Source organism: Telopea speciosissima, chromosome 11, assembly GCF_018873765.1.
Source record: "Telopea speciosissima isolate NSW1024214 ecotype Mountain lineage chromosome 11, Tspe_v1, whole genome shotgun sequence".
NCBI lineage: Eukaryota > Viridiplantae > Streptophyta > Magnoliopsida > Proteales > Proteaceae > Telopea > Telopea speciosissima.
In genome coordinates, this window is record NC_057926.1 from 7,132,678 (window position 1) to 7,388,707 (window position 256,030).

Below are 256,030 nucleotides of genomic sequence, written 5' to 3' on the forward strand. Positions count from 1 at the left end.
TACTTTTTGCTTAGCTTCATTATTTCATATGTAGTGTGTATTGGGAGCCATGAAGAGAGTGTGGAAGGAAATGGCCAACCACCTCCCAGGATTAACCAGCCCAATAACCCTCCAATCAGAGATAAATCCTATGTAACATTGGAAGACTAAAAGAAGCTCTAAACATTCTTGACCTAAAACCCATCTCACTAGACTTGTCACTGTACTCACCAATTTTGCAGCTCTGGATTGATTTTAAAGCTGAGGAAGAAGTTCGATTTGTCCCTGTTCATTTGTTGCGAAATGGCTCAATTCGGATTTGCATTCAATACCAAGTTGTTAATATTTTTACCTAAAAATTGGAGATATTAAATCTGCTTATATGATGTGTTTGATAAAATGGCTAGCTTTAGTGTTGTGTCTTGGACTGCCATGATTTCTGGGTTTGCTCAAATTGGGTATTCAAAGGAAGCTCTTAGGGTTTTTCAGGAAATGCATTTTCGGGGGTTAAGGCTAATCAGATTACTTATAGGAGTGTTTTGAAGGCATTATATAAGTATGTTGTGATTAGAAGTGGGGAAGCAGACACAAGGGTATATTGTAAAGACTAGATTTCTTGAGGATTTTGTGTGTCTAGAATGTACTCGTTTGTTTGCATTCAAAGTGTGGAAGGTTGGAGAATGCTTAGTGTGTGTTTGTGAGGATGTTTGAGAGGAGGACAGTTTCTTGGAATGCATTGTTTGATGGGTTCCAGGGGAACAGACGTGCTTCTATTAAAGTGCCTTCCAAACTCATTTCTGAACAAGAAACACTTCTTACGCCCTGTTACCAAACTTGTTCCTATGCCCTCAAAAATGCTCATTGAGAATAGGAAAAAGAAAGAACTTCCAGTTCAGAGAAACTCTCGTAGAACAAAAGTGTTACCAAACATAGCCTTAATGACTCACAGACAAAGAAAGAGCTCTTGTCGTCAAGTCACCTAAAGCGTTAAGAAAGAAACATATTTTTCCACAACTAAATTAAAATGATGTGAAGACAACTGCTTGCTTAGTTGGTTGGTGCCTTTCCAGTAGGGTGCAGGCTCCTGAAGGTCACAGGTTCGACTCTCCTGTTTTCACCTTGTGCCATAAGGCACCCCCTTTCTCCCCACCTCCCCCTCTCTAGTAGTTGTAGTTAAAGTCCCATTGGGCAGTTAGATAGGGTAGACAAAAGAAACAAAATAAAAATAAAAATAAAATGATGTTAAAGCTTTTAAAAGATTACATGTTTGAAGCGAATTCAACAAAAAAATCTTCGATGCACAAATAGGTTCATAAGGACTCCTATGGGTTTATTAAAAGGTCCCTCTTCCTCCCCCCCCGGGCGCCAAAATTAAAGGAAAAGATAATCTGCATAGTATTGCATGAAATTTATTTTTTCATATGATGACTTCGTGACATCCTAATGTTGTTGTCTTTTATTCTTTAGGTGATTTATAACGTTCCACTAACTGTAAATGATGTGAAACACACATAGGATACTTCAGAGAGCCAATTCTTGGCTGGTCCATTCCCCGATAGCTTTGGCAATTGAAGATTCTTCCCTTACTATTTTCAATTTAAGTGACCTTATACCAATCTCACTTTTTATTTTATACCATAATTTATTCTTTGATGGACCATGGAGAATGCCCAGTCAGTAGACTTTTTTAGATATGGATAAAGAAGTGGATTTGTTCAAATTTATGTATATATACTAGAATTATCTTATTGCAATTTAACTTTTTATGTGTTATTTTTATTTCTGTTGCAGCCTTCCGCAACAGAGTTTGGTCCTTACGATTATACTAGAAGTGGAAATCCTACCCGTGATGAATTGGAAATGTTAGTAGTTGAATCTCTTTTATATGTTTAGTCATTTTAGATAACCTATCGGTACTAAGAGATAGCTAGTTTGTTCTTGTTAGTCATGAGGTTATTCTTATTATCTTTCTTTTGTTTTTAAATGATTAGGTTATTAGCCAAGCTTGATAAGGCAGATCGTGCTTTTTGTTTTACTAGTGGAATGGCTGCTTTGTCTGCTGTCACCCATCTTGTTGGAACTGGTGCTTATCAACTTGTTTTAACTTCTTTCATTTGAATAGTGATGGCATCTTAATTTAATTGCTTTTGAAATGTTCTTATTAATTAATACAAAGTGTCAATTTTAGGTGAGGAAATTGTTGCCGGAGAAGACATATATGGTGGTTCTGATCGATTATTATCACGAGTAGTTCCGAAGAAAGGAGTTGTAGTGAAGTTAGTATTATTATTATTTTTTTCCCCTTTTCTTCTTATCATGGTTTTCCTTCATACTAAGAAAATATATGCTAATAATGTACAGGCGAGTGGATACAACTGATCTAAGTGCGGTTGAATCTGCAATTGGTCCATGGACAAAGCTTGTCTGGCTAGAGAGTCCAACAAACCCTCGCTTACAGATTTCTGATATTCGTGTAAGTATTCACATGTTTGATGATGATGTTATGATTTCCTCCATTTAGGGGTTGTTTGCCAATAAATGGAAAAAAACCTTAAATTTATGCTTGGTAACTTAATGTGGTTGCAAATAAATATTTTTTAGTTAAATATTGTTGAAATGGTTTCTACAGAATGTGGCTAATGTTTAATAATTTGTTCTCTTAGAAGAATAGGGTGTTATTAATACTTGAAAATCAGCATACTGTAATTCCCAGGTTGACACGGGGGGGGGGGGGGTGAATCAAGGCCTCAAAAATTTCTTCAAATTTTCTCCCAAAACATTTCCCTAAACACCCACTTGGTGTTCACTATTATGATGGCACTCCTCTGAGCACTAGTCTTCCAACCCTACTCTGTTGACCACCACACTGTTGGCACTAAAGTCCTGTCATTAAGACTGATTGGTTGGGGCAATCCCAATTTTACCAATCACACACAGTCATGTGCACACCCATCTCGCAACCACTATGTGGCTAGGTATACCAGGTAGTGCACTACCATCCTGCAAGGCACACAAAACATTGTTGTACGTGGTTCAGCAGTATGCCTACATCCACGGAGCAATGCACTTATTGAGCTTAACTTATACTCATACTTGCGAGCCTTGATCTCAGCCACCATATTTGAATTCGACAGATGTGGCACCTCAGTGGCCATCTGATCGGCCCTGACTTTATCAAACAAGACTAATGTGTATGCACGTGTACAGTAGCTTCATGCACCCGGCCTACTAGAAGCTCCAAAATGGAATCTTTGCAAAATATTTAAGCATCTAGTTTTTGTTAACACTGGATGTAAATGAAACTGGGGTACAAGCTCTACCCTATGGTTTTCTGATAAACTCCTTTAACTTAAAACAGTTTATTGTATCTATCCTTAAGAGGATAAGAAGTGGCAGATTTTCTTTCCAGGTAAGCTATCTTTACTCTTTTTCATAAATCAGGTCTAGGTTACTAGAAGACATTCTGTGCCTCAACCTTCTTGTTGCACCATAGTAGTGCTGTTATTATAAATCTTGCTGGTATCCAATTAAATAAAAGGGATGTAACTATCACTTTCTTTTTCAAATGTGGAGATGATTTTTGCCATCAATGTCCACTTTATCTGGAAACCCCCTTTTCATTTTTATAAATTGGTTCATATTGGTCAGTTTGTTTGCCAGACCTATTTTCATGAATCTTTCATGGATAAGAATAAGAAGTATAACAAGATCTTTAGGCTAAGGAAAGAATAATACTTTGGGCTTCAATCTGTAAAGTGTTCAATGACACATCACTTTCTCTTATTTGAATTGACTGGAGTTTTTTTGGGGATGAGGGGAGGCAGGATTTGGTAGGCCTCACCAGTGTAACAAGCTTGTGCCTTCCAGTTTGCTAGTATGCTTCATTTTCTTCTTCTTTTCCTCTCTCTTATGGGGGTGGGGGGACCATTTATTTTCCTGTCTTTTGTATACCCTTTTTTTTGGGCCTTGTATGGTATGGTAGGCCTTACATTAATAAAAGTCTTTGAATAAAAAGAAAGAGGTATTATCTTCTGAGCTAACATGGGGACTTTCTATTTTTCCTTTTCCATTTCCAGAAAATAGCAGAGATGGCTCATGGTCATGGTGCTCTCTTGATGATTGATAACAGTATTATGTCCCCTGTACTTTCACAGCCATTAGACCTTGGAGCAGGTGGCTGCATGTTAATCCTATGGATGTTACATTTACATATTTAACAACCTGTAACTCACCTACTTCATCATATGTACTTAATTCTGATTGTTCCTTCTCCTTTCTCAGATATTGTGATGCACTCAGCAACTAAATTCATATCTGGACACAGTGATGTCATGGCAGGTGTCCTTGCTATAAAAGGAGAAAGGTCTGTAAAATATTTACAGTTTTGATGACAAAATCTCTCTCTCTCTCTCGCACTCACACCACACACACACACACACATTATGGTCCTAGATACTTGAAGGAGTTCAGAATACTGGGTTTCAGTAAAATAAGGATCATATTGGAAAGAAATGATTCCCTTGATCTAATCACATACCATATTGTGCTTGCATGATCTAAATGGAATGGAATGGAAGCAGGCTTACATGGTTTGAGTTACATAAGGAGCCTATTGGAAGGAAATGGCCTCCTTGATAATAAAGGATAACATATCGTACTTGCATGATCTAAATGGAATTAAAATTTTTTTCCTGGTAGATATGTGTATAAGATAACCCTCTTGTTAGATAGTTATTCGCTACTCAATGGAAAATTTGTCAAAAAGGACTGTTTATTTCCATGTTATGGTGTGGACAAGGGAAATTTTATTGTAAAATTGGATTTTTCTACTGTTTGTTTTGATATAAAAAGGAAATAATGGTATTGAAAAATAGGAAAATTTCTGCAATGTCAAATATCATTTGCAGGGCAATTTTACAAAACAAACAGGGCTGAATGAATGTTTCTCTTGAGTCCAAAAACATTAGATGTACCCACTGTGGTTGGTGATGCATTTTTACCTTGTGCTTCTGTGAGTTGGGGGGGGGGGGGGTCCATAATGGCTTTTGGTTTCTTATGAACACCTTGTGATCATCTTTGAAATAGAAAGATTTGATTATACCCCTATATTTAACCATAATAAACTTTTGCAGACAATCTTAATCCTATGGAGTTTAAATCATTACAAATTAACTAAGCCTTATCCCACCTAATTGTTGTCATTATGAAATCCTGCTTAACCATTCCACTTAAGAGTCATAGGAGCTGTTGTCTTATAATCTCTTATGGCCATTCTCAGCACTAAACCCAGATCATTTCTTCCCTTCTTATCCTTTTACCACCTTCAATTTGCACTATATCCTAATGATGCTTTTCTTAGTCTTTGTTGCACTATATCACATTTCATAGTCTTTGTTGTACTTGCACATTTCTAAACCCCATAAAATAGGGGGAATAAAAATAGAGACATATGATTGGACTTTACCTCTTAGAATCTGTGAGGTTACCATTTTTTTTTCTCATTAAAACATAGGTACCTATCCAGATTATGCTATGAACTCCTCAATGTTGATGCCCTACCCCGTCCAAAAAAAAAAACCAATTGCCCATTATTCTGAGTTTTCTCTTGGTTTGGATTTAATACTAATATTATTGTTGTTTGGCTTTGTGCTTTGTCTATCATTTAATAATTCATTTTTTATTGTTTTTAATTATGGCTATTTTTTGCTTGCACCAGCCTGGCGAAAGAGATAGCTTTCCTACAAAATGCTGAAGGAACTGGTTTAGCTCCTTTTGACTGTTGGATATGCTTACGTGGTATTAAGACTATGGCTTTGCGTATTGAGAAGCAACAGGTGGGTAATGGTGGAATATTTCACTAGTAGATTTTGTTCATGCATTAAATGAACTAAAGGGGATTGGTATGTCTGTTGATCCACTTCAGTAAACAGATATGGATAATTAACTTCAATGAAATCATTGCATGTGTGGGTTCCTTGCTTGCTAGAATCCTTGGTCACTCCATTTGACCCTTGTGGTATGCACATATAATGTGATTAGTGACATACAGGCAAAAGTTTCCAATCATTGAAGTTCAGGAGAGGAGGGGGGGGGGGGGGGGGGGCGTCTTTTATTAGGAAATGATATAAAAAAAGGTAAGAGGTTCAAGTTGTGTGAAGTGAATAAACCAATACTAAGTACTGCACTCAGTCTGGATTCGGATTAACCCACTCTGTATAGTTTACATCATAATGATTGAGAGATTTTCTATCTATTTTTTTTTCTTCCTTACAAGTTTCGTGTATTTTCTTGTTCTCTCCTATTGTGTCATCGTCGTCGTCTTTTTTCCTTTTGTCTTTGGATGTAATGATCAGTTCTCTTCTAGTGGTAAAGAGGGATTTCTGAATCTTCTTCTTACATCGTGTTGTTCCTATTCCATTTTTTGGCAGGAGAATGCACAAAAGATTGCTGAATTCCTCTCTTCTCATCCGTGTGTGAAGAAAGTTAATTATGCTGGTCTTCCTGGTCATCCTGGGCGATCTTTACACTATTCTCAAGTACTTAAAACTCTCTGTCAAGATTAATAATGCATGATGCCTCGGTTGATATTTATACAACATATATGGTAAGTTGGTTGTTTTCCTTAACACGCTGCTCTCCACCAGGCAAAGGGTGCAGGTTCTGTGCTTAGCTTTCTTACGGGGTCAGTGGCACTCTCAAAGCACATTGTAGAAAATACCAAGTACTTCAGCATAACTGTTAGCTTCGGTAATCATTCTTCCTAACCATTTAGTACTGTGAGTATTTACTGGTTTGTGAATGTTCTATGTTCAATTCTTACTTTTTTGCACTTTTACTTCTATTGCTAGGGAGTGTGAAGTCACTCATAAGCATGCCTTGCTTTATGTCCCATGCGGCCATACCTGCTGATGTTCGTGAGTCCAGGGGTTTAACTGAAGATCTTATTCGTATCTCTGTGGGCATTGAGGACGTTGATGATCTGATTGCTGATTTGGACAATGCAATTAGAACAGGACCCTTGTGAGGGGTTTCATTGTCATTTGATGTCTCATTGTCCTGTTCAAATTAGGTGACGATGAATTGTTGGTGGACATGAAACAATTCATGTGTCTTGATTTTATGAACCAAAAAGAGGAAGGGAAATAATAGCTTATTGTTCTTTCAACTCTTTTCTGTTGCGGCCATACGTGCTGTTTCTGAGTCAACAATTTTTGTTGTCATTGTGGGAAAATCCTTCTGCTGTTTGTAGAAAGAAACCAAAATAGAAAAAATATTTAAGACTCAATTTTGGTTCTCTCCTAAATATACAAAGTGGGGAAGATAAGTAGGGGTGTAAATGAATAGCTGAAATTTGTTTCCGTATCTGTTTAGTATTATCCCAATTTATCCCAATCTGTCCGAAAGCTAAACCGATGTGGATATTGATAGGCTTTAGCTATTCGAAAAGTTATATTTACATGTAAACGGATAAAATATCTTATCCGTATCTAATTATAACTATTTGAATCCGTCTGAAAGTTAATCGGATGCGGATATGGATATATCACTATCCGAGCTAAATTTGATCCGTTTACATCCCTAAAGATAAGAAAAGTGAACCCTCACACCCTTCAAAATGAATCAAAAAAATAAAATATAAAGAATTGACATTGGTCTAAAATTCGAAGGATGATTAGATGGATAACCTGGCCAGTAAAATTTCCATCATAAATTACACTTGGGTGAACCTTAACGCTTGATTTATTATTATTATTATTATTAGGGTAAATTTCACAGACACTCCCTGTAAGTATTCAATATATCACAGACATCCCAAACTTTGAAAAAATATCAGAATGTCCTTATTTTATGATTATATTTCAATTTAGTCCACTCCGTTAGGGTTTTGCAATTAAATTGCTGTTAGTTTTTTATAATGGTCAAATTACCCTTAAAAAAAGTTAAACTTACCATAGTACCCTTAAGGGTGAAAACCCCCAATTTACCAAAAAACAAACAGCGCATTCATCGTTTTGTCCTTTAATATTTCATTGGGCTGACAGAAGAAGACGCAAGAACATCGTTTTGTCCTTTAATATTTCATTGGGCTGACAGAAGAAGACGCAAGAACAGTGAACATGGACAAGAAAACTCATTAATAGAGGAATTGTTCGATTTCTCCTTGGTTGTGTTGAAACATTCAGTCGAGAGATTTCCTGGGGGTTCTTCACTTTTCTATAAATCAATTCTTTGCAGGTAAACTTCCCAGACTGATAAAATTTCTAATAAAAGGAAATTTGACCAATTTTAAGTCTCTTTGATTCTCTTCTTTTCCCTTGGAATCTCACCTGGACGAACTTTTGGATCGACTCGTAAAGAAACGAAATCGCCTACTCCATCGACGGTGCAACCAAGGAAGTTGAAGCCCGGGCCGAGGTTAGCGATCGTTGCAGGTGCGAAGGTTTTGACGGCTGTCAGGACTGGTTCTGGTTCGGCCTCTAGGGTTTTAGAGAGAAGAGCATTGTTGCATCTGAAGCTGTGGAAGCAAAACGATAAGCATGAGGAGGTGGCTTTTGGAGAGAAGAGTGCTGTTGCATCTCATTTGGGTTCAAGGTTTGCAGGAGGAACAAGAAGAAAGAAAGGGAAAGGGTGCATTGATGTTGTCCACTAAAACTCTCTCTCTCTCTCCTGAGGATGTACTTGGATCAATCTTCTTTGAACCTGCCCTCTGATTTTGTTCTTCCCCTGTATTTTCTGCTTCCACTCCTTATTTCCCTTATTGCTATTCTTGTTCCTTATTTTCCCTGCTACTTACAGTTTTCTTGGACTGAACAGAAACTGTTAGAAGTCACTTGAGACTTGCAGTTTTAACTGAAACTTTGGGGGCTAGTTTACCCTCTTAGAGTGATCCAAACCCGGGTACTCGGAGAAGAAATCGCCGCACTTGATTACGACGGAGTTGGAGCTGGCGCAGGTGATGGTCACCCACGGTGGTTGAGTTCTCCGACCGTAAGAACACGTCTCATCTAACGGTAAGAATAGGACAGATGATGGAATCTTAGTAATTTTTATTCAAATTATTAAGAGGGTTAAATGAATATTTTAACTTTGGATGGTAACCCTGCTTAATATCAGAGGGAAGGTTGATATTTTGACCAAGTATGGGATGTCCGTGACATATTAAATATTTATAGGGGGGTGTTTATGAAATTTACCCTTATTATTATTGATATTTAAACCTCAAGGAGAATTGAATTCATGACCTCTTAAATGAAGTGTTGGTCCTTGTTTGATTTATTATGTTTTAGGCACCTCTTATTTTATAAATATTAGGTTTGAGGTAAATAATATTTCATAAATGTTATATGGAGAAGGATCATCAATACATGAGCATTGTGTATTAAAATCTTATATGCTAACATTTTACTATCATTTTATTGATCGTCGAATCCCTTCTATTCATCTCGAGCCATTCAACCTATACATTGTTGCAATCCATTCTCTCCATTGCCGCCACACCCTCTCTTTCCCCCACTCCGCTGCAACCCACCTCTCCCCTACTTTTTTTTATACGATCACCACCTCCACAATAAAGCACTGCCGAATATCTGAACCCCCACCCCACCATCCCTCCTCCCTCAACGTCCATCTTTTGGTTTTTTTTAATAGGTAATCACTTTATTGAAAAAAAGAGGAAAAAAGAAAAAGATAGAATGTACAACCACAACCACCTGGCTATCACACTACCTCCCAACTAGGCATCCACAAGGGGAGCAGAAACAAAAAATTACAATCAGCCCAATACCCCAAACCAGCCTCACCCGATACAAGACACCAGGGACAATAACTCAATTCCCTTAATCCAATTCACTTGGATTTCCCAATTTCTAACGAGGAATAAGTTCCTAGCAGATTTTTTCCCTACTAGGAGGGGAGCCTTGTATTTGTCACGAACATCCATCTTTATGTCTCTTACAATTAGGGGTCTAGGTCTTATTCTATTTTGAAAAATCCTATGATTTCTCTCCATCCAGAGATGAGAAATAGTAGAACAAAAAGCTAATTTTCCAATCGATCCGATGGAGTCACTTGAGAATTCCTTTGCCACCCACATAGCTTCAGACTCAACTTGCGAACCCATACTCCTTGAAGGAGAGCAAATACTATGAATTTCCTTCCAAATGTGATTGGTAAAGCTGCATTCAAAAAATAAATGATTACGGGATTCCAACCCCGTCCAGCAAAAGCAACAGAAAGGAGACACTTGGATTGTTCTTTTTAAAAGCTGATCCGCCGTTGGAAGGGCCTCCATCAGACATCTCCAAGATATGAATGATTGTCTAGGAATGCAAGCGCGATACCAAACAGCCTTATAGCAATCGACCTTGGGAGACACCTGTCACACCAGACCCCAAGTCGACTTAAGAGGAGAAAACCCCTGATTGGGAAGCCTTCCAAATCACTTTGTCAGGTTCCCTTATGCGCATGCACCTACTGGAAGGTAGGGAGCTCCACAAATTGACCAGATCCTCAGAAACTGTAGGAATAGGAGACCACTCACCATTTCGAACAATAGAATTCACCTTGGCCATTCTATCTAGCCCAATCCCATAGCGGATACTCTCATAGTATCGTTTGAGGATGATACCAAAATGGTGCCAAGGATCCAACCATAGAGAAGTGTTAAGACCTGTGCCTACGAGGAATTGAATAAATAATTCAACTTTGTCCCCATACTTTATAACTTTTCGCCAAATCCAAGAGCAATTCTTCAAAATTCGGACAGTCTACAAGGAGTCATTCTTCAAGTATCTGTGATAAACCCAATGGACCCAGAGGTTCTCCTTCTTAGACCCAATCCACCAAATATGCTTAAGAATCCCTGCCAAGTTCAAATCAGAAATACGTTTTATACCTAACCCCCACTCCTTGGGTTTACAAATTGCATCCTAGGAGATGAAGTGAATCTTCTTGGTCAAGTTTGGGCCAGCCCAAAGAAAATTAGTAAACATGGACTCCAATTTCTTCTTGACTTTCCCAGGAAGAAAAAGATGCCAGTCCAGTTATATGAAGAAAAAGATGCCAGTCCAGTAAATATAACTTCCTTAAAGAACCGAATTGATGAGTTGTAATCTCCCAGCAAAGGATAAAAAGTGGGTCTTCCACCCTTTTAACTTCTTCTAAACCACTTCAAATAGAGGGGAACAATCCTCCACTCTCAATTTTTCTGAAACCAAGGGAACACCCAAATATCTGATAGGAAGCGGGGGTTCCTAAATACCAGTCAACCCCAGATGCTCCTGCCTGGTTGCTTGGGGAATTCCCCCCATAATGATAGAAGATTTAGAGTTATTTAATCTTAGCCCCGATGACCGAGAAAATGAATCCAAGGCCTCAAGACACACAGTAATAGAAGATCTCTCCGCCTTAACAAAAAACATGAGATCATCAGCAAACATAAGGTGGGATAGTTGAAGAGACTTGCACCGGGGGAGGAGCTTAATCTTTTTATTAAGCACCAAACTCCTTACAATCACAGACAAGGGCTCCATGGCAATAGTAAACAAATACAGAGACATCGGGTCCCCCCTGCTTGATCTCTCTACCACCTTCAAAGTAACCAGCCGGACTTCCATTGACAAGAATCGAGAACATGGCCGATTTAGCACACTCTTTCACCCAATAAATAAATCTCGCAGGGAAACCCATACAAGACATAATATCATATAGGAAGTCCATATTCAAAGAATCATAGGCTTTATGAAGATCAACCTTTAGCACAGCCGAGGGGAAAGAATGCTTCCGATTAATCCCCCGGACCAATATCATGACATACTAACACATTATCAACAATCGACCTCCCTTTGATGAAAGCCGATTGACATAATGAGACAATATTTCCCACCACCGTTTGGAGACGGTTTGCAATGATCTTGGAAATGAAAGTTACACAAAGCAATGGGACAAAAGCCACCAAATTCCAACAAGTCAGATGCTTTAGGAATTAAACAGATAAAAGTAGAGTTCATTGACCGGGGCATATGAGAGTTGGTGAAGAACCATTTGATTGCCGTAGTCGTCTCCTCACTAATACTATCCCCAACAGACTTGAAGAAATGAATACTAAACCCGTCAGGACCAGGAGCTTGTCGTTTCCTCTTTCAGCCTCTGTATAATGTATGTACCTTCTGCTCTCACAGATTAGGAGCCTGTCGTTTCCTCTTTCACCCTCTTCATTAACAAATAGCCCAGAGCCATAGAATTGGTCTATGTATGATCTCAGCTTGCACTTCAGATTTGTTAGCCCCTGCTTTTGGCTTTAGATTAACCCTATTTCTGAGACTTAGTTCATAAGCAATAGTATTGGATCCGAACCTATAATCAGTAGAAGCCATGAATGATATTTATAGGATGTTGGGTGATTTTATAGTGTACATCACGACAAAGAAGCCGCACTTGCTGGTTTCTCACGGAAGTTAAAGGTAAAGATCGAAGAATTCCCTTGATTTGTCAAAGAAATTCATGGAATCTAACTGGTGATTGTTGAATTCCAGTACTCTTTAAGTATCTAAATCTGGCTCAAAATGGTGAATTCTTGCGTTCTGGTGCTTGAATTGGGATTTAGCAAAGCTCAGTTGGTCGTCACATTGTAGGTGGATGGTACTTGAAATTTTTTTTTGTGTGTCATGACATTGTGAGTCGATTGAAGAACTTAAGTTTTGTATTCAAAGTGGCAAGATCTCTATTGTTTGTATGTAATCTCACATTTTTGGATTTAATTCTGTGACGCTTGAAGAATCATGTGGAAGTTTTGATCTTTCAACTAGAGTGAAGTTTGTTCAGTGTTGTTGATAGGATCTGTTTGAATTTCCTACGATATTAAAGTAGAGGAAATTTTGTGTCGCATTGCTTATGCTTGGTCCGAATTTGGTAATCTTGGCAGTCGTTGTGGGGAGGAGGTGAAGGTTGGAGTGGAGGGAAGGGGAGCAGGGGAATGGGAGGAGGGGGCTACACGATAGAGCAATGGGAGAGGTGGTTGTGGGAGGGGGTGGGGAGAGGATGGGGAGCAGTGTTCTTAGGTGTTACATTTGTACTCGAACCCTAACTCGAACTCCGAATGTAGGTCCGGAGCCCGAAGGATCCAAGGTCTTACCCATTAGCAACATGTGGTGCACCGAACAGGTGATCATTCTAAAAGAGGGAACTCTGGTGATGTCTTACTTACCAATCCGGAGGCAAACACCAAACCCATGTAGTTGCTCTGTGCATCAATTGATGTACAACCTAAGGTAAACCTCTTACTTATTTGAATTAGGATTCTAATTGTTTCTAATTGTTTTAACACTGTTGGTAAACCAAAAATCATGCATGGCTAGTTCCCAAACCATGGCATAAGCCTTTGTGGTGCCCAAATGCAAAAACAATAGGGTTTCACCTACTGGTCGATTGGATTGACCAGTGCTGCTGTCACATGTAATTTTCACTTCTGGTGTGTGGGGCCTAGTGTCTCGCATCCCAAATCACCTCCCTGTACTTCAACCAACCCGTGGGAATATTATCCCGACAATGTGACCATGTGGGGTCCACCTATTAGCCTAAGTACACTAGAATGGACCTTAGAATGTGTTTTTAGCTTAAGTGGTCCCCAGCCAAACAGACCCTATGGCAGCCTCTATATAAACCAGCTTAAGATCAGAAACACACCCCTATTTACCTCTGTTCTTAGCCACTCCTAGACTCTAAGGCTACATTTGGTAAATGTTTGAACAAAGAACGCCCGTTCTTGACTAGAAACGTTCTTTGACGTTCTTTGTTTAGAACAGCGTTCGAGACCAAAAATGACTGTTTGTAACGGTCTTATGAACGCCGTTTAGAACGAAAATGGTGTTTGGTAAAACCTGTTCTTCCCTATTTGATGTTAATTACAATAATGCCATTTCCTTCTAAATTACACCAAAAATACTTGTAAAACTCTTTTTTCTCTTACCATCCGTAGCATAAAATTAAAATATCTCATTAACATAACCAAAGTAATTATAAAAATATGCCAAATTTAGAAAATGTCATTAAAATTGGGTTCTTGTGTGGATTAGTGTCATAACTAACATTGCTATGAATAGTTGAATAAAAATTGGGCCTTGGTGGATTCGAACCACCATCCCCTTGGAACATGCTCATGTTCCAAGTGCTCTACCAATTTGAGCTAAAGATCCATCAAGTTTAGATGAGAGACACATGCTATGCACAAGGCTCTAGTGATCCATTACCAACATCAAGGCTGACTAACAAATACTTACATACAAGAAGTCAAAGCCAAAGCCATCAGTAAAATCCAAGAGGAAACAAAACAATAAATAGGAGAACATTCTTTAAAGTTCAAAACTTGAAAAGATTCAGTAATTTTAGTACTACAGAATAGCCAAAATATCAGGTACAAACAGTACAGAAACTTTAAATTACGTTTTCCTATTAGTACCATATTTCCTTTTTCAGTTATGGTCTATTTCAGATCTGAATTATAAAATTACTTTTAATCTAGACTCTAGATCTGACCTGCATAGGGTCTGGTTTGAGTTTCAATATGAACATATGACTTCAATCATTATTCTGGTCATGTGTTTAAATTTAAAATTTACCCTGCTGGTTTGTTAGTCCATAATAATGGCTGGACTTGTGCTATTTTAGTTTCCAGTCCAATATATATATATATATATATATTTTTAAGTTACAATAACTAGGATTCCTCCAAAGCTTTCCAACAACAGCTGGGTAGGTTACTCTTTCCTTTTAATCTTTGTTTCCATCTTCAGTATAGGATTTGGTTGAGGTCAGTCAAAATATATCCATATCTATTCAGTCCAGTTATATATAAATAGGTGCACAGGACTTAAGCGTCCCCATGATTTTATGAATACAGTGATTTCAAATTTCTTCATGCAACTATGGATTTTGGTTCTTTTCCAAGTCCATTTCTCAGGTTGAATTTATTCAAAATTGAGAAACAGAGCTTCAAGGATGGAATTCGAACTTTCCAGCAATACAAAGAACAAAGTCACTCAAAAGTTTTAATTTTCAAACCTTCCTTGCTATAATCCTTTTCTTTCTTCTTATCTTATTCCTCACCTAATCCATTACCATTTATACCAAAATTTAGAAGAAACCATTAAACCTTATTTTATTCCTCACCTAATCCACTCAAAGGGGTCCATTGATATCTCAACAAACAGGGATAGAATAAACTCTTAGAAGGTTAATAAAGAAGTAGTTATTCAGCAAAACCCCTGAAACTCCATGAATTCCACTGAACAACAGAGACCCACAATCTCAACTTACAACATAATCAAGAGATCATAGCTCAAAAATATTTAAATGTTCTTTTTTTTTTTTTGAAGAAATAAAAAAGCAAACAGAGAACACTGACTCTGCATTACCATAGAAGGATAAAATCATAAGGAAGAAAATCAGATACAAAATTTATTCAAAATCAAGATACAGCCCTAATCCCCTCAAGGCCCTTTCTCTCCACCAAAAACTTTTTTCTCCAAGTTCTTGGTTTGTTCCCTCTCTCTCAGACACACACACACACACAAACACATACAGAGCAATTTCTATTCAGGTAAATAGAGAAAACAAAAGGGAAAAAAAAAACCGAACTAAATCGAGTAAAAGAAGTCCAGAACAAATCGAGTTTCAGAAATTCACTTGCAAACAGCCATTACAAGAACGCCAGGGAGAGTGAAAGGTAGAGAGAGCAGAGAGCTACAGAACAAGACCTTACAGAGAGGGGAGAGAGAGAGAGAGTCACCTTCACACTTCAGTTGCAGAGGGTCGTGCTAGAGAGGATCCTTGTAGCAGAATCCTTCAAGTTGTTGCTCCAAATCCTGAGACAAAGGAGAAAAATGCAAAGTTAGATCTCCATCCCAACAAACGACCGAGAGAGTTCATCCAAAAAAAAAAAAACAACCGACAGAGAAAGAGAGAACGAGATAGGGAGAGTGAAAGGTAGAGAGAGCAGAGAGCTACAGAACAAGACCTTACAGAGAGAGGGAGAGAGAGAGAGAGAGTCACCTTCACATCAGTTGCAGAGGGTCATGCTAGAGAGGATCCTTGTAGCAGAATCCTTCAAGTTGTTGCTCCAAATCCTGAGACAAAGGAGAAAAATGCAAAGTCAGATCTCCATCCCAACAAACGACCGAGAGAGAGAGAACGAGACAGGGAGAGTGAAAGGTAGAGAGAGCAGAGAGAGGAAGCGAGAGAGAGAGAGAGAGAGAGGAGATTAACCGTTTTGCTGGTTCGCCTCCTCCTCCTCTTCCTTTCCCCCCAGATCTGCATTTTTGGGTTTTCTGCATTTTTGGGTTTTTGGTTGCCTTCGAGGGTTGCTCACGATTTTGATCGTCAATTGTGATGCTTTTCGTTCTTTGTTCTTTGCAGACCGTCTCCAAGACGGTCTGTAAAGAACGTTCTTTTGGCAAAAAATCCACCGGTTCATTCTACAAAGAACAATAAAATGACCCGGCAAGCCAAACATAATTTGACCTTTTTTGTTCTTAAAGAACGAAAAAATAGTCCAGAATTGTGTTCAGACATTTACCAAACGTAACCTAAACCTGATCATCTTTCATTTCCTATGGTATACCATGATCTACCATGCTAGTTTGATGTTATGCTTTGAGTTTTTGATATAAAAGACTAGGATCCTTACATGCATGGTGAGTGTCATCATTCTTAACCCTTCACCTACCTTCTCTCATGATCTATATTCTGTATTTTCTAATTCCAGCCTTGGATGGTCAATCTTCATGTCCATGGTGAGATTTGAATGAATCTCTTAGTGTAGGATATGCTTTCCCCTTGATGTACATGTCAACCCCATGACCTTGTGCTCATAACAATACTGTTTTGGAGTTAATCAAACTCCTCTGTAATTGATTTATGTTAGATTCAGGAGTATAAACACATACACCTTGACCATGTGAGCCATGTATCCCAAAATCATCATGCATGTTCAATATTTCCTTTTAGGTATGTTAGTTATCATAGATGTAACCTACTTGTACTTCCTGATCATCCTTGATAGCCATAGATCAGTAGAACCAAGCCTTTCTAGTGATATCTTTTAAATTTCACGGGCTGTACAGGTACTGGTCGATTGCCACAGGTTGATTGGATCGACCACTACAAGAACCCTAAATCTGTGTTGCCTCGGACCTACCCCAAGGTCTAGAATATCTTGTGTGAAGCCATTTATGTGAACCATGTAGTCAACCAAGCCATTCCAGCCCTGTTGTTACATTTGAGCAATGGGTTGATTCACTAGTCCATTGGATAGACCAGTACCAATTGACCACTACCAAGAAACTTGAACCAGATATGAGCCTGATTAGTCCCATGGCCTGAAACATCATATGGAGGGCCTTTCATGTAAACCAAGTAGAGAACCATGTCCTATTACTGTTTTTGGGAATGATTTGACTCCCGAGAAGTGTTTCGGACAACCAATTAATGTTGGGGATGAAACCTTGACCAAAACCCTATGGGAACCATTGACCTATCACCCTGGGACCCTTTGGTGAGAAACCAGGTCTTGACCCATGAATTCCTTTCAATTTTTTGCTGTTGCAGCACTACTGGTCAATTGGATCGACCACTGTTGCTGTCCTCTCCAGAATTGAGTCTGGCCTTGGTTTGAAACCTAAACCAAGGGTATCCCTAGACTCCATGACCCTTTAATCAACCATAAATGATTTTTTATTTATTTAATTAACCTTAGGCTATAACAACTTATCTGACGATGCGTGTTGGAGTACTTTTGAGAACTGGCAATCCTTCGAGCCCCCTGGCCAATGTGAGTGGATATGAATCATTTTGTGGATGTGATGCTATTGAACACTTTGAAGATAAATGAATACAATTATTTATTTATTTGCTTATGAAAATATGGAATTAATGATATGAATGTGAAATTAGTTATGAATTATTATGATGAAATGTTGCATTGTGATTAAATGCATGATATTGAGCTGCTAGACTAGATGCCATAGTTGGCTTGAAAATGAATGGTATGGTGAGCCGTAGTATGGGCTACGAGAGCACTATATACTTCATAATTGAAAATGGGATGTATGGTAGCCCATAGAATGGGATACGGTTGAAACCACTCAACTCATACTTTGACATATAGATCATATGGTTAGGTTGAACATACCCTTATGCTACAGCCCTTACCAACATGGGTGCATGTGTTGGGTGATCATGGTTTCCTGAAAGCTGAGGGTAGAATCCGAGATAGGTTGTCATGTTTATCTTGGAGTCTGCCAAGGGAGGGAGCCGGTGCTCCAGACCAGCTTGGGTTCCATCCGCAATGATTGAGGCTACAACCAAAGTGATGATCGGAAGAAGCGGAGGTTGTTGCCCGAGTTATTGCAAGTAGCATATACCTAGTGATTTAGTTGTGTTGCTAGGAGGACTAGAGTAATAAAACTGAATCCAAGCATATTCATAATGATGTGTTGCATCTGCATGCATGATTTATTATTCATTTGCTAGGCTCGGTGGAGCTCATCCCTCGGAAAATAATTTCTTTTAGATGATTTTGCAGGTGGATGTCTCCCTGAATGGGAGGATCATTTCGGACAGGATGGTGATGGTTATCATGACCTTTTTGTTATGGACCCCGACGGAGGTGATCCCTCTGATGCGGGTGCATAGAGTTAGCTTGGAGGAGATGATCTGATGGAGGGTTGTCCTTTTGATGTTCATAGAGCATTTTTTTTGTGGATAGCCTGATGGCATTTCTTTTGTAAAGCTTATAGATGCATCTTTTGTTTATCTTGTGTCTTTGATGTAAAGCTTAGCAAATGTCATGTATCTAAAACCTGTAACTTTGGGCCTGTGAGCTACTTTTGAACAATGTACTTTGGTAGCTCTTTATTGTATAAATCTTTAGCTTTTCGTTGCACTCTGTTTTTACAATGGTTTATTATGAATGCTTGTGTGTGTTTGTGAGTGGTGTTTGCTTCTAGATCCTTGAGATTTAGCGGATGTGGTTGAACATCCGGGTCACCCACTCAATCCTCCTAAGGGGTGGTTTGGCGTGTGACAGAGCTTGGTATCAGAGAGAGAAACTCTCTAAACTCACAAACAGCGAAAATAGATTAACAAGCAAACTAGACACAAGAAAACAAGAACATTAAGATAGACATACAACAAGAAAGTAGATTGAAATAATAGGAAACTGATTAGATTTATGAGTTTGAACTACAAAACATTAGAAAGAGCTTGGAGCCATTACAACCCAACAAAATTGGAAGTACTACTTCCCAAAATACACCATAAGAAAGTTTAGAAAAAGTACAACTAACAAGCTTGAAAAGCAGAAAAAAATAAAAAGTAAAGTTTTAGATTCCTAGTAAGATCACAATAAACTACTCTTGAGCTGGATCATGAGGCAGCTATGGTGGATGCGAGTTAACCTGAAAGAAAGCATCCCAGAAGTCTAATCTCTGCTCCATGGTGCCCATCCTACCATCCAGAGATGAGAAACCTTGTTGCACTATAGTAGAAAGCCCTGTAAGCTGGCCACTCATGGCTCGAAGCTGCATCATCGTATCTCTTATACTGTAGGTCTCAGCAGAGGGAGGTGCTGCTTGAGAAGTCAAAGCAGTGAATTGTCCCGCACTAGGAAGGTCTCCTGACTGTAGATCAGCCTCTACTAGATCACCTTCTTGACCCACATTCTCAACCTCCTCATCACTACCTAGGGTACGCAACAACCTCATCTTCTTAATAGTATTCTTACCAATAGGAGCCTTGCCTTCACCTCCTTCAACCTCACCAGTAAAATCAACCCCATAGTGTTTAAACACTTGAAAAAGAAGCCTACCATATGGCAAGTTGCCATCCGATGGATGCTTGGCGTGATACGACATCACCTCCATGATCAGATAGGGCAAGCAAATTTCTAAACCTCTTGTGCCTGTCCTATACAAACAATAGGTGATAAAGGTCCGTAGCATAGAAATGCCATGCCTGTTTCCACTTTTTGGGCAGATGTTCTGTACACACCTGCTCAACAATCGGGCTGATGGTTTAAACTCAACCTCTGATTTGGGAAGCCCATCCCTACCAGTGAGTGCCCGAAACATCTGCTTACGGCATTCCATAGAAAAGTCCTCTGTGGTATCGGCCCTCGGCCTACAATAAAACCTATTACCCCTATTGGCTATCCACAACAGGACAGCCAACTCCGCACAGTTAAACACTATCTTGACCCCTTCACCCAACTCAAAAGGCCATAGCCTTGGCATTCATCACCGATTGCAGACCTAAGGTTACAATAGAAATACCTAACCAGGTTTGGATAACATGGAAGTTCTTGGTTTAGCATTGGTGCCCAACCCATTGCATTGAACCTCTCATACACTTTGAACCTTGGAAAATCCTCTACCTCTACTACCTTTCCATTCTCGATTTTCTTGTTTTGGAAGCCTCTCAATCTCGGGAATGTTGTTAGCTGGAAAACCAAAAATCATCATACTCACCCTCTTCCGATGATGAGTTGTGCTCAGAAGAGTTATCCTCGGGCTCTGGAGATGGTGGTTTTGATGAGGAAGACTCGGTCTCAACTCGTGTGTGCTTGCTGGCCGTCGAGTCCATAACCTTACTGCGAGTTTGACGTATAGACATCTATGCAAGAGAGGAATACAAGTTAAAATAGAGCAACAACCAATAGGTTTTAAATAAGTAAGCATTTGAAATGAAGAAAACAAGATAGGAGATGCATAACCTAAGTTTATTTGGAAGAAATAAAGAGAAAAAAACTATAAAAAAATTTTGGGAAAAATTTGGGTTTTCATGTAAACTCACCTTGATTCTTGGGGATTGAATGCAATAATCCTTGGAAAACACCTTGGGATGATAGGGGAAGATGATTTCAAGTCCCTCTGGTTGTTCTGGGTGTGCTCCTCGAGCCAAAACAAAAAATAGAAATGAAGGAAAATGAATTGCGGGTTTGGTTATAACCTGTCCCCACGCACGGTCGATTGCCACCGATCAATTGGATCGACCAATACCAATCGACTAGTAGCAGTCTGTTGGTAGATTTTTATTGAAAATCTTATTTTTATAATACTTTAAGGTATAAAGTATGGTGTAGCCCCTTTATAAAAAAATATATATAAAATAATAATAATGCATGCTTAGTACCCTCCCCATGAGATAAAGATGATGTATATAATAAATACATATATTCATGCTAATATAAATATATGGGTATGTGGTGTGTATGCATATATATGTAGTTAATCAAGCCTAGATTTATTGATAAAAAAAAATGGACTGATAAGAACACAAAAAAATAAAATAAATAAATAAAGCCTCATGCTAATTTTGGGTGTTTCCCATTATATAAGATGGACTACGTTCTAAGGCCCATTGAAGAGTATCGATATGATGACAACGACATCAATGACCTGAACATGAAGCTCGGAATGATGATTGATGACCGTAAGTATTTACAATCTTAGCTGTACCACAATCGGAATTTGGCCACCGGTGACACAAACGTCATTAATAGGATGGTTGAATATCTTCGACATCATACCGCCCGCATTGAAAGTATACTAAACCATTGGGCAGACATAGTTCAGTGCCTAATGTAAGTCACCCAGGTGATTGATAATTTAAGATTTTATTTTGTGAACTCATTGACCATGTGATAGGTTGGAAAGAAAACTATGAAAACTTGAAATGCAATCTTACATATGTAAGCTGTTTATATTATCATGGACTGTGCTTTTGTGTTGTGTTGTTGATGTGAACATGCGACAGTCAAACCTAACATAGATTGGATCATCCCTACTAGACTAACGGCTAACTTTCCTGTGTCAGGGAAGGGTCGTGTTGGTTGGACTTAGCGGAATACCGACGACATGCGTTACTTTAGCAAATTAAGGAAAAGGCTAGCCCGAGTCCGTGCAATCAAAACCGAAACAAAGAGAGTACTAAAAGAACATTTAGATTGGGCTGAAGTCTGTAGGATTAAGGAACGAGCGTTTTTCCTTGAACTAGTGGAATAGGTTAAGGCTGACATCTTTTACCTAGACTTGGACTCGTATATGACCGGACAGAAACTTGAGAACCTAGTTTGCTGAGTCAAGTATAGAACTACATTTATACATAAGTGCATAAAAAGGTAGAAACACAAAATTTTTTTTGCCTACTTGTGCTTATGATATTATTTTAGTGTTTACTCTCAAATGTGTATGATTTGTTCCATAAGATACATAAGAATAATTAGACATACCCAAGATCACGAGAATAATAAACGCATTACTCTCAAACCTCCTTTCAGATAGTAAACATGGTTAGGACAAGATCAAACAAGAGAGCTCGCTATGACATGCAATCTTGTTTTGTTCGAGGAGCGGGACCATCCAATGTTCCGGCCCTAGCCCTTGAAACATCTGCTTCTTCGAAAAGTGTGCCTGTGGTTCCTCCTAGACAAACACACGAGGTTTCCCCTACACCTGAAGTTCCTCCGACACATGTACCTGCCCCTCCACCAATTATGGCTGTCGAAGAGGTGACTGCAATTTTGGCTAATATGATGCAATCTATGCAACAATAGCAACAAGTTCAGTTGCAGATTCAACAACAACAATAAGAGTTGCTGACCAACATGAACATGCAATTCGTGGCTGCCACGCAACAGAGAGCTGTGCCACCACCTAACCGTCCCCCAAACTTTCCTCCTCTTGTACCTCATGTTACATTAGAAAATTCCACCGCTAGAGTGATGGAGAAATTCAAGAAACTCCACCCTCTTGAATTCTCTAAGATTGACTCCGACTCGTTACAACCTGAGAGATGGATCAGTGCCCTGGAGAAGGCCTTTGAAGTATTGGAATGTACCAATGCTCAGAAATTGATATGCGCTGGGTACCAGTTGCAGAATGAAGGCGAAGCCCGATGGAAGTTAACCCGACCAACTCTTGAAGCAACTCATCCCGATCCAACTTGGGAACAGTTCAAGGAGGTTTTCTTCAAGAATTACTTTCCAGAGAGCCTTCGTGATAGAAAGGAAGCAGAATTCTCTACCCTCACACAAGGGTCAAAGATAGTTCTGGATTACCAACAACAGTTCGAGGATCTGCTCCATTTTGTGCCAGATCATCTGAAGAATGAAGCAAGCAAGACTAAGAAATTTGAGAAAGGACTCAAACCCGAAATTGGTGCTTTGTTGTCAATCATGGAGATTGAGACCTATGCTCGAATGGTTGAAAAGGCTAAGACAGTAGAAGATAGACTGAGAGAAAAATTGACTGCACTACAAGGGACAACCAAGAGGCCCAGCAGTTACCAGAACTACAATTGGCCAACAAGACTTTCAAAAGTCCTAGCAACCCGAGTCCATTGCAGTATTGATGGCCAGAAATGGGTCAAACCTCACAACCTTCCCATCTGGCCTATAATCAGTCAAATCAATAAGCTCGTCAGACCACTAGTCAGGCTACCACTTCTGTCTAGACTCCGCGGCTGGCGACAAGCAAAGCTTCTTCTTAGTCTACCCGTTCTGTGCCCCCTTTCTAATCTATTGATTCCATCCGATGTTTCGGATGTGGTCAATCTAGCCATTGGGCAAAGGACTGTACGCGTCGAAGAAATAGCATACCCTCGAGATTTCAATCAACTGGCCGACCTTTCCAACCCCAAGACGGCAGAAAACACCCTCCAAAAATGCCGTTGAACACGCTGCCAGTGCGAAAACCTATAACATCAACATTCTTAATGTACCTAGCCTTTACCCAAGGCTATTTAAGGCTTCCAAACACTTTATAATATGCTGCCACATAAACTCGGATGCTCCAGCATCACTGCCAACATGTCACATCATTGTCAAATGACCATAATGCCCCTATAAGTTGTGTTAACACTCCATAAGACCTCTGTGACTGACAAAATCACCAACATACTACTGGATGCTCACTGTCACTTGTCTAGGCCATCTGTACTCTTTAAAATTACATAAATGCTCTTGAATGCTGTCCATGCCTAAAAATGATAGAAATGCCCCTGGATGACCCCTAAACACTATGGGACCTTTGCATACACTACCAAACCCTTGTAATGATGTCACTGCCACTGTGAACACTGTAAGAAGTCTTGGGGATGTTGGGACACTATCCAATCACTACTTGCAACGCCCGAGCTCGTAACTACCTTGGAGTGCCTTGTACATCGCCTCTATCATGTAATGCACCAAGATACATTGTGTTGACCACAACACACATACACTATGTTGACAACATGACAACCAACACACAGACATTGCCATCTGTACTGTGTGTTCAACAATATGTATATCTCTTTAATGATTTATAATACGGATAGTGTTTCGTCCGAAATCAACATATAATCCAATATCTCCTATCCTTAAATAGGTTTGTCAAATGACAAAACATAATTGCAAGTAATCAAGCAAATCTACAGTCTTAAGATTGTAGGAAATATATCATCCAAATCATACATGAAAATACATGTAATAAGGGGTTTAGATTACTTATCTGTTTTGTAGACAAACTGTAAGTACCGTGGTCCTCGGGACGAGGGTTCCTCAGCCTCTTGGCGACAAGGATTGGCTTCAATGAATAACGGTGTATCGTTCCGATATATCATCATGGGGATTGGGATCATGCTTTATAAAGAAATGGAGTCGCCACCTAGGGTTAGGGCCTAGGACCCAATGGGTGTAGCCCCATCCGGGGTTAGCGGAAAGGGCTACGTGATTCCATATGGCTTGGTCAGAGATTCAGGGTAAGTAGTCAGGTTACGAGGGTGGGAAGGTGTTAGGCACCCTCCTCACCCGGATAAATCGGTCTTTCTACTAGATGCTGATTTTCAAATATTCTCCCTTAATAATATATTCTATACTAACATGTAAGGCTAAGTTATAATACACTAATCATGACAAAGAAAGAAAAATCATTTACTATGTACACTAAAACGAGTTACTTTAATTGTCTACATTATGCCAAAAATAATGAGAGGGAAAGAGACAGATACTGTCTAGAAATACAAGAAATAAATGAAAGCGCACCGAGAGCGAAATATGTGATGTCCCACGGCTCGGGTGGAGACGGACGATCGACTTATCTCTCTCTTATCGAGCGAGTAAGGACTATATAAGATGGGTTTCGCTACTCAAACTTCGGGCAAAGTAACGACTATATAAGGGATTCTTGTTATCTATATACGACGGAATAACAAGCGTGAAGGGGGTTTTTCGTTATCCATACACTGACGGGATAACAATACCCAAGAGCATAATCGCTCTATGCTTAGATGGGTAATCGAAGGATCTACCCACGTCGAAGAACTTCACTCACTCACATACTCATGAGGGAAAGATGGGGAAAAGAGGGTGAAAAGGGGGCAAAACAAGCCCTGGAAGGTCTCCCTACCAGAGAAAAGCTTGAGAAATGAGGGAGGGGACCCTCCTATTTATAGGAGGGGTCCCCTCTCTCTCTTGGCCCGATAAGTCCTCCACGGCGCGTGGAGATGTCCATGGCTCCATGGAAATTGGTACACATCCCACGGTCTCAGTGGGAAGGGCCCACGGCCCGTGGGAAGGAGTCCACTACGCCGTGGGGCGCAGTGTCATTTTCCTTATTTTTTGGGTTTTTGGCTCCTTTCGACTCTTCAAAAATTTTTTTGTTGGGCTGCCTGCCCCCTGGACATGCCCACGGCCGCTAACGGCTAGGGGTGCCCCCCAGACAGTACCTCCTTCCACATTTGGTAAAAGGTCGATAAGTCATTTTAGAGATGTTAGGGTGATTTGATTTAGATGTAGGGACAAGAGTCCTTCTTAAGAGAGATACCGATGTCCGCGTGTCCTGTTGTCATCATTGCGGGGTGACAAAATCTAGTGTCTACACAAACCAAGGTTGATGTCAGCAATTCAAGCACCAAATATAACGTCACAAACCTGAAAATATGTTGAGATACTTAATGGGTTTAGTCGTATCAATAGACACTATCCTTAAGATTGTAGATGCCCCTTATGGTGCAAGTCGAGTTCTTGCGAATCAGCCTCCAAGATAAAACAACCCTCGGCCCCTTTAGTAGTCGTTGCACTCACACACTGGCCGGGCCATGTTGAGTCACGTTCGGATTGTGCTCAGTCAATAACAGGGCCTCTCAATTAATAAAAACTAGAAAAAAAAAAACTTGAGAGAAATTAAATACAAGAGAGAGTATGTAACAACAATTGCATTTCTCATACAAAGTGTCCAAAAGTATCCTTTATATATAAAGGTGAAGGACCCCTTAGAGACACTTCCAAGGGATGTGTCCCTTCAAGAGACAACAAAAAAGTCGACACCATACCCCTTGGAGACACCCTTCCCAAGGAATATGTTCCTTCAAAAGACACAATTGACTTTGATCAAAACTGACTAGTGTCGAAAAAAACCGGAACACATAGAGGTATTATGAAACTTCATTTTTATAAAAATACAAGAAGAGAATTCTTGGACCGGTCTAATATCAGGAAAGACCCCAGAGAGAGAGAGAGATGGTCATGCGATGACCAACGTACAACTAATGAAAATCTCATTGGTCGGTTAATGAAAATAAACAATTAAAATAAAAGATAGATCAAGGACTACAAATTGTTGGTCAACGTACTGTGTTCGGGTTTGATATAATGGTAAAAAGAATTACCATCACTGAAGCATAGAGAAAATGAATATTCAAGGATAGAAGATTGAACACTTCCCCCTTCAAAGATCTAGTCATCTTACTTCAAGATACAACCAGCCTCTTCTATTTTGAAGGAAATTTCCAACCAATTATCCTTGAAGATACTCTTCACCAAGACCGATGTTCAGTCATGGTGACGTATGAACTAGCCTTTGACTATTTATGCCCCATATTCACTCTTAAGAACAAAGATGTGTCTACAGATTATCACATATCTTCATACATTCTACAGTCTTATATTATATTCAAAAACCTTAAGATTGTTAGAAATAACAATGCAGACAATAAGCATAAGACTGTCAGAAATAAGTGATAAACTAATTATAAAATAAAACAGAATTTATAGTGCCTATTCTGTGTGAAGTATATAAAACCGTTCTCTTGTATTATAGCACAGCAAAGAAAAGTTGGAGTTAAGTCGTATAAAATACTCACTTTAAGGTTTCTGAACGCCCCAAAATTGTGCAGATCGGGTTGACCTTGCGTTCACACCTCCAAGATAAAACAACTCCCAATCACATATGGTGCACTCTGAATTGATATGACGCAGGGATATCCGAAGGTAATACTCACTAACCCACAAACACTGACACTAACGGTGGTGGCGAAAACAGTATCCAAAAATGTTTTCAAAATAATGTTGGAGTAATAGGCAAGACCTCCTCTCTGTATATAGGAGAGGAAGAGACACCACTAAGGGATGTCTCCAAAAGATATGCCCCAAAACATGTTTTTTCCCACAGGGCTTGTTTGTTAGCCATTCAAATAAGTCTTACAATGCACACCCATTGGCTATTTAGGTGTCTATTAGGAAAGAACTCAATCCTCTAACACACATTTTGGAAAATAAAATAATATTTTGAATCTTAATATCTTAAAATCATTTAAAATTCCAACACAATTTGGGCACAATTATTTGGTACAAAGAATCTAGCAAATGTGTTACGTACTTGACCGATACGCCAAAAGCTCCAGAGCTGATGAAACGTATTAAATCAAGCCCTTTAACCTATCCCATACTAGGCTGGCCCAATCTAGTACCCATACACTAGAATGGGTCCCATTAGGCACATAACAGACCACCATGCTTCCGCAGCTGTTGTCCTTGGCGGCTCTCACTTTAGGTAGCTTTCACTCTGGTGGCAGTTAGCCCTTTCCAAGCGGCTTCACTTTGCTCCAGGGTTTTTTGCCTGGAGGTAGGTAACCCTTTCTTGAGGGCTTTCACTCTACTCCAGGTAGCCCTTTCCGTGACTCAAACCTGTGATGTGGTGAGTGGCTCTGATATGAAATGTTAGGTACTTGACCGATACGCTAAAAACTCTAGAGCTGATGGAACATGTTAAATCAAGCCCTTTAACCTATCCCATACTAGGCTAACCCAATCTAGCGCCCATACACTAGAGTGGGTCCCATTAGACACATAACAAAGCGTGTACAATCGGTGACTTAGATGCTAGGTAAGTCCTCAAATCATTTTGACTGGAGAAAGCTCTTTGCATAAAAACATTAACATGGAGGCAAAAAATCGTCTCTTGAATGCTGGACTTCCAAGATTTTCCTCACTATGAACAACGGAATTTGATTCTTGAGCATCGTTATATCTCTAAGGACTGCATAATGAGCCAATTTCCTTCCTACAAACCCACCATATACGACCTCATAGACATAATTGCTGTTTGGACTTTGCCTTCTTTAATGGCTTAAATTTGGAGGAATTCAAGCAAGAAGCATGCATCGATTGCCACCATCTATGCTAGGGTTTCACCATTGAAATCAAGGTACTTGTGGAAGCAAGAATGGATCCTCAACTCATGCTTCATAAATTGATCGGCAAGGTTCTCAAATTTCAAGCTTTGTAGTTGATTTGGAGTCCTCTTGGCAGCAGAATCCTTGTATCTTTCCATCTCATAGAGCTCCAACCATCAGAACAAGCCCCATAATGACCATAAATCGCATTTCAGATGCATCCTTGGATCCGAGAATGGGAATGTAAAACAACCAGCGTTTTTTATATTTCAGCATGTATTCAAGAATGCATACCAAACATAGCCTTAATATCTGAGTCCATTTTTATGTAATAATAGAAAGTTGGGATGGGCACTAGGGTATGTTTAACCGCATGTGCAGTCTAGAATTTTTGGACCCTAAGTTGGACTCGAGTGATGCCCTGGGTGACCTGAAACCCACCCAAGACAGAGCCCACATATAGTGAAGAAAATTGAAAGCCAAGCATTCATATTTAGATGATGCAGCCGTGTTTGTAGCATCGGGCAGTTATGAAACATCATATAAATAAACTCAATGTAACGGAGACGAGGATGTTGAGATGGATGAATGACAAAACTAAGAAAGATAAAGTAATGAATGATCATATTAGAGCCGATGGATGAGTGACAAAACTAGGAAGGATAACGTAATGAATGATCATATTACAACTGATTTGGAAGTAACTCTGATACATGATACACTACGAGAAATTCACTTCAGGTGGGTGGCATGACCATGTTCAATGAAGGCATTTGGATGCTTCAGTATGGATGAGTGATTTGATTCAGATTGAAGGAATAAAAAAAAGACATTGGTAGATCTAAAATGACTTTAGGAGAAGTAGCGAGGAAAGAAATGCATAGCTTAGGCCTTGTATCAAGTCGGACCTCGAATAAAACTGATTAGAGGGTAAAGATCCATGTATCCAACCCCATTTAGTTGGTTCAAGGCAGAGCTGTTGTTGTTGTAATTGGGCCTTGTCAACTCTTATCCAATTCCAATCTAAATGTGTTTTATAAGAATACGTATTGTATCTCATTAAAAAGAAAAAGTCTGAAGTTAAGATCTCATTGTAGTATAAAATTTGGCAATTTGTGAAATCTCAGAATTTCATGTAGTAATCAGCTATCTGAGATATTAGTACAGGTTTCTAGTCAAGAAGGATAAAATCATGGTACTAGAACAGAGTTGATTAGTTTTCAAGCCTGTCTTCCTAATACTTGACCTACACTCACTAATTAGGATGGTCAATGCAGTAACTGGGTACCCATCGAACCTCTAGCTGAACCTAGTTATTTTGTTATCTCCTGTTATATTACATCAATGAATAGCGCCCATTATACAGTTAGTTATTTCCTTGTTCTGACTTTTGTAAGTTCATCCAGCTATGGAATCATTAAATTGAGAAGACACAACAATGGAATTTTCATGCCAAATGCTAAATGCTTCAATTGAGTCTGCTACCCTAATTAGCCCTACAGCTTCAGTGGTTTTGATATGCCACCTATATCAGCCTAGAGTGGATGGAGTAAAGGGCACCATCCATATCTTCCTATAGGTCATTGCATCCATTCACTCACAACCATGTGTCATCAGCCTTTGAATGGATGTCATTGCTCCATTTGCTGGATTATAACATCCCCTGAAATGCTCTTTCAAGAACTCAAGGTGGATGGTCATCAAGCTGCATGATCTAACATTACTTCCACCACCTATATAAAATCCTATTAGGCATTGCTGAAATTTATATTTCTCACTCTGTATACCCTCTACCACCTTCAAGAAAACTTCCTTCCAAAATAGCATACCTCTTTGACTGAAATAGAAAGGTGTCATACTCTGAAAGTCCACAATGCCTAAAGAGAGAAAATTAATTAAGTGAAATGATTTAGAAAGGAACTGCAAAATTTGCTAGCAAACATACAAGAAGTAGAGAGAGATGAATGTTGTCATTGCCAAATCATTAGTATCCCACAAAACAATGAAAACCAAGCCTTACTCACTAGTTTCAATTGGTAATATGAACACTCTTTCATATATAAATTTGACCATAGGCACATCTAATACAACTTGGGTCACTTCAATCCAAGTGCACAATTTTCGCTCGTTGTGAAGTTCTTTTGAATTGAAGCAACTCTTTCAACAATGTTAATTTTTTAACGCCATTAGTCGTAGTACTGATACTCATTGTCTCAAGCACGGGTGAATTGGCAAGGATAGATTTAATAAGTACCAATTCAATTTCTGTGCCAAAAAGTTTGGACATATTTACAACCCGGAGTTTGTTGAATGTACACTCCAACTGATCCTTTGCTTCTTGGAGATCCATGACAGGAACAATCGCATATTCCCTATTACGATGGAGCTGGAGGATTGAACAAGTTAATGAGAGCAAAGAACCATAGGAAGGCAAAAACAAAAAGGATGGTGCTATAAGTAAGTTACCAAGATTTCAAGCTCTTGCAAATTAGGGGAGCTATTCAACAAACATATAGCAACTAAAATCACTTTCATATCCTCCACGTTTAATGGGAAGGAGATGCTCTTCAAATGATCAAAAGTAAAAGGAAGCCTCCTCGGCACATCACCAACGGCTAAGGACTGTAATAGGACGCAAGCAGAGGAAAACATAAATGATTGTTTGACAATTGCTGAATAAATATGAAAAATCATAAGGTTCTATTACCTCTAGAAACCAGCCTTTCATGACAAGCTTTTGAATATTGAGCAGAGAGCCAAGATTGTTGATAAAATTGCAAGTTCCTTGTTGGTCAGAATGAGCCACATTTATTGCACAAAGGTTTGCATAAACTAAAAGTCTCAAATCTTTGAGGGATATACCAATGGATTTATCATCGAACAACAAATACTTGAGATTTGGATTACGAATTTCAACATGAGTCGGACCATCAATATCAATCAATGACAACATTTCAAGCCAAGGGCAGGTAGAAAGCAAACATTCCAATGATGCATTAGAGAGTGTAACCTTTTTAAAAAACAGACTTTTGAGATAACTAAAGCCTTTGAATGTCACAGGAGGTATGATTTTGCAGCCAATAAGTTTTAACTGAATCAGATGTCCAAAGGAGAATAAACATGGAGGAACAACATGACACACCGATTTTGAAATCTGAAGTTCAAATTCTTCGACAGAATTTAATAACGTGAGGTGAAGAATCCAGCTGTCTATATCTGAACAGGATTTTAACTGCGAATTAGAGATATGGAATTTCAGAACTGGGCCTCTATGAAGTAGGAGAATATGATTGACAATTTTCACAAGTTTATCATGACCAAGTGAACCAACAGAAACTGGTATACATTCATCATTGAATATGAGATGTGGAACTGAAATCCATTTGTGTCTCCACTTAGTTGAAAGGACGCTGGTCCTCACCACATCTCTTGTTGACAAATGCAAAAAGATTTTTTCTACTAAATTTTCTGGCAGATTACTCAAAATGTCTAAAGTTGAACACGAAGCCATTTCCATCCTGCAATGGTTAATAGTTTGATAAATACTTTGTAATTGAAACCAGATTTCTAATATTAAAAAAGACTATAGAAAATCAATGAAAGCTTCTACTACTACCAACAAAACAACTATTACAATATGATGGAAATGCATATTATTAACAGAGGATCAATAGATCCATAAGATACACTGAAATGTCTAAAATTAATTCAGTTCCCTAAAGCAGAAGACTTAAAATCTCTCTTTTGTTTACAGGACCCTAACAGTGATATTGAAATCTAAAATCTGAATTTGGAGTACATCCCAAATAGTCACATTGACACTGTGGCTTCGTCAACCCTGTTTGTTGGACCAATTTCCACTTCATTGATTCAGAATAGATTTTAAAAATACCCACAAATCGTACTTTAACAAGTTCAAAAATCCCACAACCTTAAACAACTTGGGACCTCTAACAAAGAGGAAAAAAGGAGAATCAACTGAAAACGAGAAGAAGAGAAACGGAAAAAACCCTAAAAGTGCCGGAGAAAGAAAGAATTGAACCTGGATGGAATGGCTGCACTTTCCCTGCAAAATACCCCAGAAGAAAGATTGTTTTAGTTGATTTAGTAGATCTAAGAAAAGAAAGACCGATAGTTAAAGTGATCGAACCCGTTATCGATGATCGTTTACACCGGAGGCTTCCTCTTTCTCCACATAACACAACCAATTTCACTGAGAAACCAAAATCTGATAAAAGCTTTCCTTTCGAAAAAGTATTTTATTTTTAATTCTTCGAAAATGTACTTGTACGGTTTTTTTTTAAAGAAAAAATGTCGTTTACGTGTTCACTAGGAAAAGAACAAAGGTTTCCCACATGATCAGTTTATCTTTGGACTGGCGATGCTCTCTGCACCACAACACACGGATGCGCCCACCTCTACTGTGCAGCTGCCCAAGGGGCCTGAGCGGTGCAGACATAGGGCCGCGTGCACCTGGGGGAGGGGTAAGGTAGTTATTGCACGTGGCCCTTTGTTTGTGCCGCTCGGACAGCTGCGTAAAAGATCTGGATCCAATGTGTTTGGGCTCATCATGCCCCAAGTGTACAAAGAACATTTTCTACTAGTAACTAAAACAATATGCGAGGGTGTAGTGCTTGCTGAGAGAACCATCTTTCTTATATTATATAGGGTGTGGTGTAAGAGGATTATTATCCTCTCCAATTCCTAAAGTGTGGCAGTGCGGTAGTGCGGTAGTGCGATAGTGGAGATGTCGACACAAGACAGTTGCCATATCTAATGGTTTGATCTGATTGATATGGACCGTTAGGTGTTGACATCTCCACCTAGTACTGTCGCACTACCACACTTTAAGGAATTAGAGAGGATAATTTTCGATGCAAGAGAGTTGAACTCGCGACCAATCTTTAGATTTATGTTAGGTCTCTCTGCAAGGGATAAAAATCCTCTCCAATTCTTTAATCTGGCAGTACCTGCCAGTACTTGGGTTTATGCCCGAAGACTGTGTTTTGCATCATTTCATGAAACACTACCCGTTTTGGCAGCCGGATACTCTCAACACGAGTAGATGGTAAACCCAAAAACGCAGAAAATAGAAAAAAATAAATAAATAAATAAAAGGAAAAACTTGGTCAAGAAATTGGCCTCCTCCATTGCGGAATCGCCTCCTTCGATCACAGCCAACGGCTTGTCCCTGAAAATGGGGGCTGTACCATCGCAAACCGCACAAGCAGAGCCCTCGATTCCAGAACCCACCCTCTTTCATCTATAATTGGGTCTATCTTCTTCCTTTCTTCCCACCATTGGAGAGGGCAGAGCTCTAAATGTCCTGGACAAGTTCCAAATGCTTTATCTGGGATCCAAAGCCATGAAAATAATCTCAAAAATCCATTTAGAAAAAAAGGGAACATAACGTTATGAGAAAGGGAGAGAGGGGAGGAAACTGGTAGTTGATAAATTACAACTTTATCATCAAGAAAATATGAAAAGGAAAGGGAAAGCGGAGAGGTTGAAATAAACCCAAACCAAAATTGAAATCAAATGGGAACAAAATTGGAAACCAAAAGAAGGTCTAAAATCTAAATGGGCGAATGGGAGATTAATGTCCGGTTGAGCATTCACTGAATCCAAACTTCAATAAGGTAAAAAGAGAAGTAGATGAACTAGAGAGAGAGAGAGAGGATGAAAAGGGTTACAGACTAGAGCATCTCTGAAATGTTCGAGACTGAAGTAAATCTCGGCAAGGGACCAACAGGTAGGAACGAGCTTTTCTCGGGGAGATACTTGACAGAGACATTGTAATCGATTAGCAGCCATTTGAGAGCTTCATCGTCTTCTTCTCTGTCCAAAAAGATGTTTCCAATAACGTTTGCCCATCTAGCCTCCGCCTGACGATTTCCCTCCGCGGAAGCATGTTCATAGCCTCTCTTCGCTTGATTCAGTTTAACATCATCTTCTGGGATAAATATCCTCTCTAATTCTTTAATCTGAAAATTTCCGGCAATATCACCTTCCTTATGCGACACGTGGCATAAAAAAAATCCTGTGATGGAGATTAGTTTGCACCATTTCATGATCCACAACCCGATTTGAGATATGGATTATCTTAACCCAAGTGCATTGTATAAGAAGGAAAAAAAAGAAAGCTAGAAACACAAAGGAAGAACTGAATCAGTAATGAGAGTCCTGATCTCTTCGGATAGTAATTGAGAAAAACAAAAACAAAAATAGAGAATATTAGCCAACTAAAACCATAGAAATAACCAAAGAACAAAGAAATAGAATGCTTCGAAAACTACAATTTCAGAAAATTCACCACCAAAATTGTTTGTAGAATAAAAGAGATGACAGAAAAAAAAGAAAGTTTGAGAATTATCAGGAGAGAGAAGAGTAGAGAAAAGAGGGAGTTTGGGATGGGGAGGGAGAAAGGGTAATCGAAAAAATCAGAGGGAGGGGTTTCATGATGGAAAAAGTGAAAGAATTGGTCCTCTTCATGGATCTCAGTGAGAAGAAATGTGGAGCAAATAGAAAAAGATTGAAACCACTTATTCTGCCATATCAGGGAATGGGTATAGAAGGTTTTGCTTGGTTCTTCAGATACAGACAATGGTGAGGAGGTTTTAAAAACTACAAATACTAAGAGAGACAAGCTTCACCAACAAGAGATGTGAGCAGCAGTACGGATGAGTTCTAGGGAAAGATGTGAGCGGAGACTCCGTCAATTGCAACGGCCAGCAAGAGAAAGGTAATAGATAGAATACGATTTGTTTGAGACTTGTAAGAGACAAGCCTCAACAACAAGAGATATGAGCAACCGCTTGTTGAAGAGAGCAAGACGGGGTTGGTGATCTGCAGAGATGTTCACAGATGCATTCGACCGCTAGAGATGGTTCTAGTCGGAGTTGCAGAGATGGTAGAGAGAGAGAGAGAGAGACGTGACTGTTTGAAGGACGAAAGGAGAAATCATGATCCTATATCCCTAAAAGGAGCGTGTTGTCACGGCCCGCCCAACAAAGGCCCACGGGCCTAATCCTTGCAAGCCCATGGACTTAGACATTCGGCCAAGACTAGTCCATGGCCTAACTCTACACTGTAAGAGAATCAGATATGCTCTAACCTCAGAAACAAAGATGGTCAAGGAAGTTTCTGAGAAGTTTCTGTAAAAGCTTTGTAAATATCTAAGGAAGAAGGACAATTCTAGTAGTTCTCCAAAGAGCTGAATCCTCCACAAAGGAGTGGGAAAATTCTAGTTCCTTAGGCTAGAAAGTTCTCCACCATTGGATGGAGAACACTTGTACAAATCCTAACCATACATTGTAAGTTGAGGTGCCTATAAATAGAATGGCCTCATTTGGCTAAGCACAACCAATCAACCAACCAACCACCCAATCAGCAAGCAAGCTATCAAGTCTTGTACTAAAAGCTTTCAAGTAATTCAAGTGCATTCTTTCAAAGTCTCTCTAGTGTTCTCTAAGTTCTCTTCCCAAGTCCCTTGCTAGAGTTGGTGAAAGGTCGACTTAGTGCTAGAGTGAGTGCTAAGGCTTGCGCTGTTGCTTAGTAAGGTCTAAGGCCGTGACAAGTGTGGTATCAAAGCTTCGGTTGCGAGGGAAGATATTTGTAGATTCGACATCATGGCTAACGAATCGGAAGTGCTAGACATGATGGTGAGTGAGCAAGCCCGTGGGAGGAGGCCATTCCCACCAAGGAGAGGCGAAGAGGCAAGGACAAGTCTCGTGGACGTTAGTGGAGCTATGGAGCCACGCCTAGCTCCGGTGGAGCTAGCAACGGCCGAGGTGAAGGAGCGCCTCGATGTTGTGGAGCAAAGTGGGGAGGAGCTCGAAGGCCACATGATGGAGCTCAAGGAGGAGCTAGTGGGCCAAATGGGGAGCTCAAGGAGTCCTTACAAACCACTCTCAACACCATAATGCACGCCCAACAGGAAGAGTTTGCCGCCTTCAAGGCTCAAGTATGGGAAGCATTGGCCAAGATGGACGCTCGCATCGATGAGGTACAAGCGGATTGGGCAATGTGTAGGAGGCAGCTGGTGGGGAGCCACTACCTCGCGTGAGGTACCTAGGGTGGAGGTACCAAAGCCCAAGCCATTCGATGGGAAGAGAGATGCGCGGGAAGTCGACAACTTTGTGTGGCACATGGAGAGGTACTTCGAGGCGATGGCACTCGAGGACAAGCCGACTAAGGTGCGGACCGCAACACTTTACCTCACCGACACGCAACTCTATGGTGGCGAAGGGACATGCCGACATAGAAAGAGGTACGTGCACAATAGACTCCTGGGATGAGTTCAAGAAGGAATTAAAGAAGCAATTCTATCCCAACAATGCTACCTTCTTGGCAAGAAGGAACATCAAAAGGCTCAAGCATCTGGGTCTATTCGGGACTATGTCAAAGAGTTCACCACTCTTGCGCTCGATGTCCCGAGTATGACCGACGAGGAGTTATTGTTCAACTTCATGGATGGTCTCCAAACTGGGCTGCACAAGAGCCGCAACGCCGTGGTGTGTAAGACCTTGCTTGACCATAGCGGGAGAATCATTGATGGAGTTCCAAAGAGAAGACAGGCCAAGAAAGAGCAATGGGGAGAATGGTGGGGAGACCAAGGTTCGATGCTCATCACCCCAAGGAAGGTAGTAGCAAACCCTCTTTAGGCAAGGAGGGTAAGCCTCGTCTTGACAAGAAGGATAAGTTTAAGCCCAAGGACAAGTGCTTCTTGTGTGATGGGCCACATTGGGCTAGGGACTGCCCAAAGAGGAAGGCCTTAAGTGCTCTACTCGAGGAGAAGAGTCAAGAAGAAGAGCCGATTCGTATGGGTTCCCTAATGCAGCTTGGTGCTATCAAGGCCAAGACGGAGGTCAAGGTCACTACTCCACGAAGGGGTTGATGTACGTGGAGGCGCAGATGAAGCGGAAGCCTACACGTGTCATGGTCGACACGGTGCTACCCACAACTTTGTCTCAACGGAGGAGGCAAAGAGGCTTGGACTAAAGGTCTCCAAGGAGGGAGGATGGCTTAAGGCGGTTAACTCCCAAGCTCGTCCCATACAAGGCATAGCTCGAGGGGTCGAGATGCGGATGGGGACGTGGAGCGGCACCTTGGATCTGTCGGTGGTGCCCATGGACGACTATCTAGTGGTGCTTGGCATGGATTTTCTTAGAAGGGTTAAGGCTATACCCATGCCATTCATCAACACGGTGTGCATCATGGAGGAAGGTGCTCCATACATGGTCCCCACGTGTCGGGGACTAAGGAGGGTGCCAAGCTCTTGACCGCGATTCGACTCGAGAAAGAGGGAAAGAAGCTCCAAGACTCAACTCTCGACGTATCGGTTGCAGCTAAGGAAGGCGGCCTTGTAAATGCAACAAGGCCTACTAAGAAGACTCTTGATGGATGTAAGGACATCAGGCCATCGGGGATCCACAAACAATCACCACCTAAGGGGAAGGTGGACATGGCCCGGTCTTGCAAAGATAAGACCAAGAAGAAGAGAAAGAGGAGGGCTAGCAAAAGAAGGCGACCGACAAGCTTCAAAGATGGGGAGTTAGTGCTCGACAAGTCCCTAAAGGAGGTGTCTAAGGAGAAGGCTCGCCAACACACTGGCCCATACGAGGAGAGACATGGAAGACTCAAGTTGTGGCACAATGGACGTTGTTACTTCACACGGGAGGAGGCTATACAGCGTTCATGCGGGCCATATACGAAGTTCTCCAAGAAGGTTGCGATGAGGGCGTCGCCAACTTGGGCGGGGAGAGTGTCACGGCCCGCCCAACAAAGGCCCACGGGCCTAACTTGCAAGCCCATGGACTTAGACATTGGGCTAAGACCTAGTCCATGGCCTAGAACTCTCTACACTAGAAGAGAATCTAGATATGTTCTAGAACCTCTAGAAACAAAGATGGTCAAGGAAGTTTCTAGAGAAGCTTCTAGAAAAGCTTTGTAAATATCTAAGGAAGGAGGACAATTCTAGAGTTCTCCAAAGAGCTAGAATCCTCCACAAAGGAGGTGGAAAATTCTAGTTCCTTAGGCTAGAAAGTTCTCCACCATTAGATGGAGAACACTTGTACAAATCCTAACCATACATTGTAAGTTGAGGTGCCTATAAATAGAGGTGGCCTCATTTGGCTAAGGCAAGCCAATCAACCAACCAACCACCCAATCAGCAAGCAAGCTATCAAGTCTTGTACTAAAAGCTTTCAAGTAATTCAAGTGCATTCTTTCAAAGTCTCTCTAGTGTTCTCTAAGTTCTCTTCCCAAGTCCCTTGCTAGAGTTGGTGAAAGGCGACTTAGTGCTAGAGTGAGTGCTAATGCGCGCGGTTGCTTAGTAAGGTCTAAGGCCGTGTGTGCATAGAAATACGAATTTTGAGTGTGATGGTGAAACTTGAGAGATGTATTAGCGCTGCTTCCCGAGAGAGCGAAGAAGAGGTTGGTGGTGGTTGGGAGTTGGAGGGGTGAGGGGTAATTTAGTCCACCCAAAAGTTAGGGCATTTTTGTCAACTTAAAAATTGGACAAAAAAATATGAAATACGTATTTTTATAGGATACATAGATATATGTATACATGTGTGGCATTTCATCGAATTATTTGCACATTCTTATATATAAATCAGCTTCGGCTGCAATGGGGGCATGCATGAGTATGATAAGTCGATGACTATTTAGCATATGCTTTGCATTTTTCTTTTTCTTTTTCATCGCAATTCTGATATGTTCAAGTATACTAAGACGACATACATTGCAATATCGACATATCTAGTATAATGTGTGTTATGTTCTTTAATTTCATTTTATCGTGTATTCTGGTGTTTACCAGAGTTGTTGGTCGATGATTACTTTCCATCATATATATTTTCCTTTTTCTTTCTGTTCACCACTGCACTTATTCTGGCATTCGCCATAATTGTAGGTCGATGACTGTTTCCTATACAGTGTTGGTTATACGTGTTGTGTTACATTTACCCTTGTATCTTTTTTTTTTCTCTACAACTCTTTCATATTCCAATTAATATTAGTAGTTTTATTCAACTAGAAAAAGTTTGTTGTCTTAACAACAGTTGCAAGGCAAGGATCTCTGCCCCTTGCCAGCTGGCTTGCCCCTATATCTGGGTTCAGTTAAAGTGAAATGCCTAACTAGGCACCACATCATACATCCATTGGTCTCCGGCCCTCAGATGCCAGAATGCATCCCAAGTTGCTCAATCTCCAATTTTGCATCCCCTACATGTCTTCTAATGGTTCATCTAGTCTGTGCGTTGGTATCCAAGGTCAAGGAAATTATTTTATCATGTTTGACTTTGTTTCTTCAAATTAAATCCAAGTTCCATAAAAAAAAATTATTCTTTTTTTTGTTTTATTAATTCTTTTTTATGAATTTAAAAAAATTTTGGAAAAAATAATGCTAATCATTCTCGTAGTTCCTATGCTCAGGCTGAGGACCGTGCACAATTACTGCTCAACCCCAATGAACTAAAAACACCCGGATATCAAGAGAAGTATTGTTTATTAGAGATAGAGAGAGAGAAAAAAACTAAGAATATTACACATTATCCAAAGAGACTTGGGATTCTACAAATAACTAAATATTACATTAATGTATGTCGTTTCCCTGTTCAAGATTTTGCAAGTTCGTTCAGCTATAGATTCATTAGAATTTTATTTTTGTGTGTGTAAACAAAACTACACCATTAAGGTGTTACCCGATATGGTGATGAATGCAGCAGAAGAGGATAACAAGCAGGTAACGTTACGAGCCACACGAACCACGTCGATCTTCTTCAATCAATGGGTACCCGTTAAGTTTCTCTACAAGAGACTCCACACCACAATCCCAAGGGAGATGATGGATTTCCTCATAGAACACTATTGTTCGATGGCTATCACTGAGGGGGGCTGAATTAGTGACCCAAAATTTTCAATTTCTTCCCCACTGGCACTGGTAACTACTGGGCGTATCTGAAAACAAACCACAAGGTCGTGTACACACTCCAACCAGACTCAAAGGCTCTACCAAATGTGCACACCCATTCTGCAGCCCACACACTCCAAATGCAACAATAAAGACATAATGCAAAAATCCACACGCACAACACAAGGTATACGTGGTTCGGCAAGTTGCCTACATCCAAGGAGCAATGCCACTAAAGGCTTCGTATTTGTCCAATACTCAACTTTTGTTGCACCTACAGCTGGGAGCACCCACACCCAAATTTTCTTAGCATAGAACTGAGAGGGAAATTAATGCCAGTACATAAAGTACCCACTGCCTGAGAGCACCCACTCTCAGTATTTAACACCCATTAAATACAAAGCAAAAATAATAGGGTTTTGGGCTTAAAACAATGCCCCACAAATAACCACAAACTAGAATAGGTCTTTCAACAATATTCACCTATTTATAGCATACATCATTAACTGGGATGAAGTATAAATAAATTAGGAGAGTTAAGAATGCTTATAACCCTCACACAAGAGGTTTGAACTTTACAGAGATCAACTGGAGCCCACTGGAACTATCAACTCTGTCATTTGTGGAGAGATTTGAGCTTTTAAGTGAGCACTGCCATAAGGGGACCACAATAGCTCCTTTCTTCTTGTCTTCTTTTCTTCTCTTCTTTTTTTTTTTCAAAACCACAATCAACACCCCACTTTTTCCATAAATAGATCTTAAAAAATCATAGCTTTAGAGAGAGAGATCAGATTTCATCTTCACCCTTTTGGTTGCTCTATTTCATCAAGCAAAAACCCATCTTTCTTCTCTTCTTTTTCTGCCTTTTTTTTCTTTTCTTTTCATCTCTTCTCTTAAGCTCTCTACAGTTCTGTGTTTCACTCTTGGAGAAGAAGACAACTTCTCTTTTTACCAAAAAATGACTTTTTGAAAAAGTACCAAAAAGACCCTTAGAGATGAACTAATAAGATCTTCACAAAAGGAATCTTCAAAGTGGGTATTGCTAAAGAAAACTTTTTGGAAAATTCAATGCACGTCTTTTGAGAGCACTTTGGAGAAGTAATTTCAAAATAGAATATTTTAATCTATTTTGCTCTCAAAAGCAACGTTACATCACCAACTTCTTGAAAATTTCAAAAGAGCCCCTTATTCCATCTATTTGTGTTACTGAAGACAAAACTTATATTTATTTACAAACAAACCCCTGAGACACAAATATGAAACTGTAATGCTGGCCGAGAGCATGAGATGAAATCCAACTTTCTAGATTTGCTTCAAATCTGCGCACCCAAACGGAAAAAATCATAACTCCCTCGTTTGACGTCGGATGGACGAATCGTTTGAACCGATGGAAAGAGGACTCGACGAACTAGCTTTTTTTAGTTCAAAGCTCTTCCAAAATCTGATGCAGGACCCACTGAAAAAATCACTGAAAGTAGCACAGCCGCGATGACTTATGAAATAGGATACAAGAGTGAATCCAAAGACCGCCAAACACTTCCAAACACATTGAATCACTACCAAACAAAGTTTCTTGAGCCACTGGACACTGCCATAGCCTCAAGACTACCCACCTGATCACTGCACTGCACTTGGTTGCCAACAATGACAACCTATATGCAACAATCTCCCCCTTTGGAGTTGTTGGCAACCTTCTCATCATCTGTGTGCCTGCAACAACCATACACAACATACTCAAACTCCCCCTGCTTGCAAAACCTACAATTTCTCCCCCTACGAAGGGCAGGAATTCTCCCCATACAGTGATGAGGAACTCTCTCTCCCCCTTTGACAACAAGTACAGAGGGATGTACAAGAACTCCCCCTAAGCCCATAATGGGAGCAAATCATCTACAATAAGCATGCTCCCCCTACCCCTCTACACCTTAATGCCTAGAAATAAGAACCACTCCCAACTTCTGTCTGAGGAACTCAAACTGCTCCTTGGGTAATGGTTTTGTGAAAATATCTGCTGACTGTTCTGCTGTGGGGATAAACTCCAATCTCACTACTCCTTCTATGACCTTCTCTCTCAAGAAGTGATATCTGATTGCAATGTGCTTTGTCCTGGAGTGCATGACTAGATTCTTTGAGATGTTGATAGCACTTGTATTATCATAATAAATCACCACAGGCCTATCAACCTCAATACACAAATCCTTCATCATCTGTTTCATCCACAACACCTGTGTACAACATGATGTGGCTGCTTATACTCAGCCTCTGCAGTAGAAAGGGAAACCGAATCTTGCTTCTTGCTATGCCAAGCCACTAAACTGCTACCCAAATAAAATGCACCACCACTAGTGCTTTTCCTGTCATCCACATCACCTGCCCAGTTTGCATCTGAATAAGCTGATAATGTGAAGTCCTTGGTCCTGGGGTACCACAAACCATAGTCAATGGTACCTTTCAGGTACCTAAAAATTCTTTTCACAGCTGCTACATGAGTTTCTTTGGGCCCAGCCTGAAATCTTGCAACCATACACATAGCCTGCAAGATATCAGGTCTACTAGTTATCAAGTACAAGAGACTTCCAATCATTGACCTATAAGTGATGTGATCAACTGATGGGGATGCATCATCTTTAGTCAACTTGCATCTAGTCATCATGGGTGTACTAACAGATTTGCAGTCTTCCCTGGTGAACCTTTTCAACATTTCTCTCATATACTTGGATTCACAGATAAAAATTCCTTCTTTTAGCTGACCGATTTGCAACCCCAAAAAGAATGAGAGTTCACCTAACATAGATATTTCAAATTCAGCCTGCATCTTCTCTGCAAAATCTCTACACATCTCATCCTTGTGGCCACAAAAAATGATGTCATCTACATACACAACTACCACAAGCTGACTATCTACAGTTGATTTCACATACAAATTACTGTCCACCATGCCCTTTTTGAAACCCAAATGACATAAATAGGTGTCCAATCTAGCATACCAAGCTCTAGGAGCTTGTTTCAACCCATATAAAGCCTTCCTCAACCTGCAGACAAGTGTAGAATCTTCACTGAGTTGGAATCCATCCAGTTGCTCTGTGTAAACTTCTTCATCCAATGTGCCATTCAAGAAAGCAGACTTAACATCCATATGATAAACGTTGAAACCTTTGTGAACAGCTAGTGCTAGGAATAATCTAATTGCCTCAAGTCTTGCCACTGGAGCAAAAGTCTCCTCAAAATCAATACCTTCTACTTGAGCATATCCCTTGCATACAAGTCTAGTCTTGTTTCTTACAACTTGACCATCTTCATTGAGTTTGTTTCTGAAGACCCATTTTGTGCCAATTACATTTTTGTCAACTGGCCTAGGAACCAAATACCATGTGTGATTTCTTTCAATCTGGTCAAGCTCTTCATTCATGGCTTTCATTCAACTCTCATCTCTACTTGCCTCCTCAACAGTTTTTGGCTCAACTTGTGAGAGAAGAGAGTAGGTGTTGGAGTACACTCTTCTAGTTTGCTTACCTGTACTCCTAGTTCTCATCCCTGCACTAGGATCACCTATAATTTGATTGTTTGGATGATTCTTAATAGTCCTGCTTTGCCTTTCCTGCTCATCTGCCTCAGTGTCAGGCTTGTCATATTCATGCCCATGTTCATCTCTTCCTTCTTGCCTATCCTCACCTACTTCACTCACCTCAATGAGGTCTTCAACTTCAATAGGATCAACTCCTGAGCTAGTAGAGAAATTTATTTTCTCATCAACCTAGACATCTGCACTTTCCACAATTTTGCCAAGTCTTTTGTTGTAGTATCTATAGGCTTTACTTGTGGTGGAGTAGCCTAAAAAGATGCCCTTATCAGCTCTATCATCAAACTTCCCCAAATCTTGATTTGTATTTTTGATGTAGCACTTACTATCAAAGACTTTGAAATATCTTGCTGTAGCTTTCGTGCCAAACCAAATCTCATAGGGAGTTTTATTCTCATAAGCTCTCAACATACATCTGTTGTGAATATATACTGCAGTGTGTACTACTTCTCTCCAAAATTTGTTACCCATGTCATTTTCAATCAACATGGTCCTGGCCATCTCTTAAATAGTCATGTTCTTCCTTTCTGCAACACCATTTTGTTGAGATGTTCTTGTAGCTGAAGTCTGTCTTCTGATGCCATTTTCATAACAATATTCTTTGAAGTTTTTCCAGGTGTACTCACCTCCTCTATCAAATCTCAGACATTTAATCACTTTTTCTGTCTGTTTCTCAACTTGCTTTCTGAAGACTTTGAATACTTCTAGTGCTTCTGATTTGTGCTTCAAGAAATATGCCCATGTCATCCTGGAGTGGTCATCAATGAATAAGATAAAATATCTCTCTCTTGTGATGCTCTGTGTCCTCATAGGACCACATATATCAGTGTGCACCAATTCCAATGGTTGACTAGTATGATATTCTTTTGACTTGAAAGATACTCTAGTCTGTTTTCCTTTCTGACAAGAACCATAAATATGGTTTGATGGCTTTTTCAAAATAGGTATATCTCTAACAACCTTCTTTGAAGAAATTTTTCCAAGACTGTTAAACCCAATATGTCCAAGCCTCCTGTGCCATAACCATGTCTCTTCCTCCATGCTTAGCATACAAGTGTCTTTAACTGTCTCTGTCAAGGTGTAGAGATTTCCAGAAGTTCTCTTTCCAGTAGCCATCAACTTTCCTGTGCTTGTTCTTCTAATTTCACAACCTTGGCTATTAAACACCACTTCATGTCCCCTATCACAGATTTGACTGATATTGAGTAAGTTGTGTTTAAGCCCTTCAACATACAACACATCTTGGGATTGCACCTTCCCATTGTTGAGGCTAATGGTACCCTTTCCAACTATTTTCGCACCATCATTGTTCCCAAACTTCACTGACCCACCTGTATAGGTCTCTAACTTTTCAAACCTCTTCTTGTCTCCTGTCATGTGACTTGAGTAGCCACTATCAAGAATCCATGGTGTTGAGTCTCCTTGAGCTCTGAAAGCTGTTTGTACAACCATAGAACTGTTGCCCTTTTTTGCACTGCTCTTCTGAACCCAAACTCTGTTTCTTGATTGAGGTTTCTATAGTTACTTCTCTCTAGGAATCTGTTTCTTAGGCTTGGTTGCTTTAACACTTCTGACATTGCCCTGTCTCTCACTGTTATATGATCTCTATGGAGAAAATACAGTTTTGCAGTCCCTGACAATATGTCCATAATTGCTACATCTGTAGCACTCAACCAGCACATCCATCAAGGGTGCAACAGGATTCCTGTCAACAAAGTTTGGTAGACCAATATTGAATTTACAATCTGAAATTTTATGTCCAAAAGTATTACACTTGAAACAATGACCTTGAAAGAACTATCTTTGTCTCATTGGCTCTCTTTGCCATTTGTACTGAGCCCTGTGATCAACAACATTTCTAGCTTTCTGTTGAGAAGGATAGCAATAACCAAAGTTCTCTGCTCTCCTGCCTGGCCATGCCATTTGTTGTTGTTTAGCATGGTTAGTCTTATGGGGTGGAGTTCGGTTTTTCTCAACTCTCTTATCCTTCACAGTAATGGGATTTTGTGCCGTGCCTTTTCCTTTTTCCGTGGCACTCTTTGATGATTCTCCTACAAATCCAAGAGCAAATTTGTTGTGAGTTGATCTTTGAGAATTGAGGATCTCATCAAGCTTCTTGCTACTAGGATGCCCCTGTGAAGATGTTTCTATGTCATGTATACTTGAGTCATTCTCGAACTCAGCTACCTTTGCCTTGAGAGCATCAATCTCCTTCTGACAATCAGAATATTCAGCTAGGATATTGGACTCCTCTTCCAATTTAGTCTTTAGAGATAGATTTTCTGATTCAAGCTTTGTGCATTCTGTAATTTTCTGTGATAAATCCTCTTCAAGATCTTCTAAAATCTTTCTTGATTCATCTACTTGCTTTTTCAACTGAAGAACTAATTGCTCTTATTCTTTAAGATTTTGTGAAACTTGTTTAACCTTCTTTCTTTCTTTCTTGAGCTCTTTGAGAGTAAATCTCAACTCAGCTTCAAAATCCACCTCTCCTTCTTCTTCATCTTCTGAGGTTGTGCTTGTTCTAAGTGAATCATTCCCTTTTTCTTCAAACACCATGAAAATGGCATGATCATCTATATCAAAGTGTGGTGCCTTTCCTGAAGACCCTTCTCCTGAAACCATACTGATCCTGAATCACTCAGCTGCCTCTGAAGGGGTCACTGAGTCCCAAGCTCTGATATCAATTGTTGTTCGATGGCTATCACTAAGAGGGGGTGAATCAGTGATCCAAAATTTTCAATTTCTTCCCCATTGGCACAGGTAATTACTGGGCGTATTTGAAAATAATCCACAAGGTCGTGTACACACTCCAGCCAGACTCAAAGGCTCTACCAAGTGTGTACACCCATCCTGTAGCCCACACTCTCCAAATGCAGCAATAAAGATATATTACAAAAATCCACACATACAACACAAGGTATACGTGGTTCGGCAAGTTGCCTACATCCAAGGAGCAATGCCACTAAAGGCTTCGTATTTGCCCAATACTCAACTTTTGCTGCACCTACAGTTGGGAGCACCCACACCCAAATTTTCTCAACATAGAACCGAGAGGGCAATTAATGCTAGTACATAAAGTACCCACTGCCTGAGAGCACCCACTCCCAGTATTTAGCACCCACTAAATACAAAGCAAAAATAATAGGGTTTTGGGCTTATAACAATACCCTACAAATAACCACAAACTAGAATAGGTCTTTCAACAATATTCTCCTATTTTTAGCATACATCACTAACTGGGATGAAGCATAAATAAATTAGGAGAATTAAGAATGCTTACAACCCTCACACAAGAGGTTTGAGCTTTACAGAGATCAACTAGAGCCCACTGGAACTATCAACTCTTTCCTTTGTGGAGAGATTTGAGCTTTCAAGTGAGCACTGCCATAAGGGGACCACAATAGCTCATTTCTTCTTGTCTTCTTTTCTTCTCTTCCTTTTTTTTTCAAAACCACAATCAACACCCCACTTTCTCCATAAATAGATCTTAAAAAATCATAGCTTTAGAGAGAGAGATCAGATTTCATCTTCACCCTTTTGGTTGCTCTATTTCATCAAGCAAAAACCCCTCTTTCTTCTCTTCTTTTTCTGCATTTTTTTTTTTTCTTTTCATCTCTTCTCTTAAGCTCTCTACAGTTCTGTGTTTTACTCTTGGAGAAGAAGACAACTTCTCTTTTTACCAAAAAATGACTTTTTGAAAAAGTACCAAAAAGACCCTTAGAGATGAACTAATAAGATCTTCACAAAAGGAATCTTCAAAGTGGGTATTGCTAAATAAAACTTTTTGAAAAATTCAATGCACGTCTTTTGAGAGCATTTTGGAGAAGTAATTTCAAAATAGAATATTTTAATCTATTTTGCTCTCAAAAGCAACATTACATCACCAACTTCTTGAAAATTTCAAAAGAGCCCCTTATTCCATCTATTTGTGTTACTGAAGACAAAACTTATATTTATTTATAAACAAACCCCTGAGACACAAATATGAAACTGTAATGCTGGCCGAGAGCATGAGATGAAATCCAACTTTCCAGATTTGCTTCAAATCTGCGCACCCAAACGGAAAAAATTATAACTCCCTCGTTTGACGTCGGATGGACGAACCGTTTGAACCGATGTAAAGAGGATTCGACGAACTAGCTTTTTTTAGTTCAAAGCTCTTCCAAAATCTAATGCAGGACTCACTGAAAAAATCACTAAAACTAGCACAGCCGCGGTGACTTATGAAATAGGATACAAGAGTGAATCCAAAGACCGCCAAACACTTCCAAACACATTGAATCACTACTAAACAAAGTTTCTTGAGCCACTGGACACTGCCATAGCCTCAAGACTACCCACCTGATCACTGCACTGCGTTTGGTTGCCAACAATGACAACCTATATGCAACAAACACAACACTAGTAGAGAGATGGAGTGAGGACCAAGATTGAGAGTGAGAATATCATATTTCAACTTAGGGTTTAGGGATGTTGAGGTACTTATATATATAGCCCCTTTTTCCATTCACACAAGGAATAGAATTACGGGGCCACACTAAGTGGCCACCCCTTACTCAAACCCTAGCGGGTTCTAGGCCGGCAGCCAAACCCTCTGTGGACATCCAGATCGGGTCATGCCCAGTCCGGTTACATTAGGTATACGGATTCATTAGATCAACACACACACACACACACACACAATGCAATTTTCATGCCAAATACTAATGTTCAAGCATGCACACCCGATTAGGGCACCATCCATATTTTCATATAGGGTGTTGCATCCATTCACTCACAACCATGTGTATCATTAGAGCCTTGAATGGATGTCAGTACTCCACATTTGTTGATTATAACATCTCCTAAAATTCCCTTTAAGTGTTCAAGGTGAATGGTCACCACGCCTCATAATCTAGCATTGCTTCCACCACCTATATAAAATCCTTTTAGTCATTATTGAAATCTCTCTCTCTCTCTCTCTCTCTCTCTCTCTCTCTCTCGCTGAGTAAAATGGGAGGTTGTCATACTCTGAAAGTCCACAAATCCTAAAGCAAGAAAATTAATTATGTGAAATGATTTAGAAAGCAACTGCAATTTTTAAAGCAAACATATAATGAGTAGAAAAGATGAGAGAGAGAGAGAGAGAGAGAGAGATGAATGTTGCCATTGTCAAATCATTAGGATCCCACATAACAATGAAAATCAAGCCTTTGTCATTAGTTTCAATTGGCAACATGAATGGTCTTCAACATACACATTTGATCACAGGCACCTAATGCTAAGACATACTTTTAAAAAAAAATAAAAAAAACAGGGGGAGGGGGGAGGGGGCTTGAACAAAGGTAAGTGTTCATCATCACTTCTATCAAGTTTCAAAGTAAGTAAATTTCAGCTTGTGGTGAAGCTCTTTTGAATTGAAGCAACTCTCTCAACAATGGTACTACTTCAATTCCCTTTTTTGCAGTACTGATAAACATTTTCTCAAGCACTGGAGAATTTGCAAGGATAAATTTAGTGAGCACCAATTCAATTTCCATGCCAAAGAGTTTAGACATATTTACAACCCGGAGTTTGTTAAATGTACAGTCCAACTGATCTTTTGCTTCTTGCAGATTCATGACAGGAACAATCGCAGATTCCCTATTACGCCAGAACTGAAGGATTGAAAAAGTTAATGAGAGCAAAGAACCATAGGAAGGCGGTGAAAAGAAAAAGGATGGTGCTATAAGCTAGAAAGTTACCAAGATTTCAAGCTCTTGTAAATTAGGGGAACTATTAAGTAAACATATAACAATTAAAATCTCTTTCATATCCTCTGTGTTTAATGGTAAGTAGATGCTCTTCAAATGATTATAAGTAGAAGGAAGCTTCCTCGCCACATCACCAACAGCTATGGACTGCAATAGAATGCAAGTAGTAATAAAAATTAAAGATTGTGTGCCAATTGCTGAGTAAATATGAAAACCACAAGGTTCTATTACCTGTAGAAACCAGCCTTCAATGACAAGATTTTGAATACTGAGTAGAGATCCAAGAATGTTGGTAAAATTGCAGGTTCTCCGTTGATCAGGATGAGACGCAGTCGTTAAATCAATGTTTGCGTAAACTAAAAGTCTCAAATCTTTGAAGGATATACCAATGAATTTTCCAGAGATCCACAAATACTTGAGTTTTGGATTGCTAATTTCAATATGAGTAGGACCATCCATATCAATCAAGGTCAAGCTTTCTAGTTGAGGGCAAGCAGAAACCAAACATTTCAATGTTGCATTAGAAAGTGTAACTTTTTGAAAAATCAGATTTTTGAGACACTCAAAGCCTTTGAACTTCACAGGAGGTACAATTATACAACCAACTAGTGTTAGATGAATCAGTTTTCTAAAAGTGAATAAACATGGAAGAACATTATGACGCCGGGATTTAGAAATCTGAAGTTTAAATTCTGTTAAAGAATTTAATGAGAGGTGAAGAATCCAACTGTCTATCTCTGAACAAGTTTGCAAATGCGAACTAGAGATCTTGAATGTCAGAATTGGGCCTTTATGAAGTAGAAGAACATGATTGACAATTTTCAAAAGTTTATCATGACCAAATGAACTATCAGAATCTGGTATACATTTATCATTGAATATGAGATGTGGAATTGAAACCCATTTGTATCTCCAGTTAGTTGATAGGATACTCGTCCTCACCACATCTCTTATTGACAAATGTGAAAAGATGATTTCTAGTATATTTTCTGGAAGGTTACTCAACATGTCTAGAGTTGAAGATGAAGCCATTTCCATCCTGCATGATCAATAGATTGATAAATACTTTGTAAAATATTACAGCAAACCAAGGAAAGCTCTGTTTCAAAGCAACAAAACAGTTATTAGAATCTAAAAATTAATTCAGTTTTTCTAATGCATGAGACTTAAAAGATTTCTCTTTGTTGACAAGGAACCCAACAGTCATTATTAAAATCTAAAAATGTAAATGTGAGAATTTAGAGATCGATCACCTTAGCTCTTGGGCTTCTTTGAACATGTGTCAACGCTCAACCCTGTCTTTTAGACAAATTGCAACTGCTTCCTTTAACAAGTACATAATCCCACACCCTTAAACAACCTGGGGCCTTTAACGAAGAGGGAAAAAGGTGAATCAACGGAAAACGAGAAGAAGAAGAAGAAGAGTAAGAGGAATGAAAGATTCCTAAAAAGTAGCTGAGACGGGAAGAAAAGAATTGAAGCTGGACGTAATGGCTGAAGTTACCCTGCAACATACACTACAAGAAAGATTGTTTGAGTTGATTCAGTAGATCTAAGAAAAGAAGACCTATAGTTGAAGTGATCCTACAAGTTACCGGACGATTGTCTACACTGTAAGCTTCGATCCTCTTTGTCCACTTAACCGAACCAATTTGACATTAATAAACCAAAATCTTGTAAAACGATTAAGACTTTACAGCCCCTCTCTCACCCTATCGAATTTGGCTCTCCTCCAGCCCAGCCAAAAACGGGGGTGTTTGAGTCATTTCACAGGCGAACCCCCCCTTTCCAGTTTGGCTCTCCTCCAGCCAGGAACTGGAGGATCCAGCCCAGCCAACCACCTATGAAATGACCCAAACACCCCTGTTTTGGCTGGAGGAAAGCCAGGTCCAACCCTATCGGCTTATCCTTTCAAATATTCGAAAAAGGTTTTTTTTGTGTGTGGATCCAGCTCTTGCCATGGCTAGAGGGAAGCCAAACCCCGCTTATCGGCTTCCCCTTTTGATTATTCGAAAAAGTATTTTTTTTTGTGGGCGCGCGCACGCATGTGTGAAACTATTCTAAAATGTCCTTCATATGATGCCCAAGGAAAGAACAATTTTTTTTTGTTTTTTTGTGTAAAAGTATTCCAAAATGTCCTTTACATGTTGACTAAGGAAAGAACAAAGCCTTTGACTTGATCAGTTTATGTTTGGACCTAATACATGGATTGATTCTAAATCCCAATACAGATTATGTAGTATCAGGTAAGCCTTGTCAGGATTGTTTAACAAAAAAGTTGGGAAAGCACTTGGGCACGTCCGGTATATTGCCCTTGCACCCAGACAAAAGGGTGGATGAAATGACCGTCGCATCTACAGAAAATTCCTCCTTTCCATGGGAGTGCAATGGCCATTTCTCATGGTCTTGTATTTGGATATAGGGACAATGCACTGCACGCACCCAACTAGAGTTCTTTCTCCCCACAAAAGTTATCTGTGGTCGAGAATATGAATCATCTCTCTTCATTAGAGATGTATTTTGAATCGTTATAAGCATAATAGAAAGCAGGAATGGGCACTAGGGTAGGTTTACGGGCATCTAAATTTGGACCCTTAGTTGGGTTTTAGTAAAGCTGTCGGTAACTTGAAATCCAACCAAGCCCAAGACCCAACAGGTTTTCTAAAGAAAAATTGAAAACCAAGTATTCATATTTATATGATGCAATCGTTGTAGTGGAATCAGGTTAAGGTTTTAAAACCCAGAATCAGGTTCTGTCAATTCTAAGCCGATTCCAATTTGAATCATATAAAATCACCGATTAGGCTTGACACATGTTTTTTGGGTAAATCAGTCTAACATATATTTTAATAGGGGTGTAAGTTTGGCCTTGTCGGTCCAAGCCCTCCCAGAGCCCGAACAAGACTTGGGCTGGATTTTTCAACCCTGAGGGCGAGTTAGAGTTGAAATTTTAAGATACTGGGTCAGGGTTGGGCTGGGCTAGGGTTGAGGCCTCGGGTGAAACCTAGCCCAACTTGGTCCTGTGTTAGGTTATGCTTTACAATTTATTGTTTACATTTTGTAATTTTTTAGTATCTAATTATCTATTGATTTATCAAAAACGACTAATTATCTATTGAATGAAAATATTTATAATTTTAAAATTAGGCTAAGTTTTTTAACCCAAAAAAAGTCTGATAGTCAAATGAGTATGAAATAAATCAATATCAATCACATGTGTCTCATTTTTTTAATGCATAAGGTGATGTAAATGACAAATAAACAGGGCAAGTCAGGGCCAACCAGGCCCTAACAAAAATCAGTGTCGGGTTGGACTTGGGTTGAGTTAAGAGGACTCAGGGGTTGGGCGAGTTGATCCAGTAACCTCCTGTATTAAGGGCATTCACTCTACTGACAAGTCACCGACCAACTAAGCAAGCATTTGTTCATTTATTATCAATCTGTTATCTTGTTATTTTAACTTGTCACCGATGATTTGTTACAACAACTTGCAGCCTGGAAGAAACCAGGTCAAGACAAAGATCGGATGCCCATTTGGACAGATTTCGGTTTTAACCATAATTGGATCAGGCTTGGGAGTTTCGAAAGACAACTCAATTCCTGTGAATCCATATAAAATACTTAGAGATAGCAAAATTCTCGAAAACCCAATTGCCATGAACCTTATCAAATAAAATACATTCAACCAAAGAAATCAATAACTCTAACATTGAAGAGGTAGTAAGATACTCAATTCTCAACTCAAAGGGTCAGCTACCCATATCGGCTTGGAGAAAAGCACATGTAGTATCAACATTTTTTCTACCAAAAAAAATGTATCAACATTTGGTGTCTATGAAATTTTTTTTTGGGGTGAATTGCAAATTTTCAAAAAAAAAATAAAATTCCACCATTTAATATATCTCCTACTATATAACCGTACAGGAGTGGCCAAAACTGCAATTCGAGCAAAATTTGCTGCAATCTTATTCGTCAAGATATCATTCTTAGCAACAGAACAGAAACAATTTTGAATCTATAAACAAAGGTCAAGGGGCAATTCAGATCCTCTATGGTGCGCTGCTCGTAGCGGCCATAGTGGCCCAAACACATCGTCGCGTGCAATGTCCACCTTACCTCTACTCGAGCGCCTTGCCCAAGCAAGGGTAAGGCGGACATTGTGCAAGACAATGTGTCTGGGCTGCTATGACCGCTATGGGCAGCACGCCATAGACAATCATTATCCATCAAGGGGCTAATTATTCACCGTGGAAGGCCTGTATAATCCCCTCCATGTACCCTCATAAGGCATAGAGAACAGGATTCCAAATAAAAGGCAACATATAACCAGCCCATTTACTTCCTAGCTCTCGTAAATCACCAAACAAAAAGGCAAATTCATACATCAATTGATCCATATTCAAATAGCTATAATGAATTTACCCTCGTACCAAAAAATAAAAAAATGCATTTACCCAAATACCATTTTTTTTTTCTTTTTTTGTATGCATTAACAGTTTTTTTCATTTATGTTGGGAGGAAACCACAAGTTGTCCCATATTCCACTAAATAATAGAAGTTTTCTTTAAACTAGCTATGGTTTGTTGTTTTAACGACAATTGTAAGGCAAGGATCTTCGCACCTCGCCCCTACATCTAGGTTAAGCTAGAGTGCAATGCCTAATCAGGCAATCATGTTATGCATCCATTTGATACTGGCCCTCAACTGCCCTAATGCATCCCAAGTTTCTCAAATCGCCAATTTTGCAATCCCTACATGTCTTGATGGTTCATCTAGTCTGTGCATTGGTACCCAAGAAGGAATATGATGTATCATGTTTGGCTTGGTTCTTCAAATTAGATCCAAGTTCCTAAAACAATCTCTCTTTTGTTTTGTTTTGTTTTATTAGTTCTTCTATGATCAAATAAAAGCTTTGTTAGAGAGAGAGAGAGAGAGAGAGAGAGAGAGAGAGAGAGAGAGAGAGAGAGAGAGAGAGAGAGAGAGAGCCAAATAGTACACTTGTAAAGTGTAAACAGCTATAACACTCAAACAACTAAGAATACTTCACTTTTTTCAAAGATTATTGGGATTCTACAAATAACTATTGGGGAGAACGATAAGCAAATCGCCTGTGTGCGGTAAGCTAGTAGGTGATACCAATGGGGCATGGGCCAGACGATCATACAAGAGGGTTAGAGGTCATTTCAGAGGAGAAAGAAAAAGATTTTACCTAACTATACATTGAGAAAGCATTTTTTTCTTTTTTGTGGGGGGAATATGGCTCCTGCACAAGCACAGGAGCCAATAGGATACTGCACTATAGCATCAACAGGGGTGCAATTTTTATATTTCATGGAGGGCTCCCACAAGAAACTTTTCTCCCTATATATTACATCAATGAATAGCTCAATTCCTTGTTCTGGCTTTTGCAAGTTCATTACTTCATCCAGCTACAGATTCATTAGATGAGACACAACAATACAATTTTCATGCCATATGCTAATGTTCAAACGAGTACATCCATTTAAATTAAGCAAATGCCAAGAAAATCTTGCTTCCTTATCATCCACTTTGCCACCATCTGAGAATCACAGTCCCATTATCCTTGCTCTAAGTTATATGCTTCAATTGAGTCTACCTCAATTAGCCCTACATTGCATAACATTACTGGGCTTCAATGGTTCTGATATTCCTTATATTCCAGCCTCACCTGGATTAAGGATAGGGCACCGTCCACATCTTCATATACGATGTTGCATCCATTCATTTCACAACCATGTGCATCACCAGCCTTTAATGGATGTCAATACTCCACTTGCTGATTATAACATCCTCTGAAATGTACTTGTAATGTTCAATGTGAATGGTTACCAAGGTGCATAATCTAACATTGCTATGAAATTTCTGTAGTTTTTATTTTTTTTCTCTCTACTCCCTCCACCAAGTTCACAATGCCTACAGGGAAAATTTGATTAGGCGAACTAATTTAGAAAGCAACTGCAAAATTTTTAGCACACATATAATGAGTAGAGAAGATGAGAGAGAGAGATGAAAGCTGCCATTGTCAAATCATTAGAATCCAACATAGCAATGAAAATCAAGCCTGTCACTAGTTTGAATCGTCTTCAACACTCGCATTTGACCACAAACATACCTAATGCTAAGACAAACATACTTAAAAAAAAAATAAAAAGCCGGGGGGGGGGGGGGGGGTGCTTGAACAGAGCTCAAGTGTTCATCAACTTGGATCACTTTTATCAATTTTCAGATTCCAAGTACACAATTTCCGCTTGTGGTGAAGCTCTTTTGAATTGAAGCAACTCTTTCAACAATGGTACTACTTCATTGCCCTTCTTTGCAAGACTGATAGTCATTGTCTCAAGCACAGGTGAATTGGCAAGGATAAATTTAATGAGTCCCAAATCAATTTCCATGCCAAAGAGTTCAGACATAGTTACAACCCGGAGTTTGTTGAAAGTAGACTCCAACTGATCATTTACTTCTTGCAGATCCACGACATGAACATTCGCAGGGAACTCTGTTTCCCTATTATGTTGGATCTGGAGGAATGAACAAGTTAATGAGAGCAAAGAACCATAGGAAGTAAAAATAAAAAATAAAAAATAAAAAGAATGGTATGGTGCTACAAGTAAGTTACCAAGATTTCAAGCTCTTGCAAATTAGGGGTGCTATTAAGTAAACAAATAGCAACTAAAATCTCTTTCATATCCTCCGCATTTAATGAAAGGGAGATGCTCTTCAAATTGACATAAGTTAAAGGAAGCCTCTTCGGTACATTACCAATGGCAAAGGACTGTAATAAGATACAATCAGAACTAAACATAAAAGATTGCATGCCACTTGCTGAGAAAAATATGAAAATCACAAGGTTTAATTACCTGTAGAAAGCAGCCTTTCAAGATAAGCTTTTGAATATTGATTAGAGAGCCGAGAATGTTTGTAAATGGGTCAGTAATAGGTTCAGACAGATTTGTGGTCAAGAAGCTTGCAAAAACTAAAAGTCTCAAATCTTTGAGACAAAAATCAATGGATTTTCCACTGAACCACAAATACTTGAGATTTGGATTGCATAGTTTAATACGAGTAGGACCATTAATATCAAGCAATGTCAACTTTTCAAGCTGAGTGCAAGTAGAAACCAAACATTCCAATGATGCATCTGAGAGTGTAATATTTCTTAAAAACAGATTTTTCAGACAACTGAAGCCTCTGAAAGTCACAGGAGGCTCGATTATGCAGCCAAACAGTATTAGCTTAGTCAATTGTCCAGAGGAGAATAAAGATGGAGGAATAATATATGGAGGAAGAATATATCTCCCGCGATCAGAAATCTGAAATCTAAATTCTTTGACAGAATTTAGTGAGAGGTAGAGAATCCAACTGTTTATCTCTGAACAGGGTTGCAATGGCAAATTATAGATCTTGAATGTCAGAACTGGGCCTGTATGAAGTAGGAGAACATGATTGACAATTTTCACAAGTTTATCATGACGAAGTGAACCACCAACAGAAACTGGTTTACATTCTTCATTGAATATGAGATGAGGAAATGAAATCCATTTGTATCTCCAGTAGGTTGATAGGACACTGGTTCTCACTACATCCTTCATTGACAAACGTGAAAAGATGTTTTCTAGTATACTTTCTGGCAGATTTCTCAACATGTCTAGAGATGAACTAGAAGCCATTTCCGTCCTGCAATTATCAAAAGATTGATAAAAACTTTGTAACTGAAACTAGATTTCTCATCCTAAAGCCTTAAACTTAAAAGTTTTCTCTTTGTTTCCAGGACCACAACAGTAATTTGAATCTAAAATCAGAATTTGGAGCCCATCTCTCACATAACCCAAATAGTCATATTGAGACTCCAAAATCTGAATTTAGAGACCATCTCTCTCTCTCTCTCTCTCACCACATGGAAGCTCTAACCAAGAGGGAAAAAAAAGGAGAATCAACTGAAAACTAGAAGATGAGGAATGAAAAGGACCAAAAAAAATGCAGGAGACAGAAAAAAGAGAACCTTAAAAGGAATCGCTGCTCTTTCCCTGCAATATTCACCCAGAAGAAAGATTGGTTTAATTTATTTAGTAGATCAAACAAACTATAGTAGAAGTGATCTTACTAGTTATCGATGATCGTCTACACCGTTAGCTTCCTCTTTGTTCACATTACCCAACCAGTCACAGTGAGAAACTACAACCTGATGAAAAATTTATGCTTTACAAGCCTTCTCTCAGCCTTTCGACTTTCCCTTTCAACTATTCGGAAAAGTCCTTTACGTGTTGACCAAGGAAACTCCAAAGTCTTTCACCGTATCATTTTATCTTTGGACTCATTGTAAACCCCATTTGATTCGCCCATTGGTCACTCACTGATCAATAAGATTCTCCCGCTCCCCCAGTAAGAAATCCTCACCAAGTCACCAGTCGCTACGGCACCCACCACACCCATGGTTTTAGTGCACGGTATTGGAATGGTTATCGGCAATATGGAAAATCGATACGACACTAATACAGTATCGGCTTAGATCGGCTGTATTGAACAAAATTACCTTCTGATTTCTTTAAAAAATGTGTTTTCAGACCATTCTACCCCTTATCCGTACTATGCTATCGATACGGTATCGATATCGACGACTAGCAAACCGGTACGTATCGTCCAATACGGGTGATACAATCTTGATAATTAGAACCATGACCACACCAGCCCCTTCAGCGCCCATTATTCGGGATGCGTACCCGGGTGTTCCTAGCTATCTCATGTGTCATAGATGATCCAAGTTCTATCATCAAACCCACCTATATTCATTTTTTTTTTTGTACAATATAAGAACAATCATGGTTCTAAGTATCAGTATCCTATCAGGCGATATGTATCGATTTTACTAGTTACTGATAGTGATACCATGTCGATATCGTATCGGTAGCAGGGTACAGACAGAGGGTAAAATGGTCAAAAAAACTCATTTTTAAGGAGATTTAGGGATAATTTTGTTCGATACAGCCGATCCAGGCCGATACTGCATTGATATCATGTCAGTTTTGCAAGTTACCGATACCCGTTCCGATACCATGCACTAAAATCATGAGAACAATAGACCTGTTTCTTCAATGCTTTTAGAAAGAAAGGTTTGGGTTGGAACTTAGAACACATGGGATTCAAATTTTTAGCTAAGATTGAGAAGTGTTGTAGGAGTATTTCTCTTATTTAAGGATGTAAATTTATCAAGACATCTAGTTTCATCAAAATGACAACTTGGAAGAGGTTGAAATTTTGGGTTATCTTGATTTCAAGGTATTTCCCCTACATTGTTTTGTTTGGATCTATACAGTCGACCCCAATAAGTTGGGATAAGACCGAGTTTATTGTAGTCGATGATTCCAGGGTTTTCTATTCGTATGTTAAATTTTAGCCTAATTTGAACTTAACCAATGTAAAATAAATCAGTTAAAGATCTAAGGGCTATCCTTTTGGGATTGGTGTGTGGTTTGTGTGATTACACTTTCATCAAAAAAACAAAAAATAAAAAAAGATCTAAGGGCTATGGAGTGGTAGCATGCCAATGTATGGAAATAAGGCTTGTGCTGAATATAAAAATTTACGTAGAAAAATTGATTTTAAGTCATATGATAAAATCTTTTCTTTAAAATATTATTTGCCAATAGGTACTATTCTAACTTCTCTCTTTTTTTAATGAATATTTTATATTTAAATAACTATAGTAGGTTCGAATAAGGAACACCATCTATTTAATTTTCTTGTATATTTTAAGCCATCAAATAGATTGCATGAGATTATGTACATAAATCACCACCCGTTAGGGTGGTACCTGAACGAAAATGAGAACGCAGCGGAATAGGATCTTGTACAGGTCTAGTTAAAAGCTTCACGAATTCGAACAATCTTCGAATATCTTAAAAGGCTATTCTCCAAGGAGAACTCCACACCATAGATCCTTGAGAAGAGATGGAAAGCACAAGACATAAGTGATGGACTTCAAAAATTCTAAATGCAATAGGAACTTTAGAATGCATAAGATATGAACAATTAATAGTACCAATGTACCATCTCACATTAAGCTTGAATATCCATTTTATTAGCTCTGGATTAGAGCCAGAGATGAGGTATAGTGATTCATTAAGTAATAAAATTTGCATCAACTTAAAGACCAACAAGTTCAATTCTGGTTCATGAGTTGAGTTTGACCTCCTCTGATGCATTAGTTGAGCTGAATCAACTGAACTAAATTACTACTTCATTAATCAGCCAAATCAAAAGTTTTAATGTTGTTATTTATTCAATTTTGTTACACTGCAAGATATGGGGGAGCTAGAAAAAGAAATAACACAATTAAGAATAAAATAACTTAACTCGTAGAAAAACATCTTTAACAAGATAACACAACAAACTATCAAAATATTAAAAAATATAAAATCACACTCAATGGAAACAAAAACCATAAATGAAGCAGGTGAAGGAAAGAGAAAATGAAACAAATAAGAGTGATGTTATTCTAGGCATATACTGTAAGACAAAGTAGATATACAGAAATAGAGAAATACCTATTATCGCACACCAGTTGCAGAGTGAAACGAACCAGAAAGGAAGAAGCACGGACAACCGAGTTGAGTCGTATCTGAAAGATACTTTCCTTAAGGATTTAGATGCCCCCTCTTCTGCAACGGGGTTGACCTTGCACCTTACCCTCCAAGATAAATACAACTCCTAAACGTATAGGTTGTAGAACCTAATACGAGTACCAAGGATACCAAACGGCTATACCACCCTCTTATTACTTAAACGAAAATACAGTAAGTATCTGTCTCTGGAACGGACTGTTGCAGGGACAATACGTTTCTGTTGTCTATCTAAAATGCAGGCATGACATGGTGTATATATAATGCTGGAGTACCCTTTCATGAAGGGATACATCCTTATGAATACAGGTGATATACGTACAGGGGTGTAACCCTTACATGGGAGGTGTGACCGTATGTATACCTCCACGTACAGGGAGGGGTAAAACATTAAAACTCCTATAAGGTTTCACCCACACCCACACCCACACCCACACCCCGACCCCGACCCCGACCTCGGCCACAGCCCGGCCCGGTCAGGCTCGGCTCGGCTCAGCGCGTGCGCGATTCAAAAGCACCCCAAGGACCCCCCACACACTAGAGAGTAGGGTGTCTTCCTCTCCAAAAGGCTCACACCTTAAGGAAACAATCCTATATATATACCCCTCAAGTAACTCTCCCACAATCAATGTGGGACTATTCTTGAGCTCAATTCTAGCCTCTTGCACACAAGAGAGTACAACCAATTTCAAACAAAATAGAGGAGGGAAACAAAAGAGGAGGGAATGAAACAAAACACAATTTTGAAACTTTGACACACACTTGAAAAAGTGCTTTCTGAAACAAGTGCTTTGACCCAAAAGTGCTTCTATAAAATAATAATACAACAATTCCCCCACAAGTTTCAAAATAGTGATACATATCGAGTGATAAGTATATTAGACATAGTAGGACACATCGTTGCAGGTGTCTTCAGGACTTGAACCTACACTAGGTCTGATGAACTACGCCACAGAGTATAAGTGAAGTCAGACTTCTTGAACCTTTTCTCATCGGTGTAGCCGACTAGTTCACCAGCCACATCCTACTAGTCGACCGTTTGTGATATCCCTTTTATAAAGATGGACATTTTTTAACTGGCCTTGTCCCCTATCCTGGTCTCATAGATGTTTAGAGAATTCGCCTCCAAAATTCTCATCGGTAGGCGGCCTCACCTCCTACATCTATTTAGGTCAGTCCATAGTGTGCACCACAGTTAACACACCCCCACTTTACATGAGATCCGACTAGATTAAGAGTCTATAAGACTCATCCTCCTTCCTTTGTGGTGGTACTACTTTTCCTATCTACCTAGAATGAGCAAAAAATGTAGTAGTACTAGACAGATCATCTAGTGACTTCGTTTGTACCCTTTGAACCTAATTCAAGAATTTACCTCTTCACATAGGTTGGGTGTCCATCACATGACCTATATCACAGGCCTTAAGCTCATTCCCTTAGATGAATAATGAATTATTTTTGTAGACAACGGTTTTGTGAAAACATCAGCTAAGTTGCTTTCAGATTTCACAAAATCAATAGCTATTGTTCCTTCATTAATATACTGCCGTACAAAATTATGTCTTAGGCGGATGTGGCGCTTCTTTCCATTGTACATTTTATTCTTAGCTTTAGCTATTGCCGCTTGATTATCACAATGAAGTGATATCTTTTGGCCACAATGGAATATCTGTCATCAAAGTTCTGAGCCACTCTGCTTCAGTTCCCGTCTTTTCCAAAGCTATAAACTCAGTTTCCATGGTGGATCCTGTACCACAGGATTGCTTTACCGATTTCCACGAAATCGCTCCACCTCCTAGTGTGAAAACATATCCACTAGTTGCTAATGTTTCCTTGGTATCTGAAATCCAGTTAGCATCACAATAGCCCTCTAACACGGCTGGTTTTTCACTGTAGTGAAGGCCATAGGCTATCGTTCCCTTCAAATATCGCAATAATCTTGTCATGGCATGCCAATGCTCTATACTTGGATTATGAGTGTATTGACTCAATTTTCCAACTGCTAAAGCGATATCTAGTCTGGTGCAGTTCATTAGATATGTAACTGAACCAATGATTTGTGAGTATTTCTTTTGGGAGACAGGTTCCCCCAAATTCTTTTGTAAAAAACAATTAATGTCCAAAGGTGTTTTAACCGATGATAAATCATTATAACCATACTTCTTTAGTATGGTTTCAACATAATGGGATTGGGATAATATAATCTCTTTTTCTTTTCTGATGATCTTAATTCCAAGAATTACATCAGCCTCCCCCATGTCCTTTGTATCAAACTTAGACATTAAGAAACCTTTCGTTTGCTTTACAATGTCTAAACTTGTTCCCATTATCAACATGTCATCTACATAAAGTATGATGAACACACCTTTGCCTTTATTGAACTTATTATACAAGCACCTATCAGCATCATTTATGAGAAAACCATTCGATACAAGTACCGAATCAAGTTTTTCATGCCACTGTTTTGGAGCTTGTTTGAGTCCATAAAGTGATCTAACCAACTTACACACCTTGTGTTCTTGTCCAGGCACAACATAACCTTCAGGTTGCTTAATGTATATTTCTTCTACCAAGTCGCCATTTAGAAACGCTGTTTTCACGTCCATTTGGTGTATAACCAAATTATACATAGACGCAACAGCCATCATTACTCGTATAGTAGTTATTCTTACTACTGGAGCAAATGTGTCAAAGTAATCTATATTCTTCTTTTGTCTAAAGCCTTTTACTACTAACCGGGCTTTAAACTTATCTAGTGATCCATCTAGTTTCAATTTCTTTCGAAATATCCACTTAGTGTCCAACACTTTGGAACCTTTAGGTAAGTCAACTAATATTCATGTGTGATTGGCTAAAATGGAATCTAGTTCACTTTTGATGGCCTCTTTTCAAAACACGGCATCTAAAGATGTCACCGCTTCTTTATACGATAAAGGATCATTGTCTAAAAGATAGACAACCCAATCATCATCTGAAAAAGTAGCTTTCTTTTGCCTTTTACTTTTCCGTAATTGACTTGAATCACTTTTATAGGTTCAATATTCTTTGACACTTCTTGTCCAAAAGATGATACACTACTATCAACCTTCCTTTCTAATAGGTTAGACTTAAGAGGAAATACATTCTCAAAGAATTCTGCATCCCTTGACTCAATGATGTCATTTTTGTCAAACACATCATCTATGGTTTTAATAACCATAAATCGATATGCAGTACTGTGAGCTGCATATCCAACAAAAACACAATCACATGTCTTTGGTCCTAGTTTCCTTTTCTTTGGTTCTGGTATAGCCACTTTGGCTAGACAACCCCATACCCTTAAATGCTTTATGGTAGGTTTTCTTCCATACCATAATTCAAAGGGTAACAATCCGGTTTTCTTGTGCGAAACTCTATTTAAAATATAACATGCCAATAACATGGCATCCCCCCACATGTCTAGGGGTAACCCTGAGCTTATGAGCATTGAATTCATCATTTCCTTCAATGTTCGATTCTTCCTTTCTGCCACCCCATTAGACTCAGGTTGATAAGGGGCGGTGGTCTCATGAATAATACCATGGTCCTCACAAAACTGAGAAAGATTAGAGTTTTCAGTACCTCTATCAGTTCTAAGCCTTTTCACTTTTCTCCCTAATTGATTTTCCACCTCTGCCTTATAGGATATAAAAGCATTACTTGCTTCATCCTTGGACTTAAGAAGGTAAACCATGGTAAATCTAGAGTGGTCATCTATGAATGTAACAACATATTTTTTACCTCCTCTAGATTCAAGTGACTTATAGTCACAAAGATCACTATGCACCAAATCAAGAAGGCCACTTTGTCGTTCCATTGACCTATGTGGTCTTTTAGTGAATTTTGCCTCCACACATGTGGGGCACTTTGTCAATGGCTGCTTAATATGATTGTCTATTAAGCCTTTCTTATGCATATAAGAAATATAAGATGCATTGCAGTGACCTAATCTACCATGCCATAAATCATAATAATCAATAAAGTAAGCAGAAGAAGCGCTAGGCTTTTCTTTTATTATCTCAGAAACACTTAGTACAAATAAACCATCGCTAAGATATCCCTTTCCCACAAATACATCATTTTTCAGAATTACAAGCTTGTCAGACTCAAAAAGTAACTTCATTCCTGCCTTGTTGAGAAGCGGCCCTGAAATAAGATTACGTCTTATTTCTGGCACATGCAGCACATTGTCCAAAACAAGTATCTTTCCTGAAGAGAGCTTCAAGGTAATTTTCCCTTTGCCGATAACCTTGGTTGACTGAGAGTTGCCTATATAGACCTTATCATCTAAAATAGAATAACTCAAAAAAGAGTTTCGGTCCCCACAGATGTGCCTCGTAGCACCTGTGTCTATTATCCAGTCATTTGGTTTTTCCACCAAAAATACTTCGGTTATCATCGCTGCAAAGACTTCCTCTTCAGCAAGATTGACTTTTGCCTTATCTGGCAAAACCTTCTTCTTGTTCCTGCAGTCTTTCTTGAAGTGACCCGGCTTGCCGCACATGAAGCAATTTCCTTTCTTCCTCTTTGAGTTTGAACTTTTCTGAACAGGATTGCCTTTCCTCTTAAGATTTGGTTTCTTCTCTGTTTCCACCAGATGGGCATTGGATCGAATGTATCCAATGGGCTTTTCACCTTTGTCTTTAATGCGGTTCCGTTCCTCTATTTTGATGCGAACTACCACCTGATCAAAAGACCAGTCCTTCCTCTTGTGTTTCATAGTAGTTTTAAAATCCTTCCAAGAGTCAGGTAGTTTATCAATTAAGGAACTTGTGACAAACAGATCTGGTAAAATCATGTTCTCTTTTGCCAAATTCCCAACCATAACCTGGAATCTGTCTACTTGAGAAGAGATGGTTTCACCTTCAGTCATCTGGAAGTTCAGAAAATTTGATACCACATACTTCTTTAAGCCAGCATCTTCCAGAGTGTATTTGTTGACCAAAGCATTCCAAATCATGTAGGCATGATCAAAGGAATTGTAAACATTATACAATTCATTCGATAGAGCATTCAGAATCCTGTTCTTGCATTGAAAGTCTGCTTCAATCCAAGCAACCCTCTTCATATCGAGATCAATATCCTCACTGTCCGGAGGCTTGGGATTAGTCAATGCAAATGCCACCCCTATTTGCGTTAATGCAAATAGCATCATCTGCTTCCACCATTTAAAATTCTGCCCGGTGAACTGTGCTATCTTATCAAACTCTGAGACTATTCTCAGTTTCTCCATACTCGATTGTATGGTAGCAGTAGTATTTTGGGCAGCGGCAGCAGTAGGTGGAAGGTCCACAGTAGCAGTAGTATCCACAGTATTATTCCCAGCCATAGTCTTACACAGAAAATAAGCCAAATAAGATCTAAATCCTTAAGATTGTTATTCTAGGCATATACTGTAAGACAAAGCAGATATACAGAAATAGAGAAATACCTGTTATCGCACACCAGTTGCAGAGTGAAACGAACAGAAAAGAAGAAGCACGGACAACCGAGTTGAGTCGTATCTGAAAGATACTTTCCTTAAGGATTTAGATGCCCCCTCTTCTACAACGAGGTTGACCTTGCACCTTACCCTCCAAGATAAATACAACTCCTAAACATATAGGTTGCAGAACCTAATACGAGTACCAAGGATACCAAACGGCTATACCACCCTCTTATTACTTAAACGAAAATACAGTAAGTATCTGTCTCTGGAACGGACTGTTGCAGGGACAATACGTTTCTATTGTCTATCTAAAATGCAGGCATGACATGGTGTATATATAATGCTGGAGTACCCTTTCATGAAGGGATACATCCTTATGAATACAGGTGATATACATACAGGGGTGTAACCCTTACATGGGAGGTGTGACCGTATGTATACCTCCACGTACAGGGAGGGGGTGTAACTATTCATATATATGTACGAATAGACAAGTGTGGTTCAACCGTATAGATGAACCACGGGTGAACCAAATCGAGTTTTAAATAAAACATTAAAACTCCTATAAGGTTTCACCCACACCCACACCCACACCCCGACCCCGACCTCGACCTTGGCCACGGCCACGACCCGGCCCGGCCCGTCTCGATTCGACGCGCGCGCGATTCAAAAGCACCCCAAGGACCCCCCACACACTAGAGAGTAGGGTGTCTTCCTCTCCAAAAGGCTCACACCTTAAGGAAACAATCCTATATATATACCCCTCAAGTAACTCTCCCACAATCAATGTGGGACTATTCTTGAGCTCAATTCTAGCCTCTTGCACACAAGAGAGTACAACCAATTTCAAACAAAATAGAGGAGGGAAACAAAAGAGGAGGGAATGAAACAAAACACAATTTTGAAACTTTGACACACACTTGAAAAAGTGCTTTTTGAAACAAGTGCTTTGACCCAAAAGTGCTTCTATAAAATAATAATACAACAAGTGATGAATGTAGAGAAGACATTGGATGTCCATAGCCAAGGAGTTCATCCATAAGAATCAGCTAATCCACCTTCTAATTTGTAGAGAAGACATTCATTACAGATGATATAAACTCATAATCAAATTGATCATAAAAGTAAGAATTACATCAAAGAACCTCGCAACAACAATTGTAGAATTGAATAGTACCAAAGTGAGCCATTTATTATTTCTTACTTTTTCTACTAGGAAACAATTGTATTTTTTTTTATTCAAAATAGTGTAACTTTAAACACTTGTAGGCACTGGAATAATCCCTGAAAAAACAAAAGCATTGAAAGGTGTCTTATTATCAAAAGTTTAACACAATCAGTACTAATTTTAATAAGGTCTGCTATTTGATTTTACAGTTTTATTGTCACCATTTCTCATATCTCTACTCTGTTATATTTGTAAATGAATAGAATTAGAAGTATAGTATTTCTTGTTGATGTTAATGAGTTGTGTTCTTAACTATTTGTTAGAAAATATTTTAGTATCTCTTTACCATGTTTGTCCTGAAACCGTGGACACAATGTGTGTGTGTATGTGGAATGCTGATTTTTATGGAAGTTGTAAATATAAAATCTAAATAGGGGTTTTCACATAATCCCTAATGGTGTCCCATACAAGAACTAGCATACGAATCAAACAAGTAACACGGTGAATAGAAGCGTACCTTGCACCGTGGTATATTGGAGACGATTCGATGCAGTTTCCAATGAATTTTTGCTCCCTGGTCCTAGATCTTCCACAACACTTCAACCTCCTTGTTTACTCTCTAACTTTAGTGGTAAAGTCGAGAAGAACGAATGAATGCTGTGGGAACCCAGAATAGAATATATATAATAATATTGTCCTGACCTTAAACCCTAAACCATCATGGGTTGGGCCAGCATATCCCTAAATATGAGAGTGAACCGAACCGGTCTGTGTAACTTAATTCCCACTAACTAATCAACCCAAATAATTAATTTAGCCCAAAATCTTAAGGCTTGAATATCCCTTTCTTGGTAAACTTCTTGTCCCTCCTAATTGGTCCACCTCTAAATCCCCTATGAAAAGTTGCATTTACACTCTCAATAGTCCAAGACATCTCAGAATGCTCAGGGTTCCACAGATAAGGACACAAGCAATATAGAGTGCTTTTTGTACCACAAGAAAGGACACTACAAGAAGGACTATTTCATTTACAAGAGATGGTTACAGAAGAAGAAGAATTCTGATATTGATCTGTCACTTGTTTGTTTTGAATCTTTTGCTATTGATGCTGTTATGAATTTTTGGTGGATTGATTCTGCATCCTCAATACATGTCACTCATTCCTTACAGGGGCTAATAAGCAAGAGGGTACCAAGCAAGGATGAGGTGTATGTGTTTGTTGGCAATGGAGAGCGAGTAGAAGTTGAAGCCATTAAAGCAGTTAGGATTTATTTGAGTTCAGACTTTTTTATTGATTTGAACAATATAGTTTATGTTCCCTCCATGAGGAGAAATTTGATTTCTGTTTCTACTCTTACTAGAGATGGTTATTCATTTAATTTCAATAAAGATGGTTTTTCCTTATCTCATGGCTCTAGTATTATTGGTAGTGGATGCTTAGTTGATGGGCTTTATAAATTGAATCATGAGTCTTCATGGGTGATGAATGTTGGCACTAAACGCCCTATTATTAATGAAAAATCTTACACCTTGTGGCACAAACGGTTAGAACATATCTCCAAGGAAAGGATAGATAGACTTGTGAAGGACGGCATCTTGATTGAACTTGATTCACATGACATGCGTGTGTGTGTGGATTGTATAAAGGGGAAAATGATAAAATCTAGAAAAAAGAAGGCAGTCCGAAGCAAGGAATTGTTGGAGCTCATTCACACAGACATTTGTGGGTCTTTCCCTACACCTTCCCTTGGAGGTCATTGATACTTTATTACCTTTATTGATGACTTTTCTCGTTATGGGTATGTGTATATTATTTCTGAAAAATCTAATCCCCTAGATGTTTTTATAATCTTTAAAGTTGAAGTGGAGAATTTTCTTTCTAAGAAAATCAATGTTGTTAGGTCTGACAGAAGTGGTGAGTACTATGGGAAGCATGGTGATACAGATCAATACCTAGGACAATTTGCCAAATATCTACAAGAACATAGAATATCTCGTCAATATTCTATGCCTAGGACACCACAATAAAATGGTGTTGCAGAAAGAAAAAATCATACCTTAAAAGACATGGTACGGAATATGATCAGTAATAGTGGTCTACCAGAATCATTATGGGGTGAGGCACTTAAGACTGCCACTTAAATTCTTATTCGGGTACCAAGAAAATCGGTTTCCAAAACCCCATATGAGCTTTGGACTGGTAGGAAGCCCAGCCTTAGACACTTGCATGTTTAGGGTTGTAGGGCAGAAGTAAAATTGTACAACCCAAACGAAAAGGTGTTTGATCTCAAAACTATCAGTTGTTATTTTGTGAGATACCCTGAGAAGTCAAAAGGCTTCAGATTTTATTGCCCTCACACAGACACCAGACTAGTTGAGACTAATATTGCTAAATTCATTGAAGATGATGTTGAAACTTCTGAGGCATGCAATCTTGTGTTTGAGGAAGAGAGGGTTGAGATTCTAGTTGAGACAGTTTGTTCTACTGAACTACCCTTGATGACTGGAGATAATTAACCAGACTTGTTGTTGAGCCTAATGGTGATGATGTGATTGTTGACACAATTTTTCCAGATGTACCTGCGGTTAAGGTGGTGGCAGCATTACCACCAGAAAGACCAATAAGTCCGATTAGGGCTCGAAGGTCAGCCATTCCTTCAGACTATATTGTCTATCTAAATGAATGTGATTTTGACATAGGAGAAGAAGAAGATCTAGTTAGTTTCGAGCAAGCAATTAGTAGCAAGAATTCTTCTAAGTGGATAGAAGCTATGGATGATGAGTTGTTATCCATGAGTAACAATGGTGTCTGGGAGTTGGTTGAAATACCAAAAGCCATGGGCTGCAAATGAGTTTATAAAACCAAAAAAGATTCTAAAGGCAATGTTGATCGCTACAAGGCAAGACTGGTAGCAAAAGGGCTTACGCAGAAGGAAGGAATTGACTTCAAGAAAACCTTCTCTCAGGTGTCATCAAAAGATTCCTTTAGGATCATCATGGCACTTGTGGCATATTATAACTTGGAGCTACATTAGATGGATGTTAAAATAACTTTCCTAAATGGAAATTTGGATGAGGATGTCTATATGCTTCAACCAGGGGGTTTTGAATCTAAGGCGAAAGAGAGCATGGTCTGCAAGCTCAAGAAGTTGATATATGATTGAAGCAAGCTTCAAGGCAGTGGTACTTAAAGTTTGATGATGTTGTTACATCTTTGGGCTTTACTAAAAATGCCATAGATCACTGTATTTATCAGAAGGTCAGTGGGAGTAGATTCATATTTGTGGTGCTCTATGTTGATGATATTCTCCTAGCTAGCAGTAACATTGCTCTGCTTCTCAAAACAAAGTGTTTTCTGTCTAAAAATTTTGAGATGAAGGACATGGGTGAAAGTAAATTTGTCCTTGGCATTGATATTGTTTATGACAGAAAGCGAGGACTTCTGGGATTATCTCAGAAAGCATACATTCATCGAGTTCTCAACAGGTTTAATATGTCCAAGTGTTCAGTTGGAGATGTGCCTATCAGCAAAGGTGACAAGTTGAACAAGGAGCAATGTCCCAAAAATGAAGTTGAGAAAGGTTCTATGACAAACATACCCTATGCTTCAGCAGTAGGGAGTTTGATGTATGCACAAGTTTGAACTCGTCCCGACATAGCATTTACAGTAAGTGTGTTGGGTAGATTCCAATCCAATGCCAGCTTGGCTCATTGGACAACTGCCAAGAAGGTCATGCGGTATTTACAAAGGACTAAAGGCTCTATGCTTGTATACCACAGGTGTGATCAGCTTGAGGTAATGGGATATTCAGATTCAGACTATGGTAGGTGTACTGATGATCTAAAGTCTACTTCAGGTTACATTTTTTTGTTAGCAGGGGGTGCTATTTCTTGGAGGAGCGCAAAACAAACTATTTTGGCTTCATTCCCAATGCAAGCGGAATTTGTAGTGCTTTATGAGGCTACTAAATAAGCGGTGTGGTTGAAGAGTTTCATCTTTGAGTTGAAGATCATGGATTTCATATCAAGACCTTTGATGATATATTGTGATAGCTCTACTATTTTCTACTCAAAGAACAACAAGAAGTCCAGCAGTTCCAAGCATATTGAGATCAAGTATCTTCTGGTGAAGGAGAAAATTAGTGAAAAATAAATTTCAGTTGAGCACTTGAAGACTGACAGCATGTTGGCAGATCCTCTTACTAAGGCTTTGCTAGTGGGAGTGTTCAAAGGCCATGTCTCGAACATGGGTATTACTGAGTCATTCAATATGCTTGGTTAGTGGGAGTTTTGCTTCTTGATGGCTATTCTTTTATGTTTGATATTTTAGCTCGTTTTGTTTAACCACAGTTTGATGGATGTTGGTTGTATTCCTTATTTGACATCTGCATTTATATTTTATGCAAAGTAATTCCATCATACATTTGTTTGTTGGTACTTATGATTTTATTTGTCACAGTTGATAGACAGTATTTACTACAGTTCATAGGTAGTATTTATCACAGTTTATAAGCGATTTTGTCACAGTTAGATATTAACCCCAGATTATAGGCGATTTGCCAAAGTATAGGTTAATATCAAAGTTAAGGACCTGCATGAAATGACATTTGTCAAGATACAGTGCATATCACTATTTCCATGTTAATATCTCACAGGGTTCACGTTGATAAAATTCATTTATGTTTGTAATGACAGAAAGTTGTATGTCGTATGTTGAGGTGTATTTTCTACTGTTGTTCGACATGAGTGGATTTTTCAACTGGATCAAAGTAAGAATGGCTATAGTAATGAGATTCCATGGTCACACCAATTGAAAGACATCCTCATAATTAATGTAGCCCAAGTGGGAGATTGTAAGATTTTGGGCTACATTAATTATTTGGGTTGATTAGTTGGTGGGAATTAAGTTATACAGACCGGTTTGGTTCACTCTCAACTTTGTTCTATTTTATCTTTCTCTCCTCCTAGGTGCAAATGGAGATAAGCTCATCCAAGCTCCACTTGTCCCTCAGTTCAGTATAGGTAGATTGGAGAACCTTGTATGGACCAGGAAGGGTATGCAGTGCAATATGCACAATAAGATCATCACTTATTTTGATGTCAAGATCTCCCAGCTTGACAGCAATAGTAGGTAAGCCCAAGATGTATTCCCCAACACTGCCTCCATCATAATGAGGATTCATCAGTTTACTCATTAAGTCACTTGATTCAACCTTTGTGTTAAGTTCAAACCTAGTCTTTATAGCATTCAGGAACTCTATGGCAGTGTCTCTGACTTCTACATTCCCATGTATGGTCTTAGGAACTGCCTTTTTCATAACTAATATGCACTTTCTGTTTGCATTATCCCATTTCTCAAACTTGATCTTTTCCTCAATGGTGCTACTATCAGTGAGAGGACTAGGTTTAAGCTCCCTGAGTGCCAAGTCTAGGTCTAGGAAACCCAAATGCAGTTCCAAATCTTCCACCCATTTCTGATAGTTATCCCTAGTAAGAATTGTGATAGAGGACAAATAACTGGAAGGAATATCCATCCTACAAGGACAATAATCAACACAATACATGCTAGTTTAAAACATGAACCATAAAATCAAAGCAAGCAACAACAGCAATGTGTTTTAAATAAGAGTTATAATTTCTATTGTATTCGTATCCTTTGGGATAAGAATTTACTAGTCCTCTTATTTCTTTCTATTGACTGTGAAGATAACACAAACTTTTGAAAATTCAATGACCTTTGGGCAAAAGAACCCCTAAGTCAATATCGCTTCTTTTACATGTGCAAACACCACAAACTTGATGACATCACATTTGGAAAAATGCCATCTTTACTGTGAAAATAACACCAACTTTTAAAAATTAAATCACTTTCGAACAAAAGAACCCCTAAGTCAGTGTCCCTTCTTATATATATGTGCATATGCCTTTACTTGATGACATTACCTTTGGAAAAATACCATCTTTACTGTTAGGGAAAAACATAATCGAACTGAATGTGCCACTTTGGTAGATTCTATTCAATCCTATCTTGTTTTTTCCTATTGGAGATTTGTATGTATATATGTATATGCATAGGAACATGCATGTCAATGTGTTTCTCAGATATTAGAAACCAAATACGGCATAATATTACACATTTACAAGATTAGAACATTTAAAATTTTTCAGAACAGGTCAAAGTAAAAACAGAAACAAAAACCATGCTAGAATAGTCTCAAAATAGTTCTGGAACATATCTTCTGTTCTGGAACAGAAATCTGTCTCCAAACAAAAAACAGAAACAGAAACAGTAATATGTTTCGAAACAGAAACAGAAGTTTGTTTTGAAACAGAAACAGAAATAGCAGAATCTAAAATAAATAAATAAATCAAACTAAACTCATTCTTTTATTATTTTTTTTCTTTCTCATTCAACATCGATCAACCACCGGAATATCTGCTGCTGGTAGCTAGATTTCGACGGATCTTCGACGACCCGATGGGTCGAACTATCTGAGTTATGGATCGGGTTCGGGTCAACCCGATAACCCAGACCGATCTCTGTCCGAGCCGCTTTGGGTTGGCCGGTTTGTATTCTTTGGGTTTGGTTTGACCCAGTTTAAGCTAACCTCTTATAACCGTTTGAATTTATTTTTTTTTTATAAAAAAAACTAATGCATTGGGAATATGAGGGGAATATTCCCTCATTAAATAACTTAACCGTTTTCCTTTAACTTTTTACTTTTGCTTTTTTGCTTTTTTTTTTTCCTTTTTTTGTTAGTGGATTAGGGAATATGAGGAGAATATTCCCTCATCTTCCCCAATTCACGCAAAATACAACAACAGAAGCGGAAAACTCAAATTGAAACTAATCTTTTAGGATTAGTCGCAAGGAAGAAGCCACGAACTGCGGCTACAACAACGTGAGTGTTGGGTTTTGGGCTTCATTAATGTATTTTATCTTTATTAGGCCCATAAGGTAAATATTGATAATTCACTCTAGTTTTAAGTCAGGGGTATATCTGACCTTACACATTGTGGGAGTGTGGTTAGGGTCAGGGATAATATTATACATTCAACCCTAAGGTCCCCACAGCCGTCACTTGTTATTTTTTGTATTCTTACTCATGGGAGAAAGAGTGAAAAGGCTGTGGAAGGCTAAAGGGAAGGAAAAGCTTGGGGATCGACTACAGCCGCCATTAAACAAGGTATGTTATTTATGATTCTCAGTTTATGGTGTTCTAAGTCTATATGGGCATGTGTATGATCGATTGGGATTCGTAAATCCCTACAAGTGGTATCAGAGCCAACCCATATGGATCTGGAATCCATGTTTGTGAATGAAAAGGTTTTTTGAAAAATTTTGGGTTTTGGAAAGACCTTGTATGGTCGTTGCTGGTGGTGTACAACCATCAAAATTTGAAAATTTTTATATGGAATGAAAGAGGAGGTCAAGGCGGTCATGGCCATGTAAGCTGTTTCATCAAAAATGTCTCCATGTGTCGGCACGCACCTTCAAAAAAAGCGCGTGGATCTCACGTGCCTAATTTTTGTTAAAAAAAAAAAGGTTTGGTGAGATGGCGGCGGACGATTCATCGTCGGGTCGACTCGGTAGGGTTTCTGAGTCAACCCGGTGAGCTGGCGGGTCATGACTTAGTTAGACCCGGTCTGACCCAGGTGGGCCAGACCAGGCCCGACCCAAGTGGGTCAGACCAGGTCGACCCAGATGGGTTAGCCCAGATCCGATCCAAGGACCGATCTGGATCCTATCCACGTGGCAACCCGACTCGAGAAATACGGGTTGACCAGGATCCAAAACCCGAACCCGGTTGGGGCGGGTCACCCTACCAGGATTGTGGGCCTGAAAACCGATCCAATTGGTCAGGCCGGTCTGGTTCGAACCGGGTTAGACAGGTCTGGCCCAACCTGGTTCAGACCGGTTAGGTTGACTGGTTTGACCGACAGCGTGTGATATCACGCGTCGGATTCAAACCGCGCGTGAGAGGGAGTTTGAGGTCCCCATTTTTTCCACTGTGCTTGTTTTTTTTAGGGCTATGCAATGGTATGCCTCACTTGTTTCAAATGTGACTTCTGAGACCCACAGTGAGCATTTTCTGTGTTTTTACAACTCTTGAAAGGTGGTTTTTATTTATATCATTTATGCAGCATACATTTGCAATAGTGTGACCTGATACAATGCAGAACAATAGTTTTTCTTTAAGGAATTGTTAAGTGTGATAAAATTCATGTATTGAATTGTTTGAATTTACAAACATCCCATGGCTGCATCATGAGTAATTGGGTACTCTAATAAGGTCAGATGGAATCCACTAAAGTGGTAAAATCTGATTTTATTAGAATGCCCAATAACTTAAGGTTTATTCTAAGAGCAGCAAAGATGGTGATGCTCACCCAAAGGTAGCATCATCCAAGACCAAAATAATAGACACACACACATAGGGAGAGACTAGCCTAGGAATAACTGTTTACCCAAAGGTGACAGTTCTTTTATAGGTTGGTGCTATCTCGCGGTAATTGCAAAGTATTAAGTGGACCAGTACATTTCAAAACCCAAAGGTTAGGGATGTAGATTCGGTTGACACTCTTGGCTATATGATGGTACATTGTATTGTATAACCAGCAAAGTGTGAAGAGGACCAGTGCATTTCAAAAACCCAAAGGTTAGAAATGTAGTTCCGGTTGATACTCTTCTGGTCTTATAAACTAGTTCAGTAGAAACTAGCATGGACCATAGGTTATAGGTATTAACAATACTCAGTACTTAAATTAGCGAAAGGTCTTGATTGTGCATGGAAAACCTTACACATAAGAATTAGTTAAGATGATAGAAAATATACTATACTGCACGTGCTTATAAGAAAGTACATTACTATAGGTGATTTGCTGTGGTTTTTCATTTATGGGAACTATAGGGGAATGAGATGATGACCACCACAGTGGCACATCAATTTCCTCTGTAGTTCGGCCATGGCAGCAAAGTTGGTAGTACATGCTTAGGAGGGTTGCTGCCCAAGTTAGAGAGGTTAGGCATGCACATGCAAGTATAGGAAGGATTGGCACCCTGGGGCCCTTTATGCCCAAAAGTGATAGGACTACTGTAGTCACTTTTGGTTTCATGACAAGTACGGCTTAATGAAAGCTTCTACACATCTTATGCCTAGAGAGGGGAATATATGTTGGGATTATGTTGCTCGTAAATTGTGTGGCTTTCTGCATCAGCTTGACTTTTATGGCGTGTTTATAACACACCCTAGTTATGTTCTCATGGACAATAGTGCGCGTTTATTTTTTAGTAGTGACTAGAACTGGTGTATGCTACCCTGACTAAGAAAGGTATAGGCAATGACTATGGACCCATGCATCTCAGGATGTATAGGTTAGGAACGTACACTAGACTAAAACTTATTGGCTATTACGCTAATTCATTTTATTATAACCGACACAATCTTGACACTGGATAATTATTGAAGTTATGGGTGTGGCAAATGCTAGTTATTGATTTGATATTCTGTTTGACAGGATGCCACCCACCAAAGAAAAGTCGGTTGTAGGCGATAATTTCAAGATGCAAAACTGTAATACATGTGCCTTAGATTCTTCCCAGCACACTGGAAACCGCACTCGAGTAGGAAGTAAGAAGACGCGCTTGAATGCACGAGCATATAGGATTATCATGAGGGCACGTGCAGCGGTTTTCAAAGGATCCAAGATGCCGAGACCATTGATAATAAGGGATTGGCCACCTGGGTGCGGTCTAATTGAGAAAATCCTCTCTGGTGTAGTGGATAAGTCGGACTCACCTTACTACACTCCGAGGTCCCCACCAAGAGATGAGGCCAATTCTGAGGAAGTGGACAGACCAGAATCACCATTCTACACTCCCAGGTCTCGTGACCATTCACCATAGCCCTCAGAAGATGAGTTTTTGTTTCATGATTAAGGGGTGAATGGGAAGTGAAGGTCTTAGTGAGAGATGAGGATATGAAAATATAGAAGCCATATAGGAGCCATTGAGAACTTTTAGACCATTCTGCTCATGTTTCTTTTATTGTTTTGTTTTAACTAAAACATGTAGTTTTGTTCAAATTCAGGAGAATTTTATTTTACTTGGATAAGGATTTATACATTTTTAATAAAGTTGGCTATCCTCATCAGTTGGTTCTTTTAGTTGTTTTGATCATATAATTGATGATTGCATGAATTGTTATTCTCTCCCATAGTTTAATCAGTCGTAGAATATACTAGGACTTGCGCAACTACATAACCTATCCAGACAGAGGTTAGGACAGGCCTATAGAGGAAGGCATTGTTGATACTTAGCCCTTGAAATATTAGGGAAGTGTGTTGACTGCATCCAGAGGAAGATGGTAACTTTCGAAAGAAAATTAGTCCCACAGTGCTTGGAAGTGTCACGAAAGTAGTAGCGATGTCAGTCAACACTTGAGAATGAAGTAAACTGGAAAAATCTTGAGTTTAGGTTGAGATTTTGGGGTATGATATTTTTAAATAATAGCAGGATATTTCGTAAGACCGTAGGGTCATAGTTTTGACACTCAGGCTTAGAGAGTAGAATTAATAAGATCACTTGTACAAAGTCTCTTAAGGATGAGGGTAAAGTGTCTGCGTATGTGAGATGGTTGGAATGGTTTTTAGGATGAAATGGTGTTTAAAATTAATTGAGTTTCCTCAAGGGTGCAAGGTTGTTGCATTAAAGCTATTTGTTTTAAAACCAATATTGGCAGAACAGGGGAATGCAGAACACCACAATATAAGACAGTACCGAAGTTTTCCACTGAGAAGGAGAGGGTTTGATTACTAGGAAGCCTTTCTATCTTTAGACTCATTATTGTAGCACCCAAACTGTGGAGTCACAGATGTAGGAAAACTGGTAAACCACTACCAACCTAGTACGTTGAACTACAATGATCAGGTAGAGCGAGTTCACATGCATCAGCATAAGTGTTTTGAGGAGGAAAAAGAAGGGCTATCGAATTCATAAGTTGTCGGAATCACTGTAAGGACTAAAACAGGCTGCAGGACAGTGGTTTTGAGGTTTGAGAAGATTATGACTTCGTATGGTTCTGTTAAGTGTGAGCAATAGGCAATTGCATCCACCAGAAAACTACTAGGGGTAGGTTCATCTTCTGTGTGCCCTATGTAGATGATATACTGCTAGCCGGCGGTGATCTTGACATATTTTGGGAGACCAAACAGTTTCTTTCCTGCGATCCTGAGTTGAAAGACAGAAAAGTACACCTATGTACTTGGTTCCGTGGTAAGTCATGGTGGAAAGGAAGACTATCTTGGGTTGCCACAAAGAGCTTATATTAACAGGATCTTGTTGAGGTTTGACTTATCCAACGATGTGGGAGGATGCACTTATCCACAAAGGGGACAACTTGAACGAGGAATGGTGTTCAAAGGAGATTCTTGAGAGTGATTCCATGAAGGATGAGCCTCATAGTTCAGTTGTGGTCAGGTTGATGTATGCATAGATGTGCACTCATCCTGATATTGCATTTGTAGTTAGCATTCTAGGGAGTTTTTCAGTCTGATGTAGGACTGGGTCTTTGAACCGCAGCTGAGAAGGTGGTGCGGTACTTACTGAGTGCCAGAGATTTTGGGCTAGTCCACGAGAGAGATGACTGACTTGGAGTAGCCGGGTAATCAGACTCAGACTCCAGTGGTTGAATTGATGACATGGAATTGATCTCTGGCGGTGTCAACTTGGTGGTTGGAGGAGTTTTATAGGGAAATGGAAAGGTGTCAATTAAACGGTTATTAGACTATTGTCGCTCTATCCACCATGTAAGAAGCGTGATGGCAATTTTAAGGCGATCGAGCGGGCTGTTTGGTTAGGCTTTTCACTGCAGAACTAAACGTTGCTGACTCTGTCCCTAAACCCTTGTGGATGTGGTAAGACAAGAGTTCTGCAGTTATCTACCCAAAGGAAAATCGAAAGGTAAACAGCTCAAGGCGTGTAGGGACAAAGTATTTTTTCTGTCAGAGGAGAGATGACTGAATCTTTTTCTATGGTTTCGTTCAGCGGGGTTTTCCTCTGAGGTCATGTTTTCAGGAGACCAACTAGTATAGTACGAGCAAAAGTCCCTAGATTCATGGAGGTATAGAACAGCATAGTACTTGTCATGTTTGTTTGGGTGATGGCAGTGTGATTCCTGTGGTTTAGTGGGAGTCTGTGTTGTTTTGACAATTATGACTATTATGATCATAATATGTCAGTTTAGTGGGAGTTTGTTGCTCCCCTTTTGACTGTTATTTGAGCTCTTTATTTGACCAGTGGTTTCAGTGTTTCCTGCCATCTTGATGCATTTACTGGTTGTGGTTTCTTTGTACATTATTGTATGACATGTCTTATATGTACACAACAGCGATGTTTAGCCAAGGTTTTTTACGATGGCGGTATTTAGCCAAAGATAACAAAATGGCATTTAGCCATAGGCAGTATTTAGCCAAGGATAATGAAGTGGCGATTAGCCATAGGCAGTATTTAGCCAAGGATAATGAAGTGGCGATTAGCCATAGGCAATTTAAGCCAAAGTTCTTTGAAGTTGGCGGATAAGCCATGGGCGGTAAGCCAAAGTATGGTGTTAACTCCAGTTCGTGGCGGTTTAGCCCAAGTATGAGTTAATGTCAAAGTGTACTACCTGTGAGGATTTTCAAGGTAGAGGACCTACGAGGAAATGAGCATTTACTTGCTGATCACTTGTTATGCTCGTGTTTCCTTGTTAATATATATACCCAAAGCGGTTCGAATTAATAGATCGTTTGTGGCTGTAATAACAGAAAGTTGTATGCCGTATATTGAGGCATATCTTCTGCTGTCATTTGACACAAGTGGGTATTAATAAGAATCAAAGTAGTTTTGAGTGAAAATGGAGTTCTGGCCAATTCCAATAAAGATATGTGTATTAATTTTGCCCAAGTGGGAGATTGTTGGGTTTTGGGCTTCATTAATGTATTTTATCTTTATTGGGCCCATAAGGTAAATATTGATAATTCACTCTAGTTTTAAGTCAGGGGTATATCTAACCTTACACATTGTGGGAGTGTGGTTAGAGTCAGGGAGAATATTATATATTCAATCCTAAGGTCCCCACAGCTATCACTTGTTATTATTTGTATTCCTACTCACGGGAGAAAGAGTGAAAAGGCTGTGGAAGGCTAAAGGGAAGGAAAAGCTTGGGGATCGACTACAGCCGCCATTAAACAAGGTATGTTATTTATGATTCTCAGTTTATGGTGTTCCAAGTCTATATGAGCATGTGTTTGATCGATTGGGATTCGCAAATCCCTACAGTGACGACGGCCCAAAATCCTGATGAAGAGTGGTGATACATTGGCGACCATCCAGAAGTGTCAAGCACGGATAAAATCCGACAAAATCCCTAGCAAAAAATCACCTCTGATTTTGTTTTTTTATTTTTTTAAATAAAAAAATATGCAGCAGCAGCAAGAGTACCTAGACAGCAAGCACTAACACAACGGAAAGCTTCACCGTGGGCATGCATTTGCACCCAATCGCCCAAAATTTTTTAATAATAAAACTCAAATCAATTTAACAAACATACTTTAATCGATTCTAGCCCTGTATGGGTTGCTTTGATACCAAATGTAAAATCTAAATAGAGGTTTTCACATAATCCCTAATGGTGTCCCATACAAGAACTAGAATACGAATCAAACAATTAACGGTGAATGGAAGCGTACCTTGCACCGTGGTATATTGGAGACGATTCGATGTAGTTCCCAATGAATTTTTGCTCCCTGGTCCTGGATCTTCCACAACAGCAAAGTCAGAAGGACATGAAAGAGAGAGAGAGATGGAGATGGGAGGGCCTAATAGAAACAAGTTAGAAGAAACGTAGACCTCTCTAAAGAAAATTTGTGTTTAGTTGTCGTATAGAGCTTGGCTATGGCTTACCTTTAAGAGAAGAAAACCCCAAATTGAGATAAAGAAGAGCAGCTCACAATTGTTAGAGAGCTTGGCTAGGGCTTTGAAACCATAAGCAGAAAAAAATATTTCAGATGATGATTCAGAAGATAACCAAACAAAAACCATGATGGAGAAATCAGAGAAAAGGTTTTCAACCACATACCGATGGAGAGAATCGGAACTCGAATGGAAACCTCGTGGCTTTGCTCTCAGATGATCAAAGGAAGGAAAAGTTGCAAGAACGATCGGGAAGAAGATGAAGAACTCGAATGGTAACCTCACTGCTATTATCTCAGATGACCAGAGGAAGGAAGAGTTGGGAGACCGACATCAACGAGGAAGAAGATGGAGAGTTGGGACATCACGAAACTCTCCTAATTTTCGAATAGGCAAGCCCGGATCTTTTGCGGTGAAAATTTTACCAACAAATTTTAGGGTAAAATTTTCCATCCCATTTTTCGGTAAATAGTAGGCTTTTGTAAAATTTTACGCCAATGAACATTTTCCAACTTACGAAACAAACAACAGAAAATGTGATTTTACCATAAAATTTGTTTTATTGAGTATTTTACGTCGAAGCAAACAGAGTCTATAGCACAAAAACCGAGCATCTATGGAATTGATGACATGGGAGAGTCGGGGAATCAACTGATCAATGGGCGAAACAAATAAGCTTAGAATCAATCAATGCTTAGTATGACTTTAGGTATCAATATCAGCTGATTTGTATTGATATCAAATCGGTCGATACAGATGAATAATATAGGTGTCAACTTTTACCCAAAAAAAAAATAAATTTGTGACTAATACCTGACCAATATCGTACGGGTGGTATCGGAATGGAGAGTAAAATGGACAAAAATTCTAGTTATCAATCTTTTCTAGGGATAAAACAGTTGGATATGATCAATTCGTCAATATTGTGGTGATGACAAATATTGGCACAACACTGTGAACTAAGGCCTGATTTTTATTTTTATTTTTGGTAGGAATTTAGGCTTGATATGGTATTATTTCTATTTCAATTTCATGGTGTGATTTCTATTTTGGAAATTGTTTGGTTTGATTTTTGCTCCTTATTTCAGTGAAATAGAAATCAAATGGAGTAGAAATTTTGAAATAACTGAGGTGCTACTTCAATTCTGAAATTTAAGTTCTTCTTGTAAAAATTCTGAAATTGAAGTTGATTTCACTCTTACTCTTTAATGAGCACTAGGGCTGCAACAGGGTCGGGTTGGGCCGGGCTTTATAAAACCCTAGCCCAACCTTGAGTCCCCTTAGTTGGGCCCAGGCCTGACCCAACCTTGACTCAGGGCCTGAAAAATTCAACCCTGACAAGCCCTTAGGGTTGGGACGGGCTGACCTTGATTGGCCCTGATCATGGGGAGGGATAAGGGAGATGCATGGGTTAGACTGGGACGGGGAGAAAATTATCAATTTTAGGTAAAATAACACTGTAATAAAATGTTTATAGTACTTATTATCTTCATATATAATATATTATGGGAGAATGTTCTTTGTGCCGCAGGGCAGGCTACGCCCAGGCAAATGGGTAGCCTATGCAGGGGGGCAGGGTGGTTATTGCACCCACCCCCATGTGCCTAGGCGCAACCTGCACTACAACACAGAGAATATTGCCCCATATATTATATAACAAAATGTGGGTGGCATTTAAAGTTTATAATATATATATATATATATATATATATATATATATTATATCAATATATATTTTATAGTATAACTTAAAACAGGGTCAGGCGGGGTCTCATCACCACCGTAACCCCACCACCAGGACACCAACACCACCACCAACCCGTCGTCGCCACCACTGTCACCACCCCCTTCCCGGCCCCACCCTGCAATCACCATCCTCTCCCAAAGAAATATAGATAAATATATTCTTAGAAATCAAATTATCAAATGGATTTCTTATTCTTTAAAAAAATTTTAGATTGATGCAAAAACAATTTTATTAATAAAAAATCTATATATTGAATACTTCATGAAGCGCAGGCTACACCCAAACACATGGATCAGGATTGTCTACGACCTACTGCCCATAGCAGCCATAGCAGTGCACTAATGAGGCACGGCACAATGATCGCCTTACCCCTACTCGGACAAGGCGCTCGGGCAGGGGTAAGGCGGTCATTGCACCGTGCCTCATTAGGGTGCTGCTATGGCTGCTATGGGCAGGCAGGCTGTAGACGATCTGGATTCCAAACACAAACACATGGGGCAGGATGGGATGGTCATTTGGTCATTCAGGGGGTAGGGTGGTCATTTTGCCCACCCCATGTGTTTTTGCTGTGGTTTTGCTGGGCTGGACACTTCGGCTCCCGCCACTGCAGGACAGGAGCCTTTTCGATATAAAATGGCGAAAAGGCTTCTGTCCTGCAGTGGCTGGAGCTAGAGCGTCCAACTCAACAAAACCACAGCAAAAACAAGGGTAGGGTGGTCATTTCACAGGTGGGTCCCACTTGGGCCCCACATGTGAAATGACTACCCCACCCCTTATTTTTGGGGGGTTTTGTTGGGCTAGAAGCTCCAGCTCTCGCCACTGCAGGACAGGAGCCAAATCCAAAGCGAGAAAGGTGAGGGAAACAGGAAGCTAAATCGTTTTACTCGGTTTTTTGTTTCTCAGTGTCAATTTGGGTTATGTGCACAAAGAGGAAGCTAACAGTGTTGAAGATCATCAGTAATCGGTAGGATCACTTCTACTGTAGGTCTTGATCTTTTTCTTAGATCTACTACTAAATAAACTAAAACAATCTTTCTTCTGGTGTATGTTGCAGGGAAAGTGCAACGATTGCGTCCAGGGTTCAAATACTTTCTGTCTTTGGCACTTTTTAGGGTTCTTTACGTTCTTCTTCGTTTTCTTCTCTTTAATCAGTTAATTCTCCTTTTTTTCCCCCTCTTTTTAGGGTTCTTTCCGTTCTTCAAGAGAGAGATGGGGTCCAAAAATGAGATTTTTAGATTCCAATAAGATTGTTTGTGTTCCTACAAACAAAGAGAAAGATTTTAAGTCACATTGTTCCTCTTTGCTAATAATATGCATTTCTATCACAACTTGCAATTGCTAGGAGCAGATGTTTTCCTTGTTTTGATGTAGTCTTCTATGATATCAGAAATTTGGTGTCAATTGCAAAGTATTTATCAAATTATTAACCATTGCAGGACAGAAATGACTTCGTATTCAACTCGAGACATGTTGAGTACTCTGCCAGAAAGTATACTAGAAATATGTTAGAATTTTAATTCTATTAGGATTAATATTCTAATATTATATGGATTAATATTAAATATCTTAAACCAGGCTAATTAGAGTTTTGGTCTAATTAGGGAGGTCATTAAGTGGTATTAGAAGTCTAATGTGGACTGGCTTAGTGTGGGCCAGATAGATTCCTACTGGGGCTATGATGAGAGAGACCATTTAGGAATTAGTATATAAAGAGAGCTAGGTCCCCCCTCTACCCATCACAGTTATTAGTTCTCAATTGTTCTTGAGGAGTGTATTCAGAAAGGGAGATATTCAGTGTTCATCGTCCTTGCGCATTCGGCATTCTCATCAGGCCAGTTACTTTGGGAATAGAGGGGAAGCACCTAGATCTTGTTCTTTATTTTCCGCTGCGATCATCATCACTATGGATGCAAAACAAGGTTAGTGGTTCTATCCCTGTTTCTATTATTTATTTGGTTGTGTTCTTGAACGTCTTATGGAGATCCTGGCTTTTGGGATTTTATCCCTATTCGGATCGATTTATTCTAACATGTGGTATCAGAACCTCCATAGATCCGTTCTTGAACCTATATGGATTCAAAATAATAGAACATGCTAAGGGAATCAAAATTTTTTCGATTCGAATCAAGGTTTTTAGGGTTTTTTCAATTTTTTTGAAAAATCCGTACGACCATGGCACACTATCGGTTTTTTTTAGTCGGCAAAAGTGAAATCTGACCATACAGCATGGAAGAGCATGGAATTTCAGGAATTTCGGTGGGTGGATCACTGCCGACGGCCGTCGGACACGCTCTCACGCACCGGCTGCAGCTGCGGGTGATCTCACTCGCCGGCAGAAGCTTCAAACAAAAAAAAAAAAAAAAAGAGAGAGCATTCCGGGGTTTGCTAACTTGCGCCCCTGACTGCATTAAAGTCCTGCTAACGTGCGTCGGCGGGTCGGGTCAACCCATTTTCTGACCCGATGACCCTACCTGAGAACCCGAATTTTGACCCCTCTAGGTTTGACCCCGAACCAAGTCGGACCAGTATTGGACCGGGTTTAATTCGAAATCGGTTTGGTTTCACTGAACCGGTTTGACCATCCGGACCGGTCAAACCAATACAGTCAACAGCTTTTGGCCTAAAAATTTGACCGGGCTTTCTGGGGGCTATGAGACTCCGTTTGGGGTCCTATTTTTTGCGTTGGCTCTGTTTTTCTGTGCTCTACACAATGGGGCCCTCTGTTTTGATCAGATATGCATATTTTAAATATTTTTGGTATTCTTTTGATGCATGTCTTTTTATGTAATTTATCGATTCGTTCTATTGGGAACCGAACCAATTTCTGACTTACTGGAATACCTACCTTGATGAATAGAAGTTTTTTTTTTGTGTTAATTTTAAGACATTTAAAGCCCCTTGTCAGAAATTATAAAATAACACATTGTTTAAGGATGTAAGTAATTTTGGAAAATCCCGAAAGAGGGTTTCATGGGTTCGACAGGATGCAGCCGCCAAAGCAACCTTCCTTGTTGGATTTGTGAAACACCAGTCTTATACAGTTGTGGGATCTCCTTCAACTCTGATGTGTAGTCATACACCCAAAGGTGGTGATCATGTATTGGTACTTGAAGGGGTATATATACAGTATGCATGTGAATAGGCTGACCCTAGAATTCTGCACACCCAAAGGTGGTGGATTTTGAAAGTTGAGTTGTATTCCCATGGCCACTGATATATAGGGATTTTTACAATTGCATGTTGAGAATTTAGCCCAAAGGTGTTTTCACAATGATGTGTGTAAATTTCTCATTAGCTTATAAAGTTTTCAAGCTGTACTTGCATCATTTTAATTATTGTACTGTTCATTGTTTAAATTTTCAGTCACCTTCTCTGTCAACAATAACAGGGTAACTATTGAGCTTCTCACTGGGTCAAACTTTAAGAAGTGGAAATAGGACATTATGTTTGCTATGAAAATGGTAGATGTGCACACGTCCCTTGTTTTGGATAAACCAATGGATCTAACTACTGATAGTACTGAGGATGAAAAGTCTGTGCATATTGCATGGCAAAAGAGTAATCGACTCAGTATACTATCCATAAAGAGGTCGATACCGGAACACCTAAAAAGTGGTCTGCCTGAGAAATGTACTGCCAGGGAATTGCTAGATGCAATTTCCAAGAGATACAAAGTTTCATCGAATGCTGAGATTGGGACACTTCTGCAAGGGTTATTTAATATGGAATATGATGGTTCTGGGGGTGTTAGGGATTACATTATTAGGATGGTTGATTACCAAACTAAACTTAAGGCCTTAGACATTCCTCTTCCAGATGCCCTAATTGTCCATCAAGCTTTAAATACCCTACCTTCTGAATTTGGCATCATAAAAATCAACTACATTTCCCAAGATGGAGTCTGGAGCATTAATGACCTAATTTCTAGGGTTGTGTTTGAGGAAGAGAAACTGAAGAAAGACAAAAAGCCTACTGCCCTGTTTACTTCCAAGCCCATAAGAGTAAAAAGTTTAAAAATCATACTCATAAGTCTGCCAATAAACAGTCCGATCAGACTAACAATTTGGAACCCAAGAAAGACTCTTTGAAGAAAGAGGGTGATCGCTGCTTCTTTTGCAAGAAGAAGGGTCAGATGAAGAAGGACTGCGACAAATACAAGGCTTGGTTACTCAAGCCCAAGCAGCCATCAGGTAATGATTCTTTGGATTTTGTTTGTGAATCCAATCTATCAGAAGCACCATCCAGTTCTTGGTGGCTAGATAGCGGTGCAACTAACCATGTTCCTTTTACCATACAAGGGTTCATAAATCGGAGGAGGCCAAACAAGGATGAATCAAGGTTGGTCATAGGAAATGATGGACATTCTGACGTAGAGTTCGTGGGAGATGCCATTTTATTATTAGATTCTGGTTTTAAATTGACTTTAAAGAACACCTTTTATGTACCGTCCTTCAGGAGGAATTTAATTTCGATTTCAGTTTTGGACATTAGTGGTTTCTATTTTGAAATAAAGAATACTATGGTTAATTTTGTTTTTTAATTCAACTAAAGTTGGTTCCTGCTTTATGTCCAATGGATTGTACAGATTGTGTTTGTCTCCCACTGATATCTACGTCTCCTGTAATGTTGAAAGCGTTGTTTCTAAAAGACCCTACCTAAAGAACGGTCTTTCACATTATGGCATAAGAGGCTAGGTCATATTTCTGAGGCAAGAGTGGAAAGGCTGATAAAGTCTGACATCCTACCTACTCTCGAAAGTGATCTAGAAACTTATGTAGACTGTTGTAAGTGAAAGATGACCAAAATAAAGAAGAAAACTGCAGTCCGTAGTTCTAACCTGTTAGAGGTTATTCACACTGACATCAGTGGTCCCTATTCAGCCACATTGTGTAAAAATTTTTATTTCATCACTTTTACAGATGACTATTCCCGATATGGATACCTATACTTAATTAAAGAAAAGTCTAAATCTCTTGACAAGTTTAAGATTTTTAGGACTGAAGTTGAGAAACAGTTAGGGAAAGTTATTAAAATTGTTAGGTCTGATCGTGGGGGTGAGTATTATGGTAGACATGGCGATGCTGGATAGCTTAAGGGCTCTTTTGCCAAATACCTTGAGGACTCTGGAATAGTTAGTTAGTTTATTATGCCCGGAAGTCCTGAACAAAATGGGGTCGCCGAAAGGCGTAACCGTACCCTTATGGACATGGTGAGGAGTATGGTTAGTAGGACAAATTTACCTAAGTTCTTATGGGGTGAAGCCTTGAAAACTTCTCTTTATATCCTTAACTATGTACCTACTAAAGCCGCTCCTCTTATACCTTTTGAGTTGTGGACCTGTCGTAAACCCAGTTTAAACCATCTTAGAGTTTGGGGGTGCCCTACAGAAGTGAAGTTGTATAATCCGACTTTAAACAAGTTGGATCCCAAGACTACTCGTTGCTACTTTGTCAGCTACTCAGATCATTCGAAGGGATATAAATTTTATAATCCCTACGGAGGTACTAGGATTGTGGAGTCACAGACAGCGAAGTTTCTGGAATTTGATGTGGCCGAAAAGAATGACTGTTCTCAGACTGTTCGAGATAGTCATATGGTTGGTACATCAGTACCTATTCTTCTACCTATTCAGATGGATGTGGGGCATACTGTGCCATTGGTTACACCTGCTGGAGTTCAGGAGCCTGATATTGATACCATCCCCGACATTCATGTAGCACCTGATGAGATTTCTCTTATTCAGGATGCTGTTGAGGATCCTATCATTGATGCAATTCCAACTGAGATTCCTCAGATTCAGGTTGAGGCAGTAGTGGCACCATTACGGAGATCCACCAGGGAGAGAAAGTCAGCTATATCATCTATCTATGAGGTCTATTTAGGAGAACATGACTATGACATTGGTTGTGTGGTTGATCCGGTTACTTATTCAGACGCTGTTTTTAGTTCTCAGTCAGATTTATGGTTAGATGCAATAAGAGATGAAATACAATCGATGAAACATAATGATGTTTGGGAGCTTGTTGATTTACCTAAAGGTTGTAAGCCCATTGGTTGCAAATGGGTGTATAAAACTAAAAGGGATTCCAAGGGAAAAGTTGAAAGGTTTAAAGCCAGACTGGTAGCTAAGGGATTCACTCAGAGAGAGGGAGTACACTATAATGGGACTTTTTTTCCAGTCTCTTCAAAGGATTCTTTCAGGGTGATTATGGCATTGGTAGCTCATTTTGATATGGTGCTGCATCAGATGGATGTTAAAACCGTTTTTCTCAATGGCAATCTTGATGAGAAAGTCTATATGGTTCAGCCTAAAGGTTTTGCAGTGGATGGTTCAGATCATCTTGTGTGTAGACTCAAGAAGTCTATCTACGGTCTCAAACAAGCTTCTAGGCAGTGGTATCTGAAGTTCGACAGTGTTGTGACTTCATTTGGTTTTGTGAAAAACAAAGTGGATCAGTGTATATATTATACGGTCAGTGGGAACAAATTCTATTTTCTCATTCTGTATGTGGATGACATCCTGTTTGCAAGTAGTGACCTAGGGATGTTGCATAATACAAAGTAACTTTTATCTAGGGAATTTGACATGAAGGACCTTGGTGAGACCTCTTTTGTTCTTGGGATTGAGATCCATAGGGATCGTTCTCGCCGTTTATTAAGTCTTTCTCAGAGGGCTTATATTGATCGTGTTCTGGAGAGGTTCAGTATGTTGGATTGTAAACTTGGGAATGTTCCTATTCTCAAGGGTGACAAACTGAGTTCGACACAATGCCCAAAAAATGAAGCTGAGAGGGATGAAATGAAGAAGGTGCCTTATGCTAGCGTACTTGGTAGTATCATATATGCTCAGGTCTCTATCAGATCGGATATTGCTTTTATGACGGGACTTCTTGGCAGGTATCAGTCAGATCCTGGTCTTAGCCACTAGGTTGCTGCCAAGAAAGTATTGAGCTACTTGAAGGGGACAAGAGATTATATGCTGACTTACAAACACGTTCCTGAACTCAAGCTAGTGGGGTATACAGACTCTGACTTTGCTGGCTGTGAGGATGACAGGAAATTCACATCAGGTTATGTTTTCTTGATGGCAGGAGGGGCAGTATCATGGAAGAGTAAAAAATAGACATTGGTGACCACTTCGACTATGCAGGCAGAGTTTGTAGCATGCTATGGGGCTGCTACTCAGGCTATTTGGCTCAGAAATCTCATAAAGGAGTTGACTATTGTAGATTTTGTGGATAGACCCATCCAGATATACTGTGATAACAGCTCTGCTGTGTTGGTTATAAATAACAATAAAGGACTTAGAGGGTCTAAACACATGGACGTCAAGTATTTGACCATAAAGGAGAGCGTAAAGGAAGGTGACATTACAGTGGGGCATATTGGTACAGATGATATGGTTGCAGATCCCCTAACCAAAGGTCTTTGCCCTTGTGTTTTTGAGAGATATGTCATAAGCATGGGCTTAGTTGCATCATGGGATGTGGTTAGTTAGTGGGAGTTTATTTTATTTTGCTTCATTATAATTTAAAGTTTCTTTTCATCTGTATTTTTACCTTATGGTAAACTTTGATTTATATATATATCAGGTGTCATTGCATGCAGTTTCTTTTAAACACATGAGTGTTTTATTTATTGACATGATGAATATATTTTTTATTTTAAAGTTTTAAGGAATATGTTAACCTTAAGCAAGGCTGGGGCATTAAGTTGTTAGCCTAAAGGTATGTCTTGTAACACATAAAGTATAACTCGAGTTATTTCTGATGAGACATACAGATTCGTTAGAATCACAAAGTTTATTTCTCTAGTGAGCCTGTACCACTTAAAGAAGAGAAATTTTGGACTAATAAATGGATAATACATAAGGAATCACTACGTGAGTATTATCTCGTTACCACACTACCACATTGCATCCATGTTAGTTGAGTTGAGGGCTCTCGTGACTATGGAAGGCTCTGTGTCGCTTGATCATAGATGCAGTTACCGCCATGATTCGGTGTCTAAAACTTTATGGGATAGGATTGATTTTCTAATACGAGCACTAGACCAATTTGTTTTTAAACAGTGCACATAAAGTTTTCCTAAAAGGTTGTTAGCCTGTGATTTGTTTTGGTCAAAACTGTTTTTAAATCTCTTTAAAAAATAAGGAATTTAATATAAGTTCAAGTGGGAGAATGTTAGAATTTTAATTCCATTAGGATTAATATTCTAATATTATATGGATTAATATTAAATATCTTAAACTAGGCTAATTAGAGTTTTGGTCTAATTAGGGAGGTCATTAAGTGGTATTAGAAGTCTAATGTGGACTGGCTTAGTGTGGGCCAGATAGATTCCTACTGGACTATGATGAGAGAGACCCTTTAAGAATTACTATATAAAGAGAGCTAGGTCCCCCCTCTACCCATCACAATTATTAGTTCTCAATTGTTCTTGAGGAGTGCATTCAGAAAGGGAGATATTCAGTGTTCATCGTCCTTGCGCATTCAACATTCTCATCAGGCCAGTTACTTTGGGAATAGAGGGGAAGCACCTAGATCTTGTTCTTTATTTTCCGCTGTGATCATCATCACTATGGATGCGAAACAAGGTTAGTGGTTCTATCCCTGTTTCTATTATTTATTTGGTTGTGTTCTTGAACGCCCTATAGAGACCTGGCTTTGGGATTTTGTCCCTCTTTGGATCGATTTATTCTAACAAGATATAGTGAGGACCAGCGTACTATCAACTAAGTGGAGATACAAATGGGTTTCAGTTCCACATCTCATATTCAATGATAAATGTATACCAGTTTCTGATGGTTCACTTGGTCATGATAAACTTGTGAAGATTATCAATCATGTTCTCCTACTTCATAGAGGCCCAATTCTGACATTCAAGATCTCTAGTTCGCAGTTGCAAACCTGTTCAGAGATTGACTGCTGGATTCTTTACCTATTATTAAGTTCTTTAACAGAATTTAAACTTCAGATTTCTAGATCTGAGCGTTATAATGTTCTTCCATGTTTATTCTCCTTTAGACAACTGATTCGTCTAACACTGGTTGGCTGCAGAATCGTATCCCCTGAGACGTTCAGAGGCTTTAGTTGTCTCACAAGTCTGGTTTTTGAAAAAGTTACACTCTCTAATGCAACATTGAATTGTTTGGTTTCTACTTGCCCTCAACTAGAAGAGTTGACAGTGATTGATATTGATGGTCCTATTCAAATTGAACTTAGCAATCCAAAACTGAAGTTCTTGCAAATCCATGGAAAATTCATTGGTATATGCCTCAAAGATTTGAGACTTTTAGTTTCTGCAAGCTTTATTGCCTTAACTGCAGCTCACCCTGACCAATGGAGAACTTGCAACATTAGCAACATTCTTGGCTCTCTACTCGGTATTCAAAAGCTTGGCATGGGAGGCTGGTTTCTACAGGTAATAGAACTTTGTGATTTTTCATATTTATTCAGAAATTGTCAAACAATCTTTTATGTTTTCCTCTGCTTGCGTCCTATTACAGTCCTTAGCAGTAGGTGATGTTCCGAGGAGGCTTCCTTTTACTTATGATCATTTGAAGAGTTTCACCTTCTTATTAAACGTGGAGGATATGAAAGAGATTTTAGTTTCTATATGTTTATTGAATAGCTCTCCTAATTTGCAAGAGCTTAAAATTGTGGTAACTTTCTTGTAGCACCATCCTTTTTCTTTTTGTCTTCGCATGGTTCTTTGCTCTCGGTAACTTTTACAATCCTCCAGCTCTGGCGTAAGAGGGAATCTGCTGCGATTGTTCCTGTCATGGATCTGCAAAAAGCAAAGGATCAGTTGGAGTGTACATTCAACAAACTCCGGGTTGTGAAAATTTCTAATCTCTTTGGCAAGGAAATTGAATTGGTACTCGTTAAATTTATCCTAGCCAATTCAGCAGTGCTTGTGACGATGTATATCAGTCCTTCAATTGGCATTGAAGCGTTAACATTATCAAAACAGTTGCTTCAATTCGAAAGAGCTTCACCACAAGCAAAAATTGTGTACTTGGACCCTAAAACTTGAAGTGATCCAACTCCAAGGGTATGGATCAAAGGCCTTGGGAGGTTTTTACATTTTTGTTGGATATGAAAACTCTTTTTAGTTCTTATGTATCTGTGGATATTGTGAAGAAAACTAGATGTGTTTTTTTGTTTCTGTTGAAATACGAATGTTGATCATTCATGTTGCCAATTGAAACTACTGACCAAGGCTTGATTTTCATTGTTTTGTGGGATCCTAATAATTTGTCAATGACACTATTTATCTCTCTCTCTCTCTCTTCTTTTCTAATCATGTGTTTGCTTGAAGATTTGCAGTTGCTTTCTAAATCATTTCACATAATTAATTTCTTCCTTCAGGCATTGTGGACTTTCAGAGTATGACACCCTCTCATTTCAATCAAAGAGTTGTCCAATTATGAAAGAAAGCTTTCTTGAGGAGAAAGAGAACAAAAATTTAGTAATGCCTAATAGGATTTTATATAGGTTGTGGAAGCAATGTTAGAGTATGAAACTTGGTGACCATTCCACCTTGATCGGTTCAAGGACATTTCAGGGGATGTTATAAACAGAAAATGGGGCAATGAGATCCATTCAAGGCTGACTGATGATACACATGGTGGCCTTTCCTCAATCCAGGTGAGGCTGGAGTATGAGGTATATCAGAACCATTGAAGCCAAGTAATGTTTTGTTATGTAGGGCCAATTAGGGTAGCAGCAGATTCAATTGAAACATATTACTTTAGAACAAGGATAACTGGACCAGAACTTGCAAAAAAACAGAATGCAGCACCCCATTTATTGTGGAATATGATTGTGGGATGGTAGCAAAGTGGATGAATAAGGAAGCTAAGAGTTTCTTGGCTATTCATTTATATAATATGTAGTTGATTATATGTGTAGTCCCAAGTCTCTTTGGAAAATGTTATTGCTGTTTACATTTGTACTCCTGGTCTTCTCTGTTTCTAATAAATCTTTTGTTTATTCATAAAAAAAATATAATTAATAAAACAAAATTAAAAGGGATATTTAAAAATTTTTGATCTATTTTGAAGACACCAAGTCAAGCATGATACAACAAATTTTTTTTTTTTGGGTAACGTGGAACCCCCTAACCTGTCCAGTTTTATAGTTCAGGTCAGGGGTAAACCCTGGTTACACGAACCCACCCACCCACCCCTAAACTCGAGTAACAGGAGATCGCAGAGGCTCGATCTGGGGGTCTTATGACATTGCACTGTGTCCTTTACCAGCGTAACCCCGGGGGGGGGGGTTGATACAACAAATTCCTTCACCTTAACTAGGGAGTAAATGGGTACTCTGTTACTGCATTGAACAATTCCACTATCACGATTGGTTGGATTTCAAATTACCCACGGCATCACTCAAGCCCAACTCTAGTGCCCATCCCTACTTTCTATCATGTTTAGAACAATAAGAATGTCCTCAGATGTTAGAATTGTGAAACTATTATATCTGATTCAAATTACATCTCTAATTTCTACCAAAAAAAAAAAAAAAAAAACAAATTACATCTCTAATGAAGAGAGATGATTCACATTCTCGACCACAAATAAAGTTTTTATTTTTTATTTTATTTTTTATAATAAGTCAAGGTTTACCCGACGGCTACTTAATTTTTATATCTACTTCCCAAATGTAAACTTCTTTGAGGCAAGACTTGGGGACAAGCCATATCCTCGTTCCTAGTCAGTTACTGAATTAACCATTTCTTTTATGGATAATTTTTTAATTCATATTAAGGCGGATTTCTAAATTGATTCAATTTATGGAATCGGTCGATTTTATCTGATTCAATCTGGAATCAAATTAGAATTGATAAGACCTGATTCCGGGTTTTAAACCTTAACCTGATTCCACTCCCATGATTTAGAATTGCTAAACCTTATCTTTAGTGATTTTTCTTGCCTTCCACAGGTATGTAAAAAAGCATTACAGAGAGGCATAAGCAGAATGTGTCCTCTTTCCAATGATTTCATTGTCTAATTTGTTTAGTAGTTTAGTTTACAAATCTTGAATACATCATAGTCACTGGATATAGACAGCCTTGGGTTTAAATGTACCCAAGAAACTCAAACCACTTTCATAATACAAGCTGCTGGCTAGATGCATGAAAAAGGCCTATTCTGAATGTAGAGGTTAAACTTATGAAGTTTAAATAACCAGCATGGAGGATTACTCAAAATTTTGTGCTGCAATTGAAGCTATACCTCTCTTGTTAATGAGTTAAATAGAACCATTTGCAGAACAAATAGAAAGTATCTTAGATGGTACAGTCCTATAGATTTACATACATTTCTTCATTCCCTGATTGAAAGGGAAACTTGGACTTTATTTTAATTCCATAATCGATGCTATACATTGTTTTTTTTGTTTGTGGTATTTAAGAAACCTCTTTTTCACCCAATCTTCAACATGGGTTAGAGTTAAATATCATGTGATATTTTGACACCAGTTGTACCTAAATGTTATAGAATACTGACCCTGAATTCAGGTAAGGGGTTGAAATATTTCGCCCTAAATTTAAATAATTATGGTAAATATGAACCATACTTCTTATTGAGGACATTTTTCTCTTGAATGTATTATATTTTTCTTCTAAAAGTAGCAACCTATTTAAATAGTAATAACAAAAAATTTTGTAGTTTTTTTTGGAAACAGAAGAAAAAAAATGAAGCTGACCTATTTTAAAAAACTGTTGAATTTTGAGTGAAATAAATGTCACTCAAATCCATTGGATTTTGAGCATCGGATTTGAGTGAGATAGAGCCAATTTGGCATCAATTGAAAAAATATAAGGATAAAACCCCTTCAATCAATCTAAGGCAGTTCAAATATGTTCTGGCAAGGTTTCCTTGCTCAAAACCAAGTGTTGAGGTCTCTAGTAACGGATCTTTATCACCTCCAATTTACTTGAATGTACGCTGCTTTTTTAACACTTTGAAGGCTTTTATTTATCTATTTAAAAAGATAAATAGGAATGCAAATAGGTAAAAGGGAAAATTTCATAGACACCCCCTAAAAGTATCTAAAATCTTAGAAACTTACCATACTTGGTCAAAATGTCATAAACACCCCCTATTTTTATGAATTTGTATCAATTTAATCCACTCCGTTAGCCTCTGCAATTAAATGTCTGTTAACTCTTTTTAAATGATAAAATTACCCTTACCACAGTGAAATCCCTATAATACCCTGTTTTATTCTTTTTTTCTCCCCTTCTTCTTCTCCTTCTTCACCACCACCACCTCCAGCCCTCCTTCTCTTGCTCCCCTGTCGCTGTTTCTTCCGCCGCCGCCGCCACCACCACCACCACCACCTCCACCTCTATCCCTCCTTCTCTTGCTCCCCTGCAACCCCGCCACCCTCTCCAGCCCTCCTTCTCCTTCTTCTCCTTCTGCTGTTCAAGCTTTGTTCTCCACTTCACACCGTCGACCTTCTCACCCCCTCTGTCTTCCTTGGTCTTTCGATCACGTTCTCTCCATCGACCAATGCCCCAAATCTGGACTCCTCCTCTTCTCCCAAACCAAGCTAGAACCCTAAATCCCTTTCGTAAATGTTTGTAACCGAAATTTCTCTTCAAAACACAAACCTGCAAGGGCTGAAATCTGTGAGAATTCAATTGCAAAACTTCAGGAGGATTCTGAGCACTCATTTTGATGATCGATTAAGTATTGCAAAAGCAGAATACAACACTCGCTTGCGCCTTGCAGTTGCAGCAGGTATCACACACAGTACTCGATTGGAAGAAATAGAGAAAATCAGCAAGAAGGATAGGTTACCTCTCTCAGGTTAAGGGTATCTTACCCACACTGCTTCTCACAGATTTCAAACCATAGGCAAATCACTCTCATTCAATTAATCAAATCGTGTCTCTGGCCAATGGCCCTTACAATGCTTTTACAAAAAAACTGAATTAAAGTCCTAATCTGAAATAAGAAAATTAAAACATAGACCAATGCCCCAAATATCGATTCCTCCTCTTCTCCCAAACCAAGCTCAAACCCTAAATCCCTTTCGTAAATGTTTGTAACCGAAGAAACCTATGGATTTTATCCCTTCCGGCAACGGTTGCAGGCTTGCAGCGACGAGTCTCCACTCTCCATCTAAGGGTATTGGATTGCAGCGTGTCTTCTCCCTTCTCAGTTGATTGCAACGAAATATCTTTCCAACTCTCCAGTGGATTGCAGCGGCCTCTCCTCTTTGTACCAGGAAAAATGTTCGTCCCTCCTTCTCTTGCTCCCCTGCAACCCCGCCACACCCTCCAGCCCTCCTTCTCCTTCTTCTCCTTCTACTAGCTCAGGGAAATCCATCCCTGTTTCAGACTTTTTTCTCCTTGCCTTGCCACTGGTAATAGTCGCCGGAGCAGGTGGTGGTCGCCGGAGCCGGAGCCATAGAGGGAAGAAGATTAAATGATAGTTTTGTCCTTTTATTTAAATAACTAAGGGGTAAAATGGATATTTCACCTTTGGATACTAACTGTGGTTTAGGTGTCTGTGACATTATGATCAAGTATGGTAAGTTTTTGAGATATTGAATACTTTTAAAGGGTGTCTGTAAAATTTTCCCAAATTTAATTTTTCGATGAAAGTATTAAAAATTTTACTAGATGTAGAGAACCAATGTGAATAAAAATTTAAAAAACTAAATTTGCCAAATATTGCTATGCTCAGATATGCATGAACCTCTCTCTCTCTCTCTGTATCACACACACACACGAACAAGTGGCTATTGAAATTTTCACACTAGAACAAGTGGCTATTGAAATTTTCAAGAAATTATTTGATCATGCCTTAGCAAGCTAGTCACCAATAATGCATCTAAGTAGCCAACCACATCTAACTATCCAAGTTCCATCATAAGACACTGATGCTCTAAGAAAAACCCTGAATTTTTCATATTTTTTTGGGAAAATTTCACAGACACCTCCTATAAGTATAGCGTATATCATGGACACCCCAAAAATTATCAAAATATCAACTTTTCTCTTGACGTTAAGCACAGTTAGCACCCAAAGTTGAAATGTCTATTTTAACCCTCTTAGTTTTTTTAAGAAAAAACTCTCATTTCATCTTCTTCCCTATTCTTACCATTGGAGTGATGGCTAACCATGAGACCATGATCCTTGAGAGCGATGGGATTAGAGATCCCATCATTTCATCACTCATAAATTCTCTTACTGTTCTTTCGTTACAAATTGTGTTCTTCGTTATTGCATGGGTGTTTCTACCTTTCTTTTCATGATTTCATCATCATCTGCTTTACTGTTGTTCCTCTGCAACCCCTCAGAGGTGAGCCTTGTCTGAGCTTTATCAATGGAGGCATCGAGAAGGCTGGTGCTATTCGATTGCCCTCCTTTTCCCTTGTGAAAACATGCTTTGCAAACTCCGATCGGTGGCGAGTCTAATAGTAAATTGGTGCGATGAAGAGAGATTAGTTTTTATTTGGGATTTTACCCTTGAAGGTATAATGGGAAGTTCACCCTGCGGCAAGGGTAATTTCACCATTATAAAAGAATTAAAAACAACTTAACTGCACAGACCTAACGGAGTGGACTACGTTGAAATAAAGTTATAAAATAAGGGGTGTCTGTGATATATGATATACTTATAAGGGGTGTTTTTTAAATTTTCCCTATTTTTTTTTTAAAAGAGTTAGCAATATCAACTAAAAGAACCATTACACCTTTGTTTTCTGTAAGGGTAATGATGATGACATCCTCACAACCAAATCCATCCTAGATTTGTTCTCTGACATTTCAGGTCAGGAAATTTTTTTTTCTAAAAGTGAATTTTTTTTAGTAAGAATGTTGATATCCCACAAAGAAGGAGGATTTGTTCACTCCTTGGAATCCCAGAAATGTCAACAACCTCAACCTATCTTGGAACTAAACTTTGTGATTCCCGCTCCAAGATAAAGGACATGGAGTATATTGTGAAGAGGGTAAGTTCAAAACTCTCCATCTGGAAATCATGTTTTTCATCCTTTGTTGGTAGGAAAATTTTGATTCAATCTGTCTTGGTTTCTATCCCATCTTATCTGATGTCATGTTTTTTATTCCCAAAACAATATGTAATTCTCTTGATTCTATTTGCCTTCGATTTTGGAATGGCGATTTTGGGACTAATAAGAAATTCCATCTTATTAGTTGGGACAAAATTTTTTTTTTTATCCCGAATATTATCTTCGACCCAGACTGGCCCCTGGCGATTTATCAAAAGATAAATGATCAAGAATTACAAGGGGGGAGGGACATAACCCACCTTACCCCAACCCGAGAATACAAAAGAATTTCATTCTCTCATAAAAAAAGAATCTGCACACTAAATACCCTGTAACCACAAAAGAATTCTATGTACGAATTATAGGCAAACCCGTGGCTTCCTCCCAAGTAATTTTCCTTAGCTCTGGCGGAATGTCAGCCCAAGAATTAAAAGTAGTGTTTGACGTCGAATCACAAGCATAATTGGCTAACCAATCAGCTGCTCTGTTTCCTTCTCTAAAAGTGAATGTAACCATCGGCCGAAGGGTTTAAACCAAAGTCAGGATCTCGTGGAACCAGTAGCACCCCTTCCAAATGTTGCACCTCTTTGTAGAGACGCAACGCACAACTAAAGTTGAATCAGAATTTACATGAAAGTCCGCAAAGCTCATCTCTGCACAAAGCTTTAGACCATCCCTTAAGGCCTTGAATTCTACAATGGAGTTGGTGGACACCCCATAATAGTTAGCGAAGGCAGCCAGGACTTTTCCTTCTCCATCTCTAATAATTCCTCCTCCTCCACCCACTCTGGGGTTCCCCCTGCAAGCTCCATCCATATTAAGCTTTACTGCAGAGAAGGGGGGGCACCAATAAATAGCAAGAGGCGGCTTTAACTGAGGGTGGGTTGGTGCAATATTAAAAATCTGAAGGACAAGGTTATCTTGAAAAGAAGGAGATCTTTTAGAGAAACCAACAAAGGGAGCTTCTTTCACCCAACTTTTCACCACCTCTACAATGACACTAACAGGTCTTGGTCTCCCACCTTGCCTTCTGTTGTTCCTTTCTTTCCACAACTCCCAAAAGAAGAGTGAAGGAATCAAACCCATAATTTTTACACTAAAACCTTTCCCCCTGGGCTCATGCCAAAATAAGATACGACCCCTAACATCCTGTGACGTGTGATTTCCTACATCAAAGACTAAGGCGAAGTGTTTCCAAACCTTGGACGCTGTCATGCCCTCCACCAAGCAATGGGTGGTCGACTCACAAGTTGACGAAGCACAACAAAGGCATTTGGAAACCAAAGGAATGCCCAAACCTTTCAACGATTCATCGGTTGGAATGTCCCCACACATGAGTTGCCAGGAAAAGAAACTGATCTTAGGGGGAAGAGATCGGTTCCAGAACCATTTTGCAAATGGTTTATGAGAATAAGAGACTTTGATTTGATTCCAAGCAGATCTTGTCAAAAAGATACCATCACTAGCGAAAGACTAGATTAACTTATCTTCCTTGTTTGAGAGTGAATAGTTGCCACCCAAAATACTGTCTCTGACTTCCTAGGAATGAATTTGCATGAGGATGTTGTCATCCCAACTACCATCAGCTTGTATCACTCTCTAAGTTGAGTCTCTAAATCAAGTTTGATCGCTCCGTCAACATGGTCCATAAGAGGACCCCATCCTGACCAATTATCAATCCAGAAGTTAATGTCACCCGAGCCAATGAGCCATCTGGAATTAGCAATTAACAGTTCCTTGAGTTTTAGAGCATTCCTCCAAGAAACCGTTCCTATATTCCTTAGGCCAGCCAAAGCAATATGTTGGTTCTGAAGAAATTTCGCTTTAAAGAAAAAGCACCAAAGGGAATTTTTTGACATAATTCGCCATAAACCCTTTCACCTCAAAGCTAAGCTGATGTTGTTCAACTTGCGTATGCCAAGGCCCCCTTCGTCCAAAGGTTGGGTGATCTTGTGCCACCCCACCCAGTGATGACGCCTACCCCACTCTGAGTGACCCCATAAAAAATCGACACAGATACTATTAAACTTCCTCATAACTGCCTTTGGAGGATTCAGAGTAGAGACAATGTGGATTGGCATGGAGTTCAAAACATGCTTCAAAAGGATAAGTCTCCCCCCCGAGGATAACAATTTTCTTTCCATCCTGCCACTCTCATGCGCATCTTTGCCAAAAAGTCATCGAAAAAAGAAATTTGAAGATGCCTTGAGTATAGAGGAGCCCCAAGGTAGGTTATAGGAAGCCTTTTTTTGCCAAACCCTGTGATCCTCTTGTGAGGCGATATCTACCATCCTCTATTCTTTTCCCAACAATGATTGGAATTTTACATTACTCAACAATGTCTTTCCTTTTGTGTTTATTGATGAGATTTTAAAGATCAACATTACAGATATTGATGATCTATAGAGTTGCTTCCTATCTAGTAATGAGATATTTTCCACTCAGCATGATGCAAAGTTCATTTCTACAACTACTCAATCTAGCCCCATTCTCTCAAAAATAGTGGTGATTTTTCTAGAAAATTAATATTCATCCAAAATTTAAAATATTCTTTTGGCGTGTCTTAAATGTAGGATTTCCTGTCAAAGCGTCTCTCTTGAAATGGATGCCGATCGAGCTTACATGTATTTTAAGTGGTTCTTGTGATGAATCTATTTGGCATCTTTTTCTATCATGTGATTGGACTAAGCGTATCTAGGCAACAAGTCTTCTCGAATTGAGAACAGAGCTTCTCTCTAGCCCTTCAATGGCACTACTATGTGTCTCTCTATTTCATTCCAAAGTCTTGGATAAACAATCTTCTTATTGGTTTTGTTTTTTGTTTTTATTGGGGAAAATTACATGATTAGCTACTTTTGGGTTTTCATTTACAAAATTGTCCACCCTATGTTTTTGAGTTAACAAAAATAGACAAAAACAAGTTTAGTTTTACAAAACTAGACAAAACAGTGACTCCTTCCTTCCTCGGCAGTTCCCCTCTGAAAAAAATCTCTTTTTTTTCTCCTCTGTTACTTAGGGTAGTAGAGAATGGCGGTGGCTAGGATAAGGGTAGGGTTGGAGGGAACGGAGGATGCCTGGGCGAGAAGGCAATGATAGGGGTAAAAATGTCTAAAAAAGTAAGTGTGGGAGGGAGAGACGCTATTTTATCCAGTTTTGTAAACCTTAACTTGTTTTTGTCTATTTTTGTTCACTCAAACATAGGGAGGACAGTTTTGTAAATGAAAACCCAAAAGTAGCTAATCATGTAATTTTCCCTTTTTATTGTTACTTGTTATTAGATATGGTACGTAAAGAACAAGGTGGTACAAGGATTAGCGCCAACTGATCCTCATTTGAAAATGCGGTCTGTAAATAAGCTGTTATCAGATTTGAATATTCATCCCCCAGCCCTAGTACCCAATACAATTGTATCCACCTTAATTACTTCCCAACCCACTTTGATTCCATATGTCTCTAACCATGAATTCCACTGCCCTGTTTTAATCTACAGAGGCAAATTTGATCTGCAACTAAGATTAACTGGTTAGGATTTTTGCATTTGATAGCTGGATAGGGTGTTCCAACATATGCAAGTTACCTTACAACAATAGACAAGATGGAAGCAAAACTAATCGGTATCTTGTAGGGATGGAAACAAGCTGGAAAAGCAAAGATCAAACTCAAAGAAATGTGGAGTAGTTGTAGATTTTTTAGCAACCTTCTACACCCTTTTGACAATGTGAAAATACCATGGAATTTAGTTAATCCTTTTCTTGAGTTAGCGGACTTAACAAATAACTTTACTATGGTTAGTTTTAAGTGGAGTAGTAATGATAACTTTTTTAATGAGTTAAGATCTATAACTTATAAGATGTAATGTTTCCAATGGATCATATTGCAAACAACCGCTAGCTCTGTTGGTTGGAGGCATTGCAAGTTGAGTGCATGCCCCCAGGAGGTCAAGAGATCGACTCTCTTGGATTGTGATAGGATGCCGGCAGCGAGAATACCCTTTCGAGGGGGTTACCTCCTAGAAGAAGAAGAGAAGAGAGAATTTGAGCAGAATTCTTGTTATTCTTTCATTATCTTCGGTCTATCTTTGTACAAGCAAGTCACACAGACTAGATGACATTTGTTAGGAGAATCAGATCTCCATCCTAACTAACTATGTGATCACGTAGAAGAACTGATTGACATCGTGGGCACATGCTTTGTCAAGGTGATTGGATAGTCACCGTGGAACCCTCTACTAGTGGGTCCTCCTCTACTGCCACCTGTTCAATAGGAGTATTTTCATCATAAGACATGTGCTCTGCTATAGGCGTATCATTACCGACCCCTTCAAGGACAACCTTGTCCTCAAGGTTGAGAGAAGGAAATTCCTGCCTGAGAATAGCAGCGTCGACCCAAGAGGCTTCTTCTAGGGGTAGACTGGCCCACTGGACCAAAGCTTGGGTGATCCACTAGCCGTGATGGCGAACACGGTGAGAACGAAGAACCACAAGGGGAATGGGATGTGGCATCTCCGGAGGGTCTACAGGGACTGTGGGTGGTGGTTGCAAAGGGTCACCCACAAACTTCTTGAGGAGGGAAATATGGAAGACGGAATGCAGCTTAGAGGAAGCAGCTAAAGCCAGCTTATAAGCAACAGGGCCGAAGCGTTCTATGACCTGGAAAAGGCCAAAGTAACGGCGTCCCAGCTTCTGATTAAGGCGTTGTGCAACGGAGGATTGACGGTAAGGTTGCAGCTTGACCAATACCCAATCCCCAACTTCAAACTAGACATCGTGACACCCTTTGTCAACCTGGGACTTCATCCGTGCCTGAGCACGTACTAAGTTAAGCTTCAATGTGCGGAGGAGAGCATCTCGTGACACCAGCTGGTGATCAACTACTTCATTAGGAGAGGAATCAGGTATATAGCTCACAAGGGTAGGAGGAGGGCAACCATAGAGTGACTCAAATGGGGGACATGTCGGCAGCACTGTGATAGGCGGTGTTGTACCAATATTCTGCCCAAGGTAGAAACTGCACCCACCGACGAGGTTCATCCATAACATAATTGCAGAGGTACATTACAAGACAACAGTTCAAAACTTCCATTTGTCCGTCGCTCTGTGGGTGGTATACGCTGCCCATACGTAAGGTGGTGCCCTGTAAGAGAAATAGTTCACGCCAAAATGAGCTGATAAAGATCAGGTCACGGTCACTAACAATAGACCGTGGAATCCCATGGAGTTTAACCACCTTGGCTGCAAAAACAGAGGCCACCTTGTGGCTGTTGAAGTTACTAGCCAAGGGAAGGAAATGTGTGTATTTGGTTAGGCGATCCACCACCACGAGAACCACAGTCTTGCCAGCCGAGGGCGGCAGTCCAATTACGAAGTCCATCGATATATCTTCCCACACACGATCTAGAATGGGAAGAGGCTACAACAGTCCGGCAGGGGAGGTGGTGAGATACTTTGTTTGCTGACAGACGATGCATTGGGCCACAAAAGCCTTGGTAGCTTCGTGCATGCCCTTCCAAAAAAAATTGGAGGCAAGCCGATGATAAGTACGCAGGAATCCGGCATGGCCACCTATGGGGGAAGTATGGAACTCCTGTAGCAGGGTGCTGCACAGGGGGGAAGAAGACGACAATACCAATCTGGTTTTAAAATAGAGCAGGCCGTCCGTGAATCGATATTCTGTAGACATGGAGGAGCCACTAATGAGATGCGCAATAAGAGCCTGTAAGTCATTGGAATCCTACACTTCCTATCGGAGCTGGTCAAGAAACTCCAGCCAAATGGTGGAAATTGTCAATAATGACGGTGATTCAGGTGGGGGACATAACAAGGTGTCTGCGGCATTGTTATCACGTCCGGGGCGGTAGGAAATTTCAAAAATATAGCCAAGCAACTTGGAAAGCCATTGACGCTGTTCTGGTGTCTGGATTGTTTGATCCATCAGGGACTTAAGGCTCTTCTGATCTGTGAGAATAATGAACTTCCTGCCTAATAGATATTGGCACCAACGTGCCACTGATTCAGTGATAGCGTACATCTCGCGAGCATATGTAGAGGCGGCTTGCATGCGAGGCGAAAGCTTCCTGCTGAAATACGCTATAGGATGGTGATGTTGAGAAAGCACAGCACCGATGCCCACACCGGAGGCATTAGCCTCAACCACAAAAGGCTCAGTAAAATCAGGTAGAGCCAAAACCGGGGCAGTTTTCATAATGTGTTGGAGCTTCTCAAAGGCTGCTTGGGCTGTGGCCGTCCAGGTAAAACTGCTCTTCTTAAGGAGATCTGTCAAGGGTGCTGTAATATGAGCATAATGACGTATGAAACGTCGATAATACCCCGTTAAGCCTAAGAAGCCACGCAGGTCCTTAATTTCCATTGGAGCATAGCATTAAGCTTCTCGGGTTCATGGAAACTCCCTCTGCAGATATAATATGACCCAAGTAGCTCACGGAGGACTGGCCAAACATGCATTTAGATCTTTTGGCATAAGGGGAATGAGTGTGCAGGACCTGCAGGACTGTGCGCAAGTGATTGAGATGGGCACTCCATGAACCACTATAAATAAGCACATCATCAAAAAATATCAGTACAAAACGTCGCAAGTAGGGACGAAAAATGCATTCATCGTGGCCTGGAAAGTGGACGGGGCATTCGTTAAGCCAAAGGGCATAACGAGAAATTCATAATGGCCCTTGTGAGTCTAGAATGCAGTCTGATGGGTGTGCTCGGCGTGGACTCGTATCTGGTGGTAACCCGACCGTAAATCAAGTTTGGAGAAGAACTTGGAGCCATATAACTCATCCAAGAGCTCATCAACAATGGGAATTGGAAAACGATCGCGCAAAGTGACGGCATTGAGAGCCCTGTAATCCACATAAAAATGCCAGGTGCCATCCTTTTTCTTCACTCGTAACACAGGGGAAGAAAATGGACTAATACTTGGGTGAATCACCACTGTTTGTAACATCTCCGTGACCATACGCTCAATATCCGTCTTCTGGAAATGGGGATATCGATATGGTTTGACATTCACCGGCTGAGTCCCGGGGAGGAGGTTGATAGCGTGGTCCTGAGGCCTGGAAGGGGGAAGGCCTTGGGGAACCTGAAAAATGTCTGCGAACTCAGATAATATGGTGTTGATGTCACAGTGGCAAGGACTGTCGTGTTCAGCATCCAATTCCTGCAATTTTAAATGGAAGAATGCTGCACAAGCATTGGTGTCCAGCAGTCTACGCATATGATTACATTGCAAGGGCACCGGGGCCAGGGAAGGAGTGCCACGCAACAAGACACGATTACCATCAACCGAAAATTCCGATGTCAAATTTTGATAATCAAACATAATGGGACCCAGCTGGGCCAGCCATTGGACCCCAAGAATCAAATTGGCGCCAAACAATGGTAAAACGAAGGCATCATTGCAAATAGTGTGGGAAGCTAATTGAATAGAGAGGTTATGGACAATACCCTCACTGCAGAGACGATCACCATTGCCGACCATAACGGTGAGATTCTGGGTAGGCTCGATGATGAGGCCTAAGTGCTTGGCCACGCGACTTTGAAGAAAATTATGCATGCTGTCGCCATCGACCAAGATCTGAACGGAGGCACCGGTAATGGTACCTGGAAGGCGTAGCGTGGTGAGCGAGAGATGACCGGCCAAGGCATGATAAGAGATCTCGGTGATGGAAACCGGTTCAATAGTCGCAAGAGTTGGCTCCTCTGGAGGGGTAATGTCATCGGCCTGAGATTTGTCTGGCGGATCATCAACATATTCGAGCAAGAATAGTTGCCGGGATTTACAACGGTGACCCGAAGAGAATCGATCATCACAATTATAGCAGAGGCCTTATTCTCGCCGCGCTTGCACCTCCGCTGGACTCAAACGCTTGATGGGGATTCGATTAGAGGAGTTGGATGGGGGAGGAGCTGGAAGGAGGGGAACAGGGGAAGGGATAGGGGACGGGGTGGAGGACAGAGGTGAAGCACGGGAGGGGTAGGTGGAACTAGAAATAGAGGATTGAAATGGGCGACGGACGGAGAGAAACTTGGCCTCCTGGAGGCGCACCAAACCCACCACCTCAGACATGGTAGAGGGTCGGAATGCCATGACCTCATTACGAATATCGTGGCGGAGCCCTCAAACGAAGCAACTGACAAGAAAGGAATGGGACAGATTCGTCATGCGATTTGCCAAGGCTTCAAAGCGAGATTGATACTCGGTGACGGTGGAGGTTTGAGTCAATTTCGACAGGGTGGCCTGAGGGTCATCGAAGTCGGAGGGGCCAAATCGGATCTCGAGAGAGTGGGTGAAATCAGGCCACAAGGGGAAAGGAGAGGAACGGTTCATCCACTGGAACCACTGGAGGGCAGAGCCATCCATATGGAAGGAAGAAATCAATAAACGCTGCTCCTCCACCGTGCCGTGATATTCAAAGAACCGCTCCACTTTGAAAATCCAGCCGACGAGATCGGCGCCATCGAAGCATGGAAAGTTCAAACGGACAGTGCGGGTTTGGATCGGTGCTGGGCTAGAAGAGGAGGGAAGGGAGATGACCGGAGGGTTGGATGGACTGGGGAATAGTTCAGGGATCGGGGACTAAGCGAGGCGAAGAACCTGCTCAAGATGACCATCGAGGGCAGTGAAGCGGAGGGTCAGATCTGAAACAGAGGCCTGGAGAGTGTCAAGACGATCACTCTGAGTCGTAGATGATTAGGTGAGAGCTTTAATGGCTTCATCGATCAAGCGCAAGCGAGTTCCTTCAGCCATCGGAGCAGGAGAAGGCAATGAAAGCACCAATGATAGGATGCCGGCGGCGAGAATACCCTTTCGAGGGGGTTACCTCCTAGAAGAAGAAGAGAAGAGAGAATTTGAGTAGAATTCTTGTTATTCTTTCATTATCTTCGGTCTATCTTTATACAAGCAAGTCACACAGACTAAATGACATTTGTTAGGAGAATCAGATCTCCATCCTAACTAACTATGTGATCACGCAGAAGAACTGATTGATGTCGTGGGCGCATGCTTCGTCGAGGTGATTGGATAGTCACCGTGGAACCCTCTGCTAGTGGGTCCTCCTCTACTGCCACCTGTTCAATAGGAGTATTTTCATCAGAAGACATGTGCTCTGCTGTAGGCGTATCAGATTGCATATTGTGCCAAAAAGGCACCCCTCTCTCCCCTCCTCCTCCCCCTTAGTTGTAGATTGTGGGCTTATCTTAGCCTTCCCCCCTTAGCTTGTAGTTGGCATGTGTCCTTTTATTTAGTAGATTACTTTTATTTCATAAAAATAAAAAATAAAAAAAACAGAACGAGTAGCTCACATAACCCAAACTACTCAAATCATCTTAAATCCCAATTACTACACCAGATTCACAATGTCACACTACATGTATGCTTTATGATGCCCATGAAGTCCTCCCTTCTTTTCTCGAATTATTTTGTTTGGTATTTTTAAATTTCTATCTAATTTTTTACCTCCAATGCACCGTTCCAACATAAACCTATGCCTTGTTTCTATATATTTGCATGTAACATCTCTATAGTCCTAGGTCTGAATTGATTTCTTTTACCATTAGTCCGAGTCCATTTAGGCTAAAACTTAACATACGAGTAGAAGGAAGGAGGAAACAATACGGAATCAAAACTTTTCCGATTCAATACAAAGAATCTATCTCCACGCAATATAGGATATTCGAAACAAACATCTCAATACAAGTTTAAAGTTACCTCTTTAGTGCCGCAAGCGAAGTACCTCCAACAATTGACAACACTTGAACACCAAACCCGTAAAGGTAGGAATCAATCTCCATTCAATGCTTTGTTGGAGAAGGACACAACGGAATCCTTCCTTTAACAATGACAATCACCAACTTTTGAGAAAATAGAGACGATGAGAGAGAGAGAGAGAGAGAGAGAGAGTTTGGAGTTTTAGGAGAAACATTTTTTCTAAAAAATTTATGAGCAATGTAATTGTGTTCTCTTTGCTACCCTTAAGACTATTATATAGCCAAATCTTGATTCTTTTTTTTTTTTTAGGATTACTGGTGTCAAGTGGTGCGATCCTATTGGGTCATACGACAAGGTAGCATACACTGAGTCCTACTCAATCACCCAATTAAGTTAATTGCACACAAGTGCACCTTAGTTTTGATAATAATCACAAAAGTTGTAATTGAAAGAAAACATTACATGTAGGTCTCTCCATTTTATAACATCTCACAATGGACTTGGGGGTATGGAATTAAATTATTGCACTACCCTTTCCCATTGAACAACTAGTATAAAACATCATAATCACTGATTGACAACAAAATAACATGATTAAAATTTTATAAAATATATTTATTAAGGGAGAAAGAAATCTACTTGGTCTTGTAGGGGGCGCATTTTCCCCACAGGCATCCTTCTAACCATTGGATTAGGACTACTCATTTAAGACCCTTGATTTAATTAAGGGAATAAAAAAAACCAATTCCATAAAAAGATTAATCAATTTGTATATGAAAATTACTTGTACAGGTAACCGGTTGTCATGGAATTAAGGTTTACCATAAAAACTGATTTAATTATGGGAAGAAGGGAGAGAGAGAGAGAGAGAGAGAGAGAGAGAGAGATGATTCATTTAGAAACCGGAGAAGAGAGAGAGAAAGATAGTAGATAATTATTCCACGACTCTCGCTTTTTTTCAAAGTCTTTCAAATAACTTCCACGATCCTTACTGTTTAAATAAGATAGATAATATCTCTCTCTTTTGCTTAATCCATGTTTCTATGTAGTCTGGTTTACTCACTTTCAAATCTCCATTATTTTGTAGATTCAGCAAGAGAGAGAGAGAGAGAGAGTGCGCGTGCGTGCATGCGTGTGTGCGTGCTGTGTTTGTGTATGTGAAAGGAATTTTTGAGGGAAAAAAAAAAAAACAGCAATTAACTCCAAGTGGATTAAGCAAGCAAGAGTGAGTAAAGATAAGGAATTTTTTAAGAAAAAAAAAAATAAAAAAACAGCAATTAACTCCACGTGGATTAAGCAAGCAATAGAGAGAGAGAGAGAGAGAGAGAGAGAGAGAGAGGGGGGTGGAGATCTCGTTGAGAGGAAAGAAGGATTTTTTTTTGACAAGAAACGTGGAGAAGTTTAGGAGGTAGTTTGAGAATAAAAATAAGTTTTGGAGAGAGATAATTATCTACCCATTTAAACAACAAGGATAGTGGAAGGATTTTGAAGAAGATGCTTTCCATTGTATTGACCCATGCTAGTACCTTATCTACTACTTTTTTCTCTCTCTCTCTCTCTCTCTCTCTCCCTCTCTCTCCTTCAGTTTCTAAATGAGACAAACGTGGAGAAGAGAGAGAGGTTTTTTTATTGCCTTGTATCTAGCTACTTTATTTAATTGAATTGATTTTTTTTTATTTTCCTTAATTTTATGAGAGAATCTTGACATAATTAATCAATTTTTATGGTAAACCTTAATTTCATGACAATCGGTTACCTGTACAAGTAATTTTTATATACAAATTGATTAATATTTTTATAGAATAGGTCTTTTTTTTTTTTTTTATTCCCTTAATTAAATCAAGGGTCTTAAATGAGTAATCCTAATCCAACGGTTAGAAGGATGCCTGCGTGGAAAATGCACCCCTTACAAGACCAAGTAGATTTCTTTCTCCCATTTATCAAATAATAATAATTTTATAAATTCTTTTGTTAACACTTTACAAAACATTGAGCTCGGAATTTCTATCCAATCAAGTCCAAGATTCTTTCTCGAGATATTCTCCCTAGCATTGTGATGTATAACTATATGTAGATATCAACCTTATGTACACTAAAGTACACCATGTCGGTTTGTAAAGATAAAGTTCTCTCAGGTTTGGGGACCACATAATTATCACGAGAACTCATTTGCACTATACATCTGACACAGTAGACCATGTCGGGTTTTCAAATGATCGAGTCTGAAACATAACTAAAGTGTACCCGCATTTATGTCTAGAATCTCCATTCTTAAAACCACACAATGCAACAATCATCTAAACAAAGTCTAATTCCGTGCCTAGTTGCGAACACTTTGAGATCATAACTCTGGACACACAATTGCCGAAATAAAAGTAAATTTCAATTTATTAAAACAATTCAAACCATTCATTTGGATTTGATGGACACTATTTCCAACATAGATGACCTTAAAATCTACGTAATCACAAAATTTAAGCCTCATCTAACCTATCATATGACGAAACTAAATAACTTGGGTATCGATATCAAATACCCCGATATGGTTGATTCGTATTGATATCAGCTGTGATCGTATCGATACCATTACCTGATCAAATACAGTATGAGCGGTATTGGATCAGAGGAGGGTAAAACCATAAAAGTGTTTGATCCAACTCAATACAATACAATACATATGGCCATCGATATCAGGATTAGGACCATCTCCAAGGAGCAAGGAATGCTCAGGGCACTGCCAACCATTGAGCTGTGCCGCACACTCCTAAACATACGCTGAGATATGTACCACACAGCTCAACCGCTAGATGGCCCTGAGAGCACCCTGGGCTCATGCTTCCTTGGAGACGAACTAAATTCTCGATATCATGGTGGACCTAAATCCTTTAGTATTACTTTATTGTCCTTATATTATAATGTCCAAAGATTTTTAACCCCAAAACAAATCTAGTAGACTTCCTCTTTTCTTGGTCAACACGTAAAAGGAATTTTTTTGGTTCTTTTAATTGAAAGGGAAAGCCAAAAGAATGAGAGAGAGGTGCTATAAAGTCTAAAAAGTTAATCAGATTTTGTTGTTCTGTGTCATTTGTTGGATAGTATGGAGAAAGACGAAGCTTCTTACCAAAAGAAAGACAAGCTTTCAGTGTAGAAGATCATCGGTAACTGGTAGGATCACTTCAACTATGGGTTTCTTTTTGCTTAGATCTACTTTATAAACTAAAACAATCTTTCTTCTGGAGTGTATATTGCAGGGAAAGTGCAGCCATTCCGTCCAGGTTCAAATCTTTGTCTCTCACACTTTTTAGGGTTCTTTCCGTTCCTCCTTTTGTTATTCTTCTTTTTCTCATTTTCAGTTGATTCTTATTTTTTTTTTTGCTTTCCTCTTTGTTGGAGGTCCGAGTTTGTTTAAGGGTGTGGGATAATGTACTTGTTCAAGTAAGAGTTATGTTTGGTAAAGTCTAATAAGTGTTGGGGTCCTGTAAAGAAACTGAATTAATTTTAGCCATTTCAGTGTAGCTTATGATTCTATTGTTTCTCTTTGCTAATAATATACATTTCTATCATAACTTGCAATAGCTGTTTTGTTGCTAGGATCAGAAGTGTTTCTGGTTTCAATAATAAAGTATTCATCATCAAACCATTAATTAACATTTGCAGGATGGAAATGGCTCTGTGTTCAACTCGAGACATGTTGAGTATCTGCCAGGAAGTATACTGGAAAACATCTTTTTTCGTTTATCAGTGAGAGACTTGGTGAGAACCAGTGTCCTATCAACCAAGTGGAGATACAAATATGTTTCAGTTCCACATCTCATATTCAATGATGAATGTATACCAATTTCTGCTGGTTCCCTTGGTCATGATAAACTTGTGAAAATTGTCAATCATGTTCTCCTACTTCATAGAGGCCCAGTTCTAACATTCCATATATTTAGTTCCAAGTTAAAAACCTGTTCAGAAATAGACAGTTGGATTCTTTACCTCTCATTATATTCTGTCAAATCGTTTAGACTTCAGATTTCTAAATCTCGTCGTCATAATGTTCATCCATGTTTATTCTCCTTTAAACAACTGATTCATCTAACATTGTCTGGCTGCATAATCATACCCCATGTGACATTCCAAGGCTTTAGCTGTCTCACAACTCTGTTTTTGGAAAAAGTTACACTCTCTAATGCAACATTGAAATGTTTGGTTTTTGCTTGCACTCAACTAGAAAGGTTAACATTGATTGATATCGATGGTCCAATTCATATTGAAATTAGCAATCCAAAACTCAAGTACTTGTGGATCTCTGGAAAGTTCATTGGTATATGCCTCAAAGATTTGAGAGTTTTAGTTTATGCACACTTTCAAGCAACAACTGTGGCTCATCCTGACCAACGTAGAACCTGTAATTTTAACAACACTCTTGGCAATCTACTCGCTATTCAAAAGCTTCACATGAGTGGCTGGTTTCTACAGGTAATAGAACCTTGTGCTTTTAATATTTACTCAGAAATTGGCACACATTCTTTTATGTTTACTTCTGCTTGCATTCTATTACAGTCCTTAGCCGTTGGTGATGTGGCGAGGAGGCTTCCTTCAACAACTTATAATCATTTGAAGAGAATTTCCTTCGCATTAAATCCAAAAGATATGAAAGTGGTTTTAGTTGCTATATGTTTATTGAATAGCTCCCCTAATTTGCAAGAGCTTAAAATCTTGGTAACTTTCTTGTAGCACCATCCTTTTTCTTATTTCCTTCCTATGTTTTTTTGTACTCATTAGCTTTTTGAATCCTCCAGTTTTGGCATAATATGGAAGATGCGATTTTTCCTGTCGTGGATCTGCAAGAAGCAAAGGATCGGTTGGAGTGTACATTCAACAAACTCCGGGTTGTAAAAATTTCGAAACTCTTTGGTGAGGAAATTGAATTGGTACTCATTAAATTTATCCTTGACAATGCACCAGTGCTTGAGACGATGAATATCACTGCTTCAAAATATTGCTTTGATGCGTTCTCATTATCAAAACAATTGCTTCAATTCACAAGAGCTTCACCACAAGCAAAAATTGTGTACTTGGACCTTGAAACTTGAAGTGATCCAAGGATATGAATCAGTGGCCTTGGGAATTTTGTACTTTTTTGTTGGATCTCAATAGTCTTTTTAGTTCTTATGAATCTGTGGATATTGTGAAGCAAACTAGATGTTTTGTCTCGGTTGCACATCAGTTGATCTTCATGTAAATAATGATGTAATTTCTGCGCTTGTTAGTGTTGGTTTTCTTCTTTCTTTTGTCAAAAAGATTGTGCTCCGTTCAAAGTCCCCTGATTTTTTGTTAAAGTGTGTCTTCGCATTAGGTGTGTCTATGGTCAAATACGAATGCTGAAGATCATTCATGTTGCCAATTGAAACTACTGCCAAGACTTGATTTTCATTGTTCTCTGGTATCCAAGAGAGAAAATCATATTCAAGAGGAAATAACCAAAACCTTGGTCTACATTGAGCACCCTAAAAAATGTATATTCATAAATAACTGAAACCTCGGCCTTCTCTGTTTCTAATGAACCTTTTGTATATTCATAAAAAAAGTATGGGAAAAAGAAGGCTGCTTGGTTGTACTCCATATGCCCAGACACAGAAGTTGTGAAATGATCACCCTACCCCGCCATATTGGATGCTTGGGCATGCACTCCCATTGGTCTCACATTGGTGTGGACCACATGATCAAACAATGTCTCTCTCCCTACAATGGAAAAAGTAATAATGAAAAAATTAAACTGAAAGATTGACTGGCCCCTTGACTTGTATTCATAAATCTAAAATAAGTAGAGGGTCTTACAGGAAATGTAACGCATCATCAGTGATCAGTTAGAACAGTTAACAAAGTGATAATAAGCAATAGGAAGAAGGTTGGGTATGCTGCCAGCTTTCGTTAAGTCAGTGGCATACACCAATCATAGAGTTGTACAGATAAGGTTAAGGGGGTCTTTTCCATTAGGGGAGGAGAAAGGATGTTAAACATTTTCTAACATTATGTAACAACAAAGAACCAAATAACATGGCTTAGCTAGCTAGTATCCAGTGCAGAAGGCTCCCGCCACTGTGGGTTTTGGGGAGGGTCATAATATATGCAGCCTTACCCATATTTTCACAGAGAGGCAATTTCGGACTCGAACCCATGACCACTTGGTCACAATGGAGCAGCCTTTACCGTTGCACCATGGCCTGCTTTTACGTACTCTATTTTATCTTATTTAATAATTATTTATTTATTGGAAAGTGAATTAGGGAGTTATTGTACGTGGGAGATTTAGGAGAAGTTTTAGGAGTTGGGTAAAGGGAGTTGGATGTGGGAACTATTCTTTAGGAGTTAGTTATTGGATATGGGTAGGTTTCTATAAATTAGAAGGATAATGTAACGAACTTTTATGAATGAAATATTTGCGTAAAGTATTGGAGGTCATTCCCTCGAAAGAACATTTGGAGGTCTTCCCCCCTCGAAGTGGGTTTCTTCCCTATTTTCTTTCTATCTTTATCTATTGTTTCTCCCTTTTATTTATTTTATTTTTAGAATTATCTTGCACGTAACAAATGGTATCAGAGACGGTTGATCCTACGGCTATGGGTACGAAGATTGAGATCATTGAGGTCATGCGTTCATCCATTCGGGACATGATGACAATCTTGGATCTCAACCCACAAAACCGGTTCAGTAGGTGAGGGTGCCCAAGATTATATTAGTCCACACCAGAGTTCATTACTCTGGGATATGTTGGCTAAACAACGGTCCAGGGATCAAACCATGGTTCCCTAGGGAGACCAAGATATTTATCTTTAGGGTTTTGCACGCCCTGGGTTAGCCCATGGTGTCCCATGGGTGCCCCATTTTAATTTTAGGGTTTCCCATGGTCGCCCATGGGAACCCTGGTGCATCCCTATTGGGGTTTCTCCTTCCCTATTGCATTCCATAAAATTAATTATCACAATAGGGACGGAGAAACTCGTCTCTAGTCCATCACATGGCAAGAGGGATCCATCCCATACTCGAATGCGCGCTGAAAATAATCGATTCGAGTTTCTTTCGCATCTCATAAATATTAATAATCAATGAACGAATGAATTAATAAAGAAGCTAACCTGGTGAGCCTCAAGTGTTGCTCCTCCACTAGACAATGGTTCTTCCTCCAATGAGCGCTCCAGCAAACAGATTCCGAACCTCCAATGGTGCTACCAAGGTTCTACACGCCAATCCCGGATGCCCTCAAACTCCTCAAGACATGGATCTAGGGTTTCACAAACCCTAACTCTCAAACACAGTGAGAGAAGCAAGAAAAAGAAGAGAGATCACAAGAGGGAGAGAGAGAGAAACCAAAAACACAGAGAGAGAGTGTCTGCTCCAAAACGTGGAGAGCTTCCCTTCCGTATTTTTGGTCCCCTATTTATAATAATAGGTTTAATTAAATCCTAGATAGATTTAATAGAGCCCTAGTGAGAGTCGACTCTCTCTCTCTCAATCTGCGATTCTGTTTAAACTCAAAGTGCTACAGTGAAGAAGCGAGAATCTAATAGGGAAAGTATTAATTAGATTCTTTATTTAATTATTAATGGATAATTACAATTAGCACCAAATCCATTAATTAAATAAAGAGCCAATTAAATTAGCAAATTCCAAATAACTCCCTATATGATAACAATTTATCATATACAACCCCCATACTAATCAACACCATCATTATGGAATCTAGGGCATGTACACATGTACCTGCCAAACCCCAATCCATAGTACATATCCATATAAGAGCGTCTCGTGCATCCGATCGGGTCCCGTAAAACTCGATAAAACACTTTATTTGAAATAACTATTAATAATGTATCATTTTATGTAAAATAAATTTTGCAAAACCATTTCCAAAATGGTATCGGATCCGCATTCGATCCGACCATGCACTGAGCAGTCTCTATCTTGGTGTTCCCCAATCGGGCAGTGGTGACCGTGTTGGATAACTCCTTCACTCACAAAGTGTTCACGCATTCCCTGAACACCGGCTTTGACTCGCTTGAGTCTCGCCATTGATGAACCAAAGAATGCGATCATACTTTGCGTGACATGGGTTCCCTCAGTGTGGTGTCGGTGACACATGTCTATCCCTTCCTACATCCGGCAGAATACATGAGGGAATCAACAAAGTAGATTCTTCGCCAATGCACACATCAAACATGTGAGCACTCGCATTCTGCACTCGACATCCCATGTCTAGGCATACCCAATGCGACGACCATATGATAAGGGTGCCCAGCCCAAACCCTAGTCGTGACTACCATTTTAAGTATAACTTACGGACACATAATGCTCAAAAAAGTTTATATCGCATGTGACAATATTAAACTAAAATGTATAAATGTTCAATACAAAGGTGAACCGGGTTGAACCGGACCGAACCGGGTTTGATGGACACACACTTGTCCAACAATCTTCCACTTGTACATCAAAGCCAATTCCCCATACATTTTAAACCCATGCCCTCCATGTGTTTCTCAAACACTCCTGGTGACAAACCCTTTGTCATGGCATCGGACACATTTTCGATTGTGTCCACTTTGGAGATACTCACGTCACTCTGTGGATAATCTCTCCGATGAGGTGATACTTTCGCCGCACGTGCTTGTTCCTCCGATGAGCCCTAGGCTCCTTAGCTTGTGCAATGGCCCCTCTGTTGTCACATAACAGGGGAATAGGGCCCTTGACAAGATCGGGAATACTCGAGAAATGTTAGGAACTTCCTAACCCAAACACCTTATTAGCCGCATCACATGATGCAAGGTGTTCATAAAAATAGGGATCAACTGTAGATTTCTATTTTGTACTCCTCTATACAATGGCACCTCCACTCATTAAACTCGTAATGACTCACAATACCTCTTGCATAGCGGACGTCCGGCCTCGTGCGCAATATAGCATACATTAGACTTCCTCTTTGAGGCATAGGGAATCCTCTTCATCTCTTCAATGTCCGTCGAGACCGAGGACATCGAGATCCGGAAAGACCGACTCCATGTCCGAAGGGAACACTTCCCCTCTTGGAGTTCTCCATACTAAATCGGCCAGGACTTTGTCTATATAGGTAGCTGTGACAAGCCTAGCATCCTTTTCGCGATCTCTTACGAGTTTGATCCCAAGGATATAGCTAGCTTCACCAAGGTCTTTCATCGAAAGCGTTGTGGATAACCACTGCATTTCTTGATGAAAGGAATCCTACATCGTTACCAATCAGCAATATGTCATCTACGTATAAAACAAGAAAACATCGCCCTCCCATTGATCTTCTTGTAAACGCATGGTTCATCCATGTTTTGATCAAAACCAAATGATTTGATTGATTGATCAAACCCGATGTTCCAGCTCCTAGAAGCTCTGCTTCAGCCCATAAATGGACCTCTCGTAATTTGCACACCTTTCTTTCTTCCTCAAGGAGGAGAACCCCCTGGCTGTTCCATGTAGATTTCCTCTTGAAGGAACCCATTTAGAAATGCGTCTACACATCCATCTCGCGATCTCATAATCAAAGTGTTCTGCGATAGCCAATAAAATCTTGATGGATTTCATCATCGCTCTTGGTGAAAAGGTTTCCTCATAGTCTATACCCTCTTTCGGGTATAACCCTTTGCCACCAGTCTCGCTTTGAATCTCTCGACCTTTTCATCTCGCGCCCTTCTTCCTCTTGAAGATCCATTTACATCCAATCGGCTTGACGCCAAGTGGTGGATCGACTAGAGTCAGACCTTGTTGGAATGCATCGAATCGATTTCGAGCGCATTACTTCCAGCCACCTAGTGGCATCAACATCCTTTAGAGCCTCAGTATGTCATCGGATCATCATCCGATTCAACCGATACCATGTGGAACTCTTCCTTGTTTCCTCTTCGGTTAGAAGAGTTAGCCTGGTGGGTGGTCTAACAGTCCTCCCATTGCGTCGAGGTTCCTCGGTGTTGGTATTTCAGCGGTATGTCGGTTGGTCTCACTGGAAGTGACGTTTCGAGCCATCCGATAGCTCTTTTATGACTACTTGGTTCGGACCCGGGTCATCATTTCTTCCTCCAAAAATGTGACATGTTTACTTACAATGACCTTTTGGTCAACTAGGTCATAGAAATAATAGCCTATCGTGCCTTTGGGGTAGCCTAAGAAATAGCATCTCGAAGTCCTGGATTCTAACTTGTCTGCTCTGTTGCTTTCGCACATGTGCTATGCAACCCCATACCCTAAGGTGTTGAATACGGGCTTTCGCCCTTTCCACAACTCAAAGGGTGTCTTGGCTACGAGACTTAGATGGAACCCTATTCAAGATATATATCGCCGTCTCTAAAGCGTACCCAAAGAAAGAGGTAGCTCATTATAAGTGAGCATCGTCCCGACCATATCCAATAGGGTCCGATTGCGTCATTCGGATACACCATTTTGTTGTGGTGTACCTGGATTAGTTAGTTGACTAACTATCCCTTGGGATATGAGATGTTCTTTAAACTCATCCGATAGATACTCCCCTCCATGATCCGATCGTAAGGACTTGATGCGTTTATCGAGTGTCTTTCGACCTCGGCTTGGAATTCTTTGAATTTATCAAAGGCTTCCGATTTCCTATGCATCTAGTATATGTAACCATATCTAGAGTAATCATCGGTGAATGTGATAAAGTACTCATACCCATATCTTGCTTGTATGTTTATGGGTCCACACACGTCGTGTGTATCAACTCCAACAGATCCGTGGCTCTAGCACCTTTATTGCTAAAGGATTTCTTGGTCATTTTGCCCTGAAGGCATGACTCACAGGTGGGGAATGGTTCCACCTCGGACTCTCTAAGGACCCATCCCTCACCAATCACTGATTCGGTCCACATTAATGTGACCCAATCTTAGATGCCACAGATATGTTGAGTTCATCGAGCTGCTTTCCATTTCAAATCAACATTTGAAACAACATTCGTTCTAATAGGGCAATCTAGAAAATACAAACCACTTTGCATATATCCGGATGCCACAAAGGAATTATTAAAACGAATAATCAATTTAGAATTAAAGGAAAAACTATATCCGTCCAAAACAAGTTTTGAAACCGAAATTATCTTCCTCTTGAAAGAGGGTACATAATAGCAATCCTTTAAAACTAAACTAGCAGAACTAAAATTTAAAATAAAAGTTCCCAGCCCAACGCCATGGTCTCGCTCCAGTGCCCATCCAAAGACGCACTTCATTTCTTTTCGGGTTCCTTGTCTCCTTGAACCCCTACAAATCATTGCAAATGTGAACAGTGGATCCACTATCCACCAACCAAGAATTGGTCGGTTCAAAAGACAAATTAGACTCATAAAGAACGTGAACATCACATGTACCTTCTTTAGCACCTCTGTTTCATCCGGCTTCTTGTCATTCAAAGTTGCCAGGTAAGCACGAAGTTTCTTTTCCAGTGACCCTCCTTCTTGTAATAGAAGCACTTGCCTTTGCCTTTATTGCCGGACTTCCCACCCTTGGCTTTCGGGTCTTGCCCTTACTTCCCTTTTTCTTCTTCTTCCCATTTGAAGAAGGCTTTACCTCGTTGCATTGACCTCAGCCTTGTCCTTTTTCAAGGACGCTCACCTTCTACCAGTGCATTAGCAAGCTCGGTGAGCTCCATCTCCTTCTCGGACATCTTGTAGGACATCCTAAAAGGTGCGTAGGCGAAGTTAGTGACGCTAAGATCACATCGTCTTGTATCGCAGGCTGGAATCGGTCCCCATGGATTCCAGTTTTCAAACAGATTGATCATTTTCATTACATGATCCATCACCGGAGTCCCCGAGACATCTTGGAGTTATGGATTTGACTCACCGCATCGGAATGTGCGTATGTCAACCTGTTGAACAATTCAGCAAGCTTATCCATTTTACCCCCGCAGTGTGTATATCCTTGATCGAGTCTACAACTGATTTTCCAACGATCCTAGGATATAGAGTGATGCCTTGGAATCCCTCATGAGGAACCCTTGCATCTCTTCATTTGCCTCAAAATCGTTCGGGTCGGGTTGAGGGGGAACTTGTTCATCTAGAGCGTGTACGATCCTTTTGATCAGAGCAACTTAATGCTCTGGTACCAATCGACATAGTTTGTACCATTAAGTTTGTATTCGCTAATGAGTGTTAACGAGTTGAAATTAACGGCAGCCATCGTATATTAATCTACACATGCACAAGTAAATAACCACATGCTAATTAATGACCATTGAAAATAATAAATTGAGCACACACACATCAATGGTCTTTCATGATTTGGGTTTCCCTCATAACCCAAAAATGAATTGGATACCTACAACCCTTGCATGCATAACTTACCTGTCGGAGTCATTATACACACCATGGTAGTGTGGACTAAGCTGTCCGCCTCATGGGCTTCCAATATTTTCGGCCACCTGGGTGTCATGTCCAGATCCGTCGGTGACATACACCCAAGTCATGTACTTACCTATCGCATTAGTTAGAATCATGGAATCATGAAAGATGGCCCACCGTCGCAGTGCCCTCTCACTATCCATACCCTAACGTATCTAGATGAAAGTAAATATAGATAAATGCGTGATGAGGTCCTGGCAATGTCCTGTCGGCTTATGTGGGGTCATGTCACACATTTTCTACATTTATCTTTAATAGGAGGCCATGGACATATCTACCGATTAAGACTAGTCCATATCATACATGTATTGTGAATAAAGAGGGATTAATTAACTCTCACATACATGGATAGATTTATACAACATAATTAATCAACATTAATTAAAAGTGATTATGGGATGGCGGCATTTTTATCAGAAGCAATTAAAGAACCCTCCCAATAAAAATAAAACTAATAACTTTGGGTGCATTTATCATGCCATGGATGCCACGCCTCGATCATCTCCTCCGCCCGATCATGTCTTCAAAGTAGGTGACTTGCATCTCCATAAGCTTTGAGCACCACATGTGGATCACCATCTACATGCCCTGGGAGTCCTAACTCCTCTAAAATTACAATGAAAACCTAGAAAAATTCTATACACTTTCCTTTCCATAATAATAAAGAAACCCCGCATGGAGAAACCAACCCACCATTTGGGTTGCCCATGGGGTAGAGTACATTTGTTTATAAAAAAGAAAGGGGGAGAGAGAGAAAGAGAGAGAAGCATCACATCCACCCATAACCCCATGTATCACATACATAAACAATCCATCCATTTATTAGAATGCCATTCCCATAATCACATCATAATATAATTTCATGCATGGGCATTAAAGCAAGTGAACCAAAAATTAAAATATAGATTCCTTCAATTATTGAACCACCACATCGCATGTGATATCATGTATCCAAGCCCATAAAATTAAAATCGCATTTTAATTGCAAGTGGGTAAAGAGGGAATCTCTTCACCCATCATCATCCTCCAAAAACAAAACAAAATAATAAAATTCTGTTTTGAAAAATCTTTTTTTTTTTTGTTAATCGAGGGAAAACAAGGGGGTGCATGCAGCCCACTTGCGCAGCTGCGGCACTCCTGCGCAGCCCATAGGCACATGGCCCACGGCTAGCAGCCTATAGGCCCGCAGCCCGCAAGCTTGCTGCCGCAGGCGCAGCCCACAAGAGGATGCGCACAAGGGTAGGTTCATGGGGAAGAGGCGTGCACGAGAGACTTGGCAGCGTGCCCTCCCCACATATAGAACATGATTAAAAATTTTAAAATAAAAATTAGTAATCACAACCTAATTGGATACATGCTTCAATAATTGGAATAAACAAAACAAACCAAATCCATAATCACCTGGGTAGGTTGTTACACTAACAACCTTGTAACTACCCATGTGCACATGGGAAGGTTGTTACAACAACCATATCCTAACCACCCATGTTCCAACTTGCATCCCACTTATGATAATCATATTAATCATTAATTATCTAATATTCATGGGTGGGAAAGGTGGCTCTGATACCACACTGTTGGCTAAACAACGGTCCAGAGATCAAACCATGGTTCCCTAGGGAGACCAAGATATTTATCTTTAGGGTTTTGCACGCCCTGGATTAGCCCATGGTGTTCCATGGGTGCCCCATTTTAATTTTAGGGTTTTCCATGGTCGTCCATGGGAACCCTGGTGCATCCCTATTAGGGTTTCTCCTTCCCTATTGCATTCCATAAAATTAATTATCACAATAGGGACGGAGAAACTCATCTCTAGTCCATCACATGGCAAGAGGGATCCATCCCATACTCGAATGCGCAGGAAAATAATCGATTCGAGTTTCTTTCGCATCCCATAAATATTAATAATCAATGAACGAAGGAATTAATAAAGAAGCGCTAACCTGGTGAGCCTCAAGTGTTGCTCCTCCAATAGACAGTGGTTCTTCCTCCAATGAGCGCTCCAAGCAAGCAGTCTGAACCTCCAATGGTGCTACCAAGGTTCTACACGCCAATCCCGGATGCCCTCAAACTCCTCGGCCACAGATCTAGGGTTTCACAAACCCTAACTCTCAAACACAGTGAGAGAAGCAAGAAGAAGAAGAGAGATCACAAGAGGGAGAGAGAGAGAAACCAAAAACGTAGGAGAGAGAGTGTCTGCTCCAAAAACGTGGAGAGCTTCCCTTCTGCGTATTTTTGGTCCCCTATTTATAATAATAGGGTTTAATTAAATCCTAGATAGGTTTAATAGAGCCCTAGTGAGAGTCGACTCTCTCTCTCTCAGCAGGATTCGTTTAAACTCAAAGTGCTACACAGGTGAAGAAGCGAGAATCTAATAGGGAAAGTATTAATTAGATTCTTTATTTAATTATTAATGGATAATTACAATTAGCACCAAATCCATTAATTAAATAAAGAGCCAATTAAATTAGCAAATTCCAAATAACTCCCTATATGATAACAATTTATCATATACAACCCCCACTAATCAACACCATCATTATGGAATCTAGGGCATGTACATTCGCCAAACCCCAATCCATAGTACATGTCCATATAAGAGCATCGTGCATCCGATCGGGTCCCGTAAAACTCGATAAAACACTTTATTTGAAATAACTATTAATAATGTATCATTTTATGTAAAATAAATTTTGCAAAACCATTTCCAAAACGGATCTGGATCGATTCGATCCGACCATGCAATGCAGTCTCTATCTTGGTGTTCCCCAATCGAGCGTGGTGACCGTGTTGGATAACTCCTTCACTCACAAAGTGTTCACGCATTCCCGAACACCGGCTTTGACTCGCTTGAGTCTCGGTCATTGATGAACCAAAGAATATGATCATACTTTGCGTGACGGGGTTCCCTCAGTGCAGTGTCGGTGACACATGTCTATCCCTTCCTACATCCGCGCATTAATACATGAGGGAATCGACAAAGTAGATTCTTCGCCAATGCACACATCAAACATGTGAGCACTCGCATTCGTACTCTCGACATCACATGTCTAGGCATACCCAATGCGACGACCATATGATAAGGGTGCCCCCCAAACCCTAGTCGTGACTACCATTTTAAGTATAACTTACGGACACATAATGCTCAAAATGTTTATATCGCATGTGACAATATTAAACTAAAATGTATAAATGTTCAATACAAAGGTGAACCGGGTTGAACCGGACCGAACCGGGTTTGATGGACACACACTTGTCCAACAGGATACCCACCAGAGTTCATTATTCTCGAGTGGGACAGCAGGATCGTAACATTCCACCACGCTTTCAGACCGATGTCCCCGGTGGCCTACTCCATGGCGGCTTTCACTCCAGATCCCTTGAGCACCAGGTAGCCCTTTCCATAGGTCGCCCCTGCCGGTGCCCTGACCCGTAGACATGGCAGCCTGCTTTGATACCACTGATACGATCCTGGATCTCAACCCACAAAACCGGTTCAGTAGGTGAGGGTGCCCAGGATTATATTAGTCCACACCAGAGTTCATTACTCTCCGATGTGGGATACCCACCAGAGTTCATTACTCTCGAGTGGGATTGCTGGATCGTAACACCTACCCTCGTTCCGAGTCAGCTATTGAATTAACCATATCTTTTATGGATAATTTTTAAATACATATTAGGCGGATTTTTAACTGTTTCAATTTTATGGAATTGGAAGATTTTATCTGATTCAAACTAGAGTCAAATTAGAATTGATAGGACCTGATTCTGGGTTTTAAAACCTTAATGTAATTCTGCTTCCATGGTTTAGAATTGCCAAACCTTATCTTATAGTGCTTTCTCTTGCGTTGCAGAGGTATGTGAAAAAGCATTACAGAGAGGCATAAGCAGAATGTGTCCTCTTTCCAATGATTTCATTGTCTATTTGGTTTAGCAGTTTAGTTTACAGAACTTGAATACATCATAGTCAGTACATATAGACAGCCTTGGGTTTAAAAGTACCCAAGAAATTGAACCACTTTGATAATACAAGCAGCTGGCTGGATGCATGAAAAAGGCCTATTATAAATGTAAAGGTTAAATTTATGAAGTTGAAATAACCAGTATGGAGGATTACTCAAAATTCTGTGCTGCAATTGAAGCTATACTTTTCTTGTTAATGAGTTTATTAGAACCATTGTAGAACAAATAGAAAGTATCTTAGATGGTACAGTCCTAGATGTACAAACATTTTTTCATTCCCTGATTAAAAGGGGCACTTGGACTTTATTTTGATTCCATAATCGATGTTATACATAATTTTTTTGGTATTTGAGGAACCTTTTTTTACCCATTCTGTCTTGCATTGTCAAGCATATTGATGGCTGGGAATTAAGCATGGTGCAAAAGCCCCCATAAAAAAACTGACTACAATTGTCAAAACTAATCAATCTTCAACATGGGTTATTGTTGGTAGTCATGGGATCATCTCTTGATTCATCCCATTCCGAGTGGATGGGGAAATTGATCAAAATTGGATTTATGGTATAGCAAAAAATTTTACACCAATCTCTTCTTCTATCCCATATGAATTAGGGAAAAAAAAAGAATAAGAAGAGAATGGAACATCTGTTTCTATTACATGAAAAAAAGGAAATCATCCCATACCCGAATGTGTAGCAAAAAGAAATCGATTTGGGTTTTCTTTTGCATCCCATGAATAACAAATAATAAAAGTATTACCACAAAAAGAGTTAGTCAAATTTTTGCTAACCTGAAGAGCCTCAACCGTTGCTCCTCCTCCAAATAGTGGTTCTTCCTCCAATGATCACACTAGGTTAAACAATTTTGAACCTTCTTTGGTGCAGCCAAGGTTTTCCAAGTCAATTCAAAGTCTTCTCAAAGTTTCAAACAAACTAGGGTTTCCAAAACCCACACTCTCAAATGTTGGGTATATTCTATTTTTTTTTTTGGGAAAATTACTTGGACACCCCCTTGTACTTTGGCCATTTTGCTTACGATTATCAACGTTTGAAAAAATTACTTGACACCCCTAGAAACCTGACGGTGTTAGTCTGCTGTTAGAGCTTGAATGGAAATGTCTTTTTTACCCTTATATTGAAACTTGTAAAGTGTCAATTACAGACTAACCCTTTACATGTTTTTACCCTAAAAAACTAGGAAACTATAAATTACACACTTACCCTTCACATGTTTTAACCCTAAAATACACTAAGAAATTGAAATCATAATCTTGAAACCGTTGGAGAAGAAGCTTGGCATCGCCGGCGACAGGATAGAGTGAAAAAGCCCCAAATTTCCAACAACAATTGACAGCTGCAACTCTCAGAGAGGTATTTCTCTTCCTTTCCTCTCTTTGTATATGCTCTACCCTCTCTTCTACAGACGATTTGAAATTAGGGCAAATCCGCAAGGTTTTGTTCGTTTTGTAAAAGGGAATTAGTGCTCCCATTGTGTTTTGATTCAATGTTTGAAGCCGTGGTAGCCTTGAGAGAAACCCTTGCTGCCAACATTATGTTTTGAACTTGAAACTCACGGCAGGCCCTGAGAGACTCCCCTTCAATCCCCTTCTCTGCTCTGCTGTTTCCGATTCCCCTCTCATCCCTTTTCTGCTCTGCTCTTTAAAATGGAAAGAAAGAAACTTCATGGCCCTGCAATCCCCTCTCATCCCCTCACGAAATAGGATTTTTTTCTTTCTTTTCTTTTGTTAAAATTTTAGCTTGATGAGTTTTACACATCGAATGGCCATGCAATCCCCTCCTCTGCAATATTCTTTTCACGAACTAGGAATTTGCTTCAATACTGTGTAAAACTCATCAGTACTCACCCCAATGTTCATGAGTTTCCAATGTGGGGCCATTCGATGTGTAAAACTCAGGTAGGACAATCAGATCATTAAAAAGGAAATTTCTGATCACAGTGGTGGTGCCTTCACCCTTGATTGTTGTCTAGCTCATTTCTCTCTCGAGTATCTGATCCAGTTCTGCTACCACATGGTTCATGGTAGTCCTCCTCTCACTAGAGAATTCCATACAGTGGACAGTCAGCTGTATGAACTCTTTCATGCCTTCAGTTGTGAAACTGCTGCCCATTTTGCGATCTATAATTGAGGATATGTTGCTTGAGTCCTGATAATTTTGTGCCTTCAAGAAGCCATAAAAAAATCATTTTACTAACAGAGAACCTACAACTGAGATGATACCTTGAAATGTAATTCAATTTCCTATGTATGTAACTAAGTTGAAACCTCAAAGCATTAATTCAGTTCTTTAAGATGCCAGGAGATGCTGCCATTGTAAATTTTTCACTAAATGTAGTGGCAAACTAGAAGCAATGTGGTACAAACCCCTGCATGTCTTCTTTAGTTTTACTCTTTTTCTCTATCAATCAGATTTCTTCTCTTCAATTGTGCTTTAGTTGTAATTGTTACTCATTTTTTGCAGATATAATGTCTTCTTCAAGTGTGTGTGACAGGAAGTATGAAGGTCCAAAATATGTTAATATGGTTTGCAGATGTGGAGTAAGCTGTTGTGAGGATATCGGAGTCTGTGGATAATAAACACAAGCTTTATTATGCATGTGGAGGTCCTAATAACAAATGTGGGTTTATCTCTTGGTGTGATCCCATTAACCCATACCCTACTGATTCTCTGGTCATAGAAGCACCAATGAACAATCCCAATCCTCCTGAAAGGCAAGAATCGAATGAGGAGATGCAAAATGTGAAGCTGAGATTGCTGATGTTGGAGAAGTTCAATGAATCACTTAAGTGCTTTGGTCAATTTGTGTTTGTTTTCTTTCTTGTAGTCGTTGTAGCTGTTATTGGGAAATTAATATGAATGTACAAGTATGATGAAGAACAACATTTGTGGGCATTGGTACTTATGTTTTTGAGACTGTTAAAATGGGATTGAAATGGTTGGAGAAGTAATGGAATGTTTCCTTGGTTCACAACTTTGTTTCTGATTCTCTATGGTGTTTGTGTAATCCCATCAAAGCATTTATATCCAAGAAATAGACATTATGTTATAATGCTCATATAAGAGATATTTCATTATCTAGTTGCAAAACAAAGTAAATGGATTGGGAAATGGATGCACTCCATATTCATCATCCATTTCCCAATCCAATAACAAGACATCCTGCTGACTCCAATTAACCAAAAAAGGGAACTGAACATCATGTTAAATCGAAATAAGAAGAAGAACAAACCATCTCCTTCCCAATCTATATCACAATCCATAGGTCATAGCTGCCATATTGAATACATGAACAAAACAACCTATTGAATCCATGAACTAAACATCCATATCACAATCCATAGGTCATCTTACATTAATGTCAACTTCCAAAATAAACTTCCATTACCTAAAGAGAATTAAGCACACATTCCATAAAACAAACCCAAATTTTTGTCTTGTTTCTCAAATACAATACATTCATTCCCAATGTTTGAAATAAACAACTACTCTTCATTTTTTTCTATTTTCTAATTTTTTTGCTTTCCTCCTTGCAATCTTGGCAGCCATTCTGTCCCTTATCTTGTCTTCTGGACACTCAACTGTGGTCACATTAGATGCCTGTGATCTAGTAACTCTCTGAGAGCTGCATGCCTCCTCTTGGGTCTGGGTCTCACTTCTTGTTTTTCTCTACATGAAAATGAATTTCATCAGTCAAAACCTTGAGTAATGAAAGATGCTCAAATACAATTGTTGAATCAAAATTATACCTTCAAACCAATTGTTCTAGTACTATATCCTCTCTTTTCCTTCATTGATTCCATTTGGACTTTGTCTTATATTAGCATGAAATTAAACCTCATCAATACTTCATGGCTCAGATAAGTATGCATTATAGGATAAACAAATACAATAAATATACCTGCACAACTGCCTTAGCCCTACTACTAGATCCTCTCTTTTCCTTAACTGATTCCCTCTAGACTTTGTCCTATATTAGCATAAAATTAAACCTCATCAATACTTCATGACCCAGATAAGTATGCATTATAGGATAAAAAAGCACAATAAATATATCTGCACAACTGCCTTAGTCCTACTACTAGATGCTCTAGTGTCCTTAATTGGTGCTCCTTGGCCTTTTTCCTATAATAGAATGCAATTAAACCTCATTAGTACTTCATGGCTCAGAATAGCATGCTCAAACATAAATATAGGATAAAACATTAAGAAATTATACCTGCACAACAGCCTGTGTCCTACTAGATGCTCTCTCACATCTCCTCTTATTGTGGCCCAACTGCTTGCAGTTGTCACATCTGACAGTTCGACTCATCTTTCTGAATTCAGCAGCAGGAGCCTCATCTTGTTCCCTTCTTCTATTGACATGGGGTCTACCAGGCATCCTTTTCAAATGAGGAGGTTGCACTACATAGTTCATAACATATTCTCTCAACCCATCCAGAGTAGGAATTGGGGCAATGAACCGAGAGTATGATGCCATATATTTTTGCATATTGTAATATGCATCACAATATGTCTCAAGCAACTCCCTTTTATGTAAGATAGCTGCTACTGCATGTTTGCATGGCATACCAGTGGACTCCCATACTTTGCAACAACATGTACGATCTTTCAAATTGACCACACACCTACTTGCAAAGTTGTCTGTCACCTCACACTGAAAGTCATCTGCTAGTAAGACCCAAAAGCTCCTAGACTCTTGTTGGACCTTGTTTAACTTGCGTCTAGCTTTTGGTGTTACTGTATCATCATAGGTGCACCCCTTTGCATACATTTTGTAAAATCTGTCCATCAATTTGCTCCTTAATTCATCAACCAGTATGAGAATTGGTTTGTTCCTCAGATCTGTAATCCAGTTGTTGAAGGACTCACTCATATTATTTGTAATATGATCACTTCTTGCTATATTGTCAAAAGTATGTCTAGCCCACATGTCTGGCTTATTTCTCATCAATCACAGGTAGGCATCATTATCAATCTCCTTCACTGCATTCATTTTCCTTTCAAACACAGTTTGAGTGTAGGATCTTGTAGCTGCCCAAAAATGATTCTTCAATAACAATCCAAGAAATTTTGACTTGAAATTTTGGTATAAATGCCTACTGCAACACCTTTGATGTACATGTGGAAATATTGCAGTAATGGCATCTAACAGTCCCTACAACATATAAAAACAGAGAGTCAAAGTCAATCATTTATGGGTAATCATTGACCAAAAAATTGAATAAATCTATAACTATGAACTTAGATTTTTCACCTGCTATCTATCTGACATAAAGATCAAATCATTTGTACCATTGTAGAGAGCCTCTGCTAACATCTATAGGAAAAACAACCAGCTATTTTTGCATTCAACCTCTACTATTCCATATGCAACAGGATACAATGAGTTGTTCCCATCAACAGAAATAGCTGATAATAAAATCCCTCCATATTTTCCCTTCAGATGGCAGCCATCAAGTCCTATAAAGGGTCTACATCCCCTCAAGAACCCTTCACTGCATGCTTTGAAGCAAACAAAAAGCCTCTTGAATCTTGGATTTTCAGACATGTCTTGCCTATCATCATATCTGAGAATGAACATGCTCCCGAGATTCTTTTCTAACACCAAATTAGCATAATGAGGTAACATTGCATAAGAATGAGCATGGTTACCTTCATTGATTTCTTCAGCAATTTTTTTTGCCCTCCACAACTTCATGTAAGTAGTCAGACCATATTCCCTAATCAAAAAATTCATTAAAGGTTTCACTTTCATATCTGGGTCATTCTTGAGTAGAGGAGCAATGGTCTCACCTATCCATCTACAAGTGGCATCCTTGTTTGTACTCAACTTTGCACATATATGTAAACCATTATATGACTTCACCATAAATGTTTTACTATCTTCAGCAAGGGAGGCATATATTCTCCAAGGACACCGAGAACCTTTACACAATGCAAACACTTTGTGTTTCTCATTCTTCCTTCTCAAAACCTCAATACCCTCTTGTATTGCATCCTTTTTGAGGGCTTTCCTAAATGCATATACATCAGTAGACACATGATCAACATCAAAATTGATCTTACCTTCAACACCAATACCTTGTGCAGGCCCCAAAAACTCTTCAGAGTCATAGTCAGGTAACTCACATGGAGGAACAACCTCTGTGCTAGAATCAGCCATCAAACCATCATTCTCAGTTGGAACATCATTACCATCCTTACCCTCCTTACCCTCATCACTCCCATCATCATTTCCCTCATCACTCACCTCATTACTGAGTTGTGTCCAATCTAAGTCATCACTTAAAGAGTTAGCAGATTGCAAAGAATCACTCCTAGTAGCACTCTTGGTAGCACTCCTGGTAGCACTCCTGATTAGAGTCCTAGTAGCACTCTTTGTAGGAGTCTTACTAGCACTCCTGGTCACCCTCCTGGTAGGAGTCTCACCAACATCTGTGGTTTTTTTCAATCCACTACTAGTTGCAAAGCTTATACTAGTAGCTTTTCCACTTGGTTCAGTAATACTCTTGGTCTTTGCAATTGATTTTCCATGATCAGGATAATTGGCATCGGCAGTACCTCTGGCAATAATATTACCATTACCATCACCACTACCACTATTGCTGGAATTTGAAACAGCCTTGCATACACCACCACCCCTTCTGACATTATGCTTTGCCCAATTACACCAAACACTATCTCGTAGAAAACGAGTCTAACCATAATCATCAACTAAGGAATCAAATTCCATTCCCATATCTCTTTGCCTTTCCTTTGATCTTTCAGTTTCTCTGTACACTATACTGTTGGGAAACCCATTTACTGTATAAGTATCACTGTCAGAAGGACTTGCTTCAACATCATAAACATAGAAATTTATGTCATCCAAACCATGAGAAGTAAAATACTGATATAGAGTGTTATCATTTGTCACTTCCACTTCACTCTGTCTCGAGTGTGTACTTCTGACCTTGAATTTCACATTATGTCCTACAGGGACATGGTCAATGACTGAATTATAGATGTCAAAGACCATGTCCACATACCCATATCTATCTGGGTCAAACCATTTTCTTCTCACTATACCATTCCAGTGGAAATAAATTGGATACTCCATACTCAGTGCTGGACTGGACAATTGAGGAAAACAAACATAATACATTAGAGGGACACCCATCAAGAACATCATATTCAATAGAGAATACAGTTCAAATTTAGAATAAAAAGCAATCATCACAATTATATATACATGACAAAGAGAATTTAACCACAAATGGCCAATAAACAAAAGAAATCATAAGACGAGAATAAATTTAACCACAAATGGCCAACAAACTGCAAACAAAATAAAAGAAATCATTAATTGGACAAAATAGAGTTGAATAAGAGTGACTCAAAAAACAAATGGCAAAAACAAAGAAATCATTAATTGAGAGTTGAATAACCATCCTATACTCATTACTAGTAACTTAAAGGTCCCAGAGTTGAATAACCAAGACCCAAGGAAGATAGCACTAAAAACAAACGAAAGCAGATTGCAAACAAAATAATTCATCATGAACATCCTTCTTAGTCCCAAGTATTGCCTGTGTACTATGAGGACTAGAAGTGACTATGTTTTATCTACTGGTTGTTAGGAAAATGGTCCTACACTCTACTTCCTCCAAGTCATCCCTATGATGATGTTTTGATGATAACAAATAAGACTTGGACTAATGCTTATGTTCTAAGTGTTTTAAAGTCAAAACATTGCATCAAGTAAGGGGGAGCATATACAAGTGTTCAAAGACCACTTTCAAAGAAGATTGAAGCTTGGAAGTCAAAGACATATATTTAGAAGCTTAAAGCATTGAAGAATTGAAGACTTTTGATTGAAGACTTTGTCTATTTACAAATATGTAATTTCTATTGTTTCATGAGTCACATTCGATGTAATGCACACACACACGCATGCATCCATCTAGAATGACCTTAGGAGGTTATTTGAACTCTTGATCATGTGACCAATTGGGTTTGAAATACCCAAAACAACCCTTAAGGAAATTAGACTAAAATTACACTATGCCCAATCCGGCATACCGGATCCCAATCCGACAAATCGGATTAATGGGTGTCTCAGAGAAACACCTCCAGTAACCCCTTTACCCATGCTGGATAAGGATCCAGCATACCGGATCCTCTCTTGGGTGTATTTGGCCCTGATCCGGCATACCGGATCCCAATCCAGCATACCGGATGAGTGCTTGACTAATTAATTATGACCGTTATTATCTTATCTCTTAAGGAAAGTAGGTAATCCGGCATATCGGATTCCCATCCAGTATACCAGATCACTTATAGAATGTGGGATTCTCTTCTTAATTGGATTCCTAATTGATTCTAAGCCTCTAGCCTATAAATACCCTCTTGATTAGTGTTCTAAACACTACAACAATCATCAATCAAGAGCTCTAAGCAATCAAGCACTCCCTTGTGAGATTATTCTTTCAAGATCAAAGAAGATCAAAGAAAATTCTATCTCATTCTTACTCCCTCATTGCATACTTGCATCCAAGCTACATTGACTAAGAGGTAGCACTCATTCTACTAAGTTTTAAGGTAATCCTTAACTACTTAGTATTTTACTTAAAATTGTTGTTGAGTCCTCTTGCTCCAAATCAAGAGGAGCCCTCTTGCTCATTTCTCAAGAGTAGTCATTTGAGTTCTCTTGCTCATATTTTTAAGAGTAGTTGTACGAGTTCTCTTGCTCACTCAAGATACGTTATAGTGAATTCTCTCTAAGGTGAGAGGAGTGGACGTAGGCACATTTTGGCCGAACCACTATAAATTGTTTGTCTTTTTACATTGCTTGTCTTTACTCTTCTCTATCTTTATTGTTTGATTTTATTTTCGCATAGTTATTTTAATTTTTGAACCTACACCTATTCACCCCCCCTCTAGGTGAATTCACATTTGGTATCAAAGCGGGAGCTCAAGACCGTGATTATCTTTAATTCAACTAAGAGTTAAAGATTATGAGAACTTCTGCTAACCATAAGTTTGAAGGTTATAACATTCCCTGACCTCCCTTCTTTGAAGGTGAAGGATTCTCCTATTAGAAGAATCGCTTCAAGAACTTCGTATGCGTCAATAACATTGATGCATGAGAAGTTATAGAGAACGGACCCAATACTATAGACAAGCCCAAAGAAGAATGGACTCTAGTTGAGAAAGCTAAGACGCAACTCAACTATGTTGCTATAAGTTATCTTCAATGTGCATTAGGAGAAAAAGAATATAATAGGACATGCATGTGTGACTCCGCTAAGGAGATGTTTGATAAGCTTATAGTGACCTATGAAGATACTTCTGAAGTTAAGCAATCTAAGATTGATATGTTAGTGAATGAATATGAATTGTTTAAAATAAAAAATGATGAAGATATATATGCTATGTTTACTCGATTTACTAACATCGTGAACAAGTTGAAAGGATTAGGTAAGGTTTACTCCAATGGTGAGAACGTTCGAAAGATTCTGAGACCCCTCTCAAAGGAATGGAGACCCAAGACTACATCCATAAGAGAATCAAAAGACATTGATAAGCTAAGTCTAGATGAGCTATTGGGATCACTTCAAACACATGAGATGGAGCTAAAGCAAGACATCAAGGAGGACGAGCCTAAGAAACCTAAGAAGAAAGTTGTCGCATTCAAAACCTATGATATCAGCGACGATGATGAAGAACTTTCAGATGATGAAATTGCCTATTTGCCAAAGAAATTTTCAAAGTTTTTGAAGAACAAAGAAAAACCTTCATTCAATAGAAGAAATTCTCAAAAGATCAAAAAGGTAAAAATATCTCTAAGGATAATTTTGACTCTTCTTCAAAGGAAATCTTGTGTTATGAGTGTAAAAAATCTGGACATTTTAGAGGAGATTGCCCTAAAATGAAGAAGTATAAAAAGGCCTACAAAGCCGAACACACCTTCGACTCAAGTGATGAAGACGAAGATAATGAAGAATCACAAGAAGAAGAGAAACAATCCAACCTCGCATTAATGGCTACTGAAGAAGAAGAAGAAACTCAAAATGAGGTAACTCCTATTTCTCCTTCTAAAGATAAAGATTATTTAGAATTGGAAGAAGCTTTTGAAGATTTATATCAAAGTAGCATAGAATTGGCTACAACTAAGAAAGATCTCTTAAAGGAGATAAACACCCTCAAAGACCAAAACACATCTCCAACTTCTCAAGTAGAGACTTTGGAAGAAGAAAAAGAAAAACTGTGTAAAGTATTAGAGTCATTTACAAATGGCAAAAAGACTCTTGATATTTTACTCGAAAATACCTCCAAAGCACCCTTCAACAAGGAAGGAGTAGGTTATGATGTGAACAAAAGTTCAAATCATACCAATGAGGCAAGTTCAAGTAAAATAACAGGTAAGAAAGTGAAGAAGAAGTTTTGCAATTATTGTAAAAAGAAAGGACATTTGATTGAGGAATGTTATGTTAGAAAGAAAACTCCTCAGTTAAACAAATCAAATCCCAAAGGGAAGGCCCTAAGCCCAAATATTCCTCAAACTGTTGTATGCAACAATTGCAACAAAAAGGGACACTATTTGGGAATGTTATTATATGAAGCAACCTTTTTGACCTCCTAGAAGACCCTTTAATGGTCAAAAGAGACCCTTTAATAGTCAACATAAGAAAAATCTACCAAAGGTGCAAAGACCACCCAACAACCAAGGGTCATATAGAATGTCTAAAAACCAAAGACCTTGGAACTCTCATCCATATACAAACTGGTATTGGAATCAAAAGGCAAGTGATCACCAGATGGTGTGGAGACCAAGAGGAATGTATAATACTAATAATAATGGACCCAATACCCAATGGGGACCAAAGTTTTATTAAGCATTCTTGTTTTGTAGGTACGTCTAAGCAAAGATGAATGGTATATTGATAGCGGTTGCTCAAAGCATATGACATCCAACCCAAAGCTTTTTTCAGAACTCAAAAAGTAAAAAGGGGGATGGGTATCTTTTGGAGACAATAGCAAAGGAAGAATCATTGGTAACGGTTCAATAAAGTTTAGAGATACGATAATCTCTAATGTTAGCCTAGTTAAAAATTTAAAGTACAACTTGCTTAGTGTAAGTCAACTTTGTAACAATGGCTATTTTGTTAATTTTAATGCCTCCAAGTGTGAGATTAAAGATTCTCATAATAACCTAATACTTGAAGGATCAAGAAAGAATAATGTTTATATTTGTACATTCAACATGAACTCTCATGATGCTTGTCTCTTATCTAAGTTTGATGATGCAACCTTGTGGCATAGAAAGTTGGGACATATAAATCCTAAGATTATAAAATCCCTTTATTCTAAGAATCTAGTGAGAAATCTACCTAAGCTGAATTTTGATAAGCAACACACATGTGGAGCCTGTCAAGGAAGTAAGCTTACTAAAGCTTCTCATAAGGCTATTAATTTTGTTGCCACTTCTAGACCTTTACAATTACTTCATTTAGATTTATTTGGGCCTATACAAACCACTAGCTTGGGAGAAAAGAAATACACTTTCGTTATTATAGATGACTACTTTCGGTTCACTTGGACCCTCTTTCTCAAGCATAAGAATGATGCATTTGAGGAATTTGTATCTCTTTGCAAAAGAATATAAAATCAAAAGGATTATATGATCACTTCCATAAAGAGTGGCCATGGTGGTGAATTTGACAATATAGACGAATTTGGTGAGTTTTGTCGAAAGCAAGGTATAACACATAACTTCTCAACCCCTAGAACACCACAATCAAATGATGTGATTGAAAGAAAGAATAGAACAATCCAAGAAACGGCTAGGACAATGCTCAATGAGTATTCATTACCTAAATATTTTTGGGCTGAAGCTGTACACATGGCTTGCTATGTGTTAAACCGAGTTTTGGTAAAACCCATCTTGTTAAAAACTCCCTATGAATTGTTTCATAATAAATTGCCTAAAGTAGACTATTTTAAAGTTTTTGGATGTGCTTGTTTCATTCTTAATACTAAAGATAATATAGGCAAACTTGAAGAAAAGGCTGATGATGGTATATTCCTAGGCTACTCCATAAGCAGTAGAGCATATAGAGTGTTTAATAAGAGAACACTAGTTGTGGAAGAGTCTATGAATGTTAGATTTGATGAATCTATGGCAAAAGAAAAGTATAAAGACCTAGAAGATGATGATGAAGATGAAGTACTTGAAATTAGGAAGAGAGTTGAAAAAGTCACTTTAGATGAGCCTGATGTTCAAGTACATCAACTTCTTAAAGAAGTTATAACTGTTAAAGATCATCCCCTTGACCTTGTCATTGGAGACCTAAATAAAAGAATACAAACTAGGAGTAAAATCCAAAATATTTGTTCTAATGTAGCCTTTATATCTACCATCGAACCCAAGAACATTAAAGAAGCTATTTTAGATAGTGATCGGATAGTCGTTATGCAAGAAGAACTTAATCAATTTGAAAGGAATCAAGTTTGGGACTTAGTGCCAAAACCCTCTAACACCAAGATTATTGGGACTAGATGGGTATTTAGGAATAAACTTGATGAAGATGGTTATATTACTAGAAACAAAGCTAGACTAGTTGCTCAAGGATATAACCAACAAGAAGGAATTGATTTCGATGAATCATATGTACCTGTAGCTAGACTTGAGTCAATTAGAATGCTGCTTGCTTTTGCATGTCATAAGAATTTCAGGTTATACCAAATGAACGTCAAAAGCGCTTTCTTGAATGGTTACATAAATGAAGAAGTCTACGTATCTCAACCGCCTGGCTTTGAAGACTCAAAATTTTTAGACCGTATTACAAATTGAAGAAGGCCCTGTATGGTTTAAAACAGACCCCAAGAGCATGGTACGACAGATTGAGTAAGTTTTTAGTCAATTTTGGTTTTTCAATGGGTAAAATAGATACCACTTTATTTGTCAAGGACGATATAAATGATGTGATAATAGTCCAGATTTATGTAGATGACATAATCTTTGGATCTACAAATGAATCTTTTTGTTCTGACTTTGGCAAATGCATGAGTAATGAATTTGAGATGAGTCTCATGGGTGAACTAAATTTCTTTTTAGGACTGCAAATTAAACAAACTCCTAATGGGATATTCATCAGTCAAACAAAGTATCTTAAAGAATTATTAAAGAAGTTTGACATCAATGGACAAAAGTCATCCAGTACTCCAATGAGTACATCTGTAACTCTGTCCAAAGATGAAGATGGTATCCCTTTTGATCCAACTAAGTATAGAAGCATGATAGGTAGCTTACTCTACCTAATGGCTAGTAGACCTGACATTATATTTAGTGTCTGTGCTTGTGCTAGGTTCCAAGCCAAACCTATGCAATCTCATTTGAGTACTGTAAAGAGAATCTTTAAGTACTTGAAGGGAACTCCAAGCATTAAACTATGGTACCCTATGAACAATGACTTTGACCTTGTTAGGTTCTCCGACGCAAATTTTGCCGAATGTCATGTTAATCTTAAGAGTACAAGTGGAACTTGTCACTTCTTGGGATCGTGTTTAGTGTCGTGGTTTAGTAAGAAGCAAAATTCAGTTGCTCTTTCTACCACTAAGGCTGAATACATTGCAGCCAGACGGTGTTATGCACAAGTGCTTTGGATGAGGCAAACTCTCCAAGACTATGGAGTGAAGTTTGACACCTCCTCAATCCAATGTGATAACACTAGTGCAATTAATCTTAGCAAGAATCCTATTTTACACTCTTGAGCTAAGCATATTGATATTCGTCATCACTTTCTTCGTGATACAACTCAAAGAGGTGAAATCCGTCTTGACTATATTGAAATCAAGAAGCAACTTGCGGACATCTTCACAAAACCTTTGAGTGAAGAACGTTTCTTCTGTCTTAGAAGAGATCTTGGATTGTGTGACCCTTTTATCTAAGCTAAAAATGTTTTCTCAAAGTTATTTCTTTCAAAATTGCTGTTTTTCCTACTGTTCCTGCTTGAAACGGTATACCGGTTTGCCAAATGGTATACCAGATCAGCTTCTCTGGCAGTTTTTTAGCCGTTATTGTTTGAAATGGTATACCGGATGTCCGAATTTCTACCCATTTTATAACTATTGGACCTCTTTTCAAGCCTATTTAAACCCCATTTCTTTGTCCTTTTCTGATTCACTGTTTATCATATCATCTTCCCTCTATCTAAATTCTTTCTATTACTTTAAAGGTCTTTTTCTCTTCTCAAAACCTCTCTCCACCATGAGTAGAAAAGGGAAGGACCCTATGCCGGAGAGACAACAACCCTCTAAAAGAGGAAGAGGAAGTGGATCAAGACAACCATATACTAAAGGAGAAGATCATTTGTTTCGGTCTAGGGAATGCCGAGCAAATTGGCATCTCTACCTTGCAAGAAAGATTGAAGAAGAACGTGAAGTGGATGTGTTTTCTTTTAATAGCATTCATCTCGAAGACCGCTTTAAGGACATCGGTTGGGAACCCATTCTCAACATGGATGACCCTTGCTATCCAAACCTTGTCAAGTATTTCTACACCAACCTCTACTTCAGCGGAGCGGAACAAGACTTGAAACTTCTTTCTTATGTGAAGGGAACTCACATAGACCTTTCTCTTGATGATCTTGCTCACATCCTTCACATTCCAAATGATGGCCCCTGCATCTTTTGGACTCCAAAGAATACCAATTTCAGTGATTTGATCAACCATGAAGAGATATACTCCTCCATTCTAAAATAGTTTGATCCAAATGCCGGAACTGTTGTTGTTGGTCGCCTTCGTCTTATACCTCATGTCATCTCTTACATAGTCCAACACAACATTATTCCTAGGGGTGGTGATAGAAACAAGTTTCTTACGCCACAAGCTTATATCACTTATTGCATCTACACCAATAAACCTACCAATCTTCCTTACTTCATCATGCGATACATGGAATCTTGTACTCATCCTTATAGGAGCACTAACCTTCCCTATGGTAGGCTCCTCACTCTTGTTTTTCGGGAGTACAACTTAGATCTTGATCGTGAGGAAGTGGCCCCTGTTTCCTCCCAATACATCACTCGGAATAGTTTTCATACAATAGCTATTCCTCCTCCTTCCAATGTGTTTGTCGAAGAAGAATTGGGAGACCAAGTGCCTCCTCCTCCTATTGCTCAAGAAGGGATACCGGCATCTCTATACGATTGGGTGTCAAGCATTGATGAATACATGGATGAAGCCAACACTCGTATCATGAAACTTGAACTTGGACAACAACGGATTCAAGATGATGTCGCATCTCTCCGTGATGATGTGAAGACCGGCTTTAACAACATGTATCTGCGCCAAGACAAGATTCTTAACTCTATTCAAACTCTTGCTCTCAATCTTGGACATCTTTCTCTTGATAGACCAAGAGCCACTCCACACGGAGTTCCATTGCCGTTCGCTAGTGCATCCAGTTCTATTTCACCTCTTCCATCCTTTGATCCTCCTGTTTGATATGTTTTGACTTTCTTTTTCATAATGCCAAAGGGGGAGAAGTATATTATATTGTGTTTGAAAGCTGTAATGGATAATGATTATGGCCTTATAAATAAATTTGCTTGGTTTAAAGAATTATTATTATTCTTGTCTCTTATTCCTTGCATACATTATTGCTCTCCATTATTTATATCTTTTGTGGATTATTTGTCATCATCAAAAAGGGGGAGATTGTTAGAAAAATGGTCCTACACTCTACTTCCTCCAAGTCATCCCTATGATGATGTTTTGATGATAATAAATAAGACTTGGACTAATACTTATGTTCTAAGTGTTTTAGAGTCAAAGCATAGCATCAAGTGAGGGGGAGCATATACAAGTTTTCAAAGACCACTTTCAAAGAAGATTGAAGCTTGGAAGTCAAAGACATATGTTTAGAAGCTTAAAGCATTGAAGAATTGAAGACTTTTGATTGAAGACTTTGTCTATTTACAAATATGTAATTTCTATTGTTTCTTGAGTCACATTCGATGTAATGCACACACACACGCATGGATCCATCTAGAATGACCTTAGGAGGTTATTCGAACTCTTGATCATATGACCAATTGGGTTTAAAATACCCAAAATAACCCCTGAGGAAATTAGACTAAAATTACACTGTGCCCAATCCGGCATACTGGATCCCAATCCGGCATACTGGATCCCAATCCGGCATACCGGATTAATGGGTGTCTCAGAGAAACACCTCCAGTAACCCCTTTACCCATGCTGGATAAGGATCCAGCATATCGGATCCTCTCTTGGGTGTATTTTGCCCTGATCCGGCATACCGGATCCCAATCCAGCATACCGGATGAGTGCTTGACTAATTAATTATGACCGTTATTCTCCTATCTCTTAAGGAAAGTAGGTAACCCGGCATACTGGATTCCCATCCAGCATACCGGATCACTTATAGAATGTGGGATTCTCTTCTTAATTGTATTCCTAATTGATTCTAAGCCTCTAGCCTATAAATACCCTCTTGATTAGTGTTCTAAACACTACAACAATCATCAATCAAGAGCTTTAAGCAATCAAGCACTCCCTTGTGAGATTATTCTTTCAAAATCAAAGAAAATCGAAGAAAATTCAATCTCATTCTTGCTCCCTCATTGCATACTTGCATCCAAGATACATTGACTAAGAGGTAGCACTAATTCTACTAAGTTTTAAGGTAATCCTAAACTACTTAGTACTTTACTTAAAATTGTTGTTGAGTCCTCTTGCTCCAAATCAAGAGAAGGAGTCCTCTTGCTCATTTCTCAAGAGTAGTCATTTGAGTCCTCTTGCTCATATTTTCAAGAGTAGTTGTACGAGTTCTCTTGCTCACTCAAGATTCGTTATAGTGAATTCTCTCTAAGGTGAGAGGAGTGGACGTAGGCACATTTTGGCCGAACCACTATAAATTATTTGTGTCTTTTTACATTGCTTGTCTTTACTCTTCTCTATCTTTATTGTTTGATTTTATTTTCGTATATTTATTTTAATTTTTGAACCTACACCTATTCACCCCCCCTCTAGGTGAATTCACAGTCTCCACACCATTTGGTGACCACTTGCCTTTTGATTCCCATACCCATTTGTGTATGGTTGAGGGTTCCAAGGTCTTTGGTTTTGAGACATTCTATATGACCCTTGGTTATTGGGTGGTCTTTGCACCTTGGATGGATTTTTCCTATATTGACCATTGAAGGGTCTCTTTTGACCGTTGAAGGGTCTTCTAGGAGGTCGAAAAGGTTGCTTCATATAATAGCATTCCCAAATAGTGTGTCCCTTTTTGTTGTAATTGTTACATACAATAATTTGAGGAATATTTGGGCTTAGGGTCTTCCTTTTGGGATTTGATTTGTTTAACTGAGGAGTTTTTTTTTCTAACATAACATTCCTCAATCAAATGTTCTTTCTTTTTACAATAATTGCAGAACTTCTTCTTCACTTTCTTACTTGTTATTTTACTTGAACTTGCCTCATTGGTATGATTTGAACTCTTGTTCACATCATAACCTACTCCTTCCTTGTTGAAGGGTGCTTTGGATGTATTTTTGAATAAAATATCAAGAGTCTTTTTGCCATTTGTGAAGGACTCTAATGCTTTACACAGTTTCTCTTTTTTTTTCTTCCAAAGTCTCTACTTGAGAAGTTAGAGATGTGTTTTGGTCTTTGAGGGTGTTTATCTCCTTTAGGAGATCTTTCTTAGTAGTAGTCAATTCTATGCTACTTTGATATAAATCTTCAAAAGCTTCTTCCAATTCTAAATAATCTTTATCTTTAGAAGGAGAAATTGGAGTTACCTCATTTTGAGTTTCTTCTTCTTCTTCAGTAGCCATTAAAGCGAGGTTGGATTATTTCTCTTCTTCTTGTGATTCTTCATTATCTTCGTCTTCATCACTTGAGTCGAAGGTGTGTTCAGCTTTGTAGGCCTTCTTATGCTTCTTCATTTTAGGGCAATCTTCTCTAAAATGTCCAGATTTTTTATACTCATAACACAAGATTTCCTTTGAAGAAGAGTTAGAATTATCCTTAGAGATATTTTTATCTTTTTGGTCTTTTGAGAATTTTCTTTTGTTGAATGAAGGTTTTCCTTTGTTCTTCAAAAATCTTGAAAATTTCTTTGATAAATAGGCAATTTCATCATCTGAAAGTTCTTCATCATCGTCGCTGATATTATAGGTTTTGAATGCGACAACCTTCTTCTTAGGTTCCTTAGGCTCGTCCTCCTTAGTGTCTTACTTTAGCTCCATCTCATGTGTTTGAAGTGATCCCAACAGCTCATCTAGACTTAGCTTATCAATGTCTTTTGATTCTCTTGTGGTTGTAGTCTTGGGTCTCTATTCCTTTGAGAGTGATCTTAGAATCTTTCAAACGTTCTCGCCATTGGAGTAGACCTTACCTAATCCTTTCAACTTGTTTACAATGTTAGTAAATCAAGTAAACATGGCATATATATTTTCATCATTTTATATTTTAAATAGTTCATATTCATTTACTAACATGTCAATCTTAGATTGTTTAACTTCAGAAGTACCTTCATAGGTCACCATAAGCTTATTAAACATCTCCTTAGCGGAGTCACACATGCATGTCCTATTATACTCTTTTTCTCCTAATGCACATTGAAGATAATTTATAGCAACATAGTTGAGTTGCATCTTAGCTTTCTCAACTGCAGTCCATTCTTCTTTGGGCTTGTCTATAGTATTGGGTCCGTTCTCTATAACTTCCCATGCATCAATGTTATTGGCGCATACGAAGTTCTTGAAGCGATTCTTCCAATAGGAGAATCCTTCACCTTCAAAGAAGGGAGGTCGGATAATGTTATAACCTTTGAACTTACGGTTAGCAGAAGTTCCCATAGTCTTTAATTCTTAGTTGGATTAAAGATAATCACGATCTTGAGCTCCCGCTCTGATACCAAATGTGAATTCACCTAGAGGGGGGATGAATAGGTGTAGGTTTAAAAATTAAAATAACTATGTGAAAATAAAATCAAACAACAAAGATAGAGAAGAGTAAAGACAAGCAATGTAAAAAGACACAAACAATTTATAGTGGTTCGGCCAATATATGCCTACGTCCACCCCTCTCACCTTAGAGAGAATTCACTATAACGAATCTTGAGTGAGCAAGAGAACTCGTACAACTACTCTTGAAATTATGAGCAAGAGGACTCAAATGATAACTCTTGAGAAATGATCAAGAGGACTCCTTCTCTTGATTTAGAGCAAGAGGACTCAACAACAATTTTAAGTAAAGTACAAAGTAGTTTAGGATTACCTTAAAACTTAGTAGAATGAGTGCTACCTCTTAGTCAATGTAGCTTGGATGCAAGTATGCAATGAGGGAGCAAGAATGAGATTGAATTTTCTTCGATCTTCTTGATCTTGAAAGAATAATGTCATAAGGGAGTGCTTGATTGCTTAGAGCTCTTGATTGATGATTGTTGTAGTGTTTAGAACACTAATCAAGAGGGTATTTATATGTTAGAGGCTTAGAACCAATTAGGAATCCAATTAAGAAAAGAATCCCACATTCTATAAGTAATCTGGTATGCTGGATGGGAATGCGGTATGCCGGATTACCTACTTTCCTTAAGAAATAGGAGAATAACGGTCATATTTAATTAGTCAGGCACTAATCCGGTATGCTGGATTGGGATCCGGTATGCCGGATCAGGGTAAAATACAGCAACTATATGATCCGGTATGTTGGATCCTTATCCAGCATGGGTAAAGGGGTTACTGGAGGTGTTTCTCTGAGACACCCATTAATCCAGTATGCCGGATTAGGAACCGGTATGTCGGATTGGGCAAATTCAGTGAATTTTAGTCTAATTTCCTCAGGGGTTGTTTTGGGTATTTCAAACCCAATTGGTCACGTGATCAGGAGTTCAAATAACCTCCTAAGGTCATTCTAGATGGATGCATGCGTGTGTGTGTGCATTACATCGAATGTGACTCAAGAAACAATAGAAATTACATATTTGTAAATAGACAAAGTCTTCAATCAAAAGTCTTCAATTCTTCAATGCTTTAAGCTTCTAAACATATGTCTTTAACTTCCAAGCTTCAATCTTCTTTGAAAGTGGTCTTTGAACACTTGTATATGCTCCCCCTCACTTGGTGCTATGCTTTAACTCTTAAACATTTAGAACATAAGCATTAGTCCAAGTCTTATTTGTTATCATCAAAACATCATCATAGGAATGATTTGGAGGAAGTAGAGTGTAGGACCATTTTCCTAATATAAATATTGTGCCATGCGTTGCTCTTTGGCTTCAGATTCTCCCTTTACCTGATTGAGCACCAACTGTGAATCACTGTGCATAGTGATATTTCTCACCATCAGAGTCTTTGCAGGCCCAGACCAGCTATCAATGCCTCATATTCAGCTCCGTTATTTATAGTTTGGAATTTGAATTTCAGTGCGTAGTGCACCACAAATCCCCCTGGGCTAGTCAAAATCAGTCTAGCTCCGAATCAAGTGCTACTGGAGGATCCGTCCACATACAACATCCAGGACTTTGGTTGTTCTCCATGATCGGAATCTGCTGCTATCTCGTCATCCGAAAAGGTGCATTCGACGAAAAAATCTGCTAATGCTTACGCTTTTATAGCTGTGCACGGTTTGTACTGCACATAAAATTCTCTAAGCTCGACCGTCCTCGCTACCAGATGCCCTGAGTGATCGAGTTTTGATAAAATCTTCTTCAACAGTTGATTCTTCACTACCACTATCGAGTAAGCTTGAAAGTAAGGCCTTAACTTCCGTGCAACCATTATTAACTCATAATCGTGCTTTTCTATGTGGCTATATCTTGTTTTTGCGTCAGGAGCACCTTGCTGACATAATATATTGGTTTTTGTACTCGTACATTACCTTTTACCAATACTACACTTACAACTACTGTGGTAACTGCTAGGTAGAGCTGGAGCACATCCCCAGGGTCGGGCTTTGTCAACAACGGTGGGTTGGCCAAGTATTTCTTCAGATCCGTGAATGCCTTTTGACATTCCTCCATCCATTCAAACTTCAGCTTTACCCCTTTGGTCTACCTTTCAGCTGCTCAGTTTTTCAGTGCTTTGAAGAATGGAAGAAACCAATCACCAGAAGCAGAAATGAATCTTCCTAGGGCAGCTACTCTTCGTGTTAGCTCTTGCACTTCCTTAATTCGTTCAGGTGGCACCATATCTAAGATGGCTTTGATCTTGGCCGGATTTGCTTTTATTCCTCTTCACGACACCATGAAGCCAAGGAATTTACCAGAAGTTACCCTGAACACACATTTGGCAGGATTGAGCTTCATTTTGCTTTTGTTCAAAACTTGGAATGTTTCTTCGAGGTCGGTTATGTGGTCGGATGCCTTTAGACTTTTCACAAGCATGTTGTCCACATAGACTTCTACATTGCGCCCTATCTGCTTTTGAAAAATCTTGTTCACCAATCATTGATAGGTGGTGCTTGCGTTCTTTAGCCCAAAAGGCATTACTTTGTAACAGAATGTGTCTCTGCCCTCTATGAAGGAGGTTTTTAGTATGTCTGATTCATACATTTTGATTTGATGATACCCGGAATAGGCATCCATGAAACTTAGCAATTCATGGCCTGCCGTGGCTTCTATCAATAAATCAATACGAGGCAAAGGGTAGTAGTCTTTAGGGCATAGTTTATTCAGATCAGTAAAATCAATACACATACACCACTTGCCATTAGGTTTGGTTACCATAACTACATTAGAGAGCCACTTAGGATAAATGGCCTCCTCAATGAATCCTGCCTTCATAAGCTTGACAACATCCTCTAACACTTTTACCTAGCGCTCAGGTGCAAGGGTCCTCTTCTTCTGGAAGACTGGCTGTGATGCTGGGTAGACGTTCAGCCTATGCTTGGCCAATTCTTGATCAATTTTGGGCATATCAGTAGCTGACCATGCAAAGATATCTGCATTGGCCCTTAAGAACTCCACCATGCGCTTCTTTCGCTCTCCCGTTAGGCCTGCGCCTACTTGGACAATGAGACGATCATCCCCTTCAACAATCTCTATCGAAACTAGGTCCTTGGTTGGCTCTGATCTTTCATGCTCAGTATCATCATGAGCATCTTTGAGTGGAACTTGGAGCATCTATGGCTCCTTCCCTTTTCCTCTCAGATAACCCTCATAGCATTTTCTTGAGGTTATCTCGGCTTCCACGACACTCTCCTACACCTTCCTCCAAGGGGAATTTTATTACAAGGTGGGGAGTGGAGACTATGGCATGCAGCGCATTGAGGCCTAGTTGTGGTTGAGTATTACATTGAAGGTGGAATTAACCTTCACCACCAAAAAGTTCATCATCATAGTTGTGGACAAAGGCTCGATCCCCACGATCACCAATAGCTCAATAGAGCCTTTTACATGCACAAGGGGCTCCATTAAATCCATAGAGTGGGAATCCACCCTTTTATATATCGGGCTTTTAGTTGCATTTCGAAATCTCTATGTAAATAATCTTTCTTCTTCTTTTTTTTTCTTTTTCTTAGGATTCATTGTAATAAAGGGAATATTTCTCCTACTTCCTCTCTCTCTTCTCTCTTCTCCTCTCTTCCCCTATAAATACCTCCCTCGGGTTGTAGAGTTAGTTTTTAGTTCAGTTTTAGTTAGTTTCTAGTTCAATTTTAATTCAGTTTTAGTGTAATTTTTAGTTCATTCACTTAGTAAAATTTAGTTGTGATTTTGGCTTTTCTAAGTTCTAGTTTGCTTTTGATTTTCATATAATGGTTGTAATAGGTTTAGTTTATGCTTTAATTTCAATTTAAGTCTTCAATTGAGTTGTAATTTCTTAATTCTAGTTTAGGTTTAAGCCTTCTCTAAGTTCTTAAGTTGATGACAAGACTTGAAGATTTAGAAGAGGAGGCCATGGTAAGTTTATGCAAATATTCAAGCTTTTCAATTACATTCATGCAAGCACATCCAGGTTTTACTATCTAAACTCTCAATCTCATACTCCCTCTCCTCGATCTCTCTCTATCTTCTTCTTTTTCTCCCTTTATTTCTTTTTTTTTTTTATATGATTGTGGTATGTGGATGCACTTTTATTCCCTTATTTCTTTTTATGTGATTATGAAGTGTGGCTGCGTTTTGTTATTCCTTCCAATTTACGATAGTTTGATAGGTTAGATGCTCATGTGTTAGGACGCCAACTTAATCCCTTAATTTTGTTAGATGCTTATGAGTTAGGATGCATTAATTTTCATTAGTTTCATTAGTTTAATTTAACACTTTAATTTGGTTCACTTTGCATTACTTTTAAGTTAGTTAAATAGAGTGGCGGTATATCTCCTCGTGTTCGACACTGTAGCTACGATTGATCCGTGCGCTTGCGGTATAATTTTTAAACTCAAACACTGTCTTCATTGTCGCCCAACCGAGCAGGGGATTTTGCTTTCTCCTCAGGTTCTCAGGTTCGGTTCTCCTATCTTCTGTCGTCGCCTTCCTTTTTCACAAATCTGCTTAGGCGACTCCTCTGGATGAGGGCTTCTATTTCATCCTTCAGTTGTCTACAATCCTCCGTGTCATGGCCATGATCTTGGTAGAATCTATTGTATTTATTCTTATTGCGCTCATGTGCAGGCTTTATCATCTTTCCTGGCCAGCACAGGGTTACCTGGTCCTTAATCTCATTAAGGATGTATGCCCAGTTGTGTGTGAGAGTAGAGTATGTGGGCTCCGACTTCGGATCGCTTCTAGGAACTCACGCCTGATCATCTCTTTTCCTCTTCCCGCCTTTTTGGGTCTTTGCTATCTTTCTGGGCATTTACCCCAGATTGGGAATCTTTCTTCTCTAGACTTTTCTTCTCGAGCTTTATCTCTTTCTCTTGCCCAACTACAAGAACTTCTGCAAGATTGATATATTTTTCGTAACACGAGAAGAGTTCATACATATCAACTGGCTCGTCCATGGTCAGGGACTTCTTTAATTCAACATCCCTGATGCCACTGTGCAGGGCTTGGAACTTCACAATCGGGTCCAAATTTCGTACCTCCAACGCGTCATTGTTGAACCTTGTAAGAAAGTCTCTGATCGTTTCATTAGAGTGTTGCTTAATGGCCAAAAGATTGGCCGTTGTATTCTTGTGGGCTCTACTACTCATAAAGTTGGCAAGAAAGGCCCGTTTGATCCCCACGAAGCTAGAGAGTGATCGTGGCTTCAGGCGCGTGAACCACTGCCTTGCTGAACCCTTCAAAGTAGAGGGGAATGCCCGACACATAATAGCATCTGAAGCCCCTTGAAAGAACATCAAAGATTCTAAACTTTCAAGATGGTCCTCTGGATCCATCGTGCCTCCATACTACTCAATAATTGGCATCTTGAAACCCTTAGGTAGGCGCTCCGCTCTGATCTCGTCTGTGAAGGCAAGATCGGTGGTGAACTAGAGGTCGTGGCTCAGAGCATGATTCTTTCCCTTCAAAACTTCTTAGATCTACTTCTGCAACTCCATCACCTTGTCATTCAAGTTCCACCTAGGTCATCTGAGATTCTTCTCTCCTATTATCTCCTAGGGCTTCTTTACCCTTTCTCCGAACATTGCTCGCATTGCTATGATTTTCACTATGTTTTGGGGAATGAATTCTCTCCTTCGCCTGCGACGGGTGCGGAGGCTATGGTGAAATTCCTTGTAGGATATTACACTGCATTTTCATCATCTGGTTCATCTGGTCATGCCACCGAGTTTGCATTACTTCAAACACATACCATGGCGGATCTCCAGGGAGTCTTGGTTAAGAATCTTCCTTCTGGGAATTGTCCTCTTCTATGAATACATCGTCCCGTCCGGCGTGAGGGCCAGAGGGTCCCTTTAGTGCCCCTTTTTGAGCAACGACACAAGCAGCGACCGTGGCCGCGGCGGTAGTGGTAATGGCCTTCGAGATCTTGGACTGGTTGCGAGTGTTGGTCATCATGGGATCTTTGCAAGTTTCTCAATCTTCATTCCCATAGACGGTGCCAAAATTGTTGCACAAAGAAAGATACTTACTTAGCTATGAGGTTTCCCTCTCTGCAACACATAAATTAGAAATGAAAACAAAGAACTTTTGAAACTGTCTTGATCTCTCAATTGATTAATCCCCTAATCTGGGGCTCAATGGCCTCTATTTATACTAGTTTCATCCCAATCTCCTTTACAAAGATCTTCCCGATAGGTTTCCTTTCTCGTCAAGAGATTGAGGTGTTCTCGGTTAAGGATACTCCATGGAGGAGTGATCTTCTCCTACATTCCAACAATTAGGAATCTTTCCTTACGTGGATTATGGTTACCATTCATAACACCTTCAGGATTCTCTTTAACCTTCTCTGTTGATGTGGCTATACCAGTTTAACCGCCCTGCACGTGATACGCGAATCTTGGGTGGAACGGGTTTCTTGGGCTTCAACCTTCTAGGTGTCACCCCAGGACTAAGTGGATAAAATATGGTGTATCAATATATAATCCTTAAACAACTTGGGACCTCTAACAAAGAGTGGAAAAAAAAGGAGAATTAACTAATAAGGAGAAGAAAATGAAGAGGAATACGAAGAACCCTAAAAAGTGCAGGAGACAGAAAGTATTTGAACCCTACAACATACACCAGAAGAAAGATTGTTTTAGTTTATTTAGTAGATCTAAGAAAGAGATCAAAACCTACATCAAAAGTGATCCTACCGATTACTGATGATCGTCAACACTGTAAGCTTCCTCTTTGTGCACATAACCCAAATTGACACAGAAACAAAAATCCAAGTAAAATGATTTAACTTCCTGTCTCTCTCACATTTTCCGCTTTCCCTTTCAACTCTTCCAAAAAATCCTCTACTTTTTGAACAAGAGAAGACCAAGATCACTTGATCTTTTGTGTTGACACCCCAGAGTCAACCAAAAAACAAAAAAAAAAACTGACACCCCAAAAGGGTAGAGGCGTCATCTCACCATGCCCTGTGAGAGGGTGTAAGAAACACCACCAAGTAGAGATCTTTTCTCTAGGAATGGGCAAGAGATCTTTACTTGGTCGCATGGTCTCAACACAAGTGTATAATTTCTATTTCAACTTTCAGATTAATTTAGGAAAAATGTTCTCCTCTGCACGGGGGCCTAAGATGCGCCTAAACACATGGTGTGGATGAAATGACCGCCTCACCCCCTAAATGACTGAAATGACTACTGCATCCTACCCCATGTGTTTGGGAGTAGCCTGCGCTCCCAGCAGGGAACATCACCCCTTTCATGAAATATTCAATAAATAGAGTTTTTTATTAAGAAATTAAAATTGTTTTTGCATCAATCTAAAATATTTCTCAAGAATAAGAAATCCATTTGATAGTTTAATTTCTGAGAATATATTTCTCTATATTTCTTTGGGAGAGGGTGATGATTGCGGAGTAGGGCCGGGAAACAGGTGGTGACTGTGGTGGCGGCGGTGGGTTGGTGGTGGTGTTGGTGTCAGGGTGGTGGGATTACGGTGGTGATGAGACCATAAGGAGAAGAAGGGTGGTGTTTTATTTTTAAAATGAAATTATTGTTTTGTCCATCAAATTAACTATGTGCTCATTAAAGAGTAAGGGCTAATTAAAGGTGTCAATTGGGACGGTTCTTGGTATTTGGGACGGGTCAGTACTGGTACCTGTACCAAAGGTGTCAATCCCAGTACTGTCCCATTTAGTAAATGGGACCAAACCTAGGTCCCGGTCCTGATTATTAATGGGACGTGATGGTACCGGTTCCTAAACGGTTATCTAGGCCCAGTAAAAAAGGGAGAACTTTAATGGTTCTGAGATGGTTCAATTACTAGAAAACAACTTAGAATACAAAACCAAGATGAATTTCATGGTTTTACTTCTTCATATTACCTAAAGATCACATGTAAGCTTATCAAAACATCGTCTAAGAATTACTGATGACGAAATAAATAAGCCCATTATATGGTTTTTTACCCCAAGATGGTTTATGCTAGGCTTACGCCCTTTCCACAATTCAAATGGTGTCTTAGCTATAGACTTTGTTGGAATCCTATTCAAGATATAGATAGTTATTTTTAAGTCGAACCCTCAGAAAGAAAGAGGCATTTTACTATATGTGAGCATCGTATGGACCATATCCAATAAAGTTTGATTGCATCGTTTGGATACACCATTTTGTTAAGGTGTGCCTAGATTATTTAATTGATTAACTATCTCTTGTGAAGTGAGGTATGCCCTAAATTCATCCGATAGATACTCCCCTCCATGATCCGATCGTAAGGACTTGATATGCTTATCGAGCTATCTTTCGACCTCGACTTGGAATTTTTTGAATTTATCAAAGGTTTCTGATTTTCTATGCATCAAGTAGATATAATCATATCTAGAGTAATCATCGGTGAATGTTATGAAATACTCAAATCCATACCTTGCTTGTATATTTATGGGTCCACACACATCAGTATGTATTAACTCTAACAGATCTGTGGCTCTAGCACCTTTATTGCTAAAGGGTTTCTTGGTCATCTTGCCCTGAAGGCATGACTCGTAGGTAGAAAATGGTTCGACCCTTAGACTCTTTAAAGGTCCATCCATTACCAATCTACTGATACGGTCCAAATTAGTGTGACCCAATCTTAGATGCCACAGATATGTTGAGTTCACTAGAGCTACTTTATGTTTCAAATCAACATTCGAAACAACATTCGTTTAAATAGGAAAATCTAGGAAAAATAATCCATTTTGCAAATATCTAGATGCCACAAAGAAATTATTAAAACAAATAACTAATTTAGAATTAAAGGAAAAACTATACCCATCCATCACTAGTTTAGAAACAGAGAGTATCTTCCTCTTAAAAGAGGGAACATAATATCAATCCTTTAAAATTAAATTAACGGAATCAAAATATAAATAAAATGTTCCAATAGTCAATTCCATGGCTTTAGCTCCAGTGCCCACCCGAAGACGCACCTTATTTCTTTTTAGTTTCCTTGTCTCCTTGAACCCCTGCAATACATTGCAAATGTGACAAGTGGAACCACTATCCACCAACAAATAATTGGTCGATTCAAATGACATATTAGACTCATAAAGAATGTTTACATCACATGTATCTTCTTTAGTAGCCTCTTAACATCCAGCTTCTAGTCTTTCACAGTAGCCATGAATGCACGATAATTTCTTTTCTAGTGACCATCCTTCTTGCAATAGAAGCACTTGCCTTTAGCTTTCTTATTGCCAGACTTCCCACCCTTGGTTTTCAGGGCTTTACCTTTATTTCCCTTTTTCTTTTTCTTCCCATTTAAAGAAGGCTTCACATCAGTTGCATTGACCTCAGCCTTATATTTTTTATGGTAATTTCTGACTCTACCAGTGCATTACCAAGCTCGGTGAGCTCCAGCTCCTTATCTAACATCCTATAAGACATCTTAAATATTGCATAGGCAGAATTGAGTGATGACAAGATCACATTAGTCTTGTACCGCATATCCAGCTTGGTCCTCATGGATTCCAATTTTTCAAATAGATTAATCATTTTCATGACATGGTCCATCACTGGAGTCCCTTGGGCCATTTTGCAATTATGGGTTTGACTCACTACGTCGTAATGCGCATGTTAGCTGCCTGTTGAACAATTCAGCAAGCTTATCCATTTTGCCTCCTGAAGTACATATATCCTTGACTGAATCCAATATTGACTTTTTCAATGATCCTAAGATGTAGAGTGATACTTTGGAATCCCTCATAAGGAAATCCTACATTATCTCTTGTCCTTCAAAATCATCATGGTGTGGTTTAGGGGGAATTTGTTCATCAAGAACCATGAAAAGACCTTCTGTAGTCAGGAGCAATTTAATGCTCTAGTACCAATCAACATAATTCGTTCTATTTAATTTATAATCGTTAATGAGTGTTAACAGGTTGGCGTTAACAGTAGCCATTGAATAAGAATCTACACATGTACAAGTAAACCACACACATATTAATAACCATCGATAAAAGTTCAAGCACACATATCAATGGTCTCTCATAATTTAGGTCTCCCTCATGACCCAAAAAATGAATTTGATACCTACAACCCTTGCATGCATAACTTACCCTATCGGGAATCATTATACACAATATGGCAGTATGGAATAATCTGTCCACCTCATGGGCTTCCAATATTTTTGGCTACCAGGGTGTCATGTCCAGATCCTGTCGGTTGACATATTCCCAAGTCATGTATATACTTATTGCATTAGTTGGAAACATTGAATCATGAAAGATGGTCCATTGTTGCAGTGCCCTCTCACTATCCATACCCTAACGTATCTAGATAAAGATAAATATAGATGATCATGTGATAATCAACCTGACAATGTCCTGTCGGCATATGCGGGGTCATATCACACAATCTCTACACTTTCCTTCAATAGGAGGCCATGGATATGTCTACTAACCTAGACTAATCCATATCATACATGTATTGTCATCAAAGAGGGATAATGATAAACTCTCACATAATATCATGGATGACAACATATATAACAATTAATCAACATTAATTAAAGTCATTATGGGATGACAGCATTTTAATAGAAGTGATAAATTAATTCTCTCCCATTAAAAAATTTAAATCTAATAATATTCATGGACGCATCATGATGCCCTGGATGTCACATTCTTCAACTCGATCATCTCCTCCATCCGATCTTCCTTCAAAGTTGTCGATCATCATCTCCATGAACTTTAAACACATGCGGATCATCATCAACATGCACTTGAACATCTCATCTCCTCTAAAATTACAATGGAAACCTAGTAAAAATTCTATACACTTTCCTTTCCATAATAAAGAAACTCTGCATGGAGAAATCAACCCACCATTTGGACTACCCATGAAGTGGAGTACATTTGTTTATAAAAAAGATAGGGGGAGAGAGAGAGAGAGAGAGAGAGAGAGAGAGAGAGAGAGAGAGAGAGAGAGAGAGTGAGGGGCATCACATCCATCCATTAATCCCATGAAATTAATTCATACAAAAAATAACCATCCACATTATTAGATAGCCAATCCCATACCCATAATCACATAGCCAATACAAATCATTTATGGGCATAACCATGCGAGTAAAGAAACACATGGATTTCATCAAATATTGAAACACCACATCACATGTGATAACATGGGCCCAAACCCATAAAAATCAGAATCCAATTTTAATTCCAAGTGGATGGAGAGAAGTATCTCTTCACCCATCTTCCTCCAACCACAAAACTAATGTTTAAAAACAAAATTCTATTTTGTAATTTTTTTTTTTAATACTAGAGGTAAAAAAATTGCAGGGAAAAAAATTCTGCCGACCACACCCTGGCATAGGCCGCTGTAATGGGTTATGAGCAAGATCCAGGGGAGGAGCGTGTAGGGGTGCTTGGCAATGTACGCTCCACCCCCACATCCAAGAATTAATAAAAATCTCCTTCCCTAATTAGGTACCATTTTTTAATAATTAGATATAAACATCAAGATAATAACCAACTCACATACCATGGGCAAGTTGCTAAATTTAACAACCTTATAACTACCAAGTTGGGATAAGGTTATGGTTGTTGTTGTGCACATGGGAAGGTCGTTACAATAACCAAATAACCAGCACCCATGTGTATCCTTAACAAATCGAATAAAAATTTAACAACTTGCATCCCATACAAAATAAATGCATCTAAATTTAATTATGTGATATCCATGGGTGAGAAATGTGGCTCTGATAACACATTATTAGTCAAATAGCAGTCCATGGGATCATCTCCATGGTTCCCTTGGGAAACCAATAAGAAGTATCATTTTGGGTCACAAAAAAGGGAAAGTCTGGATTGCCTTAGGGCACCTTATTTAAATTTTAGGGTGTAGACACTGATTTTTGTCACTCCCTGATTGGCAATGATGACAACCGAACATGGACGAAGAGCGATGCTCCTCACTGGAACCTTGAAACCTAAGAACCCATCAGAGCCCATTTCAGGCCCAAAAACAAAGGGAAAAAGGTACTATGCTCCCACGGCGCCATGGGGTTCCTTCCCATGGCACCGTGGAGACGTGTACCTGATTTCCATTACGCCATGAGGGGGTGTGACATCAGCTTGCTGATGTCACCCATGACGCCGTGGAAAAGTTCCCCACGACGTAGTGGACACCTCCACGGCGCCGTGGAGGATTTATCTGGCCAGGAGAGAGAAAGGGCCCCTCCCTATAAATAGGAGGGTCCCCCTCCTTCATTTTCCAAGGATTTTTGGGTAGAGAGACCCTCCCCAAGAGATTTCGACCCCTCTTTTCTCCATTTTCACCCTCCTTTCTCCCCTTTCTCTTATGAGAGTGTGAGTGAGTGAAGCCCTCTTTAGTGCGGATAGATCCTTTGATTATCCCTCCAAGCATAGAGCATTTCCGCTCCTAGGCTTTGTTATCCTGTCAGTGTACGGCTAAGAGCCAAAACCCCTTTATTATAGATGTTATTCTGTCTGTTTGCTCCCCACCAAATCACTTGAACTAGTCGTTGCTCTGTCCAGAAGGAATCGACGTCAGCCCATTCATCCATCTCCCCTGAGCCAAGGGAATATAATCGTACAGGTATAATTACTGCATTCTCATCATTTCAATATAGTCCCTTCGTATTTCATCATTTTAGTATATATTTTTCATATATGTAATATAGTTTATTATGTTCTAATTTTATTTACAATGTCTGAATGTAGTTCATAATATCCCCCATCCCCGTAATAAAAGAGAGAGAACTTTCGTCCTTATGTAGCATCTAATACAAAGAGACCGACTTCGACCGGGCGAGGTGGGTGCCTAACACCTTCCCACACTTGTAACCTGATCCCTTACCCAAACCTCTGGTCAGCCCATATGGAGTCACGTAGCCCAATTCCATTCACAACGGATAGGGCTACACTTAATGGGTCCTAGGCCCTAACCCTAGGTGGCAACTTCACATTATGTTAGCATATTTTAATGCATGATCCCAATCCCCATTTATCAATATTATATATTGACAATATTATCTATATCAATCTAAACGGTTGCCAAAAGGCTGAGGAACCCTCGTCCCGAGGACCATGGTACTTACAGTAGCGACTTCATTGGGGACGCATAGTGGACAAACGTCCACTCGAGGTCAAACTTTCTAAATAGATGCTACCAATAAATGATAGAATGTTCTCTCCAAACTCTTGTGTAAAAAAAAAAAAAAAAAGAATAGTAAATACCATAATATGTTTGTCTGGCTAACCCCTGTGTGTACTAACTGCATCATGCATAATGCTCGAAGTGAAATCAAACGACGAGGGTACTCTCTGTTGTGCCTTTACCCCCGAGGAGGTGAGACACGTCATACTAAGTACTCTGAGATCGGATGATAGCCGCTTCCTGTACCACTTGCACACACACACACTGCATGGGAACCCCTCTTACCCCCATAGTTAGTCGTTGGACCCCATGAGTAGTCATGGATAATTTGCGGTGAAGCTACAACCCTTGATATTTATCGTATGAGTTTAGAATCACCAGCGAGGGTATTCACTAGTGTGCTGTGGAGTGCTTTCGCCACTCAAAAAAGGCACTAGCTCGATTACTCTGAGTTTGTATGACCTATTCTCTAGGTATATCAAAAGAACCACATGCCTACAATTCATGACCATGAGCGATAGGTATATTGGTTCTGTCAAGGGTGACCTTGTGCTGTCCTTTGGAAGCCTACCATTTACATGCATCATGTAGGAAAATAGACCATATATGATTAGGGTACGACACAAACTAACCTTTATTAGCTGTGAGAAAGACCAAGTTTAGGGTCACTTGACGATTAACCTGGATTCGATACGAGATGCCACCAAAGGGAAGGAATTCCATAGTCCCGTAATGGTCCCTCGAAGAAAAATGGAAGTTCACTTTCATATGATGGAACCTCACATGTCCTCGAAATAAGGGCATTTCATGTTGACCCCAGACACAATAACGGTAACCCAATAACTAGGATCTTTCTTTTGTTTGTATTTTTTTATGTTGTATCCAAAAATGCTTGGGCAATGACGGCATTGGAAGCCGCGTTCAGAGAGGCCTAATTGGAACTCGATGACGGCCTCGATTACTTGAGCCAAACAAAATAAAAAAAAAAGAGAAAAAAGAGAGATATGATGAAATACAAATAATAATAATAATATAAAAAAAAGATTGTTGAATAAAATTTATTCCTTCTTAGGACCTGAACTAGATCTTCTTCTCTTTTTCGTAGAAGCACAATTCCATCCTTGCCTATCTGGATCCGACGCGGTGGAAGGCCGACTCGAGCATCCATCATTCTCCCGAGCTCTCTGTTCTCTTCTCATTCCTCTAGTTCATCAGCTGAGATATCACTTGTAAGCAACATGGATCCTACGGAGGACCACTTGTCTGAAAGTCACATCGAACATCGAGTAGATAGGTTGCAGGCAGACATGGCCAAAATGCGGCAGCTCATGGAACAACTAGTGCAGTCAGTCTATGAACTCTCTAAGGGGGGATCCGTATCCGGACCAATGGAGCAAGAGGTCCAAAAAACTAACTCTACAACCTCCAAGACTCCAATCAACATACTGGTAGAAGAAGGGGATGATAGTCGTCCTACGGACCCTCCCAAAATAGAAAGAGAGAAGAAGATGAGAGAAAAGGTAGCCGAATTGGTAGTGGTTGTCAATGGCAAAGTCAAAGAAAAAGATGAAGAAGACCTAGTGTTCTTTCCCAAAGGAAAAATCCCTGAAGATTTCAAGTGGAAATTGGACAAGTTCGATGGGTCGGGAGATCCTAGAGCTCATCTCAAGATTTTTGCCACCATTGTCAGATCATGGGGACTTTCTGAAAACCAAATGGGACAGGCGTTCTTGTATTCTTTGACCGGGTCTGCTTTGAGGTGGTTAACACAACTCGATCACACCCAAACCAAGTCATGGGCCTCCGTGGTTAAAGCATTCACGAAGCAGTATTCGTACAATACCGAGATGGATATTACTCGAAGAGAGTTGGAGACCTTGAGGCAAGAACCAAGTGAAGAATTTTCAAACTACATCATGAGGTTCAGAGAGAAGGCTGCGAAGATGTGGAACCACCCCACTGAGGAGGAGCAGGTCGAGATACTGTTAGAAAACCTGTACGGGGAGTATCGTGAGAAGATATATTACCAGCATATCAAGACATTTGATGCTCTTATGACGATTGGGAAGAAGATTGAAGACAAGATCTTCAAAGAAAGGCAGAATCAGAGTATGACCCGTGAGGCCTCAGGAAGCTATTCGGCAAGAAAAAGTCCAAGAGCCGAAGGAGGAAATGCGGTAGGGACGAGCAACCAAGCGGTAGAAGTCCAAGTGGTAACCGCAGGATCCACCCCTCTTGTGATCCAAGCTGAACCTGAAGCACCTAGGAGGACTTTTAACTTCAAAGGAATGACACCCTCGTTGTTATTCACCAAGCTCAAGAAGCAGGGAATGATCAATTTAGTTCCCCCTAGGCCTGTGGATTTGAGCAACCCCCCTGCATGGTATAAGCCCAATCAGTACTGCCATTATCACGACCAACAAGGTCATCACACTGATAGATGCATATTCCTTAAGCATTCAACCCAGGATTTGATTGACGAAGGCAAAGTTAAACTTCAGAAGAAGCAGCCGCCAAATGTCACCACAAATCCTCTACCCAACCATGGAGTAAACATGCTCCAAGAAGATGCTGAGCGGGCTGATCCTACCACTTTGATTCATCCAGTCAAGCAGAAGAAAAAGCTAATGAAGGCGCATGTCTATATAGCAATGTTGACCAAGAAACTTAAAGAGGAAAAAGAACCACCAACTCAACGGGAGATGTCTCAGGAAGTGGATCGACCCTACTCCCCTTTCTATCATCCAAAGTCAGAAGGTTCCACCTGGGCGGAATACCCGATGCCTACATGGAAAGTCTTCCAACCACTTGTGAAGGGGACTTATTCTCCGGAATCATCTACAGGGTTGGTAAACATGCTGCATGAAGAAGCACCATTCCAAGATCTTACTACATTGATCCAGCCCATCCCATGGTATTTAGGGAAAGATGAGCAGTCGTGTCAAGTACGTGCAGAGAAGATGCAAGTTTGCATTTATTACGCTAGAACTAACTGTGACGAGAATATTCGAACAGGTGGATAGCTATGTGATTGCGGCAGAGGCATAGCATCCATCAATCGGCTCCAAAAGTTGGATTTCTTGGAGTTTGGATTAGAAGGTCTCGAGTCAATGACACCATTGCGCAAGTACAGCTTCTCACCATTCGATATATATCACCTGGTCCCTGAAGAAGAAGAAGGGAATAAAATCACCAGAGTCACACCCCAGCTCCTCAAAGCAGTCTCAGCACTAGCTATTGGTCAAGCTCTGTCAGAAGAAGTCTCTCTTATCCATATAGGGGGAGATACTGACGATAACTCAGATGAGGTGGACGACCAAGAAATCCATGAAGAATGGATAGAGTATGTCGAGCAGAGTCCGACCATGGATGATGAAGGAGTAGTTGTGATGGATTGGGTGAATAACATCAGGAGCGATGATAATAGTGATCCTACCAGCCTTATTCAACCCATATCATCAGATGACGATGAGAGCAGAGGGGATGAGGAGATATCCTCGCCAGAAGTCCTGCGAGGTGATTGGACCGTGTCTAGGGAAGATTTTGAGCTTTGGAGCATGAGTGTATTCTACCAGGTAGCAGATATATTGGATGTTTCCACCAATACTCAAGAGATCCTTTACAAGGCCACTTCTCTATTCCCAGACCTCGTATGCAGCAAATTTGTAGCATATTGTGAGAGATTGGTAATTCCAAACGAGAGTGATGTACTTGCTCGGACCCTCCATAAGTTGCAAAACATGACTTGGTTAGCCAATGCTTTGGCCCGAGACCTGTTTGGAACCCCTCCTGAAGATCTGGCCTGTATTCGAATTCATTCTCCTATTCGGACCCACCCCGAAGAAGTGAAACATGGGACACATAGATCAATGACATTAGTCTCGGGGAATTTTAGAATGACCCCACTAGAGGTATCTTTCTGATGGACATCGATGATGAAGGGGAAGAGCAGTTAGAAGAAGAACAATCATCCGAAGAAGATGAAAGTGAGCAAGAATCTACATCAAAAGAATTCGATGATGAAGAGTCCAAAGGGGAAGAAGGGACAGAGGATGAGGAACCTTGGCAACCAAGGACGCATCTGGAAAAGTATGAGAACATCTGTGGACCCGCACCATGGGATTTGTCATTCCAGGTGAACAAGATCCATCGGGATGTAGACAAGATCCAGGAAATGCTTATGAGAATGGTGGTCTTGGATGATAAGTACCAAGAAGAGCTTCAATAGCTGGAACCCGTCAAAGAATAGTTGACGCTCCCTCAAACAATTCATCAGTTGGAGAACTCCGTAAAGCTAACTTTAGCTTTGGCACAAGACCTATGTGGGACTCCTCCTCCGTCTCCAAATCGGGACAACAGAGAATATCGTGTGTCATGTCAATGAGGCAGGAGCAGTTAATAACCCAATAGGGAACATCCACCCAGTTATTTCAAGCCCCGAAAAGAGTTTCGAAAGTTTAGGTTCTCAAGGGGAAAGAAAGGATCTCAACTTCTACAAGTCATTGGCGAAAGCAAGAAAGATGTATCAAGCGGCTTTGGAAGCCTTTCATGCCGTTATCCAGTTGATACCAGAAGATTCTCACATAGTCCAACAAGTTGCTAAGAAGCAAGAAACCCTATCAAAAATCCTAGGTCAAGTCTGGAAGTCTATTGTGGCCTTGTCCGATGAAGGAGCTGAAATTTGAACTTGTCCCAAGGGTCCCCCTATCATCACTGATAATGACGAAGAGGATGACGACTTTTGTCCAATCCAGTTGGTCATCAAAGGAAAGGAGTCAAAAGTCACGAAAACCAGGAGTGGCTGAAACTTCAAGAATAAGGATTTGACAGTGGAAAAATATCGATTTAGCCAATCAATGGTGGTTGTTGAGCCAAAAAATCGAGTACTAGACTAATTGAAGAAGGCCCAAGCCAACATCTCAATTTGGGGATTATTAATGGCATCACCAACCCACCGAGAAGCAATTTTGAAAGCTCTCACCAAGGTTCAAGTGCCCATAGAAATGGGACCTGAGGAATTATCTCACATAGTGGGGGCCACTTATGCCATTCAGTCACTCTTTTTCTCAGAAGAGGACTTACCCCCAGGTGGAAAGAATCATAACCGGGCTCTCTACATTACTGTGGAATGTAACAAGAATCAGGTTCCCCAGGTTCTGATAGACAATGGGTCCGCCCTCAATGTAATGCCCCTCAAAGTGGCAAGATGCATGGGTTTATCTTTAGACAAGATGAAGTCATCCAGTCAAACCATCAGGGCATACAACAATTCTAGGAGGGAGGTAATCGAAATTCTCACCACCAATGTCAAGATCAGGCTAGCCTGCTTTACTATAGATTTCCAAGTTATCAACATTCCAGCATCCTTCAATATGTTGCTTGGAAGACCATGGCTGCATTCAACAGGAGCCTTAGCATCAAGTCTTCATCAGAAGTTGAAGTTCATACATGACCAGAATGTGATTACCATCTTCGGAGACCCAGAAATGGTGCACACTTTGGCTAACATTGAAGTAGGTGGTTCACCCTCACAGGAGGTACAACTGGGTGGGTTTGACATCGATCACATTCGCACTACCTCTGCAAGTGAAGAAGATTGGAGTCTAGGGAAATTCCCAATGATTTGGAGCCAGGCCTTTGTAAAGATCATGAAAAAGATGGAATACTTTCCAGGATTGGGATTAGGAAAGAACCAACAAGGGGTACCAGCATTCCCAGAAATACAGGTCAATGCTAATCGTTGTTGATTAGGGTTTAATCTGAGGGACCCAAAGAAGAAAGCCATAGGACAAAAGAGCAGTGCAGCGAATGGAACGCCGTACTTCAAGACTCTGAACGGGTACTTCGTGAAAGAGGGAGAAGACTTCCCTTACTATGAAAATCAAGAACCATGGTTCAATCAAGAGCAGGGTGAACGTCTACCAGGACTTGAAATATTCTTTGAGAATGAAGTCGACTGGGTGGCCATGGAATTGGATCAAGCTAGCAAGAAGGAAGTCACAGGAGATCAAGGGATTGGCGAGCTGTTTGAAGTGGCGGTGATCATTGAAGAAGAGGAAGAAGAACCAGCACCACATCTTCTCATACAACCTCTCCAAGGATCCATAGCAAATTGGGCAAGAATGATGGAAGATTTCCATATTAATGAGTCTGAAGTTATAACCAGCTCTAGCATAGTCCTGTCTAAGTCTGTCTCTGAGTTTGTATCCGAGTCCTGTGGAAATGTCCAGTCTATTGGGTTTGTCTGTACTCTTCCCCTTATCGTGCATGAAATTGTTGATTCCGAGTATGTTTCTTCTTCTTCTTCTTCCTATTCTTCTGATGATGATAATGTCTTAGAACATCATAATCTGTTAGAACAATTAGAGCAAAGAAGAGCTCAACCCGTCCAAGAGGACACCCATCCTATAAATATAAGGACCGATCAATGCCCTCGAATGATCAAAATTGATTCTTCTCTCAATGATGATGATCCCAAATGATCTCTCTCCTCAAGGAATTTGAGGAAGTCTTCACCTGGTCCTATAAGGACATGCCCGGCATTGATCCAAAGATTGTGCAACATGAATTACCAACATATCCTGATACTCGCCCCATTAAGCAGAAGTTAAGGAGGATGCGGCCGGAATGGAGTGAGAATATCAGGGAAGAAGTCATCAAGCAGTGGAATGCAGGATTTCTCCAAGTAACCCAGTACCCTCAATGGTTATCCAATATTGTCCCAGTCCCTAAGAAAGATGGGAAGGTCAGGATGTGTTTGGATTCCCGTGACCCAAAAAAGGTCACCCCTAAGGATGATTTCCTGTTACCCCACATTGACATTTTGGTGGACAATACTGTAGGCCATGCTCTGCTATCCTTCATGGATGGTTTTTCAGGATATAACCAGATCAGTATGTGCCCAAAGGATAGGGAGAAGACTTCCTTCACCACATCATGGGGAATATTTTGTTACAAAGTGATGCCTTTTGGGTTGAAAAATGCTGGGGCAACATATCAAAGAGCGGCCATGGCTATCCTATATGACATGATACACAAAGAGGTAGAGGTATATGTCGACGATATGATAGTCAAATCTGTTGATCGACAAGGCCATTTTGTAGCCCTCAGAAAGTTTTTTGAAAGAATCAAAGAATACAAGCTAAGGCTGAACCCTCAGAAGTGTGTGTTTGGGGCCAAAGCCGAAAAACTGCTGGGGTTTCTTGTCAGCGAAAGAGGGGTAGAAGTGGACCCTGACAAGATAAAGGCCATCACAGAAATGCCACCACCTCGGACAAAAAAAGAGGTATGAGGGTTCTTGGGCCGCATCCAGTACATCAGTAGGTTCATATCTCGGTTGACATCCACTTGTGAACCCATCTTCAAACTCTTAAGGAAGAAAGACCCGAAAGAATGGAATGAGAAATGCCAAGATGCCTTTACAAAAATCAAAGAGTATCTACTTTCTCCTCCTATACTGGTCCCTCCAGTGTTCGGTAAACCCTTGCTCCTATATTTGTCAGTAGGAGAAACAACGGTCGGATCAATGATGGCCCAAGTTGGCAAGGCGGATGGAGAAGAGCAAGCAATTTACTACGTGAGTAGAAAATTGTTGGAGTATGAAACTCGATATACTCCTTTGGAGAAAACATGCATGTCCTTGGTTTGGGTAACTAAGCGTCTAAGGCATTACATGGTATCACATCCAGTCAAGTTGATCTCGCGAGTGGATCCAATTAAATACCTTTTCGAGAAACCAACATTGACAGGGAGGATGGCTAGGTGGTTATTGCTATTATCAGAATTTGACATAACTTATGTCAATCAAAAATCTGTGAAAGGGAAAGCAATCTCCGACCATCTGGCAGCATTCCCCTCAGAAGTTAATTCCCGAGCAACAGATGACCTTTTCCCAGATGAAGATTTGCACTCCATAGAAGTGGAACCAAATAAAGGATGGTAATTGTACTTTGATGGAGCCGCCAATCAAAAGGGATTTGGTGCTGGGGTATTACTAATAACCCTAGATGATTTTTACTTGCCGATGGCCTTCTGGTTAGAATTTAGTTGCACCAATAACATAGCAAAGTATGAAGCTTGTGCTATTGGGTTAGAAATGACTCTGTCTGTAGGGGTGGACAAGATTAAAGTTTACGGAGATTCCTCCGTTGTGATCTGCCAAACACAAGGAAAGTGGAAGACTAAGGATGAGAAATTAAAGCCTTACCAGGTGTATTTGGAGTGACTGACTCAATGCTTCAAGGAAGTCTCTTTTGAGTATCTACCCAGGGATAGCAATCGGTTCGCTGATGCTCTAGCCACTTTGGCGTTCATGGTGGAATGTGATACTCAAGATAGGATCCGACCTTTTCTGATAGAAAGAAGGACTAGCCCAGTATATGGAGAGCTAGTCAATACACTCACCGAGGATGGAAGACCTTGGTATGCTTCAGTGATCGATTACATCAAGGAAAGGAGGTACCCGGAAGAGTCTTCAGAAAGAGAGAAGAGGCATTTGTGAAAATGTGCTACTCAATTCATCCTCCAAGGAAACTTGTTGTATAAGAGGTCTTATGATGGCATCCAGTTATTATGTGTAGATGAGGATCAGGCTCAAACCATTATGGAAGAAATCCATCAAGGAATATGTGGATCACACATGAATGCAAGGATGTTGGCCAAGAAAATTCTTAGGATGGGATATTATTGGGCCACTATGGAAGATGAGTGTGCTGCCTTCGTAAGGCGATGCCATGCCAGATATTTGCCAATATCATTCATATTCCTCCAACAGAGTTGCACTCATTAAATGCCCCTTGGCCATTTTCTACCGGGGGAATTGATGTAGTTGGTAAAATAACTCCAAAAGCTTCAAATGGCCATCAATTCGTGTTAGTCGCCATCGACTACTTCACAAAATGGGTGGAGGCTCAATCTTATGCAGTCTTGACTTCCGCCAAGGTGGAAAAATTCATAAAAGAGAATATCATCTGCAGATACGGTGTCCCTCAGTAATTAATTTTCGATCAAGGCTTGCATTTTTGAGGAAAAATGGAAGAACTCTGTAATCGATTTGGCATTAAGAGGCATAAGTCTACTACTTACCGTCCATAGACTAATGGAGCGGTAGAAGCAGCCAACAAAAATTTATAAGGTCATATTGTAAAAGATGGCAGATACCCACAATGACTGGGTAGAGAAACTTCCACTGGTCTTATGGGCATATCGAACATCTATCCGAACCTCTACCGGGGCTATCCCGTATTCTCTGGTATATGGGACGGAAGCTGTATTACCAGTAGAAATTCAAGTCCCTTCTCCTCGAGTCTTACTTGATAGTCAATTGTCAGAAAGAGAATGGGTAAGGGCTAGATACGAAGAACTCAATCTCCTGGACGAGAAAAGGATGAAGGCCATAGACAATCTTAAAAAATATCAGCAAAGAATGGCTAGGGCATTCAATAAGGGTGTCCGCACTCAAAGCATTGAAGAAGGAGATTTGGTCCTTAGAGAGCAGCGGGCTCTGATTCATGATCCTAGAGGGAAATTCTGACCCAATTGGAGTGGACCCTATAAAGTCAAGACCATATTGCCAGGCCAGGCAGTCCAACTCTCTGATCTTGATGGAGAAGATCTTCGGGGATTGGTTAACATGGACCAGTTAAAGAAGTATTTCATTTGAGATATATGAAGTAACTTGAACTACGTTCAACCTGATTTCTCCCAAGGGATACGTAGGTAACTCGATATATTTGAGTGTGATCTCAAAAAAAAAAAAAAGAGCAAAAAAAAAAAAAAAAGAGAGAGGGCATTGTGTTGGTTTCCTTCCATAAACTCTGCCAACCGGCATCCCTTGCAAGTATGGGTAAATCTCGCCATTTGGCCTTCTATTCATTGACCTAGCTTAAGTGTAGAGTCATTTAGAGTTGGTTATTAACAAAGAATTTATTCATTCTGTGTCACAAAATGCTAATTCGATCCTTGATGCAGGTAGTATGAGGGGACCAAAGAAAGAAGAGCTGGATGAACAATTGCGCCAGTGGACTCTCCGGATGAATGTAGATGAGCCTACACTTCTAAAGGATCTCCATCTGACAGTCCTGGGAAGAATCGATTGTTTCAAGCTGCATCATGACTTATTGAGAGAAGCGTCAAAATGCTGGAATCCCCAATTACACGTAATCCGTTTCAAAAAAGTCTGGTTGGCTCCAACCATTGAAGAATTCTGAGCTTGTTTGATGGCATCCCCTCGAGGAAGATTGTTCCTCCCAACCATAAAGAAAGAACAACTTTTCAGAGAGCTGGAAGATTTCTTCACCATGAATAGAAAAGGTAAAAAGTTCTCATGACAAGGTGGATCGTTGAAAGTTGTGAAGATCTTCACCATGAATAGAAAGGAGGTAAAGTGGGCATACTTATTCTGTATGATTGGGAAGTACCTGTTAGCATCTCCAGAAAAAGGCATGTCTCCAATGATTACGGAAGTAGTTAAGCAGATTGAAGAAGGATGCGACAACGTTCCCACTATTTTGTCAGAAACATTCAAAGGGTTTGATACCATGAGTCAGTCTAAAAAATACGGAACAGACTTCTTTCATGGATCTCCGACAGTGTTCCAAATGTGGTTGATGGAAAAAATGAAGTTGATAGTACCAATTTCGTGTCCTCACCTCCAACCCCTACATTACCAAATAAAAAGGGAAAAACTAGAGTTCCACAAGGTCCAAGATTGGAGGAAATATCTGGAGGAAAGAGATGCTCCAAAAATCCAATGGAATTGCCCCTGGATGAAGGCCGAAGTAGAAGAACCAGAAACACCCGGGTGCAATTATGTGAGATTCATGGGTCTGACTCACACCAGTTTTTATATCCCTTCCTTAGTATCTCCAAGGTAAGAACAATATAAATTGAAGAATTTCAGAACCCCAGAGATGTTGACACAAGAAGTAGTGATTCTGTTATCAGAAATGTGGAAAAATGTTGTAAATAAATGATATCAATTCAACGTTCCTATCTTTGTTTGTTTTCTGCCTGGTCTCATGTAATGGAACCATTGGTCAATGAAATTTATGCTTCTAAGGAAAGTGATTGGGTCATGTGTGCATTTCAAAGAAAGAAGTATCCAATGAATTCATGTAATAATGTGTAAACAACTTGTTTAAAAGAAAAAAGTGTACATAAAAATCATACCAGTATCTGTACAAAGAATAAACAAATACAAACAACAAAAAGTAAACAAAAAAAGAGAGTAAATGTACATAATTGTGACAATATTTCCCAAAAAAAAAAAAAAAGAAAGAATAAAAAAGAGTCACGACTCGGGGGAGTAATCATTGACATCCAAGCCTCCCCCCTCCCCGCTCTGAGACATCCTCAGGCCGTCTCTCTCAACCTCTTCTCGGGCCAGATCACCCTGTAGTCTCTCAATCGTGAGCCGCATCCTCTCATTCTCTCTCCAATAATAGTCAAGATCGGTCCTCTGGAAAAAAGGAACGAAGAGTCAAACATCGAGAGATAAGTTTCATGAGGAAAGATGAACAAGAAAGGGAAAAAAGAAGGAAAGCATTACTAGCCGGTGGGTCGCATCCACGCGAGAGATGATCACCTCATCCATACTCGCCATCATACGCCTCATATCGACATATCGGCTCGCGTCCACCTAAACACAATATTCATTCAAGATGTTAAAGGCTGGTAAATCAATGACTAAATATTAGAAAAGTCAGATATGCTTACTCCATCATAAGGGAGAGGGAGGCCTAGATCGGCATCCTTGGCATGAGGAGGTGGCAGGATGACCTCGACCATCCCGGGCTCATGGTGGCAGATAAAGCACGAACGATATCCCAGGATGTGGTCATTTGGACCAGCAATCCGCATGGTCGGGACCTCTCCAGAAGATCCGATGCCCGACTTCGCCTCCACTGGTCAAGAGGCACGGGATGAACTCCCGCCACCATAGACCCCCGTAACCACAGGACGGTCTGGGAACTATCAAGAGAAGAAGCAAGAGTAAAATAAGAATTAGCTTAACAATCTAATAAAGTAAATGAAGAATGAATGAAAGAGGGGGAAGATCTTACCTGAGGTCCCTCTCAGGTAAGGGGGACGCAGACCGTCTCCCGATGAAGGAAGGTGGTGTAGTCTGTATCGACTAACACCAGCCCTATCCCAGGCTCGCCCGCCTTCCAATGTTCGATCTCCTCTCGATCCATCAAGGCTGGCTCGTGAACTCTAGCATGAGGAGGGCACAGCATCAGTCGCGTCTTGGACCACTGTAGGGATACTCATTCTCCCATGTAGAAGGAGAACCCCCACGGGCCCTCAAAAGCATCCGGTAGCCGGAGAGTGTTGAGGCCCTATTGAACAGGTTCGGCTCTAGAATAATCTCCCCCAAATAGGCGCGGAGAGCAGTCTGTCAGGAAAAAAGGGGGTTAGGAAAATAATAATAATAAGAAAGTAATGATAAAAAGCATAAAGATAAAAGTCATACCATCTCGAGCCGCAGCTCGTTCAGGAGGGCACGTATGGACTCGATGTCCTTATGGCGACCACTCCTGAGCAGGTGAGACTTACACCACTGTGTAGCCCTGGGAAAAGTGATTTTGGGATCATCCTCAGCTTTAAAAGTGGGGACCCAGAACCGGAGAACCTCATAGCTCCATGTCTGCAATAAATAGATCAGTTAAATGAAGAAAAAAAATAATAATAACAAAAGAGAGGGTTAACAATGGAAGGAAAGCTTACCCAGAGGACATAGCAGCATCCAATGAGGTTCGGCAACCCCACTACCAAGAAATCCATCATGTAGAGGAAGTGGGCATACGCCGAACCACCCCAATCATAGCCCACGGCTAGATCGAAGTCCTGAAAGAATCGAACATATGCAGCATCAGCTGTCATCGTCCCGATCATGTCGCTAATTGCGACCTCCGCCAAAAGATAAAGGAGGAAGCATCTAGCATGCTGGTCCTAGAGACTAGAGGGAGACTCATCAGTCATGACCCTCTCACTCCAGGCACTCCTCAAGTATGTTGCGGGGATCTCTCGACTGACAACCTCAATCCCCATCATCAGCCTGTAGAAGTCCAAGCTCTTCTGTGGCTCCACCGAAGCCACCACCCGCAAGTCTAGGGGCAGGGTCACGGGCAACCCTCCAAAGGGAAGCCCGATGATCATGTAGAAGTTGAGAGGGGTGATAGTCATCTCACCAAAGGGAAGGTGAAATGTGTGGGTGCTCGACCACCATCTCTCTATCAACACCCTCACTGTCGAACTATCCAGCTCTCTGGCAAAAGACGCTGCTATGTGTCCTAAACCGGCCCGCACCACTCAGGATAGGACTGCTAAGCAGAGTGTAGGGTACCACTCTCAGACATTCTCTAGGCCACAATACTTCTTGGGCGAAGGGAGCAACTTGCCCTGCACACAAAAAAAAAAAAAAAAAAAAAAAATATATATATATATATATATATATATATATATATATAATTGTAAGTACCGTGGTCCTCGGGACGAGGGTTCCTCAGCCTTATGGGGACAAGGATTGGCTTCGATGAATAACGGCGTATCGTTCCGATATATCGTCATGGGGATTAGGATCATGCTTTATAAAGGAATGGAGTCGCCACCTAGGGTTAGGGCCTAGGACCCAATGGGTGTAGCCCCATCCGGGGTTAGCGGAAAGGGCTACGTGATTCCATATGTTCTGGTCAGAGATTCAGGGTAAGTAGTCAGGTTACGAGGGTGGGAAGGTGTTAGGCACCCACCTCGCCCGGATAAACCGGTTTTTCTACTAGATGCTGGTTTTTGAATATTCTCCCTTAATAATATATCTTATACTAACATATAAGGCTAAGTTATGATGCCCTAATCATGACAAAGAAAAGAAAAATCATTTACTATGTACACTAAAACGAGTTACTTTAATTGTCTACATTATGCCAAAAATAATGAGAGGGAAAGAGACAGATACCTGTCTTGAAGTGCAAGAAATAAATGAAAGCGCACTGAGGGCGAAATATGTGATGTCCCACGGCTCAAGTGGAGACGGACGATCTGCTTGTCTCTCTCTTGTCGGATAGGATGAGGCTATACGAGATGAGTTTTGTCCCTCAGACTTCGGACAGAGTAACGGCTATATAAGAGATTCCCGTTATCTGTATATAGATAAAATAACGGCTGTGAAGGAGGTTTTTCGTTATCCGTACACTGACGGGATAACAATACCCAGGAGCATAATCGCTCTATGCTTGGATGGGTAACCGAATGATCTACCCATGTCGAAGAACTCCACTCACTCACATACTCACGAGGGAAAGACGGGGGGAAAAGAGGGTGAAAAGGGGGCAAAATAAGCCCTGGAGGGTCTCCTTACCCAAGAAAAGCTTCTCAAATGAGGGAGGGGGACCCTCCTATTTATAGGGAGGGGTCCCCTCTCTCTCCAGGCCAGATAAGTCCTCCACGGCGCCGTGGAGATGTCCTTGGTGTCATGGGGAGTTTTCCACGGTGTCGTGGGTGACGTCAACAAGCTGATGTCATATCCCCTCGTGGCGCCGTGGAAATCCCATACACATCCCCACGGTGCCGTGGGAAGGAGCCTACGGTGCTGTGGAAGGAGCCCACGGTGCCATGGGGGCGCAGTGCCATTTTTCCTTATTTTTTGGGTTTTTGGCTCCCTTCTGACTCTTCAAAAAATTTTTCGTGCGCCGTGGACAATAATAATAAGAGAAATTGTTAGTCAGGACAATAATCAAATGAGCTAAAAAAAAGAGAAAAAAAAAGAGAAGAAATAGAGACTAAGAAATGAAAACTTGTTTTGCGTGCCAAAAGACACTTAGGGTAGTGTCGAATGGCCTCGTCTTGATTTGCGTGTCATTGGGTGCCTAAGGTGGTATCTAGGGGCATCACCATGTTTTACGTGTCAATAGACACTTAGAGTAGTGTCTGATGGCTCAACTTAATTTACATGTCGTCGGGTGCCTAAGGTGGTATCTAGGGGCATTACCTCAATTTACGTGCTAATAGACACTTAGGGTAATGTCAAATGGCCTCACCTTGATTTGCGTGTAACTGGGTGCCTAAGGTAGTATGTAGGGGCATTGCCTCAATTTGTGTGCCAATAGACACTTAGGGTAGTGTCGAATGACCTCGTCTTGATTGGCGTGTCACTGGGTGCCTAAGGTGGTATCTAGGGGCATCGATGTGTTTTGTGTGTAAATAGACACTTAGGGTAGTGTCTGATGGCCTCAACTTAATTTACGTGTTGTCGAGTGCCTAAGGTGGTATCTTGGGGCATTACCTCGATTTACATGCCAATATACACTTAGGGTAGTATCGAATGGCCTCGTCTTGATTTATGTGTCACTGGGTGCCTAAGGTGGTATATAGGGGCATTGCCTCAATTTGCATGCCAATAGATACTTAGGGTAATGTCGAATGGCCTTGTCTTGATTGGCGTGTCACTGGGTGCCTAAGGTGGTATCTAGGGGCATCGCGGTGTTTTGCGTGTCAATAGACACTTAGGGTAGTGTCTGATGGCCTCAACTTAATTTGCGTGTCGCCGGGTGCCTAAGGTGGTATCTAGGGGCATCACCGTGTTTTGCATTCCAATAGACACTTAAGGTAGTATCGAATGGCCTCGTCTTGATTTACGTGTCGTTGGGTGCCTAAGGTGGTATCTAGAGGCATTGCCTCGATTTACATGCCAATAGACACTTAGGGTAGTGTCGAATGGCCTCATCTTGATTTACGTGTCACTGGCTGCCTAAGGTGGTATCTAGGGGCATTGCCTCAATTTATGTGCCAATAGACACTTAGGGTAGTGTCGAATGGCCTCGTCTTGATTGGCGTGTCACTAGGTGCCTAAGGTGGTATCTAGGGGCATCGTCGTGTTTTAAGTTTCAATAGACACTTAGGGTAGTGTCTAATGGCCTCAACTTAATTTGCGTGTCGCCGACGCCTAAGGTGGTATCTTGGGGCATTGCTTTGATTTGCATGCCAATAGACACTTAGGGTAGTGTTGAATGGCCTCGTCTTGATTTATGTGTCATTGGATGCCTAAGGTGGTATCTAGGGGCATTGCCTCAATTTGCGTGCCAATAGACTCTTAAGGTAGTGTCGAATGGTCTCGTCTTGATTGGCATGTCACTGGGTGCCTAAGGTGGTATCTAGGGGCATCGTCGTGCTTTGCGTGTCAATAGACACTTAGGGTAGTGTCTGATGGCCTCAACTTAATTTGTGTGTCGCAAGGTGCCTGTGGTATCTAGGGGCATCGCCGTGTTTTGCGTGCCAATAGACACTTAGGGTAGTGTCGAATGGCCTAGTCTTGATTTGTGTGTCGCTGGGTGCCTAAGGTGGTATCTAGAGGCATTGCCTCGATTTATGTGCCAATAGATACTTAGGTTAGTATCGAATGGCCTCGTCTTGATTTACGTGTCACTAGGTGCCTAAGGTGGTATCTAGGGGCATTACCTCAATTTACGTGCCAATAGACACTTAGGGTAGTGTCGAATGGCCTCGTCTTGATTGGCGTGTCACTGGGTGCCTAAGGTGGTATCTAGGGGCATCGCCGTGTTTTGCGTGTCAATAGACACTTAGGGTAGTGTCTGATGACCTCAACTTAATTTGCGTGTCGTCGGGTGCCTAAGGTGGCATCTAGGGGCCTCACCGTGTTTTGCGTGCCAATAGACACTTAGGGTAGTGTCGAATGGCCTCGTCTTGATTTGCATGTCACTGGGTGCCTAAGGTGGTATCTAGGGGCATTGCCTCAATTTAGGTGCCAATCGACACTTAGGGTAGTGTCAAATGACCTCGTCTTGATTGGCGTGTCACTGGGCGCCTAAGGTGGTATCTAAGGGCATTGCCGTGTTTTACGTGTCAATAGACACTTAGGGTAGTGTTTGATGGTCTCACCTTAATTTGTGTGTCACTAGGTACCTAGGGCGGTATCTAGGGACATCGTCTCCATTTGTGTGCCAACAGACACTTAGGGTAGTGTCAGATAGGCCCCGCTTTGATTTGTGTATCACTGGGTGCCTAAGTGGTATCTAGAGGCATTGCCTCGATTTATGCATCAAGAAACGCTTAGGTCTCATTTCAAGCTGCCAGCCCTAGGTCAAGGTCTAAAGGTTCTTTCATGCGAAAAATTAAATAAGCAATTAAACTACATAAATTAAAGCATAAGTGCGGTGACTGACCTGGCCCTAAATGGAGCAGCAACCGTGGCGGGCAGTGTCAGCCAAGGTGACCCCAGAAGGGTACCAAGCAGCTCTAGCATCTCGACCAGTGGTACCGAGAAGCGGCTCCCTCTGGGCCTGGCATGTGCGGCGGCAGAAGGACATCGTATAGGTCAAGCAAAGTGGAGAGAAGGTCAAAAAACAAAAGGGCAGAGCTTCGCAGTAAAAATAAGAGTGAAGGAATGAAAAGCGAGGGACCCTATTTATAGAAAAACCCTATCGCACCCACGGCGCTGTGGGAATCTCACGGCCCCGTGGAACAGCGGCCCACGGCGTCGTGGGAAACCCGCCACAGAGCAGCATGTCTGGGCACGGTGCCGTCCACATGGAGCCGTGTCAGGATGGTGCCGCCCACTCACGGTGCCGTGCAGACCCCCACACGGTGCCGTGGACAAAAAAATATATAAAATATCCGGATTCACCAGCACTTATTGGCCATTTGGCATCAAACAAGTATCTTTGGATTACTTTTCCATTTGCATCATGGTTATGTATTCAACTCTTCTATCATTTGTACACACCTATAAGTTTGGATCATTTCCGCACCTATTCGTAGTTCTGCATCCTCAGTAGGATCACTTTGCGAATTCCCCTGCACTCGCATACAAGTCAACAATTATGTATCTAATAAATCCCTATGAAGGTGCATCTGACATGATTTTCACCACGAGACTGTCGTTCACCCATATCCCCAGGGGAATGTGTTTATGTGTGATCCCCAGTGGAGTTGTCATAAACGTGAGCTCCGCTCGAGTGATGCCTTATCACCCTCGAAGCTATGCATCCCCAGTGGAATTAACAAAACCTCGTCTCCTGTCGAGTGGTGCTTTATCACCCTCAAAACATGATGCGCGGTCGAGTGGTACCTTATCGCCTCCAGAATTTTAGTCCTTAGTGAAAACCTTCGAAACCTTACAACTTTATCCCCAGTCAAAACCTAATTCTCGGTCGAGTGGTGCCTTATCACCCTAAAACCTAATCTTCGGTCAAGTGGTGCCTTATCACCCTCAAACCTAATCCTCGGTCGAGCGGTGCCTTATCACTCTCAAACCTAATCTTCGGTCGACCGGTGCCTTATCACCCTCAAAACCTAATCCTCGGTCGAGTGGTGCCTTATCACCCTCAAACCTAATCCTCGATCAAGTGGTGCCTTATCACCCTCAAAATTTGATTGAGCGATGCTCACGCAATAGAGATTTGGTTTTTTTGAGTTTTTCTTTTGAGGTTTATCGAAAGATTTTGTCGTGATTAACCGTCTATTTTTAGTAACTCTGTCGCCTTTGAGCAAAGTGTCAGCAGTACATGCTCTTGGTGACAAAATTAGTTGGTCTTTTGTCTTTACCCTTCAGCTGTTGGCACAGGCCTTGGCCAAAGAGGGGCAAACTGTAGACACTGATTTTTGCAACTCCCTGATTGGCAATGATGACAACCGGACATGGACGAAGAGCGACGCTCCTCACTGGAACCTTGAAACCTAAGAACCCATTAGAGCCCATTTCAGGCCCAAAAACAAAGGGAAAAAGGCACTGCGCTCCCACGGCGCCGTGGGGCTCCCACCCACGACACCGTGGAGACGTGTACCTGATTTCCACGGCTCTATGAGGGGTGGTGACATCAGCTTGCTGACGTCACCCACGGCGCCGTGGACACCTCCAAGGCGCCGTGGAGGATTTATCTGGCCAGGAGAGAGAAGGGTCCCCTCCCTATAAATAGGAGGGTCCCCCTCCCTCATTTCCCAAGGATTTCCTGGTAGAGAGACCCTCCCCAAGAGATTTCCACCCCTCTTTTCTCCATTTTCACCCTCCTTTCTCCCCTTTCTCTTATGAGAGTGTGAGTGAGTGAAGCCCTCTTTGGTGCGGATAGATCCTTTGATTATCCCTCCAAGCATAGAGCATTTCCGCTCCTAGGCTTTGTTATCCCGTCAGTGTACAGCTAAGAGTCAAAACCCCTTTATTACAGATGTTATTCTGTCTGTTTGCTCCCCACCAAATCACTTGAAAGAGTCGTTGCGCTGTCCAGAAGGAATCGGCATTAGCCCATTCGTCCATCTCCCCTGAGCCAAGGGAATACAATCGTACAGGTATAATTACTGCATTCTCATCATTTCAATGTAGTCCCTTCGTATTTCATCATTTTAGTATATGTTTTTCATATATGTAATATAGTTTATTATGTTCTAATTTAATTTACAACGTCTGAATGTAGTTCATAATATCCCCCATCCCCGTAATAAAAGAGAGAGAACATTCGTCCCTATGTAGCATCTAATTTAGAGAGACCGGCTTTGATTGGGTGAGGTGGGTGCCTAACACCTTCTCACACTCGTAACCTGACTCCTTACCCGAACCTCTGGTCAGCCCATATGGAGTCATGTAGCCCGATTTCGTTCACAACGGATAGGGCTACACTTAATGGGTCCTAGGCCTTAACCCTAGGTGGCGACTTCACATTATGTTAGTATATTTTAATGCATGATCCCAATCCCCATTTATCAATATTATATGTTGACAATATTATCCATACCAATCCAAACGGTCGCCAAAAGGTTGAGGAACCCTCGTCCCGAGGACCACGGTACTTACATAGGGTTTTTCATGGTCGCCCATGGGAGCTTTACTATGACCCTATTTAAATTTAGGGTTGCCCATGGGAACCCTGGTGTAACCCAATCTTTCTCTTTCTTGTCCCATAAAATTATGGGATCCCTAAGAGAGAGAAATTTATCTCTTTTCCATCCCATGGAAAGAGGGATCCATCCCATACCTGAATGAACAGCGGAAAGAGATCGATTTGGGTTTCTTTTACATCCCATGAATAATCATATAATTAAAACAAGAGGAATTAACAAAAACTTGCTAACCTGATGAGCCTCAAGTGTTGCGCCTCCAATAGACAGTGGTTCTTCCTCCAACGAACACACCAGGTAAACTGATCTAAACCTCCAATGGTGCAGCCAAAGTTCTCCAAGTCAAAACAAGATCTTCTTCTTCAAATCTTCAAGAGCAATCCTGGGTTTCCAAAACCCTAACTCTCAAAAGCTAGAGACCAAAAAGAATGAGAGAGGGAGAGCCAAAATTGTGGAAGAGGGAGGGAGCACCCAAAACGCACAAGGCTGGAAACGTGCAGCTCCCTTCCATGTTTTTGGATATTTAAATAGACAGGGCTTCTAAAGCCTTGTTTGGAAAAAATCCCAGTGAGAGTCTGTTTCTCTCTCTCCTCTTTGACGTGAACCTGTTTAAACCTGATGGGCTTCTAATTGGTGAAGTAGAATCTAATAGATAATAGTTTAATTAATTATTTAATTTATATTGAATAGATAAATAAAATAGCACCTTATCTAGTAAATTAAATAAATAATTAATTAATTAATAAATTCCATTTATACCCTCACATAATAATCAATTATTATGTACCAACTCACCACTAATCAACATCATCATTATGGAATCTAGGGCATGTACACATGTTCTGCCAAACCTCATTCCATAGAATATGTCCACACGAGAGCGTCTGTGTACGTGATCGGATCCCGCAAAACACGATAAAATATTTTAAATAAAAACTATATATAATCTATCATTTTATGTAAAATAAGTTTTGTAAAAACCATTTCTAAAACGGCATTGGATCCAGATTTCGATCTGACCATCCACAGACAATCTCTATCTTGATGTTCCCCAATCGTGCACTAGTGACCATGTTGAGTAACTCTCTCACTCACGAAATGTTCACGCATTCCCAAAACAACAGCTTTGACTCTCTTGAATCTTAGTCATTGATGATCCAAAGAATGTGGTCACATTTCGCAGTGACAAGGTCCTCTCAAGTACAGGGTCTCGATGATACATATATATCCAATCCTACATGTGGCAGTAATACATGAGAGATTCAACAAAGTAGATTCTTTGCCAATGCACATCATAATGTGCACTCGCATTTGTACCCCGACAGTAACATGTCTAGGCATACCCAATGCGAAGATCATATGATAAGGGTGCCCAGCCTAAACCCTAGTCGTGACTACCATTTTAAGTAAAACTTATGGACACATAATGCTCAAAAAGTTTATATCGCATGTGATAATATTAAATCGAAATGTATAAAAGGTTTAATACAAAGTAAACCGGACCGAACCGGACCATATCAGGTTTGATGGACACATAAATCCAATAGTACTCGATCTCCTTGGCCTAGGAGATGATCCGGACTCATGTCTGGGTGCTGAGGCAGCGTACAACACTCATCCAGGTAACGTGTCAATAGAGGATTGGCTCAGTGTGAAAAATTTAGGGTTAAAGACGCATACCCCCCTAAAATGCATCCAATATTCCTCATTCCCCCCAAAGGTTCTGACAAGTCCACACGCAGCCCCTAAAAATTCCACGTACCGCCCCTACTTCACCTCCCTAAAGCCATTTAAGTCCAAAATGCTAAAAAATGACCAAACTACCCTTTTTTCTATCCTTTCTAAAAGTTGAAAAGACCTAATTGCCCTAACCTATTTGCTAAAATTTAAAAAGACCAAAATGCCCTCATCTTCCCCAAATCACCACCACCACCACCACCATTAACACCATCACCACCGTGAAGCCCCACCTCCAGCACCACCTCCAACTTTTCTTCAGCTAAAGCAAAGAGACAGCAAGCAATGAAGGGGGAGTTTGGTAATTTTTTAGCATTTAAAGATTACTTTGTGATGGTTGGTTTAGATGGGAAGCTCAAGTGGAAGGCAAGCTCGCCTTACACCCTGTTACGCATTCACAGTCACAATGCTACAATGCCAAACTAAACTGTAATTGAACTAGAACGACGACAATTGGGTTTGGCCAGTCCTCCCTTCAACCAATTGGTGGTGGGCCGTGGTTCGAGCAAAGACTCACTCCTCCCAAGTTCCACCATAACCTTCCAATTTTTTAATTTTTTTTTGCGTGAATTAGCCTTCCAATTGTTGTCGTTGCAAGTTGCAATTGCCATTAGAATTACAATCCAGCTTTAAAACCCCGGAATCGAACACATATGGATTCAAATTGGAACGGAATCAGTTGGGTATTAGAATCGGGCAAAACACTAGAAAATAAAATTATGAAGAAGCAAAGATTTCCATGTCTTTAGTTTTTTTTTTTTTTTTTTTGAGCTTTTTTATTCAAAAGATTTTTTGATCTTGCAAAAAAAAAGGTATATTTCTTTGATTGTCTGCTATTTTACTGATTAAAAAGAAAAAATCACTAAAAGTGAAGATTTAAGTGTATTCCTGGCCGATTTAAAAGAGGGATTTAAGTATGAAGCATAATTGGAAGTGTCTTAGAATCGGAAAGTAGGAATAGAAATCATGTTGTATATATACCAACACAGATAAGATTACAAATGATGAGATGAAATCAGGAATCAGTGCGACATCGATAATACTTAGAGCAGCCTCTGTTTTGAGGATTTGAAGGAGGTGGTTGGCAGCTGTCGGTTTTAGTATAAGCTTCACCACTTGCACCTCCACCACAGACGGGCTGGTTTGGTTTTACAGCTCCATAAAAGATGTATGGGTAATTTATACATACCACCCCTGAGGTTTGACGAAAGGATATTTTTACCCCCCAATTTTGGAAAATTCTGTGTACCCCCTGAGGTTTGCAAATGGTAACAAATAAGCCCATTCTGTCAGTTTATGACTAACACCGTTAAAAATATGATGTGAATTGTCAAAATTGCCCTTGCAAGAAACAAAAAAAAAAAAATCTACAACTCATCTTCCCCAAATCGATTGGGGAAGATGAGTTGCAAGTATCCAAATACTCACAATTAGATAATAAAGCGATGTCAAATCCGTCTTCCCCAAATCTTTTAGGGTTTGAAAAAGGGGAAGATGAGTTGGGCTTTCTTCTTGGATTGCTATAAAGCTAATCTGTTTCACACCCCATTTTCTTCCAGAAACTCAAGGGCTGGAAAGGCTAGAGTTTGTAGACCCACATACGGATCCAGATCCTCAAAGAATGGCTGCACACAGCCACACAGGACATCAAGGAGTCAGTTCTCAAGTTGAATATCAAGAAGATTATCCACATGGAGATTAATCCATTCAATAAGGGGAAACAGAATCCTGGAAGGTACAGAGAATGGAGAAATAGATATAGTTCATGATCTCACTAGACATGGAGTCGATGCAAACTCAACAGATAAAGATGGCCAAACATCTCTTCATGTTGCTGTCTGCGGGGGGCATCTGGAAATGGCTAAGATTCTGGTACAGAAAGGGGAAAATGTGAACAAACCAAATGCTATGGAGTGGACAGCAAATGCCCTAGCAGAACAAGAGCAGAAAAGCATCAATGACCTCTTACAGTGCTACTACAACTGTACCAAAAATCTAGATGTCCTTAAAATAGATTTCATAGAGACAAATATCACTAATTACAATGGAATTAATCAAAGAACCTACAGGAAAATGCCTCCAATTTCACAAATTCCCATCTTGGAACGATAGCACCAAACTCCAGTTTGAGCAGCTATTATTTTCCTCATGATTCCCAAGAAGAAAGCCCAACTCGTCTTCCCCTTTTTCAAACCCTAAAAGATTTGGGGAAGATGGATTTGACATCGCTGGAATGGGATTCAGTTTGTTTATTTAGTTCTGGAAGGTCCCAATTTTAATGGGTTTTTCCTTGAATGTATGCATAGCCATGGTGATGGTTATGGATATAGACTTTCTTATTATCTAATTGTGAGTATTTGGATACTTGCAACTCATCTTCCCCAAATCGTTTGGGGAAGATGAGTTGAAGGTTTTTTTTTTTTTTTTTTTTCTTGCAAGGGCAATTTTGATAATTCACATCGTATTTTTAACGATGTTAGTCATAAACTGACGGAATGGGCTTATTTGTTACCGTTTGCAAACCTCAGGGGGGTACGCAGAATTTTCCAAAACTGGGGGGTAAAATTATTCTTTTGTCAAACCTCAAGGGTGGTATGTGTAAATTACCCAAGATGTATTTCTGCCTTTCTTGGAGAAACCTTCCAGCTATCTCCGACTCCATCAGCAACTCCTCCTCTTCATTGCACTCTGCAATGGAACCGTTGCATCGTAGGTAGGCATCACTGGTAGTAATTAGAGTAGCAGAGAAGACCATTGGTAGAAGAATGAGGAGGAGCAGAGGGAAGAGGAGATGGTAAGCTCTACCCCAACTGGCCGTAGATTTTAGGAGTAGGTTTCTTCTTCTTCTTCTTCTCCATAGTTTGATTTCACGAAGTTTTTGCATAGTTTTGACAGGATTTTTGCTTTGGCTGAAGAGGAGTTGGAGGTGGTGGTGGTGATTTGGGGAAGATGAGGGCATTTTGATTTTTTCAAATTCTAGCAAATAGGTTAGGACAATTAGGTCTTTTCAAATTTTAAAAAGGATAAAAGAAAGGGTAGTTTGATCATTTTTTAGCATTTTGGACTTAAATGGCTTTAGAAGATAAAGTAGGGGTGGTACGTGAAATTTTTAGGGGATGTGTGTAGACTTGTCAAAACCTTAGGGGGCATGAGGAATATTGGGTGCATTTTAGGGCGTGCGTATTTAACCCAAAAATTTAAGGGTGTGAGATAAGGGTGACACATACAAACAAGTGACGTGTTGACGGTTACGCCAGATGCCATGAGTGAAAAAGATGGGAGAGAGGGAAAAGGAAACGTAGGCGTAAGAAACTATAGGATTTCTATCTTTAATTTCCATTTTCCACATTACCCTACTAAAGCCTCCTTTAATTTTGACTTCTAGGATATTTCTTTTTGGTAGAATTTTGACTTCTAGGATCTGCATCAAGGAATATGCTTCTACTAGATATTGACGTAGAGTAGCATTTGAGAAGGACCCTTTAATTTTAAGCTGGATTTAGGTTTTTTTTATCTTAAAAGGTACAATGTAAGGTGCGTGAGTGCATTTAGATCCTGACGTAGAGTAGCATTTGAGAAGGTCCCATTAATTTTGAGCTGGATTCAGTTTTTTTAATCTTAGAAGGTACACTTTTATGTGCGTGAGTGAATGGATCAGGCATGGCTGAGCTGGACGTAGACTATAGAATCGTAATCACACTAAATCCATATACGCTCTAATGAAATTTTTACCATCAGAATCGATCTCACACCAACCATGGGGTGTGGTCCTACACCCCAGAGATGGTCCCCATACCCATGAATGGTGTAAGATCGACTCTGATGATTAAATGTCATTGGAAGGATCCCGGCTCTTCATATGTGGGAGGTGTTAATTATTATTATATGTTGTTATCGTACGTAGGGAGTGCTAGTTATTATCGTATGTAGGAAGTTGTTCCAACGTTCATTCTCACATAAAATAATAGCAAAAGAAGAGAAGAAGAAGGGACGAAGAAGAAAGGCAGAGAAAATGCACAGAATTAACGTGGTTCAGCTCATTAGACTAGAGCCTACATCCACGGTTCTAAACTCCCACTCAACTTGCTTCCTTGGGGAGGATTCTATTATCTTTAAATAGATTACAATGATAGTGATTTTTCGTGATTAATACGGTAACTACAATCACAATCAGATATGGTTTTATTCCCTATTATAATGGGATTAGGATGAGGATTAGGATGACTGTGATGAGCTGTCAACCCAATCTCACCAACACTCCGCTTCCAAGTTGGAGTGAAGATCCCATCTGAGGTCAACTTGGATATAATGGATTGAAACACAGACTTGGAGAGAGCTTTAGTGAACATGTCAGCCAGCTGTTCTTCGCTTCGAATATAGGGTGTTTCAAAGCTTTTCTCTTGGACCTTCTCTCGAACAAGGTGACAATCAACCTCTAAATGTTTTGTTCGTTCATGAAAGACTGGATTGGAGGCAATATGAATGGCAGCTTGATTGTCACAAAATAATATCATAGGCGATTCTGAAGCACCAAAACCCAATTCTTGAACTAGCAATCGAAGCCACACTAACTCACTAGTGGTTGAGGCCATGGCTGTATACTCGGCTTCCGCACTGGACCTAGCCACCACACTCTATTTCTTGCTCTTCCAGGTAACTAAATTACCCCCAACGAATGTACAAAATCCTGAAATGGACCTTCTGTCAGAGGGACTTCCTGCCCAGTCAGCATCAGTGTACCCTATGATTTCGGCGTGACCATGTTTCTTCATTAGAATTCCACGTCATGGGCAGGACTTTAGATATCATAGTATACAATCTACAAGTGCCATATGCCCTTCTATGGGGGCATGCATGAATTGGCTTACATAGCTAACAGGATAGGCAACGTCAGGTCGTGTGATGGTTAAATAGATTAACCTTCCGACCAATCTTTGAAATCTACCAATGTCAGATAATGGAGTCACATTGTCAACAAATTTGCTACTGTAATCCATGGGAGATTCTGAAGGAGCAGCTCCCATTTTATCAGTCTCTTTTAAGAGGTCAAGAACGTACTTTCTTTGAGATATGAATAAGCTCTTACTGGAGTGGGCAACTTCAATACCAAGAAATATTGCAATTGACCCAAATCCTTGATGTCAAACTCCTTATTCAAATGTCATTTAAGAGACACAATTTCCTGGAGGTTGTTATTAGTGATAACAATGTCGTCAACGTAGATGAGAACGACCACAATTCCTTTGTAACTGTGTTTAACAAATAATGAGAAATCCGACTTGTCCTTTTTGAAACCAACTTCTTCAAGAGCAGTGTTTAATCTTCCATACCAAGCACGTGGTGATTGCTTAATTCCATATATAGCTTTGTTAAGCTTGCAAACAGTTCCAAGTTGGTGTTCCAAGTGATGCCCGGGGGGGTCATCCATATAAATTTCTTCTTCCAAATCTCCTTGCAAGAACTCATTCTTAACGTCCATTTGGAAGAGAGGCCAGTCATGGTTAACAGCAATAGACATCAAAACTCTCACTGTATTCATCTTTGCAACTGGTGCGAATGTCTCTTTGTAATCTTCACCAAACTTTTGGGTGTATCCTTTCGCAACCAATCTTGCCTTGTGGCGCTCAATAGACCCATCATTTTTATATTTAATTTTATACACCCATCGACAACTGACTGAATGCTTCCGTTCAGGTAAGGTAGTAACATTCCAAGTTTTGTTTCTACTGAGTGCCTCTAGCTCCTCATTCATAGCCTTTTGCCAAATAGGAGAATTCTTGGCTTCAAGAAAATTTGCGGGTTCTTTGTGAGTATCGATAGCAGACAAGAATACCCGAAAACCAGATGAGATGTTATCATAATATAAATAGTCCTGTATAGGAAACTAGGTGGAACAATATGTGGTATAATCTTGAAGCCTTGTCGATGGCTGAGGGATGCGAATGGACCTACGAACAGGTGCAACAGGGGTGATGATCGCTTCCCTTTGATCATTAACTTCAACAACAGCAGGTGCATCATCAACAACATGACCGGTTTGGTCATTAACATCAACATTAGTTTCATTCGGTTGGTCATCAATTGGCAACGGGACAAATACAATATCAAAATTAGTATAATCAAGATGTTTTTCTCCACATGTCTCCCCCTGAAGTTGGTCCCTGCCAGAAAAAAACATGCGAGTCTCATCAAAGATAACATCTCGGGAAAAATAAACCTTGCGGGTGGAGGGATCAAAGCATTTGTAGCCCTTCTTAACAGATGAATAACCTAAGAAAACACATTTGCGGGCGCGGGGATGAAGATTCCCACTAGGGGAGTGAACGAAGCACACACACTCCCAAAAACACGCAGATGAGAGAAGCCGATGGTACGACCAAGAAGTACCCCCATGGGAGATTTATATTGCAGAATTTTGCTAGGAAGCCGGTTGATTAAGTAACAACTGGTAAGAACAGCGTCAGAACAGTAGGTCTTAGGAAGATGGCCATGAAATAACAAGGAACAGGTCACTTCAACGAGATGACGATTTTTCCGTTCAGCAACTCCATTTTGTTGAGGAGTGGGAAGGATTGGAAAGGATTGTTAGTATACTCAGTTCTATTGTCGGTTCTGAGAACTTTAAGTCGAGCACCATATTGAGTATGAATCCAATTACAAAAGTCTTTAAAAACTTGGAGAACCTCACTTTTAGAAGTTAGAAGATAAAGCCAGGTAGAGCGAGGCATATCATCAATGAAGGTAATAAAAAATTTAAAACCATCACTGGAATCAATCGGGGCAGGGCCCCAAACATCAGAGTGTACAAGAGCAAATAATGCAGTAGTCACATGTGCACTAGAATAAAATGGCAAACTATGTTGCTTGGCAAAATGACAAGTCTCACAAGAACTGCAATCCAAAGTAAAGTCTGAATTTAAATGATAAAGTACATTATCTGAAGGGTGCCCCATATGCCAATGCCAAAGTTGGGTCGTAGCATCTTTATTTCTTCTTGCAACCAAAGCTTCTCTTGGAAAGTCCAAAACATATAGTCCATTTTGTAACCGGCCTTCACCAATCGTCCTCCCGGTGGGTTTGTCTTGAAACACTACCTTTTGATGGGAAAACACAATATTGCAGTTCAAGTCCTTAGTGAGCTGAGTGACAGATAATAAGTTGGAAAATAGGTCTGGCACAAATAATACATCACAAGTAGTAGAAAATAAATTCAAAGTTCCACAACCAAGAATCGAAACTTGCGTGCCATTTGCAACCTTAATTGGGGAATGGGACCCATTAGAGAAGGCACGAAAATTAGATAAGCCATAGGAGGTACTGCACATATGATCGGTTGCTCCTAAATCTATAATAAAGTAACTATGAGTATGTCAAGTGGCTAAGGTAAAGGAATTACCAAAATGTGCCATATTGCCAGAATCAGGAACAACAGTCGAAGTAGCCGAACCATTTGCTTGCAAACGCTGTTGAAGTTGTGAAGCGATAATACCTAAAGAAGCCTGGAAATCAGGGATTGCATTTTGGGTTGCAACCTTTGCATCACCCCCTTTGTCTTTATTGATTCGAAGATGAGGATATAATCTCCAACAACGATCCTTAGTATGCCCATCTTTATTGCAATGCTCACAGTGAAATCTTGAACTTCGATATTTTCCCTTATTTTTTTTCAGGGACAGATCGAATGTCAGAACCAGATTGTGACTTTAGCGAACCAGTAGCAGCATGGGCTAAGCTTTCAGCCAAATCTCACCCTGATTTGGAATCAGGATTCATCACACGGCGTCGAGTCTCTTCCCTTTGAATGGTGGCACAGACAGTAGCAAACGATGGGAGAGTAGGATTCATGAGAATTTATCTCCGAAGATCTTCAAACTCAGGACGAATATTGGCCAATAATTGAAAGATTCGGTCTTTCTCCTCACGTTGGATATAATCCTTAACATCCTGAGTAGAGGGGCGATACTGACACAGTTCATCCCATTTCTTTTTTAGGGTGCCAAGGTGTTCAGTAAACGTCTGGCCAGGTGTTTGAGAAGTATGAACCAGTTCCTGTTGTAATTCAAAGATACGTGAAGCATTGTCTTCATGACCATACATGGTCTTTAAAGCATCCCAAAGGGCCTGAGCATTATCGGAATAGGCAAAAATTTCATATATTGATGGGTCCATGGAATGAAAGATCCACGACATAACTTGGTTATCACTGGCATGCCAATCGCCAAACTTAGGATCAGTAGCAATAGGAGGGACAACAGTCTCATTAATATATCCAAGTTTAGATCGCCCTCCAAGGGCCACAAGAACAGCTCTAGACCAAGGCAGGTAATTTCTGCCATTAAGAAGAATCGAGGTAAGTCGACTACTTGCCTAGTTAGAGTTGTATTTAGTTGAATCGGCCATTATAGAAACAGACAGGACCAAAACAAAAAAAATAAAACAAGGAACTTATCTGTATTCCTCAAAGTTGCAGTTGCTCAGATCTGCAGCATAGGATTGCCCAGATTTTTGCTTTGATACCATGTTCCCACGTTCATTCTCACATAAAATAATAGCAAAAGAAGAGAAGAAGAAGGGACGAAGGAGAAAGGCAAAGAAAACGTAGAGAATTAACGTGGTTCAGCTCATTAGACTAGAGCCTACATCCACGGTTCTAAACTCCCACTCAACTTGCTTCCTTGGGGAGGATTCTAATATCTTTAAATAGATTACAATGATAGTGATTTCCGTGATTAATACGGTAACTACAATCACAATCAGATCTGGTTTTATTCCCTACTATAATGGGATTAGGATGAGGATTAGGATGACTATGATGAGCTGTCAACCCAATCTCGCCAACAGAAGTGTTAATTGGTATTTTATGTACGTGGTGTGGTGATCACATGAAGTTGTGGGGTTATCCTATGTGATAGGAGGTAGTTATAGGGAGTGTGGAAGTGGGAAGGTGTTGGTAAGGGTATGCCTATGTATTTATTATTGAGAAATTAATGGAGATATATCGAATTATCTACCTAAACACATGTCATTACCAAAAAAAATATCTACCTAAACACATGTCTTATGAGATTGCGGAAAGGCTTTCTCAATAAAGCCTACATTATCTCTTCTTGGTTCTTTTCGCTCTCAACTTTTGCTCTTTCCTTACTAAGATAGGTAACTAGCAGATTTTTCTCCTCGCCATTTGGGGATTTGTAAGTTCTTGGCAGTACCCCTTGGCTGAGTGACACCTGTTCATCTATAATCCAAAGGCCAAAAGTAAAGACAATTTTAAACCCAACCTAACCCATGGTTTTCCAACCCAATCAAACCCAAGCAACCCTAACGATGGTCTCAAACCCAACTCTCATCTCTCTCTCTCTCTTTTGTAACTCTCGAAGACAACTGTAAAACGTTAATGGGCTGGGCCCAATATGTGCGCCCACAAGGGGCTGGCCGCGTGAGACCCGAGCTCTGGAGGGGTCGGTCACTTAAGTGACCAACCCCTCCCCTTTTCTATTCGGTCTAGACCTATAGTGGAAGTCGACCAAGTGAGAGGGGCACCCTGGGTTTTATCTATAAATAAGTATTACGCCTAAACCCTAACACAATTAATTTCATATCTTTTGAGAAGCCGTCTCTCTCCCTCTCTTTCAAGTTCTGTGTTATCCTAGGGTTTCCATCATTGCCTAGGGTTTTGTGGTGTGGAGTTCTCTGTGAAGAAGCCTGTAGAGATCGCGTTATGCTCATAACTGCAAGTCGCCTTCGATCGTCCCTTCCGCTGCAATTCCATTCGGTTCAGGTAATCCCTAAACCTCTGTGGTTAATGGAATGCTAATATACTAACAGTGGCATCAGAGCCGGTTATGGCTTGTTGTTCGCAGTTTTTTTCTTCTTCCCTTTCGCCTATTGATCGACCCTCCTTGGCAGCAGCGACCTTGGCGCAAGGCGCGCCGCACCCTGCTGCAGTTTTTTTTTTATTAAAAAAAAAAAAAAAAAAAACGTTGAATGGGCAGCGGCCATGCTCGGCAATGGCCAAGCACAGCTACTGCAATAGTAGGAAACTGAAGAGGAAGAGGAAGAAAGATAGAAAAAACAGTTTTGTTTTATTGAAATCATGATATCAATCATGACATTTAAGAGTTTTGTTTTATTGATGATGAAATCATGATGTTTATTTTAATAAAAAAAAGGTTGAAACTGCATGATTGAAAGTTTTTTTATCTCTTTTTTTTGCTTGCCGTGGCTTGCGGTTGCCGCGGCTGTGTGCCACAAGGCAGCTGGCATAGTGGCCAGCCCTTCAGATATAAAAAAAAAAAAAGAAAGAAAGGGGGGCAGTTTCAAGTTCTTTTTAAGGATTTGTTTTTAGGGTTTTTTTTTGGGGGAAGGAGATGGGTGAAGTAGGAATCCCTTCACCCACCCCTTTACCTTTTTTCCCTAATGGGCTTATATGTATGGTTGTGGGCCATTTTTGGGGATTGTTATTGAGTTGGTTATTATATGGTTTCTTGATCTAGGGATAAATCATGTTTTTATTATGCATGTAGTATATGTATTGTTTATGATTTGTTCTTGTGGACCCCATCAAATTTTGGGGATCTCCCCTGTAGGGTTTCTCGTTTTGGGGGCATTTTATTTATGTCATGTACAACCCCCCATTAGTGTGAAACCATTTTGTGAGATCCACGGGAGAAAAATGGGAGATAGGGCTTTGCCCCAAATCATCCCATATTTTTCCCATGTGTATTGGAGATCGCCCAGGGCCACTTTGTTAATAAAGAAACATATGATTCCCCCCATTGCGGTACAGACCTGTTTGACATTGCCATTAGGGTACCGCTATCAAACACCCCATCCCATGCACATCATGTGTTTTGCTATTTTGATATCTTCATGGGATGGATTTGGTACTTTGAGTGATGTGTTTTATTTAGATAGATGTGCGTTAGAGTTAGTACCTGGAAGTGATACAAAGTGCAGTGTTCGCCGGTAGTTTGTAGTAGGGATCTTAAATGTAAAGAGCCGATTGTAATTTTAATATTTTTTTTTGAGAAGCCATGTAATGGGAGCTATTGCACTGCGTATCACAACCTTGTACCAACTCGGCATATCACTTCGAGTACCAAATTTGGGTCTCTTGTGTGAGTCCCTTACGCACCCGTATGTATGGCGCATTAAACTGTGGTTAGGAGATTCTTGTTTTTCTCCTACATTTGTTCAAAATTAGTTAAAGTGTATGTCCCCAGACCCACACATTGTGAGATTTGATTACCAGCTTAATGAAGTTTTTGGTCTCACCGTGTGGGAAAGGGTATCATTAATTTTAATTAGGATTTCATAAACAAATTTATGGATTTATGGATGTATACTAAATGTCCTCCCTTGAACATTCTAGTGATGGCATCGAAAAGTGTTGTTGCTGACCTTAACCAAGGCAACAAGTTGGATGGCATCAACTATGATGTGTGGCACCGAAAGGCCAAGTTCTTACTTAATGAGTAAGATTACCTAGACCTCTTGACCACTGAGATGGCCCCACCCGAAGTGGGTACTACCGCCCGTCACCGTCAAGAAAAAAAGGCTTACGACATTTGGTTTAAGAGAGATCGTAGTGCACGCTTTCTTATGTTAAGCACGATGCACGATGATCTTATCGGCCAGTATGAGAAGTGTGAGACTTCCAAGTCCATGTGAGACCAGGTAAGGCTCGACTGTGGCGTACATCCACAACCAGACTTAGGTCCATGACCTTGAAGTTTGAGATATACCGTAAGGACCCCAAGCATACTATGGTTGAACACCTCAGGATCGTGAAAGACATGATCCAAAAATTGGATGATGCTGGGGTACACCTTACCGATGAGAAGCAAGTACAGGCCGTCATTAGGACATTGCCTGATTCCTGGGGGCAGATGAAGATAGTTTTAACACATAATGACACTGTCAAGACATTTAATGACATTGCCGCTCATGTGGAACTAGAGGCGACCCAATCACATGGCCTTGTCGCCCAAGCTGGGCAACGCAAGAATGGGTCTAAGCGTAAGAGACAAAGGACCACTGGGAATCAGGATCAAGCTCAGAAAGTTGCGCCAACTGGGCGTAAGACCACCAAGCGCTGACGTGGCAAGCGAGGTGGAAAGAAAGATATCACCAAGGTCAAGTGCTATAACTGCCAGAAGATGGGGCACTTTGCTCGTGACTGTACTGAAGTGAAGCAGGTACCATTTCTGCCTCTCTCTTCTTGTACTTTTGTATGTACACACGTTTTGGTTGCCCAAATCCAATCTGATTGGATTGTGGATACAGGTGCAACAAGACATATAACGCGAGATCGAGGAGGGTTCGTAGATTATATAAAGATTTTGGATGACGCCCAAAGTATCTACATGGGGAATGGCACCAGTGAAGCAGTTCAAGGAGTTGGCACCTACCAGTTCACCTTGCGCACTGGGCGCATTTTGCTACTTCATGATGTGCTATACGCACAAAAAATCCAACATAATCTACTTTCAGTTACTGCATTATTGACTTTAGGATATTCATTTATTTTTTATGGTGACTCTTTTGAGATACGATTGGATGGTAGTAGTTTTGGACATTGTAGGCTTGAGAATGGTTTTATTAAATTAGATTTGATAATTTCTATTGTTTCCTCTTCATCTTTTGTAGTTGATTCTAATACTAGTCCTGATTCAATTACTTGGCATGCTAGACTAGGACACATAGGTCGAGATAGGATGGGACGGCTAGCTCGAGAAGGCCTTCTTAGCTCACTCGCTAAAGTTAACCTACCGACATATGAGGCCTGTTTAGCAGGTAAGGCCCACCAAAAGCCTTTTAGAAAAGCTAAATGAGCAACCCAGACCCTAGAGCTTGTCCATTCGGACATCTGCGGACCAATGAACGTGAAGGCACGTCATGGTGCTTCCTATTTTCTCACATTTATCGATGATTATTCACGATATGGTTATGTGTATCTGATCGCTCACCACTACGAAGCGCTAGATTGCTTTAAACGCTTTATAGCAGAGGTTGAGAATCAACATGGCAAGAGGTTAAAAACTCTGCGCACTGACCGAGGATGCAAATATTTATCCGATCAATTTAAAGAGATGTGTGAGAAAAAAGGAATCACTAGGTAGCTGACTATTCCCCACACTCCATAGCAAAATGGTGTAGCAGAGCGGAGGAATATGACGCTTTTAGATATGGTTAGATTGATGATGGCGCAGGCCAACCTCCCAATATCTTTCTAGAGGGATGCTATGTTGACCGCTGCCTACGTCCTTAACTGTGTGCCATCACAGTCAGTTCCCTCCACTCCCTATGAATTGTGGAAAGGCGCAAAGCCCACTTTGGGGCATATGCGACCATGGGGATGTGCAGGATATGTTCATAGTATCTCCCATAAGTTTGGAAAACTTAGCCGTAGAGCTAAAAAGAGTATCTTTATAAGATATTCCGATACCTCAAAAAGCTATGTAGTGTACGGTGAACATTAAGATGGAGGAATGACAGAGAGTGAGTCCCGCGATGTGGATTTTCTTGAGACTGATTTTCCTAGCATCAGTGACGCTGGTAGAGACCTTGATCTCTTTGAGATAGAGACTGATGAAAGTGTCTCACCTACTCTTGGCGAGGGTGAGGAATTAAACACTCATCAAGAGATCGCCAGAGAGGGTGAGACTGATCATCAACCCAGTGGGAGTGCGCTACCTAATGAAAGCGCACAACCCGCGGGTCAAGAGCCCTCTGCGCGTAAGAGCGCACGTGGACACATTCCCAGACATCGTTTTGAGATTGAAGGGGATGCTGCCCTCGTTTGTGTCCCGAGGGATGAGGATGAGCCAGCCTCAGTGAGTGAGGCGCTCTCTTCTCCAGCTAAGAAAATGTGGCAAGCTGCTATGGAAGATGAGTTGAGTTCTATGAGTAAGAACCAAGTCTGGGAGTTAGTTGATCTTCCACCTGGGCGCAAGGGCATCGGGAACAAGTGGATCCTGAAGGTCAAGCGGAAGGCAAATGGATCAATTGATAAGTATAAGGCACGTCTTGTGGCGAAGGGATATACCCAAAAGGAGGGTATAGACTATGATGAGACGTTCTCCCCTGTGGTGAGAATGGCCTCAATTCGCCTCATTCTAGCCATTATCATAAATTGGATTTGGAACTCTACCAAATGGACGTTAAAACTGCTTTTCTCAATGGAGAATTGGACGAGGGGATCTTTATGGCTCAGCCTATGGGCTTTGAGAAGAAGGGACATGAGCGCAAAGTATGTCGTCTCAAACGTTCCATCTATGGCCTTAAGCAATCGTCTAGGCAGTGGTACATTAGATTTCACCATGCCATTACCACTGCAGGTTTTGACATGATTGAAAAGGACCACTGTGTGTATGTTAAATGGTCCAAGGCAGGGTTTCTTATCCTATCATTGTATGTAGACGACATCTTACTGGCTAGGAATGACATTGAAATGATTGTCGCCACTAAAGAGTGGTTGTCCTCTACTTTTGAGATGAAGGACATGGGTGAGGCCAACTTTGTGTGGGGCATGAAGATTGTGAGGGATCACACTAGGAGACTTCTTAGTTTGTCTCAAGAGACTTACATAAAGAAAGTCCTGAAGCGGTTCCATATGAGCAACTCAAAACCCATTGACACTCCAGTGGACAAGGCATGCACTTTGAGCCTAGACCAAAGCCCTAAAAGTGATGAAGAGAGAAACCGAATGTCCAAAATACCCTATGCAATGGCAGTAGGCAGTCTGATGTATGCAATGATGTGCACGCGTCCAGATATTTGCTTTGCCGTTGGCATGGTGAGCCTTTATCAGAGTAACCCAGGGCCATCTCATTGGCAGGCAATAAAGAGGATACTTCGATACCTACGTGGCACTGCAGACCTCTCGCTCACCTTCAATGGTTCAGACTTGAGAATGAGAGGCTACAGTGATGCTGATTGGGCTAGTGATAAAGATGAGTGTAAGTCCACTTCGGGATATGCGTTTGTCCTGGGAGGCGGGGCTGTCACTTGGAGTAGCAAGAAACAGACCTGCATCGCCCTGTCCATGATGGAGTCGGAGTATGTCACATGTTCGGCAACAGTACAGGAGGTCGTTTGGCTTAAGAGGTTCTTGCAGAGACTTAGCGTTTCTGCTCACTCAAACGACGTTGTGCTTATACACTGTGACAGCATGGCAACGCTTGCATTTGCGTAGGACCCCAAGTTCCATGGTAGAGCCAAGCACATTGACATATGGTATCATTACATTCAAGACATGGTAGCATGAGGTGAAGTGGTTCTGCAACATTGACTAAGCCCATTGCCAGAGATGTTTTCCTAGTTCACATTAGGAACTTGGGACTCAGGCGGATCTGATATGTATTTTCTTTGAGAACACTTTGTTTGTGATGGACATTTATCTATATTTCTCTTACATTTATTGATGAGCATATATTTGTTTGAGTAATCTTTTGTATATACATTCATTGTTTGTAAAGATATCACCAGGCTTAGAATCGACCCACTCACACGGGTGATTTGCCTCGGCGCTGGGGTGTAGTGAATGAGATGAGCCCATGAGCATGTGTGCTCTATGGCGCCTTAGTTAGAGCTAAGATGAGACCTTTACTTGGTCCAACTTGGAAGACACCACACTTCCAAGTAGCCTGTTAGAAGCCAGATGTGAGGTTCTAGGCAGAAACCATGAGGGTGACTGCGCTAGAGACTCAGGTTAGGCGCTTAGAGTAGCGACTAGACTAAGATCTGTATAACGTTTATTTATTGCGAGTGACATGCCCACCCTAGTGGGAGTTACGCCATAGCATGCATATCATACTGCATGTGCTTATATCAACCGATTGTGAGAGTGACCGAATGGATCCCTACTTCGTCACTGTGTGAGCCACGTGGATTATATTAATCCCACAATACCCTTATTACCTGAGATGATGTCATGAAAAAGACACCCAATGACGCTACTTTGACGTTCTCCTTAGGACCATGGATGATGCGGTCCAGCGGGAAGCAATTGGGAAAGCTGTTGGGGATATTTGGATTCACATGAGGGGCTCAGGGAAAACCACTGGACGTTACACCTTTGTTATGTGACTCATTTCCAGGGCGACGTGTCGTATTTGTGATCGACGTAGTCATGAGTACATTGCATACCAAGGATTAACACTGCTCATCATGAGGGGTCGAGAGTGTTAGATCGGGTGTAAGTAGATCGTTTGGGATATTTCGAGACTTTTGAGAGTGATGTACTATGTTGGCTAGATGGAAGTTTGATATAGTACTCCTACCTTGTACCATCCCGACAGGTCACATGCCCCATTACCTGTATGAAATATAATGCGGAATGAGAGAAACTTGAATGCATAATTAAATTTATGCGCCTTGTGTGGGCGAGTGGGAGATGTAAAACGTTAATGGGCTGGGCCCAATTTGTGCGCCCACAAGGGGCTGGCCGCGCGAGACCCGAGCTCTGGAGGGGTCGGTCACTTAAGTGACCAACCCCTCCCCTTTTCTATTTGGTCTAGACCTCTAGTGGAAGTTGACCAAGTGAGAGGGGCGCCCAGGGTTTTGTCTATAAATAAGTATTAGGCCTAAACCCTAACACAATTAATTTCATATCTTTTGAGAAGCCGTCTCTCTCCCTCTCTTTCAAGTTCTGTGTTATCCTAGGGTTTCCATCATTGCCTAGGGTTTTGTGGTGCGGAGTAATCTGTGGAGAAGCCTGTAAAGATCGTGTTGTGCTCGTAACTGCAAGCCGCCTTTGATCGTCCCTTCCGCTGCGATTCCATTCGGTTCAGGCAATCCCTAAACCTCTGTGATTAATGGAATGCTAATATACTAACAACAACAACCATCGCAGTGATGACCCAACCCTCCCCAACAACCCTCTATTTTTCTTGATGGTTCCAGCAGAACCAGGAACTTGACCACCTCAGCCTCTTCTCTCTACAACTTACCCTTTTTCTTTTTAAATCCCTAGTTGCCCCACGACCCCCATCACCTCAGCCGCTTCTTTCTCCAACTTACCCCTTTTCATTTCAAATCTCTCACTCCCATCTTTTCGCTCTGTGATTGAATTGGATTATAGCAGATCCCAGACCAGTTTCATGTTTCAATTTTGTAGCTTCTCTTAATCTGTTCTTTATTTGATTCAGCTTTAGGATTTTGATCTTCTGGAAATTATTTACCTTGAGAAGGAGAGAGAAAGAGAGAGTGAGAACCACAACTACTAAGAATCAAACCAGTAATTGGTATTGCAAACTTACATCAGCAAAAAAGAAGTAGATCAGGCCTCCTTCATCACAGGTTGGGGGGTGGATGTGATCCTCGAGGGCAGATTCGTTACGTCACCGAGACCATATCTGGCTGAGATCTAATTTCGGCGAATTAAGAGCACCAACATGTTGCAACGGAGGGTGTGGGTGTGTTTCGGCGGAGGGATTGGGGTGGATGCGGTTGGAGAGAGAGAAGACGATTGTAGGGTGGGTACGCTGAGGAATGGATCAGATTGAATTGGAAAGCTGAAGGTGACGATGGCTGCCAAGGTGTCATCCCCCAGCAGTGGGTCAGCCTTCTCCAGCTCCAGCTTGTGACTTTCTTGCGTCTCTTTCATATTTAATTGGTTTCGTTTTCTTTAAGCGTGGACCTTTGGATACAAGAATCCTTTGTGCAGAGAGGTTGCGGCCTCTTACAGTTGTCGTCACTGGAACACTCTGACAGCGAGAGAGAGAGAGAGAGAGAGAGAGAGGGTTTGGTCACCACCATATTGGTTGCCATCTCCGAGAGTTGCAACACAGAGAGAGAGAGAGAGAGAGAGAGGGAGATAAAGGTTGGGTTGGTTTTAAATTGTCTGTACTTTTGGCCGTTGGATTATAGATGGATAGGTGTCGCTCAGCCAAGGAGTATTGCCAAGAACTTATAGATCCCCCAAATGGAGAGGAGGATTTTTCTCCTCTCAAGTTCAAGATCTATAAGTTCTTGTAAGTACCCCTAGAATCGTGACATCTGGCATTTGCTGATCTAACAATCAAAATTTAATAATAAAGTTTTTAAGTTCTTATCTAACCCTGATTACCCTAACCCATACCTTAATCCTAGTTAACCAACCATACCCCTACCCTAGCCTTGGTTAACCAAACCATTTGAAGGATGATTCAAAAAAAGGTTCTTATCATTTGGGTTGGTTCTCGCATGGCCGTTGCCGGAGAGGTGGAAGTTGAAGCAGCGGCTTTGAAGCATTAACCAACATATGTCATGTAGTTGTAGCATAAATTAAGATCTCCAACAACCCTTTTTTGAATCGTCCTTCAAATGGTTTGGTTAACCAGGGTTAGAGTAGGGGTATGGTTGATTAACCAGGGTTAGGGTATGGATTGGGAGAACTTAAAAACTTGTTATTAAATTTTGACCATTAGATCAGCTAATGCCAGATGTCACGATTCGAAGGGGTACTTACAAGGACTTACAAATCTTGAACTTGAGAGGAGAAAAATCCAAAAAATCCATAACCAGCTTATCAGCCGAATATAGCACTGCCACACAGTTGGCGGGCTATATTCGATTTCCCAATATTCACCTTCCTTTTCAATTGCTGCCATTCTCACACTTATACGTAATCTTAAGTTTCCATATTATTGTTTTCTCATGTATAGAAAGTGGGTCTTTGAGAATCGTTGGTAATCTTCTCTAAGGTTCCAACCTCTACTTGTATATATATTATCTCATCACATGTAATTGGTAGAGAATCAAATCAATGAAATTCGAGGTTAGCCTAATGGTTAGGACCCTATATGAACTTAAAGAGTTCTAAAGATCAATTCTTGAGGAAAACAGTTAAAAGGAATTTTATTTGTTACTTATAAAAAATAAATAAATAAATAAATAAAATCCCAATATTAAATTCCTGAGTTATCATAGCTGACGTACGTGAACATTCACCCCCCACCTACACACTTATAATAATTAATAAAATATTCTTACCTTTCTTTCTTAGCAAATGACTAAAAACATCAGAAACATGTTTTAATAAAAAACATCTTAATGTCTTTTCATTCTTTGTCAAGATTAGCACAATAGAAACATGTATAGTATTCTAACTTTAAATATTCACCGGAGGATGTGACAAATGATCTATATATACAAAGCACTTGTTTGCCCAAACTTGTATCTTCGCTTGCTGTATCGTTTTACCATTCTCAGGTTGGTTCATTCCCTTGCAAGAGACAAAGAGAGAGACTCTTACCGACGACACACAGAGTTTTGTGTTTGATTCCTTCTCTCTCTAAGCTTCTTTTATTGAGAGAGAGAGATATTCATGATTTTGTTCGTCTAGTTGTTTCTCTCTCTACTTTCTTCTCTGCTCTGTCCTATAAGAATAGAAGTTTTTGTTATTATCACTAGCTTTGTTTATTCCTTTCCGAAACCTCTTTCTTTCCTAAATAATTTTTTCTCAGAATCGAAGCTCTCGAAAACAAAACTCCAATGGCCTCAGCTACCCCAAATCAAGGTTCAGTTTCAGACAACGTGAATTCAAACATGGTGTTTGGTTGCTGTATGAAGGGACCAGGTTACTTGACTCCCATTGACGCCATGTCTGGTCCAAAAGAAGCTCTGATGTATCTAGCATGTATCTATTCAGGTAACCTCCATCTCATAGTGCTCTTTAACTTGGTTATTGGTTTCGTCCGCATCATCACCGTTGGTTTCTTTTTTTATTTTTTATTTTTATATATGAAAGTGTAATCACACAAACCACACATCAATACCAAAAGGTTAACCGATTCTTAGGACCGTGAGTTTCTTTTGTCCATTTTTTTTTTTGTTTTTTTTTTGTTAATTTTCGGGATTGGAATAAGATGTCATGTGATGCCCATGACCCTATGTATATTTTTATGGAAAAAGATTCCTACTTGGTAGTGCCCCCTACGCTCGGTTAGAGGACATCATGAAATGATGCCTTTGCCCCTAAGTGGATACCCAGACACAATTCCCCCATTGATCCAGATGTTGGTGTAGAGACTATGCGACCAACGCTACCTGGTCATGTGGTTCTTGTGTCTAGACATAAGAGCGTGTGAAAGTACTACCCTAGCCTTATGAAATAAAAAATCACATCTTCATTGATGTCCTCTATGTGCTTTCGTTGGCCCTCGCACTGGTGCAAACGCTACACAACCAGACAACAATCTCTTGCATTTTTTTATTTTTTTTTGTAGAGGTTTCTCTAAGCAAGTGGCATAGAGGAGTACACCAACGAGGTGTGTCAAAATGGTATGATGCATGGGAGGGCAGCAAGGTCATTTCATATTTGAAGGAGAGAGATAGGCATAGGTACACTGGTGTACCCTACCCCAGCAGCTTAGATAATCTTTTCCCATTTTTTGGAGGGGAGGGGGGGGGAGAGAGGTTAGGCACACTCTCCACATGCGGTAAGCTAGTGACTGCACAATGGGGGCACGGGATTTGACATCATAAATGAGGGGCAAGGGGTTATTTCAAAGGGAGGAAGAGAATGATACACACAGTGGTGCTAGACTCCTAGCTTGCTGTATGCATGTGGTGTACCGTGTACCCAGCCTTTTTTTGGTTGTTTGTTTGGATAGATAATCCCTTTATTAAGTTCCTTTGGTTGCAAAGTAAAATAAAAGAAAAGGGAAATGAAGATTTTGAAACGTAATTAAAAAAAAAAAATTTGGTAATTATTATCCAACATGATTGTACAAACTAAATTGTTTTTATCATATTTAGTAATAATGTTTTTTAGATGTAATTTTATTTTACTTTTCAAAGATATTTAGATGCAAAGTAAAAGTGCATTTATATAATCTAATATTGAATGATTTGAAGTTAATAATATAATCATGTGCAGTAATAACTACAAAAATTTGCTTTTTAGGTTTAAATTTTTCGAAGTCCCCTTCCTTGAACAAAACGGAGCCGGGAAACAAAAAAACTAAGATATATTGTTCGTTTACAAAGGAATTTGAATCACCAAATTTTTTGTTTCGTTAGATAACAACTTAAGCTACGAGGCAAAGAAATATTTTTCCCCACCCCTCCGCTCCGCCACCCATCAAATGATAAAAGAGAAACTGAACTAATTCGGATATAGGATTGGAAAAAGGAGAACCTGAACTTGTCTATTGTTTCTCAATTTAAATCTCTCTCTCTCTCTCTCTCTCCATAATATGAATGTAAGGTACTATTATTAGAAATAGGCAGCCCAACCAGAAAGGTTTTTCCCTACGGCCCAATTAGCTGCCACGTGGAAATATCTCCCCGTGGCAGCTCAAATGGTCCTAATTTTTGTGGATAGGAAGACCTCAAATCTCTTGGTTGTACATTTTAAGTTTTAGCTCAGATAGAATTTGCCAAGTGGCAAAAATAAAGTTTTGAACAATTTTTAGGGTTGCAAAGAGTGTGGATGGACATATATGGGAGGGTATGTCAATACATATGAGGACATGTGATTGAATCTAAATTTGGAATGTGTTACTTGACTAATCTAAGAACATTGCCTGTATATTAAGTGGAAAAACCTTTAAACTACATGATGGTCTATTATTTTTTTGGGTTTTTTCTTCTAATGTGATGTAGTGGTTGCACAGGGACTGGAATAGAGAAACCTGATTACTTAGCTACAGTGGACGTAGAACCAAATTCACCTACTTATTCTAAAGTAATCCATCGTCTACCTATGCCTTACATTGGGGATGAACTTCATCATTTTGGTTGGAATGCCTGCAGCTCATGCCATAAAGATCCATCTGCAGTCCGCCGTTTTCTTATCATGCCTGCATTCCTGTAAGATATGTGATTCTTTTTGAGTTGCAATTTCATTTCTTAGCTTCCCATGGAACAACAAACTCTCAAGAAAAATTATTGTTAACTAGATTGGTTATACAAAAATTTCACATTTTTTTTATTATAAAAATTTGAGTGAGTGGTAGCAAAATAGCTGTTTTGTCAGGCCAAACAAAATAGTCCCTTATTTCTACCACCTGACAACTCATCCAAATCTCAAATTTGGCAAACAGGAAGGTCCACCATTTCCCATTTTCTGGTATAATTTCAACCCAATCTGAATTTTACACATAGATAAAAAGATGTTCAAAGCTTAGCCAAAATGTCATTGATATGAACAAAATGAATTGACATTTGAAAATTGTTGGGCCTAGAAGGTCAATGTCTCCTCATGACTCTAGGACTAAATAATCGCCCTGTATAAGGAAATAAAGTTGCATCCTCACTATCACCAATAGGTTTTAGTGTAGCGGTAAGCACTTAACCCGAAAGACTAATAATTGGTATTAGAGCCAAGGTCACATGTTTGAGTTACTCTTCAAACGCTAAAAAGGGGATTATTGAGCCTAGAAGATCAGCATCTCCTTGTGGCTCTAGGATTAATTGTTCGCCCTGCATTAAGAAATAAAGTTACACCCTCACTACCACCAATTGGTTTTAGTGTAGCTGTACACGCTTGATCCAAAAGACCAACAAAAATATATAATGAATGTTCCAATACAAATGGACCATATGATGGAAATAGACTACCAAAGTTAACATTTGACCACTCCAAAGTAGACTCTAACTATCAATATGGCTTGAACTTTCTAAATCATGTGACAATGGCATAAATGAGATGAGCCACTTTGCAAACCTAAAGAGACAACCATTCTGCCACCTTCTTGCCCCAACCCCTCCCCCCCCCCGGCCCAAAAGAAAAAAATTATGGGACCTAAATAGAAGAATCGTGATATCAAGACAAACATAAATAATCAAAACATAATTGTTATCCTAATCGAATCCCTATAGCTGGATAGGGGCACTAACGGGGGGAGGGGGAGGGTGGATGTTCTTTAAACTTTGGTCTTTTTGTGAAAAAAAAAACTTTGGTGTTTTAACTAACTGTTCTCTTCCCTGTCACTATGTCTAATGAAGTATAACGCTTCACTATTTGCCACATGACAATATATGGGTTAGTCCATGTGATAGAGGACAAGGCAAGCATCTCATTGGTACAATTTCACCTTAAAATGAATAGAGGAAGTAGCTAAAACTATAAAATATGTCATTTTGTAGTTTATATTCATCTCCATTTGATGGTATTTTGACAGTTTTACTAAAACTTTGAATCAAAGTTTGAGTAACTTTCCTTTCTTGTTTTACAGTTCAGGTCACATATACGTGATTGACACACAAAAGAATCCAAGAGCTCCCACTTTGCATAAAGTTGTTGAGTCTACGGATATTGAGCAGAAAACTGGTCTAGCATATCCCCACACCACTCACTGCCTTGCTTCTGGTGATATCATGGTGTCTTTCCTTGGAGATAAAGATGGAAACGCTAAAGGAAGTGGCTTTCTTCTTCTTGACACAGAGTTTAACGTCAAGGGAAGGTATTATAATCAATTAATTTCTCTCGGTATGTAGATACAGTTTTTGTGTGTGAATGCCTAGTACACCTTCCAAGTCTCTTGGACCAGTCGGGCTGAGCTTATAATATTAATGTATTAAGCATATTGGTCTATTCAGTTAAGCAGGAGTAGCATCACATCGATAGTTGATAGGGTTTAGGGTTTAAGCACTGGTTGTTTAAAGCATTACACCCTGTGTATCAAGTTTTGGAATACCTAAGCTACTGCCTCCAGCTAGTATTTATAGGAAAACTAGGGTTTAGGTTAGATGGGCTAACTAATAAATTGCCCCTCACAGCTTGAGCCATAATACAAGTAGGATTATATTAAAACATATAAAAAGATATTACCATAATACCTTTACAATCCCAAGTCTTTTTAATGTTAATCTTTCATATGGTTTTAATTATGATCAGGTGGGAGAAGCCAGGTCATAGTCCCCCTTTCGGCAGTGATTTTTGGTATCAACCCCGACACAATACCATGATCAGCTCAGAATTTGGAGCTCCAGTAGCTTACACAAAAGGTTTTCATCTTCAGGATGTTGCAGATGGTCTGTATGGAAGTAATCTCAACGTATACAGTTGGCCTGGTGGGGAATTAAAACAAACAATGGAACTTGGAAATGCAGGTCTCTTAACCTTAGAGGTGATCAGCTTTGGAGACAAGAAACCTGCACGTTTAGCTAAGCTTTACTTCTTCCCTGGAGCGATTCTAATTCAAAAAATTTTTGATTTATATGCAGGTAAGGTTCCTCCATGATCCTTCAAAAGACACAGGCTTCGTGGTGTGTGCACTATCAGGCAATGTTGTAAGATTTTTCAAAAAGGCTGATGGGTCTTGGGATCATGAGGTGTACTTTGTTGATCTTATGAATTTGTATTAATTAATTTCACTTCTTTTTGATGATTCGAAGCTAAGAATTTAAACTCAGAATGTGAATGTGAATGGTTGCAGGTTGCGATTACAGTGGAACCAATAAAGGTTAAGAATTGGGTACTTCCTGAAATGCCTGGGCTTGTAACCGAGTGTTTGATCTCACTTGATGATCGTTACCTCTACTTTGTGAATTGGCTTCATGGGGATTTGAGGCAGTATAACATTGAGGACCCTACAAAACCCATATTGACAGGCCAAGTGTGGATTGGTGGTCTACTTCAAAAGGGAAGCCCTATAGTAGCTGTGGCAGAAGATGGGAGTGAGTGGCAGATTGATGTCCCTAAAGTACAGGTAATTAAGTTAATCAACATTTCACTATCATCAACTTTGTGCGTGTTGTGACTGATTTTGATCCGAGCTGCGGTCCATCTGGTAGGGTCGACCTGCATAGGTAGACAACAGAAGACAAGGAAGTGTTGGCCTAGACCGATTAGTACACTCCGATGCCTAAGTTAGACCTCTGCAATAGATCATATCCCAAAGTTAGGAATTTAAGGAGACTGAATAGTTGGAGACCCCTTTTACCTGGGTTAGGTGCGTCTATTTATAGATTTGAGTTACTAGATCGATATACGTACTTGCTTGATCATAGATGGTAACGTCGACTCCATGTAGTCTTAGATGGAGTGATCTGTGCCTGGCACGTGTCAAGCCGGTAGTCATGTTGAAGATGTGACTTTGACCTGATCAGAGCCCCTGGTTAGATTAGCTAACCGTACCATTTTCTGGCAATGCTAGGCCGACCTGAGTCGATTATCCCGACCCTAGTCTTGGGCGAGTATGTTAGTTATCTAATTCTCCATTTTTGTTTGGGGACTAGTCGGGGTGAATTATGACTTATCAGTGCGTGTGGGAGGATCAGGAAAAATATGAAACTGGTGGACTCAATAGTCTATTTCAACATGAATTTCGCTGGCCCAACAAAGTGAAAAGTGGAGCCCATAATCAGTACTCAATCGGTTCTAACTGGTAAATTGGTTCGGTTCAGTCTTTGTGTTGTCTCTAAAATATAATTCACTCTAATGGTTAGGATCATAACCGATCCAATAATAATTGGTTCAAGTTGACTCCTGATCTTATTTGGACGATTCCGGTCTGATTCATAGTTTCCTCCCATATAATTATATAATTGAGTGTTGTATTGGATTTGACTGATTTTTGGACCTGATTAGAATTATAGGTCCATTTGGATTTTATATCAGATTATGATCTATCATCATTATCACGCAATGGAAAATTATCTCCTCTAGTTCCCTGCCCAACCAGTTCTCTAGTTCCTCTAATAGGTGATGGTCGACCTCACCTGAGCAGAATATTTGGGCAGAGATAGGGTGGTCATTTCAGCCTCCCCATATTAGAGGAACTAAAGAACTGGGCCGGGCAAGGAACTGGAGGAGATAAAGATCCTGAGTCACATAATGGGCTAGTTGAGATAAACCACTAAATTTAAAATATGGCCTTCCTAAAAATTGCCTTTTCTATCCAATAGTTTTATTAACCAAATTATTCACCATATTAGCCAAAAAAGCTGTTTGAGGGAGAATACCCTTCTCTCCTACACAACCCACATATGAAACATTTGTGCCTCATACCTGAATTTAGCACACACCACATACCTTTTTGTGATAAATCCCATTTATGAAAAACAAAAACATGATTGATGAACTATGTTTGTTTCCAGGAAAATCGTTTGCGGGGAGGGCCTCAAATGTTTCAACTAAGTTTGGATGGAAAGAGACTTTATATCACTAACTCACTCTTTAGCACATGGGATCGCCAATTCTATCCAGAGCTTGTGGAGAAGGGTTCCCACATGTTGCTGATTGATGTGGATACTAAACAAGGAGGCCTTGCAATAAACCCTAATTTTTTCGTGGACTTTGGATCTGAACCGGAAGGTCCTTCTCTAGCGCATGAGATGAGATATCCTGGAGGAGACTGCACTTCAGATATATGGGTTTAAGGATACATGTCTTGTTCAGTAATTTCTAGTTACTTCTGTTAAGAATAAAAAGCTAAAAGTGTTGCTTTCGCAAATTTTTTTTTTTTTTTGTAACCCTCTTTGTCGTTGTTGTTTTCTTTTAAGAAGTTCAAAGCTTTGTTTTACATATGTTCCAAGGAAGAATAACAATTGTGCTGACTCCCTGGCAAGGTGGGCACTATCAGTGACGTGTACGATGGTGTGGCCTATATCCGATCGACAGCTTGTTGATCTTTGCAATCCTCAGCCAGAGCTTTCACGTTTTTCATAATAAAGCACTTTTTACCACACACAAAAAAGCTTTGTTTCACCACAAGAATAACTTTCTTTGGATTTAATTTTGATAGATAGAGGATGGCATGTTGTACAATTGCTCCAATTAATTTGGGTGTGTAGAAAATTTATATGCGACAATTATAAACTGCCTATTATGCTGGGCGTAGCTGCTACCTCCTTCCGATAAATTGATTAGAAATATGTAGAATTGATGATCATACAATCAAGCTAATCTGCGCTAACTCTTATGACTTCTTTAATTATTGTCTACACCTAGTTGAAGATATATCTATTGGAGTATGTCCATCAGACACGGTTCATTTCAAACACGATTCTCTTTGGAATAAATAAAATTATATTTTTATTTCATGAATTTATTTATGGGCTTATAAGTTTGTTCCATGGGTATTCACCCAAAATCATTCTCGACTAGGGATAGGGCTAGACATCCTGTTCACATGGTCATCACATTGTATATCACTGAAAAGTTGTTTTCAGGGCAAAAATGTAAGTACACATAATGTGTGTGTAGAGAAAAGAAACTAGTACAAATTCTCACGTGTGTTACTGTCATACGTATTATGGAGAGATGTGTACCTGTCATAGTGACCCTTTGATCTGAGAGATCCGTTTCGTTACGATGTTACATTGTGGGTTTTAGTACACCAATGACTATGCAGTAGGTATTGTGAGCCGATACCAGTCAAATCTTGGACGAGAGCATTGGACTGTTGTGAAAAACATTCTCAAATATTTGAGGAGAACTAAGGATTATTTCTTAGTTTACGGATGTGATCAGTTGTCAATTTTGAGATTTACAGACTCAGATTTCTAAACTGACAGAGATGAAAGAAAATCCAAGCCTGAGATGGTTTATTTGATGGGAGGTGGTGTCATTGTTTGGAGGAGTGCAAAACATAAATCTACAGCTGATTCCACTACCAAAGCAGAATACCTTGCAGCCTGTGATGCGGAAAAGGAAGGTGTTTGGCAGAGAAAATTCTTATCTAACCTGGAGGTTGTGCCTCAACTTGTCAAATGCCTTATTCCCCTATTATGTGATAATAGAGGGGTAATTACACAGGCCAAGAAGCCTAAGGCTCATCAGAGGAACAAGCGCGTGCAGTAGAAGTATCACCACATTAGAGAGATTATCCAGTAGAGTGATGTGTCTATCTCCAAGGTTGACACTACTAAAAATGTGTCAGATGTCATGATAAAGGGTTTGTCTCCTAGAGTGTTTCAAAAACACATAGAGGGCATGTATTTAACATGTATGGGAAATTGGCTTTGATGTACAAGTGGGAGTTTGGATATATGTGTCCATCAAACCCGGTTTAGTTTGTATTGAATCGTTTATAAATTTTGGTTTAATATTATCACATGCGATATAAAATTTATGAGCATTATGTGTCCTTAAGTATAACTTAAAATGGTAATCACAACTAGGGTTTGGGTTGGGCATCTTATCATATGGTCGTCGTATATTGGGTATACCTAGGCATGTTGATATCAAGGTACAAATGCGAGTACACATATTGTTATGTGTTGGCGAAGAATCTATTTATGTCAATTCTCTCATGTGTTACTGTCGGATATGAGTAATGGATAGATATACATCATCGAGACCCAGTACCTAAGAGAATTTTGTCTCTGCAAAATGTGAACACATTCTTTGGTTTATCAATGGTTAAAGTTCTAAGATCCAAAGTCGATATTCTAGGAATGTGCAAACATGTTGTGAGTGAAATAGTCACTCAACATGGTCTCCACTGTCCGATTGGGAAACATCAAGTAATAGGTTGTTTGTGGATGGTTGGATGAGAATCAAGATCCTGTACTGTTTTGGAAATGGTTTTACAAAATTTAATTTCATATAAAATGATAGATTATATGTATGTTTTGATAAAAACATTTAGTTGTATTTTGCGAATTCCTATCACGTACACAGACGATCTAATATGAACATGTACTATGGAATGAGTTTTGGCAATATATGTATATATACCCTAGATTCCATAACGATGATGTTGATTAGTAGAGGGTTGATACATAATAAGTTGTTATTATGTAAGGGTATTTTTAAAATTTTCTATTTAATTTATTTATTTATTTAATTTAATGGATGCGGTGCTATTATTTAATTATCCATTAAAGATAAATAAATAATTAATTATGATTTCCTTTAAGATTCTGCTTCTTCACCAATTAGAAGCACACTGGGATTAAACAAGTTCAGGTCAAGAAGGTACTTTCACTGGGAAAGTAAAAAAGAGGCTCTTTAGAGCCCCAACTATATAAATCAAGGGAAAAGGGATCGGCCAAGCACCCTTGGCCGATTCTTCACTCCCCTCCCCTTGACCAAACTCTCCACTCTCTCTCTCTCTCTTCTCCTTCATTTGCTCTCCAGTGTGTTTGATTATAGGGTTTAGGGTTTTAAGCACAAGGTTGCTTAAAGTAATACACCCTGCATATCAAGTTTGGAATAATGCAGGTTGCTGCCTCCAGCTAGTATTTATAAGAAAGACTAGGGATTTTAGGTTAGATAGGTTTTATTCAATGGGGCCCATCACACCCTGATTCCTTATTCAAGTAGACTTATATTAGAACATATAATAGGATTATAGAATATACCCAACAATCTACTCCTATGTTCTACACATAGTCAGCACCAAGAATAGATAAACATTGTTCAAACGAAATATTGAATCAAATAAAAGAATGTTTAAAACTTTAATGGATCATAAAGTAAACTTCAAGAAATAATACCTTTGAGTTTTAGATCGAATCTATATCCAAACAACAAGAAGTTCCACATGCAAGTGAAAAATTAAAGAAAAAGATCCTTACAATCCTTAATGATTTTACTCATCAAGTAAGTCATCATCATTGAGATCCAGATTTAAATGTTCTCCTCCATCTTTGTCATCCTCTATAATTTATCAAATATAAATTTCATAAGAAAAATGAATTCAATCATTTATATAAAGATATAAGATTATCTAGTTCAACAAGAAGAACTTAGTACAATTCATATAATAGCTGAAAATGAATCAAAATTCAACAATAAGCATTATCGTCAAGTTTCTATATAAGAACAAGACCCTATATAGTCTCTTTCATAAGGACCATATCATGTTTTCTTTTGGAATATTATAATCATCATATCAATCACAGATGTTGTATCGTCAAGTTTGGAATGACACATCATACTATGAAGGACTGGAAGACAAGCATGATATCAACGAAACATATCAGAATTATTTTCATATTTCTTTGTAGAATAACAAAGTAAGGAAACAACATACAGAAATTTGCTACACCATCAGATTTGAAATGGTTTCACAAACCTCCATACTTAGTAATCTTACCAAATTATCTGAAATATGTAAATTGTCACAAATGCTTATTATGGCTAGATGAAATTCGAATAATTCAAAATAATATAGGATTAGATTAAGACCTGCCTAAAAGGTCTTTAATCCCATTTTCCCCACAGTTTTGAATGTTTGATATTTGTTCAGTCCCTTTGTAAGAGCACCTGCCATATTATCCTTCGATCGCACATTGATCAAAGTGATGATTCCGTGTTCTGTTAGATAATTCAACATGGCCTGTTTCAACCTGATATGCCTCCTCTTTTCATTAAAGAGTGAATTATTAACTATCGTTTTCGTAGCTTGATTATCACAGAATATAGATAGAGAGTTTAACTTCAAACTTCTCAATGGAATATCCATAATCAGATCTTTGATCCACTCTACTTCATCTCCTGCAGAAACTAGAGCAACAAGTTTCGATTCCATAGATGACAAAGCAATATAAGCCTGTCTCTTGGATTTTCATGCAACAGCTGCTCCACCCAATGTAAATACATATCCACTGGTAGATTTACTATCTCCCAAATCTGAGTACCACGATGCATCAGAATATCCTTCCAAAATTGGAAGATGTCCAGTATAGTGTAAGGCATACCTTAGAGTACCCTTAAGGTATCTCATGAGCCTCGTCAGAGCAGCCCAATGCTCGTTGCTAGGATTACTAGTGAATCAACTTAGCATGCCTACCGTAAAAGCTATGTTTGGTCTAGTACAACTCATTGCATACATGAGACTACCAATCAGTTTAGAATAATTCAACTGATTCACGATGTCACCTGCGTTAGGTTTCAGCCGTTGGATATAGTCATAAGGTGTCTCAATCGATTTGCAATCACTGTATCCCCATTTAGAAAGTAGTTTCTCAATGTAATGAGTTTGGCTAAGAGTGATCCCTTGCCTATCAAAACTAACTTTCATACCAAGAATGGTATCTACTATACCAAGATCTTTCTTGTCGAATTCTTTAGACCAGGTTGATTTAATGTCATTCACTACAGAATGATCAGAACCAAGAATCAACATGTCGTCTACATACAAGCAAATAATCGTAACCTTATTTGACACAAACCGAAAGTAAAGGCATTTATCCGAAAACCAAAGCTCTTTACTGTTCTATCAAACTTGTCACGCCACAATTTAGGTGCTTGTTTAAGACCATATAGAGATTTGTTCAACTTACAAATTCTCTTTTCAAAACCTTCCTTGACAAATCCTTCAGGTTGGTTCATGTAGATTTCTTCCATTAGGTCTCCATTAAGGAAGGCCATTTTTACATCCATTTGATGCACAATATATGCCAAAGCAAGAAGAATCCTTATCATAGCTAAGTGACAAACCAGTGAGTAGATATCAAAATAATCTAACATGCTAACTTAAGTATAGCCCTTAGCTATTAAACGTGCTTTATATATGGCTATAGATCCGTCAGGATTAAGTTTCTTCTTCAAAACCCATTTACAGTCTATCGTTTTAGTCCCTGTAGGAAAATCAACCAGCTGTCAAGTCTTATTCTGCATTAAAGAGCTCATTTCTTCATCAATGGCTTCTTTCCATAATAATTAGTCCCTAGATCTCATCGCTTCCTTAAAGTTGGATGGATCAGCATCTAAATGGTAAGTCTCAAAGTTATCACCAAAATTCTTAAGCATTCAATCCCTAGTAGAAACACGTCTAGACTGATTCATGGAGCATTGTGGGATGAGTGTTAGAAACAAGTGGTTCAGATTCCAAAGGTGATTCTATAACCATTCCTGTTAGACCTGGTAAGGTAATGCCTTTGTCTTTGAGAAATTTATCCTCAAAAAACACAACATCCCTAGGTTCTATCACCACATTGGTTGAGAGATCCGAAAAACGGTCTGCAGCACTATTTTCTGCACATCCTAGATACACACAAGTGTTGGTTCTAGTTCCCACCTTAGGTCTCCTAAGGTCTTGTATCCTTACATAAGCTATACAGCCCCAAGTTTTAAGAGTGTCAAATCTACAGGGATGGTTATGCCAAATTTCATAAGGAGCAGAAGTCAACTTAGAGTGTGGTAACCTATTCAGAATGTGATTGACAGTTATTTGAGTTAAAATAAAACCGCAAGCGTACGGGTCAATTGTAGCTACGGGTCGAACACGAGGAGATATATGCCACTCTATTTAACTAATCTTAAAAGTAATGCAAAGTGAATCAAATTAATTAAATTACTAAATTAATGGTAATTAAACTAACGGATCCTAACTCACAAGCATCTAACAAATTACGCATCTACGGGATTAAGTTGGCGTCCTAACACATGAACATCTAACCTATCAAACTAACGCAAATTGGGAGTAATTAAAAATAAAATCCTATACTACCAAGTTGGAAGTAATAAAAATGCAGCCACACATCCACATCCACATAAACAAAATAACCACATAAGAAAAATAAAAGAAATAGAGGGAGAAGAAGAAGACGGAGAAGGAGAGAATGAGATTGAGAGTTTAGAGAATGCAAACCTAGATGTGCTTGAACCAGATTAATTGAAGAAGCGTGAATGAATACTTGCATGAACTTACCATGGCTTCCTCTTCTAAATCTCCAAGTCTTGTCATCAACATAGGAGCTTAGACTAGGAAGCTTAAAACTAAAACTATTACAATCATATTGAAGACATTGAAGCATAAACCAAACCTATTACAACCATTAAACTACTCTTATGAAAGCAAAACTAAGAACTTGAAAGAACTAATTTATGAAATCAAAATTACAACCATTAAACTAATCTTATGAAAGCAAAACTAAGAACTAAAGCCAAAAATAGGAGAAGAAGAGAAAATTTCACTAATTGAATGAATGATTTTACAAGAGAAGAGGGGGTATTTATAAGGAAAAGGGGAGAAGAGGGGGAGAGAGGCTTCCAACGAATTTGGGGCTTCTCTCCCTCTAAAAATCGTGGAGAGGAGATAAGGTGGGAAAAATAAAATAAAAGATAAGAGAAAAGAGATAGAGAGAATGTGAAAATCTAATTAAAGAAGGGGGGAAGAGAGAGAAAAGAATAAGTTAGGAAAGAGGGAGTGAGAACCCATGAGAGATATGGGGAGTGAAAGAAAGAAAGAGAAAATAGGATGAGAGGTGGTGAGAGCCGTGAGTGGGAGATGGGTAAGAGGAGATAGGAGAGAGAGTTTAAGAGGAAGTGGGAGAGAGAAGGTATAGAAAAGAGGTAGAGAGAGAGAGAGGCCGTGAGTGGGAGAGAGCGTTAAAGAAAGAAAGAGAGAATAGGATTAGAGATGGAAAGAGAGAGATTATCTCTTCTTCTCTTTTTCCTCTTATCTCTCCTACTATTTCTCCCATCTTGGCCGATCCTTGTTTGCAGCCCACTAAACTTCTAATTTAGATATGAAATTCCTCCTTTGTCCTTGGTAGCTTCAGTGAGAATTATTCACATCCTACCCTTGGTCACATGTGAACAGGTGTGGGTCCCATTTGGCTTTTTCTCTCCTCTAATTGTAAAAATAAGTATAAAAGAGGTAATCGCTTGAGAGGATCTCAACCTTTGATCATAATCGCCTTCCTCGATGCCAAATATAAATCTCCAAAAATTCAAACTGCTCAGGCTTGCATTTCGGCTTATTTCTCGCCCATTATCATTTCTTGGGCTGAAAAGAATAATTGATCGCACGGTGGTCTAGACGAATGCGCATTTGCGCTCGACACGTCTAACCTACTCCAAATTTAGTCCTCTTTACAGCCATGTAAAAATATTGGGCAGCTTTATGTGTAAATTTGGAGATGTAGCCTCCGATAGTCCGTAATAGCAATAAATAGTCCAAAACCTGAAACGCACAAAAAGCACCAAGTAACTCTATCCAATGTGGTAAAATGTATGCTTTATGCCTTAAGATTTCACACATAAATGTGCTCATCAACAATAACATCGCTTTCCTCCTAATAACAAACAGACATGCCAATAACATGGAGTTTAACATTTCTGTTAATGTCATGTTCTTACGTTCAACTATGCTGTTTGATTGAGGCAAGTAAGGAGCAGTAGTTTCAAGTATTATGCCTTGAGAGGCATAAAATTTCTTGAACTTTGACAATTTATATTCTCCTCCTCTATCACTTCTAAGTCTTTTAATCTTTAAGTTCAACTGATTTTCTATTCAGTTCTCAAAAATTTTAAATTTTTCAAAAACTTCATCTTACCATTTTAACAGATAAATATGACAATACCTAGAGAAATTATCTGTAAAAGTGATTAAATACTTCCGACCACCTCTGGTGGTGAAACTTTTAAAATCAAAAAGGTCAAAATGTATTAATTCAAGAAATTGTGTACTCCTAGAAATCGAACGAAAAGATTTTTTAGTAATTTTGGTTTGAACACACATTTTATTTCTGTCAAATTTAATCAAAGTGTCTAATGGTAAATTATGAGTTTTAGCTAGTTTGAGCAATTTTCTATAATTCATATGTCCTAATCTGCAATGTAATGTTTTAGGATCATGCAAAAACTAACTTGATTAATTGTCTCATTTACTAAACTTAATCCATACATGTCATTGACCAAATAAGCACAACCAAAATAATGAGAGTTAACAGACAAAGTTACTCTACCACCATGAAAAGAAACACACATGCTAGCATCACATAATGGGCTAAGTGAAATTAAATTCTTTCCAAAATCAGAAACTACTTTAACATCTTTCAAAATTAAAGTCTTACCTGAAGACAATACCAGATTGGTAGCTCCTTTCTGAGTCACCTCCACTGATGCTCCATACATTGGCAACTGTAACCATCTCTGCTACTTTAGCTTTCTTAGTCAGCAAGTTTCTGTTGTTGCACACATGACAGGTTGCTCCAGAATCTAACCACCAATCTGAAGAAGATCTGGTCTCACCCTTTTCAACCATGGCAATAAAATTTGCAGGCTCAGTCATATCCACCATCATGTGGACTTCCTTCTTTGATGTGTCAAAATCTCCCTTTTTAGGGTATTTACACTCAGATGCATAGTGACCCCACTTACCACAGTTGTGGCACTTGCCCTTCTTTTTTAAAGTAGTCTTTTTGGCCTCCAACTATTTTGGTTCACTTTTAGGTGGCTTAGATTTCTTAAGAAATTTCTTGGGATGTGTAACCATATTGGTAACTCACTATTGTTGTTTAACCATCTCCAAGTTATTCTTAGTCCTGTTCACATTTTTTATTCGAATGAATCGCTTGAGATCATCCAGCTTCACTTGCACTTTCTTTCTATACATCTCAGTTTTTAAAAAATACCAAGTCGATGGTAATTTAAAAATAATAGCACCAATTAGGAATACATCACAAACAGGTATTTTTTCTAGGTTTAATTTAGACCGCAAAATCTCAAGATCAGTTACTTAAGGGAGGATTGTCTTGTCTTCTAAAATTTGAAGTCCATGAACTTATCCACCAGGTGAGTTTTGGATAGTTCCTCCTCCTTAAATTAAGCTTCTAAATTATCTCAGATCTCTTTTGCAGTTTCAAATTTACTGTAGGTCTCTGCAAATCTATCTAACAAGCAATTCAACAAATAATCTTTGCAAAAATCTTCATCACTAACCCATTGAAATTCCTCAATATCAATACAGTCGTTAAAAGTACTCGTTACAGTATAGAAAATATTCAGATATTTTAAACTAAACTGAGTCTTCCGTTTTCATGCATTGAACTCAGATCCACTAAAGGTTTTCAATTTGATCATCTCAAACGGAACATGTTTCTCTATCTCAACGATTGCTATATATTTTTTATTTAAAAAAAAAATTAAAACAGAATAATTGCACCTGATCAGACAAGAAGCGAAGAATACGATGGATCAAACTCAGCCAACGATGTCGACAGTGGAGAGTAACGTTGCCATTGGTCGTTGGCATAGGTGGTGCCATTCAGTTTTGAATAACCAAAATCATAAAAAAAAAAAAATAAATAAATAAATCAGACAAAAAACAAACAAAAACTGATTTTCCTTTTGCCTTTTTTTTTTTTTAAACAATCAAATCAAAACCTTTGTCAAAGCTTTCTAACAAGGTATGATGGCTTCCCTCTTTTGTCTTCTTTTTTTTTTTTTTGGTTCAAAACAATCAAAAGCTTTGATGAAAAAGCTTCCTGAACAACACGTCTTTGGCTAAAAACCCTTTAAAAGAGTATCGCTTAAAAAAATTTACCAAAATCAAAGGGTAACGCACCTCTTTTTGTCTTCTTCTTTGACTTTTTTTTTTAATTGAATCTATCAATGAGAGACAATCGAGACTAACACCTAACCCGAAGCCGATCGTTCTTGTCCAAAAAGGTAACGCACGATCCAAAAAGGTAATGCACGATCGAGACGAACATCGAAGTCGAAGTCGATCATTCTTCTCCAAAGCTGATTATACAAACCAGAATCGTGACGTACGATCGAGGAGAGAAAAAAAAACAAACAAACAAAACTATTGCTTTAAAATTGTTAGGGTTTAGGGTTTTAAGCACAAGATTGCTAAAGTAATACACCCTGCATATCAAGTTTGGAATAATGCAGATTGCTGCCTCCAGCTAGTATTTATAGGAAAGACTAGGATTTTTAGGTTAAATGGGTTCTATCCATTGCTTAAAAAATCACTCACTGTTATCGGGAGGCTAATCCGATTGCTGATCATTTGGCTAGGGCTGCTATTTCAAGTGGTGTTTCAGTGCCTGTAATGTCTGATTTTGCATTGGTAATTAATGCTTTCTTGTTGGAAGATGCTCTAGCGAGATCTCGATTTAGATTTTAGTAGTGAGGGACTTCCTTGATTCCTTTTTTGGAAGGTTCATGAGGCATTCCCGTTGTTTTTCTATTCGCATGGGTATGCCTGGACATTAAATAGTTGTTTTTCTCTTTTTTCTTATCAATATATTCCTTGCTAACTTTTAGCAAAAAAAAAAAAAAAAAAGGGAAAATTACTTGGACACCCCCTGTACTTTGGCCATTTTGCTTATACTCCCCAAAGTTTGAAAAGATTACTTGAACACCCCCTACACTTTACTATATCTTACAAGTAGCCCTGTCCGTTAGAGAATCAACGTTTGTTTTCGTTAAATTTTTTTAAATACCTAAACTACCCTTTAGATACACTGAAGTGACCTATTTACCCTTTTCCCTTTTCTAAATGAATAACAATGCCTGGGATTCTATCCTCCGCCCCCCACTCTCTACTCTCTACTCTCCAATCTCCAATCTGAACCTCTGTAAGGCGAGTTGCAGTCGCCGGAGTTACTAATCGTGTACCATCCTTGATGAAGTAACCGGAGTTGATGAAGTAAACCGTGCATCCATCGTTGTGAGCATACCGCCGGTCAGGTAAGAAAACCCTAACCTGACTGAATCTCAATATGTATCTCTATTCTTAGACCTTTGTGAGCATACCGCCCTCGAGTCTCATGCGTGAATGTTTTCGTGGTTTTTCCTTGCTAAGAACCAACAATGAGCTTTCCCGTATTTAATCAATTCGATTTCTTCCCCATGTAAACCGTGCATCCATCGTTGTGAGCATACCGCGGTCAGGTAAGAAAACCCTAACCTGACTGAATCTCAATATGTATCTCTATTCTTAGACCTTTGTGAGCATACCGCCGGTCAGGTCTCATGCGTGAATGTTTTCAGGGTTTTTCCTTGTCGGAAGAACCAACAATGAGCTTTCGCCCCTGTATTGAATCAATTCGATTTCTTCCCCTGTATTTCCCGAATCAATTCGATTTCTTCCCCATGAAAAAGGGGTTTTACCATGAAATCAATTCGATTTATTCCCTTGTATTGAAAAAGGATTTTACCATGAAATCAATTCGATTTCTTCCGCTGTATTGAATCAATTTTCTGAAATTAATTGGTTATAGTGGCTGAAATTATATTCTGAAATTAAGCTCTGAACTTCTTGGTTAAAGCAAGAGAAATTCAGTTTTTTTACACATCGATGTTGGCAGGACTGTCCAGTTCAGGTTTTGTCTCTGAAGTCCATGATTTGTTCGATTCTATGTCAATTTCTCAGCATTATGTTTTCTCATGGACAGCCATGATTTCTTGTTACTTTCAGATTTGTTATCCTTTGCTTGCTTTAGAGATTTTCTTAAGTATTTATGGCGATTTCTTCTCCTTAAAGATAACACCTAATTCGTACACATTTACTATTCTTGTGAAATCCTGTTTGGAGTTGGAAGCACTCACAGCAGCAATGCATATCCATGGTTTAATGGTAAAAATCTTAAATGACACTGCAGAATCTGTTTTTGTTCAGAATTCCTTGATTGATTTGTACTAGTTAGGAATCTTAGCTGATACAGAGAGCCTGATGTCCCTTAGAAATTAAATTGCAGTGTGAGTTCATTATTGCTCCATGTAGAGGTGATCCAGTTTTGATTCTTCAACAGTCCTTTTAATTGATGTTTTGTTCTTGTTGTTTTTCTCTTTGTTTGTCTCTTTGCCTTACACACACTACTTTGAATTAAAATAGATCGTATAGAAATAGAACAACAACATCCATTATTTATTTGTTGTATGTTAATTTACAATCCAAATCAAGAGGACTCCTCAGAATTGCCTGCAAACAGAACTAGTGTAGGATTAAGCACTTGTCAATCCCCCAAAAGACGTCTTGTGAGGGAAGGTGCAACTTTAATTCTTTATTGTACACCAGCCAGCGCGCATCGCTCCCTCCCCCGAGCCAGGATCTGGGCAGGGCATTTTGGGTCACTCCCAACAATCCCCCCCCCCCAAATGCACGCCCAATAACAGAGCACCCATGGCACTAATGCACGCCCAATAACAGAGGACCCATGGCACCTGGGAGACTCGAACTCGCGACCACCTGCTCTGATACCAATTATAGGATTAAGCGTTTGCCAATCCCCCAAAAGACGTCTTGTGAGAGAAAGTGCAACTTTAATTCCTTATTGCACACCAGCCAGCGTGCATCGCTCCCTTGCCTGAGCCGGGATCTAGGCAGAGCATTTTGGATCACTCCTAACAGAGACCAAGAGGAATGTATAATACTAACAATAATGGACCCAACACCCAATGGGGACCAAATTTTTATTAAGCATTCTTGTTTTGTAGGTACATCTAAGCAAAAATGAATGGTATATTGATAGCGGTTGCTCAAAGCATATGACATCCAAAAAGGATGATGAGTGTCTTTTGGAGACAATAGCAAAGGAAGAATCATCGGTAATGGTTTAATAAAGTTTAGAGGTATGACAATCTCTAATGTTAGTCTAGTTAAAAATTTAAAGTATAACTTGCTTAGTGTAAGTCAACTTTGTAACAATGGCTATTTTGTTAATTTTAATGCCTCCAAGTGTGAGATTAAAGATTCTCACAATAACTTGATACTTGAAGGATCAAGGAAGAATAATGTCTATATTTGTACTTTCAACATGAATTCTCATGATGCTTGTCTCTTATCTAAGTTTGATGATGCAATCTTGTGGCATAGAAAGTTGGGACATATAAATCCTAAGATTATAAAATCTCTTTATTCTAAGAACCTAGTGAGAAATCTACCTAAGCTGAATTTTGATAAGCAACACACATGTGGAGCCTGTCAAAGAAATAAGCTTACTAAAGCTTCTCATAAGGCTATTAATTTTATTGCCACTTCTGGACCTTTACAATTACTTCATTTAGATTTATTTAGACCCATACAAACCACTAGCTTGGGAGGAAAGAAATACACTTTCGTTATTGTAGATGACTACTCCCGGTTCACTTAGACCCTCTTTCTCAAGCATAAGAATGATGCATTCGAGAAATTTGTAGCTCTTGGCAAGAGAATACAAAATCAAAAGAGTTACATGATCACTTCCATAAAAAGTGACCATAGTGGTGAATTTGACAATATAGACGAATTTGGTGAGTTCTGTCAAAAATAAGGTATAACACATAACTTCTCAGCCCCTAGAACACCACAATCAAATGGTGTAGTCGAAAGAAAGAATAGAACAATCCAAGAAACGGCTACGACAATGCTCAATAAGTACTCCTTGCCTAAATATTTTTGGGCTGAAGCAATACACACGGCTTGCTATGTGTTAAACTGAGTTTTGATAAGACCCATTTTGTCAAAGACTCCCTATGAATTATTTCATAACAAATTGCCTAAAGTAGACTATTTTAAAGTTTTTGGATGTACTTGTTTCATTCTTAATACTAAAGATAATCTAGGCAAATTTGAAGAAAAGGCTAATGATGATATATTCCTAGGCTACTCCACAAACAGTAGAGCATATAGAGTGTTTAATAAAAGAACACTAGTTGTGAAAGAGTCTATGAATGTTAGATTTGATGAATCTATGGCAAAAGAAAAGTATAAAGACCTAGAAGATGATGATGAAGATGAAATACTTGAAATTAGGAAGAGAGTTGAAAAAGTCACTTTAGATGAGCCTGATGTTCAAGTACATCAACTTCCTAAAGAAGTTATAATAGGAGTAAAATCCAAAATGTTTGTTCTAATGTAGCCTTTATATCTACCATCGAACCCAAGAACATTAAAGAAGCTATTTTGGATAGTGATTGGATAGTCGCTATGCAAGAAGAACTTAACCAATTTGAAAGGAATCAAGTTTGGGACTAAGTGCCAAAATCCTCTAACACCAAGATTATTGGGACTAGATGGGTATTTAGGAATAAACTTGATGAAGATGGTAATATCACTAGAAACAAAGCTAGACTAGTTGCTCAAGGATATTTTCAACAGGAAGGAATTGATTTCGATGAATCATATGCACCTGTAGCTAGACTTGAGTCAGTTAGAATATTGCTTGCTTTTGCGTGTCATAAGAATTTCAGGTTATACCAAATGGACGTCAAAAGCGCTTTCTTGAATGGTTACATCAATGAAGAAGTCTGCGTATCTCAACCGCCTGGCTTTGAAGACTCAAAATTTTTGGACCATGTATACGAATTGAAGAAGGCCTTGTATGACTTAAAACAGGCCCCAAGAGCATGGTACGACAGATTGAGTAAGTTTTTAGTCAATTCTGGTTTTTCAATGGATAAAATAGATACCACTTTATTTGTCAAGCATGATAAAAATGATGTGATAATAGTTCAGATTTATATAGATAACATAATCTTTGGATCTACAAATGAATCTTTTTGTTCTGACTTTGGCAAATGCATGAGTAATGAATTTGAGATGAGTCTCATGGGTGAACTAAATTTCTTTTTAGGACTGCAAATTAAGCAAACTCCTAATGGGATATTCATCAGTCAAACAAAGTATCTTAAAGAATTATTAAAGAAGTTTGACATCAATGGACAAAAGTCATCCAGCACTCCAATGAGTACATCTGTAACTCTGTCCAAAGATGAAGATGGTATCCCTGTTGACCCAACTAAGTATAGAGGCATGATAGGTAGCTTACTCTACCTAATGGCTAGTAGACCGAACATTATGTTTAGTGTATGTGCTTATGCCAGGTTCTAAGCCAAACCTATGCAATCCCATTTGAGTACTGTAAAGAGAATCTTTAAGTACTTGAAGGGAACTCCAAGCATCGGACTATGGTACCCTATGAACAATGACTTTGACCTTATTAGCTTCTCCGACGCTGATTTTGCAGGATGTCATGTTGATTGTAAGAGTACAAGTGGAACTTGTCACTTCTTGGGATCGTGTTTAGTATCGTGGTTCAGTAAGAAGTAAAATTCAGTTGCTCTTTCTACCACTGAGGCTGAATACATTGCAGGCGGACAGTGTTGTGCACAAGTGCTGTGGATGAGGCAAACTCTCCAAGACTATGGAGTTAAGTTTGACACCTCCTCAATCCAATGTGATAACACAAGTGCAATTAATCTTAGCAAGAATCCGATTTTACACTCTTGAGCTAAGTATATTGATATTCGTCATCACTTTCTTCGTGATACAGCTCAAAGAGGTGAAATCCGACTTGACTATATTGAAACCGAAAAGCAACTTGCGGACATCTTCACTAAACCTTTGAGTGAAGAACGTTTCTGCTCCCTTAGACAAGATCTTGGGATGTGTGACCCCTTTATCTAAGCTAAAAATGTTTTCTAAAAGTCATTTTTTTTTAAATAATTGCTATTTTTTTTACTGTTTCTGCTTGAAATGGTAAACCAATTTGCTAAACGGTATACCGGATCAGCTACTTTGGCAGTTTCTAGCCGTTACTGCTTGAAATGGTATACCGGATTAGGAAACTGTATACCAGATGTTTGAATTTCTGCCCGTTTTATAGCTGTTGAACCTCTTTTCAAGCCTATATAAACCCCATTTCTTTATCCTTTTCTGATTCACTGTTCATCATATCATCTTCCCCCTATCTCAATTCATCTCATTTCTCTCAATCTCTCTCTTCTTAACCTCTCTCTCAAACATGAGTAGAAAAGGAAAGGACCCTACGCCTGAGAGACAACAACCCTCCAAAAGAGGAAGAGGAAGCGGATCAAAACAACCTTATGCTGAAGGAGAAGATCATTTGTTTCGGTCTAGGGAGTGCCGTGCTAATTGGCATCTCTACCGTGCAAGAAAGATTGAAGAAGGTCGCGAAGTGGATGTATTCTCATTCAATAGCATTCGTCTCGCCGAACGTTTCAAGGATATTGGTTGGGAACCCATTCTCAATATGGATGTCCTCTGTTATCCAAATCTTGTAATGTATTTCTACACCAACCTCTACTTCAGTGGAGCAGAACAAGACTTGAAGCTTCATTCTTATGTGAAGGGAACTCACATAGACCTTTCTCTTGATGATCTTGCTCGCATCCTTCACATTCCAAATGATGGCCCTTGCATCTTTTGGACTCCAAAGAATACAAATTTCGGTGATTTGATCAACCATGAAGAAGTATACTCATCCATCCTAAAACAGTTTGATCGAAATGCCAGAACTGTTGTCGTTGGTCACCTACGTCTTATACCTCATGTCATCTCTTACATAGTCCAACATAACATTATTCCTAAGGATGGTGATAGAAATAAGTGCCTTACGCCACAAGCTTATATCACTTATTGCATCTACACCAATACCCCTACCAATCTTCCTTATTTCATCATGCGATACATGGAAACTTGTACTCATCCTCATAGGAGCACTAACCTTCCCTATGGTAGGCTCCTCACTCGCATCTTTCGAGAGTTCAACATCGATCTTGACCGTGAGGAAAAGTCCCCTGCTTCTTTCCAACACATCCCTCGGAATAGTTTTCACACAATAGCCATTCCTCCTCCCTCCAGTGTGTTCATCAAAGAAGAAGAAGAATTGGGAGACAGAGTGCCCCCTCCTACTACTCAAGAAGGGATACCGGCATCCTTACACGATTGGGTGTCAACCATTGATGAATACATGGATGAAGCCAATACTCGTATCATGGAACTTGAACTTGGACAGCAACGGATTCAAGATGATATGGCATCCCTCCATGATGATGTGAAGACCGGTTTTAACAACATGTACCTGCGCCAAGACAAGCTTTTTCATTCTTTTCAATCTCTTGCTCTCAATCTTGGTCATCTTTCTCTTGATACACCAGGAGCTACTCCACAAGGAGTTCCATCGCCATTCGTCAGTGCATCCAATTCTATTCCACATCTTCCATCTTTTGATCCTCCTGTTTGACATGTTTTACCCCTCTTTTTGATAATGTCAAAGGGGGAGAAGTATTTGAAAGCTGTAATGGTTAATGATTATGATTTTTTTGCTTGGTTTAAAGAATTATGGTTATATTGATACTCTAGTCTCTTATTCCTTGCTCTTCATTAATTATCTTTCATCTTTTGTGGATTAGGATTATTTGTCATCATCAAAAAGAGGGAGATTGTTAGGAAAATGGTCCTACACTCTACTTCCTCCAAGTCATTCCTATGATGATGTTTTGATGATACCAAATAAGACTTGTACTAATGCTTGTGTTCTAAGTGTTTAAGAGTTAAAGCATATCACCAAGTGAGGGGGAGCATATACAAGTGTTCAAAGGCCACTTTCAAAGAAGATTGAAGCTTGGAAGTCAAAGACATATGTTTAGAAGCTTAAAGCATTGAAGAATTGAAGACTTTTGATTGAAGACTTTATCTATTTACAAATATGTAATTTCTATTGTTTCTTGAGTCACATTCGATGTAATGCACACACACACACGCATGCATCCATCTAGAATGACCTTAGGAGGTTATTTGAACTCCTGATCATGTGACCAATTGGGTTTGAAATACCCAAAACAACCCCTGAGGAAATTAGACTAAAATTCACTGAATTTGCCCAATCCGACATACCGGTTCCTGATCCGACATACCGGTTCCTGATCCGACATACCGGATTAATGGGTGTCTCAGAGAAACACCTCCAGTAACCCCTTTACCCATGCTGGATAAGGATCTAGTATACCGGATCATATAGTTGCTGTATTTTGCCCTGATCCAGCATACCGGATCCCAATCCAGCATACCGGATCAGTGCCTGACTAATTAAATATGACCATTATTCTCCTATTTCTTAAGGAAAGTAGGTAATCTGGCATACCGAATTCCCATCCAGCATACCGGATTACTTATAGAATGTGGGATTCTTTTCTTAATTGGAATCCTAATTGGTTCTAAGCCTCTAGCCTATAAATACCCTCTTGATTAGTGTTCTAAACACTACAACAATCATCATTCAAGAGCTCTAAGCAATCAAGCACTCCCTTGTGAGACTATTCTTTCAAGATCAAGAAGATCGAAGAAAATTCAATCTCATTCTTGCTCCCTCATTGCATACTTGCATCCAAGCTACATTGACTAAGAGGTAGCATTCATTCTACTAAGTTTTAAGGTAATTGTTTAGGTTAAAATAATACCACAAGCGTACGGGTCAATCGTAGCTACGGGTCAAACACGAGGAGATATACGCCACTCTATTTAATTAACTTAAAAGTAATTCAAAGTGAACCAAATTAAAGTGTTAAATTAAACTAATAAAACTAATGAAAATTAATGCATCCTAACTCATAAGCATCTAACAAAATTAAGGGATTAAGTTGGCGTCCTAACACATGAGCATCTATCCTATCAAACTATCGTAAATTGGAAGGAATAACAAAAACGCAGCCACACTTCATAATCACATAAAAAGAAATAAGGGAATAAAAGTGCATCCACACACCACAATCATATAAAAAAATAAAAGAAATAGAGGGAGAAAAAGAAGAAGATAGAGAGAGATCAAGGAGAGGGAGAATGAGATTGAGAGTTTAGATAGTAAAACCTAGATGTGCTTGCATGAATGTAATTGAAAAGCTTGAATACTTGCATAAACTTACCATGGCCTCCTCTTCTAAATCTTCAAGTCTTGTCATCAACTTAAGAACTTAGACTAGAAGGCTTAAAACCTAAACTAGAATTAAGAAATTAAAACTCAATTGAAGAGTTAAATTGAAATTAAAGCATAAACTAAACCTATTACAACCATTAAATGAAAATCAAAAAGCAAACTAGAATTTATAAAAGCCAAAAATCACAACTTAGAAGGAGAAGAAGAAAAGAAATTTTACTAAGTGAATGAACTAAAAATTACACTAAAAACTGAATTAAAATTGAACTAGAAACTAACTAAAAACTGAACTAAAAAACTAACTTCTTACAACCTAAAGGGCAAGGGGTATTTATAGGGGGAAGAGAAGAGAAGAGAGAAGAGGGAAGTGTAGGAGAAATATTCCCTAAGAAAAGAGAATATTCTCTTCTCCTTCCTCTTTTACAATGTCTTGAATCCTAAAAAAAAAGGAAAAAAATAGAAAGAAGAAGAAGAGAAAATTGTTTACATAGAACTTCTATTTCTAGAAAAGTAAACTTCCAATTCTAACAAGTGTTTCCTTTTCTTTGTAGATATCTTCTCCAAGCAATAAAATCAAAGATGCTTTGACTTTTCAACTTTCCATAGGTGAGAGAATATCTTTCAAAATAAATCTATCCCAAGTAGAATTTCAGAAGTGCCCTTGAGAAGTTGGAGGAGAGAGAGAGTACGGGTGATGACTAGGATTCCTTCAAGAATAAATAAATACCCATTCTGTCCTTCAGAAAACTTGGAGCATGGGATGCTTATATAGGCCTCACCATTGTGTTCCTTACAAAAAAATCACCCAAAATAGACCCAAATTTCGTCCAATTTGGAGTTCGGGAGCCCAAGATATCTCAAGTTGAAGTTGGACTGTCCAGAGCCCTCCAAATAGAATCTTTCGGGTAAAGGAAATATAACTTCTGATTATTGCGTTAAGGCTCCTAGAATCTGAACTTTCGCTTCACTTTATCCCCAGACGACTATCAATAATTGCAAATAAACCCCTACAGACCATTTTCGCGCTTTGTTACGGAAACGGCCGTAACTTCTTCGTTTCAACTCCGAATCATGTGCCGTTTGAACCGTTGCGAAGCTGACTCGATGGGCTACGCATCCAAGCCATTAACACCTCTAAACTGCTTAAAAACATTTCCTTAGCATCATCTCCTCCATTTTCACAAGAAATCACCTAAAACTTGAAAAGCACAAGAAAACAGCGAGTAACTCTGTCCAATGTGGTAAAATGTATGTTTTATTCCCTAAGATTTCACACATAAATGTGCTCATCCGATTCCCCCACACTTGAACATTACTTGTCCTCAAGTAAAGCAAAAACAAAAACAAACCTAGAATGCAAAAAATTCTAACTCACTTTCGTAGGAATCACGGTTGCACTTAGCATGTGCAACAAGCCTTTAAACCCCTAGGTTACCCCTAGTGGACGAGTTGTGTCTCGTGGGTGTTTGCAGTGAATATACACCCAAAATTCAATTGTAAATGAATGCTGCAAATTTTAATCATGGCATAAGTAGGACAGTGCACATAATCCCAAAAAGTGTTCAACTAAATATCAAGGAGCCAAAGGTTCCCCCACACTTGAATTTTATCACCCCACATCAATTCAAGTAACAAGCATGCATCAAGTTCAAGGGATCTCCTCATATTTTTTGAACACTACTCACCTTCAAGTAAACCCCCCATAGCATCGATGGAACCAAAGACTTAGGCATTGAGTATTGTTGACCATACTTTCTTTTTTTTTTTTCAGGCATTAAGGCAAAAGTTTTTTTTTTCCTCAACCACAAACTCTATTTCTACTCCACTACTGTTCTCTGAATGACATGGTGGAGCATACACCAGACACCCAAATACTTGGTAGCTTCGCTTTTTGCATATATCCATAAGACATTGAGACATTGATGCAAGAGTTTTTTGAGTTTCCTTCCAAGGAATTTCGATCAAGTCACCCTGCTTCATGAGGCACAGTGCCCTGTCTAGACCCAAGGAATTCCACTTTCTTTTCTATTCCTTGTTTTTTTTCTTTTTCTTTTTGTTTGTTTTTTATTTTTTTTTTTTTTTTCCATTCACTTCCACTTTCATGCCTTACCTTGCCACAAACAAATTGGTCTCAACTACTAGCCAAAAGATCAAAGGGTCCATAAAACACATAGAGGAATCTAGCCATCAAATGAAATAACGCTCATATTTTCAAACTCAATCCCCATCACCGGATACAAACCAACTACCGTCCTTGAAAAGAGATTTTTTATTATTTCGCATGCTAGGACACCTAATTCCCTCTCTCTCTCGTTTTGCAATCAAAGAGACATATGCACAAAACCAAACTATTGCCGCAATCAAAATTCACCAATTAAGCCCAACATCCCCCCCCCCACACTTAATTCATGCAGTGTCCTCAATGCATGCATAAAAGAAATAATAAGGACAAGGGAGGAGATGAAGGGTCTTACCAGATATAATAAAAAAAGAGGGTCATGAAGAGTCATGAGCTCTACAAAAAATACTAGGGGCAGCAACATAAATCTCAATCCATGGCCAGTAAATAGAGAAATAGCTTTAGACCCAGAAAACACTCGACCATGAATTTTAGTAAAACGAGAAATAATATAGAAATTAAGCACAACTGAGAAATATCCAATAGAAAAATCTGTCCTCATGGGACAGTGGAAAATGAAGGCACTAAAACTCAGGCCATAAATCCGTCCCTTCTCTCCTGTTTGCAATGTAGAACACATGTCATTATCGTAAAAACCAACCAAGAATGGATCACAATAAGCATAAAAAGGATTATGAACAACCTCATCAAAATAACCATAAAAAATGGGAGGTTTACTCAAATGAATCCTAGCAATAAAACTATCCGCTCTTTGTAGAACTTGGTTTGCTAAATAAGGATTATGGAAATATGTTTGAAAGGCATTATGACTAACATTGTCCTCCTCAATAAAATCGTCAAACCTAGGAGGTTTGGACAAATCAACATGTGAGACAATGGAATCCTCAAAATGACAATTATCTAAGTTTTTCAAAGAGAGAGGGGGAGATCGAATATCTTGGGCTTTTAGGCGATCATAACCATCTGATTCTAAATCAATAAAAACACTAGGCTCACTAAAATCAGAAATTTTAGGAAAAAGTTGGACTTCCCCAGGTAGCTCATCAAATCTTGCTTCACTAATATCCTGAGGAGACTCAATCTCAACAAATAAATCATCATGAAAAGCAGGTTGTTGGGAATGACTCTCATTAACCTCAAATTGGGGTGGTGGACTTTCAATATCATTAAACTGGGGATGGGGCGGTTCAGGCTGACTAGGTAATGCACCCGTTTCCTCCTCTTGCACCATGGTTGTCAGTTGAGAGAGTTGCTTCTCTATGGTATTTTGGCTTGTTGTGAGAAGGTCTATGTATTTCTCAAGCTCATTCAGTCTGGCCTCCTCACCCATGTTTTGAAACTCAAGGGGTTGGTGATATGGTTCAAGGAGAGGTGGCCCATTGAGATTCGATGGAGGGTTGGGCATTGAAGGACCAAACTGACCATGATATTGGAAATTGGGTGGTCCAGCTTGGTTATTCCATTGATCCCACAAGAAATAGGGATGATCACTCCACCCCTGATTGTAAGTGCCAAAAGAATTGTATTGAAATTGAGGACTCACATTCTCATCACCATAGCTACCCCCATAAAGATTAGGGCATCCTTCCATAACATGGATAGTCTGGAGATGTGACCAATCAAAATTTCCCGAAAGTCCATAGTTGTGTTGGGGAGCAAAATTATACTGGGGTGGTGCAAAATTGGTCTCTATCTCACTACTTTTGGCTTCCCTAACCTGTTTAAACATTTTCTCCAAAATCATGGTTGCCTTAGCATAGGTCCATCTTTCCCCCAAAGTCTTATTTGGAAGTGTATCTCCCATAATTCTAAACTAACCACCTATCCCAAATTGAGGTCTCCCTTAGAAAAATAAATAAATAAATAAATACAAGACTAGAAAAAAAATTCACTAAAAACAAAAAAAAATTGAGGGAGCCCAAGGTAGATAGTGCAGCTATCCCTAAAAAATCGAAACAGTGGTTCTAAAGCTATAAGGTTGCCATATAGGTTGACAACAAAGGAACCTGTATAGTCTTCACGAGCCACCTACGGGCGACTCCTAGTGGATTCTGATGTAGAGTGGAGGACTACTATACGTTTCTATTTTCAAACTCTCTCACTATGTCGCTTTCCTGTTATCAAGAGTGGTCACCTCCAAAGATAAGTCACATGCCAATCCAAACCACCCAACGAATCAAGGGGCACCAAGATTGGCTGGGTTTGGGCATATGAAGGACTTTAGATTGGGCGCACACTATTTGAAACAGAAGAGAAACAAGAAGAGGTTTTCAAAAACTGATTTTTTTTTTTTTTCCAAAAAATGAAGAGAAAATAATAAACTAAAACACTTCGAACTACTTAAAAATCAGAAAAATAAAATGGACTATAATCTACCCGGCAACGGCGCCAAAAACTTGTTTGAGTTAAAATAATACCGCAAGCGTACGGGTCAATCGTAGCTACGGGTCGAACACGAGGAGATATACGCCACTCTATTTAATTAACTTAAAAGTAATGCAAAGTGAACCAAATTAAAGTGTTAAATTAAACTAATGAAACTAATGAAAATTAATGCATCCTAACTCATAAGCATCTAACAAAATTAAGGGATTAAGTTGGCGTCCTAACACATGAGCATCTATCCTATCAAACTATCGTAAATTGAAAGGAATAACAAAAACGCAGACACACTTCATAATCACACAAAAAGAAATAAGGGAATAAAAATGCATCCACATACCACAATCATATAAAAAAAATAAAAGAAATAGAAGGAGAAAAAGAAGAAGATAGAGAGAGATCGAGGAGAGGGAGAATGAGATTGAGAGTTTAGATAGTAAAACCTAGATGTGCTTGCATGAATGTAATTGAAAAGCTTGAATACTTGCATAAACTTACCATGGCCTCCTCTTCTAAATCTTCAAGTCTTGTCATCAACTTAAGAACTTAGACTAGAAGGCTTAAAACCTAAACTAGAATTAAGAAATTACAACTCAATTGAAGACTTAAATTGAAATTAAAGCATAAACTAAACCTATTACAACCATTAAATGAAAATCAAAAAACAAACTAGAACTTATAAAAGCCAAAAATCACAACTTAGAAGGAGAAGAAGAAAAGAAATTTTACTAAGTGAATGAACTAAAAATTACACTAAAAACTGAATTAAAATTGAACTAGAAACTAACTAAAAACTGAACTAAAACACTAACTTCTTACAACCTAAAAGGCAAGGGGTATTTATAGGGGGAAGAGAAGAGAAGAGAGAAGAGGGAAGTGTAGGAGAAATATTCCCTAAGAAAAGAGAAGAATATTCCTTCCTCTTTTACAATGTCTTGAATCCTAAGAAAAAAGGAAAAAAATAAAAAGAAGAAGAAGAGAAAATTGTTTACATAGAACTTCTATTTCTAGAAAAGTAAACTTCCAATCCTAACAAGTGCTTCCTTTTCTTTGTAGATATCTTCTCCAAGCAATAAAATCAAAGATGCTTTGACTTTTCAACTTTCCATAGGTGAGAGAATATCTTTCAAAATAAATCTATCCCAAGTAGAATTTCAGAAGTGCCCTTGAGAAGTTGGAGGAGAGAGAGAGTACGGGTGATGACTAGGATTCCTTCAAGAATAAATAAATACCCATTCTGTCCTTCAGAAAACGTGGAGCATGGGATGCTTATATAGGCCTCACCATTGTGTTCCTTGCAAAAAATCACCCAAAATAGACCCAAATTTTGTCCAATTTGGAGTTCGGGAGCCCAAGATATCTCAAGTTGAAGTTGGACTGTCCAGAGCCCTCCAAATGGAATCTTTCGGGTACAGGAAATATAACTTCTGGTTATTGCGTTAAGGCTCCTAGAATCTGAACTTTCGCTTCACTTTATCCCGGACGACTGTCAATAATTGCAAATAAACCCCTACAGACCATTTTCGCGCTTTGTTACGGAAACGGCCGTAACTTCTTCGTTTCAACTCGGAATCATGTGCCGTTTGAACCGTTGCGAAGCTGACTCGATGGGCTACGCATCCAAGCCATTAACACTTCTAAACTGCTTAAAAACATTTCCTTAGCATCATCTCCTCCATTTTCACAAGAAATCACCTAAAACTTGAAAAGCACAAGAAAGCAACGAGTAACTCTGTCCAATGTGGTAAAATGTATGTTTTATTCCCTAAGATTTCACACATAATTGTGCTTATCAGTAATCCTAAACTACTTAGTACTTTACTTAAAATTATTGTTGAGTCCTCTTGCTCCAAATCAAGAGAAGGAGTCTTCTTGCTCATTTCTCAAGAGTAGTCATATGAGTCCTCTTGCTCATATTTTCAAGAGTAGTTGTACGAGTTCTCTTGCTCACTCAAGATTCGTTATAGTGAATTCTCTCTAAGGTGAGAGGAGTGGACGTAGGCACATATTGGCCGAATCACTATAAATTGTTTGTGTCTTTTTACATTGCTTGTCTTTACTCTTCTCTATCTTTATTGTTTGGTTTTATTTCCGCATAGTTATTTTAATTTTTGAACCTACAACTATTCACCCCCCCTCTAGGTGAATTCATAATTTAAACAAGGTATGCGAATTAACAGCTGAATTTGCTTATTTTCAAATATTACAAGTACCCCATGCAGAGAACACATCTGCAGATGCGCTATCCAGGTTGGCCACGTTAGATTTTCAAGAGTTAGGTCAAGCAGTATACATATAAATCCTTGAAGCACCGAGCATTGAAGAAACCGAGAATGTATTGCCCATTAAAAATGAACCAAGCTGGATGGACCCACTCATCGCATATCTCCAAGGGGGCATACTCTCGACCAACAAAGAGAAAGCCAAGAAGATAAGGATAAGAGCAGCACAGTTCATTATGATCGGTGGAATGCTATACAAAAAGGCATATGCCATGCCATTTTTGAAATGTCTCACGCCATCAGAGGCTGAGTACGTGCTTAGAGAGATTCATATAAGCATTTTTGCACAACACTTGGAGGGCATAGCATTGGCTCACAAGGTGATCAGGCAAGGATATTTTTTGCCATACCTACAAAAAGATGCAATAAATTTTGTACGCAAATATGTCAAGTGCCAAAACTTCGCACCAATCACCCGCCAACCAGCAACCGAGCTCACTACCATCTCAAGCCTGTTACCTTTTGTACAATGGGGGATGGATATTCTAGGACCCTTCCCAAAGACAACCAGAGGAAAACAGTTTGTGGTAGTAGCAGTGGATTACTTCACTAAGTGGGTGGAAGCAGAAGCATTAGCAACAGTCTTCGCAGCCAACGTATGGAAGTGTTTCTTGCACTCTGTCATTTATAGATATGGAATCCTGAGAACCCTTATCACGGATAATGAAAATCAATTTGAATAGAAATTAAAAAAATTCAGCAATCGGTATGAGATTCAGCTGCGTAAGACCTTACTGGCACATCCACAATCCAATGGCCTAGCTGAAGCCATGAATAAAATCTTACTGGATGGAATAAAAAAGAAGTTGGAGAAAGCCAAGGGATTGTGGGCAGAAGATCTACCGAACATCTTGTGGGCCTACCGGACAACCACAAGACTGGCAACAGGTGAAACCCCATTTATGTTGACGTATGGAACGGAAGCGGTAATCCCTGTGGAGATCAGAGAAACGTCACTGAGGGTACAACTCTATAACTCAGAAACCAATGGTGAAGAATTGAGAACAAATTTGGACTTGTTGGAGGAAGTCAGAGAGGCAGTGCAGGTAAAGAATGTCGCGCATCAACAGCAAGTAGCACGCCACTATAATGCCAAAGTAAAACTAAGAATATTTCAACAAAGAGAACTTCTGCTCCGCAAAGTAGAAGCTTCTGATCCAAGAGCTAGGGAAAAACTAGCACCAAATTGAGAAGGACCATACAGAATCTCAAAACAAGTGGCTTCAAGAGCTTATCATTTGGAGACTTTAGAGGGGGTACCCATACCACGATCATGGAATTCAGAAAACTTGAGGAAGTTCTATCAGTAAAGGTCAGTCCTCATGTGTTTTAAATTCAGTTATGGTTATTCCCAATGTTCTAGCTTTTACATTTAATAAAGGCGTTTTCCATTGAACCATTTGAATATGCAAGTCGTCAAATAATGGTCTACGACCATAATGGTGGTCTGCACCATAGTGGTGAGTTGCACCACAAGTAAAATAAAGGTCTGTCAACCATAATGGTGATTTGCACCATAGTGGTGAGTTGCATCACAATGAAAGTAATGGTCTATCGACCATAATGGTGGTCTGCACCATAGTAGTGAGGTGCACCACAAGTAAAATAATGGTCTACCGACAATAATGGTGATTTGCACCATAGTGGTGAGTTGCACCACAATGAAAGTAATGGTCTATTGACCATAATAGTGGTATGCATCATAGGGGTGAGTTGCACCACAATGAAAGTAATGATCTACCGACCATAATGGTGGTCTGCACCATATGGTTTTAAGCAGGAGAGAAATGTAGAAGTTTGAGGCGACAAAGGAATTGATCATCAGGGAGGATGGGGTATGGTGTTGTTAGGTTGCAGGAGGTAGGGCGGGTGGGATTGAGTTGCAGCATGTGGTGGGGCCAGTGGGGTTGTAGTGAAGAAGAAGATGACGAAGAAGAAGAAGAAGAAGAAGAAGAAGAAGAAGAAGAAGAAGAAGGAGGAGGAGGGATGGTGGGTCCCATTAAGTTTGTTTCAAGAGTAAAATTAGTAAAAAGGAAAAAATTGAGAATTAGGGGTATATTAGTCATTTTGAATCATGAATTACCAATACAGTACCACTTAACGGGAATGATATAACAGAGTGGGGCTGTCTGTAACAACTAACCAAACCTCAAAGGGTGTGGCTGTATAATTTAGAAACAAAGGGGATCGCTCTATATTTAATACAAACCTTAGGGGGTGGCAGTGTAATTTTTCCAAAAAATAATGGACTACCGACCATAATGGTGGTTTGCACCATAGTGGTAAGTTGCACCACAATAATAAATATATATATATATAATGGTCTACTGGCCATAATGGTGAGTTGCACCACAATTAAAGCAAAGGTACAGCAACCAGAAGGGGGAGGAATGACGTTGACAACAAGAGGCGAACAACGAAAAAATCTACAAATTTATAAAGGGGTGGAAATCTTATTATTAAATATACAAAAGTTTACATCGTCAAAATATACAAGAAAATGGTTACAAATACATAAGTCCTGGACGCCTAGGATTGGGAGGCAGTGGACCCAGAAGGTTCTCAAGAGGAGGAAAGAAGGGCAAAGAAATGGCTGAAGGTTTCAATCTTACATATTCTACTGGGACTTTGGGATTGAAACCCAGATCAACATTCACCCACTTGAAATAGGGGGCAGCCTTCTTCACCTTGTTATACAACCGCTAAGCACCTTCCATGGCCTTGTCTTCATAGAAGCGTTGGAAAACCACCTACTTCAGGAGATGGTCAATAGCCAGATTTGCCGCAGAGTACCTCTCAACCCAAATATAGTCAACGACATCGTCAACAATATCCTTGACAAAATCAAGTATCTACAACAGATCATCCTCCCACCTCTCGAGTGGCTTATAGTAGTCCAGCTCCTCTTCAAGACTCGTTTTTAATTTCCTCTACACATTGTTGGAGGATTCATATGCCCTTAGCCGAGCATGAAGTTCTTCTTCTCAGTTTGCCGCATCAGATTGTACACCGGGCATTGTAAGATAACCCTATATACAGGGTTTAAAGGTTATGCTCAGAATTTACAAATGCAAAGAAAGCACAAGAATTGAATTCAGTCAAAAGCCAGAAAACTTTTTCATTAAGGTAACTTCTCTTGTCGACAAGGAAAAGTGTGGGAAGCTAAGCCCAACTACAAAAATAAAACAAAAATCAAAAAGACATGGAGCGAGGCTAAACTAGAGCTTGGCCGTCGGTGCTTGGATTTGCAGCTTCGGGGGCGGAGGACTTCTCTAGATCTTAGGTCAGAACAGAAGGAAAATCTTCTGACTCAACAGGAACCTGCTTGGCTTTTTCTAGCACAAACTTGGCATGCTCAGATTCCTGTGCAGTAGTCTGTTTAGCTTCAATTATAGGAACCTGCTTGCCAACACTCGAGGACACGGCAGCACTTCTGGAGACCTTCAGTATAGGAATCCTCACCTCTCCCTTTGAAGGTATTGGAATGAAGGAGCCATCCTCCAGCCTGAAGAGCATGCTCTCCACATCCTTCATACCCTTAAAATTGAATGTGGGCTCTCTCTCCTTCACCTACCTCCAGAAGGCATATGCACATTGCAAGAAAACCTTAGAGGAAGTCTTCAAATGATCCTGTTTATTCTCCTCTGAGGCAATATAGGCAGCCACAGCTTGCTTCCCAGCTTCCTTTGCAAGAACCTCAGCCTTCTCCAACCTGGTCTTCAAGCCGACGATCTCTACTTTCTAGCTCTCCACCAGATTGCCTCTCTTTTTTGACTCCTTCTCGGCCTTCTTTTGGAACCGAGCAGAGTCGTTGGCATGCTTATTGGCTGCCTCCTGAGCCTTCTCAGCAGCCACCCAAATAGCATCGGTAGCTTCCTTTGCCGCCTCCAGCTCTGTGACCACCTTCTGAAGTATGTAGATTTACTGATCACAATCTTTGCGAACCCGCTGCAGCTCCTTGTACTCCAGGTCCTGCTTACCATACAAGGAAGCATATTCCCTTTTTCGTTGGATGACCTCAGAGACATAAGCCAATGCCTAAGAATTCAAATATGTCAGAGAATAGTGAAGACACTTTAAAAAAAAAGAAGAGAAAAGGAAACAAGAAGGGAAATTACCTCATAAGCCCGGGCACAAGCGTTTCTTTCCAAAGTATCATCATCCAACCCGGAGAGAGCCTCCCAATCAGTGGGAGGAATGCAATTCAACGCCATCTGCTTGACGGCAATGGAGTCATCCAAAAAGTTTTGGTCGACTAGCACTGACCATTTGGGAATGAACGTGTACGAAGACAGTTTTCCCTTGCCTTTGAACTCCTTTGACTTGTCCTCTGGCAATTTGGTGCTCAGTAGCAACTTAATTGGACCACTTTTAAGGGATCCAATAGGGACATCATCCCGAGCACCATGTTCAGTAGCTGGGAGGATCCTCACTGAGAGCACCTTCTCCTTCCTAGGGTCACGCTGGCTCTGGCTCTCAGGGACTTTGGTATGCAAGCCATCTGTCTTCTTGGACTCCTTCCTGGGGGGTCCACCCCTTGCTTGGTTGGGGTCTGCTTCCTCTTCTTTTCTAGCGACTGCAAAAAGGTCACCTCAGCCCCAGTGATTTGGACGTTCTCCTCGGCAATGATCCATCATGAAATCCAAATCAAAATCCACTGCATCAAAGTTATAAGGCAAGATCAGTATAAAGAAAGAGGATATAAACACACAAAATACGCTCACATTCTCACCCTTTTCCAAGCAAGACATGTCTAAGGCATCAATATCATCAAGTTCCACGAGACTCTTAGAATCTATTATCAATTGGAGGGTTTTTAGATCCTCGTCGTCGAGGAGTGAAATCTTGTTCCAAGCAGAAGTGTTGGGCGAGCACCACTTGCTAGGAAATTTGTATCTTGAGCATGAAGCCCAAAAGAACCACTGTTTCCAAGCATGGATGGAGGAAGAGATTTTACCCATGACCTAGATCTTGGATTCACGCTGGCAGAAATAATACCATCCAGGATGAGAGCTGAGCGAGTTAAGCAGGAAGCATTTGATGAACAGTGCAGGGGAAGGATGTCGGCCTAACCGAGTACATCTGAGGACGAAGGCTCCAACACACCTTCAAAAGTTTGGAAGTAATTGGCTAGGGCTCCACCATAGTGTCTAAGAAGGCATGAAATGAACTGAGGAACAAGGAGGCAAAAACCGGCCTTGAAGGCATCAGAGATAAGGCTGACTTCACCGGGATGCTCGGTATTCAACCTATCTTTAGGGCTAGAAGCCCTAAGATCAATGGACTCCAGAATCGAGTAGATTTCTCGAATCTCCACAACATCGAACACATCTAAAATCGAAGGGATATCATCTACACTCTTTCCTATGGTGGGATCGATTTGGGGTTGGCGAATGTGATGGAACTTCCTATGAGGGAGGGTGGATGATTTCTTCGAAGGGTTACTGGAAGAGGTGCTGGCAGAAGCACCAGAACGAGTGCGGTGAACCGCAGCAGATACCTTAGAAGGGACCATGGCAGCATCTCTTGGCTGAACTATGGTATAACCAATTTGATTCCTCAAATCTCTCACAGTTTTAGAGGTTGGGGCATTCTTAGAACTCGACATTTTCTAGATAAAAGAAAAGGGAATCAAAGGAAGAAAGGAGAGGAGAAGAACTTACTCGAGTATGAAGAATTTGGCTGAAGAGAGCAAGAAGACTTCTAAGATTTCAAGGATTGAAACAAAGGGAGAGAATCAGAATTCTTGAGCTACAGAACTTGGAAACGATGAAGAAGAAAGACCCCAGGAGGTTTGAACCTTAAATACCCTGGGGAAGAAGATTGGATGCCTCGGATCAATCCAAAGTACACTATTAGACAATTACGATGCAACTTAAAATTCAAAATGGGAACATGGTGAACATGTGTCAAACCCTTAAGAGATGCTTCAGTGACAAGGTAACGTCGGGAGATTAAAGGGTTCAAATTTGAACTTTATGATGTCCTTTCAAGTCCCCTCAAAAGACGAGAAATCCGGAAGATATTTTGGACCCATGTGCTAGAGACGGCAAATGACGGCACCCTTTTGGAAACCCACATTTCAACTTCATATCCAAGGGTATAATCGTCAACAGCCAAGACACATTAAGTGAAATAACTCTTTTCCAAAGTGATGTTCGACAATACCGATTACCGGCAAGGTTAGACAAAAACTGGCCATCAGCAAAAGTCTACAACAAAGATAACCGATAACTGAGTATGATGATCGGTACAGTGATACTCGGAAGATGTGTGAAGTCCTCCCAATGCCTTGTCCAAAACAAACGGAGTAGAGGGCAAACGATACACCATATTTTATCCACCCAGTCTTAGGGTGACACCTGGAAGCTTGAAGCCCAAGAAACCCATTCCGCCCAAGATTTGCGTATCACGTGGAGGGCGGTTAAACCGGTATAGCTACGTCAGCAGAGACGGTTAAAGAGAATCCTGAAGGCGTTATGAATGGTAACCGTAATCCACGTAAGGAAAGATTCCTAATTGTTGGAATGTAGGAGAAGATCACTCCTCCACGGAGTATCCTAAAATGAGAACACCTCAATCTTTTAACGAGAAAGGAAACCTATCGGGAAGATCTTTGTAAAGGGGATTGGGATGAAAGCCCCAGATTAGGGAGATCAATCAATTGAGAGATCAAGACAGTTTCAAGAAAGTTCTTTGTTTCCATTACTAATTTCTGTGTTGCAAAGAGGGAAACCTCATAGCTAAGTAAGCATCTTTCTTTGTGCAACATATATAAAAAATGAGTTCAAGAGAGAGATGGGCTCCAAAAATGAGATTTTTAGATTCCAATATGATTGTTGTGTTCCTGTAAACAAAGAGAAAGATTTTAAGTCACAAGCTTTAGGAACTGAATTAATTTAGTATGGCTTATGGGTCTATTGTTCCTCTTTGCTAATAATATGCATTTCTATCATAACTTGCAATTGCTAGGAGGCGATGTTTTCCTTGTTTTGATGAAGTCTTCTATGATTTCAGAAATCTGGTATCAATTGCAAAGTATTTATCAAATTATTCACCAGTGCAGGACAGAAATGACTTCGTATTCAACTCGAGACATGTTGAGTACTCTGCCAGAAAGTATACTAGAAAACATCTTTTTGTGTTTGTCAATGAGAGACATAGTGAGGACCAGCGCCTGATCAACTAAGTGGAGATACAAATGGGTTTCATTTCCACATCTCATATTCAATGATGAATGTATACCAGTTTCTGATGGTTCACTTGTTGGTCATGATAAACTAGTGAAGATTATCAATCATGTTCTCCTACTTCATAGAGGCCCAATTCTGACATTCAAGATCTCTAGTTCACAGTTGCAAACCTGTTCAGAGATAGATAGCTGGATTCCTTACCTATTATTAAGTTCTTTAACAGAATTTAAACTTCAGATTTCTAGATCTGAGCATTATAATGTTCTTCCATGTTTATTCTCCTTTAGACAACTGATTCATCTAACATTGGTTGGCTGCATAATCGTACCCCCTGTGACGTTCAAAGGCTTTAGCTGTCTCAGAAGTCTGGTTTTTGAAAAAGTTACACTCTCTAGTGTAACATTGAAATGTTTGGTTTCTGCCTGCCCTCAACTAGAATGGTTGATATTGGCTGATATCGATGATCCAATTCATATTGAACTTAGCAGTCCAAAACTCAAGTACTTGCGGATCTCTGGAAAATTCACTGGTTTTTGCCTCAAAGATTTGGGACTTTTAGTTTATGCAAGCTTTAATGCAAGAACTGTGGTTCATCGTGACCAACAGAGAACCTGCAATTTTAGCAACATTCTTGGCTTTCTACTCAGTATTCGAAAGCTTGTCATGAGAGGCTGGTTTCTACAGGTAATAGAACCTTGTTATTTTCATATTTTCTCAGCAATTGGCACACAATCTTTTATGTTTACTTCTGCTTGTATTCTATTACAGTTCTTAGCTGTTGGTGATGTGGTGAGGAGACTTCCTTCTACTTATGATCATTTGAAGATAATTTCCTTCACATTAAATGTGGAAGATATGAAAGTGATTTTAGTTGCTATATGTTTATTGAATAGCTCTCCTAATTTGCAAGAGCTTAAAATCATGGTAACTTTCTTGTAGCACCATCCTTTTTCCTTTTTGCCTTCCATGGTTCTTTGCTCTTGTGTTAACTTTTTCAATCCTTCAGTTCTGTAATAATAGGGAATATGTGATTGTTCCTGTCATGGATCTTCAAGAAGCAAAGGATCAGTTGGAGTGTACATTCAACAAACTCTGGGTTGTAAAAATTTCTTAACTCTTTGGTGTGGAAATTGAATTGGTACTCATTAAATATATCCTTGCCAATTCACCAGTGCTTGAGACAATGAATATCAGTCCTTCAAAAATTGGCATTGAAGCATTTACATTATCAAAACAGTTGCTTCAATTCACAAGAGCTTCACCACAAGCAAAAATTGTGTACTTGGACCTTGAAACTTGAAGTGATCCAAGGATATGGATCAGTGGCCTTGGGAACTTTTTACTTTTTTGTTGGATCTGAAAACTCTTTTTAGTTCTTATGAATCTGTGGATATTGTGAAGCAAACTAGATGTTTTGTCTCGGTTGCACATTAGTTGGTTTTCATGTAAATAATGCTGTAATTTCTGTGCTTGTTAGTGTTGGTTTTCTGTTTCTTTTGTCTAAAAAAGTGAGCTCCGTTCGAAGTCCCCCGCTTTTTTGTTAAAGTGTGTCTTCGCATTAGGTGTGTCTATGGTCAAATACGAATGCTGAAGATCATTCATGTTGCCAATTCAAACTACTGCCAAGACTTGATTTTCATTGTTCTCTGGGATTCTAATGATTTGTCAATGACAGAATTCATCTGTCTCTCTCTCACCTTTTGTACTCATATGTTTGCTAGAAAATTTGTAGTTGCTTTCTACATTATTTTACATAATTAATTTTCTCCCTTCGGGCATTGTGGACTTTCAGAGTATGACATCCTCTCATTTCAGTCAAAAGAGGTGCAATTTCGAAACAAAGCTTTCTTAGAAGTGATGGAGAGATAGAACTAGAGAACAAAATTTTCAGTAATGCATAATAGGATTTTATATAGGTGGTGAAAGCAATGTTAGATTATGCAACTTGGTGACCATTCTTCCTTGATCACTTCAATGACATTTCAGGGGATGTTATAAACAGCAAATAGAGCAATGACATCCATTCAAGGCTGATGATGCACATGGTTGTGAGCGAATGGATGCAACGTCCTATAGGAAGATATCAATGGTTCCCTTTCCTCAATCCAGATGAGGCTGGAGTTTGAGGTATATCAGAAGAACCATTGAAACATGTAACTTTAGACCAGAACTTGCAAAAAACGAATTCAGAGCCCCACTAATGGTGGAGTATGATTCTGGGATGGTGGTAAAGTGGATGAATAAGGAAGCAAGAGTTCTGTTTCTTGGCAAAGTGGATGAACCTTAGTATTTTTGGCATGAAAATTGCATTGTTGTGTCTCGATCTAATGAATCCATAACTAAATGAACATGCAAAAGCCAAAGCAAAGAAACAATCTGTAAAATGAGAGCTAATCATTGATATAATATATGGTTAAGGGAAAGGCTGGGTATGCTAGCGATATACCGTGTGCCAGCACCCTATGTGTCTATCTCTCTTCCTCCATTTGAGGGGTAAGGGAGTCATTTCAAAGGGGGAAGAGAGAGATAGACACATAGGGTGCTTGTTATGTGCAACATATTCCGGCTAATGTAGTTATATTTATTGAATATTTAATTATTAATTATTTTATTGATGTTAAGTAATTATTGTTTTAAGTAGTTTTCAGTGTTGGGTTGGGAATTATCAATGTTAAGTTGTGGGGAGTAGTTATTAGTAAGTGGTAGTAGTTATTATGGAAGTGGGTTACTTTGTTGTAGGGGTAGTTATCATTAGGTTGTTTCCTATTTAAATGCAAGTAAACGTAATGAAAGGCAGAATGAATTATCCTAAATTATCTCTCTAGATTTATCTTGAGAAGAAGATTGACGATCTCTTAATTACGCCGCGACGCCAGGCTTCGTCCGTAAAGCCAAATCCTTTTTTTTTTCTCTCTCTCTCTCTCTTCCTATTATTTCTCTCTTTTTTATATTTTCTCTCTAGTTTATCCGTGCATCTAACAGTGCTAACATACAGTATACTATTAGCGTACCCATCCCTCTTCCGTTAATTATATGTGGAGTCCCAAGTCTGTTTGGAAAATGTGTAGTATTTTTAATTTTTGAACTGTTATGGCCGTTTACATTTGTACTGCTGGGCTTCTCTGTTTCTAATAAACCTTTTGTTTATTTATAAAAAAAAAAAAAATTAAGGGAAAGAGAATGCTAACTGAGCGTGTTGCACTGCCGCCCAAACATAGGGGTGTGCAAAATGAGCGCCACGTCCCCAGAAAATTCCTCATTTCTATGTGTGTGGTGGTCATTTTGCCTGTCTCTGTGTCTTGGCGCAGGGACAGCCCACCGCATGCACCCATTTCTCCCAAAAAATAATTAATAAAATAAAACTAAAGAAGATATTTTAAAATTTTAGATCTAATTTGAAGACACCAAGGGATCCGACTCCTCTACTTCCAAGGCGGGGCAGTACTTCCGTGCGCCCAACTTTGCCCAACATACAAGGCGGGCGGAAAGTATCGCCTTACCCCCGCTCGGGCAAGGCACTTGGGCAAGCAGTACTTTCCGCCGCCTTATATGTGGGTCAATGTTGGGCGCACAAAAGTACAGCCCGCCTTGGAAGTAGAGAAGTCTCTTCCAGACACCAAGTCCAACATGAGACAACAAACTCCTTGACCTTCACTACCAATGGCAAGTCTAGATGGCGACATGTAGGGGACGGAAAACTGGAAGATTGACTGGCCCCTTGACTTATATTTATAAATTTAAACAAGTAGAGAGGCTTACAAGAGATGGAACTCGTCATTTGTTATCAGATAGAACAATAGGATAACAAAGTGATAATAACTAAGGGTAAATTATATCTGAGGAGCCCAATCTTTGATAAAAGTACATTTGAGTTCTCCTTTTTTTGAAAATTTTCATATGGGGTTTCTTGTGAGGTTTAGTTCTACCCTAATTTAGGTGTATTTTTTATTTTAGCCCTCTCAATCTCATCCCACTTCTAACCTATCTTCACCTCTACTTCGACTTCTACATTCGCCGCCACCACCATCACCTCTAACGTCGTCGACACCTCTACTCCCTCCCTTTCTCCCTCCCTACCCTGATTCTCATTAATGTTTCCTGTGCAAAGATAGAAGCTAATGAAAAGCTTCCTTGTTGATATGAATTTGAGGTTTTGCCTTCAATGATTCTCAGTTCACAATTAAGAGAAGAAAGGTGTTTATAAGAAACAGCCATTGATTCAGCGAGAGATAGAGAGGGGTTTTCATTTGTTTTTGAATTGTGAAGAATGTGTTTGTAGAGCTGTGTTGTATTTATAGGAAAGTGCACTTTGCTTTGGAGGCAGACGCCTTTGTACATAAAGGAATGGAGGAAACCCTTGTAGGGATTAATTCTCTTCTATACACACAAATAGGATTTTGCCTACACATGCTTAAATCATGTTTATTATTCATGATTCAAGCATGCGTAGGCAAGATCCTGTTTGTGTGTATAAAAGGGAATTAATCCCTATACTTGCCGTCAGAGCTTAGCTTATGCCATGTTGGATATGTGTCCATTAGACCCAGTTCATATTAATGAAATGTTTATTTTATTTCGCGCATGACATGTATTTTATTGGGTTTGTAACTTGTTTCATGGGTTTTCACCTAAAATGGTTATCGGCTAGGGACAGGATTGGACTTCCCGTTTATATGGTCGTCACATTGTATGTTACCAGAAATGAGTTTTCGATACATAAATGTGGATACATATACTGTGTGTATATAGAAAAGAATCTAGTAAGAATCCTACATGTGTTACTGGCAATTGTGTGAGTACGAGATATGTACCTGTCATTTGACCTTTGACTTGAGAGATCCTATTCGTTGCAATGTTGGATCACTTGTTTTGGTAAGCCAATGGTTGACGTCCTACGAACTATATATCGGCGCACTGGATACTTGAATACGCATTGTTAATGAAAGAGATGCTCAACATGGAATCCACTACCGTTAATTCAAGAATATCAAGGAGAGAGAATGCCTGTGATGAATCAGAGAGAAATCTGGTACCAGTGTCATTTTTTGTAAATTGTTTACAAAACTATTTTGTATATGAAAAATAATTATTTATGTAATTAAATTTATTTGAAATATTTTTCGGGCGTCCGCTAACGATCACATAATCTTAAAATGGACTTATACAAAGAGTTGGGGTTTGGCATTATTTAATTACATGTCCTATAGCTCATTATGGGATATTGGATTATTAGAAGGACTTATTTATAAATTAAAGAGTTTAATTGTGCAAGATAGTTTTTTAGAATATTAAATTGATTAATTATCTTTTTGCTTATGGCAATAAATAAAATATAATTAGATTATATGATTGACCATAATTAAAGAGATAGCAATCCCTTTAAGATTCTACCTCTTCTCACTTTAGAAACAAAGATATTGTGCAAAATAGCAAGTGGACAATTTTCACCAAGTTGGCAAGTTACGGTTTCAGAAACTTCACTTGCACAAGGCAAAAAGCCAAGCTTCAGTTTTAGAAACTAGAACTTATCAAAGCAATCCTACTAAGGGAAATTATATATTAAAGAGAAGGGGAGAGAGAGGTTCCACGTTTTTGTGGTTTCCCTCTCTCTTCTCTCCCACATTTTCTCTCCCTCCCCCTCCTTTGTGTGTGTGAGGTGTGAGTGCTTTTGGGGTTTATGAAACTCTAATTGGGTGGTGAGTTGTGTCACTTCTAATTGTGTTTGATCGGAGTATTCAAAGAGTTGAACAAGCAGATCCATATTCTGCTCGAGTGTAGAAGAACTATTATCTGGAGGAGGAGCTTTGATTGCGGCTCTAAGATAATCAAAGTTTTCCCGTATTTTTTTTGGTTTACTGTGGTTTTCCGCATAGGAATGCAAAAGTAAAGTTCTTTGATCCATTTCCGCTACGCCATTGGTTTCAAACCAACAATTGGCATCAGAGTGACGTTTTCCCGTTCATATTCGGATATGTTTTGAAGCACATAGGATTCCCATGCTGGCCTTCCTTTTCTGAATCTTTTGTTTATTCATAAAAAAGAATTAATACAACAAAACTAAATACCAGATATTTTTAAAACATGGAAATAATTTGAGGATACCAAGTCAAACATGATACAACAAATTCCTTGACCTTCACTACCAATGGCATGCCTAGATGAACCATCAGAGACATGTAGGGTATGCAAAACTACTGGAAGATGACTAGCCCCTTGACTTGTATTTATAAATTTAAAACAAGTAGAGAGTCTTACAAGAGATGGAACTCATCATCAGTGATAACTTAGAACAACAGATAAAGAACAACAAATAACAAAGTGATAATAAGTAATAGGGAGAGGGTCGGTTATGCTGTCAGCTTTTGGTAAGATAGCGACATACACCAATCACATGACTGGACACAAGAGGGCAAGGGGGTCTTCACCATAGGAGGAGGAGAGAGGATGATAAGTGTTGGGCAACCTAGCAGTGTGTTCAACCTTTTCCCTAACTAATATTAAACATTTTCTAACATTATATAATAGGGAATAACAAAATAACAAGGCTTAGCTAGCTAGAGAGTCAATAGGGTCCCAGTTAGTTACTGAATTGACCATCTAAATCCAGGAGCGATTCCACTTCTAGTTTCTATGCTAGTAGGTTCTTATGTAACTATATCCAAACCCCCTAGAAATGTAGAGACCAAATTAAAACTAAGTGGCATGAGAGCCATAAATTTTCCACATATTAGCAGATAATGCTTTAAAGAAAACATATTTCATCACATGGCTCCAAGTTAATTTTTTATCTAAATTCTTAGCTTCAATGCATCATTCCAACAGGATCCTATTGTAGATCCTGAATTTTGTCACCCCCTCGGCAATGATGACAATCGGACATGGATTGATGAAGATTCTCTCTCAAGAAGGGCTCGACCCCCTAACCTACCCCACTTTGACCCCGATAAGGTTCGGACAAGTGTTTTTAAGTGCAAAATACTCAATGATAGCCAAGGGTGCATAAGCAGTAATTCGAAACACTATCCGAAATTTCCCTAGCACCAAATTAGGATTAATCACTTTGTTTAAAATTAAAATGTTTTTTGAGCTAATCTTGAACTAAAGTTATACCTTTGGATAGTGCTCGGAAATATGAATCCAAAGATATATTTTGTGTCAAAATCTAACACTCGGACGCGAAGCAGGGTCCAAAACTGGCAAAAGATTCCAATCCGAACAATATGGATCAACTTGGGAGATCCATGGATTCCATGGATCCGTGTAAGGTTCTACGGATTACACGGATCTATGGAACCTAAGGGCAGTTCCTTGAACCCGTGGAAGCCTTCTGATAAGGATAAAAAATAAATAAAAAAACCTACAACCTTATCCTTTAAAATATCTACCCTATAAATAGGACCTCCCCCCCCCCTCCCTGAATCGTTATCCTCTCTTGTACTATATCGTGCGGTGCAACAGAGGCCATGTGGCACAGCAGGCCCCACATGGTGCACATGGCCTCTACAGCAGCCGTACGATGCAGTACTGCACCGTGCAGTAACTGCATAGGATAAAAATTCCCCCTCCCCTCCCCCTTGCCTTTGAAACGAACTGGATTTTGGGAGAGCACTTGATTTTAGTGAGGGCAATTGGATTTTTAGAAAATCCTCGTTCCCTCTGTCTCCAAGCACTTGAGTTTTTTTGGAAAATCTGGATTCTCTCTTGTGGCTTTCATTTTCAAAGTTCTTTTTTTATTTTGCTGACATGGCTTTGTCCCACCAATGCCTCGTTACTCTGCGAAAAGTCCCTCGAAGTCCTGGATCAGCAGATAATGGGGATGTTTCCAAACCCTACCTTGTGGGAGGTATAGCCCTTCAAGTGAGAGAAAGTCTTTTCCCCTCCACCTGGGCCGAGGTTCTGCCCAATTTTCGTCAACAAAAGTTTGTTTGATATATTGGGGTTCTGCCTGGATTTTATCAACGAATCCCAATCGATAGAGCGGAAGCGCCACCAAAATTTTTGTGCAGAAGTTTCTTTCTGACCCTTGTGGAATGTTGTATCCAGGTATTTTGATCTTTTTGCTTCATTCCAACTCTGGCATAATGTAGACCGGTAAAGTGATCGGGTTATGGCATATGCATGTTTGGTATTTTATGTCATTTTCATGCATAATGTTGTGTTCATTATGCATCATGATATCACATAAAATATCATTTCAGTCTTTCAGGGCCATTCTGGTAATTATACAAAATAGCCCAAAATGACCATCCATTATCATTAAATTGGCGTGTTTAGTCATTTTATGACTTTTGCTATCAGGTATTTAATTGTTTTCCGAAGTTTTAGTGATGTATGTGTGCGTTAGTTTTACTAACGATCTGATTACGGTGTTTGGATACACCTACCCACAATCATTAATTGCTTTCCTTTAGTGATGTGTGCGTGCGTTATTTTCACTAATAATCTGATTGATAGTATTCGAATACACATACCCTCAATCATTAATTGCTTTCCGAAGTTTTAGTGATGTGTGTGTATGTTATTTTTACTAATGATCTGATCGATGTCGTGTGGCTGTACCCACCATCGATCATTATTGCTTTGTAGAATAACTGACTCTGTCATTGACAGAACCTTATTGTTTCATTCTGGTCATTCCATAATTTCAGTTTTTCAGTCAATGTCGTGTGGTTGTACCCACTGTCGGTCATTATTGCATTGTAGAATAAATGACTCTAGCATTGACAAAATCTTACTGCTTCATTCTAGTCATTCTAGAATTTGAGTTTTTCGGCTCGTATGTCGTCATGTTTTCTTAAAAGACTTGTCGATTTCCGTATAATCACGGTATCGACTTTTTTAAAAAATACGTTTAATTCCCCCATTAGGTTTAGAACGTTATTCCATGCATATAATGCATTCTATCATGTTTTTAATCAATGGTGATACCCAAATATTATTTTATTCGCACTCGTTGCATTTATGCTCTTCATGGGTATTTTGGAAATTTACCAATTACAAGCCCAAAATCCCATTCCTTTAATCCTATTTAGTATGTTTGATCATCTTAAGTTGATCAATATCACTTTTGATCTTTGCAGCCCCTCAGAGTGTCATTTTCGACACCCATTTTACCATTATGCCCTTAGGGCATTTTGGTCATTTTGCAACCAAAATTTGTTTAGGACTCCGAAAGGATTTTTAATAATTGTAACACATGTTTTGGGACATAAGACATAATTCCATGCATTTTCTGCAATTCTGGCTTCCAGGGGAATTTTGGTAATTATTTTCATTTCATGTTGGATTGCATTTTAGGTGTTTGGAATACTTCACATATGTTTTGTTAACATATCTAGTCATGTTTAATATCATTGATGATGTTTAAATATGGTTTTATGCACAATTCTATCCTCAGGGGTTTTTTGTATAATTATTGTCATTTTAAGTTGGATTACATTTCAGGTGTATAGAATACCTCACATATGTCATCAACATATCTAGTCATATTTAATAGCATTTTAAGTTGGTTTGCCTTTTCTTTACCAAAAAAAAAAAGTTGGTTTGCCTTTTCGATATTTGGAATATCTCATATATATGATATTAAATCATTTAGTCATATTTAGATCAGTGGTGATGTTCAAATATGACTTTGTGTGTATTTTATGCCTTTATGCACTCCAGAAGTATTTTGGTCATTTCCATTACTTTATGCTGATTTGCATATTTAATGTCTTGAGATGCATGATCATGACATTTTGACCTTAGTTCAACCTTGCATATTGTGATGTGAGACCTTATTTAGAGAAAATCTATGAATCCTAGCATCTAACACGATGGATTGACTCCTTCGGGCGGAGTGGGATGCATAAAACCATCCCATCTTCATAACCTAACCTTTTATCTATTCTCTGGCTAGATCATATGGAATCAATCATAGCCCTATCCTCTAACTAGAATATGAACTACCTATTTAGGATTCTAAGCCATTCACAACCTAGGTGGTGACTCCCTTCTGTTATTTTAAATTGTGTTTTCCCCGCACCGAGTGAACCACAACACCTTTCATTCAATTCGAGTCGCTAAGAAAAAAAGGATATCGATGCCGTGAGGTGTAATCACGACGACGGCAAACCCACGAGAAAAGGATTTGTCACCGGTCGACGATCATTGTACCTACACCTATGCCTTGTTTTCATATATTGGCATGTAACCTTTCTATGGTCCTAGGTCTAAATTAATTTTTTGTTTTAACCATTAGTCCAACTCCATTTAGGCTAAAACTTAACATATGAGTAGAAGATCTTAAAATCTAACCTATCATACGACGAAACTAAATACCTTGATACATTTACATCATTAATCAAGAGAAATGCTCCTACATTAATTCATGATCTAATCTAAAAAATGGACTAACCCAAACCTTTTCTTGGCAAGGACATTGAAGAAACAATTGGTCTCCAGTTTTGGTACGGTCAAAAAAAAAAAAACCGAGTATGTATGGGATTGATGATGTGGAGGAGTCAAGTAATCGACTGATCAATGGGCGAACCAAATGGGCCTAGAATCAATCCATGTATTAACATAGTTTGAGGTATCGACATCGAATCCACCGATATGACTGATTCATATCGATATTAACCATGATCATACCGATACAAATAACAAACTGATTCCATAACAGTGGATTGCTCTGTTCCCAGTCAACACGCAAAGGTTTTCTTTTTTGTGAAATAGGGATGGAAAGGGAAAAAGCCGATTTTATATCGTCTATGATTTCCTGACCGGTGCGGTTCTCTAGTGCCTCTCACAAAAGGGGGGTGGGATCCACCCAGGGTACCTAAACGAATACTCTGCTCGGATGAGGTCCACCCTTCTCTTGTGAGAGGCACTAGGGAACCGCACCGGTCAGGAAACCGCAGACGAAAAATATTCTTTCTAAACCTCCCCAAAAACAAAGGAAAAGGAAAGCCGAAAGGGCTAAAGTGTTATTAAATCCAAAGCATTACTCAGGTTTTGTTTGTGTCATTACTTGGGTTATGTGGATAAAGAAGGAAAAAAAAACACGTGTATTATACGATCATGTTTTTTAATTTTTAAAAAAAAAAAAAATAAACTCAACCTGATGATAACGACGGAAGTCTCCGAACCCCTGAAAAAATCCCCAAACACTTCTCTCTCTCTCTCGCGGATTATCATGCCTAGAACCCTTCTTCTTCGTCTCCGTTCCCGGTAATTTCAGGCCGGCGACTGAAAAAATCCCCAAACCCTTTCCCCCCTTCTTCTCCGTCTCCATTCTCCATCTCTGTTCCTCGGCGATTACAGCGACCTGCGAAGTCCGACCTCCCAATACCGGAATACTCCCTGTGGCAGTCGGCGATTGCAGCGGCAGATTAACCATCTCCGTTCAATTCGGCCAGTGAGAATCTATCCACTCTGTAAGTTTTTTCTGTGTGTGACTGTCTCTCTCTCTCTCTCTCTCTCTCTCTCTCTCACTCTCGATAAATTATCTGAGTTTTGTATCCTTACAGAGATGCTTTATTTGCTTCCTGAATCTTAAAATTGAGATGAGGTGCTATCATATAACTCCATTAGACCAATGAATACTCGGAGCACCTCAATGCATATGATTTCCTTTGTTTCTCTGAGAAGTTAGCTTGTAAGAAACAAAATACATGGAGGTCGATGCTGTCCTGCTGCCTTGGAGAGATGAGAAGTCACCGGCTCCTTGAAAAGATAACATCATCCAAAATGGTGCCTTAGGAGTTCTCTAGATATGGACTGCCTTTCTATGAGAAAGGAGGGTCAAGGTTGATGATTCATAATTTAAAAACCTCACACATAGATAGTGATTAAGAAAAAGTGGCCGCCTATCTCCATGTCTTCCTACCCTGAGTATGGAAGTTTTGTGTCAATTACTGAGAAAGGTTAAAACTTGGAACCTTCATAAAGGAATTAGTGTAGACGAACAATTTGTTAGCATTTTCCATTTAGTCTTTATAGCTGGCTGTTTTATTTCTCTACTAATGGTTATGGTTTTCGGGATTTTAGCTGGTTATGGTAAGGAAGGATTGGAGCGTCTTGTGCACACTGAAATTATTAGAATTGATCTTTGTCTTCATTCCTCCATTTTTCTCAAACTAATCAAATTTCAGTTACATATAATTGTGTTTATTAGGTGAACATGCCTGTTGCATAGTGAATATATGCCCATACTTTTGCCCCTGGATTTTACAGAACAACAATCATATTAAACATGTACCGTATCATTGCCGTTCACGTTTTATTGCGCCTGATTTTTGAAAAGTATTATTGCTCTATGGTCCGTTTAATTGTCGTTCGCATCTGTACCCATATTATTGCCATTCCCAAACTTACTATGGCTGGTAGGATCACTTCAACTATAGGTCTTTCTTTTCTTAGATCTACTAAATAAAACTAAACAATGTTTTTTTCTGGGGTATATTGCAGGGAAAGTGCAGCCATTCCATCTAGGTTCAATTCTTTCTGTCTCTGTCTCTTTTTAGGGCTCTTTCTGTTCCTCTTTTCTTCTTCTTCTTTTTTTCATTTTTGGTTGATTCACCTTTTTTTTCCTTTTTGTTGGAGGTCCCAGATTGTTTAAGGGTGTGGGATAATGTACTTGTTAAAGTAAGAATTGAAGAGGTTTGGTAAAGTCTAATTGGTGTTGGGGTCCTATAAACAAACTGAATTAATTTTAGCCATTTCAGTGTAGCTTATGAATCTATTGTTCCTCTTTGCTAAAAAATTTGAGTTTCTATCATAACTTGCAATAACTGTTTTATTGTTAGGAGAAGAAGCTTTTGTTGGTTTGCTGTAGTCTTTTATAATATCAGAAATTTGGTTTCAATAACAAAGTATTTATGAAACCATTAACCATTGCAGGATGAAAATGGCTCAGTGTTCGACTCGAGACATGTTGAGTAATCTGCCAGAAAGTATACTAGAAAACATCTTTTTACATTTGTCAATGAGAGACGTGGTGAGGACCAGTGTCCTATCAACTCAGTGGAGATACAAATGCTCATTTCCACATCTCATATTCAATGATGAATGTATACCAGTTTCTGCTGGTTCACTTGGTCATGATAAACTTGTGAAAATTGTCAATCATGTTCTCCTACGTCATAGAGGCCCAGTTCTAACATTCCATATCTCTAGTTCCATGTTAAAAACCTGTTCAGAAATAGACAGCTGGATCATTAACCTCTCATTATATTCTGTCGAAGAGTTTAAACTTCACATTTCTACATCCCAGCGTCATAATGTTCATCCATGTTTATTCTCCTTTAGACGACTGAATCATCTAACACTGGTTCGTTGCATAATTGTTCCTCCTGTGACCTTCAAAGGCTTTAGCTGTCTCACAAATCTAGTTTTTAAAAAAGTTACACTCTCTAGTGTAACATTGAAATATTTGGTTTCTGCCTGCCCTCAACTAGAAAAGTTGACATTGACTGATATCGATGGTCCTATTTATATTGAACTTAGCAATCCAAAACTCAAGTACTTGTGGATCTCTGGAAAATTCACTGGTATGTGCCTCAAAGATTTGAGACTTTTAGTCTATGCAAACTTTCATGCATCAACTGCAGCTCATCTTCTCCAATGGAGAACCTGCAACATTAGCAACATTCTTGGCTCTCTAGTCGGTATTCAAAAGCTTGTCATGGGAGGCTGGTTTCTACAGGTAATAGAACCTTGTGATTTTTCGTATTTACGCAGCAATTGGCACATAATCTTTTGTGTTTACTTCTGCTTGAATTCTATTACAGTCCTTAGTCGGCAGTGATGTGGAGAGGAGGCTTCCTTCTGCTTATAATCATTTGAAGAGTATCTCCCTTCCATTAAATACGGAGGATATGAAAGAGATTTTAGTTGCTATATGTTTACTTAATAGCTCCCCTAATTTGCAAGAGCTTGAAATCTTGGTAACTTACTTGTACTATACTTTTTCTTTTTGTCTTCCTATGGTTCTTTGTTCTCATTAACTTTTTCAATCCTCCAGTTCTGGCATAGTAGGGTATCTGCGATTGATCCTGTCATTGATCTGCAAGAAGCAAAGGATCAGTTGAAGTGTACTTTCAACAAACTCCGGGTTGTAGAAATTTCTAAACTCTTTGGCTTGGAAATTGAATTGGTACTCGTTAAATTTATCCTAGCCAATTCACCGGTGCTTGTGACGATGAATATCAGTCCTTCAATAATTGGCATTGAAGCATTAAAATTATTAAAACAGTTGCTTCAATTTGAAAGAGCTTCACCACAAGCAAAAATTGTGTGCTTGGACCCTTAAACTTGAAGTGATCCAACTCCAAGGGTATGGATCAATGGCCTTGGGAACTTTTTACTTTTTTGTTGGATCTGAAAACTCTTTTTAGTTCTTTTGAATCTGTGGATATCGTGAAGTAAACTAGATGTTTTGTCTCGGTTGCCTATTAATTGGCAGTCTGAGCTAGGAAGGAGAAACTATCTATGCATGTAAGTGATGATGTAATTTCTGCGCTTGTTAGTTAGCGTTGGTTTTCTATTTCTTTTATCAAAAAAATTGAGCTCAGTTTGCAGTCCCTCTCTTTTTTTTTTTTTGGGTTTTTTTTAAAGTGTGCCTTAAGCATTAGGTGTTTCTGTGGTCAAATATGAATGGTGAAGATCATTTATGTTGCCAATTGAAACTAGTGGACAAGACTTGATTTTCATTGTTCTGTGGGATCCTAATGATTTGGCAATGACAACATTCATCTCTCATACACCCTTTCTACTCTGTTGAAATTTTGAAGTTGCTTTCTAAATCATTTCACATAATTAATTTTCTCCCTTCAAACATCTTCCCATTTCAGTGAGAGGTGTGCTATTTTGAAAGAAAGCTTTTTTGGAGGTGATGGAGAGAGAGAGAAAACAGAAATTTCAGTAATGCCTAATATGATTTTATATAGGTGGTGAAAGCAATGTTAGATTATGCAGCTTGATGACCATTCACTTTGAACATTTGAAGGGTATTTCAGGGGATGTTATAAACAGCAAATGGAGCAAAATCATCCATTCAAGGCTGATGATACACATGGTTATGAGCGAATGGATGGTGCCCTTTCCTCAATCCATGTGAGAGACTAGAATGTGAGGTATATCAGAACCATTGAAGCCAAGTAATGTTATGCTATGTAGGGCCAATTGGGGTAGCAGCAGATTCAATTGAACATATAACTTGAGCAATGATAACAGGACCAGAACTTGCACCCAAAAAAAAAAATTAATGCAGAATCTCACTTATTGGGGACTATGATTCTGGGATGGTAGCAAATGGAGAACGTTAGCATTTGGCATGAAAATTGCGTTGGTATGTCTCAATATAATAAATCCTTAGCTGAATGAACCTTCAAAAGCCAGAGCAAAGAAACAATTACAGTACAATGAGAGCTATTCATTAATATATATATATATATAGTTGATTATATGTGAAGGTACCAAGTCTCTTTGGAAAATGTGGAGTATTTTTAGTTTATGAACTGTTATGGCTGCTTACATTTGTACTACTGGGCTTCTCTGTTTCCGATAAACCTTTTGTTTATTCATAAAAAGAATTAATAGAATAAAACAAAATAGGAGATATTTGAGCAAACCAATTCAAACATGATACAACAAATTCCTTGACCTTCTCTATCAATGGCATGTCTAGATGAACCATCAGAGACACGTAGGGGATGCAACACTACTTGAAGATTGACTGGCCTCATGACTTGTATTTATAAATTTAAAACAAGTAGAGTCTTGCAAGAGATGGAACTCTTCATCAGTGATCAGTTAGAACACAAGATAACAAAATGATAATAAATACAGGGAGAGGGTTGGGTACGCCGTCAATTTTTTATTAGTTTGCGGCATATATCAATCACAGGGTTCGATGCAGGAGGACAAAGGGGGTTTTTTGTAGGGGGAGTAGAGAGGCTGACAAATGTTGGGCACCCCAGCTGTGTCTTCAGCGTTTTCCTTAATTAATATTAAACATTTTCTAATATTATCTAACAGGGAATAACAAAATAACAAGGCTTAGCTAGCTATAGAGTCAATGGGTTCCCAATCAATTACTGAATTGACCATTCAAATCCAAAAGGGATTCCACTTCTAGTTTCTGTGCTAGTAGGTTTTTACGTAACTATATCCAAATCCCCCTAAAAATGTAGAGACCAAATTAAAACTGAAGTGGCATGAGAGCCATAAAATTCCCATATATTAGTAGATAATGCTTTAAAGAAAACATATTTTATCACATGGCTCTAAGTTAATTTTCTATCTAAATTTTTACTTTCAATGCATCATTCCAACAGGATCCTATACCTTGTTTCCATATATTGGCATGTAACCTTTCTATGATCCTACTTCAATTCTAAATTGATTTTATTTTTTAACAATTAGTCCAACTCCATTTAGACTAAAACTTAACATATGAATGACCTTAAAATCTAACCTCTCATATGACGAAACTAAATACCTTGATACATTTACATCCTTAATCAAGAGAAATGCTCCTAGAATAATTCATGATCTAATCTAAAAAATGGACTTACCCAAACCTTTTCTTGGCATGGGCATTGAAGAAACAATTGGTCTACGGTTTTGGTACGCTAAAAAAAGAGCATGTATGGGATTGATGACGTGGAGGACTCGAGGAATCGACTGATCAATGGGTGAACCAAATGGGCTTAGAATCAATCCATGTATTAGCATGGTTTTAGGTATTGGTATCGAATCCATTGATATGGCTGATTCATATCGATATTAACCTTGATCATACCGATATCAATACGACTAATACTTTATTCTTGGTATCGGAGCGAAGAGGGTTAAACTGTTAAAAAAGCATATGTTTTGATCTTTTGATGGGTGAAACAGTCTGATCCAACTCATTACAATCAATAATTATTGGCTATTGAGTCGAGATCGATATCATGGTGTACCGGGAACTAATCCTTGTGTATGACTGTATTATTATGTCTAAAGATTTTAACAAAAAAATATGGGGAAAAGAACACTACCAGGTTGCGTGGCCCACGTGGTACTTACACCTAGACACAGATTCACGGGAAAGTATCGTGCTGCCCCATGGAAAGGTGAAAATCTGTTCAAGTAGTGCTTGCATGTGCAATCCCATTAGCCAACGCGCGTGCAGACTCTAGAGGCCCAAGCAGCAATCTCTTTCCCAAAAAAAAAATTAAGTCAAAAAATCTAGGGTCTTTTTGGTATCATTTTTCATTTTGTTTTTGGCCTATTTAAAAAAAAAAATCATTACTGAAAACCATTTTTCGATAAAAAAAATAAAAATAAAAATTGTTTGGTAGCTACTAAACATAATTGATAGTAGAATGAAAAATTGATTTGGTATGCTATGTATAAAAGCCATTCCATCTTTCTTCTTTCGGCTGTGTGAAGGTGGTGGTCCCAGGTTTTCTTCCTTTCTTATTTCTCCTTTAGCCATAAACCAGTCCACAGATTCTACCCATTGATGAACTGCTGCGACCACTACCGTGACTCTTCAAGTTTTGACTAATTTAAGGTTTTCTATGTTTTCTCAACTCATCAACCTGCCCTTGTCCACAAACTAGAGTAATCAACACTAGCTAACTGTGCCGGATTCAAATCCTCTACTGTTAAGAAGCTAACTGCCATCGTCCTACCCTCAAAGCTAGGAGAGACGTGGATTTTCTTCGATCTAATGGTTATAAATACAAAAAAAAAAGGGCAATTACTATCACTACCCTACACTTAGCCTATATGTACTAAAACTACCCTACCTTAAGCTTCTTTTCTGAAACTACGCTGTTTTTTAAATTTTACATCTCCTTCTACTCTCATCTTTTTAAATACCCAAACTATCCTTCCTTTTCACCTAGTGAGGGAGAGGGCGGCGGTACACCAACTTCTGCTGTTCTCATCTACTCACCTTGCACCTTCTTCAGTGCATCTTTCAACTCAGGTGAAGATATGGCCTCAAATCTACCTGGTAGAATGATCAGAATCTGAAGTTGCAGCAGTGCAGGCGGGTTTGATGGTGGGAGAGAATGGGTTTGATGATCGTGAGATGAAAGAAAATGAAAAAGAAGAAATGAAAGAAAGAAAGAAAGAAGAGATTAGAAGAAGTAGAAAAAGAAGAAAAAAGAAGGAATGCAACAGTCGTTCGTCCCTGGCTCAGAGAGAATCCAGCATCTATCAAATTTTTTTTTACTTGATTGAGTTCTAT

At 39.5% G+C, this 256,030-nt stretch overlaps 9 protein-coding genes across 14 annotated transcripts in view; 5 read left to right on the forward strand and 4 right to left on the reverse strand.

Annotated features, from left to right (window-relative positions):
• Positions 1–7,134, forward strand: part of LOC122644725 (cystathionine beta-lyase, chloroplastic) — a 17,604-nt gene extending 10,470 nt beyond the window's left edge. Inside the window, exons 4-13 of the mRNA XM_043838119.1 lie at positions 1,771–1,841; positions 1,971–2,062; positions 2,168–2,255; positions 2,341–2,452; positions 4,056–4,152; positions 4,261–4,342; positions 5,696–5,813; positions 6,408–6,515; positions 6,624–6,726; positions 6,828–7,134. Coding sequence (XP_043694054.1) covers positions 1,771–1,841; positions 1,971–2,062; positions 2,168–2,255; positions 2,341–2,452; positions 4,056–4,152; positions 4,261–4,342; positions 5,696–5,813; positions 6,408–6,515; positions 6,624–6,726; positions 6,828–7,003 — 1,047 coding nt within the window. The 3' untranslated portion in view covers positions 7,004–7,134. The remainder of the gene's footprint in view (positions 1–1,770; positions 1,842–1,970; positions 2,063–2,167; positions 2,256–2,340; positions 2,453–4,055; positions 4,153–4,260; positions 4,343–5,695; positions 5,814–6,407; positions 6,516–6,623; positions 6,727–6,827) is intronic.
• A 23,417-nt stretch (positions 7,135–30,551) lies between these two features.
• LOC122646444 (F-box/FBD/LRR-repeat protein At1g13570-like) lies at positions 30,552–150,546 on the reverse strand. Of its 2 annotated transcripts, XM_043840000.1 has the most exons (7): positions 150,514–150,546; positions 57,814–57,841; positions 51,178–51,208; positions 49,925–50,735; positions 49,685–49,840; positions 49,388–49,597; positions 30,552–30,637 (listed from the first exon to the last, which is right to left on the reverse strand). In XM_043840000.1, exons 4-7 carry the CDS (start codon positions 50,729–50,731, stop codon positions 30,566–30,568), a joined length of 1,245 nt encoding a protein of 414 aa, XP_043695935.1. In that variant the 5' UTR covers positions 50,732–50,735; positions 51,178–51,208; positions 57,814–57,841; positions 150,514–150,546; the 3' UTR covers positions 30,552–30,565. The 2 variants fall into 2 exon arrangements, with proteins under 2 accessions (XP_043695935.1, XP_043695934.1); XM_043839999.1 differs by lacking the exons at positions 49,388–49,597; positions 49,685–49,840; positions 49,925–50,735; ... (1 more) ...; positions 57,814–57,841; positions 150,514–150,546 and adding exons at positions 30,931–31,086; positions 31,172–32,094 and having other exon boundaries at positions 30,558–30,850.
• Positions 71,909–72,478, reverse strand: LOC122644726. Its single transcript, XM_043838120.1, has one exon. The coding sequence runs from the start codon at positions 72,476–72,478 to the stop codon at positions 71,909–71,911; it is 570 nt and encodes a 189-aa protein (XP_043694055.1).
• LOC122644727 (F-box/FBD/LRR-repeat protein At1g13570-like) lies at positions 78,308–113,341 on the forward strand. Its single transcript, XM_043838121.1, has 5 exons — positions 78,308–78,418; positions 88,386–88,514; positions 91,099–91,150; positions 91,350–92,065; positions 112,864–113,341. Exons 1-5 carry the CDS (start codon positions 78,308–78,310, stop codon positions 113,119–113,121), a joined length of 1,266 nt encoding a protein of 421 aa, XP_043694056.1. The 3' UTR covers positions 113,122–113,341.
• On the reverse strand, positions 126,757–129,724 carry LOC122644729. Its single transcript, XM_043838122.1, has 2 exons — positions 129,008–129,724; positions 126,757–126,951 (listed from the first exon to the last, which is right to left on the reverse strand). The coding sequence occupies exons 1-2, from the start codon at positions 129,722–129,724 to the stop codon at positions 126,757–126,759; spliced, it is 912 nt and encodes a 303-aa protein (XP_043694057.1).
• A 28,939-nt stretch (positions 150,547–179,485) lies between the features above and the next one.
• On the reverse strand, positions 179,486–181,333 carry LOC122646416 (protein RALF-like 32). The gene is made up of 2 exons (XM_043839971.1): positions 181,146–181,333; positions 179,486–179,696 (listed from the first exon to the last, which is right to left on the reverse strand). The coding sequence occupies exons 1-2, from the start codon at positions 181,278–181,280 to the stop codon at positions 179,541–179,543; spliced, it is 291 nt and encodes a 96-aa protein (XP_043695906.1). The 5' UTR covers positions 181,281–181,333; the 3' UTR covers positions 179,486–179,540.
• A 14,390-nt stretch (positions 181,334–195,723) lies between these two features.
• Positions 195,724–204,915, forward strand: LOC122645611 (selenium-binding protein 1-like). 2 transcript variants are annotated; one of them, XM_043838923.1, is made up of 8 exons: positions 195,724–195,733; positions 198,039–198,158; positions 200,128–200,323; positions 201,691–201,918; positions 202,353–202,584; positions 202,682–202,789; positions 202,894–203,166; positions 204,557–204,915. In XM_043838923.1, exons 2-8 carry the CDS (start codon positions 198,056–198,058, stop codon positions 204,836–204,838), a joined length of 1,422 nt encoding a protein of 473 aa, XP_043694858.1. In that variant the 5' UTR covers positions 195,724–195,733; positions 198,039–198,055; the 3' UTR covers positions 204,839–204,915. The 2 variants fall into 2 exon arrangements, with proteins under 2 accessions (XP_043694858.1, XP_043694857.1); XM_043838922.1 differs by lacking the exon at positions 195,724–195,733 and adding an exon at positions 196,250–196,269.
• Positions 204,916–237,681: 32,766 nt separating this feature from the next.
• Positions 237,682–238,740, forward strand: LOC122644730 (F-box/FBD/LRR-repeat protein At1g13570-like). Its single transcript, XM_043838123.1, has 3 exons — positions 237,682–237,727; positions 237,857–238,485; positions 238,570–238,740. Exons 1-3 carry the CDS (start codon positions 237,682–237,684, stop codon positions 238,738–238,740), a joined length of 846 nt encoding a protein of 281 aa, XP_043694058.1.
• Positions 238,741–250,210: 11,470 nt separating this feature from the next.
• Positions 250,211–254,007, forward strand: LOC122646829 (F-box/FBD/LRR-repeat protein At1g13570-like). 4 transcript variants are annotated; one of them, XR_006330702.1, is made up of 3 exons: positions 250,211–250,275; positions 250,684–251,729; positions 253,997–254,007. XR_006330702.1 is itself a non-coding variant. In XM_043840437.1 (2 exons), exons 1-2 carry the CDS (start codon positions 250,226–250,228, stop codon positions 251,588–251,590), a joined length of 957 nt encoding a protein of 318 aa, XP_043696372.1. In that variant the 5' UTR covers positions 250,211–250,225; the 3' UTR covers positions 251,591–251,998. The 4 variants fall into 4 exon arrangements, 1 of the variants encoding a protein (XP_043696372.1); XR_006330703.1 differs by lacking the exon at positions 253,997–254,007 and adding an exon at positions 253,110–253,123; XR_006330701.1 differs by lacking the exon at positions 253,997–254,007 and adding an exon at positions 251,807–251,998.
• Positions 254,008–256,030: the final 2,023 nt, after the last annotated feature.

Excerpts from the sequence above, each read along its gene's own strand:
- LOC122646829 (XM_043840437.1), top strand. The coding sequence starts at position 250,226 with ATGTTTTTTTCTGGGGTATATTGCAGGGAAAGTGCAGCCATTCCATCT. Across the intron at positions 250,276-250,683 it reads AGTGCAGCCATTCCATCTAG|GATGAAAATGGCTCAGTGTT; the intron begins GTTCAATTCTTT and ends TAACCATTGCAG.
- LOC122644727 (XM_043838121.1), top strand. The coding sequence starts at position 78,308 with ATGTGGGAGGATGCACTTATCCACAAAGGGGACAACTTGAACGAGGAA. Across the intron at positions 88,515-91,098 it reads CTATATCATCTATCTATGAG|AAAGGGAGATATTCAGTGTT; the intron begins GTCTATTTAGGA and ends GAGTGCATTCAG. Across the intron at positions 92,066-112,863 it reads TGGGAGGCTGGTTTCTACAG|GTAATAGAACCTTGTGCTTT; the intron begins GTAATAGAACTT and ends TGGTTTCTACAG.
- LOC122646416 (XM_043839971.1), bottom strand. The coding sequence starts at position 181,280 with ATGGTCTTCTCTGCTACTCTAATTACTACCAGTGATGCCTACCTACGA. Across the intron at positions 179,697-181,145 it reads GGTTTCTCCAAGAAAGGCAG|TACATCTTTTATGGAGCTGT; the intron begins AAATACATCTTG and ends ATAAATTACCCA.
- LOC122644726 (XM_043838120.1), bottom strand. The coding sequence starts at position 72,478 with ATGGATATTCCTTCCAGTTATTTGTCCTCTATCACAATTCTTACTAGG.
- LOC122646444 (XM_043839999.1), bottom strand. The coding sequence starts at position 31,981 with ATGGAAATGGCTTCGTGTTCAACTTTAGACATTTTGAGTAATCTGCCA. Across the intron at positions 31,087-31,171 it reads TGAAAGGCTGGTTTCTAGAG|TCCTTAGCCGTTGGTGATGT; the intron begins GTAATAGAACCT and ends GTCCTATTACAG. Across the intron at positions 30,851-30,930 it reads TGCAAGAGCTTGAAATCTTG|CTCCATCGTAATAGGGAATA; the intron begins GTAACTTACTTA and ends TCAATCCTCCAG.
- LOC122644729 (XM_043838122.1), bottom strand. The coding sequence starts at position 129,724 with ATGTGGGCTAGACATACTTTTGACAATATAGCAAGAAGTGATCATATT. Across the intron at positions 126,952-129,007 it reads GGACACAGGCTGTTGTGCAG|GCACAAAATTATCAGGACTC; the intron begins GTATAATTTCTT and ends GGCTTCTTGAAG.
- LOC122644730 (XM_043838123.1), top strand. The coding sequence starts at position 237,682 with ATGACTTCGTATTCAACTCGAGACATGTTGAGTACTCTGCCAGAAA. Across the intron at positions 237,728-237,856 it reads GTTGAGTACTCTGCCAGAAA|TTTCTGATGGTTCACTTGTT; the intron begins GTATACTAGAAA and ends AATGTATACCAG. Across the intron at positions 238,486-238,569 it reads TGAGAGGCTGGTTTCTACAG|TTCTTAGCTGTTGGTGATGT; the intron begins GTAATAGAACCT and ends ATTCTATTACAG.
- LOC122645611 (XM_043838923.1), top strand. The coding sequence starts at position 198,056 with ATGGTGTTTGGTTGCTGTATGAAGGGACCAGGTTACTTGACTCCCATT. Across the intron at positions 198,159-200,127 it reads TCTAGCATGTATCTATTCAG|GGACTGGAATAGAGAAACCT; the intron begins GTAACCTCCATC and ends GTGGTTGCACAG. Across the intron at positions 202,790-202,893 it reads ATGGGTCTTGGGATCATGAG|GTTGCGATTACAGTGGAACC; the intron begins GTGTACTTTGTT and ends GAATGGTTGCAG.